General features: G+C 43.5%; 1 protein-coding gene across 1 annotated transcript; it reads right to left on the bottom strand.

Moving 5' to 3' along the window:
* Positions 1-51,149: 51,149 nt before the first annotated feature.
* Positions 51,150-184,185, bottom strand: LOC130071252 (segment polarity protein dishevelled homolog DVL-2-like). The gene is made up of 15 exons (XM_056235949.1): positions 184,025-184,185; positions 141,508-141,577; positions 132,889-133,043; positions 132,303-132,412; positions 75,094-75,223; positions 74,644-74,734; positions 74,324-74,393; positions 74,033-74,172; positions 73,873-73,949; positions 73,700-73,767; positions 73,482-73,607; positions 61,556-61,687; positions 60,745-60,921; positions 51,895-52,113; positions 51,150-51,679 (listed from the first exon to the last, which is right to left on the bottom strand). The coding sequence occupies exons 1-15, from the start codon at positions 184,183-184,185 to the stop codon at positions 51,150-51,152; spliced, it is 2,256 nt and encodes a 751-aa protein (XP_056091924.1).
* Positions 184,186-288,358: the final 104,173 nt, after the last annotated feature.

Here is a 288,358-nt window from a genome sequence, read left to right as displayed (position 1 = left end):
TTTGGCAAGTTTGTATTTGGACAACAGAAGAATTGGTAGAAACACTTTCAGTTCCCTAAATTCCCTGAAATCTCCTAGCACCACATACCTTTACTGAATTTATAGGCTCATCAGTTACTGATTGAATGGCTAAATCTGTTTCAAAGAAAACTTGTAAGTTAGGATAAGTTTCATCTGACTGTTGGTCTTCTGAGTCACATTTGGTTGAGGCTTTGTTATGGCCCACCTTTTTCGTGAGACGGGAAACTCGAGTGTGTTTGTTCTGTTCCCCTTCGAGGGAACTCGAACTGCGTCATCGTTATGACACTTTGGGGAACGCCCTTAGCATAACGCATCTGAAGCATGAATGAAATCTGTCCAATCCTGATTGGTGCTGCGTCATGACGTAGTAGATGACGGCATAACCGGAAGATACAAAGGGACGCCGGCACACACACACATTAGCTTTTTTCTCTTCAGCAAGCGCTCTGTGTCAAACTGTCCTATTTGGTGTTGTTTGTCCCATAAGAATTGCAATATAGAATCTATAGTGGCTCGGATCTCGCGTTTGCCGAGGCAGCGTGTTGATTACGGGGTCTACTCTGCAATAAAGATTCTGTGAATGGGATCTCGCGTTGTCGAGGCAGCGTGCAGATTAAAGGTCTGCATTGCAATACAGAATCTATAGTGGCTCGGATCTCGCGTTTGCCGAGGCAGCGCGTTGATTACGGGTCTACTCTGCAATAAAGATTCTGTGAATGGGATCTCGCGTTGTCGAGGCAGCGCGCAGATTAAAGGTCTGCATTGCAATACAGAATCTATAGTGGCTCGGATCTCGCGTTTGTCGAGGCAGCGCGTTGATTACGGGTCTACTCTGCAATAAAGATTCTGTGACTTGATCTCGCGTTGTCGAGGCAGCGCGTAGATTAAAGGTCGTACATTGCAATACAGAATCTAGTGGCTCGGATCTCGCGTTTGCCGAGGCAGCGCGTAGATTACGGGTCTACTTTGCAATAAAGATTCTGTGTGTGTGCGAGGCATGAACAGTCAGCTCCTGAGGGTGCTGGCTGTGTTCATTGAGAAATATCTTGACGCGCACAGCCGTGCGTTTTCGGGTGTTTCAGGCTCGCGCCCGTTGATTTTTCTTCTCGAGAGATGAAAACCAAATATATTGTGAACGACTCGAATCTCGCGTTTGCCGAGGCAGCGCGTAGAGTACGGGTCTGCAATGAAAGGTACACACGCGATCTGTGAAATAATACTGTTTGGGTGTGAGGCATTCACAGTCAGCTCCTGAGGGTGCTGGCAGCTGTTCATTGAGAAATATCTCGACGCGTATATCCGTGCGCTGTCGGCTGTTTCAGCCTCGCACCTATTGACTTTCTTCTTGAGGGATGAAAGCCAAATATATTGTAATGACTCGAATCTCGCGTTTGCCGAGGCAGAGTGTATTACGAGATCGTATAACACAAAACAGTATTCTCTGGTAATTATGGCTGCATTTAATTTTAAGAAATTAAAATGATTAAATATTATCCGACTTTAAGGAAGTTAGATATTTTAATTCAGCCTACCACTCAGACCGTGTTTCACATGCAGTGTTCCTTCTGCACATCAAAAATAGTTTTTCGATTTTTCCCTGCCGGTCCACCGCTTCAGGGTCGAAAACGAGACAAAAATAGCAGGGCTATCCCCCGCATGGAGGGACGAGCGAGAATCGCTCCTCCGCGGAGCCCTCAGGAAATCGATGCTTGTATCCAGCGTCAAGTGTGCTTCGGGACACATCGGTTTTCAGCGAATGCACGCTGCAGTGTCCGCCCCAAGGGCTTGCGGCCGGGCAGTGCTCGTGTTCGCCCATCGGAAACGGTTTTCGATTATTCCCTGCCGGTCCTCCGCTTCAGGGTTTCGAAATCGAAACCGAAAGAGCCTCCCTTCAGGGAAGCCCTCAGGAAGTCGATGTCTGTATCCCGCCGTTAAGTGCGCTTCGGGACACATCGGTTTCCAGCGAACGCACGCTGCTCTGTCTGCCCCACAGGCTTGCGGCCAGGCAGCAATCGCGTCCGCCCATCGAGAATCGTTTTCGGTCGAACCCTGCCGGAGATCCGCTTCAGGGGGTCGAGAACGAATCCCGATTGATACCCGAAGCCAGGCTCGAGAGGCTGGTTCCCTTAGTAGATTATCTCGGCGCATGGTCATGCCTTCCGAATATATCTGCGTGGGCCCTGCGTACTGTAGAGCTGGGTTACAGGCTGCAGTTCAGCTCCCTTCCCCCGAAGTTCAACGGGGTGGTCTGGAATGTGGTCGGCCCAGAGCAGGTTCGGGTTATGGAACAGGAAGTTCAATCCCTGTTGGTCAAGGAGGCCATAGAATGTGTTCCTCTGCCAGACAGGGAAGTCCGGGTTCTACAGCCGGTACTTCATAGTTCCCAAGAAGGATGGGGGGGGGTTGCGTCCAATAATAGATCTCAGGCACTTGAATCGGTCCCTGAGGAGATTCAGGTTCAAGATGCTCACAATCCCAGCCATCGTGAGTCAGATCCAGTTCGAGGACTGGTTCGTCACGATAGATCTGAAGGACGCATACTTCCATATTTCCATCCTTCCATGTCACAGGAAGTTCCTGAGGTTCGCTTTCGGGGGCGAAGCGTACCGATATCGGGTTCTTCCATTCGGCCTAGCTCTCTCCCCTCGCACTACAAGATGCATGGATGCAGCTCTAGCACCCCTGAGGCTCGAGGGCGTCAGGGTGCTCAACTACATCGACGACTGGCTGATACTGGCCCAGTCGCGAGAGCTGGCGTTTCGGCATCGAGATGTCGTCCTCGCCCACATCCAGAGCCTGGGGTTGAGACTCAACACAAAAAAGAGTGTGTTGACGCCCTCCCAGAGGATTACGTTCCTGGGAATTGTATGGGACTCCACGACGATGCGGGCACAGATGTCTCCTGCGCGCGTGAAGTCCATACTGGCAATGGTCTCCAGAGTGAAGCTAGGCCACAACCTCACTGTGAAGCAGCTTTAGAGACTGCTGGGGCTCAGGGCAGCAGCGTCCAACGTTATACCTTTTGGCCTGCTACACATGAGACCCCTACAGTGGTGGTTGAGACCCAAGGGGTTTTCCCCGAGGGGAAATCCGTTCCATATGATCAGGGTAACGCGCAGATGCCTTCGTTCCCTTGTCATAAGGAGGAAACCTTGGTTCCTGTCCCAGGGACCGGTGCTGGGAGCATCATGTTGCCGGAAAATCGTTTCAACAAATGCCTGCCTCACTGGTTGGGGCGCGGTCATGGACGGCCGCTTTGCGAGAGGTCTGTGGAAGACCCGGCATTCTTCCTGGCACATCAACTGCCTGGAAATGCTGGCGGTCTACAAAGCTCTGAGGAATTTTTTCCCGGACCTCCACGGCCACGATGTCCTGATACGCTCGGACAACACTTCTGTAGTCGCGTATCTGAATCATCAGGGGGGTCTGAGGTCGCGCCCTCTATGCAGACTAGCACACCAGATCCTTCTGTGGTCCCAGGGGAAACTGTCGTCTCTCAGAGCGATGTATGTCCCCGGGGACCAAAATCAGGGAGCAGACGTTCTGTCGAGGCAGGGGCTGAGGCCCGGGGAGTGGCGACTCCACCCCCAGGTGGTGGAGGCCATGTGCGTGAGATTCGGCCCAGTGGAAGTAGATCTGTTCGCGTCTCAAGAGACGTCCCACTGTCCACTGTAGTTCTCTCTCAGGTATCCAGCTCCGTTGGGGCTGGACGCTATGACACAGACGTGGCCGAGGCTGCGTCTGTACGCATTTCCCCCGATGGCTCTGCTCCCGGGAGTCTTGGAGCGGGTCCGCCGGGAAGGGATCAGCCTACTTTTAGTAGCACCCTGCTGGCCGACCCGGATATGGTTCTCGGACATTGTAGCACTGCTAGACGGCCTCCCGTGGCAGGTCCCTCTGAGGAGGGATCTGCTGTCTCAGGCAGGGGGCACAATATTTCACCCCCGGCCAGAGCTGTGGGACCTCTGGGTCTGGCCCCTGAGGGGGCTCGGTACCTAGAGGCTGGCCTGTCAGCAGATGTTGTCGAGACCCTACTCAGCTCCAGGGCTCCTTCCACCAGGAGACTGTACAGCCTAAAGTGGAATGTGTTTTCCACTTGGTGTAGAGAGCGTGAGGTGGACCCAGTTAACTGCCCAGTGGCGTCAGTGCTGGAGTTCCTCCAAGATCGTTTCTCCGCCGGTCTTACCCCGTCCACACTTAAGGTGTATGTGGCTGCCATTGCGGCTTTCCACTCGCCTATAGGTGCTGGGCCTTTGGGAAAGCACCATATGGTTGTACGTTTCCTCCGTGGGGCTCGGAGGATGAGGCCTGCGGCTCACTCCAGAGTCCCAACTTGGGCCCTGGCGGTGGTTCTTGAAGGGTTGGCTGAGGCCCCCTTCGAACCACTGGAGTCGGCTGAGGCAAAGAACCTGACCTTCAAGGTGGCCTTTCTCCTTGCCATCACTTCTCTGAGGAGAGTGGGGGATCTCCAGGCCTTGGCTATATCGCCAACTTGCCTGGAGTCTGCCCCTGGCGGAGTTAAGGCCATCTTACATCCTAGACCGGGCTATGTGCCCAAGGTGCCGTCTAGTGCGGCACGGTCAGTGGTTCTTCAGGCCTTCCATCCTCCACCTCATGGGACGGCGGAAGAGGGGAGACTTAAACTGCTCTGCCCAGTCAGAGCCCTAAGGGTTTACTTGGAGAAGTCTTCTCAGTGGAGGAAGTCAGACCAGTTGTTGGTGTGCTTTGGTTCACCCAAGAAAGGGCTGCCTGCATCTAAACAGACAATCAGCAATTGGATTGTCCAGGCTATAGCCACGGCTTATCAGGTGCGCAATTTGCCTTCACCTATGGCCGTGAGGGCACATTCCACCAGGAGCATGGCCTTCTCGGTGGCCCTCCTTTCTGACGTCTCGCTTCAGGAGATCTGCAAGGCGGCCGGGTGGGCCACCCCACACACCTTCATACGTTTCTACAGTCTGCAACTCCCCGTGACGCCTGGCGCCAGAGTGCTCGCGTCCTAAGTGTGCCTGGTCTTCCAGCTTCACACTAGGGCGGGCGTGATTACGGTGTGGCATAGTGGGTATTTCGTTCCCCAAAGTGTCATAACGATGACGCAGTTCGAGTTACCTCGAAGGGAAACGTCTCGGGTTACATCTGTAACCCTTTTTCCCCAAGAAAGGAACGAGACACTGCGTCTCGTCGCCACACCTATCACGGTCAGAGCGCTTGCTTCATCCCAATAGAGCTAATGTGTGTGTGCCGGCGTCCCTTTGTATCTTCCGGTTATGCTGTCATCTACTACGTCATGACGCATCACCAATCAGGATTGGACAGATTTCATTCATGCTTCAGATGCGTTATGCTAAGGGCGTTCCCCAAAGTGTCATAACGATGACGCAGTGTCTCGTTCCCTTCTCGGGGAACAAGGGTTACAGTCGTAACCCGAGACGTTCTTTTAACTTAGCAATACACCTAGCTTGTTCTTGTGCAATGGATAAGCTAAATTCTTTGTGGCAACAGATAATGCCTTTTATGTTTCTCTTCCTCCTGATACATGCACCTAACACCTTCTTGCATTCTTCAATAGAAAATACTTTTTCTGGGTGAACACCAAATTTCTTTGTCAAATCCAATCTGACTGACTCAGTCACTATGGAGTCCATGTGCTCTCCTAACAATGACTTGAACTCACTGTCTGTCCATAAAGCGGTAGCTAGTCCACCTTTCTCAGTAGTTGGAACCAGCTTAGCATTCCTTCTAACCATTTTGTTATTTTTATTTTATTTTATTTTTTTTATCACACAATCAAAAACACTAAAACTTCTCTGATCAACAGAGGGTACACTTGTTAACACAGATCAACTATTGCTAACCTTCCTTGGCAGAGCAAAGGATAACACAAATTACTAGCACTTTACGCTAAATCTTCCCTGCCTTAAAGAACAGAGGATAACCCAAAATATTAGCACATAATGCTAATCTTCCCTGCCTATACAGAGGATGAAACAAAATATTAGCACGTAATGCTAACATTCTCTGTGAACAGAGGATCACCAATATTAACACGTAATGCTAATCTTCCCTGCCTGACAACAGAGGATAAACTTTTATCTCCAGAAGAAAATTTTTGAGGATAACACCAGTTAACCAAACTCTACAGCTGTCTGTTAACTCTTCTCTGACGGCGCAGAGGATAACAAAGTTGTACTGGTCTTTAAAGGTTCTTTGAATAGAGTGAAACTCACCAAATCGTTAGTTGTACGGAAAGATTCTGTTTGGAACTCAGTCAGAAAAGTTCATTCTTTGTTGAGCTTGAAGTTTCAAGATTCAGTCTGGAACTCAGTCAGAAAAGTTCATTCTTGGGGGTTTCCGGTGATGGCGTAACGAGACAGACGTGTTTGGTGACCGCTCTCCGAGATTGATGGAAAATACCCACCAAAACTCAATTATATATTATCCATTAATAGAGTAAGTTAAGCATTTGAGTGGGGTTCAAAACATTAAAGGCCAAAAAGACGCAAAATGCCTAAAGGAGACAAATCAACAACCGCGACAAAAGCTAGCAACGCAACCGAGCAAGCAAGCACGAGCCCGGGCGGAACTAACAAAACCTCGAGCAAGATATTAAAAGCAATAGAAACGCTTAAATCCGAACTGAAGGAGGACAATGACAAACTAAGGAAGGACATCAATGCCCTGCGCCAGGAGATGGGTAATAAACTCGACAACCTGACGGAGGAAGTGAGAGGCCTGACGGAAAGAATGGAAGAAGCGGAGAATCGCGTGGGATGTGTTGAGGACATGACACTGGATTTGACTGAAGAGCTGACTGAAAGCATTACGTGGCAGAGGAGTATCCAAAACAAACTGACCGATCTCGAATCTAGATCGCGAAGGAACAACATTCGCCTTTTCGGGGTAGAAGAGGGAGAGGAAGGGAAGTCGGTGACGCAATTCGTGACAGATTTCCTCAAGCGTGAGTTACCTTTGCCAGAGGACTTGGATCTTAAAATTCAGCGAGCCCACAGAGTCTTCGCAGCTAAGCCCAGACCAAATAATAACCCGAGACAAATTATAGTAAATTTTCAAGAATATACTACTAAAGAGCTAATCCTCAAGGAAGCGTGGAAAAAAGGACGCATTCAGTCAAATGGGAGAAACATTTATTTCGACCACGACTATGCAACTGAGATCGTCCAAAAACGCATGGCATATCGAGAGATTAAGAAAGTGCTGAAGGAGAAAGGTGTTCGTTTCCAAACACCCTACACAAGCATACGAATCCATTGGGAGAGTGGCGTCGGAACATACAGCAGCGCACACGAAGCTGGGATGGAGTTGTGGAAGCGGGGCTTGGAAGTGGAGGTGCCGATAGAGGTTACGGAAGAAGTCGCTGAGACTCGACTGAAGTCCTTGGGATGGCAGCGGGAGGCGCGCCCCCGGCGAGAGCACAGAGTCCCTACTACGGCGCAGAGGGCAAAAGAGAAATTGATGGAGTTTCAGAGAAGCAGGAAAAAATGAAGGATGAGGAGCGTTTGCATTATTGACACAGGAAGGCCTCTGTAATTCACAGGACTGAAGGAGAGGCACCAGAGAAGGAGTTAGGACGTTGGACACTTAGGATGGAATTAGTTTCCAAACCTTACATAGGGCCCTCCCCTTACGGGAGACACGACCCTAGGCCTACCGACGGGGCCCAGTTGGGAGAGATATTTTTCCCTTTGAGTTGGAGTCACAGGTATCCCCGGTTTCATTGTCTCTATTTATTTTATTCTTTTATTTTTTTGTTCTCGTTAATAGTTCCTGTTCACTTGTGGGGTCTACAGCAATAATTTACTCAGGGTATGAGTGGGTCATGTAAACTGAAAATTGAGACAATAAATGTAAATGATCTGGGTAACCCGATAAAGAGGAGTAGGTTGATAACGAAATTGAAAAGGGATAATATTAGGGGTGTAACGATTCATTCGTTTTCTCGATGCATCGATTACAAATCCTGACGATGCATATGCATCGATCTTGAAACATGTATTTCGAATTGTGAATCGTTTATTTCGGTCAATATTCGATTTAAAATGCTAAGAATCGAATAATTTGCGATTCTATATCGATTCAGTGCTTTAAAACATAAAAACAGTCATTAAATGACTACATGCGCGAATTAATGAGGCGTTGTGCGGCGTCATTTCGCGTCCTCACAGCTCTCACATACTCGCTGCACTCTTACCATCTTTCACTGGATTTCGCTCGCGCTCGGTCCCATATAGCTCTCATCTGCAGATTTTTGAGCAGTCCGTGTTTGAGCTCTCCTCAGGACAGCCATTGGTGTTCACATGAGCAGATGACAGCTCTCTATCGAGAAAGCAAGCCATTGATAAAGCTGCCATATCATTGCGCGGTCACTGCTATGAAACAACGCGTTCAGTGCGTGGAAACGTCACCGTTATTTTCTTTAAGATAAGATACTGAAGTTTTACGGAAATGGGTCATACCCGTCCTGAGCAGTTAAAGTAAAACCCCACTTATTCAAGGGTGCGCATTTATTACATGGAAAGAGAAAACGTATAATAGGTGTCTAAAATGTACACCGATTAATCATGAATGATGAATGAAATGTAACTTAATGTCGTTAAACTGAACTGATGAAATAACTACAACATTAATTACACTGAAATAAGAGTGCGTGGTTTATCCATCAATCAGATGCACATTAAAGTTGCATTCGTAATCGTTAATATAGCACAAGTAGACAGCCGGCGCGTTTTCTTTCAGAATCACAAGGAAAATGTTCAGTCGGATAAAGAGAAAACAAAGAGTATAGCTATTCCATGAGGAAACGTTAGTTAAGGTTTTAGTTGGGAAAGTTCATGGTATTTTTAGTCTCACAATGGAAGGATGTTTAATATAGGAACACTTTAAGGTTGTGTATCCATTCCTACAAAATAGTTAGCATGATGAACTATACTTTTAAAGCCTTTTTAAATCTTGGTTTACATTTTTACAAATGCTAATTTATAGGCTTTGGAAATATTTTTTATAAGAATAGATTCATTAAAAACTAACATGAACTAACGTTAACAATAGACAAAATGTCGTTGTTTTTTGTTTCTTTCTTTTTGTTCCCACTCTCTGACCCCCGAAGCCAGCTGTATAATTCACACCCTGACTAAGACCCATTGGGGGAAGCATTTAAATAATCCTATGAATGCATATAAAAAATTAAGAATCGAATCGAATTAATCGAATCGCATCGAATCGAATCTTTCTGAATTTGCAAAAATCGTTCTTGAATCGAATCGAAAACCTATGAATCTTGAATCGAATCGATTCGCTGCCTACCCAAAGATTCACAGCCCTAGATAATATGCAAGTTATATTCATACAAGAAACTCATATGTCAAATGAAGAACATGAAAAATTAAAAAAGCTTGGTTACATAAATTCATTTTATAGTTCGTACAAGAATAGCAGAAGGAGAGGAGTTATTACCCTAATCTCAAACACTGTTAATTTTGAATTGACTGAGGAATGTTCCGATAAACATGGCAGATATGTGATTGTTAAAGGGAGGATTGATAATACTGTAGTTATGCTAGTCAATGTGTATGCTCCCCCTGAGGAAGACAAAACATTCTTCAACTTATTGTTTGACAAAATAACAATGAGTGAGGGGATTTTGATATGTGGAGGCGATTGGAACACAATTTTGAAATATAGCTGCGAGCAGCGATTACGGGCCCAAGCCGGTGGCACCGCAACCCCGGTGCCTTTAGTTACCTAAAGGCACCGGAGTGGCGGTGCCGCCGGCTTTGGCCCTTCATCGCTGCTCGCAGCTATATATATATATATATATATATATATATATATATATATAAACAAGCCGGTGGCACCGCCACCCCGGTGCCTTTGGGGTTACTGTGCATGACGGGCAATAACGTAACCCCGCTTTGACCTTTGAGAAGATGTGTGCTGTAGAGCTTGCATTGGTGTGGGCTCTGCAAAAGTGTGCATTGAGGGCACATATCAACCACAAAGTATGCGTGAGCAACCTTCTGAAACCTAAAATGAAAAATGAGACACCCTACGGTCTCATGGACTTGATGGACACATGAAATAAGTACACAAGTTTGAAAGTTATATGAAGTGTGCCAAGACAGAATATTTGCCTGATCTGATTAGAAAAATAGTTTGTGTGTGTGTGTGTGTGTGTGAGGCGTGATTGAACAATGTAGACATAAAAACATACTCCGTCCTTTTGTTCATACAGGACATTATTCAAACTGCAAAGTGTTTACTTATATTTGTGTACAATCGCAATAAAACACAACATTGTGCTTTTGTCAAACTGTACTGCTAAACTACAACTGTCACTCAACCAAAATCTCTTACACACACACACACACACACATACACTCACCTAAAGGATTATTAGGAACACCATACTAATACTGTGTTTGACCCCCTTTCGCCTTCAGAACTGCCTTAATTCTACGTGGCTTTGATTCAACAAGGTGCTGAAAGCATTCTTTAGAAATGTTGGCCCATATTGATAGGATAGCATCTTGCAGTTGATGGAGATTTGTGGGATGCACATCCAGGGCACGAAGCTCCTGTTCCACCACATCCCACAGATGCTCTATTGGGTTGAGATCTGGTGACTGTGGGGGCCATTTTAGTACAGTGAACTCATTGTCATGTTCAAGAAACCAATTTGAAATGATTCGAGCTTTGTGACATGGTGCATTATCCTGCTGGAAGTAGCCATCAGAGGATGGGTACATGGTGGCCATAAAGGGATGGACATGGTCAGAAACAATGCTCAGGTCGGCCGTGGCATTTAAACGATGCCCAATTGGTACTAAGGGGCCTAAAGTGTGCCAAGAAAACATCCCCCACACCATTACACCACCACCACCAGCCTGCACAGTGGTAACAAGGCATGATGGATCCATGTTCTCATTCTGTTTACACCAAATTCTGACTCTACCATCTGAATGTCTCAACAGAAATCGAGACTCATCAGACCAGGCAACATTTTTCCAGTCTTCAACTGTCCAATTTTGGTGAGCTCTTGCAAATTGTAGCCTCTTTTTCCTATTTGTAGTGGAGATGAGTGGTACCCGGTGGGGTCTTCTGCTGTTGTAGCCCATCCGCCTCAAGGTTGTGCGTGTTGTGGCTTCACAAATGCTTTGCTGCATACCTCGGTTGTAACGAGTGGTTATTTCAGTCAAAGTTGCTCTTCTATCAGCTTGAATCAGTCGGCCCATTCTCCTCTGACCTCTGGCATCAACAAGGCATTTTCGCCCACAGGACTGCCGCACACTGAATGTTTTTCCCTTTTCACACCATTCTTTGTAAAACCTAGAAATAATTGTGCGTGAAAATCCCAGTAACTGAGCAGATTGTGAAATACTCAGACCGGCCCGTCTGGCACCAACAACCATGCCACGCTCAAAATTGCTTAAATCACCTTTCTTTCCCATTCTGACATTCAGTTTAGAGTTCAGGAGATTGTCTTGACCAGGACCACACCCCTAAATGCATTGAAGCAACTGCCATGTGATTGGTTGATTAGATAATTGCATTAATGAGAAATTGAACAGGTGTTCCTAATAATCCTTTAGGTGAGTGTAGTTTAAAAGCAAAAAAATCTTTTGGACATTCATCATATTGCATTGGTTTTCATTTCTTGTCCTCGAACAGAGCCCTAATCTGTTTATTTTTTCAGTTACACATTCTACATTGATTAAAAAAGAAAAATCAAATGTGTTTTTATTTTATACATAAATAAATAATCTATCATTCAGATGAGAATAAAGTTAGTGTTAATTCAAATTTTAAGGAAAACAAATATATGATCTGAAATATAGCACATTCATTTAAAATTCATTCAGGTTCAATTACCAAACATACAAATCTCAATGTAATTTAAAGCAAACAATACATTTAAAATATATGGGTTGTATGCTATTTTTTTTATATAAAAAGATATATATCCAAAAAGACAAGGCCTAAACTTTAACAAGGGTTAAACAATCACTGTAACAGACACAATCACACACACACACACACACACACACACACACACACACACACACACACACACACACACACACACACACACACACGTCAAATCACTTACATTTTAGATGCAATATTGACTTTTTTTCTGTTTCAGCAGCGAAAATAGTTAAACAAAGATCACAGCAGAACCATCGAGGATCTCACAGCAACGCGTTCTCATTACTGAATGATTCAGCATTTTGAACGAATCGGTTGACTCAAAGATTCAACGACCAATCCATAATCTGTCTCATTCATGAATGACAGCCGTTCGAACGAATCGTTTGAACGAATGAATCAATGACTCGCTCATTAAGACGGTCGCCTGGCGACACCTAATGACGGTTTGATATGTTTAAAAGTATCATTCTTTCCAACGATTGTTAATTAACTCATATTTGAAACATAAGCTATATATATATATATATACACTCACCGGCCACTTTATTAGGTACCCCATGCTAGTAACGGGTTGGACCCCCTTTTGCCTTCAGAACTGCCTCAATTCTTCGTGGCATAGATTCAACAAGGTGCTGGAAGCATTCCTCAGGGAGTTTGGTCCATATTGACATGATGGCATCACACAGTTGCCGCAGATTTGTCGGCTGCACATCCATGATGCGAATCTCCCGTTCCACCACATCCCAAAGATGTTCTATTGGGTTGAGATCTGGTGACTGTGGAGGCCATTTTAGTACAGTGAACTCATTGTCATGTTCAAGAAACCAATTTGAAATGATTAGAGCTTTGTGACATGGTGGAAGTAGCCATCAGAGGATGGGTACATGGTGGCCATAAAGGGATGGACATGGTCAGAAACAATGCTCAGGTAGGCCGTGGCATTTAAACGATGCCCAATTGGCACTAAGGGGCCTAAAGTGTGCCAGGAAAAATCCCCCACACCATTACACCACCACCACCAGCCTGCACAGTGGTAACAAGGCATGATGGTTCCATGTTCTCATTCTGTTTACGCCAAATTCTGACTCTAACATCTGAATGTCTCAACAGAAATCGAGACTCATCAGACCAGGCAACATTTTTCCAGTCTTCAACTGTTCAATTTTGGTGAGCTCTTGCAAATTGTAGCCTCTTTTTCCTATTTGTAGTGGAGATGAGTGGTACCCGGTGGAGTCTTCTGCTGTTGTAGCCCATGCGCCTCAAGGTTGTGCGTGTTGTGGCTTCACAAATGCTTTGCTGCATACCTCGGTTGTAACGAGTGGTTATTTCAGTCACTGTTGCCCTTCTATCAGCTCGAACCAGTCTGGCCATTCTCCTCTGACCTCTGGCATCAACAAGGCATTTCCGCCCACAGAACTGCCGCTCACTGGATGTTTTTTCTTTTTCGGACCATTCTCTGTAAACCCTAGAGATGGTTGTGCGTGAAAATCCCAGTAGATTAGCAGTTTCTGAAATACTCAGACCAGCCCTTCTGGCACCAACAATCATGCCACGTTCAAAGTCACTCAAATCAACTTTCTTCCCCATACTGATGCTCGGTTTGAACTGCAGGAGATTGTCTTGACCATGTCTACATGCCTAAATGCACTGAGTTGCCGCCATGTGATTGGCTGCTTAGAAATTAAGTGTTAACGAGCAGTTGGACAGGTGTACCTAATAAAGTGGCCGGTGAGTGTATATATACATACATATATATATATATATATATATATATATAGCTTATGTTTTTATTTTATTTTTGTGTATACATGTGTGTATATATATATACATATATACACACATGTATACACAAAAATAAAATAAAAACACATTTGAAGCGTGTTTGCTTACTAAATTGTGAACTGAACGAAAGTTGCAGCAAAGATCAGCAACAGGAGTCAAAATTCATTAATCACGAGAGTGAAGAGCTGACTGAAAAAAATGATGACGGAATATTTTGTGTAAAAGCGCCTATTTAAGCGAATCTGTCATTTACTCATTTGTTGTTGTGTTTTACCTGAAAACCGGAAACAATCGGCCCCCGATATGGTGCTAATTTTAAAGTGACACTAAAAAGTATGCGGCTGCACTGGCATTCATAACGGTGCGCGTCCATGGCGACGAGCGAGCAGAACAGAGCGAACGTTTTTTCATTTCTACTTCCATAGAAATTCATTCGAGCGCACTGCGAGCGCCACCACTATAAATGTCCGTGCGGACGTCCTTATACTTTACTTTCACTTTTATATTAGCGATTTAAAAGGCCTCGCTGGTGTCTAACGTCTATTAACCGGTGGGAAAAGATCCTCACAGCCACATACCTAATATATTTATATTTAATTACAATAGCCATACCTGATAAAAAAGTTTTATGTACTGAGTTGATATCATTTTGGACACAAGAGGGCAGTATAGCCCTTTGTATTACTTGATGTATTTATTTTTTAACTGAATAGCACATTCTGGCTGTTTTTAAACTTGTACATTATTTTTAAATTGAAAACAAGAATAAAATGGGTTTAGTTCTGATATTTGTGTAATTTTATCTAGAAATAAATGGTGTATAATTAATTTTTTAGAAGATATGAGGCTTTTAGTGTTTACTTTTTTGACATGACTTTAATCCCTCGCCATAGCAAAACAATTTGAGATATTCAATAGCCATTCACAATTTAGCTTCTTTAATGTATTTTCATCATGTTGAAAAAGTTTGGTGGGAATTGAATAAACCACTTAAGAGGAGTGGGTAAAAAATCAGAGGCTGATTTTGCCAAAAATCCACATTAAGACCAAAATAGCCCACTTCCTGTTGGGCTGGCTTAAAGTTGTTTGGCCCGATGAGATCTATATGTGTACAGAGTTTCATAATATTACATGCAAGTGTGTTTAATTTATGGACCAAATTTTCTGACCAAGTTTATGGACCAAGTTAATTTAATTAATAAACTAATTATATAAAACTATTTTCAATGCACTACAATTCAACTGGTTATATGCCTTTACTTATTAATACAACTTATTTAAAAAATACAAGGCGTAAGACATTTATTTTCTTTTTTAATGCAGGCCAGACTAAACAGCAGTGAAATGGTTAATCTAGCCCCCCTCCCCCTCCCCACACTCACAGACACACACACACACAGACGTAGGCTCAGAGAGAGAGAGACATAAAATGACAATTTTCAAACCAAAATATCTGACTTCCTGTTGGTTGGAGCTATTGAGTGTAAATTAGAAAGTTGTCTGGCTGGAGGAGAACAATACACATACCGATTTTTATTACTGTAGATAAAATTAGTCCCCCCACTTTTGACAAAAGGTGGCGCTACTGAGCCCCTCACCACACCCGTTTCTGAAACTTTGCACATGTCTACTGGCTAATAAATGTGATGTGTCTGTCGAGTTTCATGCAATTTCAAGTATGCTAAGAGTCTCAAAAGCATAAAAAAAGAATATTAAAGTTTGATGCGTTGCCACGACAACAGTATCTAAGATATCAAGAATCCATTCACAGGTCTACATCTGCCGTGTGTTTACATTATAGTAGTGAAGTTTGAAGCAAATCGGGTTAAAATAAGAGGGTGATTTCAAAGCATTTTGAAAGTGACACACTTCCTTCTGCCAGTTGGTGGCGCTATAACTTTGACTCACAAGAGTCACATCCATGTGATCGGCCTCTTACAACGAACACACTACTGAAGTTTCATCAAGATCAGTTAATGTATGAAGAAGTTATAACACACTTCCTGTTTCCATTATTCGCCATAATTTCGTTTCCTCGCCACGGCCAAACCGTTCGAGATATCAAAAATCCGCTGGCAATTTTTCATCCTCAATTGCTTGACTTCATGCACACCGAGTTTGGTGGTGATTGGACGAATTTCCTAGGAGAAGTGTTTCGAATTCCATTGCATGCGTTTCCAAACAACCCTAAATAGCCGACTTCCTGTTGGGCTGGGGTAAAAAGTAAATGCACGAAGGATATATGAACCGATGAGATCTATAAGTGTACCGAGTTTCATGTTATTACATGCAAGCATGTTTGATTTATGGACCAAGGTTTCGGACCCTGTTCAAGGGGGCGCTGTCGAGCCCCCCTGCCACGCCCGGGTACCATCTTCAGCCCGGCCCTGATGGTTGCGGGTTCTGACCTGTGTGCAAAGTTTCAAGAGTTTTTGAGCACGTTAAGGGCCCCAAAAGTGCCCGAAAGGTTGATAAAAAATAATAATAAAATATAGCTGCGAGCAGCGATTACGGGCCCAAGCCGGTGGCACCGCAACCCCGGTGCCCATTAGTTACCTAAAGGCACCGGAGTGGCGGTGCCGCCGGCTTTGGCCCTTCATCGCTGCTCGCAGCTATATTTATATATATATATATATAAACAAGCCGGTGGCACCGCCACCCCCGGTGCCTTTATATATATATATATATAAAGAAGCCGGTGGCACCGCCACCCCGGTGCCTTTAGGGTTACTGTGCATGACGGGCAATAACGTAACTCCGCTTTGACCTTTGAGAAGATGTGTGCTGTAGAGCTTGCATTGGTGTGGGCTCTGCAAAAGTGTGCATTGAGGGCACATATCAACCACAAAGTATGCGTGAGCAACCTTCTGAAACCTAAAATGAAAAATGAGACACCCTACGGTCTCATGGACTTAATGGACACATGAAATAAGTACACAAGTTTGAAAGTTATATGAAGTGTGCCAAGACAGAATATTTGCCTGATCTGATTAGAAAAATAGTTTGTGTGTGTGTGTGTGTGTGTGTGTGTGTGTGTGTGTGAGGCGTGATTGAACAATGTAGACATAAAAACATACTCCGTCCTTTTGTTCATACAGGACATTATTCAAACTGCAAAGTGTTTACTTATATTTGTGTACAATCGCAATAAAACACAACATTGTGCTTTTGTTAAACTGTAAACTACAACTGTCACCCAACCAAAATCTCTTACACACACACACACACACACACACACACACACACACACACACACACACACACACACACACACACACACATAGTTTAAAAGCAAAAATTCTTTTGGACATTCATCATATTGCATTGGTTTTCATTTATTGTCCTCGAACAGAGCCCTAATCTGTTTATTTTTTCAGTTACACATTCTACATTGATTAAAAAAGAAAAATCAAATGTGTTTTTATTTTATACATAAATAAATAATCTATCATTCAGATGAGAATAAAGTTAGTGTTAGTTCAAATTTTAAGGAAAACAAATATATGATCTGAAATATAGCACATTCATTTAAAATTCATTCAGGTTCAATTACCAAACATACAAATCTCAATGTAATTTAAAGCAAACACTACATTTAAAATAAATGGGTTGTATGCTATTTTTTTAATATAAAAAGATATATATCCAAAAAGACAAGGCCTAAACTTTAACAAGGGTTAAACAATCACTGTAACAGACACAATCACACACACACACACACATCAAATCACTTATATTTTAAAAGCAATATTGACTTTTTTTTCTGTTTCAGCAGCGAAAATAGTTAAGCAAAGATCACAGCAGAACCATCGAGCATCTCACAGCAACGCGTTCTCATTACTGAATGATTCAGCATTTTGAACGAATCGGTTGACTCAAAGATTCAACGACCAATCCATAATCTGTCTCATTCATGAATGACTCAGCCGTTCGAATGAATCGTTTGAACGAATGAATCAATGACTCGCTCATTAAGACGGTCGCCTGGCGACACCTAATGACGGTTTAGTGATATTAAAAGTATCTTTCTTTCCAACGATTGTTAATTAACTCATATTTGAAACATAAGCTATATATATATATACACACATATATATACACAAAAATAAAATAAAAACACATTTGAAGCGTGTTTGCTTACTAAATTGTGAGCTGAACGAAAGTTGCAGCAAATATCAGCAACAGGAGTCAAATTTCATTAATCACGAGAGTGAAGAGCTGACTGAAAAGATGATGATGGAATAGGCTATTTTATGTAAAAGCCCCTATTTAGGCGAATCTATCATTGTACTCTTTTGTTGTTGTGTTTTCCGTGAAAAATAATAGACTATTGAACTCACAATTCAAGCAATCGGCCCCGTTATTGCACTAATTTTAAAGTGACACTAAAAAGTATGCGGCTGCACTGGCATTCCTAACGGTGCGCGTCCATGGCTACGAGCGAGCAGAGCTGAGCGAACGGTTAGTTAATTTCTACTTCCATAGGAATTCATTCGAGCGCTCTGCAAGCGCCACCACTATCAATGTGGACGTCCGTATTTAAAAGCTGTAGGTCCTCAGTCACATACCAAATATATGTATATATAAATATAATTTGGACACAAGAGGGCAGTATGGCCCTATGTATAATTTTGTGTTTAAACTAACTATCACTCGAAGAGCCCCTCCCCACACAGACACACACACACACACACACAGTTCACCCGCGCCTCTCTCTCGCGCGCGCGCACACACACACACACACACACACACACACACACACACACACTCCAGCATTGCAATCTTGAGATCGCAGCTTGTTCATTATGCTGCGTTCACACCAAACTTTTATACTCTTTTGTTGTTGTGGTTTCCATGAAGAATAATAGGCTATTGAACTCACAATTCAAGCAATCGGCCCCAGAAAAGGCGCTAATTTTAAAATGAAACTAACGGCTGCACGGGCATTCATAACGGTGCGCGTCCACGGCGATGAGCGAGCAGAACTGTAGTTAATTCCTACTTCCATAGGAATTCCCTCGAGCGCTCTGCACGTGGCCATTATCAATGTCCCGTATTTAAAAGCTCTCGGTCCTCAGTCACATACCAAATATATGTATAATGTATATATAAATATAATTTTGGACACAAGAGGGCAGTATGGCCCTATGTATAATTTTGTGTTTAAACTAAACTATCACACGAAGAGCCCACACGAAGAGGGAGAGGGAGAGAAAATTCTCAGAAACATCCACATTCAAACTAAAATATCTGACTTCCTCTTGGTCTGAGCTAATGACAGTTAATTAGAAAGTTGTCCGGCTTGATCTGAACAATATGCGTACCGAGTTTTATGATTGTAGATAAAACTATAAAACTAACACCCCCACTTTTGTCAAAAGGTGGCGCTACTGAGTCCCTGCACCATGCCCGTTTCTGAAACTTTGCACATGTCTACTGTCTAATAAATCTGATCTGTCTGTCGAGTTTCATGCAATTTCAAGCAATTTCAGGCATGCTAAGTCTCAAAAGCATAAAAAAAGAATATTAAAATTTGATGCGTTGCCATGGCAACAGTATCTAAGATATCAAGAATCCATTCACAGGTCTACATCTGGCGTGTGTTTACATTATAGTAGTGAAGTTTGAAGCAAATCGGGTAAAAATAAGAGGGTGATTTCAAAGCATTTTGAAAGTGACACACTTCCTGCTGCCAGTTGGTGGCGCTATAACTTTGACTCACAATAGTCACATCCATGTGATCGGCCTCTTACAGCGAACACACTGCTGAAGTTTCATCAAGATCAGTCAATGTATGAAGAAGTTATAACACACTCCCTTTTTCCATTATTCGCCATAAATTCGTTTCCTCGCCACGGCCACACCGTTCGAGATATCAAAAATCCGTTCGCAATTTGGGATCCTCAATGTCTTGACTTCATGCACACCGAGTTTGGAGACGAACGGCGGAATTCCCTAGGAGAAGTGTTTCAACGAAAAAGATGACGGTTCATTTCGGCGTGGACATAGCTCAAAATGCGTATAGATAACACGCCACTTGACTTGAAAGTGGCATGTATGTTTACGCAAAGTCATGATGTCATGTTGATATTCTAATGAAAGATGCAGGTCTGTGTGATGTTTGGAGAGTTCTGCACCCATTAGAGAGAGACTATATGCATTATTCTGCTGCTCATAAGGTACATTCTAGGATTGACTACTTTCTAATGAATACAATAGATAGACATCGGGTTATAGACTGTGAAATCGGAATAGCAGATGTGTCAGATCACAATGCTATATACTTAACTATACATCTTGATAGTCCAAACAAAACAACATTATGGAAAATGAATGTTAATATTCTTAATAATGAAATCGCGGTGCAAGAAATCAAAAAAGAGATTCAAGACTGTATAGCCAATAATAAGGATGAACAAACAGAGCCAACAATATTATGGGACATAAAAGCAGTGATGAGAGGAAACCTGATATCAAGGCTAGCTCACATAAAAAAAGAAAGAAAAAGCTATTACAAGCTGAATTAGAACAAAATATGAGAAAACTAGAAAACCAACAGCATACAGATAAGAGTGATACATTGGCTGGTATGATAAAAGGAATTAGAAAACGTACTCGGTTACTGACGTAACCTCGGTTCTCTCTAGAGAGGGAACGAGTACTGCGTAATATCTTACGCTATGGGGAAAACTCTTTTCCACGAGATATTGAAGCCAAAAATTATCCTTAATTTTTAATCAATGTAAAACGCTTTGCAGCAGCAAGCAGACATAGGCGAGACAGCTCGCGCGCCTATTGGCTGCCCTGCGGCAAAAGCAGCAGCCTATCGAGAGCCGCTCTGCGTGACGTCATGACCAATGGGGGCACTTCGCGCCCATTTCGTCACGTCCCGCCAGAAAGGGCGTGGTCTTGCCCTATAAATGAGGACGACAGGCTGATACAAACTGGTTTTCATCACTGAAGCGAACCAGAGCGTATGTTTAAGCACGGTAAGATACGCAGTACTCGTTCCCTCTCTAGAGAGAACCGAGGTTACGTTAGTAACCGAGTACGTTCTCTTACGAGAGTATCTCTCGTACTGCGTAATATCTTACGCTATGGGGAACACAGTGTAACACGCCGTGCATATAGGGATCCAACACCAAAGTCCCAAGGGCAGAAGCCCGGGCGCATAATCACCATAGACTCACAGAGAGTGAAGGAAGAGGGGCTAAAAGCGTCATTCCTTATAAAGTAGCATCCAGAGGAGCTAATCATACAGATATGACACCACGCAGCCAGGGTGAAAAGCTTTCAGCCTAAACTGGGTGGCTATACACTCGTAGGGCTGCTGTATCAGTCAGTGAGCAATACGCAGGCCCAACTCAGCATCTGGGCCGACACAGCGGGGCAGATAGTACTGAATTTTAGACCGCCAAAAGCTTAGCTTGTAAGACGGGAACCTCGAGGTTATAGTATTTTATAAATGTAGACGGCGAGGCCCAGCCCGCGGCCGTACAGATATCCTGCAGGGTAATCCCGCTAGACCATGCCCACGAAGAGGCCACGCCTCTCGTGGAGTGCACTCTGACACCCAAGGGGCACTGTTGGCCCTTGGAGGTGTAGGCCCTTGGAGGTGTAGGCCAGCGCTATGGCATCGACTATCCATCTGGATTGGCTCTGTTTTGATGCGGGAAGTCCCTTAGAACGTCCGCCAAACAAAACGAAAAGCTGCTCAGTCTGTCTAAAAACAGACGAGCGGGACACATAAGCTCTTAGTGCCCTGACAGGGCAAAGGAGACTCGCGTCCTTCTCCTCATTGACAACCGGAAGGGCGGACAGGGAAATCACCTGGGCCCTGAATGGTGTGTTGAGGGATTTCGGCACGTACCCGTGCTTGGGTTTGAGTATGACCCCTAGAGTCATTAGGCCCAAACTCCATACATGACGTGCTTACCGAAAGCGCTTGTAAGTCCCCTATGCGCTTCACTGAAGCGAGAGCCATAAGAAACACCGTTTTGAAAGACAGATGCTTCATGTCTGACAAATGGATCGGCTCGAATGGGGCACCTTTCATGGCTTCCAACACCACGGAAAGGTCCCACATCGGGACTGAAGGGGGCCTGGGAGGGTTCAATCTCCGAGCACCCCTGAGGAAACGCACGACTAAGTCGTTCTTTCCCAGCGACTGGCCAGACACCGGTTTTGCAAACGTTGCTATGGCCGCCACGTACACTTTGAGCGTGGAAGGGGTTCTGCCCTTATCCAGCAGCTCTTGAAGGAAGGAAAGCACTTCCTTAACCCCGCAGTCTACGGGTGACAAGCCCTGAGCTTGACACCAAGCAGAGAACACAGACCATTTCGAGGAGTAGAGTCGTCTAGTAGACGGAGCTCTAGCCTGCGTGATCGTGTTTAACCCTCTGGGGACCAAGGGTTTTTTGGGGCCCTTGGGATGTTTTGACATGCGCTGACATTTGTGCTTTTTCAGTTATTTATAAACCTGTTAATGGCAAAGGTGTAAATTCACTCTATATAGCACAAACGGGGCTACCATAATCTGTGAGCAACATGTATGTACATTAGGGATGGCCCGATACCGATACTGGCATCGGGGATCGGGCCGATACTGTCCTAATATACTCGTACTCGTACTCATAAAAATTCGCCGATACCACGCACCGATACCACGTACATTTTGCAAAACGAAACTGGCCGCCGCCCGCGAGTGCTTTTTAAGGTGAACTGAGGCATAGGAAAGTATAATGTCGGCGGTTTGGGCTCATTTCAAGATAAGGGATGATGACAACAGCAAGGCAGACTGTGAGTTATGTTCAGCTAAGGTGTCGAGAGGAGGGAAAGAAAGTACATCGTTTAACACCAGCAATCTAATTAAACATCTGAAGACGCATCATAGATCTGATGGCCGAGCGCGCGCGCGGGCGGTAATGCACTCACTCTGTGTGTGCGGGTTACGGGAGAATAAAACGATTCGCGGGACTCCCGCAAACTAGAAATATCTATGAATAAAACATAAAAACTAAAAGATGTTTATTCATCTCTTGCAGAAAAGCAACAAGAACAACTACAACAAAATAGAAACGATTTACAGGACAGAGTTTCTATTCATAACATGGTTACAGCGTTGAGCGATGTAGCCAATCACAGACATATGTGTTGATTTCTGGAACGCAATGGCCAATCAGAAGCATTTAAGATAGACTCCCCTCACCGCTCAAAACTGACTTTTTTGTTCAGTGCTGAATTCTGTATGCTGGCAAATCCTCTAATTATAACAAACAAAGTGTGGATATTATGAAAGATTGTTTGTGCAGTCAGCTTCATTGATAATAACAGAGATGTGTGAGATTGCGATGAACTATCAGCTTTTAGGATTTATTAAGGGAGCGCACTTTGCACGCATTCAGTCATGCCAGACCATGCACGCAGTAGCCTGCTTGCTTTTATGTTAAATTAACAGTGGTTTGTGTGTTAATACATTTATTATTTTACTAATTTTTATTTATTTTTAGACTTGTTAAAACAAGCAGAGAAGAAAATAAAAACAGTCTTTTAACCTGTGTTCTAAAATAGTCGTCTTCTTTTCTGGGAGCCTATTACTTTTGCGGTAGAAATATCGGTATCGGTACTCGGTATCGGCAAGTACACAAATGTAAATACTCGTACTCGTATCGGTTTGAAAAAAAATGGTATCGGGCCATCCCTAATGTACATGTTTGTATTTTTGAGAGAATATTATTTATGCATGGTTATTGAAAAACTTAAAAATAAAAGTTTCTGAAATAAGGCCACAAAACACATATTGATTATTTCTTCAAAAGACTTTTGAAAATTGTATCACATAGTCTAGAATATTTGCTCCAAAACTATGTGAGAATCATCCTGACTACTCATTCAGATAAGTCAATAAAGTCTTTTATAATGTGTATTACGTGTTTAGTGTGAGAAAGCTTTATGCAAGGAGGCGTGATCTCTCATTAATATGTATGGCATTTCACACCTGAGAAAGACAAAGACCCTCCCATAATAGCCCTATTAGGTGCTATCAGGCCCCATTACGAGGAGCCTTGCACAAAGAATGAGGAGATTTAAAAAAGAATGGCTTTTAGATTGTTTGGATTTATTTACAACACAACATAATCCAAAGATACACAACAAAGGACAAAAAAGCACATTAGTAAACACACTGATCTAAATACAGAGGCTTGCACAGTCACACAGCATTGTCCCATTCCTGAAACATAGTACATACCAGTCATTTCCAAGGTGTTAGATTTTTCATTACAGTCTCCTGTGAATGTTGAAGTCAGCAGGACTGATATCAAGAGAAACTATACGGCTGCACGACTTTGGGCATGCATTGTAGATTTTTCTGGTTAAAATAGCTTTTTAATTATAGGCTATATATATATATATATATATACACACACACACTGCTTAGAATTAGAAGAGAACACACCCATGCTAAAGTTGACTAAAAAGAGGAATAAAAAAAATCTTAATGCCTTAATTAAAAAATTAGGAAAACTCTAACCTTTAGGGACGTGAATAATGTCCCTGAATTCTTTGTGAATGAATAATGTATCGCAAATAATTAAATGTTCTTCTTTAAAATACAGGGTGCATACGCCTGGACACTTCTATCCCCAGAAACTCCTAACAAAAGCTGATGTCTTTATTTTGAAGCTTATTTGAAGCTTATTTGATGCTTATTTGATTTGAAAAACTTTATCCAAAACTAGTCAACGAAATTTTGTCTTTTATTTCGTCTGTAACAGTGCGTATCTGTGCGTTCATTCATTCATTTACACACACACACACACACACACAGAGAGAAACATGATTCACATTTAAACAGTATGCTATTTTTCCGTTTACAGACACTAACGTTATTCTATATCGCGATTAGAACAAAGCACAGCCATAAAACACTTACAGTTCTCAGCTGAATCTGTTGCTCCTCCTCGAAGTGAAAATAAACCAGCACTTCTGTATTAAATGTCCCAGGATTATTCCTCATAGCCGCGCAAGACGAATCTTAATCTGACTAAAAAATATAGTGCGTTTACAGCATTTGCCTGGGGGCGTTTATCTATTTTGCAAATGGCCTCAACACATTATCTTATGAATAGCGCGCTCTGCGAGTGGGTGTGAACAAATTAACGATAATGAGCTGAGACAGGAGAAACTGTACTTCTCTTTAGTTTCAGACAGATTACATTGCAGGAGAATATTTGTTTTAAATGTGAATTGTTTTATTTAAAAGTAGAAATTTAAAGCGTTCTTTAGACGTATATGTTTCATGTTTGTGTGATAAGTATTAGCGGAGTTTCCGTTCATTTTCCAGACATGTTTCAGAAAGATTTTTGCGGAGACAGAGTGAGCTGAAAGCGCACCCTGTTTATTTTATTTATTTAAAAAAAAAAACACAAGGTTTTGATGTTAATGTGAGTGTACACAAAAAAAGAAGACCCTCTATAGTTTATAATCATGTATTGATTTTATTTATATGACCATAAATGACGGAGTATTTTAAGTCTATGTTGCTGCTATGTGGAAAAAAAACAGCAAAACGCGCGGGCGCGTTCTTGGTCCCCAGAGGGTTAACACTCCCTCCGGGAGGTCAGCGGGTACCCGTTGATGGCCCATGCGTGCAGGGACCACAAATACGGGCGAGGATCCCAAATCGAGCCCCCTGCCTGAGAGAGGAGGTCTCTCCTCAGTGGCACAGGCCACGGGGCAGTGCTGGTCAGCTGCAACAGGACTGGGAACCAAGTCTGGTTTGTCCAGAGCGGAGCCACGAGCAGCACTGGGCATCCGTTTTCCCTGATTCGTTCCAACATTTGAGGCAGGAGCGAGACAGGGGGAAAAGCATATAGGGGACAGCGGGGCCAGACGTGGGCCAGCGCGTCTCTGCTTTTCGAGAAAAAGTTCTGGCAATGAGCGTTTTCGTGGGACGCGAACAGGTCCACCTGCGCTTTGCCGAACGTTTCCCACAGCAGTTGGACCGTCTGAGGGTGCAGTGACCATTCCCCTGCTGGGACATTGTTTCTGGACAGTCTGTCTGGTCCCACATTCAGGTGACCAGGCACATGCGCTGCTCTCAGTGAGAGCAGGTTGTGCTGGGCCCAGACCAGGAGGCGTTCCGTCAGCCTGTAAAGGTTTCGGGACCTGATGTCACCCTGGTGATTTACGTAGGCCACCACTGACATGTTGTCCGACCGAACCAAGACGTGGTGGCCTTTTATCTGGGGACAAAAGCGCCGTAGCGCTTTGTCGACTGCTATCATTTCCAAGCAGTTTATGTGAAGGAGCTTTTCCCGTTCTGACCACAGGCCAACAAGCGGTCTGCTCTCGAGCAGCGCTCTCCATCCCGAGGTGGAGGCGTCCGTAGACACCACCCTCACACTCGAGGGAGTCCCCAGACTCACACCTGACTGATACCAGTCGGTCATTTTCCAAGGTTTCAGAGCCGAAAAGCACTTTAGATCGACCTTGAGGCGAAACAGACCAGCTGTCCATGCCCGGGGCGGAACTCGCGCTTTCAGCCAGAACTGCAGTGGGCGCATGCGAAGCAGGCCCAGCTAGAGTACGGAGGCTGCTGAGGCCATTATGCCCAGCATTTTCTGAAACCTTTTGAGCGGGACTATAGAGCCGTGGCGGAAGGATTTCGTGACGCGCTGAATGCTTAGTCCGCGCTCCGGTGACAGGCGTGCTGTCATGGATAGCGAGTCCAGCACTGTTCCCAGAAAAGAAATATTCTGACTGGGAGACAGCGAGCTTTGCGCCCAATTGACTGTGAGGCCCAGATTCTCGAGGTGCTCGAGTAATGTGGCCCTGTGTTCTATGAGCTCTGACTGAGATCGAGCTAGAATCAGCCAATCGTCCAAGTAGTTCAAAACTCGCATGCCCCGGAGTCTCAGGGGTGCGAGAGCCGCGTCCATGCACTTCGTGAATGTACGGGATGCTAGGGACAGGCCGAACGGCAGGACTGTGTATTGATATGCCTGGCCCTCGAAGGCGAATCTCAAGAATCGCCTGTGATGGGACGCTATTTGTATTTGGAAATAGGCGTCTTTCAGATCTATTGACATAAACCAGTCCTCTCGGCGCACTTGCGCGAGGATTTTCCTGGTTGTAAGCATTCTGAACTGGCGCTTTACAAGTGCTCTGTTCAGCTGTCGCAGATCTAAAATGGGTCTGAGACCCCCATCCTTTTTCGGTACCAAAAAATATCTGCTGTATAGGCCCCCTTCGTTCTGAGCCTGAGATAAAGGTTCTATAGCCCCTTTGCTCAGAAGTTTCGCTATCTCGGCTCGAAGTAGATGAGATACTTCGTTTTTCACCGTGGTTTCGACGCGCGCCGTATAACAGCGGGGGCGTCGAGCGAATTGTAGGGAATAGCCTCTCTTTATAGTGTTCAGCACCCATTCTGATACCCCGGGAAGCTTTGACCACGCATCTGCGTGAATAGCTAGGGGCCGAATGAAATCTGGGCTCTGGCCGCGCCATAACGGCGACTCGAGAGCCCCGGTGTGCTGAGAACTCAGCGCTGTGTTTACAGCGTGCGAGGCGGGGGGCGCGCTGATGACAGCGGGCAGCCTGGCCGCGCTCAGTTTCTCTATGACGGGTTGTGCAGAGAAAACGAGCGGGGCGAATCCCGTGGGATTCGGCGTGTCTGTGAGAGAATGTGGGCACGGGACCGCGGGCACATCTACTGCACTGAGAACACTGTCGGCTTGCGCCGACCGAATGTGTGTTAGTTTCGTTTTTACAGAAACCAGAGGACACGCATCGTGTAGTGTAAGCGGGCATTGTGACATGGGCGCGTTCACTACATTGTTTGCACAATCGATATGAATCGATTTTATTTGTGCTAGCCCTGCACCGTGGCGGGCTGTGTCTGGGTGTGGGAATGGGCACTGGGACGTGGGCATTCTTACGACACTCATAACACCATCGGCCGTGGCCGGGACACCAGAAAATACACTCTTTATTGGATTTATCTGGGTAGCCGTAAAAACGGCTTTTGTGTGCAGGCAAGCGGGCTGTGAAACCAGCTTGCTCACTGCAAAATACACTGGAACAGTCACATTGCTTGGAACTGAACGAGCGAGAAGTTTCGGTGAAAAACCGGCCGCAGCGGGTTTTGAACACCGTCGCTTTCCTAGAGATGCTAGGAAGGCTTTGAGACCTCGGGCTTGATCTCAATCCTCGGCCGGGGCCCGCGCTGTGAAGCAGCGGCGGCGGGTGTTGCAGACTGCGGCTGGGAGCTGCGGCAAGGCAGCTGCTTCGGGCGGCCTGTAGCGGAGCTCGAGCGCTTCGGCAGGAAGTGCTTCATAGCCTGCGATGTTTTCTGCACCTCGACGAATCTGTCCGCGAAGTCTTTGACGGCAGATCCGAAGAGGCCCGCTGGCGAGATGGGCGCGTCGAGGAACACGGAGCGCTCAGCATCCGTCATCTCAGACAGTGTTAGCCACAAGTGTCTCTCAGCTACGGTGAGAGAGGCCATATTTCGCCCGATGGCCTGTGCAGCGGCCTTTGCAGCGCGTAGAGCGAGGTCTGTCGCGCTTCTCAAATCCGCCACGCAGATCGCTCCCGGTTCTTCCTCGTCCAGTTTATGGAGAAGGTCGGCTTGGAAGATCTGCAGGATCGCCATTGTGTGCAGTGCTGAAACCGCTTGCCCGGAAGCATGCATGGCTCGACCGTGCATGGCTGACGTCACTCGGCAGGCTTTAGAGGGTAGCGCCGTCTGAGCACGCCGTCCAGCGGAGGGCGGGCAAAGATGGGAAGCTACAGCTGCCTCCACAGGAGAAATGGAGAGGTACCCTCTATCTTTCGCACCATCCACAGTGGAGAATGCAGCAGAGACGGAGGTACGCAGCCTGGCGGAGAAGGGGGTGTTCCATGATTTCGCCACTTCCTCGTGTAGTTCAGGGAGGAAGGGCGCGGGTCTTTCCTGAGAAAGCGTCCGTCCAGCCTTTTTCGCGCCGGTGGCGTGGGCGCCTCCCAGTCGACGCCGATGTTTTCCACGGCTTGAGTGAGCAGACGCATCAGCTCAGACTCAATGCCGGCTCGTTTCCCAGAGGGCTGGCGGGTAGCGGAGGGGAGGTCCACAGAGGTCGCCCAATCCTCACTGTCCGAAGTCAGGAGAGAACATGCCTCGATGTGTTCGTCGATCTCAATGGTGGACGCGGTGGCAGACGGCGGCCGCTGTCCATCCGTGAGCGACTCGAACGATGCCGGCGAAGCTGGCGGGCGAACCGGCGAGCTTTGGCGGGCAGGAGAGAGCTCGGGGGCGCGCTGGGCGCGGCGCTTCTTACGCCGCGGGACCACAGCGGGCGGTGCAGGCTCTGAGAATGATGCCAGGCGAGTCCTCAGAGTCACCATAGGCAACAGCTCACAATGGGGGCATCCGCCCTCAGTGAGCGCGAGAGCCGCATGATCCTCACCCAGGCAGGAAACGCAGATGACATGGCGGTCCCCGTCGCTGAGTTGGGCTCGGCACGAGCCACAGGAAGGCATCTTTAAAAAGACGCAGGTCTTTTAGAGGTTTTAGGGAGAAGTGTGAGTTGCAACGGCGAACAAACACTCTCAGCAGAGTAAAAAGGATATAGGCGCCGGAAAGCGCAGCAGGTACGGCGGCTGAAGGCGACGAGGTGAAGGCCAGCGACTTCAGGCTCAAGGGCTCGTCCCGCTGAAGGCTTGCGTCGACGGCGCGGCTTCTCACTCCGGATCCAGCGATGCGTGTAGCTTCGCTGAAGAGATGAAAATCAGTTTGTATCAGCCTGTCGTCCGCCTTTATAGGGCAAGACCACGCCCTTTCTGGCGGGACGTGACGAAATGGGCGCAAAGTGCCCCCATTGGTCATGACGTCGCGCAGAGCGGCTCTCGATAGGCTGCTGCTTTTGCCGCAGGGCAGCCAATAGGCGCGCGAGCTGTCTCGCCTTTGTCTGCTTGCTGCTGCAAAGCGTTTTACATTGATTAAAAATTAAGGATAATTTTTGGCTTCAATATCTCGTGGAAAAGAGTTTTTCCCATAGCGTAAGATATTACGCAGTACGAGAGATACTCTCGTATGAGAACAATTATCAGACATGGCAAACGAGGAGACAGAAAAGAAACTGAGATTCACAAAACAAATCTTTTATGAATCAGGTCCCAAAGCAACCAAAATATTAGCAAAAAGATTAAGATCACAGCAAATAAGGAACTCAATTAACAAAATCAGAGATCCAGAAAGTAATGTCATAAAATATGAACCTGAGGAAATCAAAAATATTTTTCATAAATATTATAAATCTCTGTATAGTCATTCAGAACAAGTAGATAAAAAAGAAATGTAAGATTATTTAGCGGAATTAGATCTCCCCTCCATAGGAACTACTCAAAATGGATCATTAAATTCACCCATTACTAAAAAAGAACTTGATAATGCTATTAGTAGATTGAAAAGCAAAAAAAGTCCAGGTACAGATGGCTATCCTAACGAATGGTACAAAGTTTATGAAGAAGACCTTGCCCCTCTATTGTTGGAATCTTTTAATTGGACACTCAAACATGCAAAATGCCCTCCCTCATGGAAAGAGGCCATGATAACAGTCATACCAAAGGAAGGTAAAAATAAAGAGTTATGTGAGTCCTATCGTCCAATTTCCATTTTGAATGTTGATTATAAATTATTCACATCTATAATCGCTAGAAGATTAGAAACCTTCCTCCCTGACCTGATAGATGAGGACCAGACGGGTTTTATAAAAGGTCGCCAAACACAAGATAATATTCGGCGCACATTACATATAATTAATGAAGTCAATAAACAGAGCACTCCTACAGCCTTAGTAAGTCTTGATGCGGAAAAGGCTTTTGATAGAGTCTGCTGGAATTTCCTTTTTGCGGTTTTGAAAAGAATGGGTTTTGATAAAACTATCATTAAATGTATACAGGCCCTATACGATAAACCAGTGGCTAGAATTAAAATAAATGGCAACTTAACAGACAGATTCGAGCTCTTCAGAGGGACAAGGCAGGGATGCTGTCTGAGCCCCTCCCTATTTGCCTTGTTTATAGAGCCTTTGGCTCAGTATATAAGACAAAGTAAAGAACTTAAAGGAATCACAGTCGCTAAGGATGAACATAAATTAGGTCTCTTATCAATAGGATATTATCATATACCTCAGCAATCCAGATTATACGATTGCTAAACTTTTTACGCTACTAAAAGATTTTGGAGGGAAATCTGGGTATAAGTTAAACATTTCAAAAACCCAAGTTCTCTGTATAAAATACAGACCAGCTGACTCAATCAGACGAGCTTACAAATTAAAATGGGATTCAGGAAAAATAAAATATTTAGGTGTTTATCTGACTAGAGAACTAAATACATTATATGAGGCTAATTATAATAAGATTAATGAAGTTATACAAAAAGATTTGACAAAATGGGCAACACTAGTAATGGATTTAAGCTCAAGGATAGAGGTGATAAAAATGAATGTGTTGCCTAGATTGCTGTACTTATTCATTTCACTGCCAATTTGTATACCAAAAACTCAATTTGATAAATGGGATAAACAAGTGAGTAGATTTATTTGGAAAGGGGAAAAACCAAAAGTTAAGCTCAAAACTCTACAACTAGAGAAAAAAAGAGGAGGACTTGCTCTTCCTTATTTTAAAGAATATTTCCTAGCTGCCCAGTTAAGATATATAATCTATTGGTGCTCGTCAGAATATTACTCCAAATGGAAACACATTGAGCTTAACTACGGAACATGCCAACCACAAACGAGGTTGGGTGAGAAAACATCTAACCAACCTATAGAACCAAATCCTATAGTAGACACAACAATTAAGATCTGGTGGGATATAATGAATAAATACAAATTGGAGGGGGATTGTAAATTGTTGATATGGCCATTGTACTCTACAAAATTCAGAAGTGGACAGATGGATAGCACATTTACAAGATGGACAGACAAGGGAATCACCGCGGTGCAGTGGCGTAGACAGGGGAGGGGCCATGGGGGCACTGGCCCCTCCTGAAAACTGATTGGCCCCCCGGTGTGCCCCAGGCCCCCCACCCTTCTAGTTGTCTGTCATTCAAAAATTCAAATCATAATCTTTCAGTTTGTAGTAGAATAATTCATGATTCCGCATCGCGATGCTTCTCAATGAGGACCAAGAATAGCGAGCTAGAGTTTTTTCTATTTCTTTTTCATTTTCTTTTGACCCAGCGCCAATATTTCCGCCCGTGTTCTCTGATTTGTTACTTAGACTTGAGTGAACTAACATTCAGCCAATCACAGCGCGAAGCATCTATTGGGCGCGTCTGCCATGAGCTTCAAATCTCTTGTTGCTCTTGCGAATTTTCGTGTTCGTTTAAGTTGCAGTTTGGCCGTCTAATGTATATTCCATGCATGCACCCCAGAAAAAAAGCAGAGGACGATTACATCATTTTTTTGACACACACTGTAAGTATAATGTGTTACAGTATGTCGCGATGACATGAATCACACGTAAAGTTTCATTGTTATGATTTAACCTACTGTAACGCAGTAAGACGTGTAAGACAACAGAACCCGTATGGACCTCGTCACGTCGCGCAGGATTGTGTCGAGTGTGTGTTAAATGCTCTCCTACTTGTTGCTTTGGATAAAAGCGTCTGTTAAATGAAACATAACAGATTATTCCCAGCAGGCACACAACGTCATAAGACGTTGATATTTGGTTAAATTTTAGTTGCGACGTCGGGTGACCAAAATTCAATGTAAATTCAACTCTAATGTCAATGTTAAATTGATGTCCAATACCGAATACATTGATTTAGGTTTTATTGATATATTTTTATAAAATGTCTGTTGTATAAAATTACTGTAGGCTAGATGTAATTTGTATACTACTCATTGAACACTTTTTTTTGTCCAACTGTTAAGAAGTAAGATAAAAGTTATTGTTCAAGTGTAGTTTAACTAAATATTGTAAATATCATAAAATATCTTTATTTCATAAAAAAAAGTATAGATGTCCACAGTTGTATGAAAGTCCCAAGTCCTGCAATATTTTTTTATTTCGAGTAGGCTATGATTTCACAAAAATAGGTTGCTGTAAGCTATCATGTTCCCAAAATTGGTACTAGGGTGCTGTAAAATGTCAATTGCTATTCCATCTAGAATGTATTATTATGAACATCACCTTTCAGTCCCTCCAGAAAAACGCGATTATGCGATCGCATGATTCAATGCATAATCAGCCAAAGTCCGCATATTTATGCGGGGGCATTTTTTCAAATACGCCGCACTTTTGCCGTATAAATTGCCGATTTCTACGCAAAATACACGGGGCTTGTTTCACGAGTTCACACTTACATCAATTAAACAGAGTAAAGATTATGCGTATTTGGCGTGCTGTCCGGGGGGAGGGCTCCGAGCTCGGAATTTTGCCCGAACCCAGAGTACTCCCCCCGTTGTTGTAAGAGTATTAGGACTATAAGTGAGGAGATGGGGTGGTGGAGGGATGCTGTTAAACTGTCAATGAACGGAGGTAAGTTTGCTGTATATATACACAGCGCTTAACTCGTTGATTAAGCACCACTCGTGTCTAATTAGGTTTGATTATCTGAATGTGCTCCACGTGTGTTTAATTAGGTTTAATTATCTGAACGTGCTCCTCCCGAACTTTGTTAATAAAACATCATTTCACGAGTTCACACTTACATCAATTAAACAGAGTAAAGATTATGCGTATTTGGCGTGCTGTCCGGGGGGAGGGCTCCGAGCTCGGAATTTTGCCCGAACCCAGAGTACTCCCCCAAAAGGCAAAAAGAGCAAAGGACAGCCGCCAGACTAAAGACCCCCCAAAACGCAGAGAATTTGGCGGGCTGGCGTTTTGAGAATAAGCCTGGTTGCTTGACCAGGAGGGCCTGCTGGCTCACGAACGGGGAGCAGTCGTAATTTGGAACAACAGTTGGGAGGGCTCGCACCGTTTCTCGACGGGAGCAGCTCACAGCGTCAGACAGGCGAGCTCTACCGGCCGATGAACAGCGTGATTTATGCCGCCTGACCAGGAGGGCCCGTGTTGCCTCTGGCGGGAGCAGCTCACTGCGCTGGGCGGACGGGCCCTACTGGTTGACAAGATTTGGGAATGCCCAACCAGGAGGGCCCATGTAGCTTCCGACGGGAGCAGCTCACAGCGTCGGGCTGATGGGCCCTACCGGCTGACGGTGGAGTGGCGCGTTTTTTGGAAGCCCGGACTGGAGATTTGTTGCTGTCCGCTGGGAAATCGATACCTGTTGGATGGGAAAGAGAAAACATAGATGCATGCAAAGTCCGCTGGGAGACCAATGCTCGCTGGACAGAAAAAGAGAAAACATAGATGCATGCAAAGTCCGCTGGGAGACCAATGCTCGCTGGACAGAAAAAGAGGAAACATAGATGCTTGCAATGTCCGCTGGGAGACCAATGCTCGCTGGACAGAATTATGCAATGTCCGCTGGGAGACCAATGCTCGCTGGACAGAATTATGCAATGTCCGCTGGGAGACCAATGCTCGCTGGACAGAAAAGAGGAAACATAGATGCTTGCAATGTCCGCTGGGAGACCAATGCTCGCTGGACAGAAAAAGGAGAAAACATAGATGCTTTGCAATGTCCGCTGGGAGACCAATGCTCGCTGGACAGAAAAAGGAGAAAACATAGATGCTTGCAATGTCCGCTGGGAGACCAATGCTCGCTGGACAGAGGAAGAGGAAACATAGATGCATGCGACGTCCGCTGGGAGACCAATGCTCGCTGGACAGAGAAAGAGGAAACATAGATGCATGCAACGTCCGCTGGGAGACCAATGCTCGCTGGACAGAGAAAGAGGAAACATAGATGCATGCAACGTCCGCTGGGAGACCAATGCTCGCTGGACAGAGAAAGAGGAAACATAGATGCATGCAACGTCCGCTGGGAGACCAATGCTCGCTGGACAGAGAAAGAGGCATCACGTAGGGGTTTTAACAGGAATATTAATTCTGAATAGTGAGGTACTGGAGAGGAGACATCACTGCTGCGGCAGTGGAAAAATAGCCAGAGAAACAGAGCTCCTGCGGGAGCAGAGGAGACATCACTGCTGCGGCAGTGGAGAAAATAGCCAGAGAAACAGAGCTCCTGCGGGAGCAGAGGAGACATCACTGCTGCGGCAGTGGAGAAAATAGCCAGAGAAACAGAGCTCCTGCGGGAGCAGAGGAGACGTCACTACTGTGGCAGTGGAGAAACTTACCTGGAGAAAAAAAGAGCTCCTGCGGGAGCAGAGGAGACATCACTGCTGCGGCAGTGGAGAAAATAGCCAGGGAAACAGAGCTCCTGCGGGAGCAGAGACATCACTGCTGCGGCAGTGGAGAAAATAGCCAGGGAAACAGAGCTCCTGCGGGAGCAGAGACATCACTGCTGCGGCAGTGGAGAAAATAGCCAGGGAAACAGAGCTCCTGCGGGAGCAGAGGAGACGTCACTACTGTGGCAGTGGAGAAAATAGCCAGGGAAACAGAGCTCCTGCGGGAGCAGAGGAGACATCACTGCTGCGGCAGTGGAGAAAATAGCCAGGGAAACAGAGCTCCTGCGGGAGCAGAGGAGACGTCACTACTGTGGCAGTGGAGAAAATAGCCAGGGAAACAGAGCTCCTGCGGGAGCAGAGGAGACATCACTGCTGCGGCAGTGGAGAAAATAGCCAGGGAAACAGAGCTCCTGCGGGAGCAGAGGAGACATCACTGCTGCGGCAGTGGAGAAAATAGCCAGGGAAACAGAGCTCCTGCGGGAGCAGAGGAGACGTCACTACTGTGGCAGTGGAGAAACTTACCTGGAGAAAAAAGAGCTCCTGCGGGAGCAGAGGAGACATCACTGCAGCGGCAGTGGAGAAAATAGCCAGAGAAACAGATCAGATTATTTTATTTAATGCCATGTCGGCATCCAGAGCTATTCTCATGGCAAAAATTCAATCACAAAAATACAAATATCATATAAATACAATAAAAACAAAGCAAATATAAACAACAAGTCATATTATATAATATATATATTTAAATTAACATGATAAAAAATCTAAAACCTTTTCAGGCATAATCTCATTAAATATGTCCTTCAATGAAGAAACTTCATAAAAGAGCATTCTGCTTGCATGAAGGGCAGAACAATCTAATAAAACATGTTTGACAGATAAGGGAATTTTACAAAACATACACAAAGTTGGGTCTTCAACTTTAAGCAAAAAGCATGGGTCAAACTTGTGTCCAGAGAAACAGAGCTCCTGCAGGAGCAGAAAACTTACCTGGAGAAATGAGCTCCTGCGGGAGCGGAGAAGACATCACTGCTGCGGCAGTGGAGAAATTTACCTGGACAAATTGAGTTCCTCTGGTGTGAGGCTGAGCAAAGGGAGGAGTAGGTTGGGGCCTGGTGGGCCGATGCTCGTCTTCTTGCGCGTTAATCAAAAACGCGAAGAGGTGGTGAGAGATTAAATCCTTGCAGGATTATGCGCATCTGAAGTTTAAGTGGCCGAGCAAAGATAGCAGTTCGCGTTTTAGAACAGTGGGAAGGTGGGCGAGATCAAAATATCCTATCGATTTTTTCTTGTGCAGTGAGGCCTGGAAAACAACTGTATCCAAGTTAATGCCCAGAATTCAAATGGACGAGGCTGAACCCATGGTTTTAACCTGTGCAATTGGAATCCCGAGCTCAGCAGAAACTGTGCGGGGCTGAGAGATCGATTATTAAACGTACGAAAATGTTCTTATTTTCTCCGTTTATTTCGTTTATTTTGATCATTTCTATGGGTCATATTACCTGCCGATTTGTTCGTTCTGAATCAGAAAAACCAATAGTGAAACTGTGGCTTTAAACTAGCCTACCTACTTAAAAAAAATAATAAAATAAAAATAAAAATGCATTTATGCTATAACTTTAAGTTTCTAAGCGATTTTTGTAAATAAATTGCAGGACAGTGTTAACGAAAGGTTCTTAATGATTCTGTGTGCAATCTGCACGTAATGTGCGACCTATTGTTTACGTGTGAGTTTACCAAAAGGAAGCATCGCGTTAATGAAACGGCAAATCATTTGTACGGAAACTATTTAAAACGCGCGTTCCCCCGATCAAAATTAGTATCCAGATAGCATAACTTGCTCGTGATTCAACAACTGAAGTGATACGAAGTTCAATTAGGTACAGAAAACGAAAAGGTTTTGAGCCAAGCACTCACAGAGTTGACCCGGCAGATGTTGAGTGTGGACTGACCGGGACTGAATCTGCAGCGCGGCTTACTTAGCTGGGGCGGCCTGACGCTGGAGGAAGACCCGTTCCTTCGAATTAAGAGGGCGGCATTGCCTTATGACCATTTCTCTATGGCAGGAATTATTGAATGGGACAGTTTAAAGAAATACGCGGAAGTAGATTGCTGATGTTTCGCCCGCGGTGGCGAGGACCCATTTGTTTGGCCTGACGCCCACGAGATAATACCAGAGGATTGTGGCAAAGATTCCTAATCCTGAAGGACGAAAGATTCTTCATCAAACGGGAAGCGCTCGATTCGGGCATGTTAGGAAGGTACTGCGGGGCCAAATGCTGTTAAACTGTCAATGAACGGAGGTAAGTTTGCTGTATATATACACAGCGCTTAACTCGTTGATTAAGCACCACTCGTGTCTAATTAGGTTTGATTATCTGAATGTGCTCCACGTGTGTTTAATTAGGTTTAATTATCTGAACGTGCTCCTCCCGAACTTTGTTAATAAAACATCATATGATTTCATAATCCCCGTATTTTTGTTGCAAAAAAAGTCACATATATCTTAGCAGAAAGTTGAAAAATGTTGCGTTTGCTTCACACGAGAGCAGCCTTCCCCCCCTGTTGCCATGGGAACGTTATGAAGTGACGTAATTACGCGACATGAACATCATTGAAAAGCTGTAAAACAGGAAACATTTTTTCATATTTTATTTATTCATTTATTCATTTTTACAGAAGCTGTAGCATATTCCTTTTGTAAAGCTACAGAACTTGTTTGACTCATCAATGTTTTGTAAGTTTGAGCCATGTGTTTATTAAGGTCTGAAATAAAACAAAATGAAATATTCCAGCACTTTCTGTGATGTAGTATGCTTGCTTATCATAGGAAGTAATAAGAAATAGCTCTTTACATTAAGATAGTAGCCTAGTGAGAACAGGGTGTTAGGGAATCACTTTTTCTCTCTTTTTCATCAAACCGCAGTTTTTGCAAGTTCCCGCAATTTCATCACATAAAATTGCATAAATATCCTGCATATTCCATCGCCGCATAATCAAGGATTTAAAAAAGATTTATTACAATTTTATTACAGTTATATGAATTCATTAATTGTGTATTTATTAAATGAATGATTAATATAATTATGCATTTATATAAATAAGGCTGTTCTATTATTATTTGTGAGTTGTACACTAATACATTGGATTATTTTATTTATTACAGTTTTTCTTTCACTTTTGTAAAGTGAAAAGTTAATATAAATTGTATTTTATTGTTTTGATTTTGAGCAGTGAATAACTGCTATTAAAAGATAATAGGGTATCACTGTTTATTGCTGATTTTAAAGCTTACTGAACTTGAAATGATTTGGATATCTACAGTTCTACATAAATACACAACATAAGAATGGCCCCTCTGTAATAATTGTGGCCCCTCTTGTGCCCCCCAGTTGAAAAAATCCTAGAATCGCCCCTGCCGCAGTGTGTACATTAACAGAGGGTAAAAAGTTTAAATCCTTTAAAAACTTGAAGAGGGAATTTGACCTGGAAAACTCTGATTTATTTAGATATCTCCAACTAAGACATTTTTATAATACAGACATTGAAAATCACCTCTCTCAAGAGGGCAGTGATTTAATAGATATGATCGCAGGGGCATACAGACATTTACCCTCGAAAACTGTATCCAGGGTGTACAAATGTTTACAAAATGGCATAGGTTTGACTCACTGTACATAAAACAGAAATGGGAGGTAGAACTGCAGCTTAAATTGTCAGAGGATGATTGGCATTTGATCTGTCTTTTTCAACAAACTTCTACTAGCTCCAGACAATGGAGAGAATTTGGCTGGAAGAACTTGGTGAGATACTTTATTACCCCCCTCATCAAAAGCAAACAGTTAAAAAACAACAACAGTGTTGGAGACTTTGCGGGGATGTCAATGTCAATCACTCTCATGTATTTTGGTCATGTATAAAAATTCGCCCCTACTGGGAATCTATTGTAACAGAAATGGAAAAATGTTTGGGATACAAAATACCGAATGATCCACAGTCTCTGTATTTAGGCCTGTTAACTAAAGATGTTGTTAAAGGGGAAGACATTTATCTACTCAAAGTGATGCTGATATCAAGTAAGAAAGTTATAACGAGGAATTGGTTGAAAAGTGAACCTTTAAGTCTGGTCCAATGGAGGAATATCATGGAGGAAATATGTGCAATGGAAAAAATGACCCATGACCTGAGACTGGAAGCACATAAATGTAAAATACGATGGTGGAAATGGACTTCTTATGTAACTCACTCAAATGTATGAAACATATGGATGTTTTTTTTTATATATATATATATATATATTTTTTTTTTTCCATTGTAGAATTTAAGAAATGCAAATAAAAAAAGAGGAAAAAAATATATATTGTAATGACCTGGCAGTCAGCGCTAGCAGCTGGGTGCATTATGGGTAATTGTTTATTGGGAGTTGATTTATGTGTTATTACAGTCAGATCTTTAAGTTTTTGTGATAGTAAAGTTATGTGTGTTAATGTTCAAGTTAGATCAGATGTTATTGGTCCATTTACTGCCTAATGTAAAAATGTGTCTCTCACCGTCATGGAGAGAGATGTGTAAGGCAATTGGGCCTTGCCTGAGTAGTTCTTTCTGTGTTCTTAATTAAAAGAAGGAAAAGACAGTGTTACTGCCTCCTGTTGGTTTATTTAACCAATGCTCCACCTGTAGAAACACTCTCGGTCGTGCGGTGTATGGGACATGAGTGTTCTTATCTTCTGTTAGGAATTAGCTAAGAAAAAGTAAATAGCATAATTTAGCTCCGGTTAGACTCACGTTTTATTTGATAACTACCAGTTATTACAGTGGTGTCAGAAGTGGGATTTTAAAAGTCGTTTAAAAGACGTCATTATGGAGCAAAGTATAGGCGAATTAGAGCGTGCCATTCACGAGAACAGCATCATGCTAGAGCGTCTGACGAGCGAGACGAGGAGGAGGAGCAGGGCTCCGCACCAGCCTGACGGCGCCAGCATTCACCGGGCCGTGTACCACTCTCCTGGTCGCAGGCAGAACGAACTTCCGGTCGCCTCACCGACACTCCAAATTAATGGCCGGCCGGGCGCCCTCACACGTTCGCCCGCTAAGCTGCCACGATATAGCGGGTTGACGCCCCTGGAGCCCTACTTGGCACAAGTCGACCTGGCCGCTGTCCACGATGGATGGAGCTGTGAGGAGACAGCCATTCACTTGGCCCTCGCCTTGGAGGGTCCCGCGCTCCAGGTCCTTATCGATCTGTCTCCTGAGGAGCGGCGTGATCTCCAAGCCCTCACTGCTGCCCTCAACCGCCGCTTCGGGCAGAGAACCTCCGCAGAACAGAGCAGAGAGGAGCTAACTAACCGACGTCGATGTGAAGGAGAGAGTGTGGGCGCTTTCGCCGCTGACATCCGGGTTTACGCCCGGAAGGGCTACCCTACCTTCCAGGCCGCAGCGAGGGAAGAGTTGAGCCTCCACGCTTTCCTGCGGGGTCTTACACCTGAGCGGCTCCGCCAACATGTCTGCCTATTGTCACCCCGAGATCTCAGTGAGGCGCTGAGAGAGGCTGAGAGAGCTGAGGAGGTGCTACAGGCTCGGCCGGCGACAGGTCGATCTCCACTCCAGCGTCATCTGACGAGAGCTGCTGAACGGGAGGTAGACATGGCCCGATCCGAGGAGGAGGTCAGCCGGGTTCAACCAGCAGAGACCCCACGACGGAGGACGAGGCTAGACCGCTGCTACCGCTGCGGAGAACCGGGGCATTTCGCCAGGGACTGCCCTGCTCCGAGCCCCCGGCCCCGGGCAACGTCACCCCCGGGAAACGACCTCGGAGTGAGGCAGTGAGGGGACCCTCACCCCGTTCTTCAGTACCCCTCCACAATGACTGCCCTACTGTGGGACGCTGCGGGTCTGCCAGAGGACTGTACCTGGACTGTGTTGTTGACGGGCAGCCCTGCAGCGCCCTGGTGGATACGGGGTCCACCATTTGCTTGCTGCGAAAAGGACTGTTGTCTGGAACGGCCGGTCCTCTTCCGGAGGACTGGACCCCCACCAATACTGAACTGCTCACCGTAACGGGTGAAAGGACAGTAATGCCTGGGAAGAAGCTGTTGTCTGTGGTGGTGGGGATGATCCAGACGAGCCACGAGTTCTGGCTCGCTGATATCAGAGATGAGTGCATTATTGGCTTGGACTTGTTAGCCCACTGGGGAGCACGTGTTGATGTGCCGGGGGCCGCCGTATGCCTAGGTAATGAGACCGTGCCGCTCCGATTGGGCCGGAGCCGTCATGGAAAAGCTCCGACCCCCAAACGCCACACGAGAGCTGCAGAGACTCAGGGGGAACCCAGGGAGAGTATTGCAGCCCAGACCAGTACATCTCCGCCACTAACACTGCATGCTCCATCCGCCCCCCCGTCACCTGAAACTGTTGTTGCTGTTGAGGAGTTGGGGCGGCGAAGCAGTGAGCATCTGAGCACACTGCAGCAGGAGCAGTTACAACGCCTATTGGGAGACTTTACGGACATTTTTGCAGCCCGTGAGGAGGACTGTACCAGAACAGCTCTGGTGCAGCATCACATTGACACTGGCCCTGCTGCCCCCATTCGCTTGCGCCCCCATAGACTGCCTCTCGCCAAGCGCCAGGCTGCTGAAGAAATGATCCGAGAAATGGCAGCTAACGGCATTATTGAGCCCTCGGACAGTCCTTGGGCTGCACCTATGGTCATGGTGCGGAAGAAAACTGGGGCGTGGCGCCCTTGTGTGGACTTTCGGCGACTAAATGCGATCACCCGCAAGGACTCATACCCACTGCCGCGCATTGATGATGCATTGGATTATGTAGCTGGATCCTGTTGGTTCAGCTCTTTGGACTTGCGCAGTGGGTATTGGCAAGTGGAGCTGGCGGCAGAGGCCAGGCCCAAAACTGCATTTACAATAGGGCAAGGACTGTGGCAGGTGAAAGTGATGCCCTTTGGACTGTGTAATGCCCCAGCCACCTTTGAGAGGCTGATGGATCGGGTCCTTAAAGACATTCCCCGCGCCCGCTGTGTGGTTTACTTAGACGATCTGTTGGTCCATGCCAGAGACTTTGAACAGGCTGTCCACAACTTACGGGAGGTCCTGACAGCCATCCGTAGCGCTGGGTTGCGGTTGAACCCGGCCAAGTGTAACTTGCTCACTCGCCAGACGCAGTTCCTGGGACACGTGGTCAGTGAGAACGGGGTGGCTACCGACCCAACAAAGGTGGCCGCGGTGAGGGACTGGCCCCCACCAACCAACATCACTGAGCTGCGGAGCTTTCTGGGCCTGGCTTCCTATTACAGGAGGTTCGTCAGAGACTTTGCAACCATTGCCAGCCCCTTACATCAGCTGACAAACAAGGGTCGGCGTTTTGGGTGGTCTGAGGATTGCACTGCGGCCTTTCGACAACTAAAAGCGGCTCTCATCGACGCTCCTGTCCTAGCCTACCCTGATCCCAACCAACCATTCCTTGTGGACACTGATGCCAGTAACGTGGGGGTCGGGGCCGTACTATCCCAGAGGGGGGAGAATGGAGAGCGAGTGGTAGCCTACTATAGTTGCAGCCTCAGTCGCCCAGAAAGAAATTACTGCGTCACCCGGCGGGAGTTGCTAGCGGTGGTCCTGGCCGTCCGTCACTTCAGGCCCTACCTCCTGGGCACCAGGTTCACACTGAGGACAGACCACGCTAGCCTCACTTGGATGCTGAATTTCCGCCAGCCAGAGGGTCAGGTGGCAAGGTGGCTGGAGATCCTTCAAGAGTACGACTTCGAGGTTCAACACCGACCAGGGCGGCAGCATGCTAATGCTGACGCCCTCTCCAGACTTCCATGCCTTGTTGACGAATGTCGGTACTGCAGTCGCCAGGAAGAACGATGTCTAGGGCCATCGTCAGCAGCAGTGAGGCCGGGTGACACCTGTGGAGATGGGGAGCCGTTCACCACCGAGCAGCTGAGGCAACAGCAGGCGAATGATCAGGTACTGATGAAGGTCAGGGGCTGGTTAGAGGCCCAAACATGTCCGGACTGGCCAGCCGTGTCCTCCCAGGGGCCCGAGATCAAGACGCTTCATTCTCAGTGGGGCAGCCTGGAGCTCCACGAAGGCGTGATCTATAGGCGGTGGCAGGCGCCGGGTGGGGGGATCGACCGGTTGCAACTCCTGGTTCCCCACGCTCTGCGGCCGGAGGTCCTCCGTTGGGTTCATGGGGCAGCGGGAGCCGGCCATTTCGGGAACTCCAAGACAGTGCGGCGGCTGCGGCAGCGTTTCTACTGGCCGGGATGTCGGCAGGATACCGAGCTGTATGTTCATTGCTGCGATATTTGCACGGCACAGAAGGGACCCAGTCAACGCTCTCATGCGCCATTACAGCAGTACTTAGTCGGGGCGCCTATGGAGAGGATTGGTGTGGACATCTTGGGTCCATTTCCCATCACAGATGCTGGCAACCGTTTTGTCCTGGTCGCCATGGACTATTTTACAAAGTGGCCGGAAGCTTATGCAGTGCCGGATCAGAGTGCTTCCACTACGGCGCAGCGACTAGTGGACGAGATGTTTGCCCGGTTTGGGGTGCCGGATGAACTTCACAGTGACCAGGGGCGTAACTTTGAAAGCCGGTTGTTCAGTGAGGTGTGCCACCGATTGGGGGTGAAGAAGACAAGAACCACTCCCCTCCACCCGCAAAGCGATGGACTCGTTGAGCGGTTCAACCGCACCCTGGCCACCCAACTTGCCATCTTAACCAGTCAGCACCAAAGAGACTGGGATCAGCATCTGCCTCTGGTCCTGTGGGCATATAGGACAGCTGTGCAGGAGTCGAGTCAGTGCACACCGGCGGCGCTGATGTTTGGGAGGGAGCTCCGCACGCCGGTGGACTTGGTGTTCGGGTCCCCCCCCGAGCCAGAGATTGCTGGCGGGCCAGAATTGGATTACTTCAGGAAATTGAAGGAACGTCTGAGCACGGTCCACCAAATGGCCAGGGAGGCTCTAGGGGACGCTGGAGCCCGCCAGAAACGGGCATACGATGCCCGGGCCCACGGGCCTACGATTGGGACCGGGGACAAAGTGTGGGTGTTCTGCCCCCAGAGGAAGCGGGGGTTGTCACCCAAACTGACTCATCATTGGCAGGGACCTGGGGAGATTTTGGATAAAATTTCTGAGGTAGTCTTCCGGGTCCGAATGCCTGGACGGGGTAGACGGGTGGTGCTTCATAAGGACCGATTGGCACCGTACCACCCACTGGTCCCAGAGCAAAAGACTGATGGAAGCCACGGTGGCTCCCCAAAATCCCCTCCCAGCGCCGAAACGGACAATGATGGACTCAAGGGTGAGTCTGGCGCTGAGGGCAGAACACCGGGGAGGTCGAAGCGTGTTCGACGCCGGCCAGGACATTTGTTAGATTTTGTTGTGGGAGATTAGGGTTGTGGGGACACTAACCCTCTTGGGTGGGGGTTATTGTAATGACCTGGCAGTCAGCGCTAGCAGCTGGGTGCATTATGGGTAATTGTTTATTGGGAGTTGATTTATGTGTTATTACAGTCAGATCTTTAAGTTTTTGTGATAGTAAAGTTATGTGTGTTAATGTTCAAGTTAGATCAGATGTTATTGGTCCATTTACTGCCTAATGTAAAAATGTGTCTCTCACCGTCATGGAGAGAGATGTGTAAGGCAATTGGGCCTTGCCTGAGTAGTTCTTTCTGTGTTCTTAATTAAAAGAAGGAAAAGACAGTGTTACTGCCTCCTGTTGGTTTATTTAACCAATGCTCCACCTGTAGAAACACTCTCGGTCGTGCGGTGTATGGGACATGAGTGTTCTTATCTCCTGTTAGGAATTAGCTTAGAAAAAGTAAATAGCATAATTTAGCTCCGGTTAGACTCACGTTTTATTTGATAACTACCAGTTATTACAATATATATACTACATTATGCAAAAAAAAAAAAAAAAAATTCATTCTTTGTTGAGATCTTTGTTGCTTTTGAAGTTTCAATCTGGATTCAGGTGAGTAGCTCTATCCGGGTCACAGGGCACCAACTGTTGTGAACTTTTTTCTTCTAAAGTGTTTGAAAACTCAGAAGCGAAGACCAGGAGACTCGGCTGTATCTTCAGCAGGATTCTTTATTGAGAACACAAGCTGTGGGTAGCTGCAGTCATCGTCAAGTATATGTATACTAAGGCACTATATATTGTAGTTTATATACCTTTCAAGGGAGAGGGATTACATAGAGGTGGAACATTTAATAAATTTGTAACACTACAGCTTCATCATTAATAACTTTATGAAATAAGGCAATGTGTTTTTTCCATATAGCACCTTTATTTAGATAAAAAATTATACATAAAAATAGCAATGTCAATAAGTTGGTAGAATCCATCCAAATGCATGCATTTCAGGTCCAACGTATAAACCTATACTACACAATGATATTGATACAATCTACCAGTAAAAGGAGTGTAAAATGACCCTGATATGGTTCATGGCAACCACTGATTGTTAGACAAGAACATAAATGCAAATAAAAACAAAATCTGTCAGAAGAAAGGTTTATGTTCTATAATTTAGAGTTTGCACATCCCAAAACACATCAGTCAAAAAGAAAAAACGCACGCGCACGCGCACACACACAACAACAACCACCAACTGCTCTTTAAACCAGCATCAAGTGGCTCTTCGAAATGTCCCCTCATTTTCTTAACCCTTGTGCTGTGTTGAAAACCCTATAACACTTGTGGTGTTCCCGGCAAAAATAATTTTGTCAATTTTATAAAAAAATAAATAAAAAATCACACTAGTGCTTTAATGTTTAACCAGTAATTTTTTTTTAAATGTTTTTTTTTGTTTTGTACAAAATGGCACAAAGACACACTTGTGGTGTTCCCAGTCAAAAATCACCGACCTAAAAAAAAAAGAGCGTAACGAGAGATTTATAAGCTATTTTATCACCAAATATTGGATTCAATCTTTTTGTCAACTTGTTTTCTTTCAGTTTTGAAACTGATTGATCGTAGGCCTCATTGATCTGACCCTCACAACACTAGTGTGATAAACAGTGCATATCTTTTCCATATTTTATGTCAAATTTACAAAATTATCCACAAATAATGCTTTTTTTCACTCAAAAACGGAGGTACGCAAGCTCGGATTAATAAGGCCTACGATTTATCAGTTCAAAAAATAAATATAAAACCTGTCCTAATTGAAAGAAAACAAGTTGACAAAAAGATTGAATCCAATATTTGGTGATAAGGTAGCATAATGAGAGATTTATAAGCAATCATCTGTAGGCCAGTCATTTTTGACCAGGAACACCACAAGTGTTACAATGTGGAAAAACCCCACAAAAAAATTAAAAAAATTATCAACATTTTTGGGGGAAGTTGTTAGACTCTGTGTCACAGTGTCTGGTTTATGTTCCTTGGGTCACCACTAGATGTCCTCCTTCCCCACGGTGTCCATCACACTCTTGAACTACATCCCCCATGATCCTTGTCTTTTCATTGCACTCAGCTGTCTCTTATCACTAATTATTGCACTCAGCCTGTTCCCCATTAGCATTGTCATTTCCCTGTGTATATAACCCTGTCTGTTTCAGTATGTGTCACGGAGTCCTTGTATTTATCACGCCACTTCTGTGTTCCTGTTTATGTTCTTGTTTTGGATGGATTATGATATCGACTATTGCCTGGACTGGATTTTGAGTAACGGATTTCCATTATTAAACATACTTTCTGCAATTGGATCTTCTCCTGTGTTTCCTGGTGTGGTTCGTGACAGAAGGACTCCGTCACACACAGATCCAGCGGTATGTGTTCCAACTTCTCCTCCCCAGCCACTGAGCGGGAGAGGAGAGATATGTTTGAGGGAACCCGTCTAGTCATTTTTCGTGGGACCCGGGGAGGTCGCAGAGGAGTTGGTGGTCGAGAGGGAGTCCAACACCACTCTCCACCATGGCCCCCCTTCGACTCTGGGAGGGTGAGGGACGAATTGGAGCCACCGTCTCACCGTCGCAGACGGAGAGGGGGTAAGAGACGCACGACTGCTGAGCTAGAGACTGTTCACGTCACGTCTGCCCAGCGAGAGACTGTTCACGTCACGTCTGCCCAGCCAGAGACTGTTCACGTCACGTCTGCCCAGCCAGAGAGTGTTCACGTCACGTCTGCCCAGTCAGATACTGTTCAGGCCACGTCTGCCCAGCCTGAGACTATTCACATCCCGTCTGCCCAGTCAGAGACTGTTCTTGTCACGTCTGCTCAGTCAGAGACTGTTCATGTGATGCCCATTTGTGTGGCCGCCAAGGGTATACTGGACTTTTTGGAGCAATTGACTCGAATCCCGGACATGCCTGTGTCTGCTGCTCCAGAGCCGGAGCCAGGGTCCGCTGTTCCAGAGCCGGAGCCAGTGTCTGCTGTTCCCGAACCAGAGCCAGTGTCAATACCCGTTCCGGAGCTGGAGCCGGAGCCAGTGGCTGTTCATGAGTCGGAGCCAGTGTTTGTTCATGTTCCGTCTGGCCAGCCAGACACGGTTCATGTCCCATCGGGCCAGTCTGAGACAGATCTAGAGATGCCCATTTTTGGGACCACCAAAGCAATGAGGGCCTATTTGGAGCGTCTGGCTCGGAGCCTGGACAAGCTGGTGTCTGCTGTTCGAGAGCCGGAGCCAGGGCCTGCTGTTCGAGAGCCGGAGCCAGTGCCTGCTGTTCGAGAGCCGGAGCCAGTGCCTGCTGTTCGAGAGCCGGAGCCAGTGCCTGCTGTTCGAGAGCCGAAGCCAGTGCCTGCTGTTCGAGAGCCGGAGCCAGTGCCTGCTGTTCGAGAGCCGGAGCCAGTGCCTGCTGTTCGAGAGCCGGAGCCAGTGCCTGCTGTTCGAGAGCCGGAGCCAGTGCCTGCTGTTCGAGAGCCGGAGCCAGTGCCTGCTGTTCGGGAGCCGGAGCCAGTGCCTGCTGTTCGGGAGCCGGAGCCAGTGCCTTCTGTTCGAGAGCCGGAGCCAGTGCCTTCTGTTCGAGAGCCGGAGCCAGTGCCTTCTGTTCGAGAGCCGGAGCCAGTGCCTTCTGTTCGAGAGCCGGAGCCAGTGCCTGCTGTTCGAGAGCCGGAGCCAGTGCCTGCTGTTCGAGAGCCGGAGCCAGTGCCTGCTGTTCGAGAGCCGGAGCCAGTGCCTGCTGTTCGAGAGCCGGAGCCAGTGCCTGCTGTTCGAGAGCCGGAGCCAGTGCCTGCTGTTCGAGAGCCGGAGCCAGTGCCTGCTGTTCGGGAGCCGGAGCCAGTGCCTGCTGTTCGAGAGCCGGAGCCAGTGCCTGCTGTTCGAGAGCCGGAGCCAATGCCTGCTGTTCGAGAGCCGGAGCCAGTGCCTGCTGTTCGGGAGCCGGAGCCAGTGCCTTCTGTTCGAGAGCCGGAGCCAGTGCCTGCTGTTCCAGAGCCGGAGCCAGTGCCGTCTGTTCCAGAGCCTCTGCTATGGCCGCCCGAGGGGTCTTCACCGCCCTGGCCGCCCGAGGGGTCTTCTTCGCCCTGGTCGTCCAAAGGACCTGTCCCGTCCCGGCCGCCTGCACTGCCTGATTCGCCCTGGCCGCCAGATGGACTGTCGTTTCCACCCTGGCCGTCTGAAGGGTATTCACCGCCCTGGCCGCCCGAGAGAAATTCTCCGCCCTGGCCGCCCGAGGGAAATTCTCCGCCCTGGCCGCCCGAGGGAAATTCTCCGCCCTGGCCGCCCGAGGGAAATTCTCCGCCCTGGCCGCCCGAGGGAAAGTCTCCGCCCTGGCCGCCCGAGGGAAAGTCTCCGCCCTGGCCGCCCGAGGGAAAGTCTCCGCCCTGGCCGCCCGAGGGAAAGTCTCCGCCCTGGCCGCCCGAGGGAAAGTCTCCGCCCTGGCCGCCCGAGGGAAAGTCTCCGCCCTGGCCGCCCGAGGGAAAGTCTCCGCCCTGGCCGCCCGAGGGAAAGTCTCCGCCCTGGCCGCCCGAGGGAAAGTCTCCGCCCTGGCCGCCCGAGGGAAAGTCTCCGCCCTGGCCGCCCGAGGGAAAGTCTCCGCCCTGGCCGCCCGAGGGAAAGTCTCCGCCCTGGCCGCCCGAGGGAAAGTCTCCGCCCTGGCCGCCCGAGGGAAAGTCTCCGTCCTGGCCGCCCGAGGGAAAGTCGTCTCCGCCCTGGCCGCCAGATGAACTGTCACTCCCTGTCCCCGTTTCTCTCCATGGACCTGGCCCCCCATCCCTCCCCCTGATCCTCCACCAGTCCACCTCCCGCCTGGACACTTGTTTGTCTGTCACGTCTTGGAGCGTCTGGTAGCCGCTCCGTAGAGGGGGGGTTATGTCACAGTGTCTGGTTTATGTTCCTTGGGTCACCACTAGATGTCCTCCTTCCCCACGGTGTCCATCACACTCTTGAACTACATCCCCCATGATCCTTGTCTTTTCATTGCACTCAGCTGTCTCTTATCACTAATTATTGCACTCAGCCTGTTCCCCATTAGCATTGTCATTTCCCTGTGTATATAACCCTGTCTGTTTCAGTATGTGTCACGGAGTCCTTGTATTTATCACGCCACTTCTGTGTTCCTGTTTATGTTCTTGTTTTGGATGGATTATGATATCGACTATTGCCTGGACTGGATTTTGAGTAACGGATTTCCATTATTAAACATACTTTCTGCAATTGGATCTTCTCCTGTGTTTCCTGGTGTGGTTCGTGACACTCTGGGTGAGTAAAGTCAGTAAATTTTAGTCCAATGCTATAACATTAACTAGCATTTTCGGGTACGGGAAAATCCTCTCCGGGCCAAAATGACCCGAACAAAGCATAAGTAGAAAAATGCCAGTTGATGTGTTCCAGCTGAGGCTGTTGGCTCCAAGGTGCCTGCAATTCAACACCAGTCCTACCTTTCTGAATTCTATCCATCATAAACAACAAAACTGGTCTCAGATCAGTAGAACAGGTATATTAACTTTGGCCCTGAACTAAAACACATACTAAACAAAGAATGTGAGCCAACTGAGAAACAAACACAGGGGACATGCTTAAATAAATGTGTTGTAAATGGAGAAACAACTAACTGTCTAGCAAAAGATACTTGGACTTGGTTTATCAAGCTACAGAATAAAAATTGTAAAGCAATTACACAGCTCATTATGATATAATATTCTCCTTATTTTGCCAAGAGCGATTTAACAAACTCAAACGTTATAATTTTTTTTTTTAAAAACACACACACACACACACAAAAAAACATACACATTGAAAACCATCAGTGCCTTAGAAAACACCTGACCTAAAGAATCTAGGTCAGGTTGTGAATTAACAATGGTCTACACACACTGGCAACATTCTTATTTCATAAATCTCAGAGCAAAGATGATAATTATCTTATTTCATAAATCTCAGAGCAAAGATGATAATTATCTTCTTTAGTTCTATAAAATAATGTTGACCCTGTCTGAACAATACCTGTGAGTAAAGTCGACATAAAAATCCTTGTGAAATGTTCTTTACTGTACCACTACTCTAAAACTATTTAGCTAAATGTACTACTGTATTGGTCATTACTTTCCCTGACTTAAGGACCCTGTCTGAACAATACCTGTGAGTAAAGTCGACATAAAAATCCTTGTGAAATGTTCTTTACTGTACCACTACTCTAAAACTATTTAGCTAAATGTACTGCTGTATTGGTCATTACTTTTCATTGTACTCAACCCGAAAATGCTAACATGCACTGCATATCACTACTCAGACAAAAGGCAGGTTTATTTTTTAACTTTGTAGTGACTGAATTTGAATATTCCAGTCAATGATCTATATACAATTTGAGCAAAAGTCGCTCCTATCAGCGTACCGCCACTGTATCTGTAAGGAAATATAGCCTTGAATTTTATTCAGTTCACATCAATGGTGTTGCTATATTACCAGTACCAGTGAGTGCTTACTTATAAAAGCACTGGGCACACAAGAAGGATCAAAGAGAGTGGAACAATAATCATGGGACGAGCAGAAAGAAATGTCTGTTTTAGATTTTCCGAAATGAACAAAGCGTCCTGTTAGGAGAATTTGAAAGATACTTGATTCATAAGTTGTTTTGGATTCATTTCACATTTCACATTTCAACAACGTTTCTCACCTTCACTCAACTACATAACATCCACAAAGAACTCGCTGGGCTTGCCCATAGCCAGATGGAAGGACTGCCTGGATGCAGTGAGCTCAGGAGGAACGGATCCCAGATCCCTGGTAGGAGGAGCTCCAGGAGGGCCACCAGGTGTAAAAGTGTGCGGCAAAGATGGAAGAGGTGGAGTTGGGAGGGTGGGTATAGGGCCGCCCATGGCCGGATGGGGGTGGGGGTGCTGTGGCAACATCATGACCATCATGGGATTATATGAGATTGGGATCCCAGGGGGATACGGAGCCAGGTGAGAGGGCGAAACTCTGTGATGGGACCGCTGGCTCAGACTGAGGCTGTGCTCACTTGGTGTGGTGGAACCATTGTCTCTTGTCCGGCTACTGCGAATAGAGTATTCCGATTCACTGCCGCTGCCAGAGCGGGAGTCGGCACCACCTCCTCCTACAGGGGATTTTTCATCTCGTCCACTGGTGCTCCCACCTCCTTTACTGCCGCGTCTTCGCTCACCCTCACTTTGTGTTGAACCACTGCTACGACTTCCTGCGAGAGAGAGAAAGAAACAAATGAAAAGTTGTGTGTATATTCAAGACTGAAAAGGAACATGGAAATAATTTTGACTCATTCATTGACAGTTTTTAAGAATATATTGATTCTAAATATATTATTATATATTATATAATATACAAGATTATAATAACAACGTATTAATTCCAGATATTCTGAGTGAATGAAGTTAATCCTTTGCTCTCTCTCACCTTCACTGTGTTGACTGCCAGCACTTCCTGGTGCATAGATATAGCTGGAGAGCTCATGGTATGGAGGGGGTTGGCTGGGGTAAGTTTGTGGGTATTGATAAGGAAAAGTGTGCATCAGGGGCCAGGGTGTGGCCCCTGGCAAAGGCAAGGGTGCCAGTGTGTCCTGGTCTGAAGCTCCACTGGAACCATCATTGTCATTTAGCGAGAGATTTGCCATATCTGTGGGGAAAGGCAGAGGCGGACAGAGAGAAACAGAGGAAAAATCTATTAACATAAGACAGACCTGCCTACCATGTGAAAATATTTTGAGTGCCACAGGGATGACGTCAAAATCCAGAAGACTAATTCTCATGGGGTTTTATACACTAATGTTTTTTTTCAAATGAGTGAAGTGAAGTGACATGAAGGCTAAGTATGGCAACCCAAACTTGTAATTTGTCCTCTGCATTTAACCCATCCATGTTAGTGGACACACATTAGGAGCAGTAGTGAACAAACACCATGGACACACACACACCCGGAGCACTGGGCAGCAATTCACTGCGGCGCCCGGGGAGTTGGGGAGTAATTGGGGGTTAGGTGCATTGATCAAGGGCACCTCAGTCATATAAAACAAAGTATTTTACTTTATTTTTTAATTGAAAAAAAAACAAAAAAACATTATAAAACCCCATGGGAAAATCTCAAGGAAACCAGTGTCAAATTAGTCTTCAAGGCAGTGGCGTAGCTAGATTTTTAAAATGACGGGGCCACAATGTTTATACAATTTTCATTACTTACTATCGTGGACTCGCTAATTAACATTAACACTATAAATTACTATAAATTAATTTGTTTGAGGTGCACCATAAAGCTTACAAGATAAAATGTTGGCAATACGCATGTAACTCTCCATCATTTATATATTTGCCAAACGATGGAAATTTTCATCAAATTTGCCATTTACGAAGGGTTTCGGGTAAGCGGATCTACAGCAGCTTTGGCGCCTATGCTCTGTTATTTTGTATTGTTATCCTTCTCCCACGTTCTCATTGGTTTGCTGGCATATGGGGGATTTCATGCGCAGGGAAAGCTGTCCGCTGATCACACGCCCAAGTGGAAAAATGTGCTGTTGCTGCCAGATTTCGATCAACGAAAATCCCATTGTATTTGATACAAAACTAACTAAACTAAACCAAGTGAAAAAAAGAAGTCATAACTATTTTCATAGTACTTAATTTTACGAATACTAAATTATTTTTTTACGAAAATGTATAAACTGTTAAAGACAGATCTACTGTAACTATATGAGGCTGTTAATCAATCGTATATGTATTTGTTAAAGTCATCAATTTGCATTATCTTATTATTATGGTTTTATTATTATGGTTTTATCATGGATTTATTTCAGTTAGCCAAATAGCTGGTTTGATTTGCATTGAGAGATGATCTTATGGAAAGTACCCCATTCCAATCTCTAGGTATGGTGAAGGGTATGTGATGATGTGGGGCTATTTTAATTCCAAAGGCCAAGGGAACTTTATCAGGATGCATAGTATCCTGGATCCATGAAATAACTGGCCTTTAAAAATAAAAATCTGCCTGCCTCTATGGGAATTTAACATAGGGGTGTCCTGACTTATGCACCCTGTATTTTAATTTTTGATACATTATTCATTCACAAAGAAAATTGGTGTCCTTAAAGGTTGGAGTTTTCCTCATTTTTTTTATTAAGCCATTAAGATCAATTTCCAAAAGATGATTTTTTTATTCCTTTTTTTAGTCAACTTTAGCATGGGTGTGTTCACTTATGCCAGGGGTAGGCAAGTTCTGTCCTAGAGAGCCGCTGTCCTGCAGAGTTTATCTCCAACACTGAAAAAAAAAACCTTTCCTGCGTATAGCCTTAGTAATCCTGAAGACATTGATTAGCTTGTTCAGGTGTGTTTGATTAGGGTTGGAACTAAATTCTGCAGGACAGCGGCTCTCTAGGACCGAACATGCCTACCCCTGACTTATGCTAAGCACTGTATATATATACAGGTCCTTCTCAAAAAATTAGCATATTGTGATAAAGTTAATTATTTTCCATAATGTAATGATAAAAATTAAACTTTCATATATTTTAGATTCATTGCACACCAACTGAAATATTTCAGGTCTTTTATTGTTTTAATACTGATGATTTTGGCATACAGCTCATGAAAACCCAAAATTCCTGTCTAAAAAAATTAGCATATTTCATCCGACCAATAAAAGAAGTGTTTTTAATACAAAAAAAAAAGTCAACCTTCAAATAATTATGTTCAGTTATGCACTCAATAGTCAATACTTGGTCGGGAATCCTTTTGCAGAAATGACTGCTTCAATGCGGCGTGGCATGGAGGCAATCAGCCTGTGGCACTGCTGAGGTGTTATGGAGGCCCAGGATGCTTCGATAGCGTCCTTAAGCTCATCCAGAGTGTTGGGTCTTGCGTCTCTCAACTTTCTCTTCACAATATCCCACAGATTCTCTATGGGGTTCAGGTCAGGAGAGTTGGCAGGCCAATTGAGCACAGTAATACCATGGTCAGTAAACCATTTACCAGTGGTTTTGGCACTGTGAGCAGGTGCCAGGTCGTGCTGAAAAATGAAATCTTCATCTCCATAAAGCTTTTCAGCAGATGGAAGCATGAAGTGCTCCAAAATCTCCTGATAGCTAGCTGCATTGACCCTGCCCTTGATTAACTCTCTGGGGTCGGCGGTCTCGCCGGCGATACCAGCTCACTTTTTTCCTTATCAGTGCAAAAGAGACTCAAATTACTCTGTTCATTTTGATCTTACATATAAGTGTTGTACATCATTCGATCCTGTTAAGTTTGTATTTTTTTTTGTGGAACCTCATAATAAAAACAAAGTGTTGTGCTTTTCGCCTAATAAAGAAAAATAAACATGATGCGCGTTCTGCGTTCTCTCTGTCAGTGAAGTCCATTCTGAAACGCGTCCGAAAAATCAACTGTAACTCTGCAAATACTCAGTCAAACAGGTACACAGGCACACAGGCATGAAGCCTGAATTGTCTTCTTTTAAATGAAGTAATTTATATAAAAAAATGTTTTTCTCATTTTATGTAATCTGTACGAAAAGAGAGAGATGATAGTCGTTCTCGTCTCAGCTCATTAAAGTACATTTGACCACGCCCACGGAGCGCGCGCTCTATTCAAACACAAATGCTCTGAGGCGATCCACGCCCACACCAGCTGGATAACCACCGAAAGAGACTCAGATTTACGACGCTGTGAGGAATAATAGTACTATCTTAATAATAATCCTGGAAAAAATTACCTCAGAAGTAGGCTACAGGTAGTTTCATTTGGAGGAGCAACGGATCCAGCCGAGGAAATAGGTACATTCTTTATTTTCAAGTGCTTTGTGCTAATCGCGATATGGAATAGTGTCTGTAAACAAAAAGACTGTTTGAATCGCGTTTTTGTGTGTGAATGAATGAACAGCTTTTACCTAACTATATTCCAATACTGAGATGAGTAAAAATCGACTGAAATATGTTGAAATAAAATATTTTTGTATAAGCAACGTATTAAACTGCAAATTAACATTTATATGTCCTAATCATAAAAACGATATGTTACATATGAAAGACAAGATGTCGTTTTTACTGTAAAATACTGCCACATCAAATAAGCTTGTTTGCTAAGATGTTATTATAGTGTTTGTTCGATTGTAAGCTATATTCAAACTAATTAATCCGCAACTGTGAAATATGTATGATAAAATGTATACTTTAGTATATAATACAAAGAAAGATTACATTTGAAATATAGTTACATTTTAATTGTTGTTGTAATTGTAACCTTTTTATTAAAATAGCAAAACTATATGTACATATAAATAAATCTTAGGTAAATCTTAAAAGCTCAATATAAGCCTCCTCTTTAAATTATTTGTATTGTGTTTTATTAGTGACACATTTGGGATACATTCCCAAACTTTCTGTAAAAACAGTATGATAATTAACTACACAATTACTATAAATTTTTACATTTGATATTATACAATTTGCAAGCACAATTTGAAAGATAAATAAATAATTGGAACTGTGAACCAATTTTGTATTATATAGGCATATATATATATATATATATATATATATATATATATATATATATATATTGTCATTGCATTGCATTCTTGTGGCTCAGTGACACACCTGAATGAAAGGGTCATTAGTATGCAGCCCCATTATGCGCTCATTATGCGGGCCCATTGTCTTCTCAGGTGTGAATCACAGCAGGTCACACCCCTGCGCATATTGCCTTTCCAAACAAAAAGTGTCATTTTTAAATTTAAACCAATCTATTGTTTAATGTGAATGATAAGGCAGGATGATTTTCAGATCATTTTGAAGAAAAAACTCTAGGCCACAACACCCATTAGTCAAAAGTCTTGTGGACAGATATTTAGTATGTGTTTTGTGGCCTTATTTCAGAAACTTTAAGTTTTAGTTTTTTCAATAACCACGCATAAACAATATTCTCTCAAAAATACAAAAATGTACATACATGTTGATAACACATTATGGTAGCCCTGTGTGTGCTAAATAGAGTGTAATTACACCTTTGCCAGTAATATGTTTATAAGCAACTGAAAAAAGCACAAATGTCAGAGTATGTCAAAACATCTCAAGGACCCCAAAAACACCTTGGACCCCAGAGGGTTAAACACAGTGCACCAACACCAGCAGCTGACATGGCACCCCAGACCATCACTGACTGTGGGTACTTGACACTGGACTTCAGGCATTTTGGCATTTCCTTCTCCCCAGTCTTCCTCCAGACTCTGGCACCTTGATTTCCGAATGACATGCAAAACTGAGCAACAGTCCAGTGCTGCTTCTCTGTAGCCCAGGTCAGGCACTTCTGCCGCTGTTTCTGGTTCAAAAGTGGCTTGACCTGGGGAATGCGGCACCTTTAGCCCATTTCCTGCACACGCCTGTGCACGGTGGCTCTGGATGTTTCTACTCCAGACTCAGTCCACTGCTTCCGCAGGTCCCCCAAGGTCTGGAATCGGTCCTTCTCCACAATCTTCCTCAGGGTCCGGTCACCTCTTCTCGTTGTGCAGCGTTTTTTGCCACACTTTATCCTTCCCACAGACTTCCCACTGAGGTGCCTTGATACAGCACTATGGGAACAGCCTATTTGTTCAGAAATTTCTTTCTGTCTTACCCTCTTGCTTGAGGGTGTCAATGATAGCCTTCTGGACAGCAGTCAGGTCGGCAGTCTTACCCATGATTGTGGTTTTGAGTAATGAAACAGGCTGGGAGTTTTTAAAAGCCTCAGGAATCTTTTGCAGGTGTTTAGAGTTAATTAGTTGATTCAGATGATTAGGTTAATAGCTCTTTAGAGACCCTTTTCATGATATGCTAATTTTTTGAGACAGGAATTTTGGGTTTTCATGAGCTGTATGCCAAAATCATCAGTATTAAAACAATAAAAGACCTGAAATATTTCAGTTGGTGTGCAATGAATCTAAAATATATGAAAGTTTAATTTTTATCATTACATTATGGAAAATAATGAACTTTATCACAATATGCTAATTTTTTGAGAAGGACCTGTATATATATATATATATATATATATATATATATATATACACACACACACACACTGTACTGAATATATACATATATATATATATATATATATATATATATATATGGAAAATAAGAGTATTGGTATTGGACTCATTCTGGAAAAAGTGGTATTGATACTTCTATTTTAATTTTTTTTTTAAATATTGGGCAAAGCAACAAAAAGAATATGAATCAAATGAATTGGCTTAGCAAATAGATATTTTCTTCAGTTATTTTCATGCCTAATTATGACAGTTAAAATGTATTGTAGGAGCTACTGTTACTTTCATTGTTCATATAATTTATCTATCATATTTTATCTTTTATTTAACAGCACAGTGAATATTTAGAGCTCCTCCAGCAGGGTTCGACAAGTCAAGAGCAGCGAGTGATTTTCTTTTGTTGTTAGATTAACATTGAGTACAAAGACAGCAGTAGGTTTATTAGGCTGCTGCCACTTTAAGAGCTGCACATATCCAACATACTGTTACACACGCGTTGTCTTTTCAACTGTTTACGTTCACTAAAGACATAACCAACTATTTTAACAAGGATACTTGTACAAATTTTGTGTGAATTTGTCCGTTCAAGCATGCAAGAAGAGATGAAAGAGAACTTGATTATTCGCGCACTGTCTGAGGCAGCTCTGTGGGCACGTGGTTCGGATGTTTGCGTACAGAAAATTATAAATCTGGGGGGGGGGTGGGGGGGGGGGTAAAACAATACAATCATATATTCTGGAAGCAAACTTATTAGGGGTGAAAAAGGTGAGAAAGATTCCCCCAAGGGATAAACGTTTTTTAAAATATCCGCTTTACAATGGATGCACATAAAATTTTATCATGAGGACATTTGAGGAAAACTTTTTTTCTTCTTCTCTACTTAAGTTGTCTTAAAGGTCCCCTGACATGGGGTTATTTTATTTTATTTTATAATGTTTCCTGGGTTGCCCTTATAATGTTAGTATGTTTTTTAGATAAAAAATAGTCATAATTTAGAAATAAAAGGCATTTTTCCTAGCCTGATTTTAGCCTCTGATGAAGATGAAGATGAACAAAGATGAAGTTCTCAAGGTGAACGCATACCTTGACGCTAGGGGTCTAACAACTAAAAATCAAGTCAGGAATCTTGGTGTGTCTCTAGAGTCAGACCTTAGTTTCAGTAGTCATGTCAAAGCAATAACTAAATCAGCATACTATCATCTGAAAAATATTGCAAGAATTAGATGCTTTGTTTCCAGTCAAGACTTAGAGAAACTTGTCCATGCTTTCATCACCAGCAGGGTGGATTATTGTAATGGACTCCTCACTGGCCTTCCTAAAAAGACCATAAGACAGTTGCAGCTCATACAGAACGCTGCTGCCAGGATTCTGAGCAGGACCAGAAGATATGAACATATCACACCAGTCCTCAGGTCTCTACACTGGCTCCCAGTTACATTTAGGATTGATTTTAAAGTATTATTACTGGTATATAAATCACTCAATGGCCTAGGACCTCAATATATTGCAGATATGCTCACTGAATATAAACCTAACAGATCACTCAGATCACTAGGATCACATCAGCTAGAAATACCAAGGGTTCACTCTAAGCAAGGAGAGTCTGCTTTTAGCTATTATGCCAGCCGCAGCTGGAACCAGCTTCCAGAAGAGATCAGATGTGCTCCTACAGTAGTCACATTCAAATCCAGACTCAAAACACATCTGTTTAGCTATGCATTTACTGAATGAGCACTGTGCCAATGTTCGTCCGACTGTTTTTACTGTACTTTATTTTATTTTTTATTCTAAACTGTTTTAATTATTCTTATTTGTTTTGATTATTTTAATTTCTTCTATGTAAAGCACTTTGAATTACCATTGTGTATGAAATGTGCTATATAAATAAACTTGCCTTGCCTTGCCTTGCCTCTGATTTGAACGCTCTGTTTGAAGGGGCGTGTCTGCTGTGGGATTCAGTGTAACCAGCCACTGCTGTGACTGGCTAACATGCTTGCATATGAAATAGCTACATATTACAAGTGAAACTCTCTCGAATACTTTTACTACAGCTATTATACGTTTTTACTATTACAGCTATCGAGATTAACGAATCGTGAGAAGTTTTTAAAGTATTTAGATCTATTCCCATCACATAAAATGTTGCCGTGATGAGCATTGAGCAAGCAGATGACAGTCTGTTGATCGCCAGAATGAAGATCTTATCATTTGCAACACAGTTTCGGCACTCTCTCTAATGCTTTCACCAATGCAAACACGATGATGTAACTTATACAGTATGAGCTTCGTTGTGCAGTGTAACGTGCGTCATTGATTTCATAACGAGTTGTCCAGATAAACTCGCGCTGTGTGGAAAGATTGTTCTTTTATCGCTTTCTGTATAATTTGTTCACAATTTAAATAAGATTATTTTCATCCTACTAAAAGAAACGATGTGAAGTTGATATTTTAGTCACTGGCTTGACTTACTGATGCATAAACAGTATTGAACGATTTTGAGAGAAAGATTACCTGTCTGAACTTGAACAATTAGGCTACACATCAGAAATTGTTGCTTGGTAGATCGATCGATTTATTTTCAGACGTTCATCGAGGCCAGCTCTGTATTGGCCCAAGTTGAGGAAACAGTCGTCGGTGAAATTTTGGACCATACAAAACTTTGGGAAGTTGTGTCGGCGCATTTCCAGAGAAAATAAAATTAACCCATTGTTTCTTCAGAGGCTCGGATGAAGGAACTAAAAAATACTTTTGTGTTCATTTGTACATCTGAACACTGATCAACTGCCATGCTTCGCTCATTTGCAAGCCATGATATCTCTCTAGGAAAAACTCAAATCACGCTCACGCGTTCGTACTTCCTAGCTCATTTTCTCATGGGCGAGCCAAATTCTCTGGGCGGGCAAAGCAGAGAAAGGAGAGGTTACCTTTCCTCCGTATGACGTCATACGGAGAAGATTCAAGATCAGCCCATCTGAGCTTTCATTTTCTCAAAGGCAGAGAAATATAGCCAAAGCTCGGTTTACACCGATTGAAATTTCTAGCCACTGGTGGACCATAGACAGGCTAGGGGAACTCATATTAATGTTAAAAAACCTCACAAAGTGAAAATTTCATGTCAGGGGACCTTTAAACCACAATCATAAAATGTTTACAGGTTGGCAGGTCTGACAAAAGAGCTACAACACCAATGCCTCTGCTTTTGCACATCATATGATCCATTCGAACATTGATCACACTTACAGTTTTCACAGTCGCTGAAGTCTCCAAACACATAGTAGCACTGCTCTGAAAAGGTGATCTTGTTCACTGTGTGTCTGATAAAACCAGCTTTCAGGAGGTTACTAGCATATTTACGAGCCTCTCGTCTGTCCTGGAAGCCCTCAATGTGATGATAAAGCCACTCTACCACATCAGAACCTGTACAAACAGAACGAATGATGACAACGTCAAAGAAAATGTCCTGCATTTGGTCCAAATTGATAATTACTACCTGATTTTTTACTCTAAAAAGCTCTCAAAGGATTCAGCAAACACTACAAAATTTTGTGTCTGGTCATTTTTCTTAAATCCTGTCAATTCAGAAACACAGAGCAAAGTAAAAAATAAAAAATAAAGAAGAATGGGTTTGGACACATTTAAGTTATACGATACATACATATAATATACACACACACACACACACACACACACACACACACACAAATTCCACTTTCTATTTGATTAAGGATGAGCTAAATGACCTAATATTCTCCTTGTCTTCTCATTTTACCTAAAGTCTCATTTCCTCAGGCAACCTTCGAAACATAAATTAATAATAATAATCTTCTCTATACATTCATTGTTTCTTACTTTCATTTGTATTCTTGCTCGTACACCTTTGAACAGTTTTGGAAAATTGTATCATCATAACATAACTTCTCATGTTACTTCCTCCTTAATCTCTTTGTTTTTAGTTCTCATTTGTAAACCACTTTGGATTAAAGTATCTGCTAAATGCATAAATGTATATGTAATTATAAATCTCCCTCTCTTGGTCTTTGGTTAGACTCACCCAGGAATGCATTAGGGATGGTGATCTTTAGCCACATCCTATCTCTGACTTCCAGGCCAGAGTCAGGAGAGGACATGGCTTTAGCAATTGACGTCATATCAGAATGCAGGGAGAGCGAAAACTCATCAAACCCTACAGGAAAAGATAAAGATTGTAAAGGCTGAGAAGTGATGCCACATCCTTCCAGATTCTGACTGTAATAGGAGAAAACATGGTGAAAACATGAGATTTAAAAGGGATATGAAAACTAATTAGATCTTTTAAAAACTTCCTCTGCATTCCACAAAGACCATTTATTAAAACTAAGCAGCAAAAACAACTAATTCTGAAATCTGTGCTTTTCATGATGTTAAAATGAGATTTGTTGGTGGGTCGCCGGTGGATGAGATAAATCATTATAATGTATTGATTGTTAGGTAACACTTTACTTGAAGGGGTGTGCATAAGACTGACATGACACCTTCATAACCATGACATGACATATGTCATGAATATGAAGTAGGGTTTATGCATGTTTATGACAACTGTCATTAAGTGTCTTTCGCTCAATAATGACATTTTGAATGCAAATATGACATTGTTTAAGATGTCTTTGTTATGACATCTTGACATAAACCATAACATCATAACCTGTCAGTGTATTTGTCATGACAACTTGACATTAAATTAAATTAAACTGTCATGTGGTTGGTTTTGACACTGGCTGTCATGAGGCCATTATAACTGTGTCATGAATATTTTTCGTGACCTCAACTACAGTGGTACAAATTGAATTTGTCATTAAACGGTTATAATGGCCTCATGACAGCCAATGTCAAAACCAACCACCTGACAGTTTAATGTAATGTTAACCAATAAAGCTAAGTGGTTTCTTAAGTTTGATAATTAATCTGCTAGGTCATGTTTATGACCGGTTGTGTTGTCTTAGTAATGTCAAGTTGTCATGACAACGACACTGACAGGTTATGATCTATTTGTTTATATCAAGGTGTCATAACAAAGACATCTCAAACAATGTCATATTTGCATTAAAAATGTCATAACTGAGCGAATGACACTTATATGAATGAATGAGGCATTTATATAGCACTTTCATATTTACTACTGTACACCCAAAGCGCTTTACAATCATATCAGGGGTTCTCTCCTCAGCCAGCACCAGTGTGCAGCATCCACTTGGATGATGCGACGGCAGCCACAGTACAACGGCGCCAGTGCGCTCACCACACACCAGCTAGTTGGAGAGGAGAGAGAGTGATAGAGCCAATTCAGTGGATGGGGATTATTAGGAGGCCATGATTGGCAGGGGCCAATGGGTGGAATGTGGCCAGGACACCGGGGTTACACCCCTACTCTTTACGAGAAGTGCCATGGGATTTTTAATGACCACAGAGAGTCAGGGCCTCGGTTTAACGTCTCATCCGAAGGACGGTCCTCTTTGACAGTATAGTGTCCCCGTCACTATACTGGGGCGTTAGGACCCACACAGACCACAGGGTGAGCGCCCCCTGCTGGCCTCACTAACACCTCTTCCAGCAGCAACCTGGTTTTCTCAGAAGGTCTCCCATCCAGGTACTAACCAGGCTCAGCCCTGCTTAGCTTCAGTGGGCAACCAGTCTTGGGCTACAGGGTGATATGGCTGCTGGCACAAGACACCTTCATAATCATGACAGTTGTCATAAACATGCATACAACTTCCTTCATATTCATAACATGTGTCATGTCCTGATTATGAAGGTGTCATGTTAGTCTTATGCACACCCCTTCAAGTAAAGTGTTACCGATTGTTAAAAAGACACAGAATTTTAATTTTACAGTAAAAAGCAATGAATGTGTCACACTTTTAATTTTGTTTTCAACAACAGCGTATTTCTCTTCAGAAAAAAACAAACAATCAAGGATATTGCCTAGAGCACCTCCTAGACGTCATTATATAAAATGATGACGTCTTATTATTATACAAAGGGGGAAAAAACCTAGACAATATTTTGCTTAATAACTTTAACTAAACAGCTTTAACTAAAAATCTCTGATAATTTCTGATAATTGTGTTTTCCAACATAATAATGGAATATTAACGTGATTGAATTTGAAGCTTAACTTCATCAGGCACTTATTTGCAGACTCTAAGTTGCGAGGTCCACTTATTTAAGCAGCAATGGAGGCAAAACAGTTCAGAGAGGAATTTCAAAAAGTAGATTTAAAGACAAAACAATAGAAAGGATAGAAAAGTACATTGTGGGAGCGTTTTAGTGAATTAGTGGTAACACTTTACAATAAGGTTCATTAGTTAATGTATTAACTAACATGAACAAACCATGAGCAATACATTTGTTACTGTATTTGTTAATGTTAGTTAATAAAAATAAAGCTGTTTATTGTTTGTTCATGTTAGTTCACAGTGCATTAACTAATGTTAACAAGATTTTAATAAAGTATTAGTAAATCTTGAAATTAACATTTAACAAATATTAATAAATGCTGTATAAGTGCAGTTTATTATTAGTTCATGCTAACTAATGTGTTTACTAATGAAACTTATTGTAAAGTGTTACCGAAGTAGTTACCAGGATGAATCAAGTGCTGGGTATGTGATATCTAACGGCTGTGAAGCACTGTATGTATAGGACAAACTAATAACAGCCTATATCCAGCCTTTGCTTGGGATAAACATGTTTAATTTATTGTGTGTGTGTCCGGGAAGTTGCAGTGACGAAACAGTGACATTCCAATTTAAGTTTGAAGGGAGTAAAGCCTGTGTTTAGGCTATTAAACAAATGCAATTTTGCCAAAGATCTTTTACTTTAAATAAATGTTTAAAAGCTACCTACTTCAGGGTAATATGATACCATATCACCATTAACACTGAGAATTAGGACATCTGTAATGTGACGAGTAATGTGATCGGTTGCAGATATCTAAATCAGAGAAAAACAGAGGTTCGGGTGGGTGGCGGGTGGATGATTTATTTTTAACAGTGGATTCGGTTAGAGCTGATCTGCGCATCTCTAGCTATGTAAAGACACAGTAAACCCGCAGCCCAGGAATTAGCGCAGCAAATTGCGGTTGCTCATATTACAGGCGATGAGGTGTTTTCATACATGTCTTAAAGGCACAACAGCAAAAACAGCCCATTTACTTTAATAATTTAATTAAAAGGTCACAACAAGGGTGGAAAAACTCTAGTGCATGAGAAACTGTTGTACCGATCAGATTAAAATAAGTTAGAGAGAAAAGTAATGCACCATGGTACAACTGTGCTACACACGCTATCAAGCTATAGCTGGTGTGTGGTGAGCGCACTGGCGCCGTTGTACTGTGGCTGCCGTCACATCATCCAAGTGGATGCTGCACACTGGTGGTGGTTGAGGAGAGAACCCCTGATATGATTGTAAAGCGCTTTGGGTGTACAGTAGTACATATGAAAGCGCTATATAAATGGCTCATTCATTCATTCAATCAAGAGAGAAACTAGTAATCACCAGCGTAAATGGAAACAAACTCATTTAGATGTCTTTAGAATCGCGTGAAAAGACAGCACTTCCGTTATAAAAAGGCTCTAAAAGCATCCAGGTCCGAGCATCTCCGTAAACTAATAGAAAATAACCAAAATAATTTGTATTTTTATTTAGTACAGTGGCTAGATTATCAAATAAACAGACATCACCTGAACAAATTATCCCATTACAGTTTAGTAATGAATTTCTTCACTGAGAAAATCGAGAGCATCAGAAATATGTTCTACCTTTGACAGCGTCTTATGATTCAGCCTCAATTATTGCCCCTCAAGAACAATTGCAGTAGGCCTACTTTACAACTATAGGACAGGAAGAGCTAAATAAACTAATCATTGCATCTAAACCAACAACATGTTTATCAGATCCAATACCCACTAAATTACTGAAAAAGTTGTTACCTGTAGCAGAAGAGCCTCTTCTAAATTTTATTAACTCGTCTTTATCTCTAGGTCATGTTCCAAGATCGTTCAAGGCAAGCTGGCAGTTATTAAGCCTCTCATAAAGAAATCACAATTAGTTCCAAATGAATTAGCAAATTAGACCCATTTCAAATATTCTATTTATGTCTAAAATACTAGCAAAAGTCTTGTCTGCTCAGTTGTTGCAAAATAATATGTATGAAATTAGATGAATTCAGGCCCCGTCACAACACAGATAGCAAAGCGCTCATTAAAATGACAAATTTTGTAAAAAAGTGCTGCGTTCGACACTATATTACACTGATATTCAGTGACAGGGATTAAGGTGGTTTAGATCGTACCTATCAGACTGTTTCCATTTTGTCTATTTAAACGGGGAAAAATCTAAGATAATGTCAGTAAATTATGGAGTGTGCAAGGATCTGTGTTAGACCCTCTGCTATTTTCAATATATATGCTGCCACTGTCACATTCACCTCCTTCATCTGTGTCTTCACTCAGCATTCCCGGTCGTCATCATCACCTGCACCTGCGCCTCATCATCCTCATCATGATCACCATCACCTGTGTCCCATCACCAGCATGGACTATAAAACACTCACTCTCCCTGCAGTCACTGTCTGGTCTCGTCATTTCATGGCTCACAGACTTCCTGATCACCTACCTGTTCCTTACCTGCTTTCCACCGTCAAGTCACCTGCAAGAGAGAGAAAGAGAGAGAAGGACATTAACCACAGCTAAGCTTCCTTTATGTTTCTATGTCATTGGTTTCTCACCTGTTATCTCCGACTACGATCCTTCTGCACAAATAAAGCAGTAAAACTTACCATCTTGTTTGATTCGTCTGTGATCCCTGACAGAAGACCAGACCTAAAAAAGTGACAGAACGACCGACATCAACAATATGAGCTGGGAGCTCGCTGGAGAGATTGCGGCGTTGGCTCTGGATAGCCGCGATCTCTTCACCTTCTCCTCTGGGTTTGTTCCTCTGGCTGCCTCCAGCCCTCTAAACGATGAGACCATCATGGCGTGCTATCGGCTGGGGGTTGAAACCGTGGACCCGAGGGAACTCCCAGACATCTCCGGCCTGGATTGGAGAGAGGCACTCTCCCTATGTCTGGAGAGCTTCCTCCCATGGTATGCCATGACCACCTGCCCAGACCCTTCACTGCTCGTCCAGCCCGAGACCGTCCAGCCAGAGACCGTCCAGCCAGAGACCGTCCGTTCTGAGCCCTCTTCGCGGCTGGTTCCGTCCAGCGCCAAGCCCTCTTCACCGCTGGTTTCGTCCAGCACAAAACCCTCTTCACCGCTGGTTCCGTCCAGCCCAGCCAAGCCTGCACCGCTGGTTCCGTCCAGCCAATCCGAGCCAGAGCCCGCTGATCCTGCGCCAGAGCCCGCTGATCCTGCGCCAGAGCCCGCTGATCCTGCGCCAGAGCCCGCTGATCCTGCGCCAGAGCCCGCTGATCCTGCGCCAGAGCCCGCTGATCCTGCCCAGCTCAAAGCCCTCTTCACAGCTGGTCCTGCCCAGCTCAAAGCCCTCTTCACAGCTGGTCCTGCCCAGCTCAAAGCCCTCTTCACAGCTGGTCCTGCCCAGCTCAAAGCCCTCTTCACAGCTGGTCCTGCCCAGCTCAAAGCCCTCTTCACAGCTGGTCCTGCCCAGCTCAAAGCCCTCTTCACAGCTGGTCCTGCCCAGCTCAAAGCCCTCTTCACAGCTGGTCCTGCCCAGCTCAAAGCCCTCTTCACAGCTGGTCCTGCCCAGCTCAAAGCCCTCTTCACAGCTGGTCCTGCCCAGCTCAAAGCCCTCTTCACAGCTGGTCCTGCCCAGCTCAAAGCCCTCTTCACAGCTGGTCCTGCCCAGCTCAAAGCCCTCTTCACAGCTGGTCCTGCCCAGCTCAAAGCCCTCTTCACAGCTGGTCCTGCCCAGCTCAAAGCCCTCTTCACAGCTGGTCCTGCCCAGCTCAAAGCCCTCTTCACAGCTGGTCCTGCCCAGCTCAAAGCTTCCTTCATCGCTGGTTCCATCCAGTTCAGAGCTTCCTTCGCCGCTGGTCCCGTCCAGCCCAGAGCTTCCTTCACCGCTGGTCCCGTCCAGCACAGAGACTGTTCACGTCAAACCTGCCGAGCAAGAGGCTGTTCCCGTTCCTGAACCGGTGTCAGTTCTCCCCAAGAAAATTTGGGGGGGGGGGGGGGGGTCACCACCACGCTATCCGTCACCGCCATGGCCGCCCGAAGGGTCCTCACCGCCATGGCCGCCCGAAGGGTCCTCACCGCCATGGCCGCCCGAAGGGTCCTCACCGCCATGGCCGCCCGAAGGGTCCTCACCGCCATGGCCGCCCGAAGGGTCCTCAACGCCATGGTCGCCCGAAGGGTCCTCACCGCCATGGCCGCCCGAAGGGTCTTCACCGCCGTGGTCGCCCGAAGGGTCCTCACTGTCGTGGTCACGCCCACAGCCTGCTCCGCCCTGGACGCCCGAGGGTCCAACAGCTCCGCCATGGACGCCCGAGGGTTCGTCTGCTCCGCAGTGGCCACGCCCATGTCCTGCTCCGCCCTGGACGCCCGAGGGTTCGTCTGCTCCGCAGTGGCCACGCCTAGGTCCTGCTCCACCCTGGCCGCCTGCACATCCTACTCCACCACGGCCACCTGCTCCGCCTGGACCATCCTGGAGTCCGTCCAGTTGCACCCGGTCCACCTTCCCGTCACGGACTCCAGGATGCCCACCCCCCCTGGGGGGAGTTATGTCACATTCACCTCCTTCATCTGTGTCTTCACTACACTTCCCAGCATTCCCGGTCGTCATCATCACCTGCACCTGCGCCTCATCATCCTCATGATCACCATCACCTGTGTCCCATCACCAGCATGGACTATAAAACACTCACTCTCCCTGCAGTCACTGTCTGGTCTTGTCATTTCATGGCTCACAGACTTCCTGATCACCTACCTGTTCCTTACCTGCTTTCCACCATCAAGTCACCTGCAAGAGAGAGAAAGAGAGAAAAGGACATTAACCACAGCTAAGCTTCCTTTATGTTTCTATGTCATTGGTTTCTCACCTGTTATCTCCGACTACGATCCTTCTGCACAAATAAAGCAGTAAAACTTACCATCTTGTCTGATTCGTCTGTGATCCCTGACAGCCACATGGTAATATTATAGAAAAAATGGAATTAGTTTCCACTGTTATGCCGATGATACTCAGTTATATATTTCATTATGACCAGATGAAATCTCTAAATTATTGACAGAGTGTGTTAAAGATATAAAATATTTGATGACCTGTAATTTTCTTCCATTAAATTCAGCTAAGACTGAGTTTAACTATCTTATTGGACCAAAATCCTGTACACAGAATTTCTTAGAATACAATTTGCATTTAGAAGGATGTACTGTTACTTCATTCTTCACGACCTGGGGACTTATATTAGACAGCAACTTGTCTTTCGAAAATCATATTTCATGTTACAAAAACAGCCTCTGGAACATGGTATCTGTTTCTGATGCAGATGACCTCTAGACTAGATTACTGTAACGCATTCCTAGCTGTTTGTACTTCATCCTCAATAAACAAGCTACAATTAATCTAAAATGCAGTGGCAAGAGTTCTTACAGGTCAAGAAAATATGATCATATAACACCAATTTTATCATCTCTACACCTATTAAGTTACGTATCAATTACGTATCAATATCAATGGTTTAGCTGTATTAACTGATCTTCTATCGCCTAACAATCCATCGTGCTCTTTAAGGTAAAAAAAAAATTCTGGTGCCTCTCTAGTTGACTCCTTTTTAACCCCATTGCCTACCATTAAGGGTGCTATTTCATGTTTATACAATCTTATCTATTCTTTGCAGCTTACCCCGCAGCATTAAATTAAAACCCAATGGGAGGAGGATCTAGGGGAAGGGATCTCGGAGGATCTGTGGGAGGCCATTTTGCGTCGGGTTCACTCCTCTTCAATTTGTGCTAGACATGGTCTGACCCAGTGCAAAATTCTACATCGTACCCATCTCACTCGAGTTAGGCTTTCTAAAATCTATAATGATGTCGATCCCATGTGCATTAGATGTCGTCAGGCTCCAGCTACCCATGCCCATATGTTCTGGTCTTGCCCTTCACTACATAATTTTTGGACGCAGATATTTAATTCTATTTCTGTTTGTACAGGGGTTCCATTTGACCCAACAGCATGTACCGCTGTGTTTGGGGGTTTGCCTCCTACTTTGCAGCTTCCTAAATATAAAGCTGACTTTGTAGCCTTTATCTCCTTATTGGCTAGACGTTTGATTTTATTGAGGTGGAAGTCTCCTGCGCCGCCTTCTCACTTGTCTTGGATCAGGGACATCCTTCAGTTCGTGAAGTTGGAGAAAGTTAGGTGCTCGATACATGGTTCTCTTGCAAAGTTTAATAAAACCTGGGGTCCATTTTTTGCACATGTTGAGGGATTGACTTTTACAGCTATTCCAGAGTAGCCACCCTGATTGTCTTCTAATTGTGAGTTTTTTTCTTGTGGAAATTTGTAGCATGCTGGGATGTTTTTTATTTATCTCTCTGTAAGTGAACATATTGGGCTTTTATTTTGCAGTGGGTGACTGTTTTTTTTTTTTGTGTGTGTTTTTGTTTTGTTCTGTTTATTTGTTTTTGGGGGTTGTTTTTTGTATTTTATTTCTTTATTTTATTTTGATTTCTTGTTAGTTGTATTTGACACTGTTTTGACTCCCGAATTGTTACCTCTTGATTTTGTTATGTCACTGGAAAAATCAATAAACAAATGTTAAAAAAAAAAAAAAAAAAATTCTGGGCTTCTGGTAGTGTCACGGTCACCTGTTAGTCACCGTCTTCACTACATGTCCCATCATCCTCTCCGGCTCACACCTGCACTCACTTCACCATTACCCGCACCTGCCAGCGATCATCATCACTCACCATGTTCAGCTGTTGTCACCTTGTCTTCCTATTTCATCTGTGTATTTAAGTTCCTCATTGTTCTCTGTTCACGGTCGGTTCTCGTCCACACTGAGTTGTAGTTTTGGAACGTTTCTGTTTATATTAAATTCCTGTTGTCACTTCATCCTGTCGTCTGAGTCTGCTTTGACGTGCCTCACACAGCCAAAAGCGTGACAGAAGAACCGACCAAAAAGAAAACAGAATGGGTGTTCTCCTCACCCCTTCTGATCCCGTCACTCGACTGGTGACCTGCTTACAGTAGGGATGGGCAAATGAAGCCTCATGAAGCATTGAGGCTTTCCCCTGAATGTTTCGGGAAAAGATTTGAAGCATCAAGAGTGTCGAAAACAGCGCCATCTTGTGGCAGGTCAAATTTATAGCAGCCATGTTTATGAGCAGCTGAGTGCCCAGCGCCGTTGTTTTATCCATTAAGCACAAATAAAAGCCTGCCAATGCTAAATACCAACAGAGTTGCTTGATGCAAGTAAATGTTGGTCTAATTTATGGTTTCTATGCTGTTTATGTGTCAGAATATATGATCATGTAACATAGGCTATAGGCTTATTTATACATACTGTATATATATATATATATATTAAAAAAAAATGTTAGTAAATGGTCTGGGTTCAAACATTCCGACATGCAAAGTGAAGCATTCACGTGACTGGAAAGATTGTTTTCTCTGAAAACAATACGCGCACGGAGCTTCATGAGAAATTGCGCTGCGTACTCGCTCCAGTGTCAAATGTAACATCCCTAGCTTCTAGGAGGGCCGCCAGATCGAGGAATATGTTGCCGAGTTCCTGGAGATTTCTCATGGGGTAAGCTGGGCAAATGACGCCCTAAAAACTGTATTTTGGTGTGGATTGGATGCAGATCTGTACCAGCAAGCTCCAGTGGCAGCAATCCCAGGCACGTTTGCCCAATATCTGGACCACGTGCTTCAAAAGCGTGTCAGGTAGTACCTAGGATATGCAAGTCCACTAAATGGGGGGAAAGCGTTTTCACATTTGGCTCCTAAACTCTGGATTAGGGCTCAAATTCGCTCCCCCAGTTTAAATCTAGATTAAAGACGCAGCTCTTTAGCCTAGCATTCATTTAATGCATCTCATAACCTTACACTCCAGTTATATCAGATCAAATGCACATGATTATCCTTGCTTAATGTTATGAACAGCAGCTAAGCTAATTATTTTCTATTTGCTTCTTTGTTTTATCTCGGGATACCCATCCTGAGGTAACTAGAGAGTATGTCAGCTCCAGTTTGGATCCAGCCTATTATGAAGACTTCAGATGCCCCAACACCTGTGAAGAGATGGCGCCAACTCCTGCGAAGACTTCAGTTGACGCTAACTCTGAATCAACATGCACCAATGCTATAATTTTCTATATGTCATAATCATTTGCTAACAAACAAGTATTCATTACTTCAATGAGCTCATTGTTTCTGCCTTAAATTATTACATTGCTTAAATTAATACATTTTTAGCTAACTGTGATTTGTATATGTACATTTCTGAAATACTCTGATAACAGATCACTCTCAATTGCAAAGTGGACTCATGCATTTTCTGTAAAGCTCCTTTGAAACAATGTGTATTATGAAAAGCGCTATACAAATAAATGTGAATTGAATTGAATGAATTAATGAATGAATGAGGCATTTATGAGGCATATAGCGCTTTCATATGTACTACTGTTCTCCCAAAGCGCTTTACAATCATATCAGGCAATCTTTCCTCAACGATCACCAGTGTGCAGCATCCACTTGGATGTATAGTTTTTAATTGAAAAACTATAACAGCTAACATGGCTAACAACTGAATCAACACTGAACTGACTTTAGCTGAACAACAGCCGAAATGCATCACTTTCTTGTATCACTGTAAAGCTGTATTATTTTATTGTGTGTTTGTAAACGCAGTCAACAACTTTCATAGGTCAAAGAAAGGAGTGGTAAAAGGGGTCATATAATGCCATTTTTGTACAAGCTAGTATGATTCTTTAGGGTCTAAATTAAAAATTTGTAATATACTTTAATTAAAAATTCTCATTAGTATTGTAAGAAAACACTTATTTTACTTGGTCAAAAACAGCTCTGTTTTCAGCACGCCGTTTCAGTGCATATGACTTTAAATGATAATGAGGTTTGCTCACCCCGCCTCTCTGTTCTGTGTGTACACCGTTTGTAACACAATAACACAATAACCATAACGCGTTGTTCAGTATAAACGTGGGATTATGAATTATATTGAGAACATCATACATAGAAAACATGCCGTAATGTACCCTAAGTGTAAACCTTAGACGCATTCATTGTGAAGCGTGCAGCTAGCGATTTGCAAAGATTAATATAAATATTAATATAAAGTTTAATAAAACGTTACACTCACTTCAGTTGTTCTAGAGGTTCAGCAGGAACACGAATAGCTGGTACCGATCCTTTTTTCATGAGCAGCTTCTTAGCAAAACCAGCTCATACTGACCCTCGTTTATAAAGCAGTCTGGTGAGAAATGATTCGCGCAAACATGAAAGCATTGACGTTGCTCGTGGGGAATATTCCCTTCGAAAACAAACTCAGCCACTGCGTCTTCAGCGGTTCGGATTTAGGAACATTAAAATGACTGCTGTGTTCGTTATTGCACCCAAGAACAGAACACCACAATCGCTTAGACGCCATTCTGCTCATAGACAGTGCTCCAGCATATCAACAATGACCGCGCCGGTCTGCGCAGACTATGATTGTCTGTGTTGAAACGATGCTGTCAATCAACAATCGTGGGAGGGGCTTCCGAGCGTGTGACGTCACAAAATCGAACGGCTCAATTTGAGGCAGGGGAAAACATATAAGGAGATTAAAACAAAAACACTGGATGGATTTTTTTCATTTTATGATGGTTGTGTACAGGCACTGCCAACACACATTTCAGTACAATCAACTTGTAAAAGTGCATGTACCATTATATGACCCCTTTAATGTAATGGATATTAAAGATAAGGATTTAAAGAAAAAGTGAGAAAGAGAGTGAAAGACAAGGGATTACTCTCAGTCTCTGTAACAGATGAGCTGGAAGTGATGGTGCTGGGAGGGTAAGGAGGGTATGCTCCACCACTCATGGCCACAGAGTGAGTTACCCACACAGCAGGGTCAATGGGTCGGATCGGCTCATCTAAAAATAACAGGAGTAAAGTTTAGTTCAAGAAAGAAGTTTAGATCTCTATTACATCTCAATCAATAATTTTATAATTCAGAGTTACTCACTGCAGGGCAGTGTGAAGTATCCCTGAGGTGAAGGGTCCCAGCACTTAGCCACAGTCAGGATGATGGGTCTACAGCCAAACACACGTAAACACACACTCAATGCAATGTTCAAACGTGACGTTTTACCACAAAACCTTTAGGTCATAACTCAAAGAGATGTTTGTAAGACTCACCCAGGTTTGTGTAAAATGTCTCTTAGCACCTTTACAGCATCATCATTACTCATGTTCTCAAAGTTTATATCATTCACCTGCAGATGGAAAGAGACTTTATAATGAATATCAAAATGACAAACATCAGAATGAACAGATAAATGGAGAGAAAGTGCAGCACCTGCAGCAACATGTCTCCAGGCTCTATTCGCCCATCCGCCGCCACGGCTCCTCCCTTCATAATGGAGCCGATGTAGATGCCTCCATCCCCCCGCTCATTACTCTGACCAACAATACTGATGCCCAAGAAATTATATTTATCTTGTTGAGACAGAGAGCGAGAAAATTACATAAATCCATGCTAGATACAGCTAGTCTATGTTTATTTTATTACATTATGAAAAGTTTTAGATAAAAACTAAGACACAAAAGTATTTTTGAAATACCAATAATTGTTACAAATTGAACTCACCCATATTGAGAGTAACAGTGATGATGTTGAGTGACATTGTGGAGTCAGTCACACTGCTGAATGACGATGCCTAAAATAACACAATAAATAAAATCAATTTGAGGCAGCAAATGACAAGTATAATGTAATGATATTACATCCTGGAATATACAAGTAACCTGAATTCGCAGTATAACAGTTAAGCAACAGAGTGCATACATTTTCTATTTATTATATTTATATACTGACAAATACAACTGAGAACCTCTGAGAAGGTTTGTCAATAATTATATATTTTTTTTAACTGTTAATATTTCACAAAACAGTTGATGCTGCTTTACCCGTTCTAGTCTCGGTGGCCGCTGTTTCCTACGCCTGCGGTGTCTCTTTAACAATCTGGAGGCTGTACTCTGTTCTGTAGAACTACTAAACCTGCATAGAAAATTGAACAAGACATTAAAACATGTAAAAGATGAAAAACAAACAAACAAAAAAACTAGTGATATGTTCCACAGCATTCATTTATAAAATCATGCCAATATGTAGTTGTCAGACATCATTATATCCTTTGAGGAAGATAGAGACTGTGCACAAACCTAAATATCAAATCCAATTCAACATTTATGAGCATAAACTTGTATAAACTAAATACATTTGTAAGAGAAGACCACTTTTTAGATGTCTATTTCAGGCCTGACAGACAGCTGCTGTCAATATCTGAGTTCTAAATCCTCTCGAAAACCACATTTACTACTACGAGGTACTACTTTTTCCAGTTACACACTGTGTACCTGCTCATGGTGCCATCCTCATCTGAGTCACAGAAGCTGGTGGTGTCCAGGTCACTGCTCATCATGGTGGAGGAGCTTTCATAGCCGGCCATGTGCCGTTCTAACCGTGTTTGACCATTCACACGAGACCCTGGAGAATCAATAAAGCAACAACCAGATAATTTTTAAAACAACAATTTGGTTATATCTAGATTTATTAGCACATTTATATTGCAACCCAGTGTCATCAGAACTCATTCACTGCATTTCCTTGGCATTATGTAAATTAATGATGAATTCATTATGAATTAAATAAAATGTACACATTTAGAGTGGATTGCAAAAAATTGCATTAGTGTGCACACCCGGGGCATTGCAGGGCATTATACTCTGTTTGGAATTAACATTAAAACATAATCAATTAAAACTTTTACTGAAAAGTAATCATAATACTCATCATCATTTTAATGATGCTGATTAACTCTGTATAAAAATCAGCTTTTTCTGTGATTTTAGCATCTTAGCATATTCTTAGTCTTTATATTGCCAGTGACAACACTATCCTATATTCTTCATATTGTCTGGGCAATGAAATAGGGTGGCTAGACACAAACCATTAATAAAAAAAAAAAAACATGACCATGTGGAAAAATATTTTAGGGTCTGATAAAACCAAATTGAACTTTTGGGCCATACATTTTTAAAAGGTCTTGTGGGAAGGTCGACATGGTTTAGCATTCATTGCAGTTTGGGAGCGACGACGGGAGACGCAATTGGCGAGGGAAAAGCCTCTGGTTAGTGAGATCTAACAGGTGTTTTAATTTTGCAGTGAGTAGAGAGACAAGATAGGCGCTTCTTAATTGGAAGGCTGCGTCCAAGTAAGACTGCATATCTTGGCTGCCACATCATCAAGCTCCAGCAAAGGACGTCTCAATTTAAAGAATCCTTTGAAGGCAGCCTTTGTTTCGCATCTTTTATTCGGCCTGCTTTGAAGAATGCATCAAATGTATCCTTTGCGTCCTCTAATCCCCCACAATCCAATTCACAAAAAAGAATTAGCAGAAAGTAAATCAGCACTGAGCTAGTCCAGTTTGACTACGTAATGCAAGACCCAAAAATTATTTGAGATAAAGGCATTATGTTTTTGTTTGTTTTGTTGTAAATTAATATAATGCTGAACTGTGCACAATGTAAACCAGTAGGAGACCACAAATTGTTGTCATTAGCTGTACTGCGTAAATAGAAGGACAGTTTTTAATATATTTTACAAACTATAATTATAATTTGACACAGCCATGCATGCACACTTACTTGTCTCGTCTCATTCTAGTGTTTAATGCTGAGGAGCAGGGGCGTCACTAGGCCCTTTTTAGGGGGGCTTCAGCCCCCCTAAACTTCTGCCTAGCCCCCCTAAAAATGTGAGATTAATGTAGGCTACACAAATTCGTGTTCGCTTCAGTCTTGTTATAATCAGATTCAGCGCGTTCTTCATCTTCAATCCGCAGCGGCGCCGACAGAGAGCACGTCAGAAACAGAGGACAGGGTGTGTGTGTGTGTTCATGTGTGTTCATCTGAGCCTCATTGGTCTGTCACTGCTCGTCAATGTCAGAATATTTGAGATGACCAATCAAATCAAAGTAGGCGGGCTTTATGTTCACAGACGCTGCTGAGCGCGAATTTTAACAGTGCGACTCGACGCGTACGGTCAAGTGCGAGATAAGATGTAAGTAGCTAAACCTAACATTTCATATTTTACTTTTTTTAGGTCATAAATGTTAAACGAATGACAAAAAATAATCAGGCAAACTAATATAGTTTTGTCTAATTTCGCCATTTTGAACTGAAAATAGGCTGTAACGTGACTCATGTAATGTAATAATTAGTTTACAAGAAACATTAACAAAGCCGTTTTCATCATGTTAGGCACAAGATTAATAATGAATGTGTACATATTGAGGATATAATACAAATTGTAGCCTTTAGTAAATTAAAAAAGCTCAGCTTTAGGAGGGGAAGAGAAAGGGACGAAGAGACTGAGAAAAAAAGAAAGAGTGATGGAGATGAGAAGAGAGCAGGTATTGACAAATAATCTGCCCGCACTGACATGGTTTTAAAGCTATTTTTTATCCTTTTTTGGTCTTCAAACGTCTTGAAATGCACATATCAGAGAAATAAAAAATTTGAACCCCCTACCAACCTCAAATTTAGGACCTCTGTGACTAAAGCCCTGTCTACGGCCCTGTATTAGGCATAAGATCAATAATAAATGTGTAGCCTACATATTGTGAATGCATTTAATAAACTTAATTACCTTTAGTAGCTTTCAGTAAATAAACGCGTCTGAGAAAATGATTCATAGGCAAAATCAACCTATCAGTTGACCCTATGTTTACTTTCTTCACTGACAGACAAAAATGAAAAGCCTATATCAGTCAAAGCTCAGCTTTAGGAGGGGAAGAGACAGAGCAAGATAAAAACAAAGAGAAAAAGAGTGTGATGCTGATGAGGAGAGAAAAATAATCAGCTGCTGCACTATCCAAGTTTTTTGGCCTTCAGAACATCTTAAAATGCACATATGTAGATCAGAGAAATCAAAATTTTCTCGGGGAGACCCCGAACCCCCTTTTTTGCCCTACCTCACATTAGGGACCACAGTTATTATAAAACCGTGCCTTTGCATCGTAATGAAAATGGTTAATAGTGATCTTTAGATCCTAAACTAAAGTGTTACATTTTTTTATTTAAAAAAAAAAAATCATATTGGGGGCTTAGCCCCCCTAAAATGAAAATCCTAGTGACGCCCCTGCTGAGGAGGACTACAAGCCTCCAAAACGACTGGACTGTAAAGACACAGCCTCACTAGGATGCAGAATTCCATTTGAGAAGCACCTAATAAAATCCTGCTGTGCCTGTCTGTTGGGGAGAGACATTGCAGGTTCTGTTCATTAGCACTTGTTCCTGGCCTGTTCCCACGGCTTTCTTCCCTGCCCTGCTTGCCACACATACATTTAGCACAAATCAAGACTGCTCATGACTCAAACAACACCATAACCACAAAGCATGGTGGTGCAAGCATCATGCTGCTATAGGGCTGCTTCTCTTCAGCTGGGACTGGGGTAGTAGTCAAGATAGAAGCAAATACCAATAATTTTGAAACACAAAACTTGCAGGCCTCTATTAACATCTGAAGATGCATTTTATCTTTCAGCACAATAATAACCTCAAACACAAATCTAAGTCAACAACGGAACGGCTTCAGAAAAAAATAATGTTTTGGAATAGACCAGTCAGACCCCAGACCTAAATCCAATTGAAAAGAAAAAACTTGTGGAATGACTTAAAAAGGGCTGTACACATTTAACCAAGATGACACCAAACAAAGAACAGAAAGAACTGAGGGCTTAAATAAACACAGGGATGATTAACAGAATGGGTAATGGGTGCGCAACTCAATTAGAAATCATGACAACTAACTGGAAACGAGAATTCTGGGAACACAGGAAAACCATAAAAATAAAACGGAACATAATCATGCCATTACACCCCTTTCCCAGGTGTTGATTTGGAAATACTTTCTCAATGCACGGATGAGGGCTCAAGAGATGATGAGCAATGGTTAGATGGTTTGGATGTGGCAAAGGACTTGTATACTGTTAATGAAATTAATAGATTTCTGGATGTGACAAAAGGAAAAGTGGGAGTTGAAGTAGGGACTTTTTTTCCAGACTTTGAGAAGTTTGTAACTTCTGTGACGTGGTTAAGGAAAAACAGCTCTTACAAAGAAATATCACAGCAGAAACATTTCCATCTCAAAAAGCACATAACTGCAATAAGACAAAAGATAAGGCAAAGAATGATGCTTTGTTAGACCTTATTAATCTGAAAAATATTAATGTAATCTTGTTGCAAGAAACTCAGTGATTTTAAGAATGAGGTAGACTAGGGTTTATGGTGGGAGGGAGAAAGCTTCTTAAAGGGGTGGTTCAGGATTTTGGACATCGGGCCCCATTTCCAAGTTAGCCTTGGTGTTATTTTATCAGTGGACAGTTTTCAAAAATTTTCATCCAGTCGTTCCAGTTGCATAGTTCGCCGGTGCTAGGCTAGCGCGAGTCAACGGTAACTGCTAGCCTGCCATTAAAAACAGTTTTACCCACTCCACAGTTCACCAAACGCAAATAAATGATAACGCCAGACTATCGATGTAAATGTCTGTTAAGAGAATAATGTTAAAAATCAAACTACTCTTGCATCTCAATGATCGCAATACATTTACAGGAACTAGTTTCTCAGCAGCGGCAGAATTTTACTTTGCTCCGGTTAGTAGTACTGCGCCGAAAAGTAAACACAGAACCGAAGCGCACTACAGTCGGGACTACCTGCACTACCTCTCTCTACCTTTCTCTCTCACTACCTCTCTCGGTTGCCTAGGTAACTACATATCACTCCGCCGCTGCTGTAGACTGTGCTAATAAATACAGGGAACAAAGTATAACTATTGCAATGCAATGAAAGGGTAGTTTGATTTCTAACATTATTCTCTCAACAGACATTTACATCGATAGTCTGGCGTTATAATTTATTTGCTTTTGGTGTACTGTGGAGTGGGTAAAACTGTATTTAATGGCAGGCTAGCAGTTACCGTTGATTCGCACTGTTGTCTCCACTGATAAATAACACTAAGGCTAACTTGGAAATGAGGCCCGATGTCCAAAATTCTGAACCACCCCTTTATGCCATGGTATCTAATACTAGTGCAGGAGTTGAAATTCTTTTTTCGGTAACACTTTAGAATACGGTTCCTTCATTAATGAATAACTACACAGGAACAAATGAGTAACGCATTATTATCACTCTAGTTACTACTATTAACTAACAAGAAACTCTGATTAACGAATTAGTAAGTAATAGCGCTCAGTCGAATGTGGTAGTTCACTATTAGCTAATCAATAACTACTATTTTTCATACCTCACTGAAGACTATATGTCATATGCCTCTCCCTATGGAGGATCCCTGTACCACTCTACAGATAAAGTGTTTTTTCTTTTTTTTCAGAATTTTCGGTTCACGCACCTACCCCGAAGTGATAAAAAAAAAAAAAATTATGTATCAAAATTTATAGGCAAGACAAGTAGTTTGTTTAGGCATGGTTTGTAGGGAATTACAAACCTGCGCATATATATTCAAACGCACATTGTCATGATCCTGGTTCTTTTCTCTCTTCTTTCTCTCTGTCTCCATCTGCTGTTTTTTCTCTGCTCCTATTTCTCTTGCTCTCATCCGCTCTCACACACACCCATGATCACTCACTCATCTCCTTCAGCTGTTCCTCGTTCTCTCATCCCCACACCTGCTCTCAATCTCGTCATTAGTCTCTCTATTTCTAGCTATCTCTTTCTCCTCTTCTCTGTCGGATTATTAGAACCCGTCACGTATGCTACTGACAGTTGTGTTCTATCGACAGATGATAGTCCAGTCCCGTCTTGTCCTGTCTGGTGCGGTCTAATTATTTTCTACTGTACGTTACCTGATTTGTGCTGTGTCCAGTGTCGTGCCGTGAAGAAGTGCAGAGGGTTCCGCGCCTCACCAGCAATCTTGATCTCACCTCACATGAGCCCTCCGGACCTGCCGCTTGAGCTTCTCACTGCCTACCAGAATATTTTTGTGAAATTACCTTTGTTCATCGGCCATAGCGGCTTTGCCTTATTTCTATTAAAGACTATATTACCTGCTTTACGCCTTTTGGAATCTCTCCTTCTGCACTGCGTGACAGCACATAACTATAGAATCAATTCTTAATGTGCATATGAACGCCATCAGCGTTTATCACAGGTTTGTGTTTAAAGTCTGTTTAGTACGGTGGCTTGACGCGCTGCAACTGAAGCAAACACATGCAAATAGAAAAAAATCCGTGCAAATAGAAAAAAACACGTGCAAATAGAAAAAAACACCTGCAAATTAAAAAAAAACATCATCATCAGTTTCACAACACGTGTGCTCCAAATACAGAAACGCGCTGCAAAAGTTCACAACACAACCAAATACAGAAACGCGCTGCAAATAACACAGACCACAACGGAAATGTTTCCAGGGGAACCAAATAAGTGGCGAACCCGGCTGGGATGTGCTTATTGCTCGTTAGGTTCCCTGTGCCCTACTCCCCTCGAAGGGCAGACGGCAGAGCCCTTCAAGTGGGGACTTTGGAGTGAGCAGGGCTTTAGTGTGCCATTATGTAGCCATGTGGAACGCACTTAATGAAGGGAGCAACGAATAGCTGGGATGTTCCCATGACAACACAGCACGGTGTCCATCAGCTGAATAGCTGTTCTTACGGCAGAAATATAATGCTGTTAACATAACGGTTGCAAATAATTTTTTATTTTTACTTTACAAAAAAGCTTTTAAAATATGCGTGTATAGATCTGTGTACGTCTCAACTTTAAACCTTTGGACCCTACATTACCTAACATTTCTTATGAAACATTTCTTTATGAAAATTTAACCATAACATGAAACAATTTGTACAGTGTAACTGATGTATAGATAAATATCTTTCCTTCATGTTCTTCTCTTTTTTATTTTTTTATTTTAGTTTTCAGCTCATTGCTCTTTTCTCATTTCTATTCTGATGACATTGAACATATTGTTAATACATTTTGTATATTTTATACAAGTTGTATGTCATAAAAATATATGACATGTCTTAGCGGCGCCTAATTTAATAAGAAATTATCATTTCGACGGAAGTGAATCAATAAAAACTAACTTTAGCTGGAAAATAACATTCAAGAACCGCTATAAAATCAAACCAATCTCTGTTACCTTAAATTATATGTTTATCTCTGTAAAGCTGCTTTGAAACAATCTACATTGTTAAAAGCGCTATATAAATGAGGATGACTTGACTTGACTATAAGAACTACTATACAGGTTCATAATTAATATTAATAATGTATAATATACACTTACCTAAAGGATGATTAGGAACACCATACTAATACTGTGTTTGACCCCCTTTCGCCTTCAGAACTGCCTTAATTCTACGTGGCATTGATTCAACAAGGTGCTGAAAGCATTCTTTAGAAATGTTGGCCCATATTGATAGGATAGCATCTTGCAGTTGATGGAGATTTGTGGGATGCACATCCAGGGCACGAAGCTCCCGTTCCACCACATCCCAAAGATGCTCTATTTGGTTGAGATCTGGTGACTGTGGGGGCCATTTTAGTACAGTGAACACATTGTCATGTTCAAGAAACCAATTTGAAATGATTCAAGCTTTGTGACATGGTGCATTATCCTGCTGGAAGTAGCCATCAGAGGATGGATACATGGTGGCCATAAAAGGATGGACATGGTCAGAAACAATGCTCAGGTAGGCCGTGGCATTTAAACGATGCCCAATTGGCACTAAGGGGCCTAAAGTGTGCCAAGAAAACATCCCCCACACCATTACACCACCACCACCAGCCTGCACAGTGGTAACAAGGCATGATGGATCCATGTTCTCATTCTGTTTACGCCAAATTCTGACTCTACCATCTGAATGTCTCAACAGAAATCGAGACTCATCAGACCAGGCAACATTTTTCCAGTCTTCAACTGTTCAATTTTGGTGAGCTCTTGCAAATTGTAGCCTCTTTTTCCTATTTGTAGTGGAGATGAGTGGTACCCGGTGGGGTCTTCTGCTGTTGTAGCCCATCCACCTCAAGGTTGTGCGTGTTGTGGCTTCACAAATGCTTTGCTGCATACCTCGGTTGTAACGAGTGGTTATTTCAGTCAAAGTTGCTCTTCTATCAGCTTGAATCAGCCGGCCCATTCTCCTCTGACCTCTAGCATAAACAAGGCATTTTCGCCCACAGGACTGCCGCATACTGGATGTTTTTCCCTTTTCACACCATTCATTGTAAACCCTAGAAATGGTTGTGCGTGAAAATCCCAGTAACTGAGCAGATTGTGAAATACTCAGACCGGCCCGTCTGGCACCAACAACCATGCCACGCTCAAAATTGCTTAAATCGACTTTCTTTCCCATTCTGACATTCAGTTTGGAGTTCAGGAGATTGTCTTGACCAGGACCACTCCCCTAAATGCATTGAAGCAACTGCCATGTGATTGGTTGATTAGATAATTGCATTAATGAGAAATTGAACAGGTGTTCCTAATAATCCTTTAGGTGAGTGTATGGTAATGGTAGCCCATTAGTAATGAATCAAGTGTTACAACATCCTTCTAAAAAAACTACTAATAAATTTGGATCAGTATTCCAAAGTGAAAAACATGATAACTACCTAATATTGACTGAAGTCATTGTAAGCTTTTAAGGTTTTTGTAAGGTTTTGGATAGTAATGACTCAAGTGTTAATACATCTTTCTAAAGGAACTACTAATTATTTGGATCAGTATTCTAAAGTGAAGATCATGGGAATACACTAGTAATGACTAAAGTGTTACCAAATCCATCAGAAGGAATTACTATTCAAAATCTTACAAAAATCTCAAAAGCGTACACTGTCTTCAGTCAATATTAGGTAGTTTTTTTCACTTTAGAATACTGATCCAAATAATTAGTAGTTAATTTAGAATGATGTAGTAACACTTGAGTCATTCCTAGCGGGTTACCTATACCTTTTATTGTAAATTATGCATTAATCATGTTAATTATGAATCTGTATATGGTAGTTCTCTAGGAGGTATGAAAAAAATAGTAGTTATTGATTAGCTAATAGTGAACTACCACATTCAACTGAGCGCTGTTACTTACTAATTTGTTAATCAGAGTTTCTAGTTAGTTAATAGTAGTTACTAGAATGTTAATAGTGCGTTACTCGTTTGTTCGTGTGTAGTTATTAATCAATGAAGGAACAGTATTATAAAGTGTTACCCTTTTTTGACAGTTGGTTTTGACCTGTTGACCGGGGTGTTGATATATCAAGTTGACACATAGTTTTGACCTATTGACCTGGATATTACACATCATTTTATCAGTTGGTTTTGATCCGGGGGTATTATATATCAAGTTGACACATAGTTTTGCCCTATTGACCGGGGTATTACACATCATTTTGACAGTTGGTTTTGATCCGGGGTATGGCACATCATTTTGTCAGTTGGTTTTGATCCGGGGTGTTATACGTCATTTTGACAGTTAGTTTTGACCTGTTGACCGGGGTTATTATATGTTATAGTTTTGACACTTGGTTTTGTGTCAGGATGTGTGTCAAGAAGGTTTATATAGGATGTGCGTCACATGATCCCTCCCTCCCACCCTCCACATTTCTGAGCGCATTGCTGGGGACAGTGTGGAAGTTTATCTCACACAAAAGTTGAAAAAACATTCTGTTCATTTAAAAGTAAATATTATTTCACACTAAGTAAAGTTGAAAACCATTCAGTTCTTTAAAAGTATATAAATAAAATATTTCACACTAAGGTTGAAAAACATTCTGCTCTTTAAAATTATAAAAATGAAATGCTTATAAAATAAATATCTTACTGAACCAATTATTTCAAAACAAAAAAATAAAAATCATCCGACATGTTTAGAGAGTTGTAGAAAAACATACAGCTTATGAATGGATGACAAAAAATGCAATGAGTTCATCCGACATGTTTAGAGAGATGAAGAAAACATACAGGTTATGAACTGCTTACAAAAATAAAATCAACTTGCAATCTTTGTGAGTCTTTACGGTCTCTGCGTCCATATATATCCTATGGTCTGTTTTTCCTAAAGGGACTCTTTTCACACCGGTGTTTTGATGTCTCTCAAAGCGGCAGTCAGAGGGGGACGCGCAATTGTGTGTGTGTTTGTTGTCTCTCAAAGCAGCCGTCTGTCAAGATTCCACCAGCTTCACTCACTCCTCCCACTCGTTCAGAGTCCCCTGAGTTTTAATCACCATCACCGGCACCTCATCAGTTCACCTCCCTATATATTCAACTCCTCTTCACACACTCATTGTCTGGTCTCGTCTCTACATGACACTACAGACTATCACGCTACTTACCTGCAACTTACCCGCAACTTACCCGCTACCTATCTCAGTTCCATCCATTGATCACCTGCTAACCTTCACACGGAAGTTCAGTCTCCAGTCTCCGGTCATCAGCCTGTTCCCAGTGACTCTCCATCCGCATCTGTAAACAAAGACTCTGGTTATCCTTCAGCTAAGTTCCATCCTGAATATCGTCTGCTTGCATACTCACCATATCTCTTTCTGGATCTGCAACCTGTAAATAAACACTATTTCACTTACCAGCTGTCTGACTCCTGTTCCATCCGTGACACCGTCAGAGGGGCTCTGTGTGTGTGTGTGTGTGTGTGTGATTCTAATAGTAATTTACTGTCGCGTGTATCTTGAAAACAACACACGATAAAAAAATAAATCACAACTCTGGTAGCAGCAGCAGTCAAAGGAACCGCTGTGTGTGTGTCTGTGTTACATGATACCCCTCCATCCTCCGCATTCCTGAGCTCATTGCTGAGGACACTGTGGAAGTGAGGACAATATATATCATATGTCACACTAAAGTTGAAAAACATTATGTTCTATATAAATGAAATGCTTATAAAATTTACATCTAGTCATTTACAAAATATAATATTTAACACTAACTAGAGTTGAAAAACATTCTGTTCTTTAACCCTCTGGGGACCAAGAACGCACCCGTGCGTTTTGGCAGATTTTTTTCACATAGCAGAAAAATAGACTTAAACTACTCCATCATTTCTGGTCATACAGAATTATGAAACATATTTAAAAAAAACGACTCGGTTACTAACGTAACCTCGGTTCCCTGAGAGGAGGGAACGAGTATTGCGTAAGTAGCTTACGCTATGGGAAAACTCCTTTTCTCGAGAAATATTGAAGTCTTTATGTAAAACGCATTGCAGCTGCACAGCATACAGCAATAAGCGAGGCAGCTCGGTCATTGGCTGTGCTGCGGCAACTGCACGAACCTATGACGGGGCGACTCTGAACCCGCTTCCAATGAGCGTGCTTCGCGCCCGCACGCGTCAGAGCCCGCCAAGATGGGCGTGGCCAAGGGCTATATATTGGGCGCCCCGTCGTCTGAGTTCTTTAGGTTCAATCGACTGAAGCGAACTGACCAAGCACAAGCACGGCAGCTTACGCAATACTCGTTCCCTCCTCTCAGGGAACCGAGGTTACGTTAGTAACCGAGTCGTTCCCTTTCGAGAGGTTCCTCCTATTGCGTAAGTAGCTTACGCTATGGGAACACCATGTAAAACGCCGTGCGTGCTGACTTCGCTCTATTAAGCCAGAGGCAGATGCCTGAGCCTTTAAGCAAAGTAATTATCCAACGAGCCGGCCGAAGGCGGGCTTTATAAGGAACAATGTAGAACGACCCAATGGGCGTCCAAACACACAAGCACATTTTTATGTACTGATATGCATGAAAAACCCTCTAAGTCAGTCAGAGACGGACCCTATAAGGGAGGAGATAATGCTCAGCATGTACACACTCCAGCCTATGCATAGTTAGACCGACAGTATGTTGGAGTGCAATGAGGGGACCTGTAGGTTATAAAACCTGATAAATGTTGACGGTGAGGCCCAGCCTGCTGCCGCACAAATATCTTGAATGGGTATCCCACTCGACCACGCCCACGAGGAGGCCATCCCTCTCGTAGAGTGAGCTCTGATGCCCAAGGGGCACTGAAGGCCCTTGGCTTCATAAGCCAGCGCTATAGCATCAACTATCCAGCGCGATATTCTCTGCTTTGAAACAGCGAGACCTTTGGTGCGGCCGCCAAAGCATACGAATAATTGCTCTGTCTGTCTGAACAGGGCAGAACGTTCCAAATATACTCTGAGCGCCCTGACCGAGCAGAGTAAATTAGCGTCGCTTTCGTCTGCTGGAGACGATAGCGCGGCCAGAGATATCACCTGTGCTCTGAAGGGTGTAGAGAGCACCTTAGGAATATACCCGTGTTTTGGCCTAAGGACAACTCTGCTGTCGTTAGGTCCAAATTCCAGGCAGGCAGCGCTTGATGACAGCGCGTGCAGGTCGCCCACTCTCTTGACCGAGGCGAGAGCCAGCAAAAGAGCAGTTTCGAGCGAGAGCTGTTTAAGGTGCACAGTTCGGAGGGGTTAGAACGGGGCACTCTTGAGTGCATCCAGGACCGTGGCCAGGTCCCAGATCGGCACTGAGGGGGGGCGTGGGGGATTTATCCTCCTGGCGCCTCTCAGGAAACGAACAACTAGGTAGTTTTTCCCTAGTGTGCGTCCTTCTACAGGATCATGTGATGCCGCTATGGCAGCCACATATGCTTTGAGCGTGGAGGGGGTGCGGCCTGCCTCCAACAGCTCTTGTAAGAAAACAAGCACGCTCGGTACCTCGCATGTCTCAGGGTTCAGGTTCCTGGATTTACACCAGTCACTGAACACCTTCCATTTCTGGGCATATAAGCGCCTCGTAGAGGGCGCTCGCGCCTCAGTGATGGTTCTCAACACTCCACTGGGGAGGTTCCCGGGAACCCGTTGAGGGGCCATGCATGGAGGGCCCACAGATCGGGGCGGGGATGGAGGATCATCCCGTTGGCCTGTCTGAGGAGGTCTAGCCTCAGCGGAATCGGCCATGGGGCGGATTGCATCATCTGCATCAGTTCTGGAAACCACGTCTGGTTCTTCCAGAGTGGGGCTACCAGGAGCACTGCACATTTCTCCTCCCTGATCCGACTGATGACCTGAGGTAGCATCGCGATCGGAGGGAAGGCATACAATGGGCGGCTCGGCCAGATTTTGGCGAGCGCGTCTGTGCTCTTTGGAAAGAAGAGAGGGCAGTGCGCATTTTCCTTGGAGGCAAAGAGGTCGACCTCTGCTCTGCCAAAGGTTTGCCATAACCACTGAATCGTCAGGGGTTGGAGAGACCATTCTCCTGGGAGAACTTTGTCTCTGGACAGCATGTCCGCTCCCTGGTTCAGGACACCTGGCACATGCGCTGCTCTCAGCGAGCGCAGGTTGCGCTGGGACCATAGGATGAGTTCCCTGGCCATCGAGTGCAGGGAGCTCGACCTGAGTCCACCCTGGCGATTTATATATGAGACTACCGTCATGTTGTCCGTTCGGACCAGGACGTGCTCGTCCTTCAGGTACGGAAGCAGGGCTCTGAGAGCCAAAGCGACCGCTTTCAATTCCAGACAGTTTATATGTAGGCGCTTCTCCGGGTTTGACCACAAGCCGGAGACAGGCCTGCCCTCGTAAAGGGCCCCCCAACCTATTTTGGAGGCATCTGTCGTGATCATTTTTCTCCTTGTGTTCACGCCCAAACTCACACCGGACTGATACCAGTCGACAGCTTTCCAGGGCGTCAGGGCTTTTATGCAGCCGTGATTCGCTCTGATTAAAAAGTGGCCCGAGCGCCACGCGTGAGTGGGGACACGGCTTTTGAGCCAGTGTTGGAGAGGACACATGTGCAACAATCCTAGCTGGAGTACAGCTGATGCCGAGGCCATGAGACCGAGCATCCTTTGAAATCGCTTGACGGGGGCGCGCACGCCCGCTCTGAACGATGTTGCAAGGCCCCGGATAGTGAGCGCGCGCTCTGATGAGAGGCGCGCCGTCATCTGCACTGAGTCTAGCACTATTCCCAGAAAAGAAATATTCTGGCTGGGGGATAGCATGCTCTTTGCAAAATTGATTCTTAGACCCAGGCATTCTAGATGGCTGATAATCCAAGACCTGTGTGTCATTAACTGACTCTCTGATTGTGCTAGGACTAGCCAATCGTCGAGATAATTCAGTATCCGCACTCCCCGCTGTCTCAGGGGGGAAAGTGCTGCATCCATACATTTCGTGAATGTACGGGGTGCCAGTGATGGGCCGAATGGTAGTACTGTGTACTGGTATGACTGTCCCTCGAAAGCGAATCTCAGAAATGGCCTGTGATGGGGCGCTATCGGAATGTGAAAGTAAGCGTCTTTCATATCCACTGATAGAAACCAATCCCCCAGGCGAACTTGCGCGAGGATATGTTTGGTTGTTAACATTCTGAACGAGCGAATCATTAAAGCTTTGTTCAGATGTCTGAGATCTAGAATGGGGCGGAGACCACCATCCTTCTTCGGGATGAGAAAATAGCGGCTGTAAAAACCTGCCTCGCTCATAGAGGGAGGGACTGTTTCTATAGCGCCCTTCTCTATCAGTTTGAGCACCTCGGTGCGTAGAACATGTGAAACATCTTTTCTCACTTTCGTCTCGACCACCGCTGTGAAGCGGGGTGGTCTGCGAGCGAATTGAAGCGAGTAACCGTGTTTTATTATGTTCAAAACCCATTTCGGCATGTCGGGGATATTTTCCCAAGCTTTCGCTCACACAGATATGGGCTGAATGCTGGCTGGGGGCGTGTCGCAGTGACGTATGGCTCCCGCCGGCGAATCGCCCTGTGCTAATACTGAGCTTACAGCTCTCAGAGGCGCGGGCGCGCGCTGAGCAGCTTTGTTATATGCCGAGTGCAGGGGTGTGTGTGAGATTACAGGCACGCTCGCCACATCCGTAATGCTCACAGCGTGAGTTGGAGAAATGTTTAAGACTGTATGGACAGTGCTTATGGGTGGGGGTGCATAGACTGTCGTAGGCACGCGCGCCACTTTCATAAAACTTCCCGCTCATGGCGGGAGGTTTTTGGCCATATAAACAGTGTTTGTGAGTAGGGGTGCGTGCATGACAGCGGGCACACGCGCTACCCTGATAGAATTTCCCGCTTTTACTGGGGAAGTGTTTATAACTGTGGGAACAGTGCCTATGTGTAGTGGTGCATACATGACAGTGGGCACGCGATCTACATTTATGGGGCGTCCAGCCTGAGCTGGGGAAGCATTTGGCACTGCTTTGACAGTTTTGATAAGTGGGAATGCGCACTTTAGTGTGGACACGTGACCCTTTAATGACACAGGCAGAAAATGGCTCTTTATGTGATTTCTGTGTGTCGCCGTTAAAACGGCGTTTGTTTGCAGGTGAGCGAGCTGTGCGGCTGGCCCATTGGCTGCTGTACAGACATTTCAAGACCGCCTGTAAGGGGACTGGGTAATGTTTTAAACGTTTTGGAGAGAGTGGTCCCGGCTTTTGCGAGACACGTGCTCTCTCTTTTTCTCCCTGTAGCTAGGAAGACTTACGAGGCTCCGGGTTCAGCACAATCTTGGGCCGAGGTCCCCGTTGCTCGGGCGGTTGCTTCCTGTTGGCGGAGCACGAGCGGCGTCGGAAGTTAGTTTCAGGTCTGGGCTGAGAGACGGGAGGTGCCGTCTTGACTCGCTGCTGCTGAGGCGGCTTTTGGCGGCTCTGCGATGAGCTAGAGCGCTTGGGCAGGAAGTGACGCATAGCCTGCGAATCCTTACGGGCTTCGGTGAAGCGCTCAGCGAACTCTTTCACCGCTGGTCCAAACAGGCCGCTTTGGGAGATAGGCGCGTCGAGGAACGACGCCTTATCTGCATCCTTCATCTCTGTTAGCGTCAGCCACAGATGGCGCTCAAGGACAGTCAGGTTAGCCATGGCACGGCCGATGGATTGGGCGGTGGCTTTTGTGGCTCGCAGTGCTATGTCGGTGGCGCTGCGCAGGTCCTTGAATGCCTCAGGATCAGGTCCAGACTCGTCCATGGTGCGGAGAAGTTTGGCTTGAAAAACTTGGAGGACAGCCATGGAGTGAAGCGCTGACGCAGCTTGGCCGGCGGCGGCGTATGCACGACCGGCGAGAGCTGAGGTAGATCGGCAAGGCTTCGAGGGATGAGAAGCTTTGGCTTTCCATCCAGCGGTGGAGGGTGGGCACAGATGATTGGCCACAGCCTCCTCGAGGGGCGGAGTTCCCTCGTAGTCTCTTTCTTTCGCGCCGTCCACAGAGGAGAGCGACGAAGAGAAAGAAGGCTTCAGGCGAGCGGAGTGAGGGGCTTCCCACGACTTCGTGAGTTCGTCGTGAACTTCCGGGAAGAAAGGGGAGGGCCTTTGCCGAGGGGCCTGCCGGCGCCCCTGCAGGAACCACTCGTCCAGTCGGCTGCGGGCGGGTTCTTCCGGGGAAGACCAATCGAGCCCGAGGTCTTCCACGGCCTTGGACAGGATGCGGACGATCTCCGAGTCCATGCTGGAGCCCACAATCGTGCCCGCTAACGTCGATGGCGCGGGGTCGAAGGACGAGCCCGGCCAGTCGTCGGATGCAGCATCAAAGGAAAGGCTGTCATCCTTTTCGTCGTCATCCCCTGACGCGCCAAACGAGACGAGGCCCATCGCTCTGCTGGAGGGGTGCTGGTCCGCCTGTGTGAACTGGACTGGCGACGGGGAGTCCTCGGGTGGTGGTGAAGCTGGTGAAGTGGGGATTGGCCCGGCGTGACGTCACTGCAAACCGCGTGCTCTGGCGGCCTCTGTGAGCGGCGCTTCTTCTTGCGCGGCTCAACCAGAGGGGATGGTAGCACGGTGGTGGTGGGCTCTTTCGCGGCGAAGGCGGCGAAGCGAGCGCGTCCAGGGCGTCACACTCGGGGCATCCGCCTCGAGTAAGGGCAGCCTCTGCGTGGTCCGGACCCAGGCAGCGGGTGCAAATAATGTGACGATCCCCGTCCTGAAGAAGGCCTCGACACGAGGCGCAGGAAGGCATTTGAAACAGCGCCTTAGTAATTTGCTCTTTTAGAAAGTGTCGCGGGGGCGAACACTGATAGCTTTTGAAAGGATATAAAGGTGATGCGCGCAGGATGGCTTAGCAGAAGGCGATCGAAGGCGGCTGAAGGTGCCGGCGTCCTCGTAGCAGTCCTGCTGTAGGCTTGTCGACGGCGGCGGCGAAAAGACTCCAAAAATCCGGAGGATCCAGCGAAGAGAAAGGTCTTTGCTGAAGGAGATTAAATCTAAAGAACTCAGACGACGGGGCGCCCAATATATAGCCCTTGGCCACACCCATCTTGGTTCTGACGCGCTCTGACGCGCGCGGGCGCGAAGCACGCTCATTGGAAGCGGGTTCAGAGTCGCCCCGTCATAGGTTCGTGCAGTTGCCGCAGCACAGCCAATGACACAGCCAATTATGATCATTTAAGTTTGTACTTTTAAATTATCTAATTTAAAACTAAAATAAAGATTCCCTGTTAATGTAATCTATATAAAAAGAGAGATGTGTCAGCCGTTCTCATAATCGTTCTCGCATCTCATTCCGCTAATGTGACACGCCCACGGAGAGCGCGCGCTATTCAAACGCTAATGATCTGAAGCAACACATTGAGACGTGTAAACGCGCATATAAACTCTGTAAACACACTATATTTAGTCAGATTAATGTACTGTCGTCTTGCGCGGCTGTGAGGAATAATCCTGGGACATTTACCTACCTCAGAACAAGTGCTGGTTTATTTTCACTTCGAGGAGCGAGCTGGGCTGTAAGTGTTTTTATTCTTGTGGTTTGTTCTAATCGCGATATATAATAACTTAAGTGTCTGTAAACGCAAAAATAGCCTACTGTTTAAATTTGAATCATGTTTCTGTGTGTGTGTGTGTGTGTGTGTGTGTGACTAGTTTAGGATAGATTATAAAGTTTTAACTCTAAAATAGACATCAAATAAGCTTTTGTTAGCAGTTTCTGCTCATATGTTAAATATATAGTATGTTTTGTCAAAAATAAACTTATCAACTGTTATAGTGTTTGTTCCAGCTAGGCTATATCAAAATAATGAATCCTTAACTTTGAAATATGTATAATAAATGTATTGGCATACTTTAAAAAATAATACTTTATAAGAGATTTATGGAAAAAGACAATTTTCTTTTCAAGATGTTTCCAACTCTAACTTTGAACCAATTCTATTGAATGGCCTATATAACCTATTTGAACAGGATTTGTTTCCAGGTATGACTAAAAATGTGCTTTTGACTTTAATTTATATTTTGATTGTTTATATATATATATATGTCTGTGTGTGTGTGTGTATATATATTTTCCTTGCATTCTTTCTTGTGACACACCTGAATGAAATGAATGCATCTTTGTCTTCTCAGGTGAGAATCACCTAATTATACATGAGGGGGTTGGGCCGTTCACGCCCATTCGCATATTGCCTTTCAAACAAAAAAATGTTTTTCACAATTTAAAGCAATCTATGGTGTTATGTGAATGATTAGAAATGACGATTTTCAGATCATTTTGAAGAAAATACTCTAGGCCACAACTTCCATTAGTCAAAAGTCTTGTGGACACATTTTTAGTAGGGATCGACCGATATGGATTTTTTAGTGCCGATACCGATACCGATTTTTTCCCCATCAGCCTTAGCCGATGACCGATACGGGTTGCCGATTTTCTTGAGCCGATATTTGGAGCCGATACATTTTGCTCCCTCAATTTACATCATAAAAATGACATGATGTTAACAAATGTTACAGGTCTCAATTTAATAAAAGTACCATTTATTTAACGTAAAAAAATCTATATTTAACAAATAGTAAAAACATGTGAGGTAGAACAAGAACAAGTAGATAAACAATATTTAACAAATATTAAAAACATGAGGTAGAACAAAAAAAAGTTCACTGGTGAAAATAAATATTTAAGCATAAATAAAATAATTACACTATTGCACACAGTAGCAACCAGCATAATAAAGTGCACAGTGCACACTGTACTTCATTTTAAAAGTAACGAACTATTTACTGCCATGGTTTAAATTTTTCTACATAAAATAAAATGAGCATGTCTAGTCTCTAATATCACTGCGATGGCGAGGGAGACACACACCACACGCGTCCAAACCTCAGCCAGGTGGTCGCTGAATAAATCTCCCACAAAAAGCACGGAACAACGTTGGTATTACTTAATCCTATGACCAGTGTTCGTAACAGCTACCGTACGCATACTAGGGCTGTCAAAATTGCTCAAATGGCGTTTGTATATTCCCTCTAAAAAAACATATTTGAGCATATCGTCGTGCATTTGGTCAATGACGCGCATTACGTCAATAACAGGACAAATTAATACAAAGAGACATAACTACTAGTATTAAGTAGCTTATTTGAGTTTGAACATATTTGACAACGTATTACTACAAAAAAAACGAGTAAATCAACTAATGGCCAAGACCGCAGAGCTCACTCTGGCTCGCCCGGACTCGCAGGCGCACTCTCTCTCTCTCTCTCTCTCTCTCTCTCTCGCACTCACGCTCTCCGCGCATACCGGTTTAAATGAACAACAACAAACAAATGTTGAGTGCTGATCAAGAGTTTTGTGCAAGCAATTTAAGGTATATAGCAGGCTTCATTCAGTGATTGAAACAAATACATTAATTGAAGTTTCACAGTACATAGAACCGACACTGAGCGCTCCGAGCGAGCTGTGCTGTGGTAACGTTAGTCTGCTACCGCGGGCGTGTTTTTCCACATTCGAATATTAATTTTCACCTTCAAAATTCAGTTTTTTTTAAACTATTCGAATATATATTCGTATTTAGAATATTCATTGACAGCCCTAATGCATACTGAACGGAAAGCCTACAGCTATTTGCAGCTCCCTAAATACAATGGCAAGCAAGCAGTTTTATAGACGAGTCATTCGCGTTTTCCATTTGGACCCACAAACTTTCTTAGCTATATAGTTGCAACCACATAACAGTTATAAAGCAACGTGTTTCCATTTTCAAAGTGTTTGACAATATTTCAGCAGTCAAACAGTTAAAAGATGCTTTGAAAGTTTAAAAGTTACCGTTATCTTGAAGCGCAGGTTGCACTCTGCTAGTGGGGGAGGGACAGTGCAGGGTCTGCACGTGAACTGCAGCGTCTCCAGCAGCACAGAGCTGCCTGTGGACGCCTGTCTATAAATAATGCCGGGAAAAAACTATCGGCGAACGCAGCAGCCGCGTATCGGCCGATTCCGATACACGTAAAAACCGCAAATATCGGCCCGATATATCGGCCGGCCGATATATCGGTCGATCACTAATTTTTAGTATGTGTTTTGTGGCCTTATTTCAGAAACTTTAATTTTTAGTTTTATCAATAAACATGCATAAACAATATTCTCTCAAAAATACAAACATGTACATACATGTTGCTCACATATTATGGTAGCCCTGTTTGTGCTAAATAGAGTGTAATTTCACCTGTGCCAGTAATATGTTTATAAGCAACTGAAAAAAGCACAAATGTCAGGGCATGTCAAAACATCTCAAGGACCCCAAAAACACCTTGGTCCCCAGAGGGTTAAAAGTATATAAATGAAATGCTTATAAAATGTACATCTAGTCATTTACAAATATAATATTTCACACTAGATAAAGTTGAAAAATGCTGTTCTTTAAAAGTATATAAATTAAATATAAAATAAAATATATAAAATAATATTTCTCTCTCTCTCTCTGCATGCTGGGAGTTTTGAGGTGAGAGTGGCGTTGAGTGAGAACTGAGCTGCAAAACCTTTTCTATTTCTTCCTTTTTTTTCTTGACTTTTTTTTTTCTTTCTTTTTTCACTTTCTTTTTTCTTTTTTTGCATGTTCTGACAGTTTTTTTGTTTTGTTATTAAGCGGTTCATTTTTGAGCGCAACATAGTTGCGCGATAGGATGGCGTCTCGCCATCTCTATCTTTGCAGCATGCTGTGAGGTGTGTTCCTGATGACGGTGTTATGGTAGAGGACATTCTCGTGGCAGTGGGAGATGAGGTGGGTTTTGAAAGTATTATTTTCGTCTCCCGAATGAACAAAGCGGTTGTTGTATTTGTAAAAGAGAAAAACACTGCTAGCAGGTTGCTTGAAAATGGTATTGTCATACGTGATAATCTTGTGCAGGTTACTCCGCTTTATGCACCTTCCAGCAAAATCTTTATTTCAAATATTCCGCCGTTCAATTCTAATGAGGCTTTGGAACGTGAATTAGTGAGATTCGGTAAGTTTGCTAGCGAGTTCAGAACGATCTCTTTAGGTTGCAAATATCCGTCTTTAAAACATGTTCAGTCTTTTAGAAGACAAGTGTACATGTTTTTGGACTCTCCAGAAAATACATTGGCTGTTTCTTTTCGTGTAAAGTTTGAAGGAAGATCATACATGGTGTATGCAACTTCTGGCAATTTGCGATGTTTTGATTGTGGTGACATAGGGCATAAGCGGATTGCGTGTCCACATAAGGAGCATGGAGGAGCGAAAAAAATTGTTTCAGAGGGGGAGTTTGATGCTATGATCACCTCAGAAAAGAGTGTTGACAATGAAATCGCAGGTCCTTCTGGGTTACAATCAGACACTGGTACAGTAATGCGCGTCATCTCTGAGCCAGTGCCCGAGGAGCCGATACAGTCAGCTGAGTGCAGCGTTAGTGCCGTCACTCGCAGCGGGAATGTTGAGAACGCCACAGCTGGAACTAGTGTTATTGTTCCAGTTAACAGCAACGTTGAGCAAAGTGACTATGGTGAGGAATCTGATGGAATAAATCTGAGTGGATCATTAACTTGTACAGGCAAAGATTGCATTTATTGCCATGTCTGATGATACAGATTCTATTGACATTGATAGCTCACAGGGAGATTTTCAAAAGGAAATTTCCTTATATCCCCTTGAGGAAATAAATCATTTCTTGGATGATACCTTTGGTAAACAGGTGAATGTTAAAGTTTTTTTTCCAGACATTGAGAAGTTTGTTAGGTCTGTTACAGTTTTTCAAAAAGCAGTTGGTTTTGATCTTTTGAGTGAAAAGAAGCGTTTTCGGCTAAGGAAGCATCTTACAACAATAAGAAAATGTAGGAAGGGGGAAAAAAGTTCTTGAAAAACTGATCAGAAATGCATCACATGGGTTTTCTTTCTTTCTTTCTTTTTCTGTTATGTCTGTCTTTCCTCCTCTTAAATACATGTATGGATAGTTTAAGGATGGGCTCCATTAATGTTAATGGCGGGAGGGATAGACATAAATGTGATTTGTTATTGGAAAGCATACAGCTAAAAAGATTAAATGTTGTATTGCTTCAGGAAACTCATAGTGATGTAGATAATGAAGCTGATGGGAAAATGTGCTGGAAGGGGCAACAGATACTTAGTCATGGGACAAATTTTAGTGCAGGTGTGGCGATTCTTTTTTCTCCAGAAACTAGAGTTAATATTTTAAGCTCCAAAGAAGTTATACAAGGGGGTCTTGTTTTAGTGAAAGCTGAAATTGAAGGTTTTCTTTTTTGTTTCATAAATGTGTATGTACCGAATGTGGGACATGAGAGAATCACATTTTTTAATATTTTAAGTGGAATATTGAAACAGTGTCATAATAATGACAATGTGATAATTGGGGGAGACTGGAATTGCACAGAAAATTTTACCGTTGATCGAACTTCTGAGGAACCTCATATGCAATCTTCAATTTATCTGTCTAAATTAGTAAAAGAAACTGAACTTTTAGATATGTGGAGGATTAAACATAATACTGCCAGACAATATACTTGGGTAAAAGTATCTGAAAATAGAGTGAGTGCTGCTCGGTTAGACAGAATTTATATATCTAAATGTTTTAGTAATCGGGTTACTGAGTGCTCAATTTTACCAGTGGGGTTTTCAGATCATCATATGGTTTTTATGTCATTAGTTTTGTCACAGTCTTCAAGGAAATCTTCATATTGGCATTTTAATGCCAAGTTATTGCAAGATGTTAATTTCTGTAAACATTTTGAAGTTTTCTGGGAATGTTGGAAAAAAACTAAACATACTTTTGAAAATTTAAGACAATGGTGGGAAATTGGAAAAACACAAATACAAATGTTTTGTCAGCAATATACAGTTAATTCCACAAATATGATAAAAAAGCTATTCAAACTCTTGAAAGATCTATAGTTTCAATAGAGAAAGATTTGTTGGATAGACATGATCCTGGTTTGTCTCATTGTTTACAACAAAAAAAGAGTGAGTTGGGGTCCTTTTTAAATGAAAGAGTGAAAGGAGCCTTGGTGAGGTCTCATTTTATTGCAGTAAATGAGATGGATGCCCCAAGTGCATATTTTTTTAACTTGGAACGTTCAGTAGCACAGCACAAACAAATGGCCTGCCTCCGTCTGCCTGATGGAAGGGTTACCACGAACATTGCAGAAATGCGTCATCATGCAGTGGATTTTTATGCCTGTTTATATACTGCAGAACATTGTGAAGACTGAACATTCAAAGACTGCTTTGGACTCTTTTTTAACTTTTGAAGAACTTTCATCTGCTACCACACAGCTCAGCTCGGGGCGTTCTCCTGGTGTTGATGGTTTGACATCAGAGTTTTACAAACACTTTTGGAACCTTTCTGGTGTTGATCTCTATGAGGTTTTCTGTGAATGTTACAAAGATGGATTTTTGCCTGTTACATGTCGCCGTGTAGCCTGGTTAAAACCAGACCATTCTCAGTTGTAACTGAGTTATGGTCTGGCAAAGCTTCATAGACAAATCATTTCCAGATGGGCGTCACCAACGGACATCGCGGATAGACCTAAAACCTGTCTATGCCTAAAACCACTGATCTATATAATGACATTCTATATAGATCAGTGCCTAAAACCAATCAGAGCGATGAAGGAGATGACGTATGCAGAGAGGCAGAAACATCTCCGAGTGTTTTGCTCGGTTTTTAACAAAAAGGAAACGTTCAAATCGCTTATAACAGATGCGATAGCTGATTCGAACGAGTGATGTTTGACGGCGGCATCCATCTTTGTAATGTAGGCTACAAAATCTGCTTCAAAATCCCAGCGCTGTCTTCATCATGTAAAGCCCGCCCCAACGTTTCTGATTGGTGCCTCGATTTCGACGGATTGGAAATGGGCTTGAATGAGCTCTTTGCCAGACTAACTTTCAGAGCAAATCTAAATTTGCCAGAAGTTGTCTGGGTTTTCCCAGGCTAGTCGCCGTGCTGTTCTTTCTTTGCTTCCTAAAAAGGGAGATTTGTCTTTGTTAAAGAATTGGAGGCCTGTTGCCTTATTGACCACGGAATTTAAGATTTTGTCAAAATGTCTTGCTAACAGGTTAAAGAAATATGTACATACAATAGTGCATAAAGATCATACATATTGCATACCAAATCGGTCAATAATGGATCATTTGTTTTTAGTACGAGATATTTTAGACATTTGTAAAACATTTAATTTAGGAGTTGGATTAGTTGCCCTAGATCAGGAAAAAGCTTTTGATCGGGTAGATCACAGTTATTTATTCAACTTACTTAAAGTTTTTGGTTTTGGGGAAGGTTTTTTAAATTGGATACAACTTCTTTATGCTGGCGCTTCATGTATGGTAAAAGTTGGGGGTGGTTTGAGCAAACCAATTTCTGTCCAAAGAGGAATATGGCAAGGTTGTCCTTTGTCTGGGTTGTTGTATAGTATTGCCATTGAACCTCTACTTTTTAATTTAAGAAAGACTTTATGCGGATTTTCAATACCAAATGTGATTCAGAATGCACATGTTTCCATTACTGCTTATGCTGATGATGTGACTGTGTTGGTTAGCGGTGGGCAGGATATTAATGCTCTGTCTGAAGTCCTTCATTTATATGAGAAAGCTTCATCAGTAAAAGTAAATTGGGACAAAAGTGAGGCTTTTTGGGCAGGTCAAGATGCTCTATGTTGTCTACCATCACTGCCAGGATAGCTTATTTGGATTAAAGAAGGGTTAACAAATTTGGGAGTTCATTTTGGTTCAAATGACTTTCAGAAGTTAAATTGGGAGGGCGTAATGGAGAAAGTATGCACCCGATTGTCTCGCTGGACCTGGTTGCTACCCAAACTATCCTACAGGGGGAGAGTCTTGATTGTCAATAATTTGGTTGCTTCCACATTGTGGCACAGATTTCATGTGCTACAACCACCTGCTGGACTAGTGCAAGAAGTACAGAGAAAGTTGGTGACCTTTTTCTGGTCCGGACAACATTGGCACCCAGTTCCTCTGTACTGTTTCTGCCGATACAAGAAGGAGGCCACAGTTTGGTGGATATAAGACCCAGGCTAATGACATTTCGTTTACAAGCTGCCCAGAGACTATTATACAACAATGATAGTGCTTGGTTTGACACCGCAGTAGCACTTTTGAGAAGAGCTGGTGGAATGAGACTTGATAAACATTTGTTTTTGATGAAGCTAGAAGAGTCTGAGCTTAAAGATCTTACTCCTTTCTACAAATCGGTTCTGGAAGCCTGGAAAGTTTTTGCATTTTCAAGATCGCCTAAAGTACCTGCCGGAATGTGGTTGTTGGAGGAACCTTTGTTTCTCAACTCTTTTCTGCCTTCGAGACTTTTATCCTCAGCCTTTCTGCGTTCACGTTTATTGTCTGCTGGGTGCACAAAGCTGGGGCATTTACTGCACACCAGTTTGGAATCCTTGGGCAAGAAAGCTGGAGTTCAGTCCATACGAATATTACAAAAGCTCACCGCAGAGGTGTTTGGAGAACTGGATTTTAACTATCGTTCTTTCCTGGACAATCAAGCTTTAATAGATGAATGGAGAAGTGGACGTGAGTATTGTTTTCCCCCTCTGACTGTAAGAGCTGCTGTGGGGGACTGGCAGGAAGAGAAGAAAAGTCTACTGTCATTCAGTCATTCGAGTCAGTGGGAAAGAAAGCCCTTTATGTCACCTGTGTAAAGGTGTCTAATTTACATTCTTTGACTGGGGTTTTTTCAACAAAATGGACAGACGTTTTTGGTACCGACTCTTCCCCTAAAGGTAGTTGGCGTATCCTGTACAAACGTCCGATCGACCAGCTGACTGGTGACCTCCAGTGGAGGATTGTACACGGATCTATAGCTACAAACAGACAAGTGGTGCATCTTGATCCTAGTGTTAGTGTGGGTTGTCCTTTTTGTGCAGAGATTGAATCTGTCTTTCATTTGTTTATGCAATGTACAAGGTTGATGGATTTGTTTTCCTTGTTAACAGAGTGGGTTACATCTTTGGGTGAAACTTTTTCTTTTCAGTTGTTTATCTTTGGTCCAAAGTACACTGTTGAGCAAAATAATGTGTTGGTTTTACTTAATTTCATATTTGGTAATGCAAATTTAGCCATCTGGAAAACTAGAAAAAATAAGATATCAGGACAAGGTGCAGTAAATCCAATTTTTATGTTTTTGGGCCTAGTGGGTTCTCGTCTCAGAGTGGAATATACGTATTACAAATTGGTTGGGCGTTTACAACTTTTTATGGAAATTTGGGGGATAAACCATGTCTTATGTACAGTTTATGAAGATGAATTGGTGCTGAATTTTTAGTGCTTTATTTATTTATTTATTTGTTTATTTATTATTGTGGTGAACAAATATGACTGGTTATAATTGTTGTTAAAATAAAAGTGTGTTAATTTTGGGGGCGTGGTTATGACTCCGAGCTGAGTGCACGTCTTTTTGTGAGCTCCTGGGGTTATTTGTTGAAAATCCTGTATATTCTCGTCTTTTTGATTATACAAGTGTAATTTTTTTCACTAACTGCTTGAGGTGAAATAAGAATCGAAATGGCGTCGAAAAAATCCAAAATGAAGCATAAAACGGACTCCTCGCCACTCAACCAGGTTGACGAGTGGGATGCTAGCAGTGTAGCTAGCTCATCGGGCAACGCATGCAGCGCTTCCCAACCTGAAGAAAGCTGTACCAACTCGGGCCAGAATTTGGATGTGATCTAAAAGTTGGACATGATGAGAAGTGACTTTGCGACAAAGATAGATGGCGTTCTTAACGCGATTCATGAGGTAAAAAAGGACGTGAGAGACTTCTCGGGACGCATGGATATGGCCGAAGAGCGAATCAGCAACGTAGAAGACACAGTTACTACGGAGAAGGGCAAGATGGAAGAGGTAGTTAAACGCCTAGCCTTCCTTTCACATAAGTTAGACGCCCTTGAAAACCGCTCTCGAAGATCGAACGTTAGAGTGGTTAATCTTCCTGAAAAGGTGGAAAATCCCGACGCGGTCGCCTTCTTAGAAAAATGGTTACCTGAAGTGTTGGGCCCGGCAACCTTCTCCGCGCCGCCCATCATCGAGAGAGCGCACAGACTACCTGATCGTTCAGAATCCAATCGATCATCTCCTCCAAGAGTGATGATCATGAAGTTTTTGAACTTCCAAGATAAAGTCAGAGTGATGAGAGCTGCCAGGATTAAAGGAAAGATCGTGTATGGAGATCATGAGGTCAGATTTTTCCCCGATTTATCCGCGGAGCTTCACCGTCAGAGGCAGCGTTTTGACAGCGTTAAACAACGGTTGAGATCCCTGAACGTCAATTATGGAATAGTTTACCCAGCCAAGCTGCGCCTGACGATTGATGGTTTGAGGATCCGGTTGATGCGGAAAAGTTTTTGCAGGGAATTCAAAGTGCGGGTGAAGCAGAAAGAACCTAAAAGGTCGCTTTGTCATTTTCTTAATTTCAGTCCTTGCGAGAAGTGACTCGGAGTTGTATATTTTTGTGCAGTTTTTCTAGCTGGGTAGGTTCTTACCTTAACATGTACTATTGCTAGTGTATTTCTAGACACAGATGGCTCGATTATTATTTTATTATTTTATTTTATATGTGTACATATGTTATTATTATTTAAATAATTTCCCCGCCATTTTATCTGAGGCCAGTAACTTACAATGTTAAGGCAGTAAGACCATGCATATTGGGGGAGAGGCTATATAATTTTTTATTTTTTATTTTTTTTATAATTAATTTTTCATTGTAATTCAAAGCCAGGTGACTCACACATTTTCTGTTTGTTTTATGGTTTATTTTTTTTTCTGATCTATATAAGCACGTGGTTTGGTTTTACTGTTCCCTTGTTAATATTGGATCGGTGTGGGGACATAACTATATCCCAAGGTGATATAAGGGGGAGGGGCCAGGCTGTTCAGTTCGGGATAACAGCTAAAGGGGGGTGTCCATGGCAGGTTTTTGAGTTATTTATTTGTTTTTATATGTTTTATACTAACTCCTTATTTTGGCGGATTTCTTGGTTAACTTCCACATCGAATGATTACTTGAACTATATATGTCTATTGCTATGCTGTACAATCTGTCTTAAATTAAAACAAAATCTCACAGATCAAGAAGCTTAAATTTACCTCTTGGAATGTAAGGGGGATGATAAATAAATAATTTTAAATAATTAAACTTAAGCAAGTGATGATGAGGATTAAGCCACTTGAATCCTCTATAGTATTCCTTCAGGAAACTCATTTACTTAAAGAGGAGCTTCAAAAGGTACAAAGAAGATGGCCAGGTCAGGTCTTGGCTTCATGTTTTTCTTCCCATTCGAGGGGGGTTATGGTGTTGATCCATAAGGCTGTACCCTTCAAAGTAAATAAAAACATTACAGACAAGACTGGTAGATATCTACGGAGCCCCTAAAGGGACCTTTGCAAAAAAAATAAAAAATAAAGACTATCGCGAGCGCACGCGAAACACATTGCGTGCGCACGCGATAGTTTCTCGTGCGCACGCGATATGTTTCTCGTGCGCATGCATTACAATTTCCCGTTTGCATACAATTTGCGTCACTGTCATTACTATGAGGAAAACAAGAGCATGGATGTCAAAGTTTAAACTTCTCCTCTAGATTAAAAAAGACCAAAGTGATATTAAACTGTTGGTTGACCAATAAATCCTTATTTTTAAGGAATTGGTTTAACAGGGATATTAATAATCTTATGAATACGTTTGCTAATTATGGAAATATTTTAACATACGAACAATTTATGCAAATCCATAGTTTTCCTGTGCATTTTAAAGAATTTAATTCTGTCATTAAAGCTATTTCCCCTACTCTGATTCATCTTATCAAAAGTCATATTCAATTTAACTCCACATTAATGATAAATCCAAAATTAATTTTAAATGGCATTGAATTGATTGATAAAAAATGCAATAATAAACATATTTGTACAATATTTAAAATACAAAATAAAATAGCACCTAGAGGAACTTTTTTTTAACTCTATTATTGATAATATTAATTGGAAGACTGCTTGGTTAATCCCCTTTAAATATTGCATTAATAAGAATTGGTACAATGATAGGGAATGGCTAGAATATTCAGAGCAAACAGATTCGGCATTTTGTTTTCCCTGTCGGAAATTTGGCGGGAGTGACTCTGTGTTTACAAATACTGGTTTTTGCAACTGGAAGCATGCGACAGATAAAGCGAAAGGATTTTACAGACATGCTAACTGTAAAGAGCACCTGGCTTGCATGGCTATTTGGAAAGAGCAGCAATTGCGATGTTCCACAGGAAAAGAGATTTCAACCCTAGTTAATTCAGATCAGCTTTCTCGAAACCGCCTTTATGTGTCTTCAATAATTGACATTATTGAATTCCTGGTATCAAACGAACTGCCATTGAGGGGTACCATAGATTCAGTTGATGACAGAGGTGACGTAGGCAGTGGACTGTTCATGTCTCTATTTGATTACACGCTGAGAAAAAACAAAGAGCTAGCACAGGCCTTCAGTACAATTCCAAAAAATGCTACGTACACATCACACGATGTTCAAAATGATTTAATTGAACTGATGAGTACAATCGTGACAAAGAACATTGTTAAAGATGTTGGGGAGTCATGGTTTACAATTAAAGTGGATGGAACCAAGGACCCAACAGGCAATGAGAATGTCGCTGTTGTTCTTCGATATGTTGACCAGAACTGCACAGTGAAAGAGAGGCTGTTGTCAGTATTGACCACAGACAAGTGCGATGCCCTGTCACTCACAAACATCGTACTTGAGGAGCTGTCAAATGTTGGTCTCGATACAAATAAAATATTAAGTCAATGTTATGACGGGGCCAGCGTTATGTCTGGAAGAGAAGGAGGCATGCAGAAACATATTCAAAACAAATTAAACAGAGAAGTGCCCTACATTCATTGTTTTAATCATCAATTACATTTGGTTATAGTGCATGCAGTTTCATCCGAGAGCGCCGTTGAAGATTTTTTTGCCATTTGTAATGCACTGTACAAATTTCTGAGAAAGCCCACTGTAGCTGCACAGTATAAGGGAGAGAAGCTTAAAAGGCTGCTAGATCAACGATGGACTGGACACTTTGAGACGGTGTACGTGGTGCTGAAATCGCACGACACCCTTGTGGATTTTCTGAATGGAATCGCAACCACAAGAAAAGGTGCTGACATAAAAGTTGAAGCTGTTGGACTTCACAAGGCCATCACAGAACTGACTTTCAAATTTCTTGCCTGTGTGATGTACAAAGTTTTGTGCCTGATGGATCCACCGAATAGGATGCTGCAAGCTGAACAAACGGATCTAATGACGGCAATTCGGCTCATTGGCAGCGCTTCTTCTTGCATTGAAAGTCTACGATCAGATGCAGAGTTTGCGAAACTGTGGGCTGAAAGTATAGGTGCAGATGATGCGGTTCCTGCCCCTCCGAAACGGCAGCGACAGGCCAGCAAGACTCTGCAAGACTACATTGTGGATGAAAGTTTTGGTCAGCGTGAAGTGAACATTGAACAGGAGTGCAAGCGGCTGTTTTTTAGCATTATTGACTCTGTTTTGGGGGAAATGTCCGTTCGTTTCAGCGAACGTAATGGCAACTACATGGCAGCTTTGGATGCACTGGACCCTGGTAGTGAGAACTTTTTGAATGCAGGGAAAGTGAAACTACAACTGGATTTAACGAACACCGAAATGGTGGAGTCTCAGTTCACTGTTGCACGTCAGTTTTGGCAAACACTGTCCACAGGCCAGGACGCGAAAGTGACATTGGTCAAACTTCTTTCAAAGTACTCCAGCATTTTCCAAGCCATGCCAGTGGTGCTGACTGCCTTAAAACACGCACTAACATTTGGGGCATCGACTGCTACGTGCGAGAACTCTCTCAACGCTTAAGAATGTTTTTTCTGAGCACAGACGCAGCATGTTGCATAGACGAAAAGCACATCTGATCCAGCTGGCATTTGAAAATGACCTAAGTAGAAAATTCAGAGACGAATGGAAAGAGTTACTGCTGAGGAGGTTTCACTCATCAAAGAGAAGATTGCAGCTCTACTGAGACTACAGGTAGCCTACGATCTAATATTTTGCTTGTGATTTAAAATAGAGACTAGGCCCTCAATACATAATGATGCCCTTAAAAGTGATCCAGAAACGATTTATGGTGAACAGGGAGAAAATAGCACTGTTAACTGTTTAGTGTTCTGGACCAATGGTGTTGCCTGCCTAGACGAGCACGAAGACACAGCTAAAGTTTGGACCAGGATTGTCGTGCTCGTCTATACAACGCCACCTGGGTCGGTGAAAAGCCTCTATTGTCTCCCTCTTCACCGTAAATCGTTTCTGGATCATTTTTAAGGGCATCATTCTGTATCGAGGGCCTAGTACATACAGAATATATATAGTTTTTTGGACAAAATTAATAACTTTTAAGATGTGAGTTTCAGTGTATATTTTTAGTAATTCTCAAATAATACTGTTTGTCAATGTTTATATATATTTTTATTTATTTGAAGTGTACTCGTTTTTGCATTATTATTATAACTACAGTCAAACCTCAGAGAAAGTACAGAGAAAGTTTTTTGTACACACACCCTCGTACGAACAATACTGACCAATGTGTTTGATTATCGCTGATCGATTGCTCCTGTCTGCCTCGCTGCCTGCTGTGTGTTTGTTTGCTTCGAGGCTGTAAGCTCCGCCTGAGCCTCGTATTTCTTTATGTTTTGAGCCATCATTTACTATCTAGTTGTTTATACTACTAAATACAGCTTACCCAACATCTCAGATTAACCTTACATCTCTAGCTTCCGTTATTGTTAACACAGCACGCTAGTAACTCACTAACGTTAGCCTGCTAACGCGCCACCCGTGCGCTCATTTATATATTTATTTTCTCTCGCGCGCCCGCGCCTTTGAGTTCATAAAGTCCAGGTAAGTAAGAAATCAGTCAACAAACACGGTGAGTAATGTCTTCTTGTCCTGTTATTGTCACCTGTGTCACATGTCATATGTTTAGTATAGCCTTCTCCGATGGCAATATAGGATTTATATGTGATAAATGCAAGGAGACAGTCAGGCTGACGGAGAAGATTTCAGAACTAGAGACACGCATCCAAACTTTAATTGAGGATGGTAAGAATGCTAGATCTTTAGATAGTGTTTTGGATGCGCCTAGCATAGTGAACTCTTTACATGATTCAGTCCGGCTGAAGTAGAGCCCGTGCAGCAGGGCAGATGGGTTACTGTGAGAGATCACCGCTCTAGTCGCGGATCAAAGAACCACTCTTCCGTTCCGATTCCCATAACAAATCGATTTGCCCCACTCAGTGAAACACCCACTGAGAATTCTGTTGATTGTGCCCTGGTAATTGGTGATTCGATCACACGGAACGTGAAAATAGAGACACCAGCCACCATAGTCACATGTTTGCCGGGAGCCAGAGCGCCTGACATCAAAGCAAATTTAAAAGTGCTGGCTAATGCGAATCGTAAATTCTCTAAGATCATTATTCATGTCGGCACTAATGATGTTCGACTACGCCAGTCGGAGATCACCAAAATTAATATTAAAGAGGTGTGTGAACTCGCAGAAACAGAAACCTGGCTAAAACCAAACGATTACATTGTTTTAAATGAGTCAACCCCACAAGATTACAGTTATAAAAATGAACCTCGTCTGAAAGGCAAAGGGGGAGGTGTTGCTGTAATTTATAGTAATATTTTCAAAACCACTAAGAAATGTAGCTTTAAATATACTTCTTTTGAAGTATTGGTGCTTAATGTAAAAATATATAGTGTAAACGATAAATCACATTTGAGAATTCTGCTGGCTACTGTGTACAAGCCACCAGGGCACCATAAAGATTTTATCAAAGAATTTGCGGACTTTCTATCAGATTTAGTATTGGCTGCAGATAAAGTACTAATTGTTGGTGATTTTAATATACATGTAGATAATGAAAAAGATGCTTTGGGATTGGCATTTAAAGACATTGTAAACTCAATTGGAGTTAGACAACACGTGTCAGGACCTACTCATTGTCGTAATCATACTCTAGATCTAATATTATCACATGGAATAGATGTTGATGCTGTTGAAATTCTGCAGCAGAGCGATGACATCTCAGATCATTATCCATGTAAATTACATTTAGCCAAGGCTGCAAAGCCGACTCCGTGTTATAAAAACGTTAGACCTATAACTTCTGCCACTAAAGATTGCTTTATCAATAATCTTCCTAATCAGTTTCATCATCTCAGCATCCCAGATAGCTTAGAAGAACTCGATATTGCAACAGAAACGTTTAACTCTCTCTGTTCCAGCACTTTAGACGCAGTTGCTCCGTTGCGCTTAAAGAAGATTAAAGAAAATAGTCCAACGCCGTGGTACAGCGAGCACACTCAGGCCCTAAAGAGAGCAGCCAGAAAAATGGAGCGCAACTGGAAGAAAAATAAACTAGAGGTATTTCGGATTTCATGGAAAGAGAGCTCAATTGCTTACAGAGAGGCTTTAAAAGCTGCTAGATCTGCTTATTTTTCAAACCTATTAGAAGAAAATAAACATAATCCTAGGTATTTATTTGAAACAGTGGCTAAACTAACGAAAAAGAAAGCTTCAAGCTCAGAAGTGTCAAAGCAACACGGCAGTGATGACTTTATGAACTTCTTCACTTATAAGATTGATAATATCAGGGACAAAATTATAACTATGCAACCGTCTACCACAGTATCGCATCAGGAAGCGCATTGTAGTCTCCCTGAGGAAAAATTTGATTTATTTGTTGCTATAGGAGAGGAAGAATTCTGCAAACTCGTTAATTCATCTAAATCGACAACTTGTATGTTAGATCCTATACCGACTAAGCTACTGAAAGAGATGTTTCCAGAGGTCATATATCCTCTTCTTAATATCATTAATTCATCTTTGTCTCTAGGATACGTACCAAAAACCTTTAAACTGGCTATGATAAAACCGCTTGTTAAAAAACCACAACTTGATCCTACAGAATTAGTCAATTACAGGCCGATCTCGAATCTGCCTTTTCTGTCAAAGATATTAGAAAAAGCAGTATCTTCACAACTATGATCCTTTCTAGAAAGAAATGATATCTGCGAGGATTTTCAGTCCGGATTTAGACCGTACCATAGCACTGAGACCGCTCTCATTAGAGTCACAAATGATTTGCTCTTATCATCCGATCTTGGTTGTATCTCTCTATTAGTGTTACTCGATCTTAGTGCTGCATTTGACACCATTGACCACAATATTCTTTTAAATAGACTAGAAAACTATGTTGGCATTAGTGGAATTGCATTAGCATGGTTTAAATCATACTTAACTGACCGTTATCAGTTTGTAGCAGTAAATGAAGAGATGTCTTATCGATCACAAGTTCAGTATGGCGTACCACAAGGCTCAGTACTAGGACCGCTGCTGTTCACTCTGTACATGCTACCATTAGGAGATATCATTAGGAAACATGGAGTTAGCTTTCACTGTTATGCCGATGATACTCAGCTGTATATTTCTTCAAAACTCAACGAAACTTACCAATTCACAAAATTAACGGAATGCATAGCTGATATAAAAAATTGGATGACTAGTAATTTCCTACTACTAAATTCTGAAAAGACAGAGATTCTAATTATTGGACAAAAAACTTCCACACGTAATAACCCAGAATACTGTCTAACACTTAATGGCTGCTCTGTCAAGTCTTCGTCGTCGGTTAGGAACCTGGGTGTGCTATTTGATACCAACCTTTCTTTTGAAAGCCACGTGTCTAGTATCTGTAAAACTGCATTTTTCCATCTTAAAAATATATCTAAATTACGCCATATGCTCTCATTGGGAAATGCGGAACAATTAGTCCATGCGTTCATGACATCAAGGCTAGATTATTGTAATGCTCTACTGGGTGGTTGCCCTGCACGCTTAATAAACAAACTACAGCTAGTTCAAAACGCCGCAGCTCGAGTTCTTACCAGAACCAGGAAATATGACCATATTAGCCCGGTTCTGTCAACACTGCATTGGCTCCCTATTAAACATCGTATAAATTTTAAAGTATTGTTGATTACCTACAAAGCACTAAATGGTTTAGCTCCGCAGTACTTGAGCGAGCTCTTAACGCATTATAGTCCTTCACGTCTATTGCGATCTCAAAATTCCGGCCAGTTGATAATACCTAGAATATCTAAATTGACTGCTGGCGGTAGATCCTTTTCCTATTTAGCACCAAAACTTTGGAACAGTCTTCCTACCATTGTCCGGGAAGCAGACACACTCTGTCAGTTCAAAGCTAGACTAAAAACACATCTCTTTGACCTAGCATACACATAATACATTATAGACTTCTATAAATTCAATGTTAGGCTGCATAGATTAGGTCAGCCGGAACTGGGAACACTTCCCTTAAATCTTGATGTACTCGCTACATCATAAGAAGAATGGCATATACGCTAATATTAGTGTCTTTGTTTATCCCGAGGTTTTCCCGCAGCCTGCCGGATCCAGGCCGTGTCCAGATCTGACGAAGGAGATTCGCCTGGACCCGATGACAATGCAGTGCTGAAGTATTCACTATCCTCTCCCTATGGAGGATCCCTTTCCCACTCTACAGATAAAGCGCTGTGAATTCCGGCTCGCGTACCCCGAAGTGATAAAATAAAACAAAATTCTGTATCAAAATTTATAGGCAAGAAAAGTAGTTTGTTTAGGCTGGGTTGTATGAATTACAAACCTGCGCACATATTTTAAAAAGCACATAACTATAGAATTCTGAATGAGCATGTGAACGCCATCTGCGTTAATCACAGGTTCGCGTTTAAAGTCTGATCATTTCGACGGAGGTGAATCAATCAAAGTTAACTTTAGCTGGAAGTAACATTATTCAAGAACCGCTATAACGCCAAAACAATCTGTTACCTTAAATTATATGTTTATCTCTGTAAAGCTGCTTTGAAACAATTCATTGTTAAAAGCGCTATATAAATGAAGATGACTTGACTTGACTTGACACGTGTATGATTAAAATGTAATTAAAATGTAACAAAAATAAACAAGAATGCTTTATTTGCTTTGCTAAATGCTTTATTCAGCTTAATCCATCTGGATCTGATCTCATTTCAACCTCTTTTTTTGCTGTATGGTAATAGCACTACAAGTTCATTTGTGTAGGCTATAATTGTGTGTGTGACTGTGTGTGTGTGACTGTGTGTGTGTGTGTGGGTGTTTTGCACATTTTGTTGTGATTTCACCAGAACGAAACGTTAGTCTCCGCAACGGATTGAAGCGCGCGTGCGAGCCACAAGACAACAATGTATCTGCTTCAATGATCGAAGCGGCAAGCACTTTGATCACTTGATTTAAAAAACAACAACACACATTTTAGCGCTAGAACGACTCTAATTTGACAAACGAACAAAATTAATGACCTCCTTGTGTCCATTTCAGATGGTTTCAGTCAGCCGGCTCTGAACGAAAACGTGTTGTAGAAACGCGTTGAGGTAGGCTAGTGCTTTTTGTCCCTCTCTGCTATTATAGTTTTTCAAGATGGCGGAACGACACGGAGGCCTCCATGGACTTACCCCGTCAGATCATTGGCAGAGCTAATTTTACACCAATGAGATCATATTTATGAATAAAGACATTGGTTTTAGCTGATAAAATACTTTTAAAAATATATTTGAGTGAAGCTGGTGGAATCCTAACAGACGGCTGCTTTGAGAGACAACACACACACACACACAAGCGCGCGTCCCCCTCTGACTGCCGCTTTGAGAGACATCAAAACACCGGTGTGAAAAGATTCCCTTCAGGAAAAACAGACCATAGGATATATATGGACGCAGAGACCGTAAAGACTCACAAAGATTGTAAGTTGATTTTATTTTTGTGAGCAGTTCATAACCTGTATGTTTTCTTCATCTCTCTAAACATGTCGGATGAACTCATTGCAATTTTTGTCATCCATTCATAAGCTGTATGTTTTTCTACAACTCTCTAAACATGTCGGATGATTTTTATTTTTTTGTTTAGAAATAATTGGTTCAGTAAGATATTTATTTTATAAGCATTTCATTTTTATAATTTTAAAGAGCAGAATGTTTTTCAACCTTAGTGTGAAATATTTTATTTATACTTTTAAAGAACTGAATGGTTTTCAACTTTACTTAGTGTGAAATAGTATTTACTTTTAAATGAACAGAATGTTTTTTCAACTTTTGTGTGAGATAAACTTCAACACTGTCCCCAGCAATGCGCTCAGAAATGCGGAGGGTGGGAGGGAGGGATCGTGTGACGCACATCCTATATAAACCTTCTTGACACACATCCTGACACAAAACCAAGTGTCAAAACTATAACATATAATAACCCCGGTCAACAGGTCAAAACTAACTGTCAAAATGACGTATAACACCCCGGATCAAAACCAACTGACAAAATGATGTGTAAAGGGGGTCGCACACCGGACGAGAAGCGCAGCGCCGCGTCGCGCAGCGCCAGGTCTTTAAAATTCGAACACATTATTCTCTATGAGTGTACACACACCGGCGGCGCCATTCGGCGTCTGTCCGCGGCGCCCAGCTACGGCTCAGGACCTTGTTCAAAACCCTGCCGCGCCACAGAGCGCCATTTGCATAGTTTTATATTAAATTTACATTTATTTGTCTCAAATCGTTGTTAATGTACATGGCTTCACCCCGTGCTGTTTTCACTCAGGTTAGCTAAACGCTAGCTAAATAAATACTATTGTATTATGTGACATAGTTGCCTAGACAACGGATAATGTTAACACAAAATAACAGACTTAACGTGATAGACACTTTTAAGTCAAGTCAAGTCATCTTCATTTATATAGCGCTTTTAACAATGAATTGTTTCAAAGCAGCTTTACAGAGACAAACATATAATTTAAGGTAACAGATTGTTTTGGCGTTATAGCGGTTCTTGAATAATGTTACTTCCAGCTAAAGTTAACTTTGATTGATTCACCTCCGTCGAAATGATCAGACTTTAAACGCGAACCTGTGATTTACGCTGACGGCGTTCACATGCTCATTCAGAATTCTATAGTTATGTGCTTTTTAAAATATGTGCGCAGGTTTGTAATTCATACAACCCAGCCTAAACAAACTACTTTTCTTGCCTATAAATTTTGATACAGAATTTTGTTTTATTTTATCACTTCGGGGTACGCGAGCCGGAATTCACAGCGCTTTATCTGTAGAGTGGGAAAGGGATCCTCCATAGGGAGAGGATAGTGGATACTTCAGCACTGCATTGTCATCGGGTCCAGGCGAATCTCCTTCGTCAGATCTGGACACGGCCTGGATCCGGCAGGCTGCGGGAAAACCTCGGGATAAACAAAGACACTAATATTAGCGTATATGCCATTCTTCTTATGATGTAGCGAGTACATCAAGATTTAAGGGAAGTGTTCCCAGTTCCGGCTGACCTAATCTATGCAGCCTAACATTGAATTTATAGGGAAGTGTTCCCAGTTCCGGCTGACCTAATCTATGCAGCCTAACATTGAATTTATAGAAGTCTATAATGTATTATGTGTATGCTAGGTCAAAGAGATGTGTTTTTAGTCTAGCTTTGAACTGACAGAGTGTGTCTGCTTCCCGGACAATGGTAGGAAGACTGTTCCAAAGTTTTGGTGCTAAATAGGAAAAGGATCTACCGCCAGCAGTCGATTTAGATATTCTAGGTATTATCAACTGGCCGGAATTTTGAGATCGCAATAGACGTGAAGGACTATAATGCGTTAAGAGCTCGCTCAAGTACTGCGGAGCTAAACCATTTAGTGCTTTGTAGGTAATCAACAATATTTTAAAATTTATACGATGTTTAATAGGGAGCCAATGCAGTGTTGACAGAACCGGGCTAATATGGTCATATTTCCTGGTTCTGGTAAGAACTCGAGCTGCGGCGTTTTGAACTAGCTGTAGTTTGTTTATTAAGCGTGCAGGGCAACCACCCAGTAGAGCATTACAATAATCTAGCCTTGATGTCATGAACGCATGGACTAATTGTTCCGCACTTCCCAATGAGAGCATATGGCGTAATTTAGATATATTTTTAAGATGGAAAAATGCAGTTTTACAGATACTAGACACGTGGCTTTCAAAAGAAAGGTTGGTATCAAATAGCACACCCAGGTTCCTAACCGACGACGAAGACTTGACAGAGCAGCCATTAAGTGTTAGACAGTATTCTGGGTTATTACGTGTGGAAGTTTTTTGTCCAATAATTAGAATCTCTGTCTTTTCAGAATTTAGTAGTAGGAAATTACTAGTCATCCAATTTTTTATATCAGCTATGCATTCCGTTAATTTTGTGAATTGGTAAGTTTCGTTGGGTTTTGAAGAAATATACAGCTGAGTATCATCGGCATAACAGTGAAAGCTAACTCCATGTTTCCTAATGATATCTCCTAATGGTAGCATGTACAGAGTGAACAGCAGCGGTCCTAGTACTGAGCCTTGTGGTACGCCATACTGAACTTGTGATCGATAAGACATCTCTTCATTTACTGCTACAAACTGATAACGGTCAGTTAAGTATGATTTAAACCATGCTAATGCAATTCCACTAATGCCAACATAGTTCTCTTACGAGAGTATCTCTCGTACTGCGTAATAGCTTACGCTAGGGGAAAAACTCTTTTCCGCGAGATATTGAAGCCAAAAATTATCCTTAATTTTTTAATAATGTAAAACGCTTTGCAGCAGCAAGCAGACATAGGCGAAACAGCTCGCGCGCCTATTGGCTGCTCTGCAGCAAATGCAGCAGCCTATCGAGAGAGACTCTGCGTGACGTAATGACCAATGGGGGCCATTCGCGCCCATATCGTCACGTCCCGCCAGAAGGGGCGTGGTCTCACCCTATAAATATGCTCGTTAGGCTGATACAAACTGATTTTTACCTCTTCAGCGAAGCACACGCATCGCTGGATCCGGAGTGAGAAGCCGCGCCGTCGAAGCAAGCCTTTCAGCGGGACGAGCTCTGGAGTCGCTGGCCTCGCCGCCTTCAACTGCCGTACCTGCTGCGCTTTCCGGCGTTATATATCCTTTTCATACTCTGTGTGTATTTACTCTGTTGAGAGTGTTTGTCAGCTTACTTCGCGACTCACACTTCTCTCACAAAAGAGCTGCGTCTTTTTAAAGATGCCTTCCTGTGGCTCGTGCCGCGCCCCGCTCAGCGATGGAGACCGGCACGTCATCTGTGTTTCCTGCCTGGGTGAGGATCACGCGGCTCTCGCGCTCGCTGAAGGCGGATGCCCTCATTGCAAGCTTTTGCCCATGGTGACTCTGAGGACTCGCCTGGCATCATTCTCCGAGCCTTCACCGCAGCCCGCCGTGGTGCCGCGCCGCAAGAAGCGCCGCGCCCAGCGCGCTCCCGAGCTCTCTCCAGCCCGCCAAAGCTCGCCGGTTCGCCCGCCAGCTTCGCCGGTTTCGCTCGAGTCGCTCACTGACGGACAACGGCCGCCGCCTGCCGCTGCGTCCATCCACGAGTTTGACGAACCCACCGAGGCGTGTTCTCTTCTGGCATCCGATAGCGAGGATTGGGCGAGCTCCGTGGACCTCCCCTCCGCTAGCGTTTCCCGCCAGACCACTGGTAAGAGAGCCGGCATTGAGACTGAGCTGATGCGTCTGCTCTCTCAGGCCGTGAATAGCATCGGCCTCGATTGGGAAGCGCCCGCGCAACCGCCGCGCAACAGGCGAGCTCTGTGGACCTCCGCCTTCTGTCCGCGAGTCGTCAAGGAAACGGGCCAGCATTCTACCCCGCCCCCCATGGGCGTGCGTCACCGGCAAATGAGAAAAGAATGTGTTTTAGTCCCCGCCGAGGCCGGATTAATCTCCATTTCTAAAACATTTCTCAGCTCCTAGTTTGAGCGGCTGAAAATGTCATTATTGCAGCAATGAGCCTGTTGTATAACACGCACACCTGCATACAAACGCCGACACACACAAAACTGTGATGACGCTCTCTTATCTGCTTGCGCTGGTGTAGTTCTCCCTGTGGCCCAGTGGCGGAACCTGAAGCTTTCACGCGGGAGACCCGTGTTCGATCCCGGCTCTCGCAGCAGATAAAAATTTAGTCTCGCCGCGGCCAGACTTCCACCGAAACTTTTCGCTCGTTCAGTTCCAGATAATGCGACTGTTCCAGTGTATTTTGCAGTAAACAAGCTGGTACCACGGCCCGCTTGCCTGCACATAAAGGCCGTTTCCATGGCGACCCAGAAAAATCATTGTATTTCTGGTTTTCCGGCCACAGCCGATGGTGTTATAAGTGTAATAAAATGCTCACAGCCCAGTGTTCATTTCTACACACAAACACAGCCCGCCACGGTACAGGGCTCGCACAATTGTGCATTAAATGTAGTGAATGTGCCCACAACCCAGTGCCCACATACACTACCACGGTTTCTGTAAAACGAAACCAACACAAGTCTTCCTAGCCTCCTAGGAAATTGACGGTGTTTCAGTCTCGCCGTGGCCAGACTTCCACTGAAATTTTCGCTCGTTCAGTTCCAGAAAATGTGACTGTTCCAGTGTATTTTGCAGTAAGCAAGCCAGTACCATGCCCGCTTGCCTGCACACTAATGCTGTTCCCACGGCGACCCAGATAAATCACATAAATGGTGTATTTTCTGATATTCCGGCCACAGCCGATGGTGTTATGAGTGTATTGAAAATGCCTACAACCCAGGGCTCATTTCTACACACAAACACAGCCCGCAAAAATGCAGGGCTCGCACAAACAATCCGGCCACGGCCGATGGTGTTATGAGTGTTGTAAGAATGCCCACCCAGTGCCCATTCCCACACCCAGACACAGCCCGCCACGGTGCAGGGCTAGCACAAATAAACTCGACTCAGGTCGATTGTGCAAACAATGTAGTAAACGCGCCCATGAAATGCCCGCTCACCATGCCCGCTCACACTACATGCTGCGTGTCCCTTGGTTTCTGTAAAAACGAAACCAACACACATTCAGTCGGCCATGAACGACGGTGTTTTCAGTGTAATAAATGTGCCCGCAGCCCCGCGCCCACATTTTGTCACAGACACGCCGATTCCTACGGGATCTCCCCCGCTCGCTTTTTCTGCACTATCTGCCATAAAAAAGCTGAGCGCGGTCAGGCCGCCCGCTGTGATCAGCGCGCCCCCCGCCTCGAACGCTGTAAACACGGTGTTGTGTTCCCAGTATGCCCGGGCTCTCGAGTTGCCGTTTTGCCGCGACCAGAGCCCGGATTTCATTCTGCCCCTAGCTATTCATGCAGATGCGTGGTCAAAGCTTCCCGGGGTATCAGAATGGGTGCTGAACACTATAAAGAGAGGCTATTCGCTACAATTCGCTCGACGCCCACGCCGCTATACGGCGCGCGTCGAAACTACGGTGAAAAACGAAGTGTCTCATCTACTTCGTGCCGAGATAGCGAAACTACTGAGCAAAGGGGCTATAGAACCTTTATCTCAGGCTCAGAGCGAAGGGGGCCTATACAGCAGATATTTTCTGGTACCGAAAAAGGATGGGGGTCTCAGACCCATTTTAGATCTGCGACAGCTGAACAGAGCGCTTGTCAAACGCCAGTTCAGAATGCTTACGACCAGGAAAATCCTCGCGCAAGTGCGCCACGGGGACTGGTTTATGTCAATAGATCTGAAAGACGCCTATTTCCAGATACAAATAGCGTCCCATCACAGGCGATTTTTGAGATTCGCCTTCGAGGGCCAGGCATATCAATACACAGTCCTGCCGTTCGGCCTGTCCCTAGCACCTCGTACATTTACGAAGTGCATGGACGCGGCGCTCGCACCCCTGAGACTTCAGGGCATGCGAGTCCTGAACTACTTGGACGATTGGCTGATTCTAGCTCGATCACAATCGGAGCTCATAGAACACAGGGCCGCATTACTCGAGCACCTCGAGAAGCTGGGCCTCACAGTCAATTGGGCGAAGAGCTCACTGTCTCCCAGTCGGAAAATTTCCTTTCTGGGAACCGTGTTGGACTCGCTGTCCATGACAGCACGCCTGTCACCAGAGCGCGTACTGAGTATTCAGCGCGGCGTGAAATCCTTCCGCCACGACGCGATAGTTCCGCTCAAAAGGTTTCAGAAAGTGCTGGGGCTGATGGCCTCAGCAGCCTCTGTACTCCAGTTGGGCTTGCTCCACATGCGCCCACTGCAGATGTGGCTGAAAGCGCGGGTTCCACCCAGGGCATGGACAGCGGGTCTGTTTCGCCTCAGGGTCGACCTTCAGTGCGTTTCAGCTCTGGAACCTTGAAAAGTGACCGACTGGTATCAGTCAGATGTGAGTCTGGGGACCGCTTCGAGTGTGAAGGTGGTGTCTACGGACGCCTCCACCTCGGGGTGGGGAGCGCTGCTCGAGGGCAGACCGCTAGCTGGCCTGTGGTCAGAACGGGAAAAGCTCCTTCACATAAACTGCTTGGAGATGATAGCAGTCGACAAAGCGCTACGGCTTTTTTGTCCCCAGATAACAGGCCACCACGTCTTAGTCCGGTCGGACAACATGTCAGTGGTGGCATACATAAATCGCCAGGGCGGCGTCAGGTCACGAAGCCTTCTCAGGCTGACGGAACGCCTTCTGGTCTGGGCTCAGCACAGCCTGCTCTCACTGAGAGCGGCGCACGTGCCTGGTCACCTGAATGTGGGACCAGACAGACTGTCCAGGAACAAGGTCCCGGCAGGGGAATGGTCGCTGCACCCGCAGACGGTCCAGCTGCTGTGGAAAACGTTCGGCAGAGCACAAGTGGACCTGTTCGCGTCCCACGAAAACGCTCATTGCCCGGAGTTTTTCTCGAAAAGCAAGGACGCGCTGGCTCATGTTTGGCCCCGCTGCCCCCTATATGCTTTTCCTCCCGTCTCGCTCCTGCCTCAGGTGTTGGAACGAATCAGGGAGAACGGATGCCCAGTGCTGCTCGTAGCTCCGCTCTGGACAAACCAGACGTGGTTCCCTGCCCTGATGCAGCTGACCAGCACTGCCCCATGGCCTGTACCATTGAGGAGAGACCTCCTCTCTCAGGCGGAGGGCTCGATTTGGCACCCTCGCCCGGAGTTGTGGTCCCTGCACGCATGGGCCATCAACGGGTACCCGCTAGCCTCCCAGAAGGAGTGTTAAACACGATCGCGCAGGCTAGAGCTCCGTCTACCAGGCGGCTCTACTCCTCGAAATGGTCTGTTTTCTCTGCATGGTGTCAAGCCCAGAGCTTTTCACCTGTGGAGTGCGGGGTTTCGGAAGTGCTTTCCTTCCTTCAAGAGCTACTGGATAAGGGCAGGACCCCATCCACGCTCAAAGTGTATGTGGCGGCCATAGCAACGTTTGCAAAACCGGTGTCTGGCCAGTCGCTGGGGAAAAACGACTTAGTCGTGCGTTTCCTTAGGGGAGCTCGGAGGCTGAACCCTCCCAGGCCCCCTTCAGTCCCGACGTGGGACCTTTCCACGGTCCTGGAGGCCATGAAAGGCGCCCCGTTCGAGCCAATCCAGCTGGTGGACATGAAACACCTGTCGTTCAAAACAGTGTTTCTCATGGCTCTCGCTTCAGTGAAGCGCATAGGGGACTTACAGGCGCTTTCAGTAAGCGCGTCGTGTATGGAGTTTGGGCCTAATGACTCGAAGGTCATTCTCAAACCAAAGCACGGGTATGTCCCGAAATCCCTCAATACACCGTTCAGGGCCCAGGTAATTTCCCTGTCCGCCCTTCCGGTTCTCAGTGAGGAGGATGATGCGAGTCTCCTTTGCCCCGTCAGGGCATTGAGAGCTTATGTGTCACGCTCGTCTGTTTTCAGACAGACGGAGCAGCTTTTTGTTTTGTTTGGCGGGCGTTCCAAGGGACTCGCCGCCTCAAAACAGAGCCTATCCAGATGGATAGTGGATGCCATTGCGCTCGCTTACTCTGCGAAGGGCCTACAGTGCCCTTTGGGTGTCAGGGCGCACTCCACGAGAGGCGTGGCCTCTTCGTGGGCGTGGTCGAGCGGGGTTTCCCTGCAAGATATCTGTACGGCCGCGGGCTGGGCCTCGCCGTCTACATTTATAAAATACTATAACCTGGAGGTACCCGCCTTACAAGCTAAGCTTTTGGCGGTTTAAAATTCAGTGCTATCTGCCCCGCTTTACATTACATTTACATTTATTCATTTAGCTGACGCTTTTATCCAAAGCGACTTACAATTGCTATATATGTCAGAGGTCGCACACCTCTGGAGCAACTAGGGGTTAAGTGTCTTGCTCAGGGACACATTGGTGTCTCACAGTGGATTCAAACCCAGGTCTCTCACACCAAAGGCATGTGTCTTATCCACTGCACCATCACCACCCCACTGCACCACCACCACCCCGCTTTGCGGCCCAGATGCTGAGTTTACTGCAGCCCCATGAGTGTTGACACACGTATGGCTACCCAGATCAGGCTGAAAGCTTTCACCCTGGCTGCGCGTTTTGTTGTCATATAATAGCCCCGCTGGGTGCTTTTTTATAAGGAATGACGCTTCCAGCCTCTCTTCCTCCACTCTATGTGAGTTTATGGTGATTATGCACTACATGAGCCCTGGGCTTCGGCCCCCGGGACTTTGGTGTTGGATCCCTGTACGCACGGCGTGTTGCATTGTGTTCCCCTAGCGTAAGCTATTACGCAGTACGAGAGATACTCTCGTAAGAGAACGTACTCGGTTACTAACGTAACCTCTGTTCTCTCTAGAGAGGGAACGAGTACTGCGTATCTTGCCGTGCTTGGAATACGCTCTGGTTCGCTTCAGCGGTAAAAACCAGTTTGTATCAGCCTAACGAGCATATTTATAGGGTGAGACCACGCCCCTTCTGGCGGGACGTGACGATATGGGCGCGAATGGCCCCCATTGGTCATTACGTCACGCAGAGTCTCTCTCGATAGGCTGCTGCATTTGCTGCAGAGCAGCCAATAGGCGCGCGAGCTGTTTCGCCTATGTCTGCTTGCTGCTGCAAAGCGTTTTACATTATTAAAAAATTAAGGATAATTTTTGGCTTCAATATCTCGCGGAAAAGAGTTTTTCCCCTAGCGTAAGCTATTACGCAGTACTCGTTCCCTCTCTAGAGAGAACAGAGGTTACGTTAGTAACCGAGTACGTTTTCTAGTCTATTTAAAAGAATATTGTGGTCAATGGTGTCAAATGCAGCACTAAGATCGAGTAACACTAATAGAGAGATACAACCACGATCGGATGATAAGAGCAAATCATTTGTGACTCTAATGAGAGCGGTCTCAGTGCTATTGTACGGTCTAAATCCGGACTGAAAATCCTCGCAGATATCATTTCTTTCTAGAAAGGAACATAGTTGTGAAGATACTGCTTTTTCTAATATCTTTGACAGAAAAGGCAGATTCGAGATCGGCCTGTAATTGACTAATTCTGTAGGATCAAGTTGTGGTTTTTTAACAAGCGGTTTTATCATAGCCAGTTTAAAGGTTTTTGGTACGTATCCTAGAGACAAAGATGAATTAATGATATTAAGAAGAGGATATATGACCTCTGGAAACATCTCTTTCAGTAGCTTAGTCGGTATAGGATCTAACATACAAGTTGTCGATTTAGATGAATTAACGAGTTTGCAGAATTCTTCCTCTCCTATAGCAACAAATAAATCAAATTTTTCCTCAGGGAGACTACAATGCACTTCCTGATGCGATACTGTGGTAGACGGTTGCATAGTTATAATTTTGTCCCTGATATTATCAATCTTATAAGTGAAGAAGTTCATAAAGTCATCACTGCCGTGTTGCTTTGACACTTCTGAGCTTGAAGCTTTCTTTTTCGTTAGTTTAGCCACCGTTTCAAATAAATACCTAGGATTATGTTTATTTTCTTCTAATAGGTTTGAAAAATAAGCAGATCTAGCAGCTTTTAAAGCCTCTCTGTAAGCAATTGAGCTCTCTTTCCACGAAATCCGAATTACCTCTAGTTTAGTTTTCTTCCAGTTGCGCTCCATTTTTCTGGCTGCTCTCTTTAGGGCCTGAGTGTGCTCGCTGTACCACGGCGTTGGACTATTTTCTTTAATCTTCTTTAAGCGCAACGGAGCAACTGCGTCTAAAGAGATGGAAAAGAGAGAGTTAAACGTTTGTGTTGCAATATCGAGTTCTTCTAAGCTATTTGGGATGCTGAGATGATGAAACTGATTAGGAAGATTATTGATAAAGCAATCTTTAGTGGCAGAAGTTATAGGTCTAACGTATTTATAACACGGAGTCGGCTTTGCAGCCTTGGCTAAATGTAATTTACATGAGACTAGATAATGATCTGAGATGTCATCGCTCTGCTGCAGAATTTCAACAGCATCAATATCTATTCCATGTGATAATATTAGATCTAGAGTATGATTACGACAATGAGTAGGTCCTGACACGTGTTGTCTAACTCCAATTGAGTTTACAATGTCTTTAAATGCCAATCCCAAAGCATCTTTTTCATTATCTACATGTATATTAAAATCACCAACAATTAGTACTTTATCTGCAGCCAATACTAAATCTGATAGAAAGTCCGCAAATTCTTTGATAAAATCTTTATGGTGCCCTGGTGGCCTGTACACAGTAGCCAGCAGATTTCTCAAATGTGATTTATCGTTTACACTATATATTTTTACATTAAGCACCAATACTTCAAAAGAAGTATATTTAAAGCTACATTTCTTAGTGGTTTTGAAAATATTACTATAAATTACAGCAACACCTCTCCCTTTGCCTTTCACACGAGGTTCATTTTTATAACTGTAATGCTGTGGGGTTGACTCATTTAAAATAATGTAATCGTTTGGTTTTAGCCAGGTTTCTGTCAAACACAGCATATCAAGATTATAATCTGAAATCATATCATTAACTATAAGAGATTTTGAAGTAAGGGATCGAATATTCAGCAACCCAAGCTTTATCATTTGCTCATCTGTATTATATCTGTTTTTTATTTGTTGAACATCAATTAAATTTTTAACCTGACGTTTTTTGGATTTCCAAATTCGGGGAACAGACACAGTCTCTATATGATGATATCTAGGTGAAAGAGGCTCTATGTGATGGGATTTATCTGACCTTGGTGACGTGAGGCCGCTAGCAGACGGTCGGTTTAGCCAGTCTTTCTGCTTCCTGACCTGAGCCCCAGATTGTCATGTTTTAGCTCTAAGACTATGAGCCAAATTACTAGAGAGAAGAGCAGCACCAGCCCAGGAGGGATGGATACCATCTCTTTTCAACAGATCAGGCTTGCCCCAAAAAATCACCAATTACCAGGGCACAATCAACAGAATTCTCAGTGGGTGTTTCACTGAGTGGGGCAAATCGATTTGTTATGGGAATCGGAACGGAAGAGTGGTTCTTTGATCCGCGACTAGAGCGGTGATCTCTCACAGTAACCCATCTGCCCTGCTGCACGGGCTCTACTTCAGCCGGAACTGAATCATGTAAAGAGTTCACTATGCTAGGCGCATCCAAAACACTATCTAAAGATCTAGCATTCTTACCATCCTCAATTAAAGTTTGGATGCGTGTCTCTAGTTCTGAAATCTTCTCCGTCAGCCTGACTGTCTCCTTGCATTTATCACATATAAATCCTATATTGCCATCGGAGAAGGCTATACTAAACATATGACATGTGACACAGGTGACAATAACAGGACAAGAAGACATTACTCACCGTGTTTGTTGACTGATTTCTTACTTACCTGGACTTTATGAACTCAAAGGCGCGGGCGCGCGAGAGAAAATAAATATATAAATGAGCGCACGGGTGGCGCGTTAGCAGGCTAACGTTAGCGAGTTACTAGCGTGCTGTGTTAACAATAACGGAAGCTAGAGATGTAAGGTTAATCTGAGATGTTGGGTAAGCTGTATTTAGTAGTATAAACAACTAGATAGTAAATGATGGCTCAAAACATAAAGAAATACGAGGCTCAGGCGGAGCTTACAGCCTCGAAGCAAACAAACACACAGCAGGCAGCGAGGCAGACAGGAGCAATCGATCAGCGATCAGACCAGAATCCAAATCCAAATCCAGAATCCACTTTTACTTGATTAACGTTCAAACATAAGCTATTATTCAATGAACATAAAAAAATAAATAATTAATCAATATAAAACACACATCGTGCAGCTCTTCTACCAGGAGTTGATTCAAAATTGTGCTCGCGCGATTAGAATGTGCGCGTCCGGTGTGCGATACCTGGAGTTGTCCTAGACGTGGCGCGACGCGGCGCTGCGCTTCTCGTCCGGTGTGCGACCCACTTAATACCCCGGTCAAAACCAACTGACAAAATTATGTACCATACCCCGGATCAAAACCAACTGTCAAAATGATGTGTAATACATCTAATGGGCAAAACTATGTGTCAACTTGATATATAATACCCCCGGATCAAAACCAACTGACAAAATGATGTGTAATATCCAGGTCAATAGGTCAAAACTATGTGTCAACTTGATATATCACACCCCGGTCAACAGGTCAAAACCAACTGTCAACTTGATCGATGGGTAACTAGGGCAAAGGTTAGCCCCACCCACCTTTCAATCATAGGGTCATAAATCATCTGCAGTGTAATACTACTAATTCTATCAAAAACTGAAGTAGAACCAGAAAGATTGCTTGTAGTAAGAGTAGAAATTAGTAACCTTGTTTTTGTGAACATCTATGCTCCTAATAAAGGGAACGATAGAATTCATGTTTTTAATAAACTGGAACAAGTTCTAACACAACAACACGATAGTGATTGCATTGTCTTAGGAGGAGATTGGAATTGTACACTCAATTTTACAATGGATAGAAATGGATAATAATCTCATCCAAAATCTGCTGCTGTTTTAGCAAATATTATTGAATCTTATAATTTTTCTGATGTGTGGAGACTGAAAAATCTAGGTACACAACAGTATACTTGGGTGAAATTTAGCAATAACAGTTTCTGCAGCACGGTTAGATAGTTTTATGTATCGCATAATATGAAAAATAGAACTTTACATAGTACTATTATTCCTACAGTGTTCTCTGATAACAAGTTAATTACAGTTGAATGCAGTGTGGAAAAGAGAGCTTATAAAAGCAGCTATTGGCGTTTCAATGTGAAACTCTTGAATGATAAATGTTTTGGAGACATTTTTCAAAGTTTTCGGGAAACATGGAAAAAAGAAAAAGAAAGATTTGAGAACATTATCCAGTGGTGGGAGATTGGGAAGATACATATTAAAGGTTTCTGTCAACAATATGTTTCTCATTCTACAATGTGTATGAAAATGATATTAGAGTGGATTGAAAAAGAAATGAATGCCATTGAGGAAAAGATGGTTGCTATCAATTCTATCAATTTGCAAGTAAAGTGGACTGATTTGAAACAAGAACTGTGTTCAGTTTTAAAAGTAAAAGTTCAAAACGGCTCTTGTGAGAAGCAGATTTTTTGTCTAAAAGGGATATGGACGGTCCAACGTCTTATTTTTTAATTTAGAGCGTAAAGTTGGACAAGAAAAGACAATGTATCGGTTAAAGGACAATAATGGACAGCCTTATAATAAGTGGGATAATCAGGGATTCAAACTCATTAGGGATGAAGAAAGGGACAAAGATGCGCAGATTACATAAACAAATGAATGATGCCAACAAATTGAGTGAACATAATTTGTGAAACGTAACCCGCCAAATAGCCTAGTGATTTTACATTGTTAACCTCCACAGTTGATTTTTAGCCACATTTGGCGGGTGTTAAAGGGGTCATGAATTGTTTTATTGTTTTATAATGTTTCCTGTGGTGCACTTATAATGGTAGTATGATTTTTACATCAAAAATGTTCATAATTTAGAGATAAAAGGCATTTTTCCTACTCTGATTTTAGCCCTCTGATTTGAACGCTCGGTTTTAAGGGGCATGTCTGCTGTGAGACTTCAGTGTAAACGCCCACTGCTGTGATTGGCTAACATCTTTGCATATGAAATAACTAAGTATTACATGTGGAACTCTCTCTAAAAACTTTTAGCACGTTTTTACTATTACAGCTCTCAAGGTTAACTAATTGTGAAAAGTGTTGATTATAGCATTATATTTAGACCTATGGCATTATATTTAGATCGTGGCATGAAAGGTTGCAGTGAAGAGCATTGAAGCCAATCACAGACATGTTGAGCACATGAATGCAGCGATTTTGTCATTGCAACTCGATTTCTGCATAACTAACGAATCCTTTTATCAAGGGTGTAGTTTTAGTTTGAACATTGGGGGAGGGGGGAGGGGGGGAGGAGGGAGGGAGGGGGGGGGGGGGGGGTCTTGAAGTGTAAACCATTTTAGTGGGGTCCCAGGGCATGCTCCCTAGTGAGATATGTTTATTTATTTATTTTTGCAAAATAGTCTTTTGTGGTATCTTATATCATCCAGACATACAAAGTTGGTTGATAACATAACTGCAATAAAGTCATAGCCTAGTTAACTATTACTTGTTTACATAGGATTTTTAATGTATTTAATATTAAGCATCTGGAACGTATCAGTATGACAGAATTGTCTTGTCTACACAGTGCCATGGGAAGTCAAACTAACTTTACTTAACATTTTTGTCACCCCACGCTCTGTCCAGCAGAGGGCGACTGCGAGCACAAGACCTTCCACATCTTCCTCCTAATTCACTGCTCATTATTGGTTCAATTGAGTCACCTGTGCCTAGCTAGTTAGAGTTAACAGGTGTATATTTAAAGGCTTGCATTTGCTTGTATCTTTGCTCAGTCTTGAAGTTCTCTTGCCTAGCCTAGTTCTCTTGCCATGCTTTTGTGTTTTGTTTAACCTGGAAGACTTCTGCTCAGACCTTTTGACCAGCTTTACTGGTAATCTTTGTTCTATATTATTGGACTCTTTTGCCTGCATCTTCCAGTGTGGATTTGTACCTTGCTCAACACAGCATTTATGCTGGATCCTTTGTTCATGCTCAGGAAAGAAAACTAAGTAAAGACTACCTGTTTTTTTCCTTCTAAACCTACCTCTTGTGATTATCTGCCAATTGACCCTTCGCAGGTAGCTTGATTGACAGGTGATCTGACCAATCATACTTCGCCATCCGCCATTTTGTCCGACAAAGCAGTCAGGAGAGTTAGTAGATTAACATGGGAGAATTTGAACTTGAAAAACGGAATGTACTGATGCCTTTCTGCGATTAAAACAACATTCCTTCTTATGTTCATTCATGTTTATTTGATGCTATAAATTTCTTTTAAAAAAAAGACCAAATTTGAAAGGTGAGACTTTGTTTAATATGTTTAATATCAAAAGTAACCGAAAAGTAACCTGGTTTGTCCTGTCTGTCAGCGTGTTGTCAGTCCGCGATGTATTTTTCACTGCGTGAGAACATGGTGTGTGTGTGTGAGAGCAGCGTAGCTTGTCGGACATAGCGACAGTAACTAAGGGGGGCGGGTCTTTGCGAACGGTCAATTGGGTCCACACTACCCAGTAGAACAGTGGTTAGCACCTTGAGTTACCAGCAACACACTCTGGGTTCGATTCCCAGACCTGACAGCAAGACTGAGCCATACAAGATATGGACCTGGCAGAAACTGAACAGATTCACAGAGCCATTAGCAAACAGGGTGTTTTGCTTGGATCACATGAGACACAGCTCCAGAGACTAACAGACGTTGTGAACCAGATTGGGGACTCGCTGCAACAACTACAAGCATGCTTGCCTCGAGAACCCATGGTACTACCAGCGACTGAAGCCCCACCATTAACTGCACCAATGTCCCAAGAACCAAAGATTCTAACCCCACAGTGCTACGGTGGGAGGCCTGGTGCCTGCAAGGGCTTCCTGACTCAAGTGTCACTCATCTTTGAACTCCAACCACTCTGTGAAAGTGTTCACAGAGACTATTCAACAAGTGTTTGACCATCCAGTCAGTGGCCGTGAGGCAGCAAGGAGACTACTAGACCTACGTCAGGGGCAACAATCTGTGGCCGACTTTGCGATTGATTTTCGTACTTTGGCTTCTGAGAGTAAGTGGGATTCAGAGGCGCTCATTTCAACATTCTATCGTGGCCTTTCTGAAGCGGTTAAGGATGAGTTAGCCAGCAGAGATTGGGGTACAAGTCTGGAGGAACTCATAACTTTGGCTGTCCGAATTGATAACCGTATTCGTGAAAGAAAAAGAGAACACTGCACTACCCGAGACACGCCCATGCTATCATCCCCCAACTTCCCAGAAGTTTCCTATTCTACTCCACAGATGGAGGAAGAGCCTATGCAGCTTGGTAGAGCACGCATTTCACCTAAGGAGAGAGAGAGACGCATGAGAGAAGGTCTGTGTTTCTATTGTGGTGGCTCTAACCACTTGCGCTCTTCGTGCCTCGAGTTAGCTTTAAAAGCCAAAGCTCGCTAAGGGGAGTGGGGACCTTAGCGAGTGGAACTGCTCAGTTTGACGCTCCTCACTCCCGTTTACTGCTCCCAGCTACGCTTACTTGGGGGGACACCAGGGAAAAGACAGTGACTTTGAAACCATTTGTGGATTCAGGTGCAGCGGATAACTTTTTGGACATTAATTTTGCTAAGAAAATGTGTATCCCCTTTGAGACTTGCTCTTCATTCTGGAAAGTTGAGGCCCTAGATGGCAGACCAATAGGGTCTGGAATAATCAAGTTCAAAACAGTTCCTTTATGCTTGACCATTGATAGAAGAAGACCCAGTATGGTCGATACGTTGCCTTTTTTATTAAAATATGGGAGTAAGTAGCAGTGTTGCGGACATTATAATCTTTTCAATTCACTGACCATTGATAGTAACCATCGTGAAACAATTTTTTTTTCATCTGATCAAGTCTTCCAGAGAACCCCTTATTCTAGGTTACCCCTGGCTGCGGCTTCACTACCCTCAATTATCCTGGACCTCTGGAACTCTCCTCCGTTGGGGCTCTGCGTGCTTGGATTCTTGTACCTCTCCTGCTTCCACTGTGGTCCAGAGTAAAGAAATTCTGGCAGCTATTGAGGAGGTGAGTGCCATTTCCTTGAATAAATCACAAGATCTAAAACTCATGCCCCCTGATTACTATGACTTGAGAGAAGTGTTTAGCAAACAACGCGCTACTAAGCTAACCCCTCATAGACCATATGATTGTGCTATTGACCTTCTTCCGGGTGCACTCCCTCCTAGAGGTCACCTGTATTCCCTCTCTGCCCCAGAGACTAAGGCCATGAAAGAATATATCCAGGATGCTTTGAATACTGGTTTTATTTGCCCATCATCTTCACCAGCTAGTGCTGGTTTCTTTTTTGTCCCCAAGAACTTGGTACGCATAAAGGAGGGAGACGAATGAAAGACAGCCTTCAGTACCCCAACTGGCCACTGGGAATATCAAGTCATGCCTTTTGGGTTAGCTAATGCTCCAGCAGTCTTTCAAGCCTTCATCAATGACGTCTTGAGGGAGATGTTGAACCATTTTGTGTTTGTCTATCTAGACGACATACTTATTTTCTCAGACTCAGGAACAGGAACACATTCACCATGTCCAACAGGTCCTGAGGAAGCTTCTTGAATCACCTTTTCGTAAAACTTGAAAAATGTGAGTTCCATGTGCCCCAAGTCTCATTCCTAGGCTATGTTGTCTCACAAGAAGGCATCCAGATGGAACCAACGAAGGTGTCCACCATCACCAACTGGCCCCAGCCCAAATCACTAAAGCAGGTACAAAGATTTATTGGTTTTGCCAATTTCTATAGGAAGTTTATTCGCAATTTCAGCACTATTGCAGCACCCGTCTCCACACTTACTAAGGGATCACCCGCTCGTATCCACTGGACTACTGATGCTCAGCAGGCGTTCAACAGGTTAAAGGGACTATTTTCTTCTGCCCCAATCCTGGTACACCGAGACCCTGAACTGCCATTTATCGTGGAGGTGGATGCATCAGAAGAGGGAGTTGGGGCAGTGCTCTCCCAAAGGTCTATCACAGATAACAGAGTCCATCCGTGTTCTTTCTTTTCCAGACGTCTGTCGTCAGCTGAGAGAAACTATGATGTGGGTAACCAAGAGCTCCTTGCTGTGAAACTTGCACTGGAAGAGTGGCGCCACTGGCTGGAGGGGAGGGGGCTCCTTTTATTGTGTGGACAGATCACAAAAACCTGTCCTACCTACAGCAGGCAAAGCACCTTAACCCCTGGCAGGCCAGGTGGGCTCTCTTTTTTACCCCGTTTTAATTTTGTGATCTCTTATAGACCTGGATCCAAGAATGTTAAGACTTCTGCTCAGACCTTTTGACCAGCTTTACTGGTAATCTTTGTTTTATATTATTGGACTCTTTTGCCTGCATCATCCAGTGTGGATTTGTACCTTGCTCAACACAGCATTTATCCTGGATCCTTTGTTTATGCTCAGGAAAGAAAACTAAGTAAAGACTACCTGTTTTTTCCTTCTAAACCTGCCTCTTGTGTTACTCACGCAGCTGCATCTTCTAAATAATGCCACGAGTGGGGCTTGAGGATGTGAAGTCGCCTGCATCTGCGCAGTGCGATCTGATGCAGCCCCTGAAGTGACACATGAAACAGAAATGCTGCATAATAATAATGCAAGTAAACGAGACGAAATAACGTTAAATACATTTCGTCTCGTCTCGTTTTGGTCAACGAAAATGAAGAGACATTTTAGCATAGTTTTTATTTTGTAAACCACATTTAGTCTCGTTTTTATTCGTCAACAATATTGCATTATACATTTAATTATAGTCATCGTCACATGACCAGCATTTATGTTGCGTCTCGTTTTCGTCACGAGATAAAGGTTCGTTGACGACGATATTTAGTCATAATTTTCGTTGATGAAAGCAACACTACTTAACAGTTCACCAGGCTCTTAATGATTTTTGGCTGTCATCTCTTAATATCTGAAGGCTTTTCCTAATGATCATTAGAATAGAACACATTTTACACCGCATAACTCATGAAGGTCCTGAGTTTAAAGCTCTTGATTCTAATATTTCGGTAGAAAGCGAATCGATTCAATTCGATTCAAGAACGTTTTTTGCAAATTTATAAAACTTGTACTTGCCCTTATGAAAATGTACTACAGTTCTTGAAATCGTTTGAAAAGTCTATAATTACAGGTAAGACCATTGATGACTCCTCATGCCAATGTTGACTGTTTTTTGTTGTTGTTTTTTTATCTATAGCATTTGTTATGAAAAATAGCAACCTTAACCACACATTTAGAAACTATAGATACAACATGCCACAGTTATAATATAAATCTATAGCCTACTGAAAAAAATTCCTTAACTTGATGTTATTTATTATTTCCTTAACATTTGATCTATTAAAAATTTACCACAATAAACACATTAAAATATGAGAAATTCTAGTATGGGTGGTCATATGGTTTTAAAAGGTTTCTAATTCATGTTGGTGCAAGATTATGTTTTCTTCTCTTTTCATCAGCCTTTTTAAGTTTATGTGGCTGTTTTAGATCACGTTTGACTTTTTTTTTTTTTAGTTTTTTCTAAATTTGTAAATTCTCAATAGAATTCAAATGGGTCGAACATTTTATCATCGGTGATAGGAACAGCGCGCTCAAATCTTGGAGCGTGCTGGTTAATGCGCGCACAGTACGGTGATTCACACGCAACGAATACACAATAAACCGGACTTCAGTCATATTGCGCTAATAATTGGTCCGTTCACTTAGCGCGTATAAAAGCTCTGAACACGCAATTTATATAATTAATTAATATCCTGACTATATTTCATTAACCATGGTATAAATATTGGGGGGGTTGTACTTGAAAGTCGTTTGTTATGGGGGGAGAGATTTTAGGGTGATTTTCATCCTACTTTCATCCTACATCTTCCTCTGAGTCCGCACTTTCCTGACGTAACACCGCTTTGACTGTCAGGAAGAAGTCTGCTGCGGAGCTGGCATCAGTGCGGGCTCGGCAAAAGTGTGCATCGAGGGCGCAAAATCGACCGCTCGTGAGCAGCCTTCTGAGACCTAAAATGACAAATGGGACACCCTACGGTCTCACGGACTTAACGGACACGCCCACACGGCAGCCATTGTAAGTCCACAAGACCGAAAAGTGCATATGAAGTGTGCCATTTGGGAGAGGCCCTAAGAGAAACAATGGCTGAATCTTTGGGTAGAAAGCGAATGGATTCAATTCACGATTTACTGGTTTTCAATTAGATTCAAGAACGATTTTTGCAAATTCAGAACGATTTGACTTGACATGATTCACATTAAAATTCGATGCGTGAAAATTCATTCACTATGACCCTGTCCAAAGACTGTCCTCGCAGACCCTTTGAATATATAATATGCAAATATTCAAACACATAAAGATTGTTCTGACCGTGCTGCTCTAAACTCTCTCTGCATCTGGGTCTTTCTCTCCTAAACGACATGACCGACTCTGTTTCAGTTGCTTCATCCAGAGTCTCCACACTGCTGGCCACATTAGGGCTGAGAGAATGAAATAGAAAAACAAAGGATGAGGGAGATTGATTAGACAAGTACTGCTTCAATTGATCTGAAGGCACCAAATAATAACCCACATTCAAAACATCAAAACTCCTCTAAAATACTCCTTACTCATATGGTGTACTTAATATATATAGCAATGACCTAACAATCCCTTTTTGTGACACCTTAACCCTGGTATATTTTCTACATATTCAAAAAAGCTGAAACTGAACACCCTTTGTTAAGATTTTTCAAAAGTTACATCATGTCCTAAACAGGTGTCCTAAATGTGGCCTGTCATTTTTCTCTGCTTTGAAAGAGAAAATGTTGTGAAAGTAAAAATAAATAAATAAATAAATAAAATAACCGCCAATCAAACCAGTGACCAGCAACTTCCAGCATAAGTAATTTAGTAATTTACTTAGTATTGCTTATGGTATCTGAGAGGTTTTTACGTGCATCAGTTTGTGCCTTACTGGAATGAAGGAGGTCTTGAGTCACCAATGCCACCTGAACGCTCTGCGGCTGGTGGGGGAAGGGGGGGCGGAGGAGGTGACGGTTCCGTTCGCAGTCCTGCAACAGGAGCTGGAGGTGCTGCAACTTCCCCTGCAGCACTTTCTGAGGAAACCAGCTAAAGAAACCAAAAATCGTAAAGCAGGTGCTCAACCAACTTTAGAGGAGGTTCCAAAAAAAGTGTAAAACCAGCTAAAGAAAAAGGTAAAACATGAGGAAGATAGATGTGATGGAATGAGACACAGAAGAGAGCATATGAGAAAAAGAAAATCAAGAACAGAAACATTAGACATGGGCATCCACCCCTCACCTTATTCAAAGCGTGTCAACATCACAAAGAGTACAATAAAGGTGTAACACCTCCTGTGACGGGTTTACACTATAGATTATATCATGTGACATTTCATACACAGGCTTAAAAAATATGTTATTATGTTGAGGTCACTACTATAGTAGAAAGACTGTTATTCTTGTTGAGTAGCCTACATATTTTGTGTAAACCAGGGTCCAAAACTTATTTTTACCATATAGTAGGGAGGTTAAGCCCAAAAAATAGGCCTTTGACTTCAAGTCATGATGCAAAGGTCTCCTTTGGTATGGAAGTACCTTAGGGTCATACAAATACATTTATCCTAAGACACAAGTGAGATCACACTTTGTATCAGAAATAAACATGTTTTTTCAAAAATGGCCGCCAATGCGCCGAAAATACTCTAGAGCCCAAATCTTTGCTTCTGATATCGCTATAATGACAAATTTGGTGTCAAAGTATACATTTTTGGGGTCAAGGAATCCAATAAAATTGGTTTCAAGTTTAAAAAAATAATAATTTTTCCCATACCATGACAATTGGGGGTAAATATGCACATTTCACATAAAAATGGTCATCAGAGTGACTTTACTTATCTTTTCGTTCAAAAACTTTAATTTTGTATTTAAGCAGTGCAGCTACTTCTGTACATTACATTTGTCCTAAGTAGCATGAGATTTCGACCAGTCAGGAGTAGCCTATAGCATATCAGTTCCTGCAACAACACATCCCATCTGTACCAGGAGCTGTGACAGCTCTGCCCTACAAAGGCAAAAGACCTTAACTCACCAGAGTGTGAAACTGAGAAAAATGACTTTAAAGTTTTTTTGTTGTCCAGCCAATTGTATGATAGGTAGGACAATGAAAATTTGCCAAGTAGTTGTCATAATGAATATATTTATCTACATTAAAAAATATTTAGCTCAAACTTGACCTTTGACCCCTATTCGGAAGTTACTGTATTCTGCCTTTGCATTATCTGCAAAACAATAATGGGTCATACAAAGGCAAAATACCTTAACTTCTAATTTATTGACCATTTTGCCTTTTATCACTCTATCCAAACATTTCTATGATAACAACGATAGCCTTAAAATAACATTTAGTAAGTTCTGTCTAGTAAGGGTTAATATTACATCAATAGTTACAAAATATTACAAAATAAAAAAATTATGAGAAAGACCTTAACTCGCTAGTGTTTGGAACTGAGAAAAATGACTTTAAAGATTTTCAGTTGTCCCTCCAAATTAATTATAGGTAGGACACTGTAAATCTGGCAATTAGATGTTTTAGTAATACAAATTATCTACATAAAAAATCTTGAGCTCAAACTTGACTTTTGACCACTATTTTAAAGTTACTGTACACTCTGCCTTTGCATTGTCAGCAAAAAGTGAGAAGTTATGCCAAGGCAAAAGGCAGTAACTTCCACATTATCAATATTTGGTTGATGATCACCATTAACAAAATCATTATAGTAACACCTGTATAAAATCTAGTGATCATGGCATTTATTTTGTATGATTTACACTTATAGACATCTACTTATTGCTACCCTGTGCTTTGGTTGCATTCTGGTGGCATTATTAATACATGAGACATGGCAAAATACCTCCATAACGGTAAGATCTTCAATTGGTACCGAGTGGCATAAGACTTGATAAACGCGCGTTCAAAATGATCACGATAAAACAGGTCCTCGCGCACATTCGACCTGGGGACTCGCTTATAGTATATTCGTGTTCGAAGGTGTCATGCTCCTCGTACGTTCACGAAAAGTACGAAGTACGAACGCAGTGCTTTCCATCTTGAGACTCGGTGGGGAGCGCGCTCTGGACTACCTAGACGACTAATGCATTTATAGCACAACCTTCTGTGTTCTGCGTCTTTTCAGTAGCGGTGGTTTCAGCTGTCTGCCCTATTATTGTGCAGTGCACTTCGCTCGTCCCGCGGATTTATTCCGGACAGTGTGATTGTAGGTACAACCCGCTTGTAACAGCTTGTCTGATGTTGTATGCACCAACAATTCTTGCTGCATTATGTTGTATGCACCAATATACCGTTGTTGCTTCATTATTATCACTCTGTGATATATTAGTCGCGCGTCGGCTCGACCGTGTTCAGGGCGGAGCTGAAGGCGCCGGCGAAGTTTTGGCACTCTGCCAGCTAGATGCATGATTGTTTCAACCCGATCTGGGTGAGGCAGGGATTTAGTTCTTTGTTGTATTCACCTGCTACGGCGTGTGTAACATTTTTTTCTGTCAACTCTGCATATATCATTCGCGATGGATAGCCTATCGCACGTTTTTCATATGGAGCGGGTTCAGACCATACTAAATGTTCTGACCGCATTTGTGCTGGACAAAGCTCTGAGGACATCAGAAGTTACAGGGACTGATGGCAGCTGTACAAAGTACACAGGCTACATCGTAATTTAAATTTTAATGGAGAGCAAAACAAAGGCAGAACACCGTACAATCTGAAAGGTAGCATATTTGATAGAACGCCAGCACCGTAACTTCATATTGACGCGCGGCTAAACAAAGGCAGAGTACCGTAACTCAAAATGAGCGTTCCAAAACAAAGCCAAAGAGCGGTAACTGGTGTTACGGTGTTCTGCCTTGGTTTCTCACGGGCTTTTGGAAGTTACTGTTAAGACAACCCATTATTTTCTCGAAAAAACGACGGAGTTGACTCAAGATACTTATCCACATGATAAAGGGGGTCTTGAATGTGCCAAAAATATAAAAAACTAATTTTCGACCAAACACGAAGTTACGGTCTTTTGCCTTTGCACGGCAGAGCTGTTGAAGGTCAGAGGTGACAGGTTAACACTTTGAGGTTCGTATGACTTTCTCATTTAAATAGAAAAATGTTTTTAATGTTAGATAACTAATAAATAGCTAGCTAGTTGACTATGGAAAAAAAACCTTAGAGGGAAAACCTCTTTTCTCGAGAATACTGAAGCCAAAAATTATCCTTATAATTTGTATTAATTTAGAACACACTTGCTGCAGCTAGCAGACCTAGGCGAGGCAGCTCGCGCGCCTATTGGATGCTATGCGGCAACTGCTGCAACCTATCGAGGCACTGCTCGTGAGGTAAGCACCAATGAGTGGGCGTGTGGGCGAATGGTCGTGGCTTATGCCTATATAAGCCAGAGCTCGATAAGATGCTCCTTGGTCTTCATTGACTGAAGAGAAACCAGATGGTAGCACAAGCACGGCAGGGTTACACAACACTCATTCCCTCTTCTAGAGAGAACTTCCAGGTTATAGAACCCTATAAATGTAGACAGAGAGGCCCAGCCTGCCGCCATACAGATATCGTGAAGGGAAATCCCACTGGACCAGGCCCACGAAGAGTCATGCCTTTAGTGGAATGAGCTCTGACGCCCAGAGGGCAACGAAGGCTCTTAGATGTATAAGCCAGTGAGATAGCGTCCACTATCCACCTGGAAAGGCTATGTTTCGAGGCAGCTAGACCTTTAGATCGGCCACCAAACGAAACAAATAGCTGTCCTGACCGTCTGAAAGCAGCCGAACGCTCCACGTAAATTCTAAAGGCCCTAACCAGGCAAAGGAGATTCACGTCAGACTCGCTGTCAGATCCGAAGAGAGAATGTCAGATTGAAGAGGCGGTGGTACCAGTACCAGTCGGTCGCCTTCCAAGGTTTCAGAGCTGCGACCCATTTCTGATTGACCCTTAGGCGAAACAGATCGGAGGCCCAAGCTCGAGACGGCACTCGTGCTTTCAGCCACCACTGCAGTGGGCACCGTCAGCTGGAGTACTGATGATGATGAGGCCACGAGGCTCAGCATTTTCTGAAATCTCTTGAGCGGGACTATAGTGCCCCAATGTTCAGTATGCGCTCTGGCGATAGTCGCGCTGTCATTGACAGCGAGTTCAGCTCTGTGCCCAGAAAGGATATTTCCTGGCTGGGGGACAGCGAGCTCTTCGCCCAATTGACTGTGAGACCAAGATTCTCGAGGTGTTCGAGTAATATGGTCCTGTGTTCTATGAGCTCTGAATGAGATCGAGCTAGAATCAGTCAATCGTCCAAATAGTTCAAAGCTCGCATGCACATCATAATATACAGGATGCCAGGGACAGGCCGAACTGTAGGACTGTGTATTGATATGCCTGGCCCTCGAAGGCGAATCTCAAAAATCGCCTGTGACGAGAGAAAGTCAGACTCGCTGTCAGATCCACAGAGACTTGTGCTCTAAAAGGAGTGGCAAGTACTTTGGGGACATAATCATGTCTTGGTTTGAGGATGACCTTGGAGTCATTAGGCCCAAACTCAAGGCATGACGCACTAACAGAAAGTGCGTGTAAGTCACCCACCAGCTTGACTGAGGCGATAGCCACCAGAAAGGCGGTTTTCAATGAGAGATACTTAAGGTCCACAGACTGTAGAGGTTCGAAAGGGGCACCATTCATGGCCTCCAGGACCAAGGAAAGGTCCGAGGGGGGGCGAGGAGGGTTCATCCTTCTAGCTCCTCTGAGGAAGCGGACTACATTGTCGTTCCTACCCAGTGACTGGCCATGCGAATGTTTGAAAAACGCAGCAATAGCCGCCACATATACCTTAAGCATGGATGGGGATCTATCCTTATCCAAGAGCTCCTGTAGGAACGAGAGAACCTCCGACACCCCACAATCGTGTGGATCCAGGTTGCGAGCTGAGCACCGACCTGAGAACACTGACCACTTGGAAGCATAAAGCCGTCTAGTAAAGGGCGCTCTAGCTTGCGTAATCGTGTTTAACACTCCGTCGGGGAGACTGACGGGTATTCGTTGATGGCCCACACATGCAGAACCCAAAGCTCCGGTCGTGGGTGCCAAATCGTACCCCCGGCCTGTGAGAGGAGATCTCTCCTCAACGGGACAGACCACGGAGGCAAGCTCTAAAGCTGCATCAGCTCCAGAAACCAAACTTGGTTCGGCCAGAACGGAGCTACTAGAAGTACACAGGAACCGTTCTCCCTTATAGGCTTGATTACCTGTGGTAACAGCATGATCGGAGGGAAAGCATAGAGAGGGCGGCTGGGCCAGTGATGGGCGGCCCAGTCGCCAGTGATGGGCTTGGCCAGTGATGGGCGCTGAACCCATACAAGGATGCGTTTTGCCAGTGCATGAAGGTTCTGTGATCTCAGACTGCCCTGGCGATTTATGTAGGAAACCACCGACATGTTGTCCATGTGGACAAGGACATGGTAGCCCTTTAGAAGGGGAAGGAAGAACCGCAAGGCGTTCTCGACCGCCTTCATCTCTAGAGAGTTTATGTGCAAGCTCTTTTCTTGGCTTGACCACAGGCCAAAAGTCGGTCTGCCCTCATAGAGGGTGCCCCAGCCCGAATTGGAGGCGTCTGTCGAAACCACTATCAGTTTAGAGATTACTCCCAGGTTTACACCTGTCTGATACCAGTCGACCGCCTTCCAGGGCTCCAGAGCTGTGACACAGTTCAGAGTTACCTTGAGACGTAAACGACCGGATGCCCATGCTCGACGCAGGACCCGCGTCTTCAGCCAGTGCTGTAAAGGGCGCATGCGAAGTAGACCTAAACGAAGAAATTATTAAGTTGTGAATGGACTGTGTGTTTGGCATGCGTTTTTTAATAAAAAATTGCATACTTCACCTCCAATTGTCATGTTAAGGACAACATTATTGTTTTTTAGTCTTGGAACCTATTTTAATGGACTCCTTGACCACAAAAATGTACCCGTTGATACCAAATTTGTCATTATAGCTATAACAGAAGCAAAGATATGGGCCTCTCAAGTATGGTCGGCGGCCATTTTAAAAAAATGTGCGTATATAAGATACAAAATGTGATCTCACTTGTGTCTTAGGATAAATTTATTTCTATGGCCCTAAGGTACTTCCATACCAAAGGGGACCTTTGCATCATGACTTGAAGTCAAAAGTCACTTAACCGCCCTACTAATACCACATTCATGAAACAGATCGAGCTGTCTAAATCATTTGTAAAAATGTCTCTGGTTACTTGACTGTAACCCTGTTCCCTGAGAAAGCGGGAACAAGATCCTGAGCTGAAGCGCTTTGGGAATACTTCTTTGTATAACCAGCTGTGAATAATGTGTGGAACACGTCAATGAAATTGACATTGAACTTGACAGCCTCAGATGGTGACGTCATTGGAATGCGTGCTTGTTAGAGGCTATAATTAGATGTGCCACAGGTGCATCCTCAGGTATCACTTTGTCTGAAAACGGTCGAGGGACATCCTCAGTGCGGCAGTGAAGCGCAGCACCTCATTCCCGCTTTCTCAGGGAACAGGGTCAAGTAATCCGAGACGTTCCCTTTCAAAAGCTACAATCAATGCTGCGCTGAAGCACTTTGGGAACGAGAATACCCACGCCGGCGCACCAAGGGTATGTCTGGACCCCTCACGGTTGTGTAGTGTGTGATCACAAGCACTTCCTTGATTAGCTCACAGCATTACTTGAAGAGTGAGAGAAGAAAGAGAGAATATTCTGCCCACTGCCTAGTGAAAACTAACTCCTAGCAGAGAGACAGAAAGAGAGCTCGACACACACACACACACACACACACACACACACACACACACACTGGTTCTGAAGACAAAGAAACCTGAGGATGCACCTGTGGCACATTTAATTATAGCCTCTGACGAGCACACATTCCAATGATGTCACCGTCTGAGGCTGTCAAGTTCAATGACAATGTCATTGACGTGTTACACACATTATTCAAGTCAAGTCAAGTCACCTTCATTTATATAGCGCTTTTAACAATATGGACTGTTTCAAAGCACCTTTACAGTGATAATAGGAAATTAAAGTAACAGAGATTGTTTTGGCTTTACAGCAGCTTTAGAATAAAGTTATTGTCCAGCTAAAGTTAGTTTTGATCGATTCACTTCCGTTGCAAAGATCATTAGTTATTAACTTAGGGGCCGCTTACACGACACTGTTCTAACAGAAAACCCTTAATGCGCTCCAGCCTGCTCATTCGCAGAATTATTTATCACTTCCGAGTAGCCATTTGAACCGGAACTATTTTGACAACGTTTTATCTGAACAGAGGTAAAGGGAGAGAGGCCTTCACAGGGGAGGGACTAGTTGACACTTCAGGACTGCGTTGTTGACGTGTCCAGGCGCAGGTCCTTCATCAGATCTGGATACGACCTGGATATGGCGGACTGCGGTAAACCTCTGGATAAACAGAGAGACTAATATTAGCGTAGACGCCATTCTTCTTATGATGTAACGAGTACATCAGGATTTATGGGGAGTGTTCCCGGTTCCGGCTGACCTAATCTATGCAGCCTAACACTGAATTATAGAAGTTTATAATGTGTTATGTGTATGCTGCTAGGCCAAAGAGATGTGTTTTTAGTCTAGATTTAAACTGACAGAGTGTGTCTGCTTCCCGGACAATGTTAGGAAGACTTTTGGTGCTAAATAGGAAAAGGATCTACCGCCAGCAGTCGATTTTGATATTCTAGGTATTATCAACTGGCCGGAATTTTGAGATCGCAATAGACGTGAAGGACTATAATGCGTTAAGAGTTCGCTCAAGTACAGGGGAGCTAAATCATTTAGTGCTTTATAAGTAATCAGCAATATTTAAAAATGTATACGATGTTTAATAGGAAGCCAATGCAGTGTTGATAGAACCGGGCTAATATGGTCATACTTCCTGGTTCTAATAAGAACTCGAGCTGTTGCGTTTTGGACCAGCTGTAGTATATTTATTAAGCGTGCAGGGCAACCACCCATAAGAGCATTACAATAATCTAGCCTTGATGTCATGAACGCATGAACTAATTGTTCCGCATTTGTCATTGAGAGCATATGACGTAATTTAGATATATTTTTAAGATGGAAGAATGTGGTTTTACAGATACTAGAAACGTGACTTTCAAATGAAAGATTGGTATCAAGTATTCACAGCTGGTCATACAAGAAGTATTCTCAAAACGCTTCAGCGTAGCATTGAATGTAGCTTTTGAAAGGGAACCATTCTTATGCAATGTAATGACAGGTGCATTGTGAAAATTTACTGGCCTTGAAATATGTACTTTGTTTCATTATTTCATCACGTGATTTACACATTGTGACTAGCATAACTTCACTTCACATTTATGTCATTTTGTGCCGATAGATACAATCTATAACCCTGGTTTAGAATGTTTAAACATTTTAAGTGAATATAACAAAATAATATAATAGTACAGTAGCAGGTTGTGCGTGTAGTGAATGTGCAAAGAGCCATCTCCTACCCAAGAAACCACTCTTCCATTAAAGCAGGGAAGTTTTGCAGAGTCGTCTGATATCTCTTCCTTCACCACCCTGCCAAAAAACACCACAGGGACAGACATACACAGAGTTAACAAACATGTATGTCAGACTATTAACAAACAGACTTGTATGTCTGGAGCATGTGAAGAATCGACAATAAAGCTGACTAACTAACAAACATAGTTAAGTGCCATTTACACAAACTGTAGCTCAAAGAAATAAAGACAAAGACTAAAATATAAGACAGACCATGTCCAGAATAACATGGTAATGTCATGCTTACTGCACAGTACGTACTGTATGTTGACCAATATATTTTTAATTATGTAAAAGTAGTGTACAATTTCAAAAAGTTCATAACATTTGATTATTCTGTATTCATGTCAGTTATGAGTTTACATTGTGGAAGAACCATTCAACCGTAAATCAACTAAAAGCAGTTTAAATAACTAAAAGCAGTTTCTACACATGTAAATTCACATATACACTCACATAAAGGATTATTAGGAACACCATATTAATACTGTGTTTGACCCCCTTTCGCCTTCAGAACTGCCTTAATTCTACGTGGCATTGATTCAACAAGGTGCTGAAAGCATTCTTTAGAAATGTTGGCCCATATTGATAGGATAGCATCTTGCAGTTGATGGAGATTTGTGGGATGCACATCCAGGGCGAGAAGCTCCCGTTCCACCACATCCCAAAGATGCTCTATTGGGTTGAGATCTGGTGACTGTGGGGGCCATTTTAGTACAGTGAACTCATTGTCATGTTCAAGAAACCAATTTGAAATGATTCGAGCTTTGTGACATGGTGCATTATCCTGCTGGAAATAGCCATCAGAGGATGGGTACATGGTAGGGGTGGCACGGTTCACAAAACCCACGGTTCGGTTTGTATCACGGTTTTAGGGTCACGGTTCTCGGTTCTGTACGGTTCTTGTTGTTATTTTTTCTTTTAATCTTTAACACTCCAGAAATGTACTTCAGCATATGATATATAGCTTAATTATCCACAATTTAGGATACAGTATTAACAAAAATGTTATATGATGCAATCATACACAAACTGAATTTGACTTGACTTTAAACACATTATTGGGACCATCTCCGAGGAAAGCTAGGTGAGATTTTGATACAGCAAGAGAGAAGACATTGATGACATGCTTTTCGTTTATTTGGCAAAAAAAGTAGAATGTGTATCACTATCTCTACAGGAACTTATGTGCATTTTTAGCACACAAAGATTGAAATTAACTTGCATTTATCAAACTGCCAACTTAAGTGTAGCTAAGCTCTTACAAAAAATTTATCTTTTAAAAGAAAAAGAGAGGAACTCTTAAAACTCTGTCTTTTAAATAAGTCAAAATACATTAAACATAATTGCCTATAATTAGGCTATAGCAATAGCAAAGGCCATAATCATAAAGTGAAACATAAGTTCAACCTCAAAAACAGTATCAACAATGCTTCTATTCCCTGAGAGTGAGGATACATTTTTTTCACTTGAAATTAAAGTGCAGTATTTGGAAACATATGACTGGAGTTCTTATCTAAACTTAAAGTGCCACTGTAGCTGTTATATATTTAAATATCATAACAAGAAATCCAAAATGTTCCCACACACCGGACTTAATACGACACTGGCGCATCCTCCTACTCCGGTTAGCCTTCCGTATTTCTCCCACTTGCCACTTCTCCGCGTGACGTGACCTGCACAGAGCGATCGGTGAATGACATCAAAGAACCGCGAGAGTGATTGAAAAGCATACGGAGCCGTCGCGCTCGCGGTACTTTGATGTCATTCACCGATCGCTCTGTGCAGCACCGGTTCAACTCGAACAAGTCTCGTATGTATGTCCACACACGTCTTATTTCGCGCTAAAAGGAAACACGTCTGAGGTCACATACGGGCACGAGGCTACATTGCGCATGCGTCGAACCGTGAGACACACACACGCTCCGAACCGAGACAAGCGAACCGAACGGTTCGGATGTTTTTTCATGTACCGTGCCACCCCTAGTACGTGGTGGCCATAAAGGGATGGACATAGTCAGAAACAATGCTCAGGTAGGCCGTGGCATTTAAACGATGCCCAATTGGCACTAAGGGGCCTAAAGTGTGCCAAGAAAACATCCCCCACACCATTACACCACCACCACCACCAGCCTGCACAGTGGTAACAAGGCAGGATGGATCCATGTTCTTATTCTGTTTACACCAAAATCTGACTCTACCATCTGAATGTCTCAACAGAAATCGAGACTCATCAGACCAGGCAGCATTTTTCCAGTCTTCAACTGTCCAATTTTGGTGAGCTCTTGCAAATTGTAGCCTCTTTTTCCTATTTGTAGTGGAGATGAGTGGTACCCGGTGGGGTCTTCTGCTGTTGTAGCCCATCCGCCTCAAGGTTGTGCATGTTGTGGCTTCACAAATGCTTTGCTGCATACCTCGGTTGTAACGAGTTGTTATTTCAGTCAAAGTTGCTCTTCTATCAGCTTGAATCAGTCGGCCCATTCTCCTCTGACCTCTAGCATCAACAAGGCATTTTCGCCCACAGGACTGCCGCATACTGGATGTTTTTCTCTTTTCACACCATTCTTTGTAAACCCTAGAAATGGTTGTGCGTGAAAATCCCAGTAACTGAGCAGATTGTGAAATACTCAGACCGGCCCGTCTGGCACCAACAACCATGCCACGCTCAAAATTGCTTAAATCACCTTTCTTTCCCATTCTGACATTCAGTTTGGAGTTCAGGAGATTGTCTTGACCAGGACCCACACCCCTAAACTGCCATGTGATTGGTTGATTAGATAATTGCATTAATGAGAAATTGAACAGGTGTTCCTAATAATCCTTTAGGTGAGTGTAGATACCACAGATAGATTCATAGATACAGATCCTAGGGTAACTTGTCACAATGTCTCTTTTGTTGTCATGGTAGCTTTTTTCTCTCATGGTACTACACCAGCTGAACTGAAGTATCACGTACCAAGTTGTATTGCACTCAGCAGTATTATACCTCTATTATAGTGTGGATGTGACGTTAGGAGCAGATGGAGCAGGAACAATTCTGTTGTATTCATTTACACAAAAATATTATTATTAATATTATTACTATTACAGAGAATACTGGACTATTATTGGAATATTCTTCACTTATACACTGCTTTGCAATTCAGTTTTCATTGAAGGGAGACTCTGTAAAACCTATATTTTGAAGTTTAAAGTTCAAAACTTCAATAATGAATGAGAGCATTACAAACAAAGAAGTATTCCCAAAGCACGGTCCCACTTTATATTAAGTGGCCCTAATACCTGTGAACTTACATGGTTACTAGATATGTACTTAGTATGTAACTACAGTGTAAATACACATTGGTACATAGTATTTACAACTGTAATATTTGTGTAACCACACATATGTAACAACCCACGGAAAGGTATGTGTAAGTACAAATGTGTAACAGGACATTGGTAACAACACTTTTTCCACTACAGTAAGTACACATGTGTAACAGGCATTATGTAACTACATTTTGTAACAACAATATATTCACACAAGTTGTTCCACTTCCACACGCAGTCTTCCATACTGTAGTTACCAGTTAAGAACACACTGAAACCATGATGATTCCTATGTGTATACCATGTATTTACTATATGACCGGCAGGACTTATGTTGAATTACAGCTAAAGTTTTCCCTTGTGGTACCAGTGTACTTACATGGTAACTCCTCAGGAACTCTGCACTTGATACAATGTGTTAAACTGTCATAACTTACATGTATTATGCAAAACCCAAACCTCTGTGCAACTGTACTAACTGTGTACTTACATGGTAACTCCTCAGGAACTGTCCACTTAATATAAAGTGTAAAATGGTCATAACTTACTGTGTATTATGCAAAACCCAAACCTCTGTGCAACTGTACTAACATGGTAACTCCTCAGGAACTGTCCACTTAATATAAAGTGTAAAATGGTCACAACTTACTGTGTATTATGCAAAACCCAAACCTCTGTGCAACACTGTATTAACAGTGTAACTTACTTACATGGTAACTCCTCAGGAACTGTCCACTTAATATAAAGTGTAAAACGGTCATAACAGAGACCATCTCAGCAAACCCAAACCTCTCATAGTTTTATTAACAATAGCATTAAAATATATTTTGAGCCACTAATCCTACTCATACCCCTAAACCTACCCATAACCATTCCTTAAAACGAATCGGTTACCTAACGTAACCTCTGTTCTCTCTAGATGAGGGAACGAGTATTGTGTAAGCTAGCTTACGCTACGGGAAAGATTCATCTTTTCTGAGAATTTTAAGCCAAAAAATTATCCTATAATTTTGTATCCATTGTCAACGCAGTTCAGCTGCAGCAGACCATGAGCGGGCTAGCTAGCAGCTCATTGGTTCGCTCACAGAGAACTGCTTAAGCCTATGAGGAGACGCGAATGAACTCGCGGCCAATGAGAGTCTGACCTGCTCTCATTGTGTCAGAGCCCGCCGAAACGGGCGTGGTCAGAGAGTATAAAACTGGCGTCCTAGGCTGTAAACTCTGGTTTTCATAGAATGAAGCAAGAACGCTAGAAGCACAAGCACGGCCAGGAACGTAATACTCGTTCCCTCATCTAGAGAGAACCGAGGTTACGTTAGGTAACCGATTCGTTCGCTTACGAGAGGTCCTCTCGTATTGCGTAAGCTAGCTTACGCTACGGGAACACCTGGTCAACGCCGTGCGTGCTAAGCATCCACTATGAGTCCCAGGGGAGACCCCAGGGAACCCTTATGAGTGGGAATAAATATATGTACCTGTGACAAAGGCCAGCAGAGCGGGCCGGAGATTGTGTAGTACATAAGCACATGATAGAGAGGGACAGAGCAAAACCGGTCTGTGTGAATAACTCTCTACAGTGCAGCTCAACCAGAAGAGCTGTAACATACTAGACTGCTAGTAGTTTAGCCTGCAAGGCGGGAACTTCCAGATTGTAAAATCTGACAAAGGTGGAAGGGGAAGCCCATCCCGCTGCCACACAAATGTCATGAATGGAAATTCCGCTGGACCATGCCCACGATGAGGCCATGCCTTTAGTGGAATGAGCCCTGATGCCCAGAGGGCATGGCAGGTCTTTTGATGCGTATGCGGCTGCAATGGCATCAACTATCCATCTGGATAAAGTCTGTTTCGAGGCGGCCAACCCTTTGGTGCGCCCACCGAACGAAACAAAAAGCTGCTCGGATCGTCTGACCGGAGCAGTGCGAGTAATGTATAATCTCAGGGCCCTGACCGGACACAGGAGATTAGAGTCAGATTCACTATCGGATGCAGGCAGAGCCGATAGGGAAATAACTTGTGCCCTGAACGGGGTACCAATCGCTTTTGGGACATAACCATGTCTAGGTTTGAGAACGACTAAGGAGTCATTGGGCCCAAACTCGAGACAGGAAGCGCTAATGGACAGCGCGTGAAGGTCTCCCACACGTTTTACTGACGCGAGCGTGAGCTGAAAAACGGTTTTGAGCGAAAGGTATTTGAGGTCCACGGTGTTTAGCGGTTCGAATGGGGGGGCTTTCATAGCTTCGAGAACTATGGAAAGGTCCCAAATCGGCACCGAAGGGGGGTGTGGGGGGTTCATCCTTCTAGCTCCCCTGAGGAAGCGGATGACCAAGCCATCTTTGCCCAGTGACTGGCCGTGCCGGGGTTCAGCGAACGCTGCGACGGCTGCCACATACACCTTGAGAGTAGACGGGGACCTGCCCTTGTCCAACATCTTTTGGAGAAAAACTAGCAAGGAAGGAGCCTCGCATGACCGTGGATCCAAAATTTTTTCGGTGCACCATTTAGAGAACACAGACCATTTAGACGCATAGAGCCTTCTAGTAGAAGCCGCTCTAGCCTGCATGATCGTGTTTAACACTCCCTCTGGCAAAGCAACGGGTAGTTGTTGATCACCCACGCATGTAGAGCCCAGTGCTCTGGGTGGAGATGCCAGATCGTGCCGCGAGCTTGGGAGAGGAGATCTGCTCTGACTGGAATGGGCCACGGGGCTGTCTCTGACAGCTGAGTGAGCTCCGGAAACCAAGTCTGACCCTCCCAATGCGGGGCTATGAGGAGCACCGAGTGGCGTGTTTCCCTGATTCACTGAAGCACCTGTGGTAGCAGAGAAACCGGAGGGAATGCATAAAGCGGGCGGCTGGGCCAGGTCTGGGCTAGCGCGTCCTCGCTCTTTGAGAAAAATATTGGGCAGTGGGTGTTCTCTTCTGAGGCGAAGAGGTCCACCTCTGCTCTGCCGAATATTCGCCACAGCCTTTGGACTGTAAGAGTGTGCAGTCCCGGGGGGAATGGGTTTCTTGGACAGACTGTCTGGACCGTCGTTCAGATGGCCCGGCACGTGCGTCGCTCTGAGCGAGAGTAGGTGACACTGAGACCAAACTAAAATGCGTTCTGTCAGCCGGAAGAGATTCCTGGATCTGACTCCACCCTGACGGTTTAGATAGGAGACCACGGCTATATTGTCCGAACGGATCAGCACGTGGTGACCGTGAATGCGCGGAAGAAAGCGCGTGAGTGCGTTCTCGACCACCAACATCTCCAAACAGTTTATGTGGAGAAGGCTCTCCTGAGCTGACCAGGGGCCGAAGGCCGGTGAGCCCTCGCAGACCGCACCCCAACCCTGGTTGGATGCGTCTGTCGAGATGACTTTTCGGCGAGAAAGGATCCCCATGGAAACGCCCCGCTGAAACCATTCTGCCACAGTCCATGGCTGCAGAGCTGTGATACAGGTCTGCGTTACTTTTATCAACTGGCGGCCCGTGGTCCACGCACGGTGAGACACACGGCTCTTCAACCAGAGCTGAAGCGGGCGCATGCGTAGTAACCCCAGCTGGAGCACCGCGGAGGCTGAGGCCATGTAACCCAACGCCTTCTGAAAAGTTTTCAGAGGTGTGGGTCTGTTTATCTGAAAAGATGCGGCGAGACGCTGAACACGGCGCGCGCGCTGTGTTGACAGACGAGCCGTCATCGTGACCGAGTCTAGCTCTATACCCAAGAAGGAGATAGTCTGACTGGGTTGTAGTGCGCTCTTTGTCCAGTTGACAGAGAGGCCCAAAGCTTTCAGATGGTCGAGGAGAACTGTACGATGAGACAGTAGCTCTCTCTGTGATTGTGCCAAAATCAGCCAGTCGTCCAAATAGTTCAGTATTCACAGCCCCTGACTCCGCAGGGGGGCGAGCGCCGCATCCATGCACTTCGTGAACGTACGGGGTGCTAAGGATAGGCCGAACGGGAGGACGGTGTATTGATAAACCTGGCCTTCGAAGGCGAAACGTAAGAATGGCCTGTGAAGGGGATTTATCTGAATTTGAAAGTAAGCATCTTTCAGATCTAGTTAAATGAACCAGTCCCCCTGGCGCACATGCGCGAGGAGTTTTCTGATAGTGAGCATTTTGAACGGTCTCTTCATGAGAACTTTGTTCAGAAATCTGAGGTCTAAGATTGGTCTGAGGCCGCCGTCTTTCTTGGGAACCAGAAAATAACGGCCGTAAAACCCCGACTCGCTCATAGACAGAGGAACTCTCTCTATAGCCCTTTTGCACAATAGCTTTGCTATCTCTGAACGGAGCAGCGTCACTGCTTCTGGGTTCACAATAGTTTCTAGCCGCGCTCGAAAACGTGGAGGGCGGCGGTGAAACTGTAAGCGATAGCCTAGCCTTATTGTGTTTAGCACCCACTGGGAAATTCCCGGAATAGCTTCCCACGCTTTGAAGCGTAAAGCTAGGGGGTGAATGGCTACATGGTCCCCTTCGCAGCACATAGCGGGCTGCGCGAGCACGCTCATAGTGTTTATGACAGCGGGACTTACACTCAGAGAGGAGTTTATGGGCCGTGTAACAGAGTGAGCAGAGGTGGGACGCGCACACGGGCTCGTGGGCGCGCTTAAGCACTCTGAAACTCGAGCGGTTTGGAACCGCTTTATGAGAGTGGACTCTGTGTGAGCCACGGGAACTGAAGTGCTTTTGAGTATGAGTGAACACAGTGTTGTGGGCACATTTTCTACACAGGAGGCTTTTATGCTCTTTATGAGACTTCTCTGGGTCGCCGTGAAAACGGCGTTTGTGCTCATGCAAGCGGGAAGGGAGACCGGCTTGGTAATGGCGGAGTACACTGCTGTAGTAGCCGCGTGAGCGGGGACTAACAGAGGGCGAAACTTTGACGGCGGTCCGGCCGCGGCGGGAGAGCGCCGTCTTTTTCTCAGCTGTGCTAGGCATACTTCGAGCGATCAGGTTTCAGCGCGATCCTAGGCCGAGGCCCCCGAGGAGGCGGCGGTCTGTGGCGGCTGTCAGAGCGAGAACGAGGGCGGCCTCCCTGGCGTCGCTGAGAAGTCTGACTGTGCTGAGCTGGGCGCTGGGGTGGGGCTCGTGCAGGAGGCTGGTCACGTGAGCGGCCTGCAGAGGAGCTAGCGCGACGAGGCAGAAAGAGATTCATGGCCTGGGAGGCTTTCTGCACTTCGGAAAATCGGTCGACGATACCCGTGACAGCAGATCCGAAGAGGCCGGATGGAGAGAGCGGGGCGTTGAGAAAGGCGGCGCGCTCAGAATCTCCCATGTCGGCGAGTGTGAGCCACAAATGTCTCTCAGACACACAAATGGCGGCCATGCATTTCCCCAGGGCTTGAGCAGCAGATTTTGTAGCGCGAAGGGCAATGTCCGTGGCGCTCCTCAAATCCGCGACTGTGGGGGGATTTTTTCCGCTCTCGTCCCATTCACGAAGTATGTCACCCTGTAGTATCTGAAGGACGGACATGGAGTGAAGTGCAGAGGCTGCTTGGCCGGCGGCTGAGTAAGCGCGGGCGTGAAAGCTTGAAGTCGCTCTGCAGGCTTTAGAGGGAAGCACAGGTGATGAGCGCCATCTCGTGGAGGGCGGGGATAGATGTGCGGCGACCAGGTCCTCTACAGGGGGAATGGAGAGACAGCCCTTCTCTGCGGCTCCGTCCACAACGCGAAGCGGGGTGGAAGAGTCAGAACGAGTTCTAGCAGAGAGCGGGGAGTTCCAGGACTTCGTGAGTTCCGCGTGCAGTTCAGGCATGAATGGCGCGGCCCGTTTAGTGGCGGGAGTCGAGCGCTGGCGGAAGTAGCTGCCGTCCATACGGTTGATGGTCTGCTCGGGAGGAGGGGACCAATCGAGCCCGAGGCGTTCGACGGCCTGTGAGAGGAAGCGCACTAATTCCTCCTCGATTCCAGCGCGGGTCCCGGTGGATTCTCGGGCCGAGGAGGCGTGAGAACCGGACCATTCCTCACTGTCTGAGCCGAGAAGCGAACATGTCTCCTTGATGTCCGTGGCGTCATCGGAGGCGACAGAGCGGCCACTCGGCGGCAACTGTATGTCCGGAAGCGGCGGAGAAGGAGAGCGGGAGGCGACAGGCTCCGGCGGGATGAACGCTTCTGGCTGGGGTTCCGGCGGCCTCTGAGAGCGGCGTTTCTTCTTCCGCGGCGAAGTCAGAGGCGGCGCGGAAGCAACTTTAGATGCCTGAAGTCGAGCCCGCAGGGTCGACAACGGCATGTCTTCGCAGAGATCGCAGCCGCCATTGGCGAGGGCGAGCTCGGCGTGCTCCAATCCGAGGCAGAGAGCGCAGATGACGTGGCGGTCTCCAACCTCGAGGGGAGCGTGGCAAGAGCCGCAGGAAGATTTACGAGACATCTTGGAAAAGACGCTCTGCTCTTTTAGATACAAAATAATACAGGAAGCTTTTTGTAAAGGATACAAATCCATCGGATGGCGCTAGCTCGCAGGACGGCTGAAGGTGGCGAAGACGGCCGGCTTCCTCAGTCTCCCAGATGCTCGCAGAGTTGCCTTTTCAACGACGGCGGCTTCTCTCAGGATCAGCAGATGCGTGTAGCCTCGCTGAAGAGATGAAAATCAGAGTTTACAGCCTAGGACGCCAGTTTTATACTCTCTGACCACGCCCGTTTCGGCGGGCTCTGACGCAATGAGAGCAGGTCAGACTCTCATTGGCCGAGAGTTCATTCGCGTCTCCTCATAGGCTTAAGCAGTTCTCTGTGAGCGAACCAATGAGCTGCTAGCTAGCCCGCTCATGGTCTGCTGCAGCTGAACTGCGTTGACAATGGATACAAAATTATAGGATAATTTTTTGGCTTCAAATTCTCAGAAAAGATTAATCTTTCCCGTAGCGTAAGCTAGCTTACGCAATACGAGAGAACCTCTCGTAAGAGAACTACGTAGGCTAACGTTACACTTATGAAGAAAATAAAAACATAACAGACAGACAAGTAACGTTATAAATTTCACAATAATTTGGTACCAAAAGTCGTTCACATGATGATGCGTTGCAGCCGCAGTCCTCTCTGGCAGTATTATAATAGTTGTGTATGAGGTACAGATCAGAATATAAATTATTAATCCATGAAAATGTTAATCCGGTTTCGGTTCGCTCTGTGAAGGCGCGTGCGCTTCTCCATTTCAAATGTACTACACCGACTGAAACACGGCATGCCGCAATTTGTGACGAAGCAGGCGAGAGCCAATGAGCGTTTGATATCACGGCCGTAAAACATGTCGTAACGCTTCTTGAAGGCGCATTTTTTTAATTTGAATTCATCACCAGCACGCTTGAGCGCGGGATTTGACGTTGGCGGTCGCTGCTGAGAAATGGAGATGAAGATCACAAAGGGCTGAATTTGGATCGGTTTCTTGCAAACAACGTATGGATTCTAAAGATTTGTATTACATCAGGCTAATACAATTGATGTTTTTTTGTGAATTTATGTTGTGTTTTATTGGAGAAAACGCTTTTTGTGTCTCACGGTAAATAAACTAAATACTACAAAATGGTTAAACAATTAAACAAGGTATTTTTAAGGTTTTGAAGTTTAGGCTATTCTTGTTTATTGTTTACAGAACACTGTAATTTACTGTAAAGGCAAATAGGTCACCATAATGTCAAATCAAAAAATCTAAAATAAAGAGTAAATCTTTAAAAGTGCTATGCCGTAATATCCCAGAATCTATCAAAGCATAACTATCACATTTATATTTCAGAGTTTACTATCCACTACGTAACCTTGTGTTTTGCATTTACTGTGGTACACAACAATGACCCTAACAATTACACTTTATATTAAGTGGACAGTTCCTGAGGAGTTACCATGTAAGTACACTGTTAATGCAGTGTTGCACAGAGGTTTGGGTCTTGGATAGTACACAGTAAGTTATTACCATTTTACACTTTATATTAAGTGGACAGTTCCTGAGGAGTTACCATGTAAGTACACTGTTAATACAGTGTTACACAGAGGTTTGGGTTTTGCATAATACATGTAAGTTATGACCATTTTGCACTTTATATTAAGTGGACAGTTCCTGAGTTACCATGTAAAGTACACTGTTAATACAGTGTTGCACAGGGTTGGATTTTGAATAATACATGTAAGTTATGACAGTTTAACACATTGTATCAAGTGCAGAGTTCCTGAGGAGTTACCATGTAAGTACACTGTTAATACAGTGTTGCACAGAGGTTTGGGTTTTGCATAATACATGTAAGTTATGACCATTTTACACTTTATATTAAGTGGACAGTTCCTGAGGAGTTACCATGTAAGTACACTGTTAGTACAGTTGCACAGAGGTTTGGGTTTTGCATAATACACAGTAAGTTATGACCGTTTTACACTTTATATTAAGTGGACAGTTCCTGAGGAGTTACCATGTTAGTACACTGTTAGTACAGTTGCACAGAGGTTTGGGTTTTGCATAATACATGTAAGTTATGACAGTTTAACACATTGTATCAAGTGCAGAGTTCCTGAGGAGTTACCATGTAAGTACACTGGTACCACAAGGGAAAACTTTAGCTGTAATTCAACATAAGTCCTGCCGGTCATATAGTAAATACATGGTATACACATAGGAATCATCTTGGTTTCAGTGTGTTCTTAACTGGTAACTACAGTATGGAAGACTGCGTGTGGAAGTGGAACAACTTGTGTGAATACATATTGTTGTTACAAAATGTAGTTACATAATGCCTGTTACACATGTGTACTTACTGTAGTGGAAAAAGTGTTCTTACCAATGTCCTGTTACACATTTGTACTTACACATACCTTTCCGTGGGTTGTTACATATGTGTAGTTACACAAATATTACAGTTGTAAATACTATGTACCAATGTGTATTTACACTGTAGTTACATACTAAGTACATATATAGTAACCATGTAAGTTCACGCCACTTTATATAAAGTGGGACCAAAATATATAATTTAATTTTCATTTCATAATCATGTTATTCACAACATGTGAACACAGCATTAATTTATCTCTGGTTTTTATATTTATAATTAAATGCAGTGATATATTTTATACTGCTCTGTATTTGCATAAAACGTAAACCTAACGTAACCTCGGTTCTCTCTAGAAGAGGGAACGAGTATTGCGTAAGTTAGCTTACGCTACGGGAAAGATTCATCTTTTCGAGATATTGAAGCCAAAAAGTTATCCTTAATTTTTGCATTCATTGTCAACGCAGTGCAGCCCTAGAGCAGGCTGTCTAGAGTGCTCATTGGCTGCCCTGCGGCAACAGCAGCAGCCTACCACTGAGCCCGGCGTGACGTCACGTCATCGCGTCTTAGCCCGCCAGAATATAAGCGGGGCTCAGAGGCTGTCTCCCTGGTTTTCATAGACTGAAGCGAAAGTCACTCGTGGCGCGAGCACGGCAGGTTACGCAATACTCGTTCCCTCTTCTAGAGAGAACCGAGGTTACGTTAGGTAACCGATACGTTCTCTTACGAGAGATTCTCTCGTATTGCGTAAGTTAGCTTACGCTACGGGAACCCTATGTGAACGCCGTGCGCACCAAGCATCCACTTCATGAGTCTAAAGGGCATCCTAGATAAGCGGGGAATAAGGCGGCCAGCAACGCGGGCCGGCACAAGTACATAAGCACTCATAGGGAATACAGAGCGGCGCCGCCGGTACGTATAAGCATATAGCATATTAACCCAATATAGTGCAGCTCAACCAGGAGAGCTAAGTCATGTGAGAGTAGCCTGCGCACGATCAGTTCTGGACAGAACGTAAATCTCACTTATATTGACAGAAGTTTAGCCTGCAGGGAGGGAACTTCCAGGTTATAGAACCTAACAAAGGTGGACGGGGAGGCCCAGCCCGCCGCCACACATATGTCATGAATAGAAATTCCACTGGACCATGCCCATGACGAGGCCATGCCTCTAGTGGAATGAGCCCTGACGCCCAAAGGGCATTGCAGACCTTTCGACGCATAGGCAGCTGCGATAGCGTCCACTATCCATCTGGACAGGCTTTGTTTCGAGGCGGCGAGACCTTCGTTCGTGGGTTCAGATTTTTGTCGGTGCACCATTTGGAGAACACAGACCATTTAGACGCGTAAAGCTTTCTAGTAGAGGGAGCTCTAGACTAAGTAATCGTGTTCATCACTCCTTCTGGCAGGATAACGGGTATCCGTTGATCAACCATGCGTGCAGAGACCAGTGCTCTGGATGGGGATGCCAGATCGAGCTGCAAGCTTGAGAGAGGAGATCTGTCCTCACCGGAATCGGGCACGGGGCTGTTTGTGACAGCCGCGTCAGCTCCGGGAACCAAGTTTGGTTCTCCCATCGCGGGGCTATAAGGAGCACCGAGTGGCGCGTTTCCCTGATTCTCTTGATCACCTGTGGCAACAGTGAGACCGGAGGGAAAGCATACAGCGGGCGGCTGGGCCAGATTTGGGCTAGCGCGTCCTCGTTCTTCGAAAAGAACATTGGGCAGTGAGCGTTGTCTTTTGACGCAAAGAGGTCGACTTCCGCTTTGCCGAAAAGGCGCCATAGTGACTGGACTGTTTGGGGGTGCAGGGACCATTCCCCCAGGGGAATAATGTCTCTGGACAGTTTGTCTGGGCCGTCGTTCTTCGTTCGATACATGACAGCACCCATCATCACTCCCCGCTGATACCAGTCGGCCGCTAACCAGGGCTGCAGAGCCGTAATGCAGCTCTGAGTCACTCTGATTCGTTCGCAGCCGGAGGCCCAAGCTCGCCGAGACGCCCGAGCGTTCAGCCAAGGTTGTAGTGGCGCCATGCGCATTAAGCCCAGCTGGAGCACTGCTGGAACACAAATTACTGTTGTTCCGGGTAGAAAGTAAACATGCTGTCGTATTTAGTTATGTTCGTTGAGCTCGTAAGAGTACTTTAAAGAACAGATGTATAGATACAACAAGCCTGGCGAGGGAGCACCAGCATGCTGATTTTAATGAGGTGTTTGAAAGAAAAAGTGAGATAGAAACAGAAGAGAGAGAGAGTTGAATGATGACAGACTATAGAACATTTTTTAATCTTAGGATAAAGTCACATGTGCATGTAGCCATGGTCCTTTGTCTTCCCACATCTGCGGACTGCACAATGGTGGGCAATGTTTTACAATGGCCAAGGTCTACAATGGTAAACATCACAACCTAAAAGAAACTGTTCAAATTAGATTTATTAAAGATGCAGTCCGCAGTTTTTCCTCTTTGTCGCCATCTCTGTTTGAAATCTGCAATTGCAGTCATTCACGGAGTTATCAACTTTACGTAAGTTGTACTTCGACACGGCACAGTGCAGACGAACACAATGTTTGAGGAGAATGTGCAGCTGTCAGTCACCGCACCGGTGTGGATCCTGTCATTCAGATTATTCTTTTTGGAAGTATGACCAACATAATAATTTTCACCGGAAAATGTCATCTGAACAAGTAAGTAACATCCACTTTTGTTCTGGTTCTGACATTGCAGTAAATCGCGCTGATTAAATCTAACAATCAATATCACGCAAAACCGTGCAAATTATACTTTGTTCTCAAATTGTTAATGTTAACAACGTCAGCATTACGTGACTTCATGTAATGTCCTTCCGATATGTATCCTTGTTTTCGTATGGGCCGGTTGCAGTCTCTTTTTTTCTGTAGCCACTCCGAAGTCCGAACGAAGACTTTTGCATTTTACAACGGGTGAATCTCTAGCTGTCACCGGTGATTGTCGTTTGAACCTTTCTGGATCCGCCATCAAATTGATAAGTTTAATTATATCAAGTGCTGTGAGAAAAGGCTATAAATCGCCACCTCCAACATCCTCACACGCAATATAGCTTATACTAGCCAAGACACCTTCTTTATGTGTACAGATGTGACGTAATGACGCAAAGACATGCTCAAATCTCCCGCGGAAATCCACCAATACCACTGGAATTTAAAACATTATTGCAAGCTTACCGCTTTGAATCGAGCTAAGGTAAGCAGATAGTTTTGAACACTGGCTGGTTATGCATTTTCTCAAATATGTATTTTGGATCATTTTTAACCCAAAAAAAGGACTGCAGCTTTAATAATTATAGATTTATAAATAATAAAAAATTACGAGAAACAAACAACTGTAATATTACCAAAGCCACTAGAAGACAAGCCTGCAACCTTTAGCCAAAAAAGTGTAACTGCTAATGCTAACAACTGCGTAGTGTAGGGAAGGAGACCAGAGGCTGTTTTTTTTTTAATGGATGTCAATGTAGAAAAGGCATCACTACGCTGAATAAACGGCTTTTGTGAGGAAATAACTTATTGTTTAATGAATTTACAGCCTGTCCACTAATCTTCAACATGTTTTACGCTAAACAATCTTTTTGTTTGGAATGATATTGTGGCGAGCAGGACGAGGGCCGTGGGAGAACGACGCTAGGCCGGTGGCGTGATTGCTGATGAGCGAATTAGGACATACAAAAAACTTCCAAACCCATCTAAGGGTAAAAATTTAATTGATGTTCAACAAATAAAAAACAGATATAATACAAATGACCAAATGATAAAGCTTGGGTTGCTGAATATTCGATCCCTTACTTCAAAAGCACTTATTGTTAATGATATGATTACAGACTATAACCTTGTGACGTGTTGTGTTTGACAGAAACCTGGCCAAACAATTACATTACTTTAAATGAGTCCACCCCCCAGGATTACCGTTATAAACATGAACCTCGTCTGAAAGACAAAGGGGGAGGTGTTGCTGTAATTTATAGTCATATTTTCAGAATTACTAATAAATCTAGTTTCAAATATATTTATTTTGAAGTGTTGGTGCTTAAAGGATAATTCCGGTATTTAACACTTTGAGTCTATTTTCTAGTTTGTTTTGGATGATCTAGAGTGGTGGACTTAGAAATGTTGACGATGGGTCCTGTCTCGACTTTTTGACTATTTTAGAATCGCCTCTGAGCGCTTCAGAGTGGATGTCTATGGGCATGCTCAAACTGTCCTTAAAACAACCCTTAACGTTCGTTTTCAAAACTGTGCAACTCACCGAGTGGTTAGTGGTGTTCGTTGATGTTCCAAAACAAGTAGCGTAGCGAAATACAGTTTCTGTCGTGTTTTATTTGCCATTTTTTAAAATCGCATTGATGTCTGCTGGAGGACTCAGTGCTATGCTTCAGACTCAAATATCGAGCGGAAGTTTATACGCGGTTGTGAGGTATCTGAAAAAATAGTTCCACTATAGAAAATAACACGGATTGAAAGCATACATTGCGCCAATATATTTGTTTTTAATCATCAACGAACACCACTAACCACTCGGTGAGTTGCACAGTTTTGAAAACCAACGTTAAGGGTTGTTTTAAGGACATGTTTGAGCATGCCTATAGACATCCACTCTGAAGCGGTCAGAGGCGATTCTAAAATAGTCAAAAAGTCGAGACAGGACCCATCGTCAACATTTCTAAGTCCACCACTCTAATTCATCCAAAACAAACTAGAAAATAGACTCAAAGTGTTAAATACCGGAATTATCCTTTAATGTAACAATATATAGTGTAAATGATAAATCACATTTGAGATTTTTGCTGGCTACTGTATACAGGCCACCAGGGCACCATACAGACTTTATCAAAGAATTTGCTGACTTTCTATCAGAGTTAGTACTCACTGCAGATAAAGTCCTAATTTTTGGTGATTTTAATATACGTACATGTAGATAACGAAAAAGATGCATTGGGATTGGTCTTTAAAGATACTCTATTGGAGTTAGACAACACGTGTCAGGACCTACTCATTCTCGTAATCATACTCTAGATCTATTATCACACAGAATCAATGTTAATGACGTTGAAATTCTGCAGCAGAGCGATGACATCTCAGATCATCATCTAGTCTCGTATAAACTTCATTTAGGCTGCAAAGGCGACTCCGCGTTACAAATATGTTAGACCTATCAATTTTGCCACTAAAGATTGCTTTATTAATAATCTTCCTGATCAGTTTCATCATCTCAGCATCCCAGATAGCTTAGAAGAACTCGATATTGCAACAGAAACTTTTAACTCTCTTTTTTCCAGCACTTTAGACACAGTTGTTCCGTTGCGCTTAAAGAAGATTAAAGAAAATAGTCCAACGCCGCGGTACAACGAGCACACTTAGGCCCTTAAGAGAGCAGCCAGAAAAATGGAGCGCAACTAAGAAAACAAAACTAGAAGCATTTCGCATTTCATGGAAGGAGAGCTCGATTGCATACAGAGAGGCCTTAAAGGGGTCATATAATGGTACATGCACTTTTACAAGTTGATTGTACTGAAATGTGTGTTGGCAGTGCCTGTACACAACCATCATAAAATGATAAAAATCCATCTAGTGTTTTTGTTTTAATCTCCTTATATGTTTTCCCCTGTCTCAAATCAAGACGTTCGACCTTGTGACGTCACACGCTCGGAAGCCCCTCCCACGATTGTTGATTGACAGCAACGTTTCAACACAGACCCGCCCTCGCTCGTGAGGGAGCTGTCAATCATAGTCTGCGCGGACCGGCGCGGTCATTGTTGATATGCTGGAGCACTGTCTATGAGCAGAATGGCGTCTAAGCGATTGTGGTGTTCTGTTCTTGGGTGTAATAACGAACACAGCAGTCATTTTAATGTTCCTAAATCCGAACCGCTGAAGACGCAGTGGCTGAGTTTGTTTTCGAAGGGAATATTCCCCGCGAGCAACGTCAATGCTCTCATGTTTGCGCAAATCATTTCTCACCAGACTGCTTTATAAACGAGGGTCAGTATAAAGCTGGTTTTGCTAAGAAGCTGCTCATGAAAAAAGGATCGGTACCAGCTATTCGTGTTCCTGCTGAACCTCTAGAACAACTGAAGTGAGTGTAACGTTTTTATAACTTTATATTAATCTTTGCAAATCGCTAGCTGCACGCTTCACAATGAATGCGTCTAAGGTTTACACTTAGGGTACATTACGGCATGTTTTCTATGTATGATGTTCTCAATATAATTCATAATCCCACGTTTATACTGAACAACGCGTTATGGTTATTGTGTTACAAATGGTGTACGCACAGAACAGAGGGGCGGAGTGAGCAAAGCTCATTATCATTTAAAGTCATATGCACTGAAACGGCATGCTGAAAACAGCTGTTTTTGACCAAGTAAAATAAGTGTTCCCTTTCAAGGGAACTTCGAGCTGCGTTTGAGACGCGGTGGGAACGCTCTGCGTGATTGCGTCATGAAGCACGTGTAAAATCAGTCCAATGGAAGCCCGATACGTCATAGGTGACGTCATAGACCAGGAAACTATAAAGCACCCTTGAAAACAGACCGCGACAGCTTCTGTTGTCTTCAGTAAGCGCTCTCTGTGACTCAGTCCTTGTCTATTTATTGTTGTCTGTCCGATCATTTCATATATATATATCATTATGGCGAGCAAGCAAGATTAAAAACGTTGTGTTGTCCCTTGCCCTCGTTTCATTACGGGTGGGGACACACATCAGATGTGTGTTGCTTGTTTGGGAGTGGAGCATGCTCAGTCGGTCCTCGAGGGGGCTGACTGCGAGCATTGCATGAGTTTGTCCATGAAAACTCTCCGCTCTCGCCGGGCATTCTTTGAGGAGGATGGTTCGGGTCGTGTTCCCCGAGGTGCGGGTCCCGCGGCTGCCGAGGCACTGCGGCGGCGTTCATCTTGGGGTTCACATATGGATTTAGTAGCGGGGTTTGAGACGGGCCCCGCCCTTTCTCAACCCTTACCTGCTGAATCCGGTGTCCCAGCCCAGGAAGGAGCCCGCTCTGCGGTTTCTCCTCCCCAGGCTGAGACACCACTGTTGCGGCTATCCAGTTCTGAGGAACTGGATGTCGTTGATATGGGGGAATTTGAGTTTTCGCCAGCTCATACCCCTGCTGATGAGGAGCTTATGGAGGTTTTATCTCGTGCTGTTACTAAATTAAATATTGAGTGGCCAGCTGATGATATTGATGTTGAATCAAGAAAGAGTCTTCTAGATGAACGTTATTTACCATCTAGATCACGACCTCCTCGTCGGGAACTCCCGTTTTTTCCTGATCTTCACACTGAGGTGTCCAGATCTTGGAATAAACCGGCGTCTTTCAGAGTTCATAATCCTCAAACTAGTAATTATAGTAAAGTTAGAGGTATGGATAATTATGGTTATTTGACGATGCCTCGTGCGGAAGAGACGCTTGCGAGGTATCTCTCCCCCGAGTCAGCGTCATCACTGAAAGCCCCGACGTTACCCACCAGACCATTAAAAAATACATCAATGCTGGTGGGTAAAGCGTATTCGGCAGCAGGTCAGGCTGCAGCATGTTTACATACAATGTCGATTTTACAAGCTTATCAGGCTGACCTGCTGAGGGACATGGATGAATGTGAGGAAGTTAGTGCTGATACTGTTCGTGAATTACGTCGCACAACAGATCTATCTCTCCGGGCCACCAAGGAAACGGCTAAATCAGTGGGCCGTTCTATGGCAGCCCTGGTGGCCACGGAGCGTCATTTATGGTTGAATCTTTCTGAAATCAAGGATAAAGATAGATCTGTTCTTCTGGACGCACCGCTTTCTCCTACAAGTCTGTCCGGCGATGCTATAAATTGTGTTGTCGATAGGTTTCAAGAAAATAAAAAACAAGCGGCTGCGTTTCAGAGGTTTCTTCCTCGCCGGTCCAGTGTCCCTGAGGCTGCACGTAATATAAAGATGGAGCAGCCTCGTCCGTCTACGAGCTCCGCACACAGATTCCAGCAGAAACAGAGCGTCGCTGCTCGGGCTCCTCCACAATCTGGGGTTCCCGAGTGGCGTTCGCAGTCCAGGCCTGTTGGGGGTAGACAGGATCTGAGGACTGTCATCTCCAAGAGAGCCTGGACTAAGAAGAAGTCCTGACGCCGAGTGTGCCAGGCTTCTGAGGGTGGTCCCCTCCAAGGAGGAACGATTCCGAGGAACCGTTTCTCTTTGGCGCCCTCCGGGGGGCGATTCTCCGAGGAGAGTCGCAGCGTTGCCACATCGGTTGTTCCCTGCCGGTTCGCCGTTTCTTCTATTGGGAGAGATCCTCTGATTATTCGTTTTCTCCATGGTACATTGAGGTTGAGACCTGCACTGCACTCTAGAGCACCGGCTTGGGATTTAGCCATTGTACTTGAGGGTCTGGCTCTCGCTCCCTTCGAGCCTATTGAAGAGGTTTCAGAAAAATTCCTCACTTTGAAAGCTTTGTTTCTCCTTGCTATTTCTTCTATCAAGAGAATTGGAGATTTGCATGCCCTGTCGGTTGCTCCTTCATGCCTGGAATTTGCACCTGGTATGGTGAAAGCATTTCTATACCCTAGACCGGGCTATATACCTAAGTTCCCAGTGAATGTTGGGGGCCCAATAGTGTTGCAGACCTTTTATCCTCCACCTTTTAATACCCCAGATCAGGAACAATTGAACCTGTTATGTCCAGTTCGGGCATTAGATGCCTACGTTCACAGAGCTGCCCTGTGGCGTAAGTCAGAGCAATTATTTGTATGTTTTGGGTCACTCAGAAGAGGGTGCCCTGCATCGAAACAGGTTATGAGCAAATGGATAGTCGAGGCTATCTCATTGGCTTATGAAGCGGCCGGTCAGCCTTCACCTATGGCTGTACGGGCCCATTCTACTAGGAGTATGGCGGCCTCTACGGCCTTAGTTTCGGGTGTTTCCCTTCTTGACATTTGTAATGCGGCAGGCTGGTCCTCTCCGCATACATTTGTCAGGTTTTATGACCTTGACCTCTCCACTCCTGGGGCGAGGTTGCTTGCTTCTTAGTGTGCGCCAAGGACTTCACACAGAACGGGCATTTGTCACTATGGCGTAGTGGGTATGGGGTTCCCACCGCGTCTCAAACGCAGCTCGAAGTTCCCTTGAAAGGGAACGTCTCAGGTTACGTATGTTACCCTGGTTCCCTGAGAGGGAACGAGACGCTGCGTTTGCCTGCCATACTTCCTGCATACCCTGATCGACTTACTTCAGACTTTTCAGAAGCTGTCGCGGTCTGTTTTCAAGGGTGCTTTATAGTTTCCTGGTCTATGACGTCACCTATGACGTATCGGGCTTCCATTGGACTGATTTTACACGTGCTTCATGACGCAATCACGCAGAGCGTTCCCACCGCGTCTCAAACGCAGCGTCTCGTTCCCTCTCAGGGAACCAGGGTTACATACGTAACCTGAGACGTTTTCTTACAATACTAATGAGAATTTGTAATTAAAGTATATTACAAACTTTTAATTTAGACCCTAAAGAATCATACTAGCTTGTACAAAAATGGCATTATATGACCCCTTTAAAAGCTGCTAGATCTGTTTATTTGTCAACCCTATTAGAAGAAAATAAACAAAACCAGAGGTATTTATTTGAAACAGTGTCTAAACTAACGAAAAATAAAGCTTCAAGCCCAGAAGTTTCCAAGCAGCACAGCACAGGGATGCAAACACATGTATGGTCAAAAAAGAGAGAGGTAATCGAACCCCTCGCCCCGCGGCAAATATTCAGATCCCGGTACGTTGCTTACATGGCTAGGCACATAGAGTAAAATGAAATTCAAATAAAGTTTTGACAAAAAAGGTTTTATAAAAAGATAAACCTCACATATTTCAGCCTTTACAGTTTTTTTGGATTGCCAAACGACAGTGAGCACAACTGGAGCTACATGTGCAAAACTCTAACTACAGTCTGCACTACCAACAGTCCCCTGAGCTAAACAGTTCACATCACCTGCAAAACTCATTCCAAGCAACAACTCTTAACACACACTCAACACAGGCTCAGTGCAGCCAAACACTCTGCACAACCCTCACTGAGATAACACACACCGTCACTCAGAACACACTGAGAGTAAAAACACTAGCATCAAACACCAATACAGAAAATACCAACTTTTCATCTTTACAGTTTGAACAATTTCAGTGACTTCATCATACAAAGTAATATTTTCTTCAAAGAAAAGTGACATTCTTTCACATGATTTATTTAAATTTTTAGAACATAATTCTTTAAGGTAAATGAAAATTAGCAGTTTGCTTCAATAGTCTGTAGTAATTTACAGAATTACAGTAATGAGAAAAAAAAGGTAGAAACTAAACGTACATACTGTAATTCCAACAAATAATTGAAGGGCTAATCCTGCCTCTCTCTAGCATCAGACCACAGGTGTTCAGCCGTTCAGCTGAGAGTGCAGTCAGCAGTGTTTGAAAGGCACAAGGCTGACATCTATTCTGTTTTGAATGTGTGGTTCACAGTTTTGACAGCAGTGTATTAGCATTTGAACAAAGTGCTGTAAATCCACAGTGTTGTGCAGGTTGTGGTTTGGGATAAGTGTGTAGAGTTTTGAAAACTGTGTTCAAGCAATGAAACACGAACTAGAGTTTGGCCCACATGAACGTACTCGGTTACTAACGTAACCTCGGTTCTCTCTAGAGAGGGAACGAGTACTGCGTAATAGCTTACGCTAGGGGAAAACCTCTTTTCCACGAGATATTGAAGCCAAAAATTATCCTTAATTTTTTATTAATGTAAAACGCTTTGCAGCAGCAAGCAGACACAGGCGAGACAGCTCGCGCGCCTATTGGCTGCTCTTGCGGCAAATGCAGCAGCCTATCGAGAGAGACTCTGCGTGACGTAATGACCAATGGGGGCAACTCGCGCCCATATCGTCACGTCCCGCCAGAAAGGGCGTGGTCTCACTCTATAAATATGCTCGTTAGGCTGGTACAAGCTGGTTTTCATCGCCGAAGCGAACCAGAGCGTATTCCAAGCACGGCACGATACGCAGTACTCGTTCCCTCTCTAGAGAGAACCGAGGTTACGTTAGTAACCGAGTACGTTCTCTTACGAGAGTATCTCTCGTACTGCGTAATAGCTTACGCTAGGGGAACACAATGCAACACGCCGTGCGTACAGGGATCCAACACCAAAGTCCCAGGGGCCGAAGCCCAGGGCTCATATAGTGCATAATCACCATAAACTCACATAGAGTGGAGGAAGAGAGGCTGGAAGCGTCATTACTTATAAAATAGCACCCAGCGGGGCTATCATATGACAATAAAACGCGCAGCCAGGGTGAAAGCTTTCAGCCTGATCTGGGTGGCCATACGTGTCAACACTCATGGGGCTGCAGTAAACTCAGCATCTGGGCCGCACAGCGGGGCAGATAGTACTGAATTTTAGACCGCCAAAAGCTTAGCTTGTAAGGCGGGTACCTCCAGGTTATAGTATTTTATAAATGTAGACGGCGAGGCCCAGCCCGCGGCCGTACAGATATCTTGCAGGGAAACCCCGCTAGACCATGCCCACGAAGAGGCCACGCCTCTCGTGGAGTGCGCTCTGACACCCAAGGGGCACTGCAGGCCCTTTGCAGTGTAAGCGAGCGCAATGGCATCCACTATCCATCTGGATAGGCTCTGTTTTGAGGCAGCAAGTCCCTTGGAGCGCCCGCCAAACAAAACGAAAAGCTGCTCAGTCTGTCTGAAAACAGACGAGCGCGACACATAAGCTCTTAATGCCCTGACGGGGCAAAGGAGACTCGCGTCCTCCTCCTCATTGAGAACCGGAAGGGCGGACAGGGAAATTACCTGGGCCCTAAACGGTGTATTGAGGGATTTCGGCACATACCCGTGCTTAGGTTTGAAAATGACCTTCCAGTCATTAGGCCCAAACTCCATACATGACGCGCTTACTGAAAGCGCCTGCAAGTCCCCTATGCGCTTCACTGAAGCGAGAGCCATGAGAAACACTGTTTTGAACGACAGGTGTTTCATGTCCACCAGCTGGATTGGCTCGAACGGGGCGCCTTTCATGGCCTCCAGGACCGTGGAAAGGTCCCACGTCGGGACTGAAGGGGGCCTGGGAGGGTTTAGCCTCCGAGCTCCCCTAAGGAAACGCACGACTTAGTCGTTCTTCCCCAGCGACTGGCCAGACACCGGTTTTGCAAACGTTGCTATGGCCGCCACATATACTTTGAGCGTGGATGGGGTCCTGCCCTTATCCAGTAGCTCTTGAAGGAAGGAAAGCACTTCCGAAACCCCGCATTCCACAGGTGAAAAGCTCTGGGCTTGACACCATGCAGAGAAAACAGACCATTTTGAGGAGTAGAGCCGCCTGGTAGACGGAGCTCTAGCCTGCGCGATCGTATTTAACACTCCTTCTGGGAGGCTAGCGGGTACCCGTTGATGGCCCATGCGTGCAGGGACCACAGCTCCGGGCGAGGGTGCCAAATCGAGCCCTCCGCCTGAGAGAGGAGGTCTCTCCTCAATGGTACAGGCCATGGGGCAGTGCTGGTCAGCTGCATCAGGGCTGGGAACCACGTCTGGTTTGTCCAGAGCGGAGCTACGAGCTGCACTGGGCATCCGTTTTCCCTGATTCGTTCCAACACCTGAGGCAGGAGCGAGACAGGAGGAAAAGCATATAGGGGGCAGCGGGGCCAAACATGAGCCAGCGCGTCCTTGCTTTTCGAGAAAAACTTCGGGCAATGAGCGTTTTCGTGGGACGCGAATAGGTCCATCTGTGCTCTGCCGAACGTTTTCCACAGCACCTGGACCGTCTGCGGGTGCAGCGACCACTCCCCTGCTGGCACATTGTTCCTGGACAGTCTGTCTGGTCCCACATTCAGGTGACCAGGCACGTGCGCTGCTCTCAGTGAGAGCAGGTTGTGCTGAGCCCAGACCAGGAGGCGTTCCGTCAGCCTGTGAAGGTTTCGTGACCTGACGCCGCCCTGGCGATTTATGTATGCCACCACTGACATGTTGTCCGACCGGACCAAGACGTGGTGGCCTGTTACCTGGGGACAAAAACGCCGTAGCGCTTTGTCGACTGCTATCATCTCCAAGCAGTTTATGTGAAGGAGCTTTTCCCGTTCTGACCACAGGCCAGCTAGCGGTCTGCCCTCGAGCAGTGCTCCCCACCCCGAGGTGGAGGCGTCCGTAGACACCACCTTCACACTCGAAGCGGTCCCCAGACTCACACCTGACTGATACCAGTCGGTTATTTTCCAAGGTTCCAGAGCTGAAACACACTGTAGGTCGACCCTGAGGCGAAACAGACCCGCTGTCCATGCCCTGGGTGGAACCCGCGCTTTCAGCCACATCTGCAGTGGGCGCATGCGAAGCAAGCCCAACTGGAGTACAGAGGCCGCTGAGGCCATCAGCCCCAGCATTTTCTGAAACCTTTTGAGCGGAACTATCAAGCCGTGGCGGAAGGATTTCGCGACGCGCTGAATATTTAGTCCGCGCTCTGGTGACAGGCGTGCCGTCATGGATAGCGAGTCTAACACTGTTCCCAGAAAGGAAATTTTCTGACTGGGAGACAGTGAGCTCTTCGCCCAATTGACTGTGATGCCCAGCTCCTCGAGGTGCTCGAGTAATGCGGCCCTGTGTTCTATGAGCTCCGATCGTGATCGAGCTAGAATCAGCCAATCGTCCAAGTAGTTCAGGACTCGCATGCCCTGAAGTCTCAGGGGTGCGAGCGTCGCGTCCATGCACTTCGTGAATGTACGAGGTGCTAGGGACAGGCCGAACGACAGGACTGTGTATTGATATGCCTGGCCCTCGAAAGCGAATCTCAAGAATCGCCTGTGATGGGACGCTATTTGTATTTGGAAATAGGCGTCTTTCAGATCTATTGACATAAACCAGTCCCCGTGGCGCACTTGCGCCTGGTCGTAAGCATTCTGAACTGGCGTTTCACAAGCGCTCTGTTCAGCTGTCGCAGATCTAAAATGGGTCTGAGACCGCCATCTTTTTCGGTACCAGAAAATATCTGCTGTGTAGGCCCCCTTTGCTCTGAGCTTGAGATAAAGGTTCTATAGCACCTTTGCTCAGTAGTTTCGCTATCTCGGCTCGAAGTAGCTGAGATACTTCGTTTTTCACCGTCGTCTCGACGCGCGCCGTATAACGGCGGGGACGTCGAGCGAACTGTAGCGAATAGCCTCTTTTTATAGTGTTCAGCACCCATTCTGATACCCCAGGAAGCTGTGCCCACACTTTCGCGTGAATAGATAGGGGTAGAATGAGATCTGGGCTCTGGCCGAGACATAGTGACGGGCAAGGGAGCTCCGGCGTGCTGTAACGCAGACACTGTGTTTACAGTGTGTGAGGCGGGGGGCGCGCCGACCGCGGCGGGCAGCCTGGCCGCGCTCAAAACCCTTATAGCAGTTTGCTGAGGGAGAGAGAGCGGGGCGAGCCCCGTGGGGCTTAACATGTCTGTGAGTGAATGTGGGCGCAGGACAGCGGGCACATTTACTGCACTGAAAAACACCGTCGGCCTGAGCTGACTGAATGCGTGTTGGTTTCGTTTTTACAGAACCCGTGGGACATGTGGTGTGTAGTGTTTGTGGGCACTGAGACGTAGGCACATTCACTACATTTAGTGCACAATCGACATGAGGCGATTTTGTTTGTGCGAGCCCTGCATTTTTGCAGGCTGTGTTTGTGTGTAGAAATGAGCCCTGGGTTGTGGGCATTTTCAATACACTCATAAGACCATCGGCTGTGGCCGGAATACCAGAAAATACACCGTTTATGTGATTTATCTGGGTCGCCGTAGGAACAGCATTTGTGTGCAGGCAAGCGGGCATGGTACTGGCTTGCTTACTGCAAAATACACTGAAACAGTCACGTTTTCTGGAACTGAACGAGCGAAAAATTTCAGTGGAAGCCTGGCCACGGCGAGACTTTATGTGCAGGCAAGCGGGCCGTGGTACCAGCTTGTTTACTGCAAAATACACTGGAACAGTCGCATTTTCTGGAACTGAACGAGCGAAAAGTTTCGGTGGAAGTCTGGCCGCGGCGAGACTAAATTTTTATCTGCTGCGAGAGCCGGGATCGAACACGGGTCTCTCGCGCGAAGGCTTAGGGTTCCGCCACTGGACCACAGGGAGAACTACATTAGCGCAAGCAGATAAGAGAGCGTCATCACAGTTTTGTGTGTGTCGGCGTTTGTATGCAGGTGTGCGTGTTATACAACAGGCTCATTGCTGCAATAATGACATTTTCAGCCGCTCAAACTAGGAGCTGAGAAATGTTTGAGAAATGGAGATTAGTCCGGCCTCGGCGGGGACTAAAACACACTCTTTTATAATTTGCCGGTGACGCACGCCCATGGGGAGCGGGGTAGATTTCTTATAACGTAAAGAAAGCTAGCCGCGGTTTTAGGGCTCGCGGTCTTGATGCTGGCCCGTTTCCCTGACGACTCGCGGACAGAAGGGGGAGGTCCACAGAGCTCGCCTGTTGCGCGGCGGTTGCGCGGGCGCCTCCCAGTCGAGGCCGATGCTTTCCACGGCCTGAGAGAGCAGACGCATCAGCTCAGTCTCAATGCCGGCTCTCTTACCAGTGGTTTGGCGGGAAACGCTAGCGGAGGGGAGGTCCACGGAGCTCGCCCAATCCTCGCTATCAGATGCCAGAAGAGAACACGCCTCGGTGGGTTCGTCGAACTCGTGGACGGACGCGGCGGCAGGCGGCGGCCGTTGTCCGTCAGTGAGCGACTCGAGCGAAGCCGGCGAAGCCGACGGGCGAACCGGCGAGCTTTGGCGGGCTAGAGAGAGCTCGGGAGCGCGCTGGGCGCGGCACCACGGCGGACTGTGGTGAAGGCTCGGAGAATGATGCCAGGCGAGTCCTCAGAGTCACCATGGGCAAAAACTCGCAGTGAGGGCATCCACCGTCAGCGAGCGCGATGGCCGCATGATCCTCACCCAGGCAGGACACACAGATGACGTGACGTTCCCCGTCGCTGAGTGGGGCGCGGCACGAGCCACAGGATGGCATCTTTAAAAAGACGCAGCTCTTTTGTGATGAGAAGTGTGAGTCGCATCAAGTAAGCGAGCAAACACTCTCAGCAGAGTAAGGATACAAAGTGATATAAAAGGATATAGAACGCCGGAAAGCGCAGCAGGTACGGCAGTTGAAGGCGGCGAGGCCAGCGACTCCAGAGCTCGTCCCGCTGAAAAGCTTGCTTCGACGGCGCGGCTTCTCACTCCGGATCCAGCGATGCGTGTGCTTCGCTGAAGAGATGAAAATCAGCTTGTACCAGCCTAACGAGCATATTTATAGAGTGAGACCACGCCCTTTCTGGCGGGACGTGACGATATGGGCGCGAGTTGCCCCCATTGGTCATTACGTCACGCAGAGTCTCTCTCGATAGGCTGCTGCATTTGCCGCAAGAGCAGCCAATAGGCGCGCGAGCTGTCTCGCCTGTGTCTGCTTGCTGCTGCAAAGCGTTTTAAATTAATAAAAAATTAAGGATAATTTTTGGCTTCAATATCTCGTGGAAAAGAGGTTTTCCCCTAGCGTAAGCTATTACGCAGTACGAGAGATACTCTCGTAAGAGAACTGCTGCTGTGCAGACTGGAGTTAGAGTTTTGCACATGTAGCTCCAGTTGTGCTCACTGTCGTTTAGCAATCCAAAAAAACTGTAAATCATTTTTATAAAAAGAATGAGTCAAAAAAGATAAATTACTGCCATTTTCAATGCACATTAGCTTATCTTTTATTAGTAATAGTAAAATTCGGTCCGATTTTCCCGTGGCGTCTGTCGTTGCTATGCAACCGTGCACTGCGTTCTCCACAACGACAAAGAAGTTATATAGTAGCTAATGGATTTCCACCACCGATAAACGCTTGCTGTAGCTCTGCTACAAGATTTATTTACGGAGAAGAGAAAAACACCCGAGTGGTGTTTGGGTTGCATACCATCCTTCACGTTGACTGAGCTTTCACTGTTGTTACGAAAAGGTGAAGCTGATGGTTGGTTCTTGTCACATGACCTGCGTTGCGCTTGCGGCACTCTGAAATGTTGAGGTATTCTATTTTCATCTCGCTCCGCCTGGAATACATGAGCGCGCCGCTTCAATGATGAGCGCGCTTGCTGTGCGCCTACATTTTAAATAACGAACTTGAACGCGCAAAAGACACAATATGTGAACGGCCCCTTGACGAGTTACCTCCAATCAGGCCACGAGCTACTGGTAGCTCGCGAGCGACGTGTTGGAGTAAAAGATACGCAGCAAGAAGAAACACTAGTGGTTCACGATTGCGCACATACTGCTGTTTTGGCGCGCAGTGTTCTGATTTCCTATTTACTTGTTTGGTGGAGGCAATCCAGAATTACTGTTGGTGAAATTATATTCAGACCCCCCTCCCCCCCTCCCTCCCTCCCTAAAAAAACTCTTCGGATCTGCACGATTCACATAAGTCACCCAAACTGCCGTGAAAAAAGCGGGAGGCGCCGAAAAGCGTGCTGTTTGCATCCCTGACAGCAGTAATGACTTTATGAACTTCTTCACTTATAAGATTGATAATATCAGGGAGAAAATTATAACTATGCAACCGTCTACTATAGCATCGCATCAGGGAGTGCATTGTAGTCTCCCCAAGGAAAAATTCGATTCATTCATTGCTAGAGAAGAGGAAGAATTTTCTAAACTCGTTAAATCAATATCATTAATTCATCTTTGTCATTAGGATACGTACCAAAAACTTTTAAGCTGGCTATGATTAAACCACTTGTTAAAAAAATGCAACTTGATCCTACAGAATTAGTCAATTACAGGCCGATCTCAAATCTACCTTTTCGGTCCAAGATACTAGAAAAGGCAGTATCCTCACAATTATGTTCCTTTTTAGAAAGAAATGATATCATATTAGCCCGGTTCAGTCAACACTGCATTGGCTCCCTATTAAACATTTGTAAGGACTGGGCTAAAAGGGTGAATCTGAAAGGACTAAAGACATCCTGCTAAAGACCCAAAAAGCCTGGAATGTAAATTTACACACACACACACACAGCCACACACACACACACACACGCACGCATCCCCCACAAATGAAGCCTGCTCAGGACAGAGCGTGGTTTCCTGTTACGAGACACTTGTATGACTGACTTGGAATTTGATGTTCAAAGAGAAAGAAACTTCTTTTCTTTAAAAGACATTTAACCCGATATATTCAATGTGTTTTTATGTGTCCATTTGCCCATGTCACATTGTAATGACTATAATTTGTCCGTAACTTAAAAGTGAATTATAAATACCCTAGGTGTATTTTTAAAGTAAATGTTTACCTATAACAGTCGTGTTTGATATCGTAAAAATGCCCTTGACTTGACTCAGCCAGATATATGTATGAACACACCGTGAAAGGTATGATTAAGTGCATAACACATCTCTGCAGTAGAAATGACCCTTCCTAACACAGGTCATAATTTAATTAGACAAGCAGTCTGACAAGACAAAGAGAAATAAAACCCAAAGTCCCGCCTGTAAGCTTCCAACCCTCTAATTGGCCAAGCCAACAGGAAGAGGCTGGATTTCTCCAAAAAGTGATAAATGACGCTTCTCCCCTGCGCTCGCTCTCTTCCTCCCGTGTCCTCGTGTCATGATGTAACGTCTCGCCTCCGGGCGAGCTCTTCGCCTTTCTTTTATTTGTTTCTAGTTTAGTTTGTGTTTTTCAGTTGTAGATAAGTCTCTGTGTTTAATTCCAATCGACGATTGAAAAGAAAACCCCGTGACATATCTCTTCAGCAAATCCATCTACAAGGGACCTTTAAACGAGCGCGCGCTCGCTTTGAAGGAGAAACACGCGCACGTGACCGCGTGACGCGCCGGACCGAGCGAAGCACGCGCTTCTTCGCCAGCCATGCACAGATGGAACATTAACTCCTCGTGATTCCTCCGTTCTACGAAGTGAAACGAACTCAGCCGAACTATTTCCCTTTGGTAATGTTACCCCAAAGACTTTGAACCTCCGTTCAACACGCGCGCCAAGCAGCCCACGTGATGCTTCCTCACACACATAGGAATCCTCTCACGCACGCGGCCAGACAAGGCCGCGCAGGATTGCCGCAATACAGAGAGACCAAGAAACTTGCGCAAGTATATCTCTTTATAGAGCTTCTAAGAAGTTTTAAGATGATGTTTCGTGTTGTTATCAGAGAGGTGAATGTCTTCCTGCCAATGAAATTCTCCCAATTTCTCTGTTCTCTCTCTCCCCATCCCCTTTCCTCTCTCTCTTACTCGCTCACGCGTGTACGTTATCCATTGTCCAAACTTTATGCATTTCTCGTTCATTGATGTCTTATTGTATTGTTCATTGTTGTCTATGTGTTTGTAAATACATATATCCCATGTAACCGTAGTAAATACATAAGTAGTCATGCCTTTATTAAATCCATTATATTCATTTTGATTGATGTTACTGTGTCTGCTCATACTCCAGGTCTCTGAAATGAATAGATCAAGCTACGGCTTTATAAATTAAAAATACTTTAAAGAGTATGTGTTTATAGGGCAGAAAACCCAGTTCTTCTGGCCAGAGAATTGCGTTTCCTGAAATCCTATGAAGTAAGATGATATGTGGGATTCCCCCAATATTAATCTGACAATTGAGCTAATTAAATTTTACCTGTCTGTAAAACGTGATCTATGCAATCAACTTGTAGTTAAAATGCAAGGATACACGTATGCATGCAGGTAAAATGATAGATCCTCCCTTAGAGGGAGAGTAAATTCAATGTAAGACTGATCTAATCCAAACATGTATGAATAATTATTAATTACCAATTATTAATTAATTTATGCAAATTCCCCACGGATTAGATCCGCCCTGAATCCTTACACATTGTATACATTTTAAAATATTGCTGATTACTTACAAAGCACTAAATGGTTTAGCTCTGCAGTACTTGAGCGAGCTCTTAACGCATTTAGTCCTTCACGTCTATTGCGATCTCAAAATTCCGGCCAGTTGATAATACCTAGAATATCAAAATCGACTGCAGGCGGTAGATCCTTTTCCTAATTGGCACCAAAGCTTTGGAACAGTCTTCCTAACATTGTCCGGGAAGCAGACACACTCTGTCAGTTCAAAGCTAGACTAAAAACACATCTCTTTGACCTTGCATACACATAACACACTATAGAGGGTTTTCACGACGCGTCATCAATCCAGAACTCGGCCATTTTGGAGGCACTGAACATAAACAATGCCACTGAACAAATTTGGCTGATTATTGCTGCTGAAAAATGGTCTAGTTTTGGTCTGTCCTAATCGGTTGCATCGGGAAAAAACATTTCGAGTTCTATAGACTGCCAAAAGTTAAAGAGAAGAGTGCAAAAAACTGATGAAAGAAGGCGTTTGTGGTTGAGAGAGGCACAGCATCAGCTCATCAACCACATGTGTGAATGAAGCGTTGACTATGGCTAAAATGTTGACTATGGCTACATTCACACTGTCAGTCCAAATCCGATTATCTTTGTATCCGATTGGAATCTGATCTAAAATGATGTCCACACTGTGTATCGCAACTGTTCAGATCCGATTTGTGTGTCCATGCAGCTCTTGGGCAATATGGCACTGACATTGCGTTGATGGAGGGGTTTGCATTTGCAATAGAGATGTTGTCTTATTTAAATTTTACAACATGGAAATGTGTAGCCGCTGCGCTGGACTATACTGCGTATTGAGCTGCATAACTGTAGGAGGCTGGTATGTACAGCTTTTTTCCCACACCGATTTCAAAATATGTTTCAGAAATAATAATTTTCTGCTCGTCCGGCACTTTGCAACAACACAGCATTGTTTCGGCAGCGACTTGCAGCATGTTTCCTCAAACAATGTCTGACGTTTACATTTTACGTGGCGTGAGAGTCACATACCACCCGAAATCCGATCGTTCAGACTGAAGCCGATGTCCTGATATGTGAATAGGATTTCAAACCACATATGGATGTAGCTTGAAACGGATTTCATGAGCTTTTTTGGACTGACAATCTGAACGTAGCCTATGAAATAGAGGGAAGAATTGCAGTACGGGCTAGAGAAGCTAGCTCGTTCGGACCTTTACCATATTAACTTTAGTTTGTCAAAATTTTGCGCTCTCTCCTGCTTACTAAGTCCTTCTCTATATGATTTCGCACCTACCACGTGTTTTTTCCGTGGTTTTTTAATGTAACAATGTGTTCAGTAGTACATAAACAGTGCAATCCATGCAGTTGTTTACATCCGAGTGCCTCCATAATGGCTGCGCATCCGGGTTACCGCCCAGAACGTGACGTCGGTGAAAACCCTCTATAGACGTCTATAATTCAATGTTAGGCTGCATAGATTAGGTCAGCCGGAACCGGGAACACTTCCCATAAATCCTGATGTACTCGTTACATCATAAGAAGAATTGCATCTACGCTAATATTAGTCTCTCTGTTTATCCCAAGGTTTTCCGCAGTCCGCCGGATCCAGGCCATATCCAGATCTGATGAAGGACCTGCGTCTGGATGCGACGACAACGCAGTCCTGAAGTGTCACTAGTCCCTTCCTGTGAAGGGCTCCTTCCCTTTACCTCTGTACAGATAATCGTTGTCGGGATAATTCTGGTTCACGTGGCTATGGTGAAGTGATAAAATTCTGTATTATAAATTTTAAGGCCAGCCAAGTAGTTTGTTGAGGGTTGGTTTTTTAGGGAAGGACTACATGCCTGCCCACATATATTCAAACGTCCATACCTATAGAATGAACTTTTAATAACGCATGTGCACGCCATCAGCATTCTCACAGGTTTGCGTTTTTAAAGTTTGCGTAGAGAGAACTGAAGAGTTTTCTGTTAAAACGGTGTCGTGTTAGTGGCCCCTAAGTTAATAACTAATGATCGTTGCGACGGAAGTAAATCAATCAAAACTAACTTTATTCTAGAGCTGCCGTAAAGCCAAAACAATCTGTTACTTTAATTTCCTATTATCACTGTAAAGCCGCTTTGGAACAATCTACATTGTTAACCCTTTAGGCGCCAGAGGTTTTTTCCTAAAACGTTCGATTTTGACATCTTAATTTCAAAAGGCTATATCTTAAAAGTGATAAAAGATAGAGACTTTCTGTAAATTAGAGAAATATTAAGGATGACCCAAAGTTTATGTAGGGATTACATTTGCCCATCTAATTTGCATATTATGACGTCATATGGTGGTGGCAATCTTGGATTATGATGTTTAAATGATAAAATGCAGCACTTCTTTCCCCAAAAAATGTCCATCACCTTCTGTATGCTATATTGCACAATACTGAATGCTCAGGTATATAGTAAGTAGTAAACAAACTGTGTAAATCATTACTAATAAATGGTAGAAACAAACCGAATGCATGTAGTGGTTGGCCTTTTGCTGTAGAGATTTTCCATTTACTAAATACAGTAGGCACTCTGATTCCATGTATGGGGCACATATATATTATTCATATGACATACAAACACAAGTTGACAAGACCTGTTTAGTTCAAACGCTCACTCGCACAGATCATGAGTGACATGATACGAGCAGCGCGGCCAGATCTGCCTCGCGCGCGCGCCGAGTGTGCACAGCTCGGACTACTGTCATTGTCATTGCGACTCCTCACCCTGCCTCCACGTTGTCTCCTAACTGTCCTATGAATACTTCGACCTCGTCTAACATACCCAGTGGTATTAGACAAAGTCTCCACCACAATACTGTCGCCGCGATTGCGGAGAGGATCTGATAAAGTGGCTCACTCGCACACTAGCTCCGCTTTTGATTGAACTGATTCATTGCGCTCTAACTCGAACATTTTGTATAGAAACATGACGTTTTTTTGATTCGGGGATGAAGTATGACATGTCTGCCATCCAGTGGAGGGGAGGTCGAACGAAATTTGACACCCAATTTGACAAAATCGGCCGTTTTATTCAGTGCCGCATCTTGTCGAGTAAACCCGACCGTGGCGCCTAGAGGGTTAAAAGCGCTATATAAATGAAGATGACTTGACTTGGAGGGGTGACTCCCGTCCGTGAGGGAGCGGAGGACTCGCTGTCGTTTGCCTAAGGCCGGAGCCTGCTGTCGTCCGCCATGATGGGGAGGAGCAGGGAAAGGGGGACACCGGCCGACTGCCCGAACTCGGAGGATCCGTCGGCGTCCACCAGGCTGGTGGAGGACCAGATGGCAGGGGGTTTGTGGGAACCGGACTAAGATTTTTTTTTCTCTCTCCCCTCTCTCGTATCTGTCGTTGGAGAATGGCGCGAGGCCGGTGGCATGATTGCTGATGAGCGACACCTGCACGACGCACTGGTCTTGTATCTCTCACGGAGGAGCAGAAGCATAAAGAAGCATCAACGACAGTGGAGATCGAGAGAGGAACAGGCCTGGACTTATGTTGTGTTTTATGTTTTATTATGTGACAGCAGTCGTCCGTGAGGGACTGCTGTCTTTTACTTTATAATATAAAGTATAATTAATTAATTTATAATTAATTAATATTAATATTGAGTGGTATTGTATATTGTCTAAAAAAAGTCAAAAATACAGATGTTTTGTTTCTTTGGCCTTTTAGGTTTTAACAGTTATGATAAGACTTAAATTGTAATGACTATTATAAATACAGGTAAATGGTAAATGGACTGCATTTATATAGCGCTTTCACAGACCCAATGGCCAACAAAGCACTTTTACATATTGCCTCACATTCACCCATTCACTCACTCATTCATACACCGACAGCGGTGTATGAATGAGGTATGCATATGATGCTGATATTATGCATTTTAATGAATAAAGAGAAAAATAAATAATTTAATTATAAATATTGTGGGTTTTTTATTGCGATTTTTTTTACAGGGATTATTCAAAACAAATAAATAGAAAAGAACAGGAGGAACCACATTACAAGTCAAACATACAAGTGTTTACATGAAACCTCCACCTGAATCCCTTATTTGTTATCCTTGACTTGGAAGTCTGTTCATGTTTTAAACTTTGAAGAAAAAAAAGGATACATTACAGAATACATAACAATCGACATAAAGATATCAAATAAGTCTTTAACCCTCTGGGCTTCTTCGTTTAGGGGTTACACTTAGCTTCCTCCCGGTCAAAAAAGGCCGAAGCCTTAAAATTGAACTTTCCCCCCCCCCCCAGGAAAACCAATCAAATATATTCTTGTTCAATAATATTTTTTTATTATTATTTAGAATTTTTAAAGATTTTTATGATACTTTGTATTAATTATATAATTATGTTTTCCATTAGAATTTTTTTTTTTTTATTATTATAAAAAAACCTTATTTTTCAATAAAAGCAACATTTCACATCAAAATAGAGTGCAGGCTGCAGGCAAAAAAATTTTTAAAGTGAGAAGACCGCCATCCAGTGGCTTTAAAAATATATAAATGTGTGTAATGTCTTTAACGGCCTGTAGGCTGCCTATAGCTTCCTATATAAATACATAGAAAGGCTTTTTGTTCTCTTACGAGAGGTTCTCTCGTATTGCGTAAGTTAGCTTACGCTACGAGAAAGATTCATCTTTTCGAGATATTGAAGCCAAAAAATTATCCTTAATTTTGTATTCATTGTCAACGCAGTGCAGCAGCTAGCAGACCTAGAGCAGGCTATCTAACGTGCTCATAGGCTGCCCTGCGGGAACTGCAGCAGCCTACCAGTGAGCCCGACGTGACGTCACGTCCAATGAAGGGCGCTCGCGCCTTCACAGCGTCATAGCCCACCAGAATGGGCGTGGCTTAGAGTATATAAGCGGGGCTCGGAGGCTGATTCTCTGATTTTCATCTCTTCAGCGACGCTCTCTACATCGCTGGATCTCGAGAGAAGCCGCCGCCGCCATCGAGGAAAGCGACTAGCCAGCTTAGGACAGCGCCTGAAGAAGCCGGCAGTCTTCGCCACCTTCAGCCATCCGTGCGAGCTACGCTATCCGGCGACGTATCCTTTTGCTTACCTTGCTACTTGCATCTAAAAGAGCGCGAGCGTCTTTTTCAAGATGCCTCGCACTTCCTGCGGCTCGTGCAGAGCCCCGCTCAGCGATGGAGACCGCCACGTTATCTGCGCTCTCTGCCTGGGCCAGGAACACGCAGCTCTCGCCCTCTCGTCAGGGGGCTGCGAGCACTGCGAAGCGCTTCCGATGTCGACCCTGCGGGCTCGACTCGAAGTGTTCAACCCTCCCACTCCGCCCTTTGCAGGACCGCGCAAGAAGAAGCGCCGTTCTCAAAGGCCGCCGGAGCCTGTGGCCACAGCGACGCGCTCGCCGGATTCCCTCCCTCGAGCCTCGCTCTCACCTTCTCCGCCTCTCCTCACGGACGCGCAGCCGCCGCCTCCGAGCCGCGCTGCCATCGTGTCTGATGACGAGACCGATGGAAACGCCACAAGGGATTGCTGTTCCGTCCTGGCATCGGACAGCGAGGAATGGTCGGGCTCTCAACGCTCCTCCTCCTCCTCGATCCAGGAATCAGGCCGGACCCGTGCTGGAGTGGACGCCGAGCTGATGCGCCTCCTGTCTCAGGCTGTCGAACGACTCGGGCTCGAGTGGTCGCCACCGAAGGAGCCCGCACCCAACAGGCTCGACGGCTGTGATCTCAAGAGTCTCCGCCGTCAAGCGCCCACAGCCAGGTCCGCCCCTTTTCTGCCTGAACTCCACACGGAACTGGCTAAGTCGTGGAATTCACCATTTTCCACCAGGCTTCAGTCCCACGTCTCCGCCTCGCTCTACCAAGTGGACGGCGAGGGGATATTCTGCCATTCCTCCTGTGGAAGAGGCGGTCGCAGCGCACCTTTGTCCGCCCTCCGCGAGATGGCGCTCAAGGTCTGCCCTCCCGTCTAAAGCCTGCAGAGCCACACAGAGCCTTGTCGGCCGCGCATACACCGCCGCCGGACAGGCCGCATCCGCTCTGCACTCGATGGCTGTGCTTCAAATCCTGCAAGCCGACCTCCTCCGTGAATGGGAAGAGAAGGGCCGGGATCCAGCTGTTGTTACTGACTTGAGGAGCGCGACAGATCTCTCACTTCGCGCGACCAAGACCGCAGCTCAAGCCATCGGGAGGTCTATGGCCACGTTAACCGTCACGGCAAGGCACCTTTGGTTAACGCTTGCTGACATGAGGGAATCTGAGCGCACCACCTTCCTCAACGCGCCTCTCTCCCCCACTGGTCTCTTCGGCCCAGCGGTGAGCGGGATCGTCGACCGTTTCTCCGAGGTACAGAAGACCACGCAGGCCATAAACCTCTTTCTGCCTCGACACTCGAGTTCCTCTACAGGCCGCTCACGTGACCAGCCGCCTGCACGAGCCACCACTCAGCGTCCAGCACAGCCTAGCCAGCCTTCGCAGCGACGTCAGGGCGGCCGCCCTAGGTCGCGCTCGGACAGCCGTCACAGACCGCCGCCCCCCAGAGGGCCTCGGCAGAAGATTGCGCTGAAGCCCGAGCACGCGAAATCTTCCTAGCAACTGCAAGAGGAAGAAAGAGACGGTTGAGTCCCGCTGCGGCCGGACCGCCGTCGAAGCCCATTTCCCTGTCAGTCCCCTCTTTACAGGCTACTGCAGTGGTTCATTTAGCAGCCAACGAGCCGGTAACACTACCCTCTCGCCTGCACACAAACGCCGTTTTCACGGCGACCCAGAGAAATCTAAAAATAAGTATAAATTCTGGTTATCCGGCTCACGCCGATGGTGTTTTAAGTGTAGAGAAAGTGCCCACGCCCCAGTGTTCACCCCTACACACAAGCACAACACTCCCCGTGTCACTCACAGAGCCCACTCTCATAAAGCAGGCAAAAGCCGCTCGAGTGTTGAATACAAGAAATGTGTCCACAGGTCTGTGCCCACTCTCTGCCCGCTCTGTTACACGGCCTCTAAAGACTCATATCAGTCAGGTTATGAACGTAAGTCACGTGCCCGCCCACGAGCGCTCACGCTTACTGACACATGCCTCTCCCCGAGCGCCGCCCATGCATTTAAGAGTTGTCACAAAATGCAGGGCGATTATAAGACGCTCCCCATCAAAAACGATCGGGGCGTCAAACCTACATGTAAGTACGCGCTCACTCTTCCTAATAAACACTCTGCCCAGGGCTCGGCTCGCGCATCACAAAGTGGTAAAGGTGCGCTCCCCATTCATGGCTATCGGGACGCCACACACATATCAGCCTGTCACAGCTGTCAGCGAGCTGCTGCCTCCAAGCACGCCACGCCCACTTCTCCGGTTCAGTTTCTCGGCGATCAGAACCCGGAGACCATTCGCCCCCTAGCTACACATATAAAAGCATGGGAAGCTATCCCAGGGGTTTCAGAATGGGTGCTGAGCACAATAAGGCATGGCTATTCACTACAGTTCACTCGCCGTCCCCCGCGCTGTCAAGCACGGACCGCGACAACTGTGAATGCGGAAGTAGCACATCTACTCCGCGCAGAAATAGCGAAGCTGCTGTGCAAAGGGGCTATATAATTGGTACCGCCTTCTCTGAGTGAGTCGGGCTTTTACAGCCGTTATTTCCTCGTACCCAAGAAGGACGGAGCCCTCAGACCCATCTTAGATCTGAGACATTTGAACGAAGTGCTTATGAAAAGACCGTTCAAAATGCTTACAAGCAGAAAAATCCTCGCGCATGTTCGCCCGAGGGACTGGTTTATTTCTCTCGATCTGAAAGATGCCTATTTCCGGATTCAGATAATACCCCGTCACAGGCCATTCTTGAGATTCGCCTTCGACGGTCAGGTATATCAATACACCGTCCTGCCGTTCGGCCTGTCTCTAGCACCCCGTACATTTACGAAGTGCATGGACACGGCTCTAATACAACAAAAGTCACCAAGTTTCATCCCCCTCCGATGAAGCAAAAAAAATGTACATTTCAAAACGTTAACGGTTTCGGGCCCAGATGTACATGACTACAAACACAAATATACATAAACAAATTTTTTAAAAAAGTAAATAGTAATTTAAAAAAATGTATATTGTATGTTGTTTAATACAAAAAATAAAAATGTGTTCTTTCTATAGCTGCCATGTTCTAGAGTCAGGTTAGTCTTGTATTGTAATGATTTATGACTGCTGTGTGCCTAATGATGATGATATAACGCTTTTTAATGAATGATGGTAAAAAAAAAGTATATATAAAAAATATAATTTTAATGAATTAAATATATATTAAATTACAATTAAGTTTGTAGTGTAATCTTAAATGTAATTTTTTTGCACCCTGCAGTGACTAGTAATTTGCAGATAGATTTTCACACTTTTTTTTCCGCAGTAAAGCACATTCCACAAACAATGCAGTCGTACTGTACGTTTACTAGCCATATAAGACCAAATATAGAACATATATTCACAAGACCAACACGCTAATCCACAAGAAACTGATTAACGTAAACTGTAACTGACTGTTCTAAAACTTTGAACGGCGGGCACTGACGTCACTGCCAATATGGTGCCTCACATCGGCCAAGTCAGCTGTTATGCTTTCTCCAGTGGAAAGAAGATACAGACCCTCTCATCTCCCTATAAGATAATCTCTGATATTACTACAGCTGTTCTTTCAAGATCTAGATGCCTTTTAATACTGAATCATAAACTCCACAAATATTTGAGGTACGGAACAAGTTCTGTAATGTCTTTTGTTATTTGAAGCAATAAAACTTAGTCCTGGAGATGAGAAACATTTATCAACAGTGATCAACATGATCATTATACAAAATGGTAAGCAAGTGCTGCAGGAACACAGTCTTTAATGTCGGTTTGGTGTGTTACGGCTTTTACTCTATTGTATGCCTAAAATTAGTTTCAGACAGATACATCAGAGAGGAAAATCAACCACCCATTTTAATTTTAAAGACAGACCACACAAATGTAAAGTACAAACATAAAACTTAATGTAATTGAACATTCACCCTTTATTCACATCTAGAAACTTCTGTGCAGTCAGTGAGCTCCTAAACATTGCCTGTTGTCCTGTAAGGGGTAAACAAGGCAAGAGAAAGCATCTAAGTGAGAACAGCAAGGTCAGACAGAGGTCATACACTGCAGAAGAACAGTGAACTATACAAGTAGAGTGTAAAGGGCCTTACTAATGACTCTCAGCACTTTGCACATTACAGCAACCATAAAGGAGAAAGCAGAGAAAAATCAAAGCTTTTATGATTTAATCAGATTACTCTGTTAGGGACAGGGAGCACATGCTTCTCCCAGGTTTTTATGTGAGGTGGGCATTTAGACACAAAGCTGCTGAGAGGAGACAGCCAGTTTGGCACAAGACTTTCTAACACAAGACTTTCTAACACAAAGGACAGATAAAAAGACAGGATTTCACAGACAGGACTTATAAGGATGTTGGAAACACAAGTCTTCTACTCATTAACAATAGACTGAGATACATATAGAGACAGCACCAGATACCATGGTTCTCTCTCTCTCATGTAAATATAAATGTGTGCGTGTCAATAAATATCGATAACCATTGCAGGCTTTGTTTGTGTAGATAGAGGGGAAACTGATTGCGACATTAGCAGCATCACTGGTGTGTGCTGATCTAATCAACAGCAGCTCTAAAGCGGCATTAAGCAAAGTGTATTTAGGACTTTAGTTACAGTAACCACTTAGGGGATTTTTCTACTACAGACATGCCATTGCACACCTTAATTGTACTCTTAGAGACTTTGAGATTACCTAAAAAATGAAATAGCCTAAACATTTAGTTGCCAAACTAGCAGAAACTGGGGTGAAATTAAATCTCAGCACTAATTCTGTATGGGTGCCACGTGTGATTAATGTGATAAAAGAAAAAATGTGATAAAAAAAAAGTATGGGGTTCGAACATTGTATCGTTATACCATTAAATTAATGCCATGTTGTTGTTGTTTTTTTGTTGATATATCATCTTTACAAAACTGTATATGGCTGTACCATGGTCCATGGAGCAGTGATGGTATGACATGGTAATGTCATGGTACTATGGCATATACCATTGCACTCCAATTCATGTATCATGGTCCATCATGGTTGTTCAAAAACAATGGTACTCTTTAGTATATTTTCCATGCCTGTTGTTTGCACATGGAACCATATTAACACAGATTATGAGACATGCTAGTATCATAGTATTGGAATATTAATTTTTGTGTATGCTATATAACAGACTACTGTAGGCTATTCGGTGTATAGAATACACTGTATTATTTTAAATATTTTTGAGAACCATGTAAATACAATGATTAATTAAAATAGTAATGAATCAGTACAGAAGCAGGTAAAGTAATCGTTTTTTTTTTTTTTTACATGTACCGTGTTGTTTGTTGTCAAAATACAAAATACTTAGGAATTACCATCTGATACAATCGCCTCTTGAAAAGAGGATGCGCGTTCACGTCCACGACTCACCCGAAGTCCTGATCCATGGACTTGAAGAAGAACTTATACTTAGGTTTATTGAGAACTTGTTTAAAGTCCAACAGTGTGATTTCTTCCGAAGAGATTGGAATCTTCACCAGGTACGGCGTCTCCTCCTCGTCTATATGATATATTATTTTGGTTTCCGCCATTTCCTCGGTAGTTTTTTCTCCTTCGTTCGGACAAAACTAACTTTCCAGGCGGATTAGCTGGGAACCATTAACATTTCAAGGTTCAAACGATCTTTCAGTTTCCCTCGAGATCATTTTTAGACGTCAGATGTAGGTTCTACTAACTCCAGCATAAACCGTATTCCTGTTGTCCTCCTTTTGTTGTTGTTAAATTCCCCATACATTCATGGTGTCCCCAAACTTTTCCAGCGAATGCTCATACAGTGTGGTTGGGGGAGGGAAAGCCAACGCGGCGTTATGACGTTTAACAGGAGCTTGAAACCCCCCTTCACCCGCCCCCATCATCAATTCCCCATTATAAACGCAACAACACCCTCTAAAATTTTGAACAAGCTACAGTGCACCCTAAAGTTTGTGGACACTTAAAGGTGCAATAGGTGATTCTCTACAGAATTTTGTTAATGCTGGTTGAAAATCTCCTCATATCCCGACAATCACTATGTGAAACGGTCTACATGTATTTTTATAAATATATATCGTCTGTGGAAGCTATTACCATAAAATTTTCGTTCAATCATTGCATTCGGTCCGAATGAAATGATACGTACCCTGCATCTCATGTCCATATATCCATCCTAAACAGTATGTGAGATTAAAATAAGTCTGTCCCAAAGGCAGTATGAAGAGTATGCCAAGAGTCCCCGGATGGTCTACTTCAGGTGGATTTTCGAAGTGTGGATCTGTGCTCACTATAACAGCTAATATGGTCCACAACCCATTTCGCTTTGGAAGAGGATCCAGTTCAGAACTACAAACACGGATAAAAAGTGTTCAGAAAACTACAAAACATGGCGGATGAGCGCAACCAATGGTTAGAGAGGTTTAGATAAAGGGATTTTAGCAGGCCCGTTGCCAAAATTACACAACGTGCCCCCCTAATCATAGACAATGGCAAGGCAAGGCAAGTTTATAGCACATTTCATACACAATGGTAATTCAAAGTGCTTTACATAGAGGAAATTAAAATAATCAAAATAAATAAGAATAATTAAAACAGTTTAGAATAAATAAAAAAAATACAGTACAAACAGTCGGACGAAAAGTGGCACTGTGCTCATTCAGTAAATGCACAGCTAAACAGATGTGTTTTGAGTCTGGATTTGAATGTGACTACTGTAGGAGCACCTCTGGAAGCTGGTTCCAGCTGCGGCTAGCATAATAGCTAAAAACAGACTCTCCATGCTTAGAGTGAACCCTTGGTATTTCTAGCTGATTTGATCCTAATGATCTGAGTGATCTGTTAGGTTTATATTCAGTGAGCATATCTGCAATATATTGAGGTCCTAGCCCATTGAATGATACCGGTAATGATACTTTAAAATCAACCCTAAATGTAACTGGGAGCCAGTTTAAAGACCTGAGGACTGGTGTGATATGTCCATATTTTCTGGTTCTGCTCAGAATCCTGGCAGCTGCGTTCTGAGCTGCAACTGTCTTATGGTCTTTTTAGGAAGGCCAGAAAGGAGTCCATTACAATAATCCACCCTGCTGGTGATGAAAGCATGCACAAGTTTCTCTAAGTCTTGACTGTAAACAAAGCATCTAATTCTTGCAATATTTTTCAGATGATAGTATGCTGATTTAGTTATTGCTTTGACATGACTACTGGAACTAAGGTCTGACTCTAGTGACACACCAAGATTCCTGACTTGATTTTTAGTTGTTTGACCCCTAGAGTGAATGTATGCGTTCACCTTGAGAACTTCATCTTTGTTTCCAAACGCAATGAATTCAGTTTTGTCTTTGTTTAACTGAAGAAAATTTTGGCACATCCAACTGTTTACTTCATCAATGCATTGGCACAGGGAGTCAATGGGGCTGTAATCATTAGGCGATAGGGCTAAGTAGATCTGTGTGTCATCTGCATAGCTGTGGTAAGCAATTTGGTTCTTTTTCATTATTTGGCTCATTGGGAGCATATACAGGTTGAATAGGAGTGGCGCAAGAATTGAGCCTTGAGGGACTCCGCATGTCATGGATGTCCACTCAGACTTATGGTCTCCTATACTCACATAATAACCTCTCCCTTCTAAGTATGACCTGAACCATTTTAGGACTATCCCAGAAAGCCCCACCCAGTTTTCCAGCCTGTCAAGAAGTATGTTATGATTGACAGTGTCAAATGCAGCACTGAGGTTGAGTAGTACCAGCACTGATAATTTGCCTGTATCAGTATTTAAGCGAATATCGTTTATTATCTTTATGAGCGCTGTCTCTGTGGGCAAGGAACAATGGGCAAGGCTTATCCCTGGCCACGGACTTCTAGTGTCAAATTTTCTCATTCAATTGCCTGCTGCTGCTACTATGTAATCTTGTTTCCACACTGTGTGAATAAATATATTATAAATATGTAAATAAATAAATAAAGGTATTTTTTCTCAGAATTGCTTATTGAGATATAAACTCATATTGCAAGTTATAAAGTCAAAGTTACATGATATAGGCTACAATCGCAATTGCGTGTTATAAAGTCAGAATTGTGAGATAAACTCACAATTGTGAGAAAATGGCTGAATTGTGAGATAAAAAGTCGCAATTTGCCTATCTTTAAAAAAATTGATTACGTGGCGGAAACAAGCTTTTATATGCTTTTGATTGCTTTTAGATGGAAAAGCGGTCCATAAATGCTGGTCTAGGATCAGTTTTCTCCGTAATTAAAGAATATGGTCGAAACTCTGGTGTTTTGAGTGGTGAGTGGATTCTGAGTTCTACATACGCGCAAATCCTCTTGTTATAATAAGCAGTTATGTAAATAAGGCATTCATTGTGCATCAGCTTCGCTGTTTATAATGGAACTTTGTGAGATCTATTTAATGATAATAAAATGAGCGCTCTTTGCTAGCTTTCTGCCATGCCAAATCCTGCATATAGTAAATGTTTTTAAAGGGGAAGCGCATCCTCATTGTTCACCCTCTGCCTATGATCAGAAAATTTATATTTTGTGTTTTGATGTTGTTTTAATATATAACTTGGGTGAATGGCTGTTTCTTAGATCATAAAAAAAGTGTGGTTATTGAGTGTCAAGTCAAGTCATCTTCGTTTATATAGCGCTTTTAACAATGGATTGTTTCAAAGCAGCTTTACAGAGATAAACATAATTTAAGGTAACAGAGATTGTTTTGGCTTTATAGCGGTTCTTGAATAATGTTATTTCCAGCTAAAGTTAATTTTGATTGATTCACCTCCGTCGAAATGATCAGACTTTAAACGCGAACCTGTGATTAACGCTGACGGCGTTTACATGCACATTCAGAATTGATTCTATAGTTATGTGCTTTTGAAAATATGTGCGCAGGTTTGTAATTCCATACAACCCATGCCTAAACAAACTACTTGTCTTGCCTATAAATTTTGATACAGAATTTTGTTTTATTTGATCACTTCGGGGTACGCGAACCGAAATTCACAACGCTTTATCTGTAGATCGGGTCCAGGCGAATCTCCTTCGTCAGATCTGGATACGGCCTGGATCCGGCAGGCTGCGGGAAAACCTCGGGATAAACAAAGACACTAATATTAGCGTAGATGCCAGATTCTTCTTATGATGTAACAAGTACATCAAGATTTAAGGGAAGTGTTCCCAGTTCCGGCTGACCTAATCCATGCAGCCTAACATTGAATTATAGAAGTCTATAATGTATTATGTGTATGCTAGGTCAAAGAGATGTGTTTTTAGTCTAGCTTTGAACTGACAGAGTGTGTCTGCTTGCCGGACAATGGTAGGAAGACTGTTCCAAAGTTTTGGTGATAAATAGGAAAAGGATCTACCGCCAGCAGTCGATTTTGATATTTTAGATATTATCAACTGGCCGGAATTTCGAGATGGCAATAGACATGAAGGACTATAATGCTTTAAAAGCTCGCTCAAGTACTGCGGAGCTAAACCATGTAATGCTTTGTAAGTAATCAACAATATTTTAAAATTTATACGATGTTTAATAGGGAGCCAATGCAGTGTTGACAGAACCGGGATAATATGGTCATATTTCCTGGTTCTGGTAAGAACTCGAGCTGCTGCGTTTTGAACTAGCTGTAGTTTATTTATTAAGCGTGCTGGGCAACCACCCAGTAGAGCATTACAATAGTCTAGCCTTGAGGTCATGAACGCATGAACTAATTCTTCCGCATTTCCCAATGAGAGCATATGGCGTATTTTAGATATAATTTTAAGATGGAAAAATGCAGTTTTACAGATACTAGACTCGTGACTTTCAAAAGAAAGGTTGGTATCAAAGAGCACACCCAGGTTCCTAACTGACAACGAAGACTTAACAGAGCAGCCATCAAGTGTTAGACCGTATTCTAGGTTATTACGTGTGGAAGTTTTTTGTCCAATAATTAGAATCTCTGTCTTTTCAGAATTTAGTAGTAGGAAATTACTAGTCATCCAATTTTTTATATCAGCTATGCATTCCGTTAATTTTGTGAATTGATAAGTTTCGTTAGGTTTTGAAGAAATATACAGCTGAGTATCATCGGCATAACAGTGAAAGCTAACTCCATGTTTCCTAATGATATCTCCTTATGGTAGCATGTACAGAGTGAACAGCAACGGTCCTAGTACTGAGCCTTGTGGTACGCCATACTGAACTTGTGATCGATAAGACATCTCTTCATTTACTGCTACAAACTGATAACGGTCAGTTAAGTATGATTTAAACCATGCTAGTGCAATTCCACTAATGCCAACATAGTTTTCTAGTCTATTTAAAAGAATGTTGTGGTCAATTGTGTCAAATGCAGCACTAAGATCAAGTAACACTAATAGAGAGATACAACCACGATCGGATGATAAGAGCAAATCATTTGTGACTCTAATGAGAGCAGTCTCAGTACTATGGTACGGTCTAAATCTGGACTGAAAATCCTCGCAGATATCATTTCTTTCTAGAAAGGAACACAGTTGTGAAGATACTGCTTTTTCTAATATCTTTGACATAAAAGGCAGATTCGAGATCGGCCTGTGACTAATTCTGTTGGATCAAGTTGTGGTTTTTTAACAAGCGGTTTTATCATAGCCAGTTTAAAGGTTTTTGGTACGTATCCTAGAGACAAAGATGAATTAATGATATTAAGAAGAGGATATATGACCTCTGGAAACATCTCTTTCAGTAGCTTAGTCGGTATAGGATCTAACATACAAGTTGTCGATTTAGATGAATTAAAGAGTTTGCAGAATTCTTCCTCTCCTATAGCAACAAATGAATCAAATTTTTCCTCAGGGAGACTACAATGCACTCCCTGATGTGATACTGTAGTAGACGGTTGCATAGTTATAATTTTGTCCCTGATATTATCAATCATATAAGTGAAGAAGTTCATAAAGTCATCACTGCTGTGTTGCTTGGACACTTCTGAGCTTGAAGCTTTCTTTTTCGTTAGTTTAGCCACTGTTTCAAATAAATACCTTGGATTATGTTTATTTTCTTCTAATAGGGTTGAAAAATAAGCAGATCTAGCAGCTTTTAAAGCCTCTCTGTAAGCAATCGAGCTCTCTGTCCATGAAATCCGAAATACCTCTAGTTTAGTTTTCTTCCACTTGCGCTCCATTTTTCTGGCTGCTCTCTTAAGGGCCTGGGTGTGCTCGTTGTTCCACGGCGTTGGACTATTTTCTTTAATCTTCTTTAAGCGCAACGGAGCAACTGCGTCTAAAGTGCTGGAAAAGAGAGAGTTAAAAGTTTCTGTTGCAATATCAAGTTCTTCTAAGCTATCCGGGATGCTGAGATGATGAAACTGATTAGGAAGATTATTGACAAAGCAATCTTTAGTGGCAGAAGTTATAGATCTAACATATTTATAACACGGAGTCGGCTTTGCAGCCTTGGCTAAATGTAATTTACATGAGACTAGATAATGATCTGAGATGTCATCGCTCTGCTGCAGAATTTCAACGGCATCTATTCCATGTGATAATATTAGATCTAGAGTAAGATTACGACAATGAGTAGGTCCTGACAAGTGTTGTCTAACTCCAATTGAGTTTACAATGTCTTTAAATGCCAATCCCAATGCATCTTTTTCATTATCTACATGTATATTAAAATCACCAACAATTAGTACTTTATCTGCAGCCAATACTAATTCCGATAGAAAGTCCGCAAATTATTTGATAAAATCTTTATGGGCACCTGGTGGCCTGTATACAGTAGCCAGCATAATTTTCAAATGTGATTTATCGTTTACACTATATATTTTTACATTAAGCACCAATACTTCACATTAAGCACCAATACTTCAAAATAAGTATATTTAAAACTAGATTTCTTAGTGGTTTTGAAAATATTACTATAAATTACAGCAACACCTCCCCCTTTGCCTTTCAGACGAGGTTCATGTTTATAACTGTAATCAAACACAGCACATCTAGATTATAATCTGAAATCATATCATTAACTATGAGGGATTTTGAAGTAAGGGATCGAATATTCAGCAACCCAAGCTTTATCATTTGCTCATCTGTATTATATCTGTTTTTTATTTGTTGAACATCAATTCAATTTTTAACCTGACGTTTTTTGGATTTCCAAATTCGGGGAACAGACACAGTCTCTATATAATGATATCTAGGTGAAAGAGGCTCTATGTGATGGGATTTATCTGACCTTGGTGACGTGAGGCCGCTAGCAGACGGTCGATTTAGCCAGTCTGTCTGCTTCCTGACCTGAGCCCCAGATTGTCATGTTTTATCTCTAAGACTATGAGCCAAATTACTAGAGAGAAGAGGAGCACCAGCCCAGGAGGGATGGATACCATCTCTTTTCAACAGGTCAGGCTTGCCCCAAAAACTTTTCCAATTGTCTATGAATTCTATATTATTCTGCGGACACCACTTCGACAGCCAACCATTGAGTGAGGCCAATCTACTAACTATCTCATCACTCCTGCATACAGGAAGGGGGCCAGAGCAAATTACAAATTACAGTGCCTGACATCGTACTTGTGAGTTCACACACCTCTCTAATATTAATTTTGGTGATCTCCGACTGGCGGAGTCGAACATCATTAGTGCCGACATGAATAATGATCTTAGAGAATTTCCGATTAGCTTTAGCCAGCACTTTTAAATTTGCTTTGATGTCAGGCGCTCTGGCTCCCGGCAAACATGTGACTATGGTGGCTGGTGTCTCTATTTTCACGTTCCGTGTGATCGAATCACCAATTACCAGGGCACAATCAACAGAATTCTCAGTGGGTGTTTCACTGAGTGGGGCAAATCGGTTTGTTATGGGAATCGGAACGGAAGAGTGGTTCTTTGATCCGCGACTAGAACGATCCCTAACCGTCACCCATCTGCCCTGCTGCACGGGCTCTACTTCAGCCGGAACCGAATCATGTAAAGAGTTCACTATGCTATGCGCATCCAAAACACTATCTAAAGATCTAGCATTCTTACCATCCTCAATTAAAGTTTGGATGCGTGTTTCTAGTTCTGAAATGTTCTCCGTCAGCCTGACTGTCTCCTTGCATTTATCACATATAAATCCTATATTGCCATCGGAGAAGGCTATACTAAACATATGACATGTGACACAGGTGACAATAACAGGACAAGACATTACTCACCATGTTTGTTGACTGATTCTTACTTACCTGGGCTTTTATGAACTCAAAAGGCGTGGGCGCGCGAGAGAAAATAAATAAATAAATCAGCGCACAGGTGGCGCGTTAACAGGCTAGCGAGTTACTAGCGTGTTGTGCTAACAATAACGGAAGCTAGCGATGTAAGGTTAATCTGAGATGGTGGGCAAAATGTATTTAGTAATATAAACAACTAGAAATTAAAGTAAATGATGGTTCAAAACAGAAAGAAATACGAAGCTAATACGAGGCTTACTGCCTCGACGCAAACAGACTCACAGCAGGCAGGAAGGCAGACAGGAGAAATCGATCGCATGCGATGTAAAGCCAAAGCTCAGGATTTATGTGCTCACACTATACGGTCCGATCATTGATCTGCGACTTAACCCTCTGGGGTCTAAGGTGTTTTCGGGGTCCTTGAGATGTTTTGGCATGCTCTGACATTTGTGCTTTTTTCAGTTGCTTATAAACATATTAATGGCACAGGTGAAATTACACTCTATATAGCACACACAGGGCTACCATAATATGTTATCAACATGTATGTACATGTTTGTATTTTTGAGAGAATATTGTTTATGCGTGGTTATTGAAAAAACTAAAAAATAAAGTTTCTAATATAAGGCCACAAATAACATACTAAATATCTGTCCACAATACTTTTGACTAGTGGATGTTGTCGCCTTGAGTTTTTGCTTCAAATTGATCTGAAAATCATTCTGCCTAATCATTCACATAAAACAATAGATTGTTTTAAATTGTGAAAAACATTTTTTTGTTTGCAAAGGCAATATGCTGATGGGCGGAACGGCCCAACCCCCTCATGAATAATTAGGCAGTTCTCACCTGAGCAGACTGCATACTAATGAGCCTTTCATTCAGGGGTGTCACACAAGAAAGAATGCAAGGACAATATATATATAAATAAATAAATATTTATATACACACACACACACACACACACATATATATATATATATATATATATATATATATATATACAAACAATCAAAATTTTTTAGTCACAAACAACCAAAATTTTTAGTCACACCTTTTAGCCATCCACCACGGTAAAAATAAACCAGTCGCATTTCAAAGTCGTACGCGAAATGACCGCCAGGTGGCGCAAAGGGACATTTAGCAAAACGTAAGTGGGGCTAATGTCAATTAACAGTAGCCTATAAGGATGAAATACTACAAGTTATGGTAATTTCCAAATAAGCCTACAACAAATTGTTGGTATAATCTATATAAGATATAATCTTTTAAAACTGTAAAAGGCTAAACACTCACAGGCTAAAGTCAAGACAAAACGTTTTCTCGCTCATGTGAGAAACAGACGTTTAGGTATTTCTCAGTGAGAAAATTCATAGCCGAGCGGTAGAACTTACGGTTCATCATCAAGATGACACGGGTTCAAATCCCGCACAAACATGGTCTTCTGTAAATTTTATATTTATTTATATTTGTCTAGCTCTAAAACTCTGTTACACCATACAGTTTTTTTGCTTATATTTATAAAATACAATTATCATGCATTTCCATTTTAGACTAAGGAACAAAATAGTATCCAACAGAACGACTTTGCATCTGTATAATAATAGGCTACCAATCGTAATTTAAAAAGCAGTTCTGTAAAAAAAAAAAATATATATAGCCTATATATATATAGGCTATTTTTTTTTTTTTTTTGATTCCAGGCTCTCACGCCACACCCCCGATTTCTCACGCTGAAGTGTCAACCCGGTCGGTCAAATTCCTGAAAGATATAGTTTATCTATAGATCTACCTGTTGAGCCACTCGTGATCGACTAGTTATACCGCAAATTAGTTCAAATATCCCGTAATCTATCTAGAGCGAGCGTGCATGCGAGACAGATATTGTGCTCCAAACCGTGCGCGCGCATGGCAGAGAGGTCTGTTCCCTACAACCTAGTCCTAGAGTTTTTAAAAACATGGTTTTAAGTAAAGTGTGATTTGCCAGGGGGGACAGGGATTTCCTTCTGGTCTAAACATCCCTGCTTCTGCTGAATTATTTTAATCCCCACACCCCTCCCTCCACAGTTAATCAATGCTATAGGCTACTTCACCAATATCCAATATATAAAATAGAGATATGCAACAGGCACGTTTAAACGACAAACAATAAAATCAAAACCAGCGTTTCAGTTGTTCATTAGTTCCAGTGGCCCTAATGCATGCACGGCTTTTCAAAATTTCACAAAGCGTGTTGAGATTATTTTGAATGAAATATTGAAGTTTATAATTAAGTGTTTTGGCACACCACGCCGAGTGGCCCTATGCATTTTTCTAAAGTCGGGTTTTATTCTGGCATGGTGAGTTAGTGTTCGACAAACGCGGCGGCGCGTTCATTTAGATTAATTTATTTTTCTCATTATTACAGCTAAAATAACTTAATAGGCGACTCCGTAATTTTTTGGTCATACAGATAAGAGTAGAGTAGCTTACATCGTTCAAAACTGTAAACTTGTATTCATAGGCTAACGACAAAAACAGTATATCTGTCGTCTCTGTCTCCGGGAACTGCGCGTCACAAAAATGAACCGAAAGCCACTCCAGCTCAGTCACGATAAGAAATCGGCTATGTCTAAAGCCTTTAAATGTCTAAATATTTAGGCTAATAAATGTTATCTGATTATGTAGGCTAATCCATATGAAAACGAGAGGTACAGAGGATCTAGGCTACTCAAACATGTAGGCCTAATGTAAGCGCTTCCCAACGAGAAAATGACAAGACAAGGGTGAAAATCTCGCTCTAATTAAATGTAGGCTAAATCGCCCTGAATTAAAATGTAAAAACAGATCAAATAATGTATTTGTCGAAATGTTGCGATATTGTTTCATTTAAGTTCATAATTATTATATAAATGTTATTTAATTTAGCAGCATTACCACGAAGCACCGTGTTTCGATGTTTATTTGAATAATACAAAATAAAATAAAAACTTAATTCACAAATTGCATGCCTGGTTGTAAGGATCCAAAGATCCTTGTAGACTTTAATATTGAGTTGAACATTTTGTTCATGACAACAAATTAACAAGCGTTTTTTCAGATTATATTTAGTTTTGCTTGGAAAACGCTGTCCCAAACCAGTTTTATTTAATCAATTATTGAAATAATGAAATATTTAGTAATAAACTTTTATGACAGAAATATCACTAGGCTACATGTAACTTAAATCATTTAATTCCTTCATTATCAACACTGTCTAGAATAGCGATTTAAGTGTGAATTGCGACTTCTCTTTGTGTTAAGTCAGCATCAGACTCCGATAGCCTGTGGGGGGTTGGAGGGACAGTTGCTGGACAAAGGTGTTAATGTTCCTCTTTCATATGGAGAGTGTCGGATAGCCAGCCTGATGAGCAGGCAAAATTATTGTAAGGATAAATCTGTGTCCAAATGTAGTAGGCCCCATATCTTATTAAATTATAAATATTGTAGTTTATTTATTGTAGCCTATTTAAAGTTTTTTTCACACAAAATTTCAATTGAAGTTATTGTAAGGTGAATTCAACAAGGCATGCTGTGTCTTTGAAGCAACAATTAAAGGCTAAATAATTTTTTCGTGATTTGTATGGCTGACACGCAGCGACATATACAGTATTATCAGCTGTATGATGTGTTTTTACCCTGATGTTTAATTTCGAGAGATACCCAGCGCGCGCAGCGAGGGAGACTAAGGGGGCTTTTACACTGGGCTCGTTTGCTGCGGTCCGAGCCCGAGCGCGTTTGTTCCCGGCGCCCCCCGCAGCGTTGGTCTGGTTTCACACACAACTTGATTCTATCAAACCCTGGTGCGTTTGCGTGCATATGACGTCATCGCAAACGTGCACGGCGCATGATAGAAAACAGAACGTGGGTCAATATTGTGTTTTTTTTTATTTTTAATTCGCTGCTATTATGCGCAGTTGAGTGAACACTACAGGTTTACTGTGCGTGTGTCACATAAGGTGGACTTCTGCTGCTTGCAAACAGACTCTTTTTAGGAGACAGTGGATTTCCAACTTTGTTGCCCTGATTCCACGTGCAATGCACGAATACACTGCACGCAGGCTCACTCTCGCTCGTTTCCAAGGTAAATCATCAACACTATCATCCCTTACAAGCGTTTTATTTAACTAAATACATCACAATAAGCTAAAAACGCATGCGCAGGTTACTTTACTTCCTGAACAAGTGCGCACCTGAGTCCGTGTTGCTTTCACATTCACGCGAACCGCAGCACGGTTCGGGAGCAACCGAACTCAGACCACCTCCTCCAGGTAGTCTCGGGTTCGGTACCCCAGTGCGCACCCGGGTCCCATGACAGCGTTCACATTAGCGATTTTTCATGCGAACCGTGCCCCGTTCCGAACTAAACTGTCAGTGTGAAAGCCCCCTAAATAAACTTGTTAAAAAGAGATCCAGCTCGAGAGAGGCAAAGAGAAACGCATGTTTTTAATTTAATTATGTTTCTTTGGACAATTTTCGTTTTGTACTGTTTTAATTGTTTAATTTAGCTGTAATTTCTTTGGCAATGGAAATTTAAAATGTCGCAAGAATAAGATTAGCCTAGTGTTTCTTATTTTGCATCGTAAAAGAAATAAACTCTAAATCCGATGCCAACCCTGTTTTAAATTAAAAAAAACTGTCCCGACACTTTATTTAAACCTTGAAATGTTCGAACTTGGTTTCAAACTTAAGTAATTTTAGTGTTCTTTTACATTACACAATAATTTAGCAGACTAAAGACGAGCTTCTTCATTTTCATTTTCTGATGCAATCGGCTGTCAATCTTCCTTCATCAGTTTTTGTCGTTTGTGCAGCGGCTGCGGTTCTACAGGAATGTAGCAAATTTATGTTGTAATGATAATTAAACAAAACTCTTGACTTTAAATAAGTAAACAGTTATAAACAGTTACTATTTAAGCATCAAGGTGGTAAAATATAAACGCTGTAGGACAACATCGGTTAACAACATGTATGCTACATTGAGATTCGATCTCGGGTCGATTGAAGCTCCTCGAAGCTCGTGTTGTCGCGTTGATCATTGAGCTACCGTCTGTACGCTGTTAAAATTGTAAAGCCTCATTTATGTAGCCTAAATGTTTTATTGCAATGTTTTATGTTGAAATATTTTCATTATTTATTCAATTACATTTCAGTAGCCTAATTTCAGTATTGTGATTATGAATTATTTTAGCTACGTTTCACTTGTTGAATTCATCTGCTACCAGCTTTCAATCGCTCTGAATCAGCGCGGTGCGGCAGCAGATTACATTAGGGAGAATAAACCGGAATAAACGAACACTTTTATGATTGTAGCGCCTCTTAGCGGTAAAAGGCAGCAAATACACCACACATTTTACCGCCGCGGTGGAACGGCTGATGTGGGCATTGTCATGGCTTGCCTCAACATTTGCGTTTGAATAGCGCGCGTCCTCCGTGGGCGTGTCAGATTAACGCGTAATGAAGTGTAATGAGCTGGGGGAAAAAATACTGACAGCACTCTCTTTTCATACAGATTGCATAAACTGAGAATATTTGTTTTTTATATAAATTACTTCATTTAAAAGAAGAGAATTCAAGCTTCATAAAGAAAAATCTCTCGTGCCTGTGTGACAAGTATTCGCGGAGTTACAGTTAATCTTAGGACGCGTTTCAGAATGGACTTCACTGACAGAGAGAACGCAGAACTCGCATCATGTTTGTTTTTCTTTATTTGGTGAAAAGCACAACACTTTGTTTTTATTGTGAGTATCCACAAAAAAAATAGAAACTTAACAGGATCTATTGATGTATAACACTTTAATGTAAGATCAAAATCAACTGAGTATTTTGAGTCTCTTTTGCACTGATAAGAAAAAAAGCAAGCAGATCACGCCGGCGTGATTGCAGACCCCAGAGGGTTAACGTGTGAAATATGTGCGATAAACCCCCGTGCTGGGTTGCGCCTCTAGACGATATCATGTATCCATATATTGTCAAAACAAGCATCAGCTATCAATACCAAGATGATTTAGCATTTCCAATTATTATTAGTATTATCATTATTAGGGAAGGCCTAGGCTAATTTTTATTATTAAATTGATCTGCTATTATAATTAATTCGACACGCAATAATTTCACAGCACATCACCGCATAACATAATAAAAGATTACATAGAAGCTTACTCCTTGAAAATTGTGTAAAACATTTAGGTCGATTACAATGAATTATAGGCATATAATTAACTATTAACAGTCTACAATATGTCCGAACACTGCAATAATTAGTCATCAATGAAAATTAAAAACAGGTTTATTTCAAAACAAATTAATAAAAGTGCAACACGAACTGGAGGTAAGCAACAGTAATGTGTAGCTAGTTTGAACTATAGAACGTAAAGATCTCCCTCTTTTCGTTTTTTTTTTTTTTTTGCTGCAGATGAAATGGTTAAACTTTTGTTTTCGCGCAGGCGCAGTGAGGGAAAAAACACTGAGTTTAGGGCAAACGGTTCGTAGCTGTCACGGTTGTGGTGTAGATGAAGACAGGCTGAGGCAAAAAGTTCCAATTCAAAGCTTTACTCAAAAGCAACAACAAACAGGTACAGGCAGGCAGAGGGTACACACACAAAACACCATAACATTACAAGAACCGACCAAGACTAACTGAACAGAAGGAGACTAAATACAGATACAAAAGAACACTTATGAGGTGAGGACAGGTGACACAGATGAGGACGATGAACAGGTGGGTAATTGAGGGAGTGAGTTCAGGTGTGGAGACAAGAAGGATTCTGGGTAGTGTAGTGAAGACTAAGACAGACAGGTGCAGACGAAGACTGTGACAGAACGCCCCCCTTCAACAAGGCGCGACCTCGCGCCGTAGAACATCAATGTGGGGGGGTGGGCGCCCTGGAGACTGACAAGGGGGTGGCCGATCTGGAGCAGGAAGCCTCTAGGGCGGAGCAGGACGTGGGCGTGGCCAGGGCAGAGCAGGATGTGGGCGTGGCCAGGGCGGAGCAGGACGTAGGCGTGGCCAGGGCGGAGCAGGACGTGGCCAGGGCGGAGCAGATGAACCCTCGGGCGTCCAGGGCGGAGCAGGCTGTGGGCGTGACCACGGCGGAGCAGTAGGACCTTCGGGCGACCACGGCAGTAAGGACCCTTCGGGCGGCCACGGCGGAGAAGACCCTTTGGGCGGCCACGGCGGAGAAGACCCTTCGGGCGGCCACGACGGTGAAGACCCTTCGGGCGGCCACGGCGGTGAAGACCCTTCGGGCGGCCACGGCGGTGAAGACCCTTCGGGCGGCCACGGCGGTGAAGACCCTTCGGGCGGCCACGGCGGTGAAGACCCTTCGGGCGGCCGTGGACCCTTGGACGGCCGGGACGAAGACCTATGGCCCCCCCCCCCCCCAAAAAAAATACTTGGGGTGAGTGCCTGGATTAGGGACAGGCTCAGGATCGGGAACAGACACCGGCTCAGGAACAGACACCGGCACAGGATCAGCAGCCACTAGAACAGTAACAGCCACAAGGACAGACACAAACAGACACTGGCTCAGGCACAGGAAGAGTCTCTGGCTGGGCAGACGAGACATGAACAGTCTCTGGCTGGGCAGACGGGACATGCATAGTCTCTGGCTGGGCAGACGTGACATGCATAGTCTCTGGCTGGGCAGACGGGACGTGAACAGTCTCTGCGTGCCTGACGTACTCCAGCAGTGAAGAGGGCTTGATGCTGGATGGAACCAGTGGCGAAGAGGGCTTGGTGCTGGATGGAACTAGCGGCGAAGAGGGCTTGGTGCTGGACGGAACCAGCGGCGAAGAGGGCTTGGTGCTGGACGGAACCAGCGGCGAAGAGGGCTTGGTGCTGGACGGAACCAGCAGGGAAGAGGGCTTGGTGTTGGACGGACCCAGCGGTGAAGAGGGATTAGAACACATAGTCTCTAGCTGGACGTCTCTGGCTGGACGGTCTCTGGCTGGACGTGGCTGACGTGAAGCTCTGGCTGGATGTGGCTGACGTGAAGCTCTGGCTGGACGTGGCCCAGCGGTGAAGGCTCGGCTGGGCTGGACGGGACCAGCTGTGAAGGCTCGGCTGGACGGGACCAGCGGTGAAGGCTCGGCTGGACTGGACGGGACCAGCGGTGAAGGCTCGGCTGGGCTGGACGGGACCAGCGGTGAAGGCTCGGCTGGGCTGGACGGGACCAGCGGTGAAGGCTCGGCTGGGCTGGACGGGACCAGCGGTGAAGGCTCGGCTGGGCTGGACGGGACCAGCGGTGAAGGCTCGGCTGGGCTGGACGGGACCAGCGGTGAAGGCTCGGCTGGGCTGGACGGGACCAGCGGTGAAGGCTCGGCTGGGCTGGAGGTCTCGGCGGGACAAGACTCTGGGACTATGGCCTTCCTGGCAGCATGTGCTGATGTCAGCGGGGTTTCGGCTACACAGGAAACCAGTCCAGGATGTCCATATACCGACCCGGTGGCTGGTTTGATGGTAGGCGTGGTGGAGATGGCTGGAGATGGTGGTTGAGTGGCGATGTCATCAGCCTCACCTACGGTGAAGGCTGAGCCACTCAACCACAGCACATGGTCCAGGTACTGGGCAAATGAGCCTGGGATTGCCGCAGGTATAGGATATCATCCAACCCACACCAAAACACAGTCTTTTGGAAATCATCTGCCCAGCTTACCCGTTCAGAGAGCTCCAGGAATTCGGTCACATATTCCTCAATGTGACGACCATCCTGGAAACAGGTCATAAGAGGGTTGGTGGAGTTGGAAGCAGTGATGAAAATGGCCATCTTAACCTGTAGTTTGTGGTCGGTTCTTCTGTCACGGTTGTGGTGTAGATGAAGACAGGCTGAGGCAAAAAGTTCCAATTCAAAGCTTTACTCAAAAGCAACAACAAACAGGTGCAGGCAGAGGGTACACTCACAAAACACCATAACATTACAAGAACCGACCAAGACTAACTGAACAGAAGGAGACTAAATACAGATACAAAAGAACACTAACGAGGTGAGGACAGGTGACACAGATGATGAGGATGATGAACAGGTGGGTAATTGAGGCAGTGAGTTCAGGTGTGGAGACAAGAAGGATTCTGGGTAGTGTAGTGAAGACTAAGACAGACAGGTGCAGACGAAGACTGTGACAGTAGCTTTGCTTCAACTGTGCGATATAGTCACAAGGAGCGACCAAAAATTCTGACATGCCAGAAATTCATCCGACCATACGATTGCCAATCGGGAGAGGTTAATCGCCTCTCGTTTCCCCCTGTACGCTGCACAAATACTGCACGACAAAGCTGAAAATCGGCCCGACCCGAAAAAGAGTCGCACGAGGCAGAATACGGCACAAAATCTGACGAAAATCGCACAGTGTATGCCCGCCTTTACTCAACCCGAGCTGCTGAGTCTGTAGCCATTTTCACAAAACGGCTGAAACGAAAGACGCATCTTTTCGGCAACACTTGATCAATTAATACTAACACTTTCTTTTCTTTTCAATTCTCTATCTATTAAAATAAATTATGTGTACTGCATTAGGCTAAACTGGTAATGGTCACTGCACTTGCATATTGTTGCCCTATTGTTAGTTTAATTGCTTCTATTGGTCTCCTTATTTGTAAGTCGCTTTGGATAAAAGTGTCTGCTATATGATTAAATGTCACTAGTCACATTTATTTACACTCACCTAAAGGATTATTAGGAACACCATACTAATACTGTGTTTGACACCCTTTCGCCTTCAGAACTGCCTTAATTCTACGTGGCATTGATTCAACAAGGTGCTGAAAGCATTCTTTAGAAATGTTGGCCCATATTGATAGGATAGCATCTTGCAGTTGATGGAGATTTGTGGGATGCACATCCAGGGCACGAAGCTCCCGTTCCACCACATCCCAAAGATGCTCTATTGGGTTGAGATCTGGTGACTGTGGGGGCCATTTTAGTACAGTGAACTCATTGTCATGTTCAAGAAACCAATTTGAAATGATTCGAGCTTTGTGACATGGTGCATTATCCTGCTGGAAGTAGCCATCAGAGGATGGGTACATGGTGGCCATAAAGGGATGGACATGGTCAGAAACGATGCTCAGGTAGGCCGTGGCATTTAAACGATACCCAATTGGCACTAAGGGGCCTAAAGTGTGCCAAGAAAACATCCCCCACACCATTACACCACCACCACCAGCCTGCACAGTGGTAACAACGCATGATGGATCCATGTTCTCATTCTGTTTACGCCAAATTCTGACTCTACCATCTGAATGTCTCAACAGAAATCGAGACTCATCAGACCAGGCAACATTTTTCCAGTCTTCAACTGTCCAATTTTGGTGAGCTCTTGCAAATTGTAGCCTCTTTTTCCTATTTGTAGTGGAGATGAGTGGTACCCGGTGGGGTCTTCTGCTGTTGTAGCCCATCCGCCTCAAGGTTGTGCATGTTGTGGCTTCACAAATGCTTTGCTGCATACCTCGGTTGTAACGAGTGGTTATTTCAGTCAAAGTTCCTCTTCTATCAGCTTGAATCAGTCGGCCCATTCTCCTCTGACCTCTAGCATCAACAAGGCATTTTCGCCCACAGGACTGCCGCATACTGGATGTTTTTCCCTTTTCACACCATTCTTTGTAAACCCTAGAAATGGTTGTGCGTGAAAATCCCAGTAACTGAGCAGATTGTGAAATACTCAGACCGGCCCGTCTGGCACCAACAACCATGCCACGCTCAAAATTGCTTAAATCACTTTTCTTTCCCATTCTGACATTGGAGTTCAGGAGATTGTCTTGACCAGGACCACACCCCTAAATGCATTGAAGCAACTGCCATGTGATTGGTTGATTAGATTATTGCACAGATTATTGAACAGCTGTTCCTAATAATCCTTTAGGTGAGTGTATATAGCACTTTTTACAATACAGATTGTTTCAAAGCAGCTCATTATTTTTCAGAGATAACAGGAAAATAATGCAAAAAAGTTTGTTTCCAGAAGAAAATAGCGTCACAGTCCAGCTTAAGTAAGTTCAGTGATGTTTCATTTTTGTTTTAAAGAAATTATTAATTTAGTCAAGTCATCCTCATTTATACAGCGCTTTTAACAATGTAGATTGTTTCAAAGCAGCTTTATAGAGACAAACTTAATATAATTTAAGGTAACACAGATTGGTTTGGTTTTATAGCGTTCTTGAATAATGTTATTTTCCAGCTAAAGTTAGTTTTGATTGATTCACTTCCGGTGAAATCACCGTTCTCTCTAAACAGACTTTAAACCTGTGATAAACGCTGATGGCGTTCACATGCGCATTAAGAATTGATTCTATAGTTATGTGTATTTGAATATATGTGCGAAGGTTTGTAATTCCCTACAAACCATGCCTAAACAAACTACTTGTCTTGCCTATAAATTTGTATACAGAATTTTATTTTATTTTATCACTTCTGGGTTGGTATGTGTACCGAATTTCCACAACGAATTTTCTGTAGAGTGGTATAGGGATCCTCCATAGAGAGAGGCTAGTTGGCACTTCAGCACTGCGTTGTCATCGGTCCAGGCGAAGGTCCTTCATCAGATCTGGAAACGGCCTGGATCCGGCAGGCTGCGGGAAAACCTCGGGATAAACAAAGACACTAAAATTAGCGTAGATGCCATTCTTCTTATGATGTAACGAGTACATCAGGATTAAAGTGTTCCCAGTTCCGGCTGACCTAACCTATGCAGCCTAACATTGAATTATAGAAGTCGATAATGTATTATGTGAATGCTAGGTCAAAGATATGTGTTTTTAGTCTAGCTTTGAACTGACAGAGTGTGTCTGCTTCCCGGACAATGGTAGGAAGACTGTTCCAAAGTTTTGGTGCTAAATAGGAAAAGGATCTACCGCCAGCAGTCGATTTTGATATTCTAGGTATTATAAACTGGCCGGAACTTTGAGATCGCAATAGACGTGAAGGACTATAATGTGTTAAGAGCTCGCTCAAGTACTGTATACAAGTACTGCGGAGCTAAACCATTTAGTGCTTTGTAAGTAATCAGCAATATTTTGAAATTTATACGATGTTTAATAGGCAGCCAATGCAGTGTTGATAGAACCGGGCTAATATGGTCATACTTCCTGGTTATGGTAAGAACTCGAGCTGCAGCGTTTTGAATTAGCTGTAGTTTGTTTATTAAGCGTGCAGGGCAACCACCCAGTAGAGCATTACAATAATCTAGCCTTGAGGTCATGAACGCATAAACTAATTGTTCCGCATTTGTCAATGAGAGCATAAGGCGTAATTAAGATATATTTTTAAGATGGAAAAATGCGGTTTTACAGATACTAGACACGTGACTTAAAAAATGAAAGATTGCTATCAAAGAGCACACCCAGGTTCCTAACTGACGACGAAGACTTAACAGAGCAGCCATCAAGTGTTAGACAGTATTCTAGGTTATTACGTGAGGAAGTTTTTAGTCCAATAATTAGAATCTCTGTTTTTTCAGAATTTAGTAGTAGGAAATTACTAGTCATCCAAATTTTTATATCAGCTATGCATTCCGTTAATTTTGAAAATTAAAAATAATTTGTTAATTTTCCTAATAATATCACCTAATGGTAGCATGTACAGAGTGAACAGCAGCGGTCTTAGTACTGAGCCTTGTGGTACGCCATACTGAACTTGTGAGCTTGTCTATTTAAAAGAATGTTGTGGTCAATGGTTTCAAATGCAGCACTAAGATCGAGTAACACTAATAGAGAGATACAACCACGATCGGATGATAAGAGCAAATCATTTGTGACTCTAATGAGAGCAGTCTCAGTACTATGGTACGGTCTAAATCTGGACTGAAAATCCTCGCAGATATCATTTCACAGTTGTGAGGATACTGCTTTTTCTAATATCTTTGACAGAAAAGGCAGATTTGAGATCGGCCTGTAATTAACTAATTTTGTATGATCAAGTTGTGTTTTTTTAACAAGCGGTTTAATCATAGCCAGCTTAAAGGTTTCTGGTACGTATCCTAGAGACAAAGACGAATGAATGATATTAAGAAGAGGATCTATGACATCTGGAAGCATCTCTTTCAGTTGCTTAGTTGGTATTGGGTCCAACATACAAGTTGTCGATTTAGATGATTTAACGAGTTTGCAAATTTCTTCCTCTCCTATAGCAACAAATGAATACAAATTTTCTTCAGGGATACTACAATAAACTCCCTGATGCGATACTGTAGTAGACGGTTGCATAGTTATAATTTTGTCCCTGATATTATCGATCTTTATGAAGTAGTTCATAAAGTCATTACTGCTGTGTTGCTTAGAAACGAATCGGTTACCTAACGTAACCTCGGTTCTCTCTAGATGAGGGAACGAGTATTGCGTAAGCTAGCTTACACTGCGGGAAAGATTCATCTTTGCTGAGAGTTTGAAGCCAAAAAATTATTTCATAATTTGTATCCATTGACAACGCAGTTCCTCTGCGGCAGACCTTGAGCAGGCTAGCTAGCAGCTCATTGGTTCGCTCAGAGAGAACTGCTTAAGCCTATGGGAGAGCGGGGCTGAACCCGCTGCCAATGAGAAGCGCCCGCGCGCTCATTGCATCATGGCCCGCCAGAATGGGCGTGGCTATGGTGTATATAACAGTCTCTCCCAGGCTTATATGTTGATTTATTTCAGCGTGAAGCGAAACGCTAGTAGCGCAAGCACGGCCGGGAACACAATACTCGTTCCCTCATCTAGAGAGAACCGAGGTTACGTTAGGTAACCGATTCGTACTCTTACGAGAGGTTCTCTCGTATTGCGTAAGCTAGCTTACGCTGCGGGAACACCTGGTCAACGCCGTGCGCGCTATGAATCCACTCATGAATCCCGGGGTGATACCGGGGGATTTTTAACGTGGAGTGAATGTAATATGAGGCCGGCAGAGCGGGCACATGAAGTGTATACATAAGCATCTAAGGGGAGCACAAGGGGCGAACCGGTTGTGTGAGGGACTCCCAGTAATGCAGCTTCTTAGGGAGCTGATCGTCAGACAGCTAGTAATTTCGCCTGCAAGGCGGGAACTTCCAAGTTGTAAAATCTGACAAAAGTGGACGGGGAGGCCCATCCCGCGGCCACACAAATGTCATGAATGGAAATTCCACAGGACCATGCCCACGATGAGGCCATGCCTCTAGTGGAGTGCGCCCTGATGCCCAGAGGGCAGGGCAGGCATTTAGATGCGTAAGCAGAGGCGATAGCGTCCACTATCCATCTAGACAGTGTCTGTTTAGAGGCGGCCAGACCTTTGGTGTGCCCCCCAAACGACACGAAAAGCTGCTCAGCGCGTCTGAACGCGGCAGCGCGCGTAGTGTACAATCTCAGAGCCCGCACCGGGCAGAGGAGATTGGCGTCGCGCTCACTATCGGATGAAGGTAGAGCCGATAGGGAAATAATCTGAGCCCTGAACGGGGTACCAATCGCCTTCGGGACATAGCCATGCCTAGGTTTGAGAATGACAACAGAATCATTCGGTCCAAACTCAAGACACGCGGCGCTGGATGAGAGCGCGTGAAGATCCCCCACGCGTTTTACTGAGGACAGAGCCGTCAGAAAAACGGTTTTGAGCGAGAGGTATTTTAGGTCCACAGACTCGAGCGGTTCGAACGGGGGTGCTTTCATAGCTTCGAGAACTATAGAAAGATCCCAGATAGGAACCGAAGGGGGGCGCGGAGGGTTCATCCTCTTAGCTCCCCTGAGGAAGCGGATGACTAACTCGTCTTTGCCCAGGGACTGAGCGCGTCGGGGTTCAGAGAACGCCGTGACGGCTGCCACGTAAACCTTGAGAGTGGAGGGGGACCTGCCCTTGTCCAGCATCTCTTGAAGGAAAACAAGCAAAGACGGCACCTCGCATGACCGTGGGTCCAGATGTTTGTTGGTGCACCATTTTGAGAACACAGACCATTTAGACGCATAGAGCCTTCTCGTGGAAGGTGCTCTAGCCTGTATGATAGTGTTTCTTACTCCCTCTGGCAAATCGACGAATAGTCGTTGATCACCCATGCATGTAGCGCCCAGCGCCGTGGATGGGGGTGCCTGATCGTGCCGCGAGCTTGAGAGAGGAGATCTGCTCTGACTGGGATGGGCCACGGGGCTGTCTGTGACAGCTGAGTGAGCTCCGGAACCCAATTCTGACTCTCCCAACGCGGGGCTATGAGGAGCACCGAGTGGCGTGTGTCCCTGATCCTCTGAATTACCTGCGGTAGCAGAGCGATCGGAGGGAATGCATAGAGCGGGCGGCGAGGCCATTCCTGGGCTAGCGCGTCCTCGCTCCTTGAAAAAAATATTGGGCAGTGAGCGTTCTCTTCTGACGCGAAGAGGTCCACTTCTGCTCTGCCGAATAGCCGCCACAGTATTTGGACCGTTTGTGTGTTCAGGGACCATTCTCCTGTGGAGATGAGGTTCCTGGACAGTATGTCTGGACCGTCGTTCAGATGGCCCGGCACATGCGTCGCTCTGAGCGAGAGCAGGCGGCTCTGAGACCAAACTAGAATGCGGTGTGTCAGTAGGAAGAGATTCCTGGATCTGACACCGCCCTGACGGTTGTGATAGGAGACCACAGCCATGTTGTCCGAACGGATCAGGACGTGGTGTCCCCGAATGAGCGGGAGGAAGCGCGAGAGCACGTTCTCGACCGCAAGCATTTCCAGACAGTTTATGTGTAAGGGGCTTTCCTGTGTCGACCAATGGCCGAAGGCCGGTGAGCCCTCGCAGACTGCACCCCAACCCGTGTTGGATGCATCTGTCGAGATGACTTTTCGGCGGGAAAAGGTCCCCATCGTGACGCCTTGCCGAAACCATTCTGCTACTGTCCATGGCTGCAGCGCCGTGAGACATGTCTGCGTAACCCTGATCAGCTGGCGGCCCGTGTTCCACGCGCGGTGGGGTACACGGCTGTTTAACCAAAGCTGAAGCGGGCGCATGTGCAGAAGGCCCAGCTGAAGCACAGCGGAGGCTGAGGCCATGTAACCCAGCATCCTCTGAAAAGTTTTCAGAGGTGTGCGGGTGCCCATCTGAAACGAGGCGGCTAGTCGCTGAACACTGCGCGCGCGCTGTGTGGACAGGCGAGCTGTCATCGTGACCGAGTTCAAATCTATTCCTAGAAAGGAAATCGATTGACTGGGTTGAAGGGAGCTCTTTGTCCAGTTGACAGAGAGGCCCAGCGTTTTCAGATGGTCGAGGAGAACTGCGCGGTGCGACAGAAGCTCCGTCTGTGATTGAGCCAAAATCAGCCAGTCGTCCAGATAATTCAATACGCGCAGCCCCTGGCTCCGCAAGGGGGGCGAGCGCCGTATCCATGCACTTCGTGAATGTACGGGGCGCCAGGGATAAGCCGAACGGGAGAACGGCGTATTGATAAACATGACCCTCGAAGGCGAAACGTAAGAATGGCCTGTGACGGGGATTTATCTGGATCTGAAAATAGGCGTCTTTCAGGTCTAGAGAGATGAACCAGTCCCCCTGGCGCACCTGCGCGAGGAGTTTCCTGGTAGTGAGCATCTTGAACGGTCTCTTCATGAGCACTTTGTTCAAAAACCTGAGATCTAAAATCGGTCTGAGGCCGCCGTCTTTCTTGGGAACCAGAAAATAACGGCCGTAAAACCCCGACTCGGTCATAGATGGCGGGACTCTCTCTATGGCGCCCTTTTGCAACAGCGTCGCAATTTCTGAGCGGAGCGTGCCGACGGCCAGCGGGCTGACAGTAGATTCGAGCCGAGCGCGCGCACGAGGCGGGCGGCGGCGAAACTGTAGCAGATAGCCGTTCTTTATAATGCTTAGCACCCACGGGGAAATGCCTGGAATGGCTTCCCACGCTTTGGAGCATGCGGCTAGTGGCCGAATGGCTATATCGCCCTGATTGCTGCACATAGCGGGCTGGACACAGTGTGTGGGCGCGCTTTGAATGTGTGTGGCAACGGGACTTGCACTCAGAGAGGAGTCTATGGGCCGTGAAACAGAGCGAGCAGAGAGGGGACACGCGCATGAGCTCGTGGGCGTGTTTATGTTCTCTGATACTAGAGCGGGCTGTGCCCGTTTCATGTGGGGGGGCTCTGAGAGAGACACGGGATATGTTATGCTTGTGTGTATGGGTGAACACATGATTGTGGGCACATTTTCTACACAACTGGCATATTTTCTCTTTTTGAGATTTCTCTGGGTAGCCGTAAAAACGGCTTTTTGTCGCTCGCAAGCGGGCTGGGACACCGGCTTGTTTGTGGCGGTAAACACTACAGCAGTCGGCGAAACAACGGGGACTGGCAGAGGGCGAAGCTTTGACGGCGGTCCGGCCGCAGCGGGAGAGCGCCGTCGTTTTCTTAACTTTGCTAGGCAGACTTCTGATGATCAGGCTTCAGCGTGATCTTGGGTCGCGGGCCCCGTGGGGGCGGCGGTCTGCGGCGGCTGTCAGAGCGAGAGCGAGGGCGGCCGCCCTGTCTGCGCTGGGCTGTTTGAGTCTGCGGAGGAGGGCGCTGTGGTGGAGCTCTGGCAGGAGGCTCGCGAGAGCGGCCTGCGGAAGAGCTAGCGCGGCGGGGCAGAAACAAATTCATGGCCTGAGTGGCTTTCTGGACCTCGGAAAAGCGATCGACGATTCCCGTGACAGCAGATCCAAAAAGGCCCGTCGGGGAGAGGGGCGCGTTAAGAAACGCGGCGCGCTCAGAATCTCCCATGTCGGCGAGCGTGAGCCATAAGTGTCTCTCGGATACACAAAGGCTGGCCATGCATCTCCTCAGAGCTTGTGCGGCGGCTTTAGTGGCGCGAAGGGCGAGGTCCGTAGCACTTCTCAGATCCGTGACAGCGGAGGGGGGGTTTCTACCGCTCTCGGCCCACTCACGGAGAATATCGCTCTGTAGCACTTGGAGGACAGACATAGAATGCAGCGCTGCGGCGGCCTGACCGGCGGCGGCATAGGCGCGAGCATGAAAGCTCGAGGTCGCTCTGCAAGCTTTCGAAGGAAGCGTGGGGGAAGAGCGCCATCTAGCAGAGGGCGGGCAGAGGTGTGCGGCGACCAAGTCCTCAACAGGCGGCATGGCTGAATAACCTTTTTCGGCGGCTCCGTCCACCGAGCGCAGCGAGGCGGATATATCGGAGCGGTTTCTAGCCGAGAGTGGGGCATTCCAGGACTTCGTCAGCTCTGTGTGAAGTTCAGGCAGGAATGGGGCGGCCCGGTTGCACGCGGGGGTCGAGCGCCGATGAAAAAAGCTGCCGTCCATCCGGTTCGGGGCTGCTCGGGTGGAGGAGACCACTCGAGACCGAGGCGTTCGACGGCCTGTGAGAGGAGGCGCATTAGTTCTTCCTCTATTCCGGCGCGGATCCCCGCCGACTCTCTCGTGGATCCGAGAGATGACCATTCCTCACTGTCTGACGCGAGCAGTGAACAGGAATCCTTCTCCTCCGCGGCGTCATCGGAAGCGACAGAGCGGCCACTCGGCGGCAACTGTATGTCCGGCTGGGGCGGGGAGGGAGAGCGGGAAGCGGGAAGCGGCGGCGGCGGCCCGCATGGTTCCGCAGGGGGCTCCGGCGGCCTCTGGGCGCGGCGTTTCTTCTTCCGCGGCGAAGAGAGAGGCGGCGCGGGAGCGGATTTTGCCGCCAGAAGTCGTGCCCGCAGGGACGACAACGGCAGGCTCTCACAGAAGTCGCATCCTCCATCCGCGAGGGCGAGTTCTGCGTGCTCGAGTCCCAGGCAGAGAGCGCAAATGACATGGCGGTCTCCGTCCTCGAGAGGAGCGCGGCAAGAGCCGCAGGAAAAACGAGACATCTTTAAAAAGACGCTCGGCTCTTTTAGATAGTAGAGAAAAAGGATACAGTCGTCGGATGGCGCTAGCTTGCAGGGCGGCTGAAGGTGGCGAAGACGGCCGGCTTCTTCAGGGTCCGGGAGCTCGCTAGAGTGATGCCTTCTCGACGGCGACGGCTTTTCTCAGGACAGCAGAAGCGTGTAGCTCGCTGAAGATGAAATGAATCAACATATAAGCCTGGGAGAGACTGTTATATACACCATAGCCACGCCCATTCTGGCGGGCCATGATGCAATGAGCGCGCGGGCGCTTCTCATTGGCAGCGGGTTCAGCCCCGCTCTCCCATAGGCTTAAGCAGTTCTCTCTGAGCGAACCAATGAGCTGCTAGCTAGCCTGCTCAAGGTCTGCCGCAGAGGAACTGCGTTGTCAATGGATACAAATTATGAAATAATTTTTTGGCTTCAAACTCTCAGCAAAGATGAATCTTTCCCGCAGCGTAAGCTAGCTTACGCAATACGAGAGAACCTCTCGTAAGAGAACTTAGAAACTGCTTAGAAGTTTATTTTCTTCTAGTAGGGTTGAAAAATAAGCAGATCTAGCAACTTTTAAATCCTCTCTGAAAGCAATCAACCTCTCCTTCCATGAAATCTGAAATACCTCTAGTTTAGTTTTCTTCTAGTTGCGCTCCATTTTTCTGGCTGCTCTCTTAAGGGCCTGAGTGTGCTCGTTGTACCACGGCGTTGGACTATTTTCTTTAATCTTCTTTAAGCGCAACGGAGCAACTGTGTCTAAATTGCTGGAAAAGAGAGAGTTAAAAGTTTCTGTTGCAATATCGATTTCTTTAAGCTATCCGGGATGCTGAGATGAAACTGATTAGGAAGATTATTGATAAAGCAATCTTTAGTGCCAGAAGTGATAGGCTTAACAAATTTATAACACGGACTCGGCTTGGCAGCCTTGGCTAAATGTAATTTACATGAGACTAGATAATGATCTGAGATGTCATCGCTCTGCTGCAGTATTTCAACGGTATCAACATCTATTCCATATGATAGTATTAGATCTAGAGTATGATTACGACAATGAGTAGGTCCTGACACGTGTTGTGTAACTCCAATTGAGTTTACAATGTCTTTAAATGTCAATCCCAATGCATCTTTTTCATTATCTACATGTATATTAAAATCACCAACAATTAGCACTTTATCTGCAGCCAATACTAATTCTGATAGAAAGTCAGCAAATTCTTTGATAAAATCTTTATGGTGCCCTGGTGGCCTGTGTATACAGTAGCCAGCAGGATTCTCAAACGTGATTTATCGTTTACACAATATATTTTTACATTAAGCACCAACACTTCAAAAGAAGTATATTTAAAACTAGATTCCTTAGTGGTTTTGAAAATATTACTATAAATGACCGCAACACCTCCCCTTTTGCCTTTCGGATGAGGCTCATGTTTATAACTGTAATATTGTGGGGTTGACACATTTAAAGTAATGTAATCGTTTGGTTTTAGCCAGGTTTCTGTCAAACACAGCACATCTAGGTTATAGTCTGTAATCATATCATTAACTATGAGCGCTTTTGAAGTAAGGGATCAAATATTCAGCAACCCAAGCTTTATCGTTTGCTCATCTGTATTATATCTGTTTTTTATTTGTTGAACATCAATTACATTTTTTAACCTTAGATGGGTTTGGACGTTTTTTTGGATTTCCAAATTCGGGGAACAGACACAGTCTCTATATGATGATATCTAGGTGAAAGAGGCTCTATGTGATGGGATTTATCTGACCTTGGTGACGCTAGGCTGCTAGCAGACGGTCGGTTTAGCCAGTCTGTCTGCTTCCTGACCTGGAACCCAACTTGTCATGTTTTATCTCTAAGACTATGAGCCAAATTACTAGAGAGAAGAGCAGCACCATCCCAGGAGGGATGAATGCCATCTCTTTTCAACAGGTCAGGTTTGCCCCAAAAACTTTTCCAATTGTCTATGAATTCTATATTATTTTGCGGACACCCACCACTTAGACAACCAGGCATTAAGTGAACACAATCGATTAACTATCTCATCACTCCTGCGACCAGTAGGGATGGGAATCGAGAACTGGTTCTTCTTCAGAACCGGTTCCCAGTGAACCAATTCCTTGGAACCGTTAGTATGCCTGCTTAACGATTCCGCTTATCGGTTCCGCACGTTGCAAATGTGTCATGACGTCACACACACGCTGCGTTATTTTGATTCAGAACGCAACAAACATGCATCGAGGCAGAAAGCGCTCGTTTGGTTATATTTCACACGAAAAGACGACAATATGTGAGGTGCCGTCTAGGGCTTAAATCAAACTTCATTCACGCACACATATGAAACACTTGCATAAACGTATACTAAGTAGTCAAACATACATACTGTTGAATGCTCAAACAAATACATATGAAATGCACAACGACACACCTAAAGTCGCTCACGCATACACGCAAACTCTACACACACGAGATGCGCGAAACTCTCCAGGCACATACTCATGAGACGCGCGCGTGCACACACACAAACTCTCCACGCACATACTCATATGAGACGCGAGCACACACAAACTCAAACTCGCGCACATACTCAATGAGAGTATGACGGCGCCTCATAATAATATGGTCACTTGTTGCAACACCTGTAAAATTTCCATTTCGTCAAAGGGAGGGACCTCCAATATGCAGAAACATTTGGCCACACATCATGAACAGACTTTAGTCCCATGAAACTGAAACTGGAATGTCACTGTTTCTGTCACTGCGACTTCACGAACAGGTGAACACGCGCACGCACACATCACTTTTGAAGTGAAATTGAGGATGCAGTGCATGTAATGCATCAAGATATCGAATTGAACTGAATCGATGACATGATAATCGTAATCGAACCGAACCGTGAGACCAGTGTAGGTTTACACCCCTAATATGCTGTGCTGTGTCAGCGAGTTAATAATAATTAACAAACAAATAAGTTATAAGTTCAATAAGTTAATACAAACAAACAAATTTGTACTTATTCCCTCACCCAATGAGAATCGATAAGAGAATCGATAAGGAATCGAATCGATAAGCAATATCGATAATGGAATCGGAATCGTTAAATTCTTATCAATTCCCATCCCTAGCGACCAGGAAGGGGGCCAGAGCAAATTACAGTGCTTGAAATCGTACTTGCGAGTTCACACACCTCTTTAATATTAATTTTGGTGATCTCCGACTGGCGAAGTCGAACATCATTAGTGCCGACGTGAATAATAATCTTAGAGAATTTACGATTAACATTAGCCAGCACTTTTAAATTTGCTTTGATGTCAGGCACTCTGGCTCCCGGCAAACATGTGACTATGGTGGCTGGTGTCTCTATTTTCACGTTCCGTGTAATAGAATCGCCAATAACTAGGGCACATTCAACAGGATTCTCAGTGGGTCTTTCACTGAGTGGGAAGAACCGGTTTAATGTTGTAATGGAAATGGAAGAGCGGTGTTTTGTCCCTTTCTTCGATCCCTTTCTTCAAAAGCACTTTTTGTTAATGAAATGATTACAGACCATAACCTAGATGTGCTGTGTTTGACAGAAACTTGGGTAAAATCAGACAATTACATTACTTTAAATGAGTCCACCCCGCAAGATTACTACTATAAACACAACGCTCGTTTAAAAGAAAAGGGGAGGTATTGCTGTAATTTATAGCAATATCTTCAGTATAACTCAGAAATCTAGTTTCAAATATAATTAATTTGAAGTGATGGTGCTTTCTGTAACTTTATGTAGCGTAAGTGATAAATCCCGTTCGACTTTTGTGCTGACTACTGTATACAGGTGTAACAGACAAATCAGAATATGTACCAAACCATCCTTAAAACTCACTCTGGGATCTGTGGTCCCATCCCCCAGTGAGGGGAAGATGGTCTTGGTAACCGGGACAATGATCAGATAAGTTGGTTTTATTGGTGTTAAGAATGTGGTCAGGGCCCCTGCCATTAGAACTTACAGACATTAAAACAGGCCTCCCTGCATTCATTTATCGATGAACGATCTATAAATGAACATGCATCCCAGAACATTTTTGTGAATGATTTACTGTCTTGTATTTTATGTATATCATGTATTTGATACTACGGTATGTATTTTATTATACAACCAATGGTCAATATAACCCCAGCGGTATCATGTCTCCTACCTAGTTAATCCTCATTTAATGACTCACACTTTAATGTGCATCACCTTCTCTTAGAATGCAGTGTGTGTTTTTTATATCGAGCTGAGCATTAATGGACACAAACGGGAAGGCAGATGTCTAACCACACTCGAGATAGCGTCATAAATCAGCCACAGAGGTATTTCCTGCTTAGAAATTCCCCCTTTCTTATTGGTTGAGCAAACCTAAAAAGGTGTGACATTCCTCAAGCTTTAAATGGCCTGTCCACAAGCCCTTCCCTCTCTTGGCCATCTTTCCTACGTGCGGGTGCTGTCCTGCGGGGCCGACCAGGCCCCAGGGCAACAGGCCTTGACTCACAACCAGCAATGTGCTCATTCAGGAGAGAGAGGACTCTCTCAACCACAACAGAATCAAGGACAACCTCAGGAGTTTGGCATGACGTCTTCATTTCAACACAGAAGAAGTCCATCGCAGCTCCTACCATTTGCTCTGCGTGTCCTCTCAATCTGCATGTGCTCAGCCATATGCTCGTGGGGAGAAAGAGAACTTTCAACCAGAACAGAGTCGAACTAACTAGGACAAGTTCATCATATCTTCTTCATCCAACGGAGAAGAAAATGATTGCAACTTCAATGTTTGACACTCTCGGAGCCATCAACATAACATCCTTTTCTAAGAACTTCAAGAATTAATTCCACTGCAAACCACATGTAAGTATCGATTTAATGAGGTGCTCTGAAAATGATAAGCTGATGGTTCTTTTCATAGTTAAATGGATCTTCTCCATAGTTCCATTTCTTGCTTCCAGTTCCATTATATCACTCACCATTTTACCTATACATGTATGTATGTATATTTGTTTAGTTTAGTTATGTTTGTGATTTAGTTAATAAAACTTGTGCACAACATGTATTTGGTTCTGATTCACTGCTTGCAAACAAAGTCTCTTTTACAATCTTGATCTTGTTACATGTTCTAAGCGCTGTACATGCTAAGAAATAATTATTTTTCTGTGGCCATGGAAGATACCCTTTTCTTAGAATAAATGAATAATCAAAAGACTTTGTTGGACGAACTGATTAATTGATTGTAATATTAATTTAGCTACATCAAGTTAATCCAATTAACTGACCCAAATATTCATAATTAATCATAACAAGTTATTATTGATTATTAAGTTCTTTAGTTCCGCATTTAATACTATCAGCCCACCTAAACTCTTCACAACACTCCTGGACATGAACATTGACCCCGCCATCTGCCACTGGATAAGGAGCTTCTTGTGGAATAGATCACAGAGGGTGAGGGTTAATAACATAACCTCACACCCTCTCTCCCTTAGTACAGGAGCTCCTCAGGGCTGTGTTCTCTCCCCTTGGCTCTTTTCCCTTTACACAGCATATTTTGCATCCATGGACACTTCAGTTAAAACAATAAAGTATGCGGACGACACAACCATTGTAGGCCTCATCTCAGAAAACGATGAAACCCAGTACCGCATGGTGGTGGATCAAGCGGTAAACTGGTGTTCGAATAATGACCTTCAGCTTAACACTGCCAAAACCCAGGAACTAATTATTGATTTTAGACGTAGGCCATCTCCCAAAACACCCATACATATAAACGGTAACCCAATCACCATCACTGATTCCTTTAAATTCCTAGGAACACACATTAGCAATAACCTGAAGTGGACAACTAATACTAAACACATCATTGCAAAAGCTCAGCAAAGGCTTTATTTCCTCAGGCAGCTTAAAAAATATTGGATCAAACATGTCAAGTCAAGTCATCTTCATTTATATAGCGCTTTTAACAATGAATTGTTTCAAAGCAGCTTTACAGAGATAAACATATAATTTAAGGTAACAGATTGTTTTGGCGTTATAGCGGTTCTTGAATAATGTTACTTCCAGCTAAAGTTAACTTTGATTGATTCACCTCCGTCGAAATGATCAGACTTTAAACGCGAACCTGTGATTAACGCTGACGGCGTTCACATGCTCATTCAGAATTCTATAGTTATGTGCTTTTTAAAATATGTGCGCAGGTTTGTAATTCATACAACCCAGCCTAAACAAACTACTTTTTTTTGCCTATAAATTTTGATACAGAATTTTGTTTTATTTTATCACTTCGGGGTACGCGAGCCGGAATTCACAGCGCTTTATCTGTAGAGTGGGAAAGGGATCCTCCATAGGGAGAGGATAGTGGATACTTCAGCACTGCATTGTCATCGGGTCCAGGCGAATCTCCTTCGTCAGATCTGGACACGGCCTGGATCCGGCAGGCTGCGGGAAAACCTCGGGATAAACAAAGACACTAATATTAGCGTAGATGCCATTCTTCTTATGATGTAGCGAGTACATCAAGATTTAAGGGAAATGTTCCCAGTTCCGGCTGACCTAATCTATGCAGCCTAACATTGAATTTATAGAAGTCTATAATGTATTATGTGTATGCTAGGTCAAAGAGATGTGTTTTTAGTCTAGCTTTGAACTGACAGAGTGTGTCTGCTTCCCGGACAATGGTAGGAAGACTGTTCCAAAGTTTTGGTGTTAATAGGAAAAGGATCTACCGCCAGCAGTCGATTTAAATATTCTAGGTATTATCAACTGGCCGGAATTTTGAGATCGCAATAGACGTGAAGGACTATAATGCGTTAAGAGCTCGCTCCTTGTTCTGTTCTACTCTGCTATTATTGAATCTATCATTACATTATCAATGACAGTATGGTATGGGAGCACAGACAGCCAAACAAAGAAAAAATTACAGCAGATCGTCAACAAAGCATCCAAGATTATAGGAAAACCATTGCCCTCAGTCGATTGCCTTTATACACATCGGACTGTTAAGCGAGAAAAGAAAATCATCTCCGATCCCTCACACCCTGCTCATCACCTCTTCCAGCTCCTTCCTTCAGGGAGGCGCTACAGGTCATTCTCTACCAAGACCAAACGTTTCACAAACAGTTTTTTTCCAAAGCCATCAGGACTCTGAACTCTTCTCTCTAGTTTAGTAGTCTATACACTATGCACGGTCACTTAACCACTGTATCTTGCACTGTCACTTGTTGTGAAATGTAAAGACTCTGCTTGGGTCTGATCAACAGGGAATTTGCATGTCATAATTAATAATTAATAACTAATAATTATTCATACAGATTTGGATCAGCCCAGTCTTACATGTTAATAAATCTCCCATTAAGGGAGGCTTTGTCATTTTACCTGCGTGCATACAGGTGTATCCCCACAATTAATCACAAATGAATTGTAACCAATTATACAGACCACGTTTTACAAGACAGGTAAAATTAATTAGCTCAATTAATTTATAGAGTTGTGAAAACAAATTCTGTGGCCACAAGAATTAGTTTTCTTGCTCTATAAAGTTTACACATACCCGTCTGAGGTATTTCTGTAAAGAGCTCGCAACGTTATCGAAGCATATCAGTGACTCGGGTTATGAGCAACAGGCAATGAGTCAATCAAAAGGATATAATGTATTTAATGAAGCTGAACTACTTAAGCATTTACTACAATGATACATGTATTTACAATATTAAACACAAACTAAGACGACGCGGGGCGTTTAGACAATTGGTACCCATGTAAACATGAGTTGGAGAGAGAGAAAGGGAGAAAGTTGGTGAGAGAGAGCGAGGGAGAGAGACAGAGCTGGTACAATTTCACCTCGACATCAACCCTTCTGAAACAACACGAAAACACCATTGTAAGGCTTCTTAGAAGCTGTAACGGGAATGATACTTGCAAACGTGAGGTCTGTGTGTGTGTCGCGGGCTCCTTGCGCGGTCCGGTCGGCCCGCATGTTGAACGAAGGTCCTGTCCTGCTTGCGCGCGTCGTGTGGCGCAGCGTTTTTGCACGGCCCGTCCCGGCGCGTGCATGGTTGGCCGCTTGCGCGTGGCCCCTTTGTTCCATGGGGGATCACGTGGCTTTCGTTGGCATTCGGCGCGAGTGTTTGAAAGGCTTAAAGTCTTTGAGGTGACGTTACCCGAGGAAATAGTTCGGCAAAGTCCATTTCCTTTCCTGGGAGACGAACTCGGGAGTAAGTTAAAGAAGAGACGAACTTTAGACGAACAAAAGAAAAGATCCATGGTGGGATCAGATCTCCATGAGGAGATCGCTAGCATCACATGTTTCTCTGAGACGGTCAGACTGCAAGAGAGCGTCCAGAGGGAGGTTCAGTCCTCTTTAGGGGAACTGGAGTCCACACCTCTGAGGTGCGAACTGGCCAATGACATTCAACGAAACTTTTGGCGGCCAAATTCTCTTTGTCTTGTCAAAGTTAAACTATGGCCGTGTCCGCCTCTTTTATGACCAGTCAGAATTTGTCAGAATCATTCCACAAGATGATAAAAACATAGAAAACATACATTTTACTGTAATCTTCTGTATCTGACCAAATCAGTTGGATCGAGATAATTAAAACGGTACCAAACACAACATTTACACATACTTTGGAATATGAAGATACATCTTAATACATAATACACACTCTCAAGAGTTTCACTGATACGTTAGGAGATCATTTCTAAACTACCATGGACTGGGAAACACACAGACATACAGGAATATATCATATACAATTGGTAATGGCTCGTTTTATGCGTGTAATGTAAAGGTCCATTATGTGTGTGTGTGTTGGTTCGTGTGTGTGTGTGTCAGAGTTCTGTTATCGCTCTTGTAGAGATGGGGGAAGGCATGGAATGTTAAAAGCATTTTATGACTCTGGCCATTCCTGAGAGAGAGAGTGTGTGTGTGTGTGTTGCATTCAGTCTTTTTGGGTCTTTAGCAGGATGTATTTAGTTATTCAGATTCACCCTTTTAGCCCAGTCCTTACAACAGTTTAGATCAGCCTGGCCCGGGAACACTTCCCATAAACCCTGATGTACTTGGTACATCATAAGAAGGATGGCGTCTATGCTAATATTAGTCTCTCTGTTTATCCCGAGGTTTACCGCAGTCCGCCGGATCCAGATCTGAGGAAGGACCAGCGCCTGGACACGACGACAACGCAGTCCTGAAGTGTCAACTAGTCTCTCCCCTGTCAAGGCCTCCTTCCCTTTACCTCTGTACAGATAAAACGTTGTCGGGATAATTATGGTTCGCGTGGCTACGCAGACGCGACAAAAATGTATGTATTATACATTTTTAAGGCCAGACAAGTAGATGGTTGAGGGTTTATTTGTGAAGAAGGACTACACGCCTGCGCACATATACACTCACCTAAAGGATTATTAGGAACGCCATACTAATACTGTGTTTGACCCCCTATCGCCTTCAGAACTGCCTTAATTCTACGTAGCATTGATTCAACAAGGTGCTGAAAGCATTCTTTAGAAATGTTGGTACCCGGTGGGGTCTTCTGTTGTTGTAGCCCATCCGCCTCAAGGTTGTGCGTGTTGTGGCTTCACAAATGCTTTGCTGCATACCTCGGTTGTAACGAGTGGTTATTTCAGTCAAAGTTGCTCTTCTATCAGCTTGAATCAGTCGGCCCATTCTCCTCTGACCTCTAGCATCAACAAGGCATTTTCGCCCACAGGACTGCCGCATACTGGATGTTTTTCCCTTTTCACACCATTCTTTGTAAACCCTAGAAATGGTTGTGCGTGAAAATCCCAGTAACTGAGCAGATTGTGAAATACTCAGACCGGCCCGTCTGGCACCAACAACCATGCCACGCTCAAAATTGCTTAAATCACCTTTCTTTCCCATTCTGACATTCAGTTTGGAGTTCAGGAGATTGTCTTGACCAGGACCACTGCCCTAAATGCATTGAAGCAACTGCCATGTGATTGGTTGATTAGAAAATTGCATTCATGAGAAATTGAACAGGTGTTCCTAATAATCCTTTAGGTGAGTGTATATATTCAAACTCGTATACCTATCGACTGAACACGTGATGCGCATGTGCACGCCATCTGTGTTTTCACGGGTTTGCGTTTTTGAGGTTTGCACAGAGAAAGTGGAGAATCGTTTGCCCCTTCGAACCTATTTCAGGGAGTGCGTTCTCGAGACACCAGGCACTGTTTTGTGTGGATGGGCGGCCGGAGTGCTTTAAGGATTTTTCTGTTAGAACGGTGTCGTGTTAGCGGCCCCTAAGTTAATAACTAATGAACTTCGCAATGCAAGTGAATCAATCAAGACTATCTTTAGCTGGACAATAACTTTATCCTAGAGCTGTGGTAAAGCCTAAAAAATCTGTTACTGTAATTTCTATTATCATTGTAAAGCTGCTTTGAAACAATCCATACTGTTCAAAGCGCTTTATAAATGAAGGTGACTTGACTTGATAGTCTGCTAAGCATCTCATCACTATGCGAACAGGAAGGGGGCCAGAGCAAATTACAGTGCCTGACATCGCACTTGCGAGTTCACACACCTCTTTAATGTTAATTTTAGTGATCTCCGACTGGCAAAGTCGAACATCATTAGTGCCAACGTGTATAATAATCTTAGAAAATTTACGATTAGCATTAGCCAGCACTTTTAAATTTGGCAAACGTTGCTCACGGCAAACATGTGACTATGGTTGCTAGTGTCTCTATTTTCACGTTCCATGTAATAGAATGCCAATAACAAGGGCACTTTCAACAGGATTCTCAATGGGTGTTTCACTGAGTGGGGTAATGTTATGGTAATCGGAACGGAAGAGCTGTGTTTTGTCCCGCAACTTCAGCATCTCACGGTCATCCAGTTGGCCTGCTGCACGGGCTCAACAGCCGGAACCGAACAATGTACATCCAAACCTGTATCTTATACCCTTGCATTATTACTATCCTCGATTAAAGTTTGGATGCGTTTCTCTAGTTCTGAAATCTTCTCCGTCAGCCTGACTATCTCCCTGCATTTATCACATGTGAAGCACTCAGCGCCGACAGAGAAGACTATACTAGACATGTGACACAAAGTGCAAGAGACAATAACAGGAGAAGACATTACTCACCGTGTTTGTCGACTGATCCTACTTACCACAGTTGTTTAAAAGACTCGTAAATGGCGTGAGCGCGCGCAAGAAAAAAAAGATGGCAAGCACGGATGGCAGGTTAACAGGCTAGCGCGATCCTAGAGTGTTGTGCTAGCGATAACGATTTAGATAAAAGCTAGCGATGTCAGATTAATGTGATAGGCAATATTAGACAATATCTAATATATATTTTGATGAGTAAATTATATTTAGCAATATAAACAAAAAGGAAGGATAGTAAATACAGAAAGTAGAAAGTACAGATAATAAAAAAACAAAAAGCTATACAGAGCTTACAGACACAAACCAGCAGCAAGGCAGACAGGAGCAATCGATCGATTCTCTTTTTGAAGGGCTTCCTCACCTGTGTAGCGTGCCATCTTCCAAACACACAGGAAAGTGAATGAATCTGATGATGAAACTTGATGCTTTTAAGGCATTGTTGGGGGCGTTTATCCATGTTGCACAGATCGCCTCAGTAGATTATCGTATGAATAGAGCGATCTGCGTATGGGTGTGATCACATTAACGATAATTAGCTGAGCCTTGAGAAACTGTACATCTCTTTAGTTACATTCAGATTACATTGCAGAAGAATATTTGTTTTAAATGTGAATTGTTTTATTTAAAAGTAGACGTTTAAAGCTTTCTTTAGACGTATGATTCATGTTTGTGTGATAAGTATTTGCTGAGTTTCAGTTAATTTTTCAGACTTGTGTGGCAGACTACCATCGTTCCGACATCAGTCGCCCCTGGCAACACACACAGAGCAGCTGACCAGCAATCAAAACACACACCTGACAGCTTTCTCCCTTCATCCCAACATCAGTCGCCCCTGGCAACACATACAGAGCAGCTGACCAGCAATCAACGCACACACCTGACGGCCATCGACCAACTCATCACTGGGGCCATATAAACACCAGTGAAAAAAAGATCAGTTGAGTTTAAAACGCACCCTCTGGGTTTAACAACTTACGTGTTTGCTCTCCTTTTTCCCCAAGCCCCGCTACACTTGTTTCAAAAAGATTTTCGCGTTTTGCGGAGATAGAGAGAGCTGAAAACGCACCACTGTCATTGTGAGTGTACACGAATAAAAGTAGACCCTTTATAGTTTATAATGATGTATTAACCATAAATTAGTATTTTAAGTCTATTTTGCTGATATCTGGAGAAAATCGTGCAAAACGAGCCAGCGCGTTTGTCGACCCCTAAAGGTTAACACAGGAGCAGATATTCTGCATCTAAAGAGAACACCCACTGCCCAATATTCTTTCAAAGGAAAAGACGCATTAGCCCAAAGGTGGCTCTCTCTGCACCTTTATGCCTTCCCTCCTGTAGCACTGCTCCCTCTGGCCATCAGCTGAATCAGGGTGGACAGGTGCTCAGTCTTACTTGTGGCACCACTCTGGCAGAACCAGCCGTGGTTCCTGGGAATAATTCAGCTGCTGTCAACAGCGCTTGCCTGTTGCCTGATCGCGGTGTACCACGCTCTTATAGCTGGCCAGTCGGCTGGGAAATACGGCTTGGTGGTCAGATTTATCAGAGGGGCCAGGAGACTGAATTCACCTCGAGTTCACTCCCAACACGGTCCCTTCCTGGGACCTGTCCAATGTCCTGAGGGCACTCCAGGGCCCTCCGTTTGAGCCACTCACGACAGCTGAACTTCGACCTCTCTCGCTTAAGACCACCCTCCTGCTGGCTGGCATTGGTCAAACGAATTGGTGACCTGCAGGCTCTCAGTGGACATTTGCTGCCTCAAATTTGTGCAACGACAGCAAAGTTGTCTTATACGATTGCACACATTTAACAGTTTGACCTTTGATTGATGTAATTTCTTGTGTATAGATTTTTTTCCTAAAATCAATGAGCATGTCCTTTGTTTTGTTCAAATCAGGTTCATTATCAATGTGCGCCTGCTCAAGTTAAAGGGGCATTATGCAGGAATCCCGTTTTTGTCAAACAGCGACCCCTAGAGTTACTGTGGAGTACTTGAATTTAACGTTACTGTCGTAAATACCACTCACTCAGAGCGTGACATGGCCTATTACATAGTATACAATAGTACATTGTGTTTAATTTGTCGTTTAATGAGATATAATATATGTTGTTAGTGGTGAGAATTTTCACGTGATTAAATACATAGATCCGACAATTATCCCCATGAACTTTAATGGTCCAGAGGCAGAACTTTTGCCAAGTGTGTCAGAGGTTCTGGGTTCTAATCGGTACTAGTAGTATAGTTTATTTTTCTCATCAAAACCGATTGTTTATTAGTGGTTGTATTTCAAGCAGGGACATGTTTTTTGTGCATTAGGTTTTGTGATTTCACCATAACAAAATATAGAGAGTCTCTCAGTCCCCGCAACGGATTCAGGCGCGCGTCACAACAGAACACTGTAACTTATCTGCACCACTGATCGCAGAGGCAACGAGCACTTTGGTCACTTGATTTCAAAAATAAAACATTTCAGATCGCCTCTTATTTAACAAACGAACGAAATGAATTGTCTACTAGAGTTACCTGGAGATGTTTTATTTGTTTGTAATGGTACATCCGTGCCGCGAGAGGTTTCAATGAGGACATAACACACCCGCAAATTATGCCTATGCTCGTGTCCGACTCCTCGCTCGGTCAGTCTGCCGTTTCCTCTTTCTCTGTTCCTCCGACAATGCTTTCCTAGCTTTCTGCATCTTATATGCCGGCTCAGCCATGACGATAGTGTGACAAACTCCATCCCTCTATACCTTGTTCCTGTGTGTATGTGTGCAGTTGCCGTAAAGGAATATGTTACATCGCGAGAGCTGATATCACGCGATACTTCCTGACACTGAGCACGGCGGCCCGCCGCACCGAAGTTGCAAGTGAGATTTTTCCGCTCACAGGCACCAGGGGGGGTCGAGACGCCCACCATTCAACCCGAAAGAAGTTATATAACCATTTCAATAACTCTGAAGCTGTTCAGTTAAGCTAAAAAAGCTGCATAGTGTCCCTTTAAAACCCTCTGGGGACCAAGAACGCGCCCGCGCGTTTTGCTGTTTTTTTTTTTCACATAGCAGCAACATAGACTTGTAATACTCCGTCATTTATGGTCATATAAATAAAATCAATACATGATTATAAACTATAGAGGGTCTTCTTTTTTTGTGTACACTCACATTAACATCAAAACCTTGTTTTTTTTTTAAAATAAATAAAATAAACAGGGTGCGCTTTCAGCTCACTCTGTCTACGCAAAAAATCTTTCTGAAACATGTCTGGAAAATGAACGGAAACTCCGCTAATACTTATCACACAAACATGAAACATACGTCTAAAGAACGCTTTAAATTTCTACTTTTAAATAAAACAATTCACATTTAAAACAAATATTCTCCTGCAATGTAATCTGTCTGAAACTAAAGAGAAGTACAGTTTCTCCTGTCTCAGCTCATTATCGTTAATTTGTTCACACCCACTCGCAGAGCGCGCTATTCATAAGATAATGTGTTGAGGCCATTTGCAAAATAGATAAACGCCCCCAGGCAAATGCTGTAAACACACAATATTTTTTAGTCAGATTAAGATTCGTCTTGCGCGGCTATGAGGAATAATCCTGGGACATTTACCACAGAACAAGTGCTGGTTTCACTTCGAGGAGGAGCAACAGATTCAGCTGAGAAGTGTAAGTGTTTTGTGCTTTGTTCTAATCGCGATATAGAATAACGTTAGTGTCTGTAAACGGAAAAATAGCATAGCCTACTGTTTTGTGAATCATGTTTCTCTGTGTGTGTGTGTGTGTGTGTGTGTGTGTGTGTGTGTGTGTGTGTGTGTGTGTGTGTGTGTGTGTGTGTGTGTGTGTGTGTGAATGAACGCACAGATACGCACTTACAGACGAAATAAAATAACATTTCTTTGACTAGTTTTGGATAAAGTTTTTCAAATCAAATAAGCATCAAATAAGCTTAAAATAAGCATCAAAATAAAGACATCAAATAAGCTTATGTTTTGTCAATAAACTAATCAACTAAGATGTTTGTTCCAATGCAAGCTATATGAAAATAATGAATCCTCAACTTTGAAATATGTATGATCAAACTAAGACATTTATGGAAAAAGACTATTTTCTTTTCAAGATGTTTCCAACTCTAACTTTGAACTGAAATAAAACCATGTCTATATGGTCAAGGGTGTGTGATAGAAGTGTCCAGAGTATGCACCCTGTATTTTAAAGAAGAACATTTAATTATTTGCGATACATTATTCATTCACAAAGAATTCAGGGACATTATTCATTTCCCTAAAGGTTGTAGTTTTCCACATTTTTTAAATTAAGGCATTAAGATTTTTTATTCCTCTTTTTAGTCAACTTTAGCATGGGTGTTTTCACTTATTCTAAGCAGTGTGTGTGTGTGTGTGTATATATATATATATATATAATTAAAAAGCAATTTTAACCAGAAACCAGTCCTTTGTTGTGCATCTTTGGATTATGTTGTGTTGTAAATAAATCCAAACAATCTAAAAGCCATTCTTTTTTAAATCTCCTCATTCTTTGTGCAAGGCTCCTCCTAATGATAGGGCCTGATAGCACCTAATAGGGCCATTATGGGAGGGTCTTTGTCTTTCTCAGGTGTGAAATGCCATACATATTAATGAGAGATCACGCCTCCCCGCATAAAGCTTTCTCACACTAAACACGTCATACACATTCTAAAAGACTTTATTGACTTATCTGAATGAGTAGTCAGGATGATTCTCACATAGTTTTGGAGCAAATATTCTAGGCTATGTGATACAATTTTCAAAAGTCTTGTGAAGAAATAATCAATATGTGTTTTGTGGCCTTATTTCAGAAACTTTTATTTTTAAGTTTTTCAATAACCATGCATAAATAATATTCTCTCAAAAATACAAACATGTAAATACATGTTGCTCAAAGATTATGGTAGCCCCGTTTGTGCTATATAGAGTGAATTTACACCGTTGCCATTAACATGTTTATAAATAACTGAAAAAAGCACAAATGTCAGTGCATGTCAAAACATCCCAAGGGCCTCAAAAAACCCCAGAGGGTTAAGTGATTTCCGTCACACTCACGTGTTGAGCAGAATGCTCCTGAAGCTCAGTGATCTTCACATGTAGTGTTTAGCAGTGCTCCTGTCTTGTGCACGCATGTCGCTTGCACCTACTGTGCTAAGTCAGGAGTAGAGCTGGTCTTGAAATTTGCCCCTTTTGGCCCAACCAGACCTAGTTCCCCTCGACAGCCTTCCTGACTTCCCCTGAATACTTTTCAGGGACGGGGCATGATGGCACCCGCGTTCAAACCCCTGGAGAAATTCCAGGTCGGTCCTAACTGGACGCGGAGGTTCAGGTGGCTACCGCAGGAATATGTGGTAGTTACCATCACTTCTGCGAGCACTCCCTGAAAAGAGGAAGTTGTGCTTATGCCAAATAGAAGTGGAACCTATTCGTTGAGTGAGTCTTCTCTCCTTAAGGAGATCCTGAAGGCGTACGGTCATTTCAGTGCTCTCTTTCCTGCAAGATGGGTTGGAGTAGGCTGTTTTCCTTCACCCTCAAAGTGATGTAAATGGTAAATGGACTGCATTTATATAGCGCTTTCACAGACCCAATGGCCACCAAAGCGCTTTACATTTTGCCTCACATTCACCCATTCACTCACTCATTCATTCATACACAGACGGCGGTGTCAGCCATGCAAGGCACCATCCAGCTCGTCGAGAGCAGCTGGGGTTAGGTGTCTTGCTCATGGACACCTCGACACTTGGTCAGGTAGAACCGGGGATTGAACCACCAATCTTCTGGTTTGTAGACAACCTACATGAACCACTGAGCCACTGCCGCCCCGATGTGCCTCCCTTTTTCTTGACGCACATCATGATGCAGAAGCATGGGAAGCACGTCCTGATCGTCAGGTTCCTGAGGGAACAAGGATATCTAAAAAAAGCCTTGCGCCCCTCTTTATCCTCTTGGGCCTTATCTCTGGTGCCACTGCACTGCAGAGACTGCACCTGAGCCCCTGCAGGCAGTGAGTTAAAAATTCTGTTTTTAAACAGTTCTCCTGCTCGAATGGTCTCTACTAGAGGGTAGGGACTTGCTCGCTTTCGGTCAACGAGTTGTGCCTGGAATTCGGGCTGGCTACTCTCACAAGTTGAGACCCCGACCTGGATATGTGCCCAAGGTTCCTACCTCTCCCTTAAACTGGGACCAGGTGGTGAGCCTGCAAGTGCTGCCCCAGAGGAGGCAGACCCAGCCCTGGCTTTCTCTGTCCGTCCACTTCATTGCGGTTATACATGCACAGAACGCAAGCCATAGGACCTCAGACCAGCTCTTATCTGTTAAGGAAATCAGCAGAGAGGGAAGGCTGTTTCCAAGTGAGGTTGGCCCACTGAAGGTGGTTGCCTTCATCTTGGTGAAAATTCCGAGATGCACATGTCCACTTAGGTGGTGAGCTCCTCTTAAATGAGTGTGTGCTCCCACCTAGGCGTTGACACGGAGTGCTTCGCTGACAGATATTCTATAGTTGGGGGCTGGGCGACACCTTAGTCGAACCGCTGCTTTCCGTGGGCTCCTTTTTCATGAAGCCAGTTTCACCGTGAGCCCGGTTCGAAAGTGTCGGATTGCTGCGCCATTCCCCTCCTATGGACTGGATACGTGCGCCAGTTTGCTCCAGTTGAGTTCCCTTAACCGAACCCTGTTGAGTTCCTCCGCACCCCTCTGACATCGGACGTGGCAGAACGCCCGGTGTTTGTCCTACCACTCGTTAGCAGTGTGGAACCTGTGTTAGGCTGGGTCCATATGTTGCGATCCCTACGGTGATCCCAAATGCATATTTTTTCCATGGTACGGCTCCCTACGGTGAGCCCGTGTCTTCCCTCTGCCGTCACTGGCCAGTTGAGTCTTCCTCCTGTCATAGGATGGAGCCACCCCAGTGACCTTCCATATGTTGTACTGCCCGGTCTCCACCCAGTTCATATGTGTATTCTCCACGTTACCTCCCTTCGGGCAGAATGTGGCTTCCGCAGCTTCCCTTCCTTCCATGTACAGGGAATGCATTCAGTCGACGTCGACTACGACGTCCGTTCCCTGGTTGCATGCGCAACCAGGACGTTTCCTTGCTCTCTCTCTCTCTCTCTCTCTCTCTCTCTCTCTCTCTCTCTCTCTCTCTGCGCATGTACGAGCGTTTGCGGAGCGAGTGAGAAGCGTGTGGTGAGTGAGTGTGATTTCTAACTTTTCTGTAGTTTGTTTGTTTATGTTTTTAGTGTGCTATTTGGAGTAGGAGAGCAGTTTTCTTTAGAGAAAGTTGTGGGAGTGCTCCCGGCGTCTTTTTTGCCGGGAAGCATAGCTGCTTCAGGTCTTACGAGTAGTGATGGTCTAACTTAGCGTCATGGGATTAAGATTTTGTGTAAATTTAGTGTAGAGGAATGTGTTTTAGCGGTTGGCAATGTAGTTGGTTACAGCGCTATTGTTTCTGCTTCTAAAATGAACAACACGATTGTTTTATTTTTGAACGCGATCGAAAAGGCTAATGAGGTTGTTCAAACGGGAGTCGGGATTAATGATACGCTTACACCTGTACTTCCTCTTAGTAGCCCTTCCAGAAAGATTATTTTGTCAAATGTTCCTCCTTTTGTTTCTGATGCAGGTATTACTAAAGAATTGTCTTCCTTTGGTAAGATAGTCTCTCCCTTTAAGAAGATTGCTATTAGCTGTAAATCACCCTTGCTGAAACACGTAGTGTCTTTTCGGAGACAAGTTTACATGATTCTGAAAAACAATGCTGACAAGCTGAATCTGTCCTTTAATGTTAAAGTTGAGGACTATAGCTATACGGGTTATGCAACATCTGAAACCATAGTGAAATGTTTTGGCTGTGGTAAAATTGGCCATCTGATACGTGCATGTCCTGAAAAAGCAGATGAAAATGCTACTGTACAGACAAACTCTCAGAGTAATGATTCTGAAGCTGTGTCTGTTACAGAAGATGTTGTGGCTCCTGCTGCTGTTGAGTCAGGTTCTGGTGGGTCGGTTGGGAATAAACCCATTATGGCTGAGGTTACTGCAGGTCTGTTCACTGTACCTGATCTCATGGTTTATGAGATGGGTAATTTAAGCAGGGATATCACTATAACTACAGATAAAATGACACCTACTGATAAACAGGTCAGTGAGGGTGTTGTTGAATTGGAGATGGAAACAGAATCAATCTTCAAAGTCCCTATTAAAAAAAAAAAAGTCTACCAGAGTGTGTTCTAGAGCCGTGATGGGGATGTGTAGTTCTTGCGCCAGTGAAAAATGCATCAAATTTCCCTCTGCTCCTGAATCCACCAGCACTTGACAATTGAAGGAACATTCTGCCCACTGCAGTCTTACCGGGAGGAGGGTGGCATTCGAGGATCTGGTCATGGAAATCCCGCCCGACAGTAGCCTCCGTCCTACCGCCGGGCTTGGCCTTTTAAAGTACAGGTGGCAATGAAGTGGCCGGCCTCCAAGCAGTAGAGACACAGACCCCTCGATCTGCGAAGTCCATCAAGAGTCTTGGGTAATTCCAGGGTGTATATCTCCCTCTGAACACGGTCAGCCAACCCATACAGCAACATGTCCCACTGCGCCTCCTCGTTCCATTTGCACTCGGCCGCCAAGGTTCAGAACTCGTAGAGTAGTCGGAGACGGTCCTGTTGTTCTGTCGAAGGTCAGCGAGTTGATGGGCCGCCTCGCGTCCGACGATCGTGCGGTCAAACAATCGCCTCATCTCCTGCTCGAGTGCTTGGAACGAGGACCAGCAAGGATGTTGATTCTGCCACACAGCTGTTCCCCACAGAGCCGCGCGTCCAGAAAGTAATGTCATCACTAGTGCCACTTTAGACTGTTCAGAGGAAAACGTGACTGACTGAAGGGAAAAGTAAATCGAACCTTTAGTTAGGAATGGTCTGCAGAGATTGGGTTCGCCAGAATACCTCTCTGGTGTGGGAATGCGCGGCTCTGGCCGGTTGGAGTTGGAAGATTCCAGGGGAACAGGCGGGGGCGGTGCTGGCGCAGTGGGAGCTCTCAGATGTTGAATTTGAGAGGTGAGCGCAGACACCTGCGTTACCAGAGCCTGTATCGCCTGGCCCGAAGCCCCGATCTGTTCGTCCTGACGATCCATACGGGCGTGGTTGCCGGCGAACATCTAGTCCCGCTGAATCCATAGTCTGGTCAGATGGTTCTGTCATGGTTGTGGGAAGAAACAGTCAAGGATTCAATAGCGAGTACAGTGGGTGTTTATTAATAAACAAGTGAAGAGTAGGACAGAATGGATGCAGGCAGACACTCAGGCTCGCCAACGCAGGGACTCCGTTGAACACCGGAATCAGGCAGTAGTCCTTCGGGAAATGTTGTAGTCCAGAGCGAGGGAACAGAAACTGGAACGCAGGAGAAAACGGTGAATAGTCCCAAGCAAACCTCCAACAACCATCTGACAAAGACAAGACGAAGTGACAAACAATATATAGGACATCCTCATTCAGAACAGCTGGCGCTGATCGGCTCATCAGCGGAGATAACGAGCTGTGCTGATAAGCCGCGCCCATTCACCCAACACGCACACACATAGCGAGGGCGAGTCAATGAATCCATGAACCGTGACAAACATATTGATGTTACCTTTGTTCAAGAATCTGGAAAAAAGAATGGGATGGGCAAATTATTTTTAGTCATATGTCTTCTAATATTGGAGGAGTAGCTGTTCTGTTTTCAAAGAAATCACTAACAATTTCTTATGAAATAGAAGAAATAGTTAAAGGCCGTTTTTTAAAAGTTAAAGCCAAGTTTGAAAACACTATTATGACTTTTTTTAAACATTTCTGTTCCCACAAAAGGGGCTGAAAGAATAGATTTTTTTGATACAATTAGTGTTGTTATGAAAGACTTAAGCTCAGAAGAATTATTGTTCCTTGGTGGAGATTTTAACTACTGAAAATGATAAATTAGACAGGAATCACTTAGAGCCACATATTGCCTCACAAAAAGCTCTCACACAATTGAAAAGAGCATTTGATTTATGTGATGTTTGGAGGAATGTGCATCACAACCACAGACAATATACTTGGGCACATAGTAGAGATAATCTCATCTCTATGGCAAGACTGGATAGGCGCTAAATGTTTAATTGTCAAGCAAATCTGGCTAGAGAATGTAAAATAATTCCAGTCGGTTTTTCCGATCACTGTTCAGTTGTTTGTAATATTTTTATTAATTCTGTGCATTTAAAGAGTGCTTATTGGCATTTTAATACATCCCTTTTAAATGATAAAAAGTTTATTGCAATTTTTAATTTGTTTTGGGAAAATTTTAAGAAACAAAAATTTGTTTCATACATCCAGTTTTATACATCCTTACAACAATGGTGGGATTGTGGAAAGGTCCACATTAAACAATTGTGTCAAGAGTACACTCTTAATGTCACTAAAGAAATGGCCCAGTCAATGAAAAAGTTAGAAAATGAAATTATAGAAATGGAAGCTTTAGCGTTAAGTTCTGCCAGGAAGAACTTATTACCTTCTCATCTATCCAATCGTGTCTAATACTTGAAGTATATAAGCTGGGTACTTACACATGTTTGAGTTCGCAGATGCTGACGCTTTCATTCATGCTCTCGTTCAGTCGCCAGCCAACATGTTTCAGGACACGCATATTGTTTATTGAGTTCCGATGAGGGATATGTCCCGCGGTATCTCCTGCTACACGTCGAGGTTCCCGTGTTCAGTGCCGCATCTCCCCGTATGCACAGTGGTCTTCGGAGAGTTTTTGATCAGCCAAGGCCTCTCATGAGAAGTTCTGCTCTCTAGGCCTAAAACACCCTGGGTAATCAATCAGTTTCCATTTTCACGTCATCAAAAGCCTCAACAGCATCAGCTCAGCCAGGATAATCCGGCAGGAAGAGAACTATGTCATCCTCAACAACTTGTCCAGCAAAAGAACCTCGCTGTCTGCACGGGTCCATTATCCCGCAGATCCACCGACATGAATCAACAACTCTGCAAGTCACGAGAGGCGATCTTCTCTCGCTGGTTCAAGTTCAAGCTCCACTTCCAAGGCTTTCAAGTCGGTTTTTCAGTTTTGGTAGGCGCTTCCACCAGCCACTGTTAATATGTCCCCTCTATCATGATTAAACTTCATCCAGGTAAGTATTTCTCCGTTGCTTCCTACACCAGCGGCAGAGTTCAAATTGGAGTCCACGGTGACGTGTCGTACGTGTTCATTATTACTACTGATCTGCAGACTGCAACGGGGCCGGATAGCTCGCCTTAAAGGGGAAATGTTCATAGCAAGTGTAAGCAAGTTTCGCGTCACCGATATTCCACAGTACAGTGATCTAATAATATCAGCGTTGTCGATACCACGCTCTCGTGGGCAGTTTGCAAATACCCACTAACAACTGAGTAACTGATTTAAAAATAAATAAATAAATAAATAAATAAACCTGAGCTAAAGAGAGCAAGTTGTTCATTGGCTGTTATGCATTCTGTAGTGGATATCTCTACAATGGCAGTTAATTACATATTTACATAAGTGTTGTAATTTCACAAACAACTATTTTCAACATATTTAGGCCTACTTTAAAATCATATTATAAGTCCCTTAATGAAAATTAGATCTACAATATTGGAAATGTGTACAATTGCTGTAATATTCAACCTTAATCCACTGATATGTGTGGTAGAAATATTTTATGTGATGGGTATTTCCACATTAATGTACAGAAAAATGCAGACTAAGGATGCTCCTGTCAAAGGCCACATATCCCTGGCAAAAACTGCTAACTCAGTAGAACTAACAGTCATATTAGTTTTATCAAGTCAAACCAATCAACAGAACTAATCAGTGAAGGAGACTCGAGTGGCATTGTCTTTGCTCAACTGTATGATTTACATTTTCATGTATCTTTCTATTCAAGAGTCTCAATTGTTGTTGTGGCCAGCGATCTCCCAGCCATGAATGGGGCTATTTCTGCAAGAGCAACTTGGGAGCCATGTCAGGCATATGCTGCGCATCTGAGAAAAGGATTCTACGCTAAAAAAAAAAAACAGATCAAGTATCATTTAGGTAATGATAGTAGCTTCTTGACAGGACGCCGTCACCTTACTTCAGGTTACACCTTACACCTTACTTCAAGTACCGTATTAAGAAGTCAGATTTAGCCGGTTTAAGAATGAAATAAAAAAAATAAAAAAAACCACACGCTAGACAAAGGGTGCATGTCCAAATCTCCGATTCGGATATCTAGGTCAGTAAAGGCTAGATGAATCTTCTAAGCTTACTCAAGGTTCGTTTCGTCCGCTCTTCACAAAATCATCCTATAGCGGTCGTTAGCGTCCTTAGGGATTTGACGTGGTCGCAAAATATATTATATCATTGTGCTAACAAAGCATGGTTGTCATCAAGGCAGATCTTATTGTTAGGCGATCATGCCATTCCTGAGACATCAATTTGGCTATCGATCGTCTTCAATTTCATAATTAAGGTTGCGCTTATTCCTGCCAATGCAAAGCCATAGCTACGCGCTTTCACTCTTTTTACAGGCTTTCAGACGGCTTTTGCCGTTCAGCAACCCAGATCCATCACCCTGCCCTCCTCTAACAGAGTTTATGTTAAATTAGTAATGTTTTGCTTTTCTTTTCAGATTCCTGTTTTCACATCCTGATCACGGCCGATTGTTCCTTCCTCGTCTACAATTACGAAAATCGTAATTTAATATTTCTTCCATTCATTGTTTGCTCGCAGGCATTCAAATTCACGCAAGTATTTTAATACTAAACATAGTTGCGAGCAGCGATTGCGGGCCCAAGCCGGTGGCAGCGCAACCCCGGTGCCTTTAGTTACCTAAAGGCACCGGAGTGGCGGTGCCGCCGGCATAGGCCCTTCATCGCTGCTCGCAGCTATATATGTCACGGTTGATCAATTCACCGTCTCTCTCTCGTCCTGCGTGCTGTTGCGTGTGTGTGGGTGTGGCCGCTGATCATCCTTGATTAGCGGCGCCAGCTGGTTCCACTTGTTTGTCCCTTTATATGTCAGTAACTGCTGTCTCATGTTGTCAGGTCGTTGTTTGGTCTCCCTGGCGTGTTCCTGTTCCTGTTCCCGTGTCTGTCTTCCTGGATTGTGGATTTCCCTGTGTCTCTCGTCGTGTCGGGTTGTTTGGATTCCTTCACCTTCACTGGACCACAGAGCACCGTATTGGGATTACCACTGGATCACAGAGCACCATCGTTGGATCACCGGGCACCATCACCAGTTGTCCACCGAGGTCCCTGCATCACCTCACATCCTGCGCTGGTGTCCGCTCGACCATTCCTCTGTGTTGTGTTCCCTGTGTGTGTGTACTTTTCTGACCTTTTTGAGATAATAAATAGCGTTCTTTGCAATTGCATCCTGCCTTTGTCGTTCCGTAACAGAACGATCTGACCACATCATGGATGCAGCAAGCGATACGAGCTGGGATGACTTTGCCGCCATGAGCATCTCGAGAATGGATCAACAACAAGAGTCGATCGCCAACACTGGTCGGGCGGTCCAAGCGCTTGTGACGCAGGTGTCCGAGCTCACCCAACAGCTTCAACAACTTAGAGATCCCACTGCGCCGCCCACACCGCCCGTTCAACCCATTCCACCGGAGCCGCATCATCAGCGAGAGCCACGACTTCCCACACCTGAAGGGTATGCAGGTGAACCTGAATTTTGCAGAGCTTTCCTGACTCGTTGCTCCATGCATTTTGCCTTACAGCCCCAGACGTTCAGTCAAGAACAATCGAAGGTGGCGTTTGTGATCACTCTGCTCTCTGGCAAGGCGGCTCTTTGGGGAACGGCGGTGTGGGAGAATCAAGACCCATGCTGCGCCTCGTTCCAGGCACTCTCCGAGGAGATGAGGAGGGTTTTCGATCGCGCGGTAGCGGGTAGGGAGACAGCGGTAACTGTTATTGATCACGTCTTTCGCTTACATGGCCTCCCGATGGACGTGGTTTCTGACAGGGGTCCCCAATTTGTGTCCAAATTTTGGCAAGAGTTTTATAAATTGCTGGGGGCGACTGTCAGTCTTTCTTCGGGGTTCCATCCCCAAAGCAATGGTCAAACCGAGAGAGCCAACCAAGATTTGGAGAGAGTGTTGCGATGTTTGGTTTCCAAGAATCCTTCCTCCTGGAGCCAACAACTTTCTATGGTGGAGTACGCACACAACTCATTACCAGTGTCATCCACGGGCCTCACACCGTTCGAAGCTAGTTTAGGTTACCAGCCACCAGTTTTTGCTAGTACGGAATCCGAGATCGCGGTCCCCTCTGCTCACGCCTTCGTCCAGAGGTGCCGCCACACTTGGACTAGAGCCCGTGAGACTCTTCTCCAAGTGGGGGCGCGCACCAAGGCTAAGGCCGATCGCCACCGGTCGAAGCCTCCGATATACGTCGTTGGTCAAAAAGTGTGGCTTTCTACTAAGAACATTCCTCTCCGATCCGTATCTAACAAGCTTGCTCCTAAATTTATTGGCCCATTCCCTGTCACCAAGATCATTAGTCCGGTGACAGTCCGACTCAAACTTCCTCCTGCGTACAGGAGAATTCATCCCGCCTTCCATGTGTCCAAAATTAAACCTGTGTTTCATGCACCCATTAATCCGCCGGTCAACCTGTTTTGCAGCACTTAAATGTGTAAATCCAGAAGCCCAGTATTTATCTGGAGGTCTTTGCCCTTTGCCTGTCTACCTGGTTTGCCATTGCTCACCCTGCCTGTCTTGACCTTTCTTAATAAAAAGCTGCAAATGGATCCCCCTGGCCTGACCCTGCCTCGTTACAACACATATGCTGCATCTGCTCGCTATCTGCCAAATGGCTCTGGTAGTTCCGCTTCAGCACTGATGATGTTGTAGAAATAGTGCGCTCTGATTGGTCTGGATTATTCGGGATTTTTTATTTTATACAGAAATAAGTTATTTATAATTCAGATGAGAATAAAGTTAGTGTTGATTAAAATGAAGGAAAACAAATAGGCTATATTGATCTGAAATATAGCACATTAATTTTAAATTTATTTAGGTTCAATTACCAAGCATACAATCTTAATTTAATTTAAAGCAAACAATACATTTAAAATATATGGGTTGTATGCACATTTTGTAATAAAAAAAAGATATATATATATCCAAAAAGACAAGGCCTTAAAGGGTTAAACTCTTGTCACTGTAACAGACACAATCTCTCTCTCTCACACACACACACACATGTCAAGTCACTTACATTTTAGATGCAATATTGACTTTTTTACAGTTTTAGCAGCTAAAATAGTTAAATAAAGATCACAGCAGAACCATTGCGCATCTCACAGTAACGTGTTTTCTCATTACTGAATGATTCAGCATTTTGAACGAATTGGTTTACTCAAAGATTCAATGACCAATCCATAAACATCTGTCTCATTCATGAATGACTCAGTCGTTCGAACGAATTGTTTGAACGAATTAATCAATGACTCGCTCATTAAGACGGTCGCCTGGCGACACCTAATGACAGTTTAGTGTTATGTTTAAAAGTATCATTCTTTCCAACGATTTTTAATTGACTTATATTTAAAACAATCTCATAACATTATTTAATGCATTGATATTTTTCAGTGTAAACGATTTAATTTGATCAGCCCTACCTAGGGTAAAAGCCATATAGTGTATTATCATTCTAAATAATTGAATTTATTGATCAAATTTACAAATTAAAAATGAAAGATGAAGCATACATTTAATAAGACTGGACTGGGGTGCCCTGCATATATTACAATATGCAGATTTAAATATACCATTGCCCCCCACCGTCAATTTGATGTGTGTGTTTGTGTGTGTGTGTGTGTGTGTGTGTGTGTGTTTAATAAAATCATTTAGTCACTACAATTAAAACCTGAACGTGTTTGCTTACTAAATTGTGAGCTGAACGAAAGTTGCAGCAAAGATCAGCAACAGGAGTCAAAATTCATTAATCACGAGAGTGAAGAGCTGACTGAAAAAATTATGACGGAATATTTTGTGTAAAAGCGCCTATTTAAGCGAATCTGTCATTTACTCTTTTGTTGTTGTGTTTTCCCTGAAAACTGGAAGCAATCGGCCCCCGATATGGCGCTAATTTTAAAGTGACACTAAAAAGTATGCGGCTGCACTGGCATTCATAACGGTGCGCGTCCATGGCGACGAGCGAGCAAAACAGAGCGAACGTTTTTTCATTTCTACTTCCATAGAAATTCATTTGAGCGTACTGCGAGCGCCACCACTATAAATGTCCGTGCGGACGTCCTTACTTTACTTTCACTTTTATATTAGCGATTTAAAAGCCCTCGCTGGTGTCACACTTCGATTAACCGGTGGGAAAAGATCCTCACAGCCACATACCTAATATATTTATATTTAATTACAATAGCCATACCTGATAAAAAGTTTTATGTACTGAGTTGATATCATTTTGGACACAAGAGGGCAGTATAGCCCTATGTTTTACTTGATGTATTTATTTTTTAACTGAATAGCGCATTCTGGCTGTTTTTAAACTTGTACATTATTCTTAAATTGAAAACAAGAATAAAATGGGTTTAGTTCTGATATTTGTATAATTTTATCTAGAAATAAATGGTGTATAATTAATTTTTTAGAAGATATGAGGCTTTAGTGTTTACTTTTTTGACATGACTTTAATCCCTCGCCATAGCAAAACAATTTGAGATATTCAATAGCCATTCACAATTTAGCTTCTTTAATGTATTTTCATCTTGTTGAAAAAGTTTGGTGGGAATTAAATAAACCACTTTGGAGGAGTGGGTAAAAAATCAGAGGCTGATTTTGCCAAAAATTCACATTCAGACCAAAATATCTGACTTCCTGTTGATCCGAGCTAATGACTGTCAATTAGAAAGTTGTCCGGCTCGAGGAGCACAATATACATACCGATTTTTGTTACTGTAGGTAAAACTAATACCCCATTTTTGACTAAAGGTGGCGCTTCTGAGCCCCTCACCACGCCCGTTTCTGAAACTTTGCACATGTCTACTAGCTAATAAATGAGATGTGTCTGTCGAGTTTCATGCAATGTCAAGCATGTTAAGAGCTTTAAAAGCATAAAAAAAGAATATTAAAGTTTGATGAGTTGCCATGGCAACAATATTTTAGAGATTAAATCCTTTCACAGGTCTACATCAGCCGTGTGTTTACATTATACAGATGAAGTTTGAAGCAAATCGGGTAAAAACAAGAGGGTGATTTCAAAGCATTTAGAAAGTGACACACTTCCTGCTGCCAGTTGGTGGCGCTATAACTTTGACTCACAATAGTTACATCATGTGATCGGCCTCTTACCACGAACACACTGCTGAAGTTTCATCAAGATCAGCAAATGTATGAAGAAGTTATAACACAGTTCCTGTTTCACTTTTCTCGCCATAAATTTGTTTCCTCGCCACGGCCAAACCGTTCGAGATATCAAAAATCGCTGGCAATTTTTTATCCTCAATGTCTTGACTTCATGCTGACCGAGTTTCGTGGCATTTGTTTGAATTCTCTAGGAGGAGTACTTTAAATTCCATTGCATGCGTTTTCCAAACAACCCTAAATAGCCGACTTCCTGTTGGGCTGGGGTAAAAAGTAAGAGCATGAAGTATATATGAACCGATGAGATCTATATGTGTACCGAATTTCATTTTATTACATGTAAGCGTGTTTGATTTATGGACCAAGTTTTCGGACCCCGTTCCAGGGGGCGCTGTCGAGCCCCCCTGCCACGCCCGGGTACCATCTTCAGCCCGGCCTTGATGGCCGCGTGTTCTGACCCGTGTGCAAAGTTTCAAGAGTTTTTGAGCACGCTAAGGCCCCCAAAAGTGCACGAATAGTCGTAAAAATAATAATAATAATAATAAATATAGCTGCGAGCAGCGATTACGGGCCCAAGCCGGTGGCACCGCAACCCCGGTGCCTTTAGTTACCTAAAGGCACCGGGGTGGCGGTACCGCCGGCTTTGGCCCTTCATCGCTGCTCGCAGCTATATTTATATATATATATAATATAAAAAGCCGGTGGCACCGCCACCCTGGTGCCTTTAGGGTTATTGTGCACGACGTGACACAAAATATCTGCTGGCTATCTGCCGAACGGCTCTGGTAGTTCCGCTTCAGCACTGATGATGTTGTAGAAATAGTGCGCTCTGGTTGGTCGGGATTATTCGGGATTTTTTATTTTATACAGAAATAAGTTATTTATAATTCAGATGAGAATAAAGTTAGTGTTGATTAAAATGAAGGAAAACAAATATATTGATCTGGGGCCGTATTCACAAAGAATTTTATCTTACCACTAGGAGTACTCCTAAATCGCACTAAAATATTTTAGCTAGGAGTTTTCTCTCAAAAGTTATTCACAGCGCCTTTCAGACCTACTCTTAGTAAGGAAAAATGACAACTCCTAAACTAAGAGTGAGTCTTCGTTGCTATGGATGACGTCACTTCTCAGGCACGAGCTTCCTCGCAATGATCACGGTGATTGGTTGTTAGATGACAGGGCCATCATGCGGATCATAACACAGACGCAACAAATCATGGAATTACGACATCTAAATATGTCTGTGTCCTACACAAAATAATAATAGTAATGTCATCGAAATGCATATATAATGACATGTTTGTGCAGGCCCCAGTGAAGTGTAATTCTAAAAAGGGAGAGAGAGAGAAAAGTCGTGAATTAAAATAAATTAAATCAAGGTAGCCTAATACCCTAATGAAAACCTCCACTTGCCTAATAATGAAAAACAACACTTGCATTAACACTTGCTTGGTTAATTGACATCCTATTAGCCTAAATAGACTACTTAAAGCAAGGAAATGTTGCTCTTATTGAAGTAATGTAATAGTTGAATGACAGTGGATTATGAAGTCGCCAAAACGTAAAAGAAAGCCCAACTAGACGCAGGATCAGTTACTGCTGCTGGCCGAGTTGGTGCTAAAAAAAACAAAAAACATAATAAAATTGAAATTCGGCACTGGGATATCAAGCAAAACTAAGCGTGAGAATGGGAGATGATTTGTTTGCAGATCAATGCAGCATTCCCGCTTGTGTTTCGGACCCCGGACGACTGCGAGAGGCGGTGGTGTGCGCTACGATCCTTTGTGAATAGGTCTTAGTGAGTTAGGAGTCCTCTCGACTTCTTTTAAGCTGTCCCAGACTTAGGTGCTACTTTTAGGGCTAAAATGCTTCGTGAATTACTCTTAGTGAAAAAAATTAGGAGTCCTAAATTTAGGAGTGACACGCCCATTATTTTTAGGAGTTGCTCCTAAATTCGCCAGTTAGGAGCTACTTTTAGCCTTAAAATTCTTTGTGAATACGGCCCCTGAAATATAGCACATTAATTTAAAATTTATTTAGGTTCAATTACCAAACATACAATCTTAATTTAATTTAAAGCAAACAATACATTTAAAAAATATGGGTTGTATGCACATTTATTTTAATACAAAAAAAGATATATATCCAAAAAGACAAGGCCTTAAAGGGTAAAACTCTTGTCACTGTAACAGACACAATCTCTCTCACACACACACACACACACACACACACACACACACACACACGTCAAGTCACTTACATTTTAGATGCAATATTGAATAAGCAGAAAAATCGGATTTTCTGCTCTGAAAATATAAATAAGCATAAAAATTGAATAAGCACTTTGAATATTCTAAACAGAATAAGCACTAGTCGCTAATGAGTAAGTACTAGTACTTAATGGAATAGATACTAGTATCTAAAAAATAAGTACTAGTAGCATGAAAATAGAGACTAGTAGGTTAAAATGATTAAATGTTAAAACGGCTTGCCATATTGGCTCAGAGAGAGAGAAAGAGAAAATGACCTTTTAGATACTAGTACCTATTAATAGATACTAGTATTTATTCAATAAATACTAGTACTAAGTAATTAGATACTAGTATCTATTAAATAGATACCAGTACTTATTCGTTAGCTACTAATACGTATTCAAAAGAATATCTAAAGAATAAGCACTAGTATCTAAAGAATAGGCACAAGTACAAAAGAATAAGCACTAGTCGCTAATGAATAAGTACTAGTAATTAATGGAATAGATACTAGTATCTAAAAAATAAGTTCTAGTAGCATGAAAATAGAGACTAGTAGGTTAAAATGATTAAATGTTAAAACAGCTTGCCATATTGGCTCAGAGAGAGACAGAGAGAGGCTCACCATATTCAAACCAAAATATCTGACTTCCTGTTGATCCGAGCTAATTAAGGTAAATTAGAAAGTTGTCCGGCTCGAAGAGTACAATATACATATCGAGTTTTGTTACTGTAGATAAAACTAACCCCCCCACTTTTGTCAAAAGCATTTAGAAAGTGACACACTTCCTGCTGCCAGTTGGTGGCGCTATAACTTTGACTCACAATAGTTACATCCATCTGATTGGCCTCTTACCAGGAACACACTGCTAAAGTTTCATCAAGATTAGTTAATGTATGCAAAAGTTATAACACTTCGTGTTTCTCTTTTCTCGCCATAAATTTGTTTCCTCGCCACGGCCAAACCGTTCGAGATATCAAAAATCCGTCCGCAATTTAGCATCTTCAATGTGTTGACCTCAAGCTGACTGAGTTTGGCGGTAAACGGATGCAATCTCTAGGAGAAGTACTTCAAATTCCTGAGCAAGCGTTCTCCAAACAACCCATAATAGCCGACTTCCTGTTGGGCTGGTGTAAAACTTGACCAAGGGAAAGTTGTTCGCCCCGATGAGATCTATATGTGTACTGAGTTTCATATTAATTCATGCAAGCGTGTTTGATCTATGGACCAAGTTTTGGGGACCCCGTTCAAGGGGGCGTTGTTGAGCCCCCCTGCCACGCCCGGCTACCAGCTTCAGCCCGGCCCTGATGGCCGTGGGCTCTGACCTGTGTGCAAAGTTTCAAGAGTTTTCAAGCACGTTAAGGGCCCCAAAAGCCCCTGAAACCTTGAACACCATTAAAATAATAGTCAAATTCCCCAAACCCCCCTACACACAGAGACAGAGGGAGAGGGAGGGAGAAAATTCTCCTGAAAATCACATTCAAACCAAAATATCTGACTTTGTGTTGTTCGGAGCTAATGACTGTCAATTAGAAAGTTGTCCGGTTGCCATACGGAACCGTTGTCCACTGAAACTGCATATTAACGCACCAGTGGGGCTCGACAGCCTTAGTCAACGGGTTGGCGCGTATGGTTGGGTCGCGGAGAGATTGTGATATTGTGGTTAGGTCTCAGCAGCAGGAGGGATGTACAGGTCAGTAAGCTGGGCTGAGTTGAGTGGGGGACGGAGGGGGGTGACTCTGGGACGCCAGAGTCACTGTCGAGCCCTCTTGAGGTGTCGTGGGCTAGTCGACGAAACACTGAGGACGGAAGGTGCCCACTTGAAGACCCTAGAGATGTCCCCTACTCGGTTCAATCCAGACGGTTGTCGTGCTGGTCCTGTAGTTGCAGCCGTCGCGTGCGCTAACGCGCCAAGTACACTGCTGCCATTAACGCCGGACAGAAGGGGAGTCACACTACCTTATGGAAAGAAGCGTAAATGGATGGAGAAGCATAGTTTACTGTAAAGCTACGTCTTAGTTTTGCTTATCTTGGCGAAAGCCGAGTACAAATCAGCATGAAGTTTTAACATCTACTCTCGTGTAATGGAAATCATGAAGATCTGGATACATCCAGTGACTGCGGTGAATAGTGCTGCTGGCAACCAGGGAAAGACCTTGTGACAGCCTGGAGAGACAGCTGACAGGAGGAAAGAGACCCCAATGGGGCTGGTAAGGGTTAGCTACCCTTGTCGGCAGTATCCAGCTCCGTGTTTACAGGATGCTGGAGACACCCGCCCAAGGCTTCTGAGAAATTAAAGAGGAAAATACTCCTAGAGTCTGCGAGAGCGGGGGCGGAAGATGACTCAATGTTGGACAACATGGTTAACGACTTAGGAATGGAAACGGATATGAGTATGGAGTGTAAGACTAGTTCAAGATCTGCAGTAAGTAAAGTCATTGAACTCCAAGTTTGTGTCTGTGGCTGGAGCAAGGTGACAACGGTCAGGGGTTTGAAGGTTCATCAAGGGAAAATGAAATGCTTGAGGGAGAAGGGACAAGGGCCTCGCATTGATCAGTACTTCTTACGAAGTCAGTCAAGTCAGTCGAATGAAATCCAGCGACAGGAAGCAAACCACAGCTCGCAGGATATCAGCACCCCTGTCATTGACGAAAGGAGGGCTTGCACAGTTAGTGATGAACATATTCATACTTGTGAACCCGGTCAGGCTAACCAGCATAAGAGAGAAAAGAACCTCAACGGGCATAGGCCTGGAGTTAGATGGCCAAGAGCTTGTGAGAAAACTGCATGGGACACGGTAAACAGAGATCTATGCTTTGCATTGGAAAGATTAACTGGTACAGTTGAAAAGAAGCTGGATAAATTTGGGGACATCATTTACGCATATGGAAGTGAGAGGTTTGGTGTGGAAAAAAGGAAGGAAAAAGTACAAACTACTCCTGGAATGTCTAGACGGCAGCAGAAAATTGAAGGGTCAGTTAGAGAAAGGAGACAGCTGAGGAAGCAATGGAAAAGAGCAGAACAAAGTCAGAAGGAGGGACTCAATCTCTTACAAAGGGCCATAAAAGATAAGCTGGCAACATTACGCAGAGCTGAGCGCCTACGGAAACGCTACAAAAAGAAGGAACGTGCGAGGGCTAATTTCTATAAAGACCCATTCAAATTCGTAAAGAAGTTATTCACCAGTGAGAAGAATGGCACTTTAAAAACATCTAGGATTGAGCTAGAGAGATATTTGGAGGACACGCATACAGATGCAAAAAGGCATGAGCCTATGTCAATTCCATCAGACATACCACCTATCAACCCACCAGAATACCAAATGGAGGTCTGTGCACCTAAGTGGAAAGAGGTAGAGCAGGCTGTGAGAAAGGCAAGGGCTTCATCCTCTCCAGGGCCTAATGGAGTTCCGTACAGAGTGTACAAGAGTGCTTCAGGAGTTCTGCGAATTCTGTGGAAATTGATAAAAGTGGCATGGGAAAAACAGGTTGTACCTAGAGCATGGCGCAGAGCAGGTGGAGTCTTTATACCTAAAGAAAAAGATGCTACAAGCATCAGTCAGTTTCATCCTATTTCACTATTAAACGTTGAGGGTAAGATTTTCTTCAGCATTATTGCCCAGAGATTGTCCACCTACCTGTTAAAGAATGGCTTCATTGACACCTCAGTTCAAAAAGCGGGTATTCCAGGGTTCTCAGGATGCTTAGAACACATCAATGTTATCTGGCAACGAATTCAGTCAGCTAAAAAGGAGAGGAAGGAGCTCCATGTGACATTCCTGGATTTGGCTAATGCATATGGTTCAGTGCCACATGAGCTTCTTTGGGCAGCATTTGATTTTTTCAGAGTACCAATGTCAATAACAAATTTAGTGAAAGCCTATTTTGGAGATTTGCAATTCAGTTTCTCAACTCCAAAATTCAGCACTGCATGGCAATGCCTAGAGGTTGGAATAATGGCAGGATGCACCATTTCTCCACTGGCTTTTACCATGGCGATGGAAGTAATCATGAGGGCATCAAGATGGGTAGTAGGAGGAGAGCGCTTGGCTTCTGGGATGCGACTACCACCAATCAGAGCATACATGGATGACATGACAACCATGACTACAACAGTAGCCTGCACTAATCGGTTATTGGGGAAGTTAACAGATAATATTGAATGGGCACGAATGAAATTTAAGCCCTCTAAATCAAGGAGCATCTCGATAGTTAAAGGAAAGGTAGTAGATAAAACATTCTTCATTAATGGTGAGGCAATACCAACAGTTTCTGAGAAGCCAGTGAAGAGTCTTGGGAGATGGTACGATGGGGATCTAAAGGACACAGTTCAGGTGGGAGAAGTTAGACGACAAGCAGTGGAAGGGTTGAAGAGCATAAACAGCTGTGCTCTACCTGGTAAACTAAAACTCTGGTGCTTTCAGTTTGGTCTACTGCCGAGGTTGCTGTGGCCACTGACCGTGTACGAGGTTTCTTTGACAACAGTGGATAAGCTGGAAGCGTTGGTAAGTTCATACATCAGGAAATGGTTGGGAGTTCCACGCTGCCTCAGCAGAGTAGGACTTTATAGTAAAGGAATATTGCAGCTGCCAGTCTCTGCTTTAACCGAGGAGTTCAAGTGTGCCAAGGTCAGACTGGAAATGACCTTAGTAGAGTCACGCGACAAATGTGTAAGGGAGGCAGCCCCTGTGTTAAAAACTGGTAGAAAGTGGTCAGCAAAGAAATCTGTAGTAGAGGCAAAGGCTGCCCTTCAAATTAGGGACATCGTGGGACAGGTACAGCATGGAAGAGGGGGTTTTGGGCTCAGTTTAGCTCCTCCTAAATGGCACAAGGCAGGCCCAGCTCAAAGGAGGAAGCTGATAGTCAACGAGGTGCGACAGCAGGAGGAGAGGATGAGGTGTATAAAGGCCATTTCGCAGGCCAAGCAGGGAGAGTGGATGAGATGGGAGAGTGTGGAACAACGTAAGATGGGCTGGCAAGACCTTTGGTCAATGGAAGAGAGTAGGATCAGTTTCCTTATTAGGTCAACATATGATGTTCTCCCATCACCGCAGAACTTAAACCTCTGGGTAGGAGAGGATCCCTCTTGTCCTTTGTGTTCATCACCTGCCACATTAAGGCACATTTTGACAGGATGTAAGGTGGCTCTTAGCCAAGGTCGGTTTACTTGGCGCCATGACCAAGTACTGCGATGTTTGGCTTTAGCATTAGAAGGCAAGCGTAACATGACCAATAAGTTGCCACCTGTTCTAGCAAAACATTACACACAGAAGACAATATTCCTCCGCCCAGGCGAGCAACCACCAAGAAAAGGTGTTAACACCAATTCTCACCCAGGACAACTGGAAGCTGCTAGGGATTGGAAGATGCTGGCTGATCTTGACCAACGGCTTATTTTTCCACCTGAGATTGCCACCACTAACCTACGACCAGATATTGTTTTGTGGTCTGGATCAGCACGCATTGTTCAACTGATAGAGTTAACAGTGCCATGGGAGGATGCGGTAGATGAGGCATATGAGAGGAAGAAACTGCGGTATGCTCATCTGGCCACTGAAGCAGAACAGCGAGGATGGAGAGTCCAGGTTTATCCAGTGGAAGTGGGTTGTCGAGGTTTTGTGGCACACTCTACAACCCGGTTCCTCAGAGACGTCGGATTCAGTGGCCAAGAGTTGCGTCGCACAGTAAAGAACTTATCTGAAGCAGCAGAAAGGAGCAGCAACTGGCTGTGGTTGAGACGGAAAGATTCTAGCTGGCTGTGTACAGGCCGCCACGCTACGGTTTCGTAGAGTTCTTGAAAACTTGAAGAGTCTGTTGGTTTGTTTGTATACGTTCCTGTGGATATTGCGTGAATGACGGGTGGTTGGGTAGATATTGTGTTTTGCGGTAGGTGGTATGCCATACGGAACCGTTGTCCACTGAAACTGCATATTAACGCACCAGTGGGGCTCGACAGCCTTAGTCAACGGGTTGGCGCGTATGGTTGGGTCGCGGAGAGAATGTGATATTGTGGTTAGGTCTCAGCAGCAGGAGGGATGTACAGGTCAGTAAGCTGGGCTGAGTTGAGTGGGGGACGGAGGGGGGTGACTCTGGGACGCTAGAGTCACTGTCGAGCCCTCTTGAGGTGTCGTGGGCTAGTCGACGAAACACTGAGGACGGAAGGTGCCCACTTGAAGACCCTAGAGATGTCCCCTACTCGGTTCAATCCAGACAGTTGTCGTGCTGGTCCTGTAGTTGCAGCCGTCGCGTGCGCTAACGCGCCAAGTACACTGCTGCCGTTAACGCCGGACAGAAGGGGAGTCACACTACCTTATGGAAAGAAGCGTAAATGGATGGAGAAGCATAGTTTACTGTAAAGCTACGTCTTAGTTTTGCTTATCTTGGCGAAAGCCGAGTACAAATAAGCATGAAGTTTTAACATCTACTCTCGTGTAATGGAAATCAATCATACAGATGAAGTTTGAAGCAAATCGGGTAAAAATAAGAGGGTGATTTCAAAGCATTTTGAAAGTGACACACTTCCTGCTGCCAGTTGGTGGCGCTATAACTTTGACTCACAATAGTCACATCCATGTGATCGGCCTCTTACAGGGAACACACTGCTGAAGTTTCATCAAGATCAGTTAATGTATGAAGAAGTTATAACACACTTCCTGTTCCCATTATTCGCCATAAATTCGTTTCCTCGCCACGGCCAAACCGTTCAAGATATCAAAAATCCCCTGGCAATTTTTCATCCTCAATGTCTTGACTTCATGCACACCGAGTTTGGAGACGAACGGCGGAATTCCCTAGGAGAAGTGTTTCAAATTCCTGAGCATGCGTTTCCAAACATCCCTAAATAGCCAACTTCCTGTTGGGCTGGCGTAAAACTTAGAGCACGAAAGTTGTTCGGCCCGATGACATCTATATGTGTACCGAGTTTCATATTATTACATGTAAGCGTGTTTGATTTATGGACCAAGTTTTCGGACCCCGTTCCAGGGGGCGCTGTCGAGCCCCCCTGCCACGCCCGGGTACCTTCTTCAGCCCGGCCCTGATGGCCACGGGTTCTGACCCGTGTGCAAAGTTTCAAGAGTTTTTGAGCACGCTAAGGCCCCCAAAAGTGCCCGAATAGTCGTAAAAATAATAATAAATATAGCTGCGAGCAGCGATTACGGGCCCAAGCCGGTGGCACCGCAACCCCGGTGCCTTTAGTTACCTAAAGGCACCGGAGTGGCGGTGCCACCGGCTTTGGCCCTTCATCGCTGCTCGCAGCTATATTTATATATATATATATATATATATATATATATATATATATAAACAAGCCGGTGGCACCGCCACCCTGGTGCCTTTAGGGTTACTGTGCATGACGGGCAATAACTTAACCCCGCTTTGACTGTTGAGAAGATGTGTACTGTAGAGCTTGCATTGGTGTGGGCTCTGCAAAAGTGTGCATTGAGGGCACATATCATATGCGTGAGCAACCTTCTGAAACCTAAAATGAAAAATGAGACACCCTACGGTCTCATGGACTTAATGGACACATGAAATAAGTAAGTTATGAAAGTTAAATCAATTGTGCCAAGACAGAATATTACTTGCCTGATCTGATTAGAAAAAAAGTGTGTGTGTGTGAAACGTGATTGAACAATGTAGACATAAAAACATACTCCGTCCTTTTGTTCATACAGGACATTATTCAAACTGCAAAGTGTTTACTTATATTTGTGAACAATCGCAATAAAACACAACATTGTGCTTTTGTCAAACTGTAAACTACAACTGTCACCCAACCAAAATCTCTTTTTTATTTTATACAGAAATAAATAATCTATCATTCAGATGAGAATAAAGTTAGTGTTAGGTCAAATTTTAAGGAAAACTCTGAAATATAGCACATTCATTTAAAATGCATTCAGGTTCAATTACCAAACATACAAATCTTAATGTAATTTAAAGCAAACAATACATTTAAAATATATGGGTTGTATGCCTATTTTTTTATATAAAAAGATATATATCCAAAAAGTAACAGACACAATCATACACACACACACACACACACACACACACACACACACACACAGACACAGACACACACACAAGTCAAATCACTTACATTTTATATGCAATATTGACTTTTTTCTGTTTCAGCAGTGAAACTAGTTAAACAAAGATCACAGCAGAACCATCGAGCATCTCACAGCAACGTGTTTTCTCATTACTGAATGATTCAGCATTTTGAACGAATCGGTTGACTCAAAGATTCAATGACCAATCCATAATCTGTCTCATTCATGAATGACTCAGCCGTTCGAACGAATCGTTCGAACAAATGAATCAATGACTCGCTCATTAAGACGGTCGCCTGGCGACACCTAATGACGGCTTAGTGATATGTTTAAAAGTATCATTCTTTCAAACGATTGTTAATTAACTCATATTTGAAACATAAGCTATATATATATATATATATATATATACACACATATATATATATACACAAAAATAAAATAAAAACACATTTGAAGCGTGTTTGCTTACTAAATTGTGAGCAGAACGAAAGTTGCAGCAAATATCAGCAACAGGAGTCAAATTTCATTAATCACGAGAGTGAAGAGCTGACTGAAAAGATGATGACGGAATAGGCTATTTTATGTAAAAGCGCCTATTTAAGCGAATCTATCATTGTACTCTTTTGTTGTTGTGTTTTCCGTGAAAAATAATAGACTATTGAACTCACAATTCAAGCAATTGGCCCCCGATATTGCACTAATTTTAAAGTGACACTAAAAAGTATGCGGCTGCAGTGGCATTCATTAAGCCTGTTTTATGCTTCTGCGTCGAATCGACGGCGTACCCCTGCAGAGCCCTCTGCGTCGCCGCGAACCCCTCTCCGACCCCTCCGCCGTAGCTCGACGTGCACCTCCAAAAAATTGTAACTACGCGTCGAGGCGACGCAGACCGCAAGGGCTGTGATTGGTCAGATTATACATCATTTCGGGAGTGTAGCTTTTCCGGTTTCCCCCTCCCGCTATACTGCCATTTTTAAAGTGCACTGTTTGTTTCAACGATGTATCACGTTGAGGGACGATTAAATTATTCTGCGATTAAACATTTGGAATAAAATAATTTGTTGTTCAACTTCGATTAGTTCCAGCTGCAACAACATTCTCTCTCTTTCACTCGCCATTAGGCGCGTTTACAGATTTGCGCAAAACTTTTGCGATTTTTTTCTAAATGTCGATAAAAAACTATTGCCAAATGACCGACGTTTATCCTCTCGCGATAATCATTCCAAAAATCATGGCAACGGACGTTGGTAGCCACCGCACTAGACATTATTATTATTAATGGAAGGAGACGCATGGCATTAATGGCAGGGAAAGACACGGAGTTCTCCCTCATTTCTGCTCCGAGGTCTTGATTGTGGCATTTCTTTGAGGTTAGAGTCCAGTAGGCTATTCCTGTAATTATTGTTTCTTTTATGAATCCATTCGTTTTCCCTTATTTAACCCGTAATTGCAAAATGAAAAATGAACGGTTGTTGTATTTTTAAAACGCAAAGTTGAACACCAAAATTTAAATTTGAACTGTACACCAAATGCTGCGCAAAAAAAAAAAATATATATATCGACGAATTTTCATATATTTGTTTATGATTTTTTTGCCCCTTTATTAAACATTTAAAATATTCACAAATTAATATGGAAAAAATATAGATTTTACTGGTTTTCTAAGGCTAAATTAGAACCTGGAAATTATATTTTTCCCGGAGTGCTGAATGAGAAGAGCCATAACCACAGAAAGGGGATTTATAGGTGAGATATAGGTTATAATAAATGTTTCTGAAAAAATATCGAGGCATTTTAATTGTTTATTAATAAACTATTGTTTTCTATATCAATGTCGGCTAAAAAACATCTCCATCACCGGATGCACTTTTAGAGAGAAATGCACCTTTCATACGGATTACATAATCAGAAGGTATTAGCTTTCGATTCGAATTTGTTCGTTTTAAAGTGGACATTTCAATAGCCTACAGAGGCGATATTTTGTTAGTTCTCGCGCTTCAGTTCACGGAGACCATGAAAGCGCGCCTGATTGTTTTATTTTATTTTACAAAAGCAAAACGTTTTGTTGTTATTGTGAGTTTACGCAAATAAAAGAAGTTGCAAATAATGTATTATTATTATCTGTATGACCAGAAATGATAGAGTATTTTAAGTTGTTTCCACTGTTGATAGGAAAATGCAAGTGTTCGCGCCCGAGCCTCCCTGCCATCCAGTGCGCGCTCCACACTCGCATACACACTTGGATATGCGTCAAAAGCTTGTGTTTATTCGTAATATTAATTAGTATTTTAAAAGTAATACAAAAAGTATTTATTGATAATCTTAGCCCTGTATTATTATTGTCCAACCTGTATTTTGAATGAGATGTGACGAATTGCTTTGTTCCTTTTTTTGGATAAAAGCGTCTTCTACATATGTAGCCTAATAAATGTTATAATAATGATAATTATTATTATTATTTGCGGACACGGACCCCAAACACACCGCGTCTTCTAAGTCAGCTGACTGTTAATGCGCAAAACCTGTTTCCATTGCAGTTTTGCGAAATATTCCTTTTTCAAATTGCCTGAAAAACCTCCCCATGCCAGCGTAAAATCTTTTTTGTGATAAACGGGAGTTTTTGCGAAATGGTCGTTCCATTGTGCGTATTTTCAATTCGCAATTTCAATTTGCGCAATTTGAAGGGTAATGGAAACGAAAGCGGAACCGGCGCACGGAACCAAAACAAACTAGCAAAGAGATTCGCGAAGCACACACCCCCCTAGCGTTCTGGCGTTGAAATGCACCGCGATGCAACGCAACCTGACGCAGAACCATAAAACGGCCACGACGCCGTAGGAGTGACGGCGTAGCTACGCCGTGGAGTTGACGCAGAAGCATAATGAGGCCTTTACGGTGCGCGTCCATGGCGACGAGCGAGCAAAACAGAGCGAACGTTTTTTCATTTCTACTTCCATAGAAATTCATTCGAGCGCACTGCGAGCGCCACCACTATAAATTTCCTTACTTTACTTTCACTTTTAACTTAGCGATATAAAAGCCCCCGGTGTTACACGTCAAATAACCGGTGAGAAAAAATTCTCGGAGTCACATAGCAGCTACCTATATTTAAATACAACAGGCCTACCTGATTTTGAACACAAGAGGGCAGTATAGCCCTATGTATTATTTGATATATTTATTTTTTAACTGAATAGTGCATCCTGGCTGTTTTTAAACTTGTACATTATTCTTAAATTGAAAACAAGAATAAAATGGGTTTAGTTCTGATATTTGTATAATTTTATCTAGAAATAAATGGTGTATAATTAAATTTTTAGAAGATATGAGGCTTTTAGTGTTTATTTTTTTTACATGACTTTAATCCCTCGCCATAGCAAAACAATTAGAGATATTCAATAGATATTCACAATTATGCTTCTTTAATGTATTTTCATCATGTTGAAAAAGTTTGGTGGGAATAAAATAAACCACTTAAGAGGAGTGGGTAAAAATGTAGAGCCTGGTTTTGCAAAACATCCACATTAAGACCAAAATAGCCCACTTCCTGTTGGGCTGGCTTAAAGTTGTTTGGCCCGATGAGATCTATATGTGTACAGAGTTTCATAATATTACATGCAAGTGTGTTTGATTTATGGACCAAATTTTCTGACCAAGTTAATTTAATTAATAAACTAATTATATAAAACTATTTTCAATGCACTACAATTCAACTGGTTATATGCCTTTACTTATTAATACAACTTATTTAAAAAATACAAGGCGTAAGACATTTATTTTCTTTTTTAATGCAGGCCAAACCACACAGCAGTCAAATGGTTAATCTAGCCCCCCTCCCCCTCCCCACACTCACTCACAGACACACACACACACAGAGACGTAGGCTCAGAGAGAGAGAGACATAAAATGACAATTTTCAAACCAAAATATCTGACTTCCTGTTGGTTGGAGCTATTGAGTGTAAATTAGAAAGTTGTCTGGCTCGAGGAGAACAATAAACATACCGATTTTTATTACTGTAGATAAAATTAATCCCCCCACTTTTGACAAAAGGTGGCGCTACTGAGCCCCTCACCACGCCCGTTTCTGAAACTTTGCACGTATCTACTGGCTAATAAATGTGATGTGTCTGTCGAGTTTCATGCAATTTCAAGTATGCTAAGAGTCTCAAAAGCATAAAAAAAGAATATTAAAGTTTGATGCGTTGCCACGACAACAGTATCTAAGATATCAAGAATCCATTCACAGGTCTACATCTGCCGTGTGTTTACATTATAGTAGTGAAGTTTGAAGCAAATCGGGTTAAAATAAGAGGGTGATTTCAAAGCATTTTGAAAGTGACACACTTCCTTCTGCCAGTTGGTGGCGCTATAACTTTAACTCACAATAGTCACATCCATGTGATCGGCCTCTTACGACGAACACACTACTGAAGTTTCATCAAGATCAGTTAATGTATGAAGAAGTTATAACACACTTCCTGTTTCCATTATTCGCCATCATTTCGTTTCCTCGCCACGGCCAAACCGTTCGAGATATCAAAAATCCGCTGGCAATTTTTCATCCTCAATTGCTTGACTTCATGCACACCGAGTTTGGTGGCGATTGGAAGAATTTCCTAGGAGAAGTGTTTCGAATTCCATTGCATGCGTTTCCAAACAACCTAAAATAGCCGACTTCCTGTTGGGCTGGCGTAAAAAGTAAATGCACGAAGGATATATGAACCGATGAGATCTATATGTGTACCGAGTTTCATATTATTACATGCAAGCATGTTTGATTTATGGACCAAGGTTTCGGACCCTGTTCAAGGGGGCGCTGTCGAGCCCCCCTGCCACGCCCGGGTACCATCTTCAGCCCGGCCCTGATGGTTGCGGGTTCTGACCAGTGTGCAAAGTTTCAAGAGTTTTTGAGCACGTTAAGGGCCCCAAAAGTGCCCGAAAGTTTGATAAAAAATAATAATAAAATATATATATATATATATATATATATAAATATAGCTGCGAGCAGCGATTACGGGCCCAAGCCGGTGGCACCGCAACCCCGGTGCCTTTAGTTACCTAAAGGCACCGGGGTGGCGGTGCCGCCGGCTTTGGCCCTTCATCGCTGCTCGCAGCTATATTTATATATATATATATATATAAAGCCGGTGGCACCGCCACCCTGGTGCCTTTAGGGTTATTGTGCACGACGTGACACAAAACATCTGCTCGCTATCTGCCGAACGGCTCTGGTAGTTCCGCTTCAGCACTGATGATGTTGTAGAAATAGTGCGCTCTGGTTGGTCTGGATTATTCTGGATTTTTTATTTTATACAGAAATAAGTTATTTATAATTCAGATGAGAATAAAGTTAGTGTTGATTAAAATGAAGGAAAACAAATATATTGATCTGAAATATAGCACATTAATTTGAAATTTATTTAGGTTCAATTACCAAACATACAATCTTAATTTAATTTAAAGCAAACAATACATTTAAAATATATGGGTGGTATGCACATTTTTTTTAATAAAAAAAAGATATATATCCAAAAAGACAAGGCCTTAAAGGGTTAAACTCTTGTCACTGTAACAGACACAATCTCTCTCACACACACACACACACACACACACACACACACACACACACACACACACACACACACACACACACACACACACACACACGTCAAGTCACTTACATTTTAGATGCAATATTTAATAAGCAGAAAAATCGGATTTTCTGCTCTGAAAATATAAATAAACATAAAAATTGAATAAGCACTTTGAATATTCTAAACAGAATAAGCACTAGTCGCTAATGAATAAGTACTAGTACTTAATGGAATAGATACTAGTATCTAAAAAATAAGTACTAGTAGCATGAAAATAGAGACTAGTAGGTTAAAATGATTAAATGTAAAAACGGCTTGCCATATTGGCTCAGAGAGAGAGAGAGAGAAAATGACCTTTTAGATACTAGTACCTATTAATAGATACTAGTATTTATTCAATAAATACTAGTACTAAGTCATTAGATACTAGTACCTATTAAATAGATACCAGTACTTATTTATTAGCTACTAATACGTATTCAAAAAAATATCTAAAGAATAAGCACTACTATCTAAAGAATAGGCACTAGTACTAAAGAATAAGCACTAGTCGCTAATGAATAAGTACTAGTACTTAATGGAATAGATACTAGTATCTAAAAAATAAGTACTAGAAGCATGAAAATAGAGACTAGTAGGTTAAAATGATTAAATGTTAAAACGGCTTGCCATATTGGCTCAGAGAGAGAGAGAGAGAGAGGCTCACCATATTCAAACCAAAATATCTTACTTCCTCTTGGTCGTAGCTAATTACGGTAAATTAGAAAGTTGTCCAGGTCGAAGAGTACAATATACATATCGAGTTTTGTTACTGTAGATAAAACTAACCCCCCCACTTTTGTCAAAAGCATTTAGAAAGTGACACACTTCCTGCTGCCAGTTGGTGGCGCTATAACTTTGACTCACAATAGTTACATCCATCTGATTGGCCTCTTACCACGAACACACTGCTGAAGTTTCATCAAGATCAGCTAATGTATGCAGAAGTTATAACACTTCGTGTTTCTCTTTTCTCGCCATAAATTTGTTTCCTCGCCACGGCCAAACCGTTCGAGATATCAACAATCCGTCCACAATTTAGCATCTTCAATGTGTTGACCTCAAGCTGACCGAGTTTGGCGGTAAACGGATGCAATCTCTAGGAGAAGTACTTCAAATTCCAGAGCAAGCGTTCTCCAAACAACCCATAATAGCCGACTTCCTGTTGGGCTGGCGTAAAACTTGACCGAGGGAAAGTTGTTTGGCCCGATGAGATCTATATGTGTACTGAGTTTCATATTAATTCATGCAAGCGTGTTTGATCTATGGACTAAGTTTTGGGGACCCCGTTCAAGGGGGCGCTGTTGAGCCCCCCTGCCACGCCCGGGTACCAGCTTCAGCCCGGCCCTGATGGCTGTGGGCTCTGACCTGTGTGCAAAGTTGCAAGAGTTTTCAAGCACGTTAAGGGCCCCAAAAGCCCCTGAAACCTTGAAAATCCATTAAAAGCAATAGTCAAATTCCCCACACCCCACACACACAGAGACAGAGGGAGAGGGAGGGAGAAAATTCTCCTGAAAATCACATTCAAACCAAAATATCTGACTTTGTGTTGTTCGGAGCTAATGACTGTCAATTAGAAAGTTGTCCGGCTCGAGGAGACGAATATACATACCGATTTTTGTTACTGTAGGTAAAACTAATACCCCATTTTTGACTAAAGGTGGCGCTACTGAGCCCCTCACCACGCCCGTTTCTGAAACTTTGCACATGTCTACTAGCTAATAAATGAGATGTGTCTGTCGAGTTTCATGCAATTTCAAGCATGCTAAGAGTCTCAAAAGCATCAAAAAAGAATATTAAAGTTTGATGCGTTGCCACGGCAACATTATCTTAGATATTAATTAATCCTTTCACAGGTCTACATCTGGCATGTGTTCACATTATACAGATGAAGTTTGAAGCAAATCGGGTAAAAATAAGAGGGTGATTTTAAAGCATTTTGAAAGTGACACACTTCCTGCTGCCAGTTGGTGGCGCTATAACTTTGACTCACAATAGTCACATCCATGTGACCGGCCTCTTACAGCGAACACACTGCTGAAGTTTCATCAAGATCAGTTACTGTATGCTGAAGTTATAACACACTTCCTGTTTCCATTATTCGCCATAAATTCGTTTCCTCGCCACGCCAAACCGTTCGAGATATCAAAAATCCCCTGGCAATTTTTCATCCTCAATGTCTTGACTTCATGCACACCGAGTTTGGAGACGAACGGGGGAATTCCCTAGGAGAAGTGTTTCAAATTCCTGAGCATGCGTTTCCAAACAACCCTAAATAGCCGACTTCCTGTTGGGCTGGCGTAAAACTTAGAGCACGAAAGTTGTTCGGCCCGATGATATCTATAAGTGTACTTAGTTTCAGATTATTACATGCAAGCGTGTTTGATATATGGACAAGTGTTCAAATCCCGTTCCAGGTGGCGCTGTTGAGCCCCCCTGCCATGCCCGGGTACCAGCTTCAGCCCGGCCCTGATGGCCGCGGGTTCTGACCTGTGTGCAAAGTTTCAAGAGTTTTCGAGCACGTTAAGGGTCCCAAAAGCCCCTGAAACCTTGAAAATCCATTAAAAGCAATAGTCAAATTCCCCACACCCCACACACACAGAGACAGAGGGAGAGGGAGGGAGAAAATTCTCCTGAAAATCACATTCAAACCAAAATATCTGACTTTGTGTTGTTCGGAGCTAATGACTGTCAATTAGAAAGTTGTCCGGCTCGAGGAGACGAATATACATACCGATTTTTGTTACTGTAGGTAAAACTAATACCCCATTTTTGACTAAAGGTGGCGCTACTGAGCCCCTCACCACGCCCGTTTCTGAAACTTTGCACATGTCTACTAGCTAATAAATGAGATGTGTCTGTCGAGTTTCATGCAATTTCAAGCATGCTAAGAGTCTCAAAAGCATCAAAAAAGAATATTAAAGTTTGATGCGTTGCCACGGCAACATTATCTTAGATATTAATTAATCCTTTCACAGGTCTACATCTGGCATGTGTTCACATTATACAGATGAAGTTTGAAGCAAATCGGGTAAAAATAAGAGGGTGATTTTAAAGCATTTTGAAAGTGACACACTTTCTGCTGCCAGTTGGTGGCGCTATAACTTTGACTCACAATAGTCACATCCATGTGACCGGCCTCTTACAGCGAACACACTGCTGAAGTTTCATCAAGATCAGGTACTGTATGCTGAAGTTATAACACACTTCCTGTTTCCATTATTCGCCATAAATTCGTTTCCTCGCCACGCCAAACCGTTCGAGATATCAAAAATCCCCTGGCAATTTTTCATCCTCAATGTCTTGACTTCATGCACACCGAGTTTGGAGACGAACGGGGGAATTCCCTAGGAGAAGTGTTTCAAATTCCTGAGCATGCGTTTCCAAACAACCCTAAATAGCCGACTTCCTGTTGGGCTGGCGTAAAACTTAGAGCACGAAAGTTGTTCGGCCCGATGATATCTATAAGTGTACTTAGTTTCAGATTATTACATGCAAGCGTGTTTGATATATGGACAAGTGTTCAAATCCCGTTCCAGGTGGCGCTGTTGAGCCCCCCTGCCATGCCCGGGTACCAGCTTCAGCCCGGCCCTGATGGCCGCGGGTTCTGACCTGTGTGCAAAGTTTCAAGAGTTTTCGAGCACGTTAAGGGTCCCAAAAGCCCCTGAAACCTTGAAAATCCATTAAAAGCAATAGTCAAATTCCCCACACCCCACACACACAGAGACAGAGGGAGAGGGAGGGAGAAAATTCTCCTGAAAATCACATTCAAACCAAAATATCTGACTTTGTGTTGTTCGGAGCTAATGACTGTCAATTAGAAAGTTGTCCGGCTCGAGGAGACGAATATACATACCGATTTTTGTTACTGTAGGTAAAACTAATACCCCATTTTTGACTAAAGGTGGCGCTACTGAGCCCCTCACCACGCCCGTTTCTGAAACTTTGCACATGTCTACTAGCTAATAAATGAGATGTGTCTGTCGAGTTTCATGCAATTTCAAGCATGCTAAGAGTCTCAAAAGCATCAAAAAAGAATATTAAAGTTTGATGCGTTGCCACGGCAACATTATCTTAGATATTAATTAATCCTTTCACAGGTCTACATCTGGCATGTGTTCACATTATACAGATGAAGTTTGAAGCAAATCGGGTAAAAATAAGAGGGTGATTTTAAAGCATTTTGAAAGTGACACACTTTCTGCTGCCAGTTGGTGGCGCTATAACTTTGACTCACAATAGTCACATCCATGTGACCGGCCTCTTACAGCGAACACACTGCTGAAGTTTCATCAAGGTCAGTTACTGTATGCTGAAGTTATAACACACTTCCTGTTTCCATTATTCGCCATAAATTCGTTTCCTCGCCACGGCCAAACCGTTCGATATATCAAAAATCCCCTGGCAATTTTTCATCCTCAATGTCTTGACTTCATGCACACCGAGTTTGGAGACGAACGGGGGAATTCCCTAGGAGAAGTGTTTCAAATTCCTGAGCATGCGTTTCCAAACAACCCTAAATAGCCGACTTCCTGTTGGGCTGGCGTAAAACTTAGAGCACGAAAGTTGTTCGGCCCGATGATATCTATAAGTGTACTTAGTTTCAGATTATTACATGCAAGCGTGTTTGATATATGGACAAGTGTTCAAATCCCGTTCCAGGTGGCGCTGTTGAGCCCCCCTGCCATGCCTGGGTACCAGCTTCAGCCCGGCCCTGATGGCCGCGGGTTCTGACCTGTGTGCAAAGTTTCAAGAGTTTTCGAGCACGTTAAGGGTCCCAAAAGCCCCTGAAACCTTGAAAATCCATTAAAAGCAATAGTCAAATTCCCCACACCCCACACACACAGAGACAGAGGGAGAGGGAGGGAGAAAATTCTCCTGAAAATCACATTCAAACCAAAATATCTGACTTTGTGTTGTTCGGAGCTAATGACTGTCAATTAGAAAGTTGTCCGGCTCGAGGAGACGAATATACATACCGATTTTTGTTACTGTAGGTAAAACTAATACCCCATTTTTGACTAAAGGTGGCGCTACTGAGCCCCTCACCACGCCCGTTTCTGAAACTTTGCACATGTCTACTAGCTAATAAATGAGATGTGTCTGTCGAGTTTCATGCAATTTCAAGCATGCTAAGAGTCTCAAAAGCATCAAAAAAGAATATTAAAGTTTGATGCGTTGCCACGGCAACATTATCTTAGATATTAATTAATCCTTTCACAGGTCTACATCTGGCATGTGTTCACATTATACAGATGAAGTTTGAAGCAAATCGGGTAAAAATAAGAGGGTGATTTTAAAGCATTTTGAAAGTGACACACTTTCTGCTGCCAGTTGGTGGCGCTATAACTTTGACTCACAATAGTCACATCCATGTGACCGGCCTCTTACAGCGAACACACTGCTGAAGTTTCATCAAGATCAGTTACTGTATGCTGAAGTTATAACACACTTCCTGTTTCCATTATTCGCCATAAATTCGTTTCCTCGCCACGGCCAAACCGTTCGAGATATCAAAAATCCCCTGGCAATTTTTCATCCTCAATGTCTTGACTTCATGCACACCGAGTTTGGAGACGAACGGGGGAATTCCCTAGGAGAAATGTTTCAAATTCCTGAGCATGCGTTTCCAAACAACCCTAAATAGCCGACTTCCTGTTGGGCTGGCGTAAAACTTAGAGCACGAAAGTTGTTCGGCCCGATGATATCTATAAGTGTACTTAGTTTCAGATTATTACATGCAAGCGTGTTTGATATATGGACAAGTGTTCAAATCCCGTTCCAGGTGGCGCTGTTGAGCCCCCCTGCCACGCCCGGGTACCAGCTTCAGCCCGGCCCTGATGGCCGCGGGTTCTGACCCGTGTGCAAAGTTTCAAGAGTTTTCGAGCACGTTAAGGGTCCCAAAAGTGCCCAAAAGGTAGTGAAATAATAATAATAAGTCGGAAGAATAATAATAATAATAATCCTTAGGAAAACAATAGGGCCTTCGCCTTTTCAAGGCTTGGGCCCTAATAATCCTTAGAAGAACAATAGGGCTCTGCGCCCTTTTAGGGCTTGGGCCCTAATAATAATAATCCTAAGGAAAACAATAGGGCCTTCGCCTTTTCAAGGCTTGGGCCCTAATAAATAAATATATATATATATATATATATATATATATATATATATATAAATATAGCTGCGAGCAGCGATTACGGGCCCAAGCCGGTGGCACCGCAACCCCGGTGCCTTTAGTTAGCTAAAGGCACCAGGGTGGCGGTGCCGCCGGCTTTGGCCCGTAATCGCTGCTCGCAGCTATATTTATATATATATATATATATATATATATATATATATATATAAAAAGCCGGTGTCACCGCCACCCTGGTGCCTTAAGGGTTATTGTGCACGACGTGACACAAAATATCTGCTCGCTATCTGCCGAACGGCTCTGGTAGTTCCGCTTCAGCACTGATAATGTTGTAGAAATAGTGCGCTCTGGTTGATCTGGATTATTCGGAATTTTTTATTTTATACAGAAATAAGTTATTTATAATTCAGATGAGAATAAAGTTAGTGTTGATTAAAATGAAGGAAAACAAATATATTGATCTGAAATATAGAACATTAATTTTAAATTTATTTAGGTTCAATTACCAAACATACAATCTTAATTTAATTTAAAGCAAACAATACATTTAAAATATATTGGTTGTATGCACTTTTTTTTATAAAAAAAAGATATATATCCAAAAAGACAAGGCCTTAAAGGGTTAAACTCTTGTCACTGTAACACACACAATCTCTCTCTCTCTCTCTCTCTCTCTCTCTCTCTCTCTCTCTCTCTCACACACACACACGTCAAGACACTTACATTTTAGATGCAATATTGAATAAGCAGAAAAATCGGATTTTCTGCTCTGAAAATATAAATAAGCATAAAAATTGAATAAGCACTTTGAATATTCTAAACAGAATAAGCACTAGTCGCTAATGAATAAGTACTAGTACTTAATGGAATAGATACTAGTATCTAAAAAATTATTAAATGTTAAAACGGCTTGCCATATTGGCTCAGAGAGAGACAGAGAGAGGCTCACCATATTCAAACCCAAATATCTGACTTCCTCTTGGTCTGAGCTAATTACGGTAAATTAGAAAGTTGTCCGGCTCGAAGAGTACAATATACATATCGAGTTTTGTTACTGTAGATAAAACTAACCCCCCCACTTTTGTCAAAAGCATTTAGAAAGTGACACACTTCTTGCTGCCAGTTGGTGGCGCTATAACTTTGACTCACAATAGTTACATCCATCTGATCGGCCTTCCTAAACCCATAATAGCCGACTTCCTAATTTTAAATTTATTTAGGTTCAATTACCAAACATACAATCTTAATTTAATATAAAGCAAACAATACATTTACAATATATGGGTTGTATGCACATTTTGTAATAAAAAAAAGATATATATCCAAAAAGACAAGGCCTTAAAGGGTTAAACTCTTGTCACTGTAACAGACACAATCTCTCTCACACACACGTCAAGTCACTTACATTTTAGATGCAATATTGACTTTTTTTCAGTTTTAGCAGCGAAAATAGTTAAATAAAGATCACAGCAGAACCATTGCGCATCTCACAGCAACGTGTTTTCTCATTACTGAATGATTCAGCATTTTGAACGAATTGGTTGACTCAAAGATTCAATGACCAATCCATAAACATCTGTCTCATTCATGAATGACTCAGTCGTTCGAACGAATCGTTTGAACGAATGAATCAATGACTCGCTCATTAAGATGGTCGCCTGGCGACACCTAATGACGGTTTAGTGTTATGTTTAAAAGTATCATTCTTTCCAACGATTTTTAATTGACTTATATTTAAAACAATCTCATAACATTATTTAATGCATTGTTATTTTTCAGTGTAAACTATTTAATTTGATCGGCCCTACCTAGGGTAAAAGCCATATAGTGTCTTATCATTTTAAATAATTGAATTTATTGATCAAATTTACAAATTAAAAATGAAAGATGAAGAATACATTTAATAAGACTAGACTGGGGTGCCCTGCATATATTACAATATGCAGATTTAAATATACCATTGCCCCCCACCGTCAATTTGATGTGTGTGTGTGTGTGTGTGTGTGTGTGTGTGTGTGTGTGTGTGTGTGTGTGTGTGTGTGTTTAATAAAATCATTTAGTCACTACAATTAAAACCTGAACGTGTTTGCTTACTAAATTGTGAGCTGAACGAAAGTTGCAGCAAAGATCAGCAACCGGAGTCAAATTTCATTAATCACGAGTCGAGAGTGAGCGTCTCTCTCTGCTGTGTTATGCTGTATCACACGGGCATTCATAACGCTGCGCGTCCACGACGATGAGCGAGCAGAACAGAGTGAACGTTTTTTAGTTCATTCCTACTTCATAGGAATTCCCTCGAGCGCTCTGCACGCGCCACGATTATCAATGTCCGTGTGGACGTCCGCGATCGAACAGTGGAAACATAGGCTACTCTGGCATTTTATTCAAGAAGATCATTCAAACTGCAAAGTGTTTATTTATATTTTTGGATACTCGCAATCAAACACAACATTGTGATTTTGTAAAATACATTCAAGAAATCCGCCCCCGATATGGGGCTTCTTTTAAAATGAAACGAAAATGCTCACGGCTGCACAGGCATTCATAACGGTGCGCGTCCACGCCGAGGAACGAGCAGAACAGAGTGAATGTTGTTTAGTTCATTCCTACTTCCATAGGATTTAATTGAAAACTCTCGCTGTACTCCGCACCCTTGTTGATGTCTTGTGGGGACGTCCGTTACTTTCGCTTTCAAGTTAGCGATTTTAAAGCCCCCAGCGGTGTCACGGTGGGAAAATATTCCCATAGTAGCGTCCCTACAATTTAATACAATTTGCCTACCTGATTTTGAACACAAGAGGGCAGTAAAGCACTATGAATGATTTTTTTTTTTGCCTAAACAACCATTCTGACTGTTTTTAAACTTAAACATAAATCTTAAATTGAAAAAAAGGAATACAATGGGTTTAGTTCTAATATTAGTATAATTTTCTAGAAAAATAAATGGTGTATAATTACATTTTAGAAAGATATGAGACATTTCCTGATTTTTTTTTTGACATAATCCCTCGCCATAGCAAAACCGTTTGAGATATTCAATATCCGTTCACAATTTAGCATCTTTAATGTATGTATTAATGAAAAAGTTTTGTAACTGTAGATGAAACTAACCCCCCCACTTTTGTCAAAAGGTGGCGCTACTGAGTCCCTGCACCACGCCCGTTTCTGAAACTTTGCACATGTCTACTGGCTAATAAATGTGATCTGTCTGTCGAGTTTCATGCAATTTCAAGCAATTTCAGGCATGCTAAGAGTCTCAAAAGCATCCTAAAAGAATTTTAAAGTTTGATGCCTTGCCACGGCAACAGTATCAAAGATATCAATAATCCTTTCACAGGTCTACATCTGCTGTGTATTTACATTATACAGATGAAGTTTGAAGCAAATCGGGTTAAAATAAGAGGGTGATTTCAAAGCATTTTGAAAGTGACACACTTCCTGCTGCCAGTTGGTGGCGCTATAACTTTGACTCACAATAGTCACATCCATGTGATCGGCCTCTTACAGCGAACACACTGGTGAAGTTTCATTAAGATCAGCTAATGTATGCTGAAGTTATAACACACTTCCTGTTTCACGTTTCTCGCCATAAATTCGTTTCCTCGCCATGGCCAAACCGTTCGAGATATCAAAAATCCCCTGGCAATTTTTCATCCTCAATGTCTTGATTTCATGCTGACCGAGTTTCGTGGCATTTCTTTGAATTCTCTAGGAGAAGTACTTTAAATTCCATTGCATGCGTTTAACAAACAACCCTAAATAGCCGACTTCCTGTTGGGCTGGGGTAAAAAGTAAGAGCATGAAGTATATATGAACCGATGAGATCTATATGTGTACCGAGTTTCATATTATTACATGCAAGTGTGTTTGATTTATGGACCAAGTTTTCGGACCCCGTTCCAGGGGGCGCTGTCGAGCCCCCCTGCCACGCCCGGGTACCATCTTCAGCCCGGCCCTGATGGCCGCGGGTTCTGACCTGTGTGCAAAGTTTCAAGAGTTTTCGAGCACGTTAAGGGCCCCAAAACCTTGAAAAACTATTTTAAAAGCATTTTCACTCAACAGACAATCCCCTCACCCCACACACACACACACATAGATGCAGAGACAGAGAGAGAGGGAGGGAGAAAATCCTCCTGAAAATCACATTCAAACCAAAATATCTGACTTCCTGTCGATCCGAGCTAGTGAGTGTAAATTAGAAAGTTGTCCGGCTCGAGGAGAACAATATACGTGCCTATTTTTGTTACTGTAGGTAAAACTAATACCCCATTTTTGACTAAAGGTGGCGCTACTGAGCCCCTCACCACGCCCGTTTCTGAAACTTTGCACATGTCTACTGGCTAATAAATGTGATGTGTCTGTCGAGTTTCATGCAATTTCAAGCATGTTAAGAGTCTCAAAAGCATCAACAAAGAATAATAAAGTTTGATGCGTTGCCACGGCAACAGTATCTAAGATATCAATAATCCTTTCACAGGTCTACATCTGCCGTGTGTTTACATTATACACATAAAGTTTGAAGCAAATCGGGTAAAAATAAGAGGGTGATTTCAAAGCATTTAGAAAGTGGCACACTTCCTGCTGCCAGTTGGTGGCGCTATAACTTTGACTCACAATAGTCACATCCATGTGATCGGCCTCTTACAGTGAACACACTGCTGAAGTTTCATCAAGGTCAGTTAACGTATGCAGAAGTTATAACACACTTCCTGTTTCCATTGTTCGCCATAAATTCGTTTCCTCGCCACGGCCAAACCGTTCGAGATATCAAAAATCCCCTGGCAATTTTTCATCCTCAGTGTCTTGACTTCATGCACACCGAGTTTGGCGATGATCGAAGGAATTCCCTAGGAGAAGTGTTTCAAATTCCTGAGCATGCGTTTCCAAACAACCCTAAATAGCCGACTTCCTGTTGGGCTGGCGTAAAACTTAGAGCACGAAAGTTGTTCGGCCCGATGAGATATATAAGTGTAGCTAGTTTCAGATTATTACATGCAAGCGTGTTTGATATATGGACAAGTGTTCAAACCCCGTTCCAGGTGGCACTGTCGAGCCCGCCTGCCACGCCCGGGTACCAGCTTCAGCCCTGACCCGTGTGCAAAGTTTCAAGAGTTTTCGAGCATGTTAAGTGCCCCAAAAGTGCCCAAAAGGTAGTAAAATAATAATAAATATAAATATAGCTGCGAGCAGCGATTACGGGCCCAAGCCGGTGGCACCGCAACCCCGGTGCCTTTAGGTAACTAAAGGCACCGGGGTTGCGGTGCCACCGGCTTGGGCCCGTAATCGCTGCTCGCAGCTATATTTATATATATATATATATATATAAAAAAGAAGCCGGTGGCACCGCCACCCCGGTGCCTTTAGGGTTATTGTGCACAACGTGCAAAAACGTAATCCCGCTTTGACTGTCGAAAAGAAGTGTGCTGTAGAGCTTGCATCAGTGTGGGCTTTGCAAAAGTGCGCATCGAGGGCACATATTGTTGCTTCATTATTATCACTCTGTGATATTAGTCCCGCGTCGGCTCGACCGTGTTCAGGGCTGTGCTGAAGGCGCCGGCGAACTTTTGGCACTCTGCCAGCTAGATGCATGATTGTTTCAACTAGGTCCGTTACCCGAACTGGGTGAGGCGGGGCTTTAGTTCTTTGTTGTATTGACCTGCTTCGCCATGTGTAACATTTTTCTGTCAACTCGCGCCCGCGCCCCATCTTTCTCTCTCTCCCTCTCACTCACACACACACACACACACACACACACAGTTCGATCGCGCCCGCGCCCGCGCCCCCTTTCTCTTCTCTCTCTCTCTCTCTCTCTCTCTCTCTCTCTCTCTCTCTCTCTCTCTCTCTCTCTCTCTCTCTCACTCACTCACTCACTCACGCACACACACACACACACACACACACACACACACACACACACACACACAGTTCGATCGCGCCCGCCCCCCCCCCTCTCTCTCTCTCTCTCTCACTCACTCACTCACGCACACACACACACACACACACACACACACACACTCCAGCATTGCAATCTTGACATCGCAGCCTGTTCATTATGCTGCGTTCACACCAAACGCGAATAGAATCATTATACTCTTTTGTTGAAGTGTTTTCCATGAAGAATAATAGGCTATTGAACTCACAATTCAAGCAATCGGCCCCAGAAAAGGTGATAATTTTGAAATGAAACTAACGGCTGCACGGGCATTCATAACACACACACAGTTCGATCGTGCCCGCGATCCCTCCCTCCCTCTCTCTCTCGCATTCTCTCTCGCACACACACACACACACACACACACACACACTCCAGCATTGCAATCTTGACATCGCAGCTTGTTCATTATGCTGCGTTCACACCAAACGCGAATAGAATCATTATACTCTATTGTTGTTGTGGTTTCCATGAAGAATAAGCTATTGAACTCACAATTCAAGCAATTGGCCCCAGAAAAGGCGCTAATTTTGAAATGAAACTAAAGGCTGCACGGGCATTCACGGGCGTTCACGGCGATGAGCGAGCAGAACAGAGCGAACGTTTTTTTAGTTCATTCCTACTTCCATAGGAATTCCCTCGAGCGCTCTGCACGTGGCCATTATCAATGTCCGTGTGGACATCCGTATTTAAAAGCTCTCGGTCCCCAGTCACATACCAAATATATGTATAATGTATATATAAATATAATTTTGGACACAAGAGGGCAGTATGGCCCTATGTATAATTTTGTGTTTAAACTAAACTATCACTCGAAGAGCCCCTCCCCCCTCCCCACACAGACACACACACACACACACACACACACACACACACACAGCTTTGTTTTTGTGATATATGAGGACATTCCATAGGCGTAATGACTTTTATACTGGACAAACTGTATATTCTATCCCCCTACACTGCCCCTATCCCTAAACCTACCCATCACAGGAGACATGCAGCATTTTTACATTTAAAAAAAAACATTGTTTTTTATGTTTTTTAATCTATTTGAAATATGAGGACTCATGCAATGTCCTCATATATCACGTGTAAGTTGTAATACCAGTGTAATATGCATGTCATTATACACATTTGTGTCCTCATTTATCACAAAAACAAACACACACACACACACACACACACACACACACACACACACACACACACACACACACACACACACACACACACACACACACACACAGAGAGAATGGTCAGAGAGAGACAGAGGGAGAGAAAATGCTTGAAAACATCCTCATTCAAACTAAAATATCTGACTTCGTGTTGGTCGGAACTAATAACTGTAAATTAGAAAGTTGTTTGGCTTGATCCGAGCAATATACGTACCGATTTTTATGATTGTAGGTAAAACTATAAAACTAACCCCCCCACTTTTGTCAAAAGGTGGCGCTACTGAGTCCCTGCACCACGCCCGTTTCTGAAACTTTGCACATGTCTACTGGCTAATAAATGTGATCTGTCTGTCAAGTTTCATGCAATTTCAAGCAATTTCAGGCATGCTAAGAGTCTCAAAAGCATAAAAAAAGAATATTAAAATGTGATGCGTTGCCATGGCAACATTATCTAAGATATCAAGAATCCATTCACAGGTCTACATCTGGCGTGTGTTTACATTATAGTAGTGAAGTTTGAAGCAAATCGGGTAAAAATAAGAGGGTGATTTAAAAGCATTTTAAAAAAGTGACACACTTCCTGCTGCCAGTTGGTGGCGTTATAACTTTGACTCACAATAGTCACATCCATGTGATCGGCCTCTTACAGCGAACACACTGCTGAAGTTTAATCAAGATCAGTCAATGTATGAAGAAGTTATAACACACTTCCTGTTTCCATTATTCGCCATAAATTCGTTTCCTCGCCACGGCCAAACTGTTCGAGATATCAAAAATCCCCTGGCAATTTTTCATCCTCAATGTCTTGACTTCATGCTGCCCGAGTTTCGTGCCGTGTGTTTGAATTCTCTAGGAGGAGTATTTCGAATTCCTGAGCATGGGTTTTCCAAACAACCCTAAATAGCCGACTTCCTGTTGGGCTGGGGTAAAAAGTAAGAGCCTGAAGGATATATGAACCGATGAGATCTATAAGTGTACCGAGTTTCATATTATTACATGAAAGCGTGTTTGAGTTATGGACCAAGTGTTCAAACCCCGTTCCAGGGGGCGCTGTCGAGCCCCCCTGCCACGCCCGGGTACCATCTTCAGCCCGGCCCTGATGGCCGCGGGTTCTGACCCGTGTGCAAAGTTTCAAGAGTTTTCGAGCACGTTAAGGGCCCCAAAAGTGCCCAAAAGGTAGTAAAATAATAATAAGAATAATAAAATATAGCTGCGAGCAGCGATTACGGGCCCAAGCCGGTGGCACCGCAACCCCAGCACCGGAGTGGCGGTGCCGCCGGCTTTGGCCCTTCATCGCTGCTCGCAGCTATATTTATATATATATATATATATATAAATATAGCTATTAATAAACAAGCCGGTGGCACCGCCACCCCGGTGCCTTTATATATATATATATATATAAACAAGCCGGTGGCAAAACATCCGTTTATCTGTTACGGCTGTATACTTTGTATTGTGGTTTTGCCGTGTTTGGGTGTGTGTTGCTCCTCCTACAGGTGCGCTGCGGAGCTGAGGGAGTAATCAGGTGGATTGGGTGCACCGGTGCACAGGTGTGCCTGTCAATAAAAGCTTCCTGTTTGGCGTCCTCAGGGAGCGTTCCATTCTGTCACATCGATCCCTGGCCAGGACCGAGATGTTGATCGGCGTTGCGGCGTATTGCGAGAGCTTGAGAGACAGTCTTTGTCATGAAGAAAGTGTAAAATAAAGAGAGTATTGTAACCGCCGTAAACGTTTCTTCCTCCTTCATTGTTGCTCCCTAGTAAGGGCGTAACAATTGGGGGCTCGTCGAACTAAATTTGTGTTTGAATTCGTGCGAATGATTTAAAAAAAAAAAAAAAAGAACGTTGTTTGTGAAGGAGGGTAAAAGGTAGGATAATTTTGAATTGATGTTTGAATATTTGTATATTATCCGACTATTTGTGAATTGAAAAATTGGAACGCTCCATTAATTAGTTAGGTTCTAGAACATAATTTGTTGGGGGTATTTGAAGAACAAACCGTCCGGGTAGGTTTAGTGCGTGTCTTTGGGCACGTAGTTTTTTTTTTTAGTTTGTTATTTTTGGTTGGCTCGGGGCTTAGAGCAGTTGTCTCGGGGGCACATCCGAGGTTTGGGGGGCGACTCGGCAATTGGTCGTCTTCCCAAACTTTAGTGCGATTTAGTGCGGGATTTAGTGCGTAAATACCCGGTCTTGGGCGAACTGAAGACTAGGGTTGAGCTAGTTTAATTGGATGGTTTAGTTTCTTTAAATAAACCCTGATTTGTCAAAGTAATAAATTTGATATTTATTGAGCGTGATTATTGGTAATTATGGCTACCGATTTGATTGAAACATTTTCTCAGACTCCGTCTGAGGAATTGTTAGAGGAAATGACCAAAGAGCAATTGTTGGAGCTAGCTGCGCATTATAAAATCGAGCTAACGTATAATCAAAAAAGATCAAAGGACGGAATTAAGTTAATCATTGAGACTGCGTTGTGTGATCTTGAAATCTTGAGAAAAAAATCTAAATTACCGGGGTCAGCTGCGTTGCCTGCCGTAAGTACTCCTGTTCCAACTACTCTTCCATTGTCTGCTTTAAGCACACTTTCATTTGAGCAACAGAAAGAGTTGTTGATGATACAACGTGATACTGAGTGTGAGAAGCGTCGCTTGGAATGTGACAAGGTACGTTTGGAGTTGGAATTGGAGGAGAGCCGGCAACAGGTAGAGCAACAGCGTTTACAGATTGAAAGGCGTCGACTAGAATTACACGAAGAAGGTAAGCCAATGGGAGGTTTTGATACGGATTCGACGAAACTGAGTGTGGCTCATAATTTACGATTAGTACCGCCGTGTAATGAGGCTGAGGTGGAGATTTTTTTTCTCCTATTTGAGCGAGTCGCAGTAGCGTATAAGTGGAGTGATGTTGAACGCGCTATGTTACTTCAATGCGTTTTAACAGGTAAAGCCCAACAAGCCTATTCTACGCTATCGGATGTTGACAGCCAGAATTATGAAGCCATTAAGGCGGCGGTGTTAAAAATTAATGAGCGTGTGCCAGAGAGTTATCGGCAAAAGTTCCGTACTTTACAACGAAAGGTGATTGAAACAAATGTTGAGTTCGTAAGAGAGTTGACCGTGCAGTTTGATCGGTGGTGTACAGCGGCAGATAGTACAACAGTGGATAAGCTGAGAGAGTTGATTTTAGTTGAACAATACAGAAATACACTTCCCGAGGTGATAGCCACTTATGTGGCGGAGCGTCAGGTTAAAACCGCGTCAGAAGCTGCACTGCTGGTTGATGACTGGGAGCTTATTCATAAGCCCCGTGTTAATGAATTCAATCAACATCAGGTTCATACACGGGGAAATTTTTCCGTTGTCCCTGTGGGTGCAGCTAGGCGTTTTTTAAGAAAAAAAAGTTCAAGTGACGTTGATAGCTGTAACTATTGTCTGGGTAAAGGACATTGGAAGTCAGATTGTCCAGTGCTTAAATCAAAATTTGTTAGACATGCCCATTCCGCGAAGCCTGCTGTCCTGGCTACTTCAGTTTCTTTAAATCAGGCCGGTACTTTGGAAGGAATACCAGTGGTAGCACCCAAGAATGTAGAGAATCACCAGCAGTTATTTGAACCATTTATTTCTAATGGTTTTGTGTCGCTTCCAGGTGGTGTTGAGAAAGTAGCAGTAAAAATTCTCCGGGACACGGGGTCATCCGAGTCGTTTATTTTGGAGTCGGTGTTGTCCTTTTCAACTGAGTCGCACACTGGTAGCTCGCTTTTGATTCGTGGCATTGGGCTTAATACATTATCCGTACCCCTGCATAAAGTTGATTTAACCTGTGAACTAGTGCATGGAGTAGTTGATCTAGGTATACGCCCTATTCTACCTGTTGATGGCGTTTCACTGATTCTCGGAAATAACTTAGCCGGCGGACGCGTTTGGGTTAATCAATCGCCCTCTCTGGTTGTGACTGAGGCACCGTCCTGTACTGGTGGTCCGGATGACAGTACGCGACAGTATCCAGAAGTGTTCGTCGCGTGTGCAGTGACTCGTTCTTGTGCTCAACCAAGGGTTGAAGGTAAAATCAGTGACGCTGAAGCCTGTTTCGTTTTGAGTGATTATCCCATTGTGGTTTCTCGGGAGGAGTTGTCTACAGAACAGCAGAATGATGAGACATTAAAATCACAATTTGAATAGGTTGTTGACGGCACCGAAATTCGTGATAGAGCGCAAGGCTATTTTATTGAACAGAATGTTCTATTGAGAAAGTGGTCCCCGCATGCTGTTGATGGTATGGGAGATTCTGTCATTCAAGTCGTGATACCAGTAAAGTTTCGTTCGTTAGTGTTGAAAATGGCTCACGATCAGCTCGCCGGTCATGCTGGGGTACAGAAAACGTATGACAGAATTCTGCGTTACTTTTACTGGCCTCGTATTAAAAAGGACGTTGCCAGTTTTATTAAGACCTGTCATACGTGCCAACTTACCGGCAAACCGAACCAGTCGTTAAAACCGGCTCATCTGCGTCCAATTCCGGCTGTATGTCAACCGTTTGAACACCTTATTATTGATTGCGTCGGTCCCCTTCCTCGTTCGAAAGCTGGAAGTGAGTACCTGTTGACCGTGATGTGTCAAGTTACGCGTTATCCAGCTGCGTACCCGTTGCGCTCGATAACTACAAAATCGATTGTGAAGGCGCTCACTCAGTTTGTGTCTATTTTTGGGTTACCGAAGATTATCCAATCGGACCAAGGAAGTAATTTTACTTCGAAATTGTTTGCGGAGGTGTTGTTCGAGCTGGGTATTAAACACAATTTGTCAACGGCGTATCACGCCCAGAGTCAAGGGGCACTCGAACGATTTCATACCACGTTAAAATCACTATTGAGAGCCTACTGTTTGGAAATGCAGCGGGACTGGGAAGAGGGTCTTCCATGGTTGATGTTAGCAGCCAGGGAAGTTACCCAGCAGAGCATTGGGTTTAGCCCTAACGAGCTGGTTTTTGCACATAAAGTACGTGGATTATTAGCTGTTTTACGTGATCAATGGATTGAGTCAGAACCACCGATACATTTTTCAGAGTACGTGCTGGGTTTTCGTCGTCGGCTTTCCTTAGCTGGGGAGTTAGCTGGGAAAATTCTAAATAGAACTCAAGGGAAGATGAAAAAGTTGTTTGACCGTTACACTGAACATCGGAAATTTAGTGTAGGAGATCAGGTCATCGCGCTTCTGCCTGTAATAAATTCCCCTTTCCAAGCCAAATATACTGGGCCGTATGAGATAATACATTGTGGGGCCGTGGATAATTACACGATTCTTACGCCAGACCGAAGGAAAAGATCCCAAGTCTGTCACGTAAATCTCCTTAAGCCTTATTATCAGCGAAACCGACCAGTCTCAGTGCCAGTGGCGCCTGTGGTGCTAGTGGACAGCTCCCCTCAGTCAGGTGCTCCACAGGACATGATGGGTATGTCTGTGGACGAATTAGAGTCTCCTGATGACGGCATGTTACTGGGTCGTTTAAAGAATTCTGAAACGTTGAAAAATATGTCTTCTAATCTTAAACATTTAGACAAGACGCAAAGTCGAGAATTGATTAGTTTGCTTGCTGAGTTCCCGGAGCTGTTTTCGGATGTTCCAACCCAAACGTATGTAGGTGGGAACAGTTCAGCGGTAATAGTTTATAGTGATCATAATCCGCTTACATTTTTACATTCTCTTAAAAATCCAAATCAACGGCTGATGCGTTGGTGCCTCTTTCTTCAGCCCTTTCATTTAGATGTTAGGCATTTGAAGGGCTCAGAAAATATAGTGGCCGATGCATTGTCTAGGGCACACTTGTAGAACATTTCTTAGGTGGTGCCTTGGATGAAGAGTTAACAGGTTTGTTTTTCTATTTATTACTTTATTCACGGGGGGTAAGGAATGTTGTTGTTATTGTGTATGTATAGGCCTATACTTAAATTATATTTGTTAGTGCGGTTATGAATGCTTATTGTTGGCGGAAACATATTAGTTTCCTTTTTTTTAAGGGGGGGAGTGTTACGGCTGTATACTTTGTATTGTGGTTTTGCCGTGTCTGGGTGTGTGTTGCTCCTCCTACAGGTGCGCTGCGGAGCTGAGGGAGTAATCAGGTGGATTGGGTGCACCGGTGCACAGGTGTGCCTGTCAATAAAAGCTTCCTGTTTGGCGTCCTCAGGGAGCGTTCCATTCTGTCACATCGATCCCTGGCCAGGACCGAGATGTTGATCGGCGTTGCGGCGTATTGCGAGAGCTTGAGAGACAGTCTTTGTCATGAAGAAAGTGTAAAATAAAGAGAGTATTGTAACCGCCGTAAACGTTTCTTCCTCCTTCATTGTTGCTCCCTAGTAAGGGCGTAACACCGCCACCCCGGTGCCTTTAGGGTTACTGTGCATGACGGGCAATATCGTAACTCCGCTTTGACCTTTGAGAAGATGTGTGCTGTAGAGCTTGCATTGGTGTGGGCTCTGCAAAAGTGTGCATTGAGGGCACATATCAACCACAAAGTATGCGTGAGCAACCTTCTGAAACCTAAAATGAAAAATGAGACACCCTACGGTCTCATGGACTTAATGGACACATGAAATAAGTACACAAGTTTGAAAGTTATATGAAGTGTGCCAAGAAAGAATATTTGCCTGATCTGATTAGAAAAATAGTTGGTGTGTGTGTGTGTGAGGCGTGATTGAACAATGTAGACATAAAAACATACTCTGTCCTTTTGTTCATACAGGACATTATTCAAACTGCAAAGTGTTTACTTATATTTGTGTACAATCGCAATAAAACACAACATTGTGCTTTTGTCAAACTGTAAACTACAACTGTCACCCAACCAAAATCTCTTACACACACACACACACACACACACACACACACACACACACACACACACACACACACACACACACACACACACACACACACACACACACACACACACACACACACACACACACACACACACACACACACACACACACACACACACACACACACACACATAGTTTAAAAGCAAAAAAAATCTTTTGGACATTCATCATATTGCATTGGTTTTCATTTATTGTCCTCGAACAGAGCCCTAATCTGTTTATTTTTTCAGTTACATATTCTACATTGATTAAAAAAGAAAAATCAAATGTGTTTTTATTTTATACATAAATAAATAATCTATCATTCAGATGAGAATAAAGTTAGTGTTAGTTCAAATTTTAAGGAAAACAAATATATGATCTGAAATATAGCACATTCATTTAAAATTCATTCAGGTTCAATTACCAAACATACAAATCTCAATGTAATTTAAAGCAAACAATACATTTAAAATATATGGGTTGTATGCTATTTTTTTAATATAAAAAGATATATATCCAAAAAGACAAGGCCTAAACTTTAACAAGGGTTAAACAATCACTGTAACAGACACAATCACACACACACACGTCAAATCACTTACATTTTAGATGCAATATTGACTTTTTTTTCTGTTTCAGCAGCGAAAATAGTTAAACAAAGATCACAGCAGAACCATCGAGCATCTCACAGCAACGCGTTCTCATTACTGAATGATTCAGCATTTTGAACGAATCGGTTGACTCAAAGATTCAACGACCAATCCATAATCTGTCTCATTCATGAATGACTCAGCCGTTCGAACGAATCGTTTGAACGAATGAATCAATGACTCGCTCATTAAGACGGTCGCCTGGCGGCACCTAATGACGGTTTAGTGATATTAAAAGTATCATTCTTTCCAACGATTGTTAATTAACTCATATTTGAAACATAAGCTCTATATATATATATATATATATATATATATATATATATATATATATATACACACACACATATATATACACAAAAATAAAATAAAAACACATTTGAAGCGTGTTTGCTTACTAAATTGTGAGCGGAACGAAAGTTGCAGCAAATATCAGCAACAGGAGTCAAATTTCATTAATCACGAGAGTGAAGAGCTGACTGAAAAGATGATGACGGAATAGGCTATTTTATGTAAAAGCCCCTATTTAAGCGAATCTATCATTGTACTTTTTTGTTGTTGTGTTTTCCGTGAAAAATAATAGACTATTGAACTCACAATTCAAGCAATCGGCTCCGTTATTGCACTAATTTTAAAGTGACACTAAAAAGTATGCGGCTGCACTGGCATTCATAATGGTGCGCGTCCATGGCGACGAGCGAGCAGAGCTGAGCGAACATTTAGTTAATTTCTACTTCCATAGGAATTCATTCGAGCGCTCTGCAAGTGCCACCATTATCAATGTGGACGTCCGTATTTAAAAGCTGTAGGTCCTCAGTCACATACCAAATATATGTATATATAAATATAATTTTGGACACAAGAGGGCAGTATGCCCCTATGTATGATTTGGTGGGTGCATTCTCTCTGTCAGAGAGAGACAGAGGGAGAGAAAACAACCACATTCAAACTAAAATATCTGACTTCGTGTTGGTCCAAGCTAATGACTGTAAATTAGAAAGTTGTTTGGCTTGATCCGACCAATTTACGTACCGATTTTTATGATTGTAGGTAAAACTATAAAACTAACCCCCCCACTTTTGTCAAAAGGTGGCGCTACTGAGTCCCTGCACCATGCCCGTTTCTGAAACTTTGCACATGTCTACTGGCTAATATACACATTCTACATTGATTAAAAAAGAAAAATCAAATGTGTTTTTATTTTATACATAAATAAATAATCTATCATTCAGATGAGAATAAAGTTAGTGTTAGTTCAAATTTTAAGGAAAACAAAAATATGATCTGAAATATCGCACATTCATTTAAAATTCATTCAGGTTCAATTACCAAACATACAAATCTCAATGTAATTTAAAGCAAACAATACATTTAAAATATATGGGTTGTATGCAATTTTTTTATATATAAAAAGATATATATCCAAAAATACAAAGCCTAAACTTTAACAAGGGTTAAACAATCACTGTAACAGACACAATCACACACACACACACGTCAAATCACTTACATTTTAGATGCAATATTGACTTTTTTTCTGTTTCAGCAGCGAAAATAGTTCAACAAAGATCACAGCAGAACCATCGAGCATCTCACAGCAACGCGTTCTCATTACTGAATGATTCAGCATTTTGAACGAATCGGTTGACTCAAAGATTCAACGACCAATCCATAATCTGTCTCATTCATGAATGACTCAGCCGTTCGAACGAATCGTTTGAACGAATGAATCAATGACTCACTCATTAAGACGGTCGCCTGGCGGCACCTAATGACGGTTTAGTGATATGTTTAAAAGTATCATTCTTTCCAACGATTGTTAATTAACTCATATTTGAAACATAAGCTATATATATATATATATATATATATATATATACACACATATATATACACACATATATATACACAAAAATAAAATAAACACATTTGAAGCGTGTTTGCTTACTAAATTGTGAGCTGAACGAAAGTTGCAGCAAATATCAGCAACAGGAGTCAAATTTCATTAATCACGAGAGTGAAGAGCTGACTGAAAAGATGATGACGGAATTGGCTATTTTATGTAAAAGCGCCTATTTAAGCGAATCTATCATTGTACTCTTTTGTTGTTGTGTTTTCCGTGAAAAATAATAGACTATTGAAGTCACAATTCAAGCAATCTGCCCCTGATATTGCACTAATTTTAAAGTGACACTAAAAAGTATGCGGCTGCACTGGCATTCATAACGGTGCACGTCCACGGCGATGAGCGAGCAGAACAGAGCGAACGTTTTTTAGTTCATTCCTACTTCCATAGGAATTCCCTCAAGCGCTCTGCAAGCGCAACCCTTATCAATGTCCGTGTGGACGTCCGTATTTAAAAGCTCTCGGTCCTCAGTCACATGCTTGCCAAATATATGTATAAATATAATTTTGGACACAAGAGTGCAGTATGGCCCTATGTATAATTTTGTGTTTAAACTAACTATCACTCGAAGAGCCCCTCCCCACACAGACACAGACACACACACACACACACACACACACACACACACACACAGTTCGCCCGCGCCTCTCTCTCGCGCGCACACACACACACACACTCCAGCATTGCAATCTTGAGATCGCAGCTTGTTCATTATGCTGCGTTCACACCAAACTTTTATACTCTTTTGTTGTTGTGGTTTCCATGAAGAATAATAGGCTATTGAACTCACAATTCAAGCAATCGGCCGCAGAAAAGACGCTAATTATAAAATGAAACTAACGGCTGCACGTGCATTCATAACGGTGCGCGTCCACGGCGATGAGCGAGCAGAACTTTAGTTAATTCCTACTTCCATAGGAATTCCCTCGAGCGCTCTGCACGTGGCCATTATCAATGTCCCGTATTTAAAAGCTCTCGGCCCTCAGTCACATACCAAATATATGTATAATGTATATATAAATATAATTTTGGACACAAGAGGGCAGTATGGCCCTATGTATAATTTTGTGTTTAAACTAAACTATCACACGAAGAGCCCCCCCCCCCCCTCCCTCCCCCCCTCCCTCCCCACACAGACACAGACACACACACACGAATGGCAGGGTGCATTCTCTCTGTCAGAGGGAGAGGGAGAGAAAATTCTCAGAAACATCCACATTCAAACTAAAATATCTGACTTCCTCTTGGTCTGAGCTAATGACAGTTAATTAGAAAGTTGTCCGGCTTGATCTGAACAATATGCGTACCGAGTTTTATGATTGTAGGTAAAACTATAAAACTAACACCCCCCACTTTTGTCAAAAGGTGGCGCTACTGAGTCCCTGCACCATGCCCGTTTCTGAAACTTTGCACATGTCTACTGGCTAATAAATCTGATCTGTCTGTCGAGTTTCATGCAATTTCAAGCAATTTCAGGCATGCTAAGAGTCTCAAGCATCAAAAAAGAATATTAAAGTTTGATGCGTTGCCATGGCAACATTCTCTTAGATATTAAATAATCTTCTCACAGGTCTACATCTCGCGTGTGTTTACATTATACAGATTAAGTTTGAAGCAAATTGGGTAAAAATAAGAGGGTGATTTCAAAGCATTTTGAAAGTGACACACTTCCTGCTGCCAGTTGGTGGCGCTATAACTTTGACTCACAATAGTCACATCCATGTGATCGGCCTCTTACAGCGAACACACTGCTGAAGTTTCATCAAGATCAGTTAATGTATGCAGAAGTTATAACGCGCTTCCTGTTTCCATTAATTCGCCATAAATTCGTTTCTTCGCCACGACCAAACCGTTCGAGATATCAAAAATCCCCTGGCAATTTTTCATTCTCAATGTCTTGACTTTATGCACACCGAGTTTGGCGATGATCGAAGGAATTCCCTAGGAGAAGTGTTTCAAATTCCTGAGCATGCGTTTCCAAACAACCCTAAATAGCCGACTTCCTGTTGGGCTGGCGTAAAATTTAGAGGGCGAAAGTTGTTCAGCCCGATGAGATCTATAAGTGTACTGAGTTTTAGATTATTACATGCAAGCGTGTTTGATATATGGACAAGTGTTCAAACCCCATTCCAGGGGGCGCTGTCGAGCCCCCCTGCCACGCCCGGGTACCAGCTTCAGCCCAGCCCTGATGGCCGCGGGTTCTAACCCGTGTGCAAAGTTTCAAGAGTTTTCGAGCACGATAAGAGCCCCAAAAGTGCCCAAAATGTTAAAAAAATAATAATAAATATAGCTGCGAGCAGCGATTACGGGCCCAAGCCGGTGGCACCGCAACCCCGGTGCCTTTAGTTACCTAAAGGCACCGGAGTGGCGGTGCCGCCAGCTTTGGCCCTTCATCGCTGCTCGCAGCTATATTTATATATATATATATATATAAACAAGCCGGTGGCACCGCCACCCCGGTGCCTTTAGGGTTACTGTGCATGACGGGCAATAACGTAACCCCGCTTTGACCTTTGAGAAGATGTGTGCTGTAGAGCTTGCATCAGTGTGGGCTCTGCAAAAGTGTGCATTGAGGGCACATATTCAACCACAAAGTATGCGTGAACAACCTTCTGAAACCTTAAATGAAAAATGAGACACCCTACGGTCTCATGGACTTAATGGACACATGAAATAAGTACACAAGTTTGAAAGTTATATGAAGTGTGCCAAGACAGAATATTTGCCTGATCTGATTAGAAAAATAGTTTGTGTGTGTGTGTGTGAGGCGTGATTGAACAATGTAGACATAAAAACATACTCCGTCCTTTTGTTCATACAGGACATTATTCAAACTGCAAAGTGTTTACTTATATTTGTGTACAATCGCAATAAAACACAACATTGTGCTTTTGTCAAACTGTAAACTACAACTGTCACCCAACCAAAATCTCTTACACACACACACACACACACACACACACACACACACACACACACACACACACACACACACACACACACACACACACACACACACACACACACACACACACACACACACACACACACACACACACACACACATAGTTTAAAAGCAAAAAAATCTTTTGGACATTCATCATATTGCATTGGTTTTCATTTATTGTCCTCGAACAGAGCCCTAATCTGTTTATTTTTTCAGTTACACATTCTAGATTGATTAAAAAAGAAAAATCAAATGTGTTTTTATTTTATACATAAATAAATAATCTATCATTCAGATGAGAATAAAGTTAGTGTTAGTTCAAATTTTAAGGAAAACAAATATATGATCTGAAATATAGCACATTCATTTAAAATTCATTCAGGTTCAATTACCAAACATACAAATCTCAATGTAATTTAAAGCAAACACTACATTTAAAATAAATGGGTTGTATGCTATTTTTTTAATATAACAAGATATATATCCAAAAAGACAAGGCCTAAACTTTAACAAGGGTTAAACAATCACTGTAACAGACACAATCACACACACACACACACACACACACACACACACACACACACACACACACACACACACACACACACACACACACACACGTCAAATCACTTACATTTTAGATGCAATATTGACTTTTTTTTCTGTTTCAGCAGCGAAAATAGTTAAACAAAGATCACAGCAGAACCATCGAGCATCTCACAGCAACGTGTTTTCTCATTACTGAATGATTCAGCATTTTGAACGAATCGGTTGACTCAAAGATTCAACGACCAATCCATAATCTGTCTCATTCATGAATGACTCAGCCGTTCGAACGAATCGTTTGAACGAATGAATCAATGATTCGCTCATTAAGACGGTCGCCTGGCGACACCTAATGACGGTTTAGTGATATTAAAAGTATCATTCTTTCCAACGATTGTTAATTAACTCATATTTGAAACATAAGCTATATATATATATATATACACATATATACACAAAAATAAAATAAAAACACATTTGAAACGTGTTTGCTTACTAAATTGTGAGCTGAACGAAAGTTGCAGCAAATATCAGCAACAGGAGTCAAATTTCATTAATCACGAGAGTGAAGAGCTGACTGAAAAGATGATGACGGAATAGGCTATTTTATGTAAAAGCCCCTATTTAGGCGAATCTATCATTGTACTCTTTTGTTGTTGTGTTTTCCGTGAAAAATAATAGACTATTGAACTCACAATTCAAGCAATCGGCCCCGTTATTGCACTAATTTTAAAGTGACACTAAAAAGTATGCGGCTGCACTGGCATGATTCAGCATTTTGAACGAATCGGTTGACTCAAAGATTCAATGACCAATCCATAATCTGTCTCATTCATGAATGACTCAGCCGTTCGAACGAATCGTTTGAACGATAGAATCAATGACTCGTCATTAAGACGGTCGCCTGGTGGCACCTAATGACGGTTTAGTGATATGTTTAAAAGTATCATTCTTTCCAACGATTGTTAATTAACTCATATTTGAAACATAAGCTATATATATATATATATATATATATATATATATATATACACACACAAAAATAAAAACACATTTGAAGCGTGTTTGCTAAATTGTGAGCTGAACGAAAGTTGCAGCAAATATCAGCAACAGGAGTCAAATTTCATTAATCACGAGAGTGAAGAGCTGACTGAAAAGATGATGACGGAATAGGCTATTTTATGTAAAAGCGCCTATTTAAGCGAATCTGTCATTGTACTCTTTTGTTGTTGTGTTTTCCGTGAAAAATAATAGACTATTGAACTCACAATTCAAGCAATCGGCCTCCAATATTGCACTAATTTTAAAGTGACACTAAAAAGTATGCGGCTGCACTGGCATTCATAACGGTGCGCGTCCATGGCGACGAGCGAGCAGAGCTGAGCGAACGTTTAGTTAATTTATTCATTCGACCGCTCTGCAAGCGCCACCATTATCAATGTGGACGTCCGTATTTAAAAGCTCTCGATCCTCAGTCACATACCAAATATTTATATAATTTTGAACACAAGAGGGCAGTATGGCCCTATGTATGAGTTGGTGTTTAAACTAAACTATCACTCAAAGAGCCCCCCCCCCCTCCCTCCCCACACAGACACACACACACACACACACACACAAACAGAATGGCAGGGGGACAAGAAATCCATTCAAACTACAATATCTGACTTTCTGTTGCTCTGAGCTAATGACTTTAAATTAGAAAGTCGATTGGCTTGATGAGAACAATATGCGTGGCAAGTTTTGTAACTGTAGGTAAAACGAGCAAAGTTATAACACACTTTATGTGTCCTTTTTTAGTCATAAAATTTATTTCCTCGCCACGGCCAAACCGTTCGAGATATCAAAAATCCCTCCGGAATTTAGCATCATCAATGTCTTGACGTCATGCTGACCGAGTTTGCTTGAAATCCGATCAATTCCCAAGGAGAATTAAATAGAATTTCAGGGGTATGCGTTTCCAAACAAACCATGATAGCCGGCTTCCTGTTGGGATGTCGTAAAACTTAGAGCACGAAAGTTGTTCAACCCAATGAGATCTATAAGTGTACCGAGTTTCATATTATTACATGCAAGTGTCTTTGATTTATGGACAAGTGTTCGAATCCCAGTCCAGGGGGCGCTGTCGGTCCGCCCTGCCACGCCCGGGTACCAGCTTCAGTCCGGCCCTGATCGCCACGGGTTCTGACCCGTGTGCAAAGTTTCAAGAGTTTTAGAGGATGTTAAGGGCCCCAAAAGCCCCCGAAACCTTGATCAACAATAATTAAAAGCTTTGTCACTCAAACAGACACATCCCCCTCCCCCCACAGACACAGAGGTATGCAGAGAGAGGGAGAGAGGGACAGAGATTACTCCGAAACATCCACATTCAAACCAAAATATCTGACTTCCTGTTGTTTGGAACCAAAATCTGTAAATTAGAAAGTTGTCCGGCTTGATCTGAACAATATGCCTACCGAGTTTTAAGATTGCAGGTAAAACTATGAAACTAACCCTCTCACTTTTGTCAAAAGGTGGCGCTACTGAGTCCCTGCACCACGCCCGTTTCTGAAACTTTGCACATGTCTACTGGCTAATACACTCACCGGCCACTTTATTAGGTACCCCATGCTAGTAACGGGTTGGACCCCCTTTTGCCTTCAGAACTGCCTCAATTCTTCGTGGCATAGATTCAACAAGGTGCTGGAAGCATTCCTCAGGGAGTTTGGTCCATATTGACATGATGGCATCACACAGTTGCCGCAGATTTGTCGGCTGCACATCCATGATGCGAATCTCCCGTTCCACCACATCCCAAAGATGCTCTATTGGATTGAGATCTGGTGACTGTGGAGGCCATTTTAGTACAGTGAACTCATTGTCATGTTCAAGAAAACCAATTTGAAATGATTCGAGCTTTGTGCCATGGTGCATTATCCTGCTGGAAGTAGCCATCAGAGGATGGGTACATGGTGGCCATAAAGGGATGGACATGGTCAGAAACAATGCTCAGGTAGGCCGTGGCATTTAAACGATGCCCAATTGGCACTAAGGGGCCTAAAGTGTGCCAAGAAAACATCCCCCACACCATTACACCACCACCACCAGCCTGCTCAGTGGTAACAAGGCATGATGGATCCATGTTCTCATTCTGTTAACGCCAAATTCTGACTCTACCATCTGAATGTCTCAACAGAAATCGAGACTCATCAGACCAGGCAACATTTTTCCAGTCTTCAACTGTCCAATTTTGGTGAGCTCTTGCAAATTGTAGCCTCTTTTTCCTATTTGTAGTGGAGATGAGTGGTACCCGGTGGGGTCTTCTGCTGTTGTAGCCCATCTGCCTCAAAGTTCGACGTACTGTGCGTTCAGAGATGCTCTTCTGCCCACCTTGGTTGTAACGGGTGGTTATTTGAGTCACTGTTGCCCTTCCATCAGCTCGAACCAGTCTGGCCATTCTCCTCTGACCTCTGGCATCAACAAGGCATTTCCGCCCACAGAACTGCCGCTCACTGGATGTTTTTTCTTTTTCGGACCATTCTCTGTAAACCCTAGAGATGGTTCTGCCTGAAAATCCCAGTAGATTAGCACTTTCTGAAATACTCAGACCAGCCCTTCTGGCACCAACAATCATGCCACGTTCAAAGTCACTCAAATCACCTTTCTTCCCCATACTGATGCTCGGTTTGAACTGCAGGAGATTGTCTTGACCATGTCTACATGTCTAAATGCACTGAGTTGCCGCCATGTGATTGGCTGCTTAGAAATTAAGTGTTAACGAGCAGTTGGACAGGTGTACCTAATAAAGTGGCCGGTGAGTGTATATGTGACATGTCTGTCGAGTTTCATGCAATTTCAAGCATGCTAAGAGTCTCAAAAGCATCAAAAAAGAATTTTAAAGTTTGATGTGTTGCCACGGCAACAGTATCAAAGATATCAAGAATCCATTCACACGTCTACATCTGGCGTATGTTTACATTATACAGATGAAGTTTGAAGCAAATTGGGTTAAAATAAGAGGGTGATTTCGAAGCATTTTGAAAGTGACACACTTCCTGCTGCCAGTTGGTGGCGCTATAACTTTGACTCACAATAGTCACATCCATGTGATCGGCCTCTTACAGCGAACACACTGCTGCAGTTTCATTAAGATCAGTTAATGTATGCAGAAGTTATAACACACTTCCTGTTTCACGTTTCTCGCCATAATTTTGTTTCCTCGCCACGGCCAAACCGTTCGAGATATCAAAAATCCCCTCGCAATTTTTCATCCTCAATGTCTTGACTTCATGCTGACCGAGTTTCGTGGCATTTCTTTGAATTCTCTAGGAGAAGTACTTTAAATTCCATTGCATGCGTTTTACAAACAACCCTAAATAGCCGACTTCCTGTTGGGCTGGGGTAAAAAGTAAGAGCATGAAGTATATATGAACCGATGAGATCTATATGTGTACCGAGTTTCATATTCTAACATACAAGCGTGTTTGATTTATGGACCAAGTTTTCGGACCCCGTTCCAGGGGGCGCTGTCGAGCCCCCCTGCCACGCCCGGGTACCATCTTCACCCCGACCCTGATGGCCGCGGGTTCTGACCCGCGTGCAAAGTTTCAAGAGTTTTCGTGCACGTTAAGAGCCCCAAAAGTGCCCGAATAGTCGTAAGAAAAATAAAAGAGGAGAAAAAAAAAATATATATATATATATATATAAATAAATATAGCTGCGAGCAGCGATTACGGGCCCAAGCCGGTGGCACCGCAACCCCGGTGCCTTTAGTTACCTAAAGGCACCGGGGGTGGCGGTGCCGCCGGCTTTGGCCCTTCATCGCTGCTCGCAGCTATATTTATTTATATATATATATATATATATATATATATATATATAAAAAGCCGGTGGCACCGCCACCCTGGTGCCTTTAGGGTTATTGTGCACGACGTGACACAAAATATCTGCTCGCTATCTGCCGAACGGCTCTGGTAGTTCCGCTTCAGCACTGATGATGTTGTAGAAATAGTGCGTTCTGGTTGGTCTGGATTATTCAGGATTTTTTATTTTATACAGAAATAAGTTATTTATAATTCAGATGAGAATAAAGTTAGTGTTGATTAAAATGAAGGAAAACAAATATATTGATCTGAAATATAGAACATTAATTTTAAATTTATTTAGGTTCAATTACCAAACATACAATCTTAATTTAATTTAAAGCAAACAATACATTTAAAATATATTGGTTGTATGCACTTTTTTTTTATAAAAAAAGATATATATCCAAAAAGACAAGGCCTTAAAGGGTTAAACTCTTGTCACTGTAACAGACACAATCTCTCTCTCTCTCTCTCTCACACACACACACACGTCAAGTCACTTACATTTTAGATGCAATATTGAATAAGCAGAAAAATCGGATTTTCTGCTCTGAAAATATAAATAAGCATAAAAATTTAATAAGCACTTTGAATATTCTAAACAGAATAAGCACTAGTCGCTAATGAATAAGTACTAGTACTTAATGGAATAGATACTAGTATCTAAAAAATAAGTACTAGTAGCATGAAAATAGAGACTAGTAGGTTAAAATGATTAAATGTTAAAACGGCTTGCCATATTGGCTCAGAGAGAGAGAGAGAGAGAGAGAAAATTACCTTTTAGATACTAGTACCTATTAATAGATACTAGTATTTATTCAATAAATACTAGTACTAAGTCATTAGATACTAGTACCTATTAAATAGATACCAGTACTTATTCATTAGCTACTAATACGTATTCAAAAGAATATCTAAAGAATAAGCACTAGTATCTAAAGAATAGGCATTAATACTAAAGAATAAGCACTAGTCACAAATGAATAAGTACCAGTACTTAATGGAATAGATACTAGTATCTAAAAAATAAGTACTAGTAGCATGAAAATAGAGACTAGTAGGTTAAAATGATTAAATGTTAAAGCGGCTTGCCATATTGGCTCAGAGAGAGAGAGAGAGAGAAAATGACCCTATTCAAACCACAATATCTGACTTTCTGAGGGTCGGAGCTAATTACTTTAAATTAGAAAGTTGTTTGGCTTGAGGAGAAGAATATACACGCTGAGTTTTGTAACTGTAGGCAAAAACTAACTAAGTTATAACACACTTTATATGTCCTTTTTTAGTCATGAAAATGAATTTCCTCTCCGCGGCCAAACCGTTCGAGATATCAAAAATCTGTCCGCAATTTAGCATCCTCGATGTCTTGACTTCATGCACACCGAGTTTGGCAATGATTGAATGAATTGCCCAGGAGTAGTACTTCAAATTCCACAGCAAGCGTTTTCCAAACAACCCATTATAGCCGATTTCCTGTTGGGCTGGCGTAAAACTTGACCGGGGGAAAGATGTTCGGCCCGATGAGATCTATATGTGTACTGAGTTTCATATTAATTCATGCAAGCGTGTTGGATATATGGACCAAATTGTTGGACCCCGTTCAAGGGGGCACTGTTGAGCCCCCCTGCCACGCCCGGGTACCAGCTTCAGCCCGGCCCTGATGGCCGTGGGTTCTGACCTGTGTGCAAAGTTTCAAGAGTTTTTGAGCACGTTAAGAGCCCCAAAAGCCCCTGAAACCTTGAACTCCATTTAAAGCAATAGACAAATCCCTCACACACAGAGACGAAGAGAGAGGGAGAGAAAATTCTCAGAAACATCCACATTCAAACTAAAATATCTGACTTCCTCTTGGTCTGAGCTAATGACAGTTAATTAGAAAGTTGTCCGGCTTGATCTGAACAATATGCGTACCGAGTTTTATGATTGTAGGTAAAACTATAAAACTAACACCCCCACTTTTGTCAAAAGGTGGCGCTACTGAGTCCCTGCACCACGCCCGTTTCTGAAACTTTGCACATGTCTACTGGCTAATAAATGTGATCTGTCTGTCGAGTTTCATGCAATTTCAAGCAATTTCAGGCATGCTAAGAGTCTCAAAAGCACCCAAAAAGAATATTAAAGTTTGATGCGTTGTCACGACAACAGTATCTAAGATATCAATAATCCTTTCACAGGTCTACATCTGGCATGTGTTTACATTATACACATGAAGTTTGAAGCAAATCAGGTAAAAATAAGAGGGTGATTTCAAAGCATTTTGAAAGTGACACACTTCCTGCTGCCAGTTGGTGGCGCTATAACTTTGACTCACAATAGTCACATCCATGTGATCG

The sequence above is a fragment of the Rhinichthys klamathensis genome, unplaced genomic scaffold, assembly GCF_029890125.1.
Source record: "Rhinichthys klamathensis goyatoka isolate OS25496 unplaced genomic scaffold, OSU_Roscu_1.1 h1tg000019l_1, whole genome shotgun sequence".
NCBI lineage: Eukaryota > Metazoa > Chordata > Actinopteri > Cypriniformes > Leuciscidae > Rhinichthys > Rhinichthys klamathensis.
The sequence above is the reverse complement of the archived record's forward strand: the minus strand, read 5'-3'. Positions and strand labels throughout refer to the sequence as shown.

What these genes read in the sequence shown, in the direction of transcription:
- LOC130071252 (XM_056235949.1), bottom strand. Translation starts at nt 184,185, where the DNA reads ATGGCGGAAACCAAAATAATATATCATATAGACGAGGAGGAGACGCCG. An exon ending in TCAAGACCTCCTTCATTCCA is followed by an intron (nt 132,413 to 132,888) that starts GTAAGGCACAAA and finishes TCATTCTCTCAG; the next exon opens with CCCTAATGTGGCCAGCAGTG. An exon ending in CATCCCTAATGCATTCCTGG is followed by an intron (nt 60,922 to 61,555) that starts GTGAGTCTAACC and finishes CTGTTTGTACAG; the next exon opens with GTTCTGATGTGGTAGAGTGG.